Genomic DNA, 288,358 nt, shown 5'->3' on the forward strand with positions numbered 1-288,358 from the left:
AAAGAGCGAATGCAGGTCGCGGGAGGGGCCGCGCCTCCCGACGGAAGGCATAAGGGGTTGGTCGGTCGGTCGTGTGTTCTGCGCGCGGAGGATTTCGGGTTGTGGGAGAGAGAAAATGGGAAGGAAAGGGAGAGAACCCTGGGTTGCGCCCCTCCCGATGATGAGAGGATCGGGAGGTGGGGGGACATAGCATACACATTAGGCTGGTGGGGTGGGGTGCCATGCGCGCGGTAGGGGTGGGGGCGCTTTTACAACGCACTCGTACAAACGCCTCCCTCCCCTCTTCCCTCTCCACTTCCCCTACTCGACTTCTCCGGCTCTCTCGACCGCTCAGCCAGTAGTCTGCCGTCGCCCGTAACGGTGGCAGGTTCGTCATGCGAAGCGCGGCTTCTTTTTCGCTTGATAATCGTTCCCAACTGTGCCATCCAGCGCGGTGAACAAGTCTTCCAGTTCACGAGACTCGGGGACTCGTGCCAGTTTTTGGGCGTCGAAGGAGTCTCCAAACTTCTTCCAGTGTCGAAGACCGATTTTACCTCGTGAAATCATCTGTCGAATTTCATCGCAAGTAAACCCCGCGATCCTCAGAAAAATTCTTACAAATCCCAAGAAACGTACTTTTCTGTCCGGCCTGACGAATCAACTATTTCGCAATCCATTAACACAGTAGAAAACCTAAAATGAGCTATCTTTCGGACGTCATCGACATGGTCCACAGTTTATGTTACTCGTACCTCGCTTCTGATCGCCGTAACCTTAAATATTCCTAAATCGTTTAAATACCCCAGAACTAAAAGTGGGAAGTGTGTAAAAAAGAGTGTCGTGAAATGCCTTCTGTCTGTGTTAATCTGTTCTTCTTAGCAGATAATAGACTATCAACTTGAGAGTGTTAAAACATTTTGTTGCATTTTCTAGAGCTCTTCCGTCTCGCAAATCTTCCGGCGTGCAAATTCTTTTACGGCAGGACTTGCTGGAATTTTTGGTGCTACCTGCTCGAAGAATGTTTGTTTAATCCAGTGGCCAAACCTCCAGATTGCATACCTCATGTGCTCCAGTTCCGTCTCGCTTTGTCCTCATTAAGGTCCCGGCGTGAATATTAAATGTGTGAGAGGTGCATTATGTCCCTCCATTGTCCCTGCGGATGGCTGGTCAAGTGTCGTACCCGGAGGTGTTTAACCCTGTAATAACGTTCCGTTTGGACACGGAAGGCATTAACCCTTCCTCCTTGTGTACTTTGACGCCTTTGTCCAGTGGCCAGGGACGAGATTATAAATGAGCACCCAGCGTGTGTCAAACGCATGGACCCCGACCGTATGCCCTGCACTTGTGAAGTGGAGTCGGAAAGCTGCATCCATTCCTAAACATTTTGAGAAATCCCTCTTTCTTTCCTGCATACTGTGACTAATATAACTCATCGACAATTGCTTGAAAGAAACACTTCAAACTATACCTTTATTCGTTTGAATACTCAGGTCGTAGGCTTGTTTTTCGACTGGTTAGTCCGAACCAGCATCAGAACTATGTTTACTCGTTGACATTTTCGACGATTTTATTTGGTGCATCGTCGACAGTGTTGGCATTTCATGGTTGACGTGTGCACGTTGAATTACTGGTGCTTTATGGTTTCGCCAATGTTCCTCACGTGTCGTTCTGCTGAGCCGATGTGCTGGCGAGGCGTTTAGTGGGCCCTTGGGTGAGATATCTCGGCCTGCTTCTCGGTGCGAGGCGTTTCTTGACCGGTCGTCATGGAACCATCAGCCGGTAACAGCAGCCCCGATCCTGGGAGCACCGAAAGGTACGTCGCCCACGTTAAGCTTGTTTTTTTTGCTCCAATTTGGAAGAAATTTCTCTCTTCCGGCTGAACTTATCTTTTATGAGGGTCCCCGATGAGTTCGGAGTTAATATATTCATTTTTATGCTCATTCACTTTTATGCTTTTTATGCTTGCGATGATTTTGTCGTCCTACGAAGGTCTGAATTATAGAATTTTTCCGAATTATTTTCTGATTGTAGAAGTAAGAGGTATATAAATCCACTTGTTGACAGCTGAGTACAGTTCGATTCTATGGATAAATAAGCATTTAACTGTGAGATGAAATACTGTGTGTCTCGCTCAAAGTTTCCACAAACCACGATCACGAGGTTTATCAGGGATAGGTCATTGTTTTACTGCTTCGAAACATCTCCACAATTTTTTTTCCATTCACACAAACCCAACACTACACACACAACACATTCTAAGGCGCAAAATATTTAATCTATTGTGAACTGGCTGGTTAAGGTGAATATGGTTCATCGGTACAGCTGAATCGCGCCTGCGGCGCGTCAAATAATATTGAACTCGATGCCAATTCTACATTCAGCTCTTGACGGAATTGAAAAACTGACCATACTTATCCCCTGGTGGAAAATCTTGTAAGGGTATTGTGTTCGGAGTTAATGTACTCATTTTTCTCACAAATATGGTTGCCGATGGTCATTTTGTCGTCCTGTGAAGGTTGTGTTGTTGTATCTGCATTACAGTATTTTTCTGAAATATTTACTGATGGAAACAGGACGTAGGTAAATCTACTTGTTGACTGCCGATTACCATTTGATTTTATTAGTAGGTACGCATTTAAATTTGAAGAAAAATGCTTTGTGTCTCGATCAAAGTTTCGCAAAACCACGATCACGAGGTTTGTCACGGATTTATTGCTGGGGTGGGTTATTTATGTAATAATAATTGCAGATTTTATGCCAATTCTGAATCTGTTGCATGACGGCATTGAAGAAGCTGTCCATACGTATCCCTGCTGGAAAACCTATATATCGTTACACAAAATTACCGCGTACTGGTTCCGGAATCACCTGAGTGTGTGTGGATAATAATGGTATCAGATGAAAAATTAATATATCAAGACGGAAAAGATCTTGGATGGAAAATGGATAAGGTCATATTAGGGAATGATACTACTCTACTTAATGAGTCCACTCATTGTAATTATTTTGAAGATGGTCGTGCAGGCACTTTTACGTTGACTCTTTTCTCACTTTAGGCGGAACTCTCCGTAAAGGCTTTCTAGTTTATACCGTGGTATGAAATAGTAATTTAATACCCAAATACGAAGATTAATTTTCATTGAATTGCTAGTTTTGTGTTTCGCTTAGTATTTAGTGTTCAGTGTACAGAAAAGTGTCAGAAGTCATATTTTTCCATAGTTAGGTGTTAAAAAATTAGGAAAAGATAACTTTAACAGCTCAATTGAAATTATAGCTATTTTGAATGTGTCAATGGAATAACCATGGTAATATTGAGATGGCATTTAGCTATTTATGTGTCCAATTATCTTATCTTTGAAATGTTTTAATTTGGTCTTCTCTTTTGATCATCGTCACTTTTTTATTGTGTCTGTTTAGAAGAACGAAATTTCTTTTGCATCCATCATTACGTGAGTAGAGGCTATAATACCGTATAATTTGCATACAGTATTGTATTTCCTTATAGTGGCATTTTAAATGAGATCCGTGTTTTTTGCTTATAGTTTGCTTGTGTTTTTCTGGGAAGCATATAATTATAGTCACGTACAGGGAATCAGATGTCACCACGAGCATAAAATTAAAGGGGACGTTACTCGTATTAATTTAATCTTGCCAATGAACTCCCAAAAATTGGGTTTGATTTCTGAGTTGGTGAAAACTACTGTCCCGTTAATTTTTGAAAGAACTATTACCTCCTCTAGATTTTTTGCACGTACAGCTAAAAATGTCAAAATAACCCTATCCAGTTTACACCCCAATAACTATGAAGTTTCAAGTAAATTCTTGCTTCAGCTACATGAAGTATATACGCTTTGAATTGGCTATATAAATATGTATTTTATTTATTTTTCAGCAGGCTGTGAATATTTCCCCGACTTGAATTCGAAACTTATAACTGCTGAATTACAGTTTTTCCTAAGTGATTTTATTGGCTTATGTTTCTTGTTATTGAAAATGTGTTAATTGAAAACCTTATTAATGAAGCTTCTGGCAATGAACGGAATACTTTGCTATTTTATTTTTCTAAAATATTAATTATAAATTTTTTACTCCATCTCAGGTGCTTATTGACACTAAGGCTTGCATTTAAAGCCGCGTGTTTACATTTAGTTGATTAAAAGTCAAAAATATTCATTAAATTTTAATACAGTTGTTAATGGTTTTAATGAGGCTGCTTCTCAATCCTTATTTCCACGCAACACCCTTTAGAATAGGCGTTGAACGACGGCACACTGCCCAGAAAGGGCGTTTCCTTAGTTTTGTATTTTCTATTCGGATATTATTTCAAGAAAGTTACACCGAAGTCGGGCCCAACTTAAAAAACTTCCCTACCTTTTTTTTCTCTCTCCTCCTTAGTTTTGTTTAACTTTGGTGGGTTTTGGTTTTTCTCTCGACGGAAACTCTCTCTTTCCTCCCCTTCATGCCTTCTTCAACCCTTAAACTTCCCTCTAAACACAGCCACCAGATGGTTTTGCGAAGTTTAATTACTCGTCGTGTTCCCGAAAAAAAATTTATTTCTTTTTTCCGCCTGGCGAAGAATAAGAAAAAATGACGAAACCATTTTCCCTTCCGTTCGCTCCAGTCTCGGTGATGGGTCAGCTGGATGCCCGGCGCTTTTCTTCCCAACCAGTGGCGTCGCGGCGTGTTTTGTTTTAAAGAACCTCTCACAGCGAAGGCAGCGTGAAAAAATATTTTGTGAAAATCCACATTTAATCGCCTGGGTACTTGTTCGGTATTTACGTAATTTAACCAGAAGTAAATATAAATTGAATAACAAGTCGCTGCTACAGTTACTTTGTACAGGACCTTGAAAGTGACTTCGGTGGTCACTGCGTGCATTTTGCATTATTTTATGATCATATTTTGTAATATTATACAAATTGTAAGTATATTTTTTATCCCCTACTCGATTCAAACCCGGTTAAATTTTGTTTCTCATTTTAATTATTGTATGTTAAAAGATTTTGCTTGCCTGCTATTTTATCGATTATGTGCTACTTATTTTATATTTTACTTATGGCCTATGTTACCTGCCCCAATTTTACGATCTTATGACTTGACTCTCACCCGTATTCCAAAGTTCTGTGGCTATGATACTGTAATCATTTGAGTTTAGTATTATCGTTGACTTATTTTCTTGTCTCTTGAAAGTAGTACTAAATAAACATGGATTGAACGAGATTTATAAAATATATTAGATATTATTTAGGAAAATCATTCTACCATGTTAGTCTTGAATTATTAGCGTGCTATAATAACCTGTTTTCCAATTCCTTTAAAACTGGTCACAGGATTTGCAACGCATTTTGTCTTCTTCCTCAAAATGTTTTCGAAAATCTACCCTTAAACATTTTGATGCACGTTATTAATGAATATTATTTACTAATGTAGGTAATTGTGTCGTGTAAAATCTATTCCGCTGCTGGTAATATGAGTGTAATTGAGAATTCCTGGACTCTTTTCTCAGAGATGCCTCATGCAATTTATTTTACATTATATTATCCAAAGCATTGGTTCTTAATGCTAGTTTTTATTATTTGTTTAGTTTTTAATTCATAGGGAAAGCATCAAAACAGATTTGGAAATTATTAAAATTTGCTAATTCATTCATTGGCGATAGTTGTGTCTATCGAAATTTGAAACCTAAATTTTAAATAACCTGACTATCAGATTATCAATATTATTATCAGTTGTAAAATATACTTCATTTCGGTAAAATCCAAGATTATATGTTGTGTTATGTATAAAGGCAAAAATAATTGAATTGCTTTTAACTAAATTCATGAGAAACATCTCAGAGTTGCGGTTTGAAAGTATAGTAAAATACTCATAATTATAAATAGGTATTAGTTACGTGAAATTAGTTCGGGAAAACGTATAATTACCATTGCAGCAGTAAATCTCTTTAGCTGAAAATTAATTCTATTATTTTAAAAAAGGCTGTGCATTTGAATCTCTAATCTATAAGCGTTAATAAATTTATGTAACGGTTTTCAAGAGCTGCTATTCATATCGCATTCCGTTGCTCATTCATGAAATTAGTCCTAATTACAAATGATAACACCATGACAACCGTTCTCGGAATCTCTCTATCTAATCTATCGTGAGAAAGAATAAACATTCCTTCAAGATATTAACTACTGCATTGCCTTTCCAATTCCCTCTGCAATTCCCGTATCAGGATAATTCTGAAGGGTTCTTTAGGTATCATTGAATGCTCACTTGTGCTATATTTGTAGTCTCTCAGTGGCTGTGCTCGTTGCCCACTCTCTTCGGTCATTGCGAGAGGAGGAGCAACTCATGGAGGGCTCTGTGCAATAAGGCACTCAGTCGTTAAAGGCCTCAACAGCAAAGTTCGTACAAAAGCCCTTTGTCTTAACAATGTAGCCATTCAGCGACGAGATGTGGAATTTAATTGGAGCTTTCCTCATTATTGGGAGGAAAACGCGACCCAGGGAATATTGGGATGGAAGGATTTAATTGTTGAGCTCTAGGGAGTAAAGATGCCAGCCTCCCATTCGTCAAAGGCAGTCTACAATCGGATTTCCATGCCTGCGAGGTTGATTCCTTTACTCGTGTCGGGTGAGGAATATTTTTATCCCGTCGGCATACGGTACCGGATTGAGGTGAAACTTTAGTATTAGTCCCTGTTGTTCTTGCTATTGTTCCGCTAATCAGCGATGACGTATGTGTGCTGTGAATGGGTGTGTTTTACCTCTTTGGAGAGGTATAAGTACGTTTTCCGCGATATGCCTGGAGAGTACAATTGTAGATGTTTGCTTTGTGTGATAATTTGAAGCACGAATCCCATACCTTCATGCTTTTAGAGCAAAACAAATTAACTCCCGGTGTTCCTTTTAGTGTATTTTTATTTATGTTTACAAAAGTTTTTACGTGTCTAATGCTGCACTCTTTGTACCTCTTCCTGAAAATGATTCCATTTTGTATGTGATATGTATGATATGACTGTACGTTTTCTTAAGCGTTTCGATTGCATGAAAAGTCCCATTATGCTTAAATATTGGCAATCGATTTCAACGGTCAGATTCAAATTCACGATTTCTAGAACTGTCTTCTGATAAAACAAGGATTCATTAGTCGTGGGATATTAGATCTTTATGTGTGTCATTATGACGGATCATCGTCTTCGAATTCCTCACATGTTTGCCTTTTGCGTTCTTGTGTAACAAAGTGTATATTTTTATCACATTGTAATGCTTTTGAAATTTACTTGGTGCATGTGAACGTAATATTTTCGAGATTCATTGCAGCGGGATATACAGGGATATCTTCAGCCGTTGCTATGGTTACATCGCACGGTGGAGTCCACTTTTAAAACCTTCCTGTACAGGGCGTGGGTTTATTTAAATCTCGGGTCATTGCAAGTTTTGAGAGTGTTGGCTACTGTAGGAATTAAGATATGTTCAGAGTGAATTACAATAAGGCCTATAACACTAGCGTGTTATCGGCATATGCGGTAAATATGGATATATCTAGTGACTCCATAATTATTTTTTTGTCAATCGTCTTAATATATAAATATATTTTCAGGAAAATATTTATGTCTACGAAGGAGTACTGAATAGTATCGGAGTACTGAATTCAATACTCCGATATCACCTGATAAGGAGGTACGCCATTGGTTTCGTCAAAAACCTTCGTGATATTGAATGTTCTTTATCGATATAGTAAGTGCTTTTTAACCTTGATTAGCTCATATCATCAATTGAAAGGAAAAGAAACTCAAGTTTAAATATATCAATAAACTAAATAAAACTTGAGAATATTATCGATTCATCTATTTATGTAAAATGGATTTTTATGACAATAGACTTGGGCACCACTAAACCGATCACCATTAAAGTTGGGTCATGCTTTCATTTTTTCAAGGAGAATATTTTAACGGTCTGTATTGCTGCAGCTGGCCCTCAGGTCCCAACCCCATGCCCTCCATTGTGGTTGATAGAAAACATTTGGTTCGGTGCAGCGTTTTCATTTTTTTAAAGTGCCCTCACTCAATACAGAGGTTTGGGATTTATTAGGGATGAGGGTTAGATGACTTAGTAAAGGAAGTGTGTGTGTAATTGTTGCAGTCAATAATCTTCAACATTTAGAATTTGTCTAAAAATCGTATTGTTTAGCTGAAAAATATTAAATTTTTCGCTTAAATCACTTCCAGCATATCAATAACATTTCCTTCAAAAACCAGTGATCGTAATAAATTATTATAGCCTTAATGTGTATATGTTTGATGAGTATCTATATTATTCCATTTCCATAACAATTCTTTAATTCTGGACGAGTGTATGGAGTATTAACGAACTTTAATTGTTTTTACGTGAGTATTGAGGTAATGTTCACAGGCAGGAGGACTTTTGCCTAGTTTTGCTAATAGAAATATAATATTGCCCCGCTCTAGAATGTTAACGTGATTTAATGCGAAGTGATGTAAATAATAGCATGTTCACGATGCTTGTCAGCGAGGATACGAACGGTATTCTTAGCTATTCTCCGAAATGAAAACCACCGATACCGATTGTATGACGGTGTTTCGTCAGCGTGAAGGTAAAAATATGCGTCTACCGAACAGGACTGCATGCGGTGAAAGCGAAATAAAATGAAATAAATCCGACGCACAGTCACGAGAATAAAGTGAAGTTATAACGCACGTAAAGAGATGGAAAGGAAACGAAAATTTCTCTCTCCCGACAATGGAGCGAAGCGGAACGTAACTCCCGATCCGCAGCAAGGAGGCACAAGAGAGTATGTCGGTCGGAGTATGAGGGATGGTAATGTGCGGGAAATTTTGAAGGAGGAAGAAACTCCTTTTGGAAGTAGAAGAAGAGGAGGAGGAGGAGAGAGTTGTGGGGTAAAACGTTGGCGTACCAAATGCCCACGATATCCCCTCGGGCTGTGCCGTGAGCATCGCGATGGATGCCTACCTCTCTGCGTACCCAATCCAACGCACGCCACGCGTTTTGTTCCACCGAAAACCCCTTCGAGAATAGTCTCAGTCCTCGGGATGTGGAGCTCCGCCACACGGCACGGCGTAATTCCCCGCGTTTGATCTTCTTGAGGCCCTCTCTCCGTCGTCTTTTGTGGCTCCAGCCGCGGCGGTGCCAAAGAGAGAGAGAGGAGAGAGTGTACCCGTCCTCCCCCTCCTCATCTCATTCATTGTCTCGCAAACTCCAAATCCCAATCGAGAGACGAGGAGCTCTCTCTGAGCGATTTCTCCCTCTCCTTGTCCCGTTTTTGTGCTGATTTCGCATATGGCGGCAGTTCGGGTTATTTATTTTTTTATGCATCGTTCCCCAGCCACCAAACCGCTTGTCGATTTGCCGTCCCTTCGCTGCTCTGTAGAGATAAGAAAATCCGTGGTCCGCGATCGGAGTCCTTCGGGAGACTTGTCCTCGTGATGCTTCGAGTCCTGAAACCATAGACGTTCCTGTCGTTCGCTTCCTCGGTTGGGTCCCAATCGGGCGCGTTTGCTCTAGATGGTGTATTCATTTCATTGAGGAGTAAGGTAGTGGCAGCGATCATTGGTGGCGGTCATGCGCACTGGGTCAGGGTGCTTCTCCTAACGGTCATCATATACCGGCACTGCAGGTCACATATTAAACAAAACGGATATTTTCCGGAAGGAAATGTTTAGGAATTCGTTTTTTTCCCAAATAATAACGGGCTAAAATAAATGCCAATTTGAGATCAGGCAGTCAAATCCCTAACCACGCGCATATGAATATTTTAGTATTCTCATAAAGGTTGAGGTTGGTGTCCTAACACTTCCGCCGCACGCCTTTTGGAGGTGTTGCGGGGTAGCATTTAGATGTAATAAGCACAATCTCCGCCAGCGTTTCGAGCGTGGTGACCATTTTACATATCTCTTCAAATTTATTTAGATGGTATAATATGCGACAGTAAAGTCAGTATTCGCAGCACGAATCCACAATCAAGAAATTACCAAGATTCAATCGTTAAAGCCACCCTTCTACTTTAACGACATGGAGTCTACTGATTCACATTCGGTATTATTTATACCGTATTCTTTCACAGTGATCCATCATGACAATAAACCCCTAATTGTCTTCATTTTTTAATATGTCGAGAAGTTTCTTTATTACTAGGCATATAATTGTGGTTGTTGACTTAAGTGCTGCCGATTGGTGTTCCATAAAATTCTAAAGGGAGAATCATTTTTCATGCCTCATCATCGCGTAAATGATACAAAATGTCATTAATGGCGTTATTTTCAGTCTATTCAAACATTTTAATAGCTTTACTATAAATTTATACATTTTTGTTTCCTTTTATAATTCTTTATTGAGGACGGTGCGGTTGGGTACATTTATTGATTGATTTTCATCTTAAGTCGTGAGATTTTAACTCGTAGTAATACCCAGAATTTACGAAATAGTTCTTATTCTATACCAGCTATTTTCTGTATTTTTTCTGATTCTTTTTGTCCATTTCGCATTTTTTCAACGTAATTCCTAGAAAATTCCGTACCTACAGTTTGGCAGTACGATGAAAAGATTAAACTATATATTGTAGCAATTCAATCAATTAAAGTTTTCATAAAAAGTTGTGTGGGAAAGTTATTTACGTCTTTAAACAAATTTTGTAATCGTTAAATATGTAACGCAAACAGATTCGTGTCACTGTGCAAAATAATTTTTTTGAGATTTTATTTGCAAATGTGAAACTACTAAAAAAAAAGAGAGTACCGTCAAATTTCCTGAGCCTGCTTTTATTTCGGCGAGGAAACGCTACCCTCGACGATTTTTCCGTTTCACGAACCGCAGTTCGCGAGCGCATAACTAACTCGTCGAAATGGTTATGAGGCTCCAAGAACCTTTTCCTCCCTCTGCTCCTTTCTAGACGTTATTGCTATTTACTACTGTTTCCGGTGAGATTTTTTTAAAAGTTAAGTGGGGCATATTCGCCGAGAAATCCACTCGTTTAACTCCGTTTTTCCTTTGCCCGGAGGAAAAATATTTAGGCGACCATTTCAGCTCCATCGTCAAACGCGAAGAGGAGCGTGCTAATTGTGCTCGAGTCTGCCGGAGCGCTCCCAGAACTCTTCTCTACACCTTCATACGTTTTTACATATATTTTTTCCCCCGACGTATTCACAAGGGAACGCCTCCATGAAGAAGTCCCGTTTCCTCATGAGACTTGAGAATTTATTTTTCATTTCCCCGAGTCCGTGAAGTTTTCTGCGAGAGGGAACAGTTTAAAGGAGTGGCAGGTCAATAGCAAATAGAGTCACCTTTTATCACTCTTTTTATATCAATATCTAACAGCAGCGTGATCAAAACCCATTTTCACAATAATGTAACTGATGACTACACACTTATTTATGTTAATCGCTTATCCTGTAACCTTAACTTATTTGAAAAAAATCACACTTTATAAAGTACACTTTCAGACTGTAAATAGGTATAATTTGACTTATAATTGATTTTATAATTTAGTTTTGACGCTGTAACTTAGTAATGAAATCTAGATGGTGACTATTAAATCTAAATTTGAAATCACCCAATTTATACTATATAAATTAAAATATCCAATTTTATATTAATGTAACTGATAACTTCACACTCATTTATGGTTATCGTAAATTCTTAAACCGTAACATATTGGAAAAAGTACACTTTTTTGGAGTACATTTTTCGAGTGTAAACAGGCATAATTTGTACTTCTAATTGGTTCCATAATTAGTTCTGACTATGTATCTAAGGTTTTAAATCTAGTTGTTGTCTAATAAACATGATACAGTGGCCCCTACAAAGCGATATTTTTATTTTCCAAACACATTTATTGAAGAATTCATTAAGTGGCTTGAAATATAAGTGACCATTAAAATATGTACTTAAGGACTATTTTCATCGCGTTATTGCAAATCGGGTAGTAAAAAAATATTGTTCTCTTCTAAAAATGAATGTATTAGTTTTTTCGATCATTATGGAGGTGGTGAATCGTCTGGCAATCAAAGATTGGACTTGGAATATGAAAATCAGATATCTTTCGTGCCATGATATGGTGTTTAAAAGTTAAACCTCTTAGTTAAGCGATGATTTTATAATGAAATAAATGTGATAAAGGTGATCCGATTGAAGTGATTTTATAAAAGTAGACAACTATTGTCCCATCCATATAATTCATATAGTCTATTATTGGGTTCCCTTCCCCTTTTCTCAGACGTGCTCAGACTTATGGTTTACATTTTTTATAATTGTAGTAAATACTAATTATGGATGAATCCACCTTTGAGTGTAAATTTTGCGTAAATATCCAAATAAAAACATAAAAAATTTCATATTTATAAGTGTATTTTCTACACTGTATCTTGTGCCTTTCATTAAAATGAATTACTCAAAATATAACGTTGATTTTTTTGCATGACGTGATACCGACAATGACGGAGTGAATATGGCATACGCACCTTTTCTAAGATAGGGATTTTGTGTTTCCATGTTCACCGGCAGTGTACTTGCTAAGCAACAGTTAAACATGCTATTTAAAGGGATCTTTTTGAGAAATTAAGTCAGTTATTATTTATGAGTATACTGATAAATGTAGTGATTAAGATTAAATGTGTGTATCTACTTCCCCTCATGCTTTGATATTTCCTGTTACTTATGTTTCCGTGCTTTTATGTACTTATGAATTTAGAGGCAAAGAAATTTGAAGCGAGCGTGCTGTTTTTATCGCTATTTGCTGCTTGCACGCATTTAAGAGTTAGCAGTTCTTTCTGATAATAGGGTAGCTCGTTCATGCTCATTTCGTGTCGTACTTGTAATAATAGACTTGGATGCATTACCGCATGGAAAGGAATGTAAAAATAAAATTAGTATCTTAGTATAAAGCCTTTTACTTTGCCTTTGTCTGCATGGCAATGAATTTCCAAGAGTAAAAATAAAGACTCGATTTTCGTATTTATCTTGATGTGTTACAACCCAAGTCAAAGTGTTGTGCTATTTAAGTGTAAATACGTATAAGTTTTTGTTCTTAGCCATTGATTCATCTCGATGTTGCCGCAATGTGTGAGTGACATCATTGAATGGTAAACGTTGGACGATGCACTTTCATATTGGTCGGTTGGTGACTAATCATTAATTTTTCAATGCTGTAAATTCCCAAGTGTTTTCAATGGACTCAATTACATTGGAATGATGATTCCCTAACCCCGAATGAAGAAAAGAAATCGCACACCTGGCCATCTTGCAAGAAACCTCGATAATGCACTCCATTGAAATTCATGGAAAATCATCCAACTTAGCCATTTTTTTCTGGACTTATAGATTTCGAATGTAATTATGATTTGGAAGATAAATTACTAAGATTCTATACGGATGTTTTTCCTCCTCAAATAACACCATACTTACTTTAGAATTTTGTATATGAAATATTGTAAGTTCTTAACCGTGCATGCAGAGCCTGTTTTACCTAGTTCAAGCTAAGCTATTCTAGCCCTAAACTATCGAAGGTAATATAGTACGCGGTATTCTACAAGAACGATCCCTTATTGCACGTGGAAAAACCGATATCACAAATTAATAGGTTCTGCAGTCTATTTCCTGTGAGCTGTGAAAAAGTTATGTGGCTTTGAGAAAAATTTCAAAGTTACTAAATTCCCCGTGTCCTTAAATTGAGGTGCCTTTGTTTACATTAAAGTGACCAATAGCCAATGACAATTCAAAATCAATGCCCTAGCAGAAAGCTATGCTCGTCGTAACCATTTATAGCCATCCTCTAATTTACAAAAGAAGTAAGCATTGATGGTGATGGTTTCGATCACTGGGGTTGTTAACGAAAGCTGGGGCGCAGTCAGGAATTAAGGCTAGAGGGGGTTTTAGGCGCAACTAATACTGGGGGTCTGGAGGGTATAGATTACTCACTACGGGAATCAGGAGATGCGGGGGCTCTCCCCTAGAAATTTTTGAGATAAATAGTTCAAAATGGTGAATTTTACGGCTTCCTGAGGGATATTTTATTAATCATTTCATTATTTTAAAAGAAATATTAATCCAATGAAGTAAAATGAATTAAATTTAAAAATTTCTGTGGGCTATGAGGGGGTTTTATCCCTCAAAACCTCCACTCCACTGCTCCACTGAGCGGAATTACGCGGTTAACTCGACAATCTCCCGTTTTGGCTTGCATCAATATTGGGGAAAAAGGGTGAAGAAGTAATCGTCGAAAGTGTATGAGAGAAAGTGCAGCCATTCCCCATCCACACGCGTTTGTGGAGAAGTGGACGTGAAAAGAGGTTGGGAAAACGCGGTGAAACTGCGGGAATCGAGAGCGTTTGGAATGAAGGAGGCGCCCCCGTGGGTCGCAGTGGAAGGCATAACAGATGGCCGAGGGACATCGTTAGGTTGAAATTGAGGCAGTTACGCGCGCCTTCCCGGCTTCCTCGAACCTACCATGGTCGTAAAAGTAAAAGCGAATATGAGTTAGGCTGCCGTCGGGGACATTGCGGATGGGGTAAACGTCCTGAGATAGGTCGAGTGTCTCGAAAAGCTCCTCCGTGCAGAGACAGCTGTCTTCACATTCATTGTCACGCGGAGTACTTATGCAGGTGGCTTATTTTTTATCTGTTTAATACGCTCGTCTCGCTAAATGAATATTTCCCCGGATGAATTACGTGCTTATGAGATTTCTAACTTCCTTCATGAATGATGAAGTATATCGCCTTTAATTCTGTAGTATCTTTCGTAGAAGGAGCGATGACATTGTTCATGTTTAAGTCTGTGTAGAAGTCTGTTTGAATGAGTCTGCGTAGGAATGTTTTGGAAAATGAGCTGACAAATATCCTCGGGTAATGTACTAGCGAGGAAGAGAAACTTTCGAAACCGTATATTTCCTACTATAATTTTAATGACCCCCAAGTGTACGTTATTGGTTTCATCGGGAATTATATCTCTCTTTCGGTCCTTGGAATTTGTTTTTTAACTATCAAGGTTTAGCCAACTGTGTTTGGAATTGCAACTTTGGGCTTTTATTTCATTTACTTCGTGTATTGTCTTTGGAATTGAGGTTAATAAGTAACTTCATGCATGAAAATTTGAATTCGTATTCAATTTAATCTTCTTTCGTGATTGCGCCATTTGTGTTATCATAGTAACATTTGAATGGTATAGGTTTATGATATTCACACGGTGCTACAGTGCAACTAGCAGCATAAATTGAGTTCTAGACTGAATCGTGTATTACCCATCGAATGACCTTATCCTGATTTTAATTTTATTTGTCAGTTTTAAAATGCTTCATTTTCTTTAAATGTTTCATCTTCAATGGCTTACCTGGGAAAGTTTTTTTTCCGTTAGACCCCTCTTAATTAAATAATGTAAACCTGAATGTTCAGAAATTATGGTAATTAAGGGAAATTAATCTACCTTAAACTTATAGCTATGATTAAAATAGATTTTATGGCTTGGGAACGACTACGAAATCGCATAATGATCCTAGGAGATAAAGTATAACATCCGGCGGATGATTGCGGATGAAAGTAATTATCTATAATTTGACCCCACTTGTCATGTGGATTTTATTCCATTCTTTCAGTCGGCTTCCAAATTTTAAAAGGTTAAATGCAATTACTAATTAGTAACTCCCTTTTTTGTCAACACTGAACTTTGTTTCCTGGTTGTCTCAACAGTTAGGGTAGAACTTTTCTGAGATATGGTGGATTGGTGGCGTCTTCGCAAATTTATGTTATTCAAAAGAAATATATTTACTCTTCAGAAAAAAATTAATAAATAAATTGAGTATTTTATGTTCGTTGTAGCATATACCATCGGCATGAAATATTTTTGCACTCAACATATTTTACATAATGCTATAGTCAAACATTTTGGAATGTGAGTTTTCTAAATTGTCGCACGAGTTTAATTAGCTAGTATCAATTTTTATGTGGAATGTTATTTCATATTACAAATTTCAATATTCATCAATTACATCCATTTGATCGACTTTGACGATTTTGTATCCTTCACCACCTTAGGCCATATTATTGTGTTTTCTGAGTGCGAGAGATAATTATCATGTTGACTATTATTGAATCTTAGTTTTTATAATCCTCTTTGTCCATCATTGTTGAAAGTACTTAGTAGTGTTAACTGCATTCTACATTCATTTCCATTGCAAAGCGAAGCCATTTGTAAGTGTTAGGGTGATAATCCAGTAATTGAGATACGGAGGTGCGATGTCAGTTGTTTTTTTACGTTTAGCTTTAAATGTGTTCCTCTATACTCATTTAGATGGGGTGCTGTTTACAAGGATTAATTTCAATTATTTATCATTATAGTCAACTCTCCTTCTTCCATAGACCCCCAAAAATAGCCTTTTTGATAATGATTGGGAACAATGATCTTCATGTGTTTCATGAAATTATTCTATTTATATGTATTAATGTCGTATTCATTTGTGTGTACCATTTTCTTTTAATTTTCTCTACCTTTTGGCGTACTTACAATGCCTTTTTGAGAATTAGGTATATTTTTGTTCTCTTAGAATGTAAATAGATGGGTGGAATACAGATTGGTTTTGGGTCATAATTTAAGTAGTCTGTGGGACTGTGATTTGTTAAGAAAGTACCAAAAATTAAATCTCTTTCAACTTAAAGTAACGAAGAAGAAGATTTACTTAGAGCGAGAAGCAGCATGGTTTCTCACTCTACCCGTTGCAGGAGAGAAAACATGAAATATTTCCTTCCTCCCGTCAGTGTAAAGGTATTACGAGGGAGAAAAATTTACAAGATAACTGCACACTACGGAGTGTATGGATCCCCAGAGGGTTGGCGCAGCATCCGTGGACCAATTGTCGCGAGTGGCCTCCGCCGCGGCAAATAGTGTCTCGCGCAATTGAGAATATTTTTTCTTCCTCCGCGGCGGGAAAGGTTCGCGTCGCTTTAAAAGGGCGCCTTACCTTCCTCCTCTAGAGTCCGGTCTTCTCCTCTTATTCCCTTCTTATTTGCACACTCGGCTGACTCCTGTCACACCCAACGTTCTTCTCCGTCCGTCGGATCCCGCTGCTCTCATTTCCCATTCCCTCCCAACAACATTCCTCGCCCTTTATTTAATTCATTCCCGTTTTTCTTTTGCGTTGAAGCATTAGGAAGGGAACATGGATCTCTTACGAAACCTTTTTAAAAACCTGCTGGTTTGCCACTCGAAAGAATGATCAATTTTACTAAGGTATTCTAAGTAGATATTTGTATCGGCAGTAGTTTTATGCACATAAAACTCGCCGTGAAATGTTATTGGGATTAGTGGTGTAACTAATAGTGATAATAATAATTTCTTCGTGGAATTTTTGACCTGCAATCGGGATGAATGTGTTCGAATCCCGGTTAAGTAAAATGACCTTTTCATGGCGAATTTCATCCTTTCGTGAAGAAGGATGTTAGGTAGGATTAAGGATTTAAAGAGGCGGTATCAGTATCTTTAGGAATCCATTTAAAGCGTTTCATTTACTAACTTTTCCATTTCTCGAAATTAAACTGATATAGCAATGACTGTCTTAGCTATTGGTAACCACGAAGGTCAACGAGTGTTTTTTTTTACCTAATTACTCACAGAGAATAGTGGAAAATATTGCAAGTAAGGATTTTTAATCGATGTTTTCTGAGCCATAAAATTACGCTCGTAGTGCAAACGCCTTGTCGCTGATGAACTCCTGTAAACCGTAATGATTATGGATGATCTCGGAAAATAGCACGAAACTTATTTAATGTTTCTTGCCTTTTCCTGTGCAAAATTATGATACATTTTTGGTTCCTATAAAATAAATTACGGATTAGTCACGAAACGTTTTTGCCCTCCATGATGTCACAAAAGTTTGGTTTTAGTACCGATTGAAATAGATTTTAAATATTGGAAACCTTGTACAGTAAACGGATGATGAAGTGGACCTCCAACTTGGTTGAGACTTAAGTAAAAGGACCGGATATTAGATATCTATGAGGCAAATTGCTGCTGAGATGGGTGGATTTGACATGCTTTGAAACGGTACGGGTTCATCCATAACGTACGTTATTTTGAAATATGAAGATTAAAAAACGACTTTGAAGAAGAATAAATTTAAAAGTTTTCTAATTTTCGTGGCTTTTCGTACATCATTATTTGAAAGAAAAGGACCGCTAAAAATTATTTTTAGAGAGTATGATATATAATTATCTACATTCACTTGCGTCCATACTCGAAAAGGCATCGTCATATAGCGTTTATTGTTATCATATTTAAGTCCTACAGATTTACTTTTTAGACATATTTCGCCTGACCTGGCGAAATGATCTTAATGTTACCATATTATGAAATAGTGAGACAGATTTTCTGATTGGTAGGTAGCTTTCCAAATCTCATATTTCCAGCTTTCCTGGTATAAATGCTCTGTTCCTTATGTGTTTTTTTCTCCCATTCTTATTATTTCCAGTTGCGTATGTCGTGCATAATTCAAAAACGTAAAAACCCACATTTCCGATTTTGATCGTATAAATGCTCTGGACTAAATAGTTTTTTCTTATGCAATTATAATTTCCAGTTTCGTATGCCGTACATTCACTCAGTAATTCACTCCAAATATGGTTTCATTAGGTGAGGGTAGAGCTCACCATGGAACAGGCTATAGGCATGTGAAGATTATATTTTCAGGATAAGGGATCCAATTCGTTTCCGTTGATCTCTTCGAGCTTTGAGGATTTTGAAATGCGTGCGTAAATAAAGGGTTTTTTAGTATCGTAAAATATATATTAACATAAGTAAAAGTCCATTTCGTGAATCCACTTTAGGCCGAGATTTTAGCAGCTTCTAACCCCTCCTCCAGGTGGTGGTGAACAGGGCATCATGGTTGAACAGGGTGAAATTTTGACAATATATTCAAGTTTTACTTGTCAACAATTTGTCTGCATCAATATTGATGGAGAAATATTTATCAAATATCAATTCAATCATTTCTATATTTTTCGAAGTTCAAATCACGGCGGTGGCAGAGGTTTTTCAGAGGCTGCCTGATCTCTACTCTAGTGCTTCTTGGAGGGTACTTCAAGATCACTCCATCCGTCGGATGGGACGTTAAGTAGTTGTCCACTTGGTGCCTTTCGCTAAGAGTAGGCTAATTCTGACGCCAGGTTTCTCTCCATCCTTCCCTCATGGCAAAAATGGTCTTAGCTGTCGGTTGCCTTCTCCAAATAACATTCCTATCAATAATGCAGCGCAAGTATTGTTAAAACGTCGACCAAAGACCAAATATACCTTACTCAGGTTGGAAAATCCTAAACATTATCAATAGGCACAAAACCGTTTCAAGCTTGACTTGGTGAAAGTTCGATACATCCATGATAAAAATACGAATTACAATTTCCACATTAATTCACCACTCAATGTTTCAGTTGACCATGTTTTAGCATATTATGTCGTTTTCAAGATGCCTTGAAAATGATGTAATATGCTGAAACCATGGCCGATAGTTCAGTTGTGAATCTAAGTGTGGACATTAAAATTAACAAATATTTTTTATCATGGATTATCAATAAGTATCAAACTCGGGTAAAAACATATGTCCTGAATCAATGGCTCGTGGTTTATCCATTACCTTCGTGAATTTCTCGCTTTATCCTCTCTATTCGCCAGCACAACTCGCCCAAGAACAGTCTCCCTCACACGTTCGGCAGGAATTTCAGGCAGCCATTGTTCTCGGGCTAATTCCATTTCTTATCGTATTCCCATTTTTCCCCTGTCCCACCTGCCCTACCCATATCCCCTTTAACCTCCGACCCACCTATCCATCTCCCGCCCTTTCCCCTACTCATATTTTTATCATTTTTTTTCTTCACCCCCCCCTAGGGGGTGGGAGACCTATTGGAGGGGGTACCTCCTCCCTTCCTCCATACACTCTTTCCCAGTATCCCTACCACAATCGGGAAGCAAGGGGGGGACTTTGCCCCCCTCTCCGCCACAGCGCCTTCTCTTCCGTGCCTTTCTCCTAGCCCTCATCTCTTCATCCCTTCTATATCTCTCCTCCTCCCCTCAACAATGCTGTTTCCACCGCGTTGCCATGGTTACGGCCCCGTGTCTTACGTTCCCAGGTAACCGCCGAAGACGTGCCCAGGGGGTGGGGGGGATGATGCGGGAGGGGGGAGGGGTTCGGAGGTTAACTCATCCATAAGGGCGCTTCCTTTTCTCCTTTCTCTCCTCCATTATGTCGCGTCTTCCTCCTTTCTTTCTCTTCGTCTTCTTCTTCGTCTTTTCTTTGTCAGCTCTCTTTCTCAATGTATCCCCTTCCTTTCCGTTCTTGCATCTCCACCTTCACGTATGTCTCTTCCTTTCGTCCTACATTCCTTTTTTTCTTCCTCGGTATCTCGTTCTTTCTTCCTTAGCATTCGCTTCATTTTATTCTTCAGTTCTACCTTTAGATAATATTTTTATAGTCATTGTACAAGGCATATTCTGTCCCTTGTTTTCAAGAGAAAGGAAAAGACACATCGAATGTTCAAAATTCATGCTCCTGTGGGTTAGTCTAGTCTGCATATCCTTTAGTCATACCAATCTAGTCTTAAGGTTTAGCACTATAAGGAAGGAAATTCCCCTTGAAGAGCCTATAACGATGGCAAGGGATCAGATTTAATCCCAAATATAATTTTATGTCCTAAGTATAGTATATTAAGTATTTTTTCTGGCATTAATCCCATAAAATATTTGTCATTAGGATTTATTAGACCTTCCTCTGGTCTGATACCGGTTTTTTCTCGTAAAACGTATGGCATTATCTTGGAATTTCCAGGGTAAGCAGAATAGACCCTGTGCAATATGTGCCTGTATTTGTAATACTAAGCAATGGCATGTGCGAAAATAACATAAAAGCATTAGATAACTTTGGTATCAAATTCGAGGTAAAGGATAACATTAACAACGGTGTGGTTGAAAGTTTATAAGAATTTCAAAATGTTAGCATGTGTCTCAAGCGAGTTATCCGTCATCAAAAAACGACCTATAATTCTTCTCTCAAAAATATCCAGGCCTACCTTCAAGTTTAAAGCCTAAAGTGGCTGTCATTAGTAGCTTAGGTTAGGGTGACAATGTGGGTATAGGAATAGGCTACAGACGAAAGGGCAATTGGACTCATTTTATAAAGAAATATATTCATTCTCCATTTGTGGTAGTTGTTAAAGTTGCTTACATTCAAAATAAATGCCATTTTGTGTAAGCCTTTCGCGTCAGTGGAAATTTCTCATATACATATTTGTTGCACGGACAACGAAGAGACACTTCACGTCTGCCTGAACGACCAGAGAAGTATGCTACCGTAGGGATGCTTTCTTTAATTCCCAATATTTTTTAACCCATCTCTAGGGGACTACGCTATTATCTGGGATTCTGAGGGATCTATAAATAAGCCCTTCATAGGTATACGCCTTTCCCAGCGGCGCGCAGTGGTCTGAGATGCCCTTTTCGGCGGACAAAAGTCGATTTTTCGATTGCGTTCAAACCATCCAAAAATGCTAAATATGTGAAGCTAAAACATCATTCCATTGTAAATAGATCTTTATATCTTCCTTTACTGCCCATTTTTCGAATTACAGGAGTGGTTTTTAGCGAAAGTTGTTTGAGTGTAATTTCTCAAATTTTTGACGGCTTTTTAACTTGATAAATACCATTACCAATTGCCATTTTTTTGTTTTCTTTTGAGTTTATTTCAGTAAACTCACCTTTTTTATGATCCATAAACCTAATTATTAATGTTATGAAAGCGTCCGGGGTGTCAGGATAGCGCGCTATAATATCATATGCAAATATTTTTTTTAATTATGCACAGTTAGAGATATAAAAAAAACCACGCTCTACCACTGTGTTCTCATGTAATAGGATGCAAAGAAAATACTATCCTTGAAGCAATTTAGAAAGAATTATCTGCCTTTAGTTGCCTTTTTTAAATTTATAAGCCGAAATGTGTTACAGAGACGCCTGGCTATCCTAACGCCATGGCGCGCTATCTCTCGGCAAGTCGCTTTCGCTGATAAAATCCTCCGTTTTGAGTCTCTCTATCAGACGCAATTCATTTATTAGCATTATCAGCACCAATATTATCCATGCCTAAACACTACATAATTCAGTGACCATATCAGCAACAATATAGCCCATTTGACACGGCTTAAACTAACAATTCGGCTGCCACTAGGCTTCTTCCAGTGTGCGACAACTCCAGCTATTGTTAAGATTCCTCTAATTGTTCAGTGAAAATTGAATACTTATTTTCTATGAACCAGTCTTCGGATACGGCACTCGTGAAGGAATATTTTTTTCAATTTACGAGAGAAGTGGGCCGAGAAGGACAGCGTTCGTTACAAGCATCTATATGAGTACATTTTAAGGTAGGTGAAAGTGATTTAATTCCGAGGTGCAACGTACTAAGGTGATTCATTAACCTATAGTTTGCGTATCATATCATTTTTGTGTCTTATTCTAAGGCCACAAGGAAGGTCGAACGTGAAAGATGACAGGAAGCTAAGAATTCAAAACTGGCTGTTTTCTTTCATTACTCGGGCGACACTGAGATGGTAAAAGAGCCGTAGAACAATAAACGTGTTTTTGCAGAACAAAAATATGTGGGTTAATTCAGATATTGATTTTTTTGGCGGGAAAAAATCGAGCCCCAGATAACGAGCTCGGAAACTTCTCAACCCTCTACCTCGGGTAAGTTCAATGTTATCGATGGCATATATTATAGCATTTACGTAAATGAGAGTATTACCTATCAAATGATTGATTTTATTTAGGTGTGTAGTCCATTCAGTCGTCCGTGTAAGAATTTTGAAACGTTGTGCGAGCGATCAAAGCGGAGGAGAACCACGGAATTGCTCGACACTTAGACCATATTAAATGGTCTAAGGTTCGACACAAAAACAACTGAAGAGCTGGTTTATGCGTCGAACAAACAAAGCAAAACAAACAAAGCGATGCAGCTCATATGGTAGATGAGGCAATTCATATAAGCCCCAGTAGAGCCAGAAATATAAGGCAAGCTTGTTATATCCATAGATCTGACACCATGGTAGTTCTTCCCTACAATGCAGACGAGGCATTAGGCTTAGTGATTGAGGCAAAGTTGACTAAACATCAGTATACTATGTCCATCAGGAAAGGGGCCAGATCTCTAATGGCAGCAAGTCTTTAACCTCCTTAAGAAGAAATTCTTTCTGTAAAAAAAACTGTGCTATCCTTTTGGTGCTACGACTGCTTTCATCCCCAAACGTAGACTCGGCACCCGCGTACAAAGACAGTGAAGAAACTAATGATGAGGAGTAATTGTTTTACTTCCTCATATCTATTTGCTTCCTTTAATTATTGATTCATTAATTAATTATTCCACGAAATACTTTCATTAAAGATATCTCCCCCCAAAGCATAATGGTCATGTAATTATCTCTAAGTGAGAAAGCATCCATTCATTCGTGTAAAACTGGATTTGGCGACTTATAAATGCGTAAGTGTTTTTCAGACCACCATTGCATCACACGTCGTTGTAGTATAATTATTCAGAAAAAAAGCGAATGCGTATTTATTTTTTGAGAAAGTCATTATGCATGCATTAGAAGATATATTAAAGTTGTGTAACACCATCATATACCTCTACAAATGGGACAGTCTACTTTTGTCCGGAAAAAAGCGCTCCCCAGACCACTGTGCGGCGTGGGCTCGAGCGGTCAATATATTTTTAATACACATTAGTTGGACCTAATTTGTATTTATTAGTTACTCAGGTATTATAGATTTAGTGATGAAATCTCTGTAACTGAGCGTTTTCAATGTTTTTAATGAAACACTACCACCAATATTAAGGAATTTAATTATATTAGTAATTGCAATGCAGGACTAAGTGCTGATGGAACGCGCTTTCATTCCACATACGCTCTCGAAAAACTAAGTTTCCTCAAAATACATTCGCCGAGTTAAATTTTTTTCTTGGGAAAGCTCATAATCCATCAAAACTATGAATTCCTTACCATATATTGGAAAATACGCCCCACCAAAAGAATACAATACTCGCTTGGGACTTCTCTGGAATTTCATCAACCTTTGTATTCCATTAACGTTTTTCTTGGAAAAATCTATATCCTCATTCTTGCTCAAATTCCAAAAATTCTACTCTAAAATTTAGTTGCTATTCAGTTCAGTCTCAGTAGCTCGTGCCTTCGGTTTTGTTGCCGTACTGGGCTTGAATGCCTCTTCCACAGAGCTGAGAATATTTGGGTAACACTGAATCCGGGAACACTCAACATGACCATTAGCGGGCAAAGAAATAACGTTTGTTGAGAAAAATTTCGAACTATCTCATAAGTAAAAAAATAGATAAAACATAAAAAAATATTTTTATCTTCACTAATTCTGTTCCAAAGCCTGTCTGTGACAGGGTGATGAGAAATATTACTTTATTATCACAAAAAAGGTTAAATAAAAATGAAATCAAACTAATAAAAAATATTAAATAGCATTGCATTAAAATACTAGTCAAACATTGAAATAATGCATGTAAGATGTACATCATAAAATCTGGGTGAAATTCAGTCCTTAAATTATTATTATTATTGTTATAATTATAGTAAAATTATTAAATTGTTATTAGTGTGGTTAGTATATCAGGTAATGTAGATGCCAGAACCTCGCTCAAAATTTGTAAGCGCTCATCAAAAGACAAGAAGTTCAATTCCTACATCATATCTTCTTGCAAAAGACATGAATAAATATTTAGCAAAATAACAGAATGAAAAATATCATAAACCCGGGCCTATGACTCCAAAATGATGCAATTAAAAAAAGATCTTAGATACCCGAGCACAAGCTTCCAAGTGAAAGACCCGAAAAACTGGAAGCGCTGCCATTGGGAAGGAAAAACAAAGCGACTCATGTAACTCTCGTCCGTTTACTTGTATAGGAAAATCTTAGACGGATATATGCGTCGTTCATCTTCTTATTCTGGAAACTAATTAACGGATACAACCGTTAGTAGGGAAAGAGTTAATTCCACGATTTATTACGTTCTGTACCAGTTTTCAACGAATACGCCCCGTCACCTGGGACACACTCCCGGAAGTTTCCTCAGCCTAGACGTTTCAATGTGTGGAATCAATCAAGAAATTTATCTAAGTGTTCTGCTGATGTACAAATGGCTGAGATAGAATAAGATGAGGAATAGCTTTTACATTTTATGAATAGCAAAAATCGAGGTGATGAAAAATATTCACTGACTGTATTCATTGATAAATTCCTTTGAGTTCATTCCAATATGTCATCATTATTTCCCGTTTGAAATTTAGCCTTTTTTCCGGTCCAGAGACAATTTCTTACTCCTAAGTCGATCCTTTCTCTTGCACTACCGCTCCCATTGTCGAGAGCCATCGGTGAATGTGCGTGGGCCTGACCTCGTGGGCGCCAGCGAGACCTGAGACGGTGGTGCGGCACTGTCTGCAGGTGCCGGGATCCAGGGTTGAGGCACGGAAACAGCGTCAAAGACCCCACGGCAATTGGGAAGGGGATTACCTTCCTTTACACTGTGGGTCCGGCTAATAGGGAAGTTAAGTGGGATGATTTTGTGGGGGCAGTTATTGCCTTCCATAGGCTCAAAAAGACCCAACACGCTAGTCTTTCCCCCATCAAATCTTTTTCCACATAGGGAAGAATCCCCGCTGTGAATGTCTAGCTGATGGGTTGAGCGTATGATTTTCAATGAATAGTGCGGTAATGCTGCTGTTGCCACTTTTTTTTATTCATTCGGTTAAGAGTGAACGAGGCTGTGTCTCCGCGAAATCGATTAAATAACGTCTCACTATAGTTTCTAACGCTACTGTTGCTACGTTAGGAAGTTGGTCAAGTGTCTCTTCAAGTGGGGATTTAGGTACAAGGACCCAAGGTATATACAGTGTCTACATTATTTTCGTCCCATTTCCTAAATCCTTTTACTGCGCGATGACATATTATAAATCGGAAGTTATTGTAACTCTTCATTGCGATATGTATCGGTACAACTGTTTATCACGGTGCATTTTCCCTCATACATTAATATATTGCGGTTAACTCTTTAAAGATTTTAAATATTTTGTACCAGAAATTCAGTGCTTTTTCTGAACTCCGATACGCAGCATAATAACCAAGTAAAAATTTTATCTGTCGAAATTCAGGAGCAACTGGGGAAGTAATTTTTCAAGTAAGTAGTGGTGATTTTCCTATAGCAATGAACAATTGGAGATAATATTTTACGGGATAATTTAATTATGATGGTGTTAAGTGAAAAGGGTTCACATTATTCTTCGCGAACGTGATTGGTACGCCGCATTATTTTTAGCGATATTCATGTCGGCTTACTGGTCATATTTGTAAAAATTTCGGATTGCAAGGTATTGAAACGCATTTATATGTCACATAATTTTAGCCTGATACTTGTGGGCCCTACTTGCATCCTCTATGTTCCATTCTCTAATGGAATTACGCTCCGTTGTTACCAGCGTCCCGTGCCGTGGGTACACGCTGAAAGTCGGATTAGTTTATCGGAAAATATCCTCATCATGGGTGGTAATTTTCTTTTTTTTATTTAGATCCTCCCCTGTCCTTTTCAGTTGCTCTGTTTGTGTTTAAGAGGAAAAAAATCACCGCAATAGCTGCAGATTTTTTTCCGGGGTTCATCCTTTTAGCTCCACGTTGTGAGCTTCTGATGAAATCTCTCACGCCACGCTTCATGTACTCTGCTTTTCCGAAGCGAAGTTCGCCTCACTTGCCTGTCAAAGCGTATTTCTTTTATTGCTGCTCTCCATGCCCTAGTCAAAGAAACACTCCATGTTGATAACGTAATGATCCATATTTAATACCCATTAAGATATTCGAATTTCACGTCGCTTGGTCGCGAAAGTTGTAGTGTCTTTAGACTGCTTAAAATTGGCTCGTAAAACAAATGTAATATTGCTATTTTAAATGGATTTGTACTTCATTTATTCGAATCTTACTTGCACTCCTTCAAAATGTACTGATTGTTAACTTAATTACCCTAATTACTTACGTTTTTACCGAATTTCTTGGGACTGAAATAGAATCAATAAATGCTAAACCTTTTTCATCATTCTTTCTAGTCCTCATTTTTATGGCTTTGGCAGGCTGATGTTGGATTTTCTCGTGATGTCCTAAATTAAATGTGCACTTAATTATTGGTTTTATGAGGAAAATACTTAAGAGAGATGTCATTTAAAGAGCAGGAAATCCTGGGAGAGATCTAAGTTTCCTGCTCGGGGGCTTCATGGCATAATTCTAGTTTCCAAGGATTATCTGTGTTGTGAATCAGAATTAATTGACCACAGTGCACTCTCTTTCGTGTTACGGCGGCTAAATATAGTCCGTTCTTATTCCTCAGTTTTTAAGAATAAAGTGCACGTTTTAGCCGTTGATATTTTCCGGTGGCATTCTCAGAAAAGGTTGCATGTAATGGCTTGTTTTAAAAGGAGTCCATCCATTGGTTTTTGCTTTTCTGCGGAAAAGTATTCCACACAGAATTTAGTACTGGAATAGAATACATTCTCGTATTTATTAATTCATCCGCATCGACTTATGGAAAATTAAGAACGAAATTAAAATTAAGATAATAGAACGTTTTGCAGATAGTAGGAATTAGCTGCAGCCAAAGAATGCTGTCTAAAGAAGTTAAATTTAATTTATTATCTTACATGCATAAAAAGATTGTTGTTCAGTTTATATCTAATTCATAAATGAAGTAATTTGTTCATGGATTTCATTTCGAGGTACCACAGAGTCTCCCTCACTCAATTCATCTTGGTTTTACCTTGGAGGTGGTATTGCAACCGACTTACATAATTTTATGACGATTCTATGTGTAAAAATTACAAGAAATTTTATGTGTGTCTTAATGAAACTGGTATAGGTTGCTCAAACCTCTATTTTCTCAGGGAATCGTACAATTAGTCAAAATATTTTTCTAAGGCTTTCTTTAATACAATAGTTTACACAAGAGTTCTTCTAAAATCACTGAGGATGTGGCACTCAATGAGTAAGTGGACAAGATAATCGGTCTCTGAGATATTTTTTTTTAGTTTTAGCTTCCAGATCGCCACTATAAAGACTCTACTTCCGGCTGCGGTATGTTGGATTTAACTTACTAAACATAAATTGGAAATTCTATTTAAAATATACCTATAACTGATAACTTTAGGCTTTACTTTGTGAAACCTCTCCGTATAGGAAATAAAGAAATAAAACTTTGTAAGTTTCATTATTATTTTAATGTGGGCACGACCCGGGTTACGCAACGTGGTTACATCTTCAGGTGTAAAAGTAAAAGTTTTTTCCTAAAATAAACCTATTTGGATTCATTATTGTAGAATGCAATTAATTCTATTAAGCCCATCTTGTTTAGAGCTAATACTGGAAATCTCACTAGCTTCATCTCAGAACAGTTTGACATTTGTGGAAATCAACACCAGCTTAACTTCCTGAAAGGCCGGTGCTGTAGACCGAATGCATCCTCTCGTAATCTGGTTCAGCCACTCCCGACTTTTTTCTCTCCCTGTACTTCGCCTTTAGTGCCAGCCGTGCGGTAGCTATTCCGGCCGTTCATTCCCGGATGCAAACCACCCTTATGTTATTTTTCTCCATCTGGCTCGCTTTGTGACGTGTTGAACCACCCGCTATTCACATGTCTCGTTTTATTTTTTTTAACGCCGCGGTTTTATTATTTTTTCCGCAGACTAGTGGGTGTTGGAAATTTTTTCGGACGACCACTCGAGGTTTTCGTGGCTATTTTCCGCAGCAATATTTATGCGTTATTTTTATGCATATTGCAATCCTCGAACCTTCGATCCACTTCAACCTTTTTCCTTATCTCCCTGACGGACAACGTGTATACTGCTGGTAGCATGTTTTCTTGTATCACGTAATGAAATTCTACCAGCATAAATTTGGCTTCTAATTTAATAACTAAAAGCAAATATAGATTTTAAGTTGAGAATTTTTCAATTTTAGTGTCACTTTTCACCGTCTCGTTTTTAGAGAATCGATTTTAAATAGATAGTAGCAACTACTATATTCTTTCATCATTAGATTTTAATTCGTAATTCCTAGGTAATGCATGATAATGAACTGGTATCATGGCAGATATTGTAATAGAAATGTATACACTAATTCAGTTTATTGTAGTTTGAGGGGTTGCATTATGTAACAGAAGATTGTTAATCAGTGGAATTTCAGACTTTTAATCTTTATATGAAGTATTTTTTCAGGCAGTATGTTCCAAATGATTGTGATATGCTCGCAGAAATGTTTTAGAGCTTGTATTTGGAATGGTGTTTATTGGAACATGAATTTGAATTAAATTAGCATGAATTCCCATTCGTCACTTAATCTCGCTTTATGTGATGAAAGGAATGCATGCGCTTACGTTGAAAATAGCATTTCTTGAATATAAGATGCACGAATAAATTATTTATAAAATATAGAATACAGCCATTGCCAAGGAAATAACCTTAATATAACTATCTCAAATGTATGAGTAAAATATAATAAGTTTAGCCTGAAAATTCTATAAATCGATGTATTACAAAATGCCGTTAACAGTTGTTTATATCTTTATTCTTGAAATTTAAATTGCTAGAAAGAATAATTATTTTCCTTTCCATGAATTCATGATTCCGATGGGAGCTCTAACGGAGCGCATTTTTTATAATGTATACCCAAAGGTGTAGTTCAAGAGTTACTCGAATTTGCTTTCTTTAAGAGCTATTTCTGCACAATGATCATGAGAATTGGTTCAAGACATGCTGTAAGTAGCTTAAAAAATTCTGAAAACTTCATAATTGGCTGTAAGTCTAGGAAGTGTATGAAGACGTGCATATACGAAGACCTAATAATTCCGTGAAACGTAGGAGTTAAAAATTTTCATGGAGCTAGTTATCGAGTACGATGGCCTGTGACTGATCATTTAGAGAAGCGAAGAAGTGGTGAATATGGTGAACTGGCCATTAGGGAATGTTCTGGGAATTTTCAAGCAGTTATTCTCCGAAAGACGTCTATTTAGTAAGTAAGTCGACGAAGTTAGCTGATTTTTTACTTGACAAATACTGCTTGATACTTAGTGATTTTTTTGTGATATTATAGATTTTTCTTGTCGCACTATATCTGTTCATGGTGTAAGATTTTATGCAACGGAAACCCGAGAGTTACCATTTGCCTATCCTTTTCCATCCGCTATCTATTCAACCCGAACCATTCATGGATTTATCCTCCATTCATGAGATACAACATAGAATTTCATGTAACGGATGCTTCCGCAATATCTATATTAAGTAATAAAAACTACAGACCTTAGTTTCCATTTGTTAAGATCTCCATCCTGTTAATTTTAGTTCAGAGTTAACTTATTATTTCGCTTTTTCTTTTATTTTCAAATTTATTCTAGCTTGCTTATTTTCTTTGAGGAGTGGATAACTTATATACGCATAGGGAGTGACATCTTTCACTAATTCTCGCAATAACCAGTTACAGCATTAAATATTTGAATACAGTGATACGCATTATGGTTTTTATTTCATCCATGACTTTATTCAAGTGTAAATTCAAATAATCAAAGACTTTATCCCTAGCAAGAAAAATTCGATGCCAAATTATGATTTGGCATTTTTTTAGGAATTATTGTTGAGACGCTATGCCTCCGAAAAATTAATCTCCCTTAGCTATAGAAACCTCAGAATCTACTGCTCAAGCCAGAAGTGATCAAAAATTAACTAAAGGCTATTACTGACGACTTTTCTTTAACGGTGATTGGGCAAAATCACAAAGCTTTTCGATGATGAAATGGCTAAAAGGGTGGCTTGGAGGAGTCCATTTAGGAGAAGGCAAATCCTGATAACGGGGAGGCTGATATTCAATTCATCGATTATTGACCCTCTTGATAGTAGTCCCTTCCACAACCAATATTTTTTCTACTTTTTTGGGAACTAATTAAAAGTTTTCCTCAATCTCCGGCAATTATCTTAAGTTTGTAAAACAATGAAACGGATGAGTAATTCACATTAGTTGAATTCACGATTATAACTCAAGAAAGCTTTGAATTACGGTTTAAAAGGGGTTACTTTTCCCTCCTATTAAACGGATAAATCAGAAGAACTGCCCCAAAGTTTCTTATAACGGCTGAAATTTTTAAAACTAAGACGTACCTATCATGAAACTAGTCTTGGTAACCCCATTAAACCTTAGAATGAAGGGAAAATACCGAACTCGCCTTCATTATTTTCCTTTGTCTATGGAAGGCATAGCCTGGGAGCCCATAATATTATTCTGAAAGATCTATGTCTTATTGATCACACTGTTTATGATTTCTCTGTCACGGTATTTTTCAAAACTCCTCTTCAAGGTGCTTTTGGGAATTATCTGCCTATTCGCCTTTTTACCTTAGCCTAGTCATACTATACTCTTTAGAAAACTAAATTTTGCCCTCCCAATGAATCAAATGTATTGGAATCACTTGATGCCGAGTGCTTATGGATGATCAACCCAGAGAAATCATTTCTTTACATTTATATTCAAATTTTAATTGTATAGCTGGCATTTCTTATGTAAGCATTTTAAAATTTTTAAGCTCGGCTATGATAATGCGTTTAATTTTTCTCTATTGACAAAGTGATTCATGCAAGTCTCATAGAGTACGTATTATCCTAAATATTCATTATAATTTCTAGGCTTCGCTGTGTCAAGGATTATTTTTTCCTCTAAATATCACCAGTTTACGTCTGGCCTTTACACCTAATAGATTATTTTTAAATTTCCAATACCCCAACTAATGAATACCCATATGTATGTATATTTAAGGTAGCCAAACACGCATCGGAATGCAATGAAACGTGTGAAATAGGTCGACACGAACAGAGAAGGATAACTCGCGGTGGTTTTCACAGGGAGACGGTAAAAGGTCGAAATGACGAAGAGGCGAGCATTTGGCTTTAGTGATGCCGCGGTTTTTCGCCGTATAACAGGACGGCGGCGCGGTGGGAGAGAGAGTTGGGGCTGTGCTATGGGGGAATGAGGAGGTGCGGGTAAGGGGTGCTGGGAGAGAGGGAGAGGGCTTTCGGGTGCGGCAACGTGGCGATGCGGTCCCAGAGGAAGACGTGACTGGAGACCACAAAAGAGCGAGCTCTCGAGGAAGGGGGCCGAGGGAAGAAGATGGTCGCCGCGGCGTGGAATGGCGCAGCAGCGGCAGCATCGTGGGCTTGTTGCGGGGGAGGTCAAATGGGGCTGGGAGGGCGCGGACGGAGAGCGGGAGGATGCGAGAGTGGTGGATTGCTGTGGTTACGTCGGGTGCGGTGTGGGGGGGGGGGGGGGAAGAGGGATGGCAGTTTGGTATACACGAGTTGGACGACATATTTCTCTTCGGAGGGAATATAATGCCTTTTCACACACGCGGCAAGAGATTATGTTTGGTGGGAGTTAAGACGAAGTTTCTGCTTATTTGTTAGCTTGGATATTTCTACGTTTCAGATCGACGAGTTCACTTTGTGAAAATTAATGGTAATAAGTTAGAGAAAACTGTAGTAATTTTCAACACTATTTTATTCGCTCAACCGGTTTCAACGTTAACACGTCCTGGGTAATCAAGAGCCCTTGATAACGACATGTAGACTATGAAACTGGTTGAGTGAATGAAATGGAGGAGAAAATTACTATAGCTGTTTTTATCATAATTTTTACGCTGTCTTTTTTTCGCAAAATAGTTTCACGGTTTTTTTTAACAGGGCGTAGTTATAATCACAATTTTAAAATGTTTAAGCGTATGGAAGAGACAGGTAGGTGATAACGAAATATAGGTCTTCCTCATTGGGGAAATGTTTATAACTTTAAAATAAATAAAAGATAGCCTCCGCCCATTTTTCATGAGTTGGTGACGTCATTGGACTTTGGACTCATTCAGTGAGACCCGATCCTAGACGCATCTGCCTTCCAGATCATATTTTATTCTAGTTTCAGAATGTAATCCCTATAATCTTTCCAGAACCACGTATGAAGTTTTTTTGTCGTTAAATTCGATAAAGATTGAAAAAAGTGCAGAAAAATTAAGTGTGCCTCTGATATATATGCCTTTTTCAAGGAAAGCCTACCTTCTGTCACGAAATTTTGTATTGTGTTATTTGATGGTGATAAAAACTTTGCTACAATCGCAACAGTAAATTGTAATAACACAGACATAATAGATGTTATACCCCTTTTTTGTGAAAATAATTGGTATATTCCAGCATTAAGCTGCATTCCTGTGCTTAGATAAGTCATTCCATAAAGAACTTACATAAAATTGCGATTTTGTAATGTAATTTTAAGAAATTAATTCGCAGAAACCGCGTGGCCACCAGTCGATGAGGCAATAATTAGAATAGGATATTTTGAAATTTTCACGGAAATAATGAATATATTTCGCTTCTCTAATCAAACTCCGCATTGGATCGCAAAGGGGTCCAGAGAAGTAGGAGAAGGAAAAGGAAGGAAAAAATAGAGGAAGAATGCAGAGGAAGGCTGGTGTGAGGTTGCGAGCGAGGTGAGTGATGGAGAATGGAATTGGGCTGGAAGGGTAGGAGGGAGTTCTGTGTGGGCGATCTAAGGAGAGAGAGAGTGAATGGAGGGGAAGGTTGTGAAGTATTGGTGTGTGTGTGAGGAACCTTTCTGGTTAAGGAGACGCGAGGGGTTGAGGCTAAGGAATTAAAAAAAAAGAATGACGAAAAAAAAAATTCGGGCATCGCGGTTAGATCGATTGATCGAAATTTGGCAAATTGCGATGTAAAGAAATGGGTGTGGATGGTTCGGAGTTTTATTTTTTTATCTCCAGGGGGTTGGCAGTTGGCAGGGGGTGAGTCCTAGGGGTTGGCGGACGGAGGTTTGGGGGGGGGGGGGGCATAATGACGAGATCAGCGTAGTGGTGAAGACCCGATGCGGTCGGACCGAAAAGATTTGTTGTTAGGGACGGGGCAAGATGGCGCGACGCGCAACGGATTGTTTCGCGTCAATTCCGGTAGAGCGAGTTGAAACCTCAGATGAAATATACACGAGTCTCTAAGGTGACCTAGTATTAGTATGCTAAATTGAAAAAGTTGTCGAATTTAGTTTTGTTTATGAATAAATGCTGTTTGTGAATAAGTTGTTTATGAATAAATTTTATTAATTCTATGATACTTCTCCTCATTCGTGAATTATTATAACTTTGCAATTTGAACAAAAGCCCATAGACATAGGGATATTTTATCGTATGAAATCATCTTGATTTTAACGATATTGTTTGCATTGCACCATTCATCTTAGAGTTTCTACTGTTTCCCTTCATAGCTAAATTAGACTGCTGGCATGCTGACTTGAATAAATGATAGTAACATACTAACTACACACCTACTACATTGATACTGTCCGTGGTATAGCATGTCGTTCATTGGCATTAAATTTTACGCCATAAACATAGCAGACGATGAAGTTTTGTGACTGACAGTACATATTGCTCCCCTAATTTCGTTACTGGAGAACTATCACTGCTCCAACCTTTGCTTAGCATTAGAATCTCAAATCATTTCATTTAAGAATTCCGATTCTCTTGTTTTCAGGCGCAAATTAACATTACTCACCCATTTGGCCGGTGCAAAAACTTAGTTTTGCTTAAGATGAAGCTTAATGCTTTGAAGGTGTATTTACTCTTGGAATTTTTTTCTTGATTAAAGAGTAACAATAAGAGATGATGTCACGCAATATTGTGTGTAAATTATGTTGTGCATGCATCATCACTATCAACCCAATATTATATAGGGCATTCTCGCGTTACTATTTTTTCCAAGCATAGGACACGAATATGGTAACTGATTTATTGAAAAAGAGTGATGGAATCGCACATCGTACTTGAAAAAGACGTGACTGTCGAAACGCGGCGTACATTATCAATTAAATTCGTGGATTGCCACCATCAAAATTGCTATCTCTCTTTTTTTTATTAATTAGGGTGTCAGTTCAATATATCTAGCCTGCCTCAGTCACTTGAATGCCGCATCCTTGAAAAAAGTGGGCAATTTTTGGGAGGGTGATCAAAATTTTCCAACTTTGTTCTACTGTGAGTGGGATTGGAACTCCGTTAATCTGGAGAAGCCTTTAAGAAAGACGGGGAAGAAAGAAGGTTCTAATTCCCTCGACCGAAGGACCGGCGTGGATGTAATCTTTGGAGGAAGGCGTCGCGTCGTGGGTTTCCCACGGGAGGGAGTCTGGAGAGGGTCTCCGGGCATTGATTAAACAGCGAGATCGGCGAGGCAGATCGGATACGGCCCGACTCCGGAAAAAGCATGTCCGAGGGCAAATACATGCTGCAGAAATCGGCGGCGGTTCAATTTATAGTTTTAATTAAAGCCTCGGGTATACAATTTTATGGCAACAATTTGGTTATGCCGATCGTTTATTTTTTTTATTTGCTTTCAATCCATTATATTTTTCCTCCGGATCGAAGAAGATTGGGGTTGCGTCTGCGATTCTTTTAATTAAAATTTCCTCGCGTTCGAAATCATTTCCCGCAGATTTTTGCCTTTGATCATTTTCCGGTCGTTCATTATTTGCGTTTGAATTCGACCATCGATCGACAATGATTGCATTATATGGACGTATCATTGAAGGGTAATAAAGGGTGGAAAACAGCGATAGAATTGATTGGTGAAAGTTACTCTACCGTATAAAAAACTCTTTATTTATCAACGCCAAAATATTTACAAATTGACGCCTTTTACTAATGGCCTTGGCTCATGTATTTGTTAATAGAATTATGAGTAATTTTTTGATGATAACTCGGATTCATTGGATTTATTTAACTGGTGTAGCTGATTATCGCCCAAATGTTTTTTCAATGCTTGGGTGGGCATCAAAGCTGCGTGGCATATTTGACCATATTTTACCGAGGTTCTGGATTTCGTTTTATGGGGAAAATACGACTCCCAATGGAACAGGAAAGTGAATTTTTAATGTTATTAAATAATAATACCCGTAATCAACTTCTAATAGCAAGTATCAGTGGCTAGTTTTTTAATGCGTCTCTCGAGATAATTCATTAATTGGGATTTAATGAAAGATTTTAGTTGTATTAAATTAAAGCTCAGCGGTATTTCACTGTGAAGCGGCATTTTTTAAGTACTTATTTTGAATTGTACGTCGTTGCATTGAAATAAGTAGTCATAGATAGTATCATAGATCAGAATTCAAGTATCCGAATCAGCGTTTACCTTGACTGGCACATAAACAAATTCCTGGGGATTGGGGAGTCGTAATATTGAGTTCTGCAAACTATTCACGAGGTACGAATCGTTGACATCCGCTGCGAAAAAAGAACTCTTTTTGAACTCGGAACGTGTCTCCAAAAGTGCCACACATCCGGCTGTCGAAAAAATGAGCCAAATCGTCCGCGAAACTTGGTTTGAATCTCATTCGCCCGGATATGATATTAGGCATGATCCTATAAGCTAGTAGTTAGGGTGTGTTTCGTAGATTGCTCGAGTTTTAAGAGGGGAAGGAGACTTAGTGATAAAAGGGTTTTCTGCCGCATAATTGGGAGCGAGGGATAGGAGCGACTGAATAGAAACCGAGTTGGGATGAGGAACCATCGACGGTGGCTCCGCCGGCGGTAAGGTGAGGAACGAGGGGGTGGTATACACGGAATTTAATGACTCCGTAGATAAATCGGCTCAGTTCATTAGGTTGAGCTGCCTCCTCTCCCATTGTGCAAAATGTGCGTAATTGCCAGGGTGGGTTTGGGGGGGAGTGCAATGAGCTGTGTGGACGTGCAGATGGGAGGGAGTTGGAACTGCTTGTAGGCCGGAATTTCGGGGTTGAAAGACTTGTGGCTGTCTACCGTTTGCTGGCCTACCTTCTTCCCGAGGAGTCTTAGAGTCTTATTTTTCATTCTACCGCAGTCTGGTGTTAAATAATTCGTCTGAATCCATCTATTTCTGAAAAATGCTGCTTTTGTTTTAGCTAAATTCCACTCATCATAAGTATTCTATATTCTATTCTCACTAATGACACCCTTAAATGGGAAAAGGTATAATGAGCGGAAATTGCACCCAAGATATTTTGTCAATACAATTTACCCTTTTACTTTTGCATTTATTTTACGATTCCACTGGGTAGGGCCGGCGAATGGTGGAGTGCCTACGTTTACTTTACAAAAAAAAGGAAGAACTCAGGTCTCATAATGCTCGATGAAGAGAGAACATACTCGGATGAGGTGAGGAGATGATAGAGAAGGTTGGCAGAAGGAAGTGCCGTAGATGAGGGAATGGTGAAATTTAGACGAATAGATGGACGAAGGTCAGGCTAGAGAAGGAGTGGAAATTGGGCTATTTTTTATGTGACGAAAGGAATTTTATGTGACCTGTTAAAAAAAGGTTCGTCTTTTATTCTCATAGACTGACTTCGTGGGACAACACTTTCAGCGAATGGGTGGACAGGACCAGAAATATAGAAGCATTTCTGGACTATGCCTCTTGAATATTCTCATAGACGGCTTTGCGTATGTGAAAGTAGAGAGCAGTCGTAGGGTTTTTACAAATCAAGGATACACGATTGGAATATTACTTTTATTGAATTTGAAATTAATAGTATCTTTGTGTGAAAATGAAAGACTTTCACGACTATTTTGAAGTTCAACACCTCGCTTTTCATCATCGGGGTTGCATTTTGAGCAAGTCGCTCCAAGATAGATCTCTGCTCAGAACATGTAGTCCAGGAAATGAAGCTCATAAAAGTGAAAAACCTTGCAATTTTTTCAAACTGAATCGATTTGCACCAAAATTTGGGATTAGACTAATTATACCCCCTACTTCAAAATCTATATTATGCGGAAGGGCGCTTTTTATTTTTTAGGGGTGAAAACTACCCTTAAAAGCTGGAACTTAAAAAATTATTTTTTAAAGCTAAATACGTGTAAAATTTAGTTTAAATTATATGTATAATTATTTTTTTATGTTTTGAAAATAATTTTAATGTGTTTTAACCCATCAAAATCAACCCTTAGTGGGGATTAATGTAAAAAAGAATTTTCAAACTGAATCGATTTGCATAAACATTTGTGTTCATACCTCCTTTAAAAATTTTTTTCAAGCCGAATCGATTTGCATTAATATTTGGGATTAGACTAATCATACCCCATTATTCAAAATCTATATCATGCCGAAGGGCGCCTTTTATTTTTTAGTGGTGAAAACTACCCCTAAAAGCTGAAACTTAAAAAATTATTTTTTAAAGCTAAATACGAGTAAAATTTAGTTTAAATTATATGTATAATTATTTTTTTGTGTTTTGAAAATAATTTTAATGTGTTTTAACCCATAATAATCAACCCTTATTGGGGATTAATGTAAAAAAATATTTACCCTAAAAATTAGAATTATTTATCACATTGTATCTTCTTATTCACTTTCTTATTCCTTTTATTATGTATTCACTTTTTTCTCTCATGATTTTAATCACAACACAGAAAAGATATAATAATAGGATAAACAGAACAAACTTCGTCATGGTAACATAAACAAATAAATGTGCATTTATGTAGACATTACATGAAACACAATCAAACGGAGACTATGGCTTCCAGTCTTCCCACCACATGCATGCTCATAGGTCACTGTAAGCGAGAGTACACATACTCACATATGTGTATGTATATATACATCTTATGGGTATGTGTGTTTATTTTGTAGCAAATTTGAGTGTATCGTTAGCTTCTAACGTAAAGTACACAAAGTATATGCTGATTATGAGGAATATTATGCTCTGAATTGTGGATTTCGAATTTTTCGAAAATAAATTTGATTGGTATTTCTAACATAGCTCCTTTATTTTTTATGATAGAAAGTTCATTTAAATTTAATTTTGTAGGGTTTTTACTGACCACAAGGTCATGTGAATTAAATTTTTTTCGAGTCATTAATTTTGAAAGGGGAGGGATTTAAGGGTTTAAATAAGGTGGAGCTCCCTTGGAAATAGAGGTTTTAATTATCAATATCTCACCAAATATTTATTGCATAGAAAATTAAAACACACCAAAATATTTGAAAATAAAGAAGCTAAAATTTATTACTCCTAAATTTTTTTCATATCTCCAGTTGTTTTAGAGTTATTTTGAAAAAAAGAGCATTTTTTACGAATTTGTAGAAAATGTCTTTTCAAGTTTTCCTCCAATTTTTTCAAAATTTAGAGTTGTAAATTAAAAAAAACTTCTAAGATCAATTAACAATACTTAAATAAAGAGAAATACTGAAGGGCATTGATCAATTTTGTCTAGTGTGGTAATAAGGAGTCGTTTTCATTGATTTTTTCGTACAAAAAAGTAGGGAGTGATCTTATTTTTAATCATAACTCGCTCAAATTTCATGATAAAAAATATTTTTTCTCATTATAATAAAGGTTTTTAAAAACACTTTTAAACAGATTACATAATTTTTCCTCGAAAATAATATTTTTCCCGCTATTTAGTATTGAATCTTTCAAATTTAGCGCATGACAAACAATAGATAACCATCAACAAGTTGTAGCTCGGTCCGAATTGGTCATAAAGGAAATATAGAATGAGATTTTTATTTAATTTTTTACAAGCTACAGTTTTGTTATTCACAATTTCCTAATAAAATTAATACTTTTCAAGTTATTTGCCTATAATCGATTAAAATCGTTGATTTTTTCGTCAAAAAACTGTTACTTTCAATCGCAAATAACTCGAAAAATATTAACTTTACGCAAAAAATGGAACGAACACTTTATTCTTAGAATTTATTTTTCTATCGATTCCTGTAGTCAAAAAATAATTAATATTTTCCACCCCCGAGATGGAGTGGAAACCACCCCCAGGGTAAAAGCGCCCGTCGGCATGATATAGATTTTGATTCTTGGTATATTCCCTGCTTATTGTGAAAATTTCAAGAAAATCGATTCAGTTTGAAAAAATTGCAAGCCAAAATGCTTCATTTCCTGGACTAATGTGCCTTTAACCTCATTATATTTATAGAAGACCAAGTTAATACTAGGATCTGGAAGTTACTTGGGCAATAAGGACCTCCCGAAAATAAATTAAAAATTCGATCCAGGTCAATGAATTGTACATTCAATTCATAGGGTTCTCATCATATGCATGAAAATGTCCTGCCACCTGAGTATACTGTGGGATTGACGTTTGAGAACAATGGCGGGTGGTTTGAGAGACGTGCATTACGGGTGGTTCCGGAGTCGTATTCCAGAATGCTGGAGGAACGGAGGGGTTTTCAGCAGTGGGTTGGGGTGGAGGAAATGGTGTGGAATGACAGATCACTACTGAAAGGGGGCTGGGGAGGAGCTGCTCTTAGGGTTCAGTTGGCAAGGATCTCTTTCGCAAATTAGTATGGATTAAGTCTTTCGCAGGGGTTGGCACGTCACGTATTTAGACTAGGGATGATAGGGTAGGCACTATTCTTCGAAGCCGTCTCAAATGGTTGGTTGAAGTTACCATAAACACCATCGCATTTTGATTAATTCGAGGCATATATTGGTCTTGTAATAATATTTAATATCAGTAGAAATATGGCATAGATAAATTGATTCGCCTTCCTATCTAATATATTATCAACGTCATATTAACGTACTTTTACGCCATGAATTTTGAATAAATCTTATGAATTACAGAAAAACACGATACTCAATAACCATGCCTAATGCATACCAGGTTGTTATCTCACATTTCACTTAGAGAAATGTTTGAAATGTAATTATATCTATGAACTAACGACTGGACTTAACTAAAGTGAATTTAACGTGAAAGAATTCGAATTATTATCGTTTATGACTCCATTTTTGAAGTAATTCCTAAAATTTGACGCCGCAGCCTTCATAAATATAGTAGAGTATTTTTATGTGAGAAGGGTCGTAAATAGAGTTTGATGATGGGCACTGCCGTGATGTTTGGTTATTCGTCCTTATAATCTTTTAGTTGTAACTGTAGAGGTTTAGTACGGATATACTCTCAAAATCCATGTTTGCGCCTAATTATAACCTATTAAGGTATTCCATATAAGCTATTCATTTTTAGATGAGATGGGATTAAGTTATCCAGGCGTGGTAATTTATAACTCATCCCCATCTTTTATAATTAAAAACATTGGTTTAGGACTAAAATATAGTATACTTTAGTTGATTCCAATTAATAATCTCATTATATTTCTGTTACTCCGACTGCTAGTCAATATTTTTGCCTTTCCTTTACATAGAAATCAAATCTGCGTAGGTATTTTATTAAAAGAACTTTTATTTGACCATATTATAATGAGAGGCTCACATTTAAATGCCAATTTACCATTTTGTATAAAATATCATATTAAATGGATATAAGAGAAATTAGAATCTAAAATGTTCGCGTAAATTTATTTGCTCGGAATTTTGTTTTATTCGTAACTGTTAACGCTCGTACAAAACGGTTGTTTACGAAGCTCATTGCGTATGCGAGGACAAAGAAATGTTTTCAAACTGAAAGCAACCAGCTCAGAATTTGCTGAAGGATTTCATCATAATTAAACTTAGGATTAAAGAAATTGTTCATGGCATGCACACTAAAGATGATGAAATAGCATCTACTTTGCCAATAAGGAAATATTTTCCCAGAAAAAAATTACGACCATTTCAGTGAGTTGCACAGTGACCTGATGCGTCTATATTTCCTCTGAAGTAACGGGAATTGTTTCAAATGCAATTTTCGGAAATAATATCGCGGAAACCCTATTGCATGTGGCCACCAATCGATGAGGCATAAGCGGAAGATTATATTTAGAAATATCCATGAAAATGATGAATACACTTATTTTTATATATGAATTTTCTCAGAAATAAAATCACACCATCACCCAAGCCACTTCAGTGAGTTGCACAGTGACCTGATGCGTCCATATTTCCTCCGAAGTAACGGGAACCGGTGAAAAGATAATTTTCTATGCATCTCGTATTATTTAGGTTGTATCATTCACGTTCACTCTAATTTGATGTGTATTTAGCAACATGTTTTTTAAGTCGTAGTCCTCTTGCAATGGCCAAAATTATTCCAGGCACTCAATTTGTGGTGCTAGTGAATGAAATCGCGGCGGACTATGCGGAAATATATCTCGGGGAAGTCATGTCACAATAATTGGGGCAACTTGGGCCTTTCGTCTGTCTGGCTGGAAATAGCGCGCGAGTACACCAAATCGGCTTAGCATCCGCCGTTGGAATGGAACCGTATCATTAGGGACGATACTCAAAAATGCGTGCACATTAATAAGCTCATTATTCGTATCCCCATTTCCTCGATATGTTTATGCAGGCTTGAATTGTACCTAATGAGGAACAATACCGCTATTTCAGGAACGATACGAATCCTTCTGATATGACATCCTAAAATATCCCGCGCCTTTTGCCTGTTAGGAAGAAATTTATCCTCGCTCTCTTTGCATTTGAATATGAATGGTGAGATTAAAAAATGTGGTAAAATCATTATATAAGTAGCATTAAATATGTGCAATTCTGTATTTAAACGACAGTTGATGCCTTCCTCCACTTTACTAATCACATGATACTTGTGCAATACCTGTTCTATTTAGTGAAACTCCGCCGTTGTTGAGATCGAGCAATTGAGAAGTTAGCTTATTCCAAGATAAGCTGTGGCTAATTACTTTCATTTACTATACAAAGTTTGTGTTTCATTCGGCAACGGCATCAAATATAAATGATGCTTTTCTCTTTTTTTGGGGAAATTACTGTCATTGAAAAGATCACTAATTAATGCCTTAATCATGTTATTAAATATCTTTACTTATAATTTTTTTGCTTGCTGAAAAATAAATAAGAATAAACGTTTCTAAAAAAATTAATTTTCCCCTTACTGTTGCAAGACTTATCATTGCACTTGGTTACTTTTACAAAATATGTACATTACTTTAGCTAACACCTGACGACACATAAGAGGAGATGAGCAATTACGTCTCAACTAATCATCATATTTAGCTAGTTTTAGTTTCCAAGACATGCTGATGTCAATATTAATGTTTGTATTATCATTAGTTATGATTGTTTCAAATTAGTTTTGTCTGATTCTTGTAAAGTTTAGATGCGCCATAGTATGAAAGGAAAATGAGATATGTCACATTAGTGTCTAATGTGTTGTCTCAGAAATTCAAATGTCTCTCTGCGCTCTAATATTGGTTGAATTTTGTGGCTTCTCAATCCATTCTCCTCGAAATACGCTAAACCGTTTGTCATCGGCAGATCAAAGCTGACGAAGATATCGTATCCCACCATCTTTCGGGCACCTCCAGAATCATCCTCCCATTTCGAGCCGATCTTATTACGTCAACCTCCCCTCCACCTCTGTCTCCCAATCGTTTAACCCCCCCAACACTCTAGCGCCGGCACCTCTACCCCACTAAATCCCTCATCTCCTCAACATTACGTCACCTGGAAGAAGGAGCAGAGATAAAGTTAAGCCCCATTCTGACAGGAGCGGGATTTACAGCATTAGCTTTGCCTTCCTTCTCCACTCCCTGTTCTCGCATGCGAACCTTGCTGGAGTTCGCGTCCATTCGATACTCAATTCACAAGAGGGATGATCTGGGCGCTTATACTGGTTATCATAAGCGGTTGATTAGTGGCGGTTGTGAAATTAGTTTGACTCTCGCTACTATAATTGTATCGTATTTTTATTTTTAAAATAACAGCCTTACATCCTTGAAATGAAAGGAGCGAAGTAAACACGCAGGCAATCTACGTTGGGGCGTAACAGTGGCATTAGAATGTTTCTAATTTTGAATTATGAGAAAATATTTACTTGCAAAACACTTCAATTGCACGGTTATTACTAAAAATCATACTATAATTAGCACTCCTTTGAAATGAAAGGAACGTAATAAAGACCATGGGAATTTATATTTTGGCATAACGGTGAGGTTGGAAGAGATCCAATTTTCCATTATGAATATATTTACCTACTTGCAAAAAATTTCAACTTCGCGTTTACTGTTGCTATTACCCAAACTCTGGTTAAACTTTTAAATGATTATCATTGCATCTATCATGCAATCTTTTTTCTCATGGGATATTTGTAAAAAGAAGTGCTGCTATATCTAATTTAATCATTAATTTTAAGCCAATGAGGTAGTATGCAAGAATGCTGAAGTCACTATATAATGTGTGCATGCTTATCATAGAATTTATTTCGATGATACATTTGCAACCGATCGTTGTAGACCGTTTGTTTTTTCTATATTCACATTGAATAGGAGCATAGATAGAGATTGTCTGTCGATTGCTGCAGAAAAGTTTTCTTTTTATTATGATTCATTCATGGATGTTTCACCTATTTTCGATTGTTAGCCAATTTTCGCTTGTGAACTAATCATCATGGAGAAAAAAGCCTTAGGGGTTTCCAGTGTTAAATGTTGTTGAATTTTATTTGAGTTCTCCACCATGCAAAAATGCTATTTTAACAGGTGAAGTTACAAAATTGAAATGTTCTGCATTATTAATAAGATATCGACAAATCTCGTCCTGATTTTGCGAATTATTTAAACTACGCAATCCTCAACGGAGCGGGGTCTTAAGTTATTAAAAGAGTCGGAATGTTTTTATACGAATCTAATGAAGTAATACAATTCTGTTTGGAGTATTGGCCTGCCAAAAATAAGTCGCTTTTTTATTTTGACTCTGTCACTTCACTTATTCATTACAAAATAAACTGCAATTTGAGGAAAAAATGCTCATGAAAAAATTTACTTGCCTCGTCAATTAATCTATCAAAAATCCTTCCTCGTTTGAAAATCGGTCATATATAGCATTAAATTCAAATACAACCATGTTCGAGACTATGATTCAGGTATTAATTTCCTTAATTTTGCTTATGGAAAAATTGCCCAACAAGCATTTGGACGATTACAATTTGACGAGGGGGCATGGAGGGAACGAGCATTTGAGGAAGAGGTTGCGAAAAGGCGTGATGGAGGTTAGGAGGTAAAGGCGATAAGGGATAAACTCAGTGAATGTGAGTGGGATCGGGAAGGCAGAGGGAGGGATAAAAGGAATTCGACGCGTGAAGATGAGAGGGGTCAGGATATGCGCGGAGATGCCGGGAGTCAAGAGTGATGGGCTAAAGGAAAAATATGCAGAGTTTTTTGGGGAGAAAAATCCAAGAATTTTGCTAAATGGGGGGAATGAAATACTCTTTTTGATGTAAACTTGGAGGGAAGCGTGGTGATGGGAAAAAGAATGGAAAACCTCGTGGTGACTCTGATCCTGTTTAGCCAAACCTTTTCCCTTTTCCTGCTTTAATCTTTAGTTATGGCGTACATCTTCGAAATTACTACGAAGTTCATTGCAAGGCTACAACATAGCATTTTTTAACGAAAATTCTTAAAAAACAGCATACAGCTTTACTGTGTTACTTTCGCTTGGCAGAGGAAACATATAATTCACACGTAATTAAAAAATGAAACCAATTCAGGACATGGAATAATGGATATTGGACTTTGATGTATTGAGAAGTTTAATATTTTAAAGAGGATATTAAACAATCCGGTATTGATGTATTAAAAGAGTCATAATGAACACTCAGAGGCAATATAGCAGTAAGGACCATTGAAAACAATCATACTGTTTTGTAGCATTTATTAAAGTGTATTTGCAACTGAAGTAATATTGAATACAATTAATTTAAGAAAAACTAACCCTATTTTTATGACACTAGAATTAGCAAGCATAATTCATCATTCCCGGCGTGAGATGTATACTAGTTCATAATCAAGAATGAAAATTATAAAAAATAATGGGAAATGTGATAAAATTAATAAATAATTTGTACATTAATATATAATAAATAAAATAAATAATTTGTGTCATGATGAGGAAATTGTTTTTTTTTGTGAAAAACCAATATCGGAAACATGTCGCACCAAATGATGCACGGTCATCCTGCTTCCTACTTTGGTAGAAAGAGACGCTTAGTACACAAAATGGGGGTCAAGTTTATTTATACGAGATGGACGAATAAGGAGAGAACTGAAGGATGGGATGGCTTAGGTTGAGTGATTATGGGGAGCAAAGACGAGACAGAGGAAGCGGGGCACGAGGCTTGAGCATCTCTGGATTTGGAAAAAAGGGGGAGAAGAGATGTAGAGGAAGCCCAATTCTGGTCCAGTGGCAGCCTCCTGCAGACCTCTGATTCTAGCACATTTCATTCGATAGCCCTTTTGACCTCACAGACCCTCATTCCCACCACCATTACCCAGCCAAAAAAAATAAACTTTTCCCATCTCTCGGTTGAGTCTTACCAGGGATCGATCCTCGATAAGTGGACGTGGGATGAGGAAGTGGCGTTTTCGACCACTATTTTCCAGATTTCTCCGTTTTTTCCCTCTCTCTCCCTGCTTCTTCATCCCCCTTCAGGCTTCTTCTGCCCGAGCGGTTTGGGTGGGGGATTGGGTTTTTAGGGGCTTAAAGAAGGGTTGGGAAACGTAGGGGAAGGGGTGTTGGGGGGATCGGGTGCGAGGTGGTTCCCTACCTAGCTCGAGGAGGCGTGAGAATTCGGGGAGGGAAGGAAGAGAGGGGCAGGGATGGGGGTGATTTTTCGGGGGTCGGGTCCATTCGCACTGTTCCCCCTCTTCACTCTGCAAAGCCACGCGGGAGGAGCATCGAAGCGCAGTTTGGTGAGAGGGTGGGGTGGGCGAAGAAATGGAAGAGTGGTAAGAGAGAGTTATAAGAGAAAGAGTTGGAGACCAATAAGGCCACACCCTGCGTCCATCTCCACGTATTTATTTCCCGCTATCGCGAATTGTATTCCATTCAAATGTTTTGCACTTTATATTATCGATACTTCCACTGCACAAACGCTCAACAATCGCCCACAAAATCAAATCCGCTCATCTAGAACTACTAGGGCTACTAGATGAGCGGATTTGAATCGGCGAGGCGAATTTGAATTGGTGGGCGATTGTTGAGCATTTGTGCAGTGTAGGAATCCAGGGCCGGATTTATCCAAAGTTACGCTATAGACACCTCTCCATTGAGCGCCCCTCCTCACTTGAGCCCTCCCTCCCCGATTTTTATGGTAAGGCGTAGCCACTCACATGGGGTACGGTTCGGAAAAAAAGCAATAGACAGATATGTGGCCGGCAGCATAAGTTTATGGTTGAATTTTTACGCCGGGGAAATACAGGCAATTCAATTAAAAAAAACAGCTTGGAGTAAAACTACATGCAACAGTTTAACTTACCACATTCAAAGCCCTAGCAAAGAGGTCACCTGCAGGCAGACGGAGCCCACATAATAAGCCCTCTGACGGCAGTGCCCTTCGAGGCGCCTCCAGTACAGATTATTGCCGGTTGCCTAGCAGAAGGCGCCCCTTGAACTGCGACGCCCCTGGGTTTGTGCCTATTTGGCCTTGCGGTAAATCCGGCCCTGGAGGTATCGTTATATGTATTTTTCATCGTCATCATCACCAAATCATCCTTAGATTGTGCAAAAGGTGTCCCGGGTTTTCCACTGGGCAATTTGCCCCATGTCTTCCGACGTTTGGAAGAGCGACTTGATCTTCATCCTCCTTTCACCCCCAGGATAATCTAAAATCTTACATCCTAAGATTGCCCTGATGCTTTTTTACATTCGTCTCTCCTATTCTTCAACGTATATTGAGTCGCTGAAACCTTATGCGCCTTAATTCCGCGGAGGAAAACGTTGGAAAAAAATAAAACCACCACGGCTTCACGTCCACCTCTTTTTTACTGTCCATGTTTCGAATTTTGATTCCATTAATTTTTTTAGAGATATTTATTACTAAAATTTGGTTTTCACCAAAACCCCGGAGGAAACTAAAAGAAACAAATAGAGACTCCATCATATAGAATATTATCCTCGGAACAATTGTCATAGGAAACCAAGAACTGAGACAGTGAAGTGGCCCAGAAAGCCCAAGGCTCGAGGTTCAATTCCTTGTCCAAGAAAATTTTCTCTCGTGGCTATTGATTTAAATTTAAAATTCACATTTAGCGCCGTGGCTTTGCTGCTTATTGCTTTCAAATGTCGTAATTGAACCCTAAATGACATGTGGACTTCATCATTGTCATATTATTATTTTTTTCGTTAGATATTCCTTCGTATGCATTTTGCCTCTTCACTGCCGTAAATTTCCTCCGCTGCTTCCTTCGCCTCGTCCCCCACGTTATTCATTGGCAATCGATAGTAAGCTGGGTATAAGTGGAGCGATTAACTCCATTCTCTCCGGCCTTATTCCAACCCTTATTGTCCGACCATCTCTTCCCTCATTCCATGGAAATATTGTCTATAGTGCTTAGTTTGGGGTTCGGTTGGAGAGTCCAATGAAGGGATGTTTGAAGGAGGAAAGGAGTATTCTAAAGAGGTCAAATTCAAGTATAGTTAATGTCATTCTTGTGAAGAAAAGATACATTTTTTGACTCAGGAATGTTATGTAATTATCAGCTGTGATCGTAAACTTTATAATAGCTCCTTATTTCTGTATTGATTCCATTCCTTCCTTTTATTGCAACTATTGGTACTACTTGAGCGTAACCAATCCCAATTTTAAATGTAGGTATGCATACAAAGGCATTTTCTAAATTGAGCTCGTTTGCTGGAAATTTAGTTTCATTCTTCATTTTGTCGATTTTTGTATAGTTACTGATCAATTTCCCATAATTCTTGAAATAGGAATTTTCAAATTGTTATTTCTTCATAAGATAATTATGGAGAGCATTTCTTGTTACTCTTTATTGAGGTGTTTTGTATTGAAGACTCAAAAGTAGGTATTTGATTATAAATATATATATATGGTAAGCTTTGCCCTACCGTTAGGAGATTTTATTAGTACCACATTGCAGGTTGTCATTTCGATGTTCAATGAATATTGGATAGGTTGATTTTTCGCTTGTACACAGAAGAAAAATTCCCCAGCTAATGTCTGCCGTTATTTGCTCCATTTTATGTTGGCGCACATGGCACATAATTTTTATCGTTCTTTTGTCCCGATTTGTTGTGGTCCAGGTGCTAGGGCGCTGGAATTTCCACCGCGGCATACACATCAAGTGCAAGACAGCCGTGGTTTTCTTTCGTGCCGTCCTTCCGGCCGTGGCGCCCTCGTCGCCATCATCCCGTCTCCCCATTCGTCGACCGCCACTTTTCCTTTGACGGTGTCAAATGGGGCGCAGGAAATTCGATGGGGCCCCAAGCCACAGGGAGCTTACGCTCTGGTGGCCAGCTTCAAGACCGGAAGGTCAGCAAGCTGTCAGGGTAAGCAGACCACTCACTCGACCCCTTGCCGTCTTCTTGCGGCTGGAAGGCAGAGGATTGGGGAGGAGGGGGTGGTGGGCGGAGACGTGTTCGCTGGTGTGGTCAGTTGACCGGAAGGCCAAATGGATGGATTATGATGCCCGGACAAGGCTGGGGAAAAGATGTTTTCCTCCTCCTCCTTTTGTGTTCGCGAGATCTCCGTTACTCAGTGAATTGAGACTGCTCCCGAGATTGGCGTATTTGCGGTATCATGAATTTCTATGATCGTGTCTTTCATGGACGGGATGATATTTCTTGCGAGGCCATTTGATGAAAGCTGTCATTGGCCTATTTGTAGTGAATTGAATACCATATCTAAGAGTTAGAATGAAATAGCTGTGTAACGAGGATTATCTATTGACTTGTAAACGTGTAATAGTGTCAGAACAAATATAGTTGGTGTAAATGAACTTCCTTTGATCACAATCTCAGTTCTCACAATATATCGTCTCAGGTAATACGTTTTGGAAGCTGTTAATATTCATAATGAAAAACATAACTGCAATCTCCGCACTTCTCTTGACCACGGCTGACATGCTTTCAGGTGCTCTTTGTCATTTTCTGATGCCCCGAGAAACACCTAGGCAATGGTATTCATCTTCCAAAACCCAGGTCGGTCAATATTAATTATGCAATTTACAATCGTGCGCTTCGTGATGAAAACGTCAATGATTATAAATCCCAAAAAAAACTGGTACTTATTAACCGAGCTGATAGGCTGATAGCTTTTTCTTTGTTATTAGTTAGGTTGAAACATACCGGTCCTAAACCTGTGTTGAAGTTACAAATCCCATTTATATAATACCATTATTTTTGAGCTAGTGAATCACCAGAACACATAAGGACGATTTTTTTCAATTTTTATTTTCAGTGATTCGTCTTTATTTCTTTTATGCAATGATGATGTTTATGTAGAAGCATGCTCCTCCACTATCATGTGTAGCATCGAATATTTCGACGGAAAATACCAGGCTTTGTTAAAAAAATCATTATGATTGGAGCCATTACATAAAAAATTAAATTTATCTTTGACTCATATTTTTATAACATCTCTGGGTCTCCAAACTGGCAATTACGCTGGCCTTTTTCTCAAACACTTCCCCATATCTCCCCGCGAGCACACTGCCTTTATCACCACTCTTACTTTTCTTGATATTTGATCGAGGGAATGGGGAACGGAGTTTCATTATTTCCACTCGGAGAATAATAACATTTCCATTCTTTCATCTCGCTGGCCTTTGTTTCATTTCTGCCTCCTATCCCCCCGTCTCACCCTTTCCTCCACCCTTGGTTGAGGAGGAAGAAACATCCTTTGAGGCATTTTTCGGTCGTCAATCCTCTTTGCCGAGACGTGGAGTGACGTCTTTGCGTAATTGGCCAAATGAAATAACAAAGCTCCTTGCGCACATCGGGGGTTACTGAGTAGTGGGCTTGGGGGGGGGGGGGTAAAGGGAGTGGAAGTTTGGGAAAGGATCTTATCTCGGGGTGCCTCGGAAAATACAGTGAAGGAACCTCCTTTTCCAAAGGAGACTTACCCTTTAAGAGGCCCTCAAACCGTCTTATCTTCTCATCTTTTTCTGGAGGAAATGGGAGTAAAAATTTTGGGTTATCTTGGACACACGTGAATACGAATGTGGATGTAGTAATTTTTTTTATTCTCTCTCACAGTAGTATTTTTCTCACGTGGTTCCCGCTTATTTATATTAAGGACCAAGGTTTTCCCTCTCGAATGCCAGTGGAACTTTTACTTTCAATTTTCACTTTCGTTAGGGCTTTCAATTTTCTTCTGACGAGCACCTGATAATTATTTATCAATTATTAGTTTCAATCGCTGTTATCTATGTTGCTAGAAGATAATTATCCTTCCTGCTCATTAAGTTTTGAGTAACATATTAAATCAGCCGCAAGATTTAAGCATTTTTATGATAATATGATCGGTTATGGATCGCGTATCCATAGGTGGTCATGGACTGTGTGTTATTACGCTGTTAACGAAGCTTTTTGTTTGACCAAAGGAGAAGGCATCAATGGAAAAGAAGCAATTAAATACCTGTAAAGTTATATTATCTCCTAAAATTTATTCTTCATACTTATAGTGTCACTAGTAGAGTTCTTGAGTTTATAAATAACATGAATATTTCCAGCTTCCATTTTCTGTAAGCTTCTGTAAGCTATCATAGCTTCCATTTTCTGTAAGCTCTTATGCATGGCAATTCCAAATATTTTGTGTCAACTTTTTTACCTCACTGCAATATTAATACAGAATTATATTTTTTTGTAATCGGTATATAAGTTTTTCAAGAGCGGTGTAATTTCTCCGAGTAAAATTGATTCGAATGAAGAGGATCAAGCTAATATGAATATGCACGGAGATTTGAAAAAAAAACTTACCAAGCTTCAATAACTTCAGATCTGTAAAAAATAATGAAACTAGAGAAAATAAAACCAATTGATAATTAATTAATATAAAAAATAATTAAATGTAGGTAATAATTTTTGGAATTATAGATAAATATATAATCACTGGTAAATTATCGACTTCCTTTGATGTGATTTCGTGATTATGGGCTAAAATCCCTATCGGTTGTTTTTTTATTGACTCTCTCTATGATAATCGTAATGTATGTTGACAAGAAGTGTGCAAAATAGCATAAAATACGTACAAAATATTTACTAATTAAAGTTAAAAGTTGTTTTTAATCAATGTAGTAGACAATCCCCGGAAGGATACATTACAATCAGTTTGTGAATTTATCTGTTGTAGAGCGTAGTAATTATTAGCGAGAATGGCTATCACTATTTTCAGTCTTGCGCACTAGCACTCCAGTGTTTTTTGTGTCCGTTCTCCATGGTGCTATTCAGTTCAGTGTCTCTCGCGAAAGTTGGTCTCCCGGTCGGGGGAAACGGAGTCACGGCGTTCATAAATGACAACCACACTGCCGAGTAATCGTTTCCCTTTGTGCGACCACACGAAAACCGCTCTACTTTTACGACCGAGTCTTAGATTAAAAGGCGCAAGAAGAATGGACTTCGGTGCAAGTGACGTCGCCTTTGTCTTTCGTTTCTTGCGGTTCTGCGAGGGGCGGTATCTTCAAGAATCCAGGACTACACGGACACGCTTTTTATGCCCAAGTGGGCACTCATTGCCGGGTTGGAAGTCTTGCTCTCTGGATTTTATGGTAGAAAGCCATTGAATCGCTGGTGGTTCGTAGATTAAAAACAAGAGTACTATGGAGTATTCACAACATGTGATATGTGAACATTTTGAAAACATTAAGGTTACGAAACCAAAGAAATAACGAATAATTGTCCTGTTTTAGAAAAACTCACAGTTGTTTAAGCTGAAAACTTACTAATTATGTCTTCCTTATGTTACTGTCAATAGATCTTATCCCATAATATTTACTCGTAACTGGTCACATTGGTGATACGGTTTTTTCGATGAATTACATAGTAAATAACAACGATGTTCATAGTCCATTAGGACTTAATTGTAATGGGCTATAAACATCGCTGTTAATTCAGTGAGAGTTTACAGCGATCGTTCCACTTAAAATAATATCGCTGTTAATTCTCACAGTTGATTATTCCACTTAAAACAATTTCCTGAAACCCTGATAAAAAAGTGTAATCTATTTATCCATACCTATATCACTGATTCCCTAGAAGTGCATGATTCACACAAAGGCTTCCCAAATTTCTTGTGTAATATATTTCTAAAATCGAGTAAAATAATTTCACGCACATTTTGGAACGGTAGCTTATTTGATGTTCTATTTTTTGTAACTTCGGTATGGGAATGATTTTGAAGAGCTTCAGGTGTTCCGTTCCTTTTGGGCAACCAAAAATAGCGGAATTCCCTTCTTTGAGGAAAGTTATAATAATTTTTGGAAAAACGGTCTTTAGCAAAAAATATCACTATCGGATATTCATGAGACAAGACGATTTGTTTTATATTTTTTGGTATTACATTCATACCTCATTACTTCCTCTTTGAGGGATTTATTTTTTATTTTTTTTTAAATCAAGGAACTTTTATCGGCTCTCGAAATCATTCAGAGCTTGTAAAAGATAAATGAGCATGAGAATTGGGTGAGGTGTGGCTTTCTGTTGGGAGGTTACGACCGTAAAGCAAAGGGCATTAGCGTTTATTTCATAGAAATGAGAGGTCAGAATGGGAGGAAAAAAGATCAAAAGTCGTTCTCCACGCGATATTAATTTCCATCTCTTCTTTGTTTTTCATTGGCGAAAGAAGGAAATGGGATTTTTTTCCTCTCTGATATTTTATAGGGCCTTCATTTTCTCGATGTAAAGAAATTTTAATATTTTTCGCGTCCGTAAATATCATCTCATTAATGAAATGTGAAGTGCTTTGGTAGTCATCATTTGTTTGTCTTCTCTGTTCTATCATTCGTAAGTGGATGATGGTATTCAAGATAAGCCTTGACATGTAACGAAGGAAAAAGTTGATGAGGTCTTAAAGGATTTTAGTAGGCTTTTGTTATTTTTCATTATGTCTGTAGCTTTTTTATACATTTCATTCCTTCCTTTGTTGTTTTATACTCATCGAAGTATAATAAATTATATTAAAAATATATTAACACATTAATAAGTTAAGTTCCTATTTTACTGCTCGTGTTTCCTAAGTAAGTTTAGGGATTTTATGCTGTGCGTCTATAAGGTGTTCGTGTTATTCATCGCTAGATGGTTGATATATTTTATTCTTAACATTAAGGTATTCACTGTTTCCATTTCCATTTAATAGTGTGCCACTATATTCCTCTTTTATGGTAAAAATCTGGACACATTTAATTTCAACTTTAATAAATATAACCAGCACCATTGATGAGCTAATATTTTGTGGAATCAATATTTTCATGTATCTTTGAAAATTACCCAATTATTTCGGCATATTAATGCCTAATTGAACCGTAGCATATTTTAAAACATTTAGTCTTTGAATCGTATGCATATGTATTTTGTCTAATATAGTCTTCTTTCTTTTACAGGTAAGGTCCTTTGCATTTGTTACGCATCATTTCTTTTCTCGTTCGAGTCGGTAAGTGTTATTATCTGTTATTGGGATCAAACATGTACAGTTGTATCTTGTGCTATGATGATTGTCGAGACATAAATGGGAAAAATGAAGGTTGGATTTTGCGTTCGGGCCTTTCAGTTTTTCTTTGATCATTATCAGTATTCATTGATCAGTATACATTTATACATATTTGTGATACAATGAAATAAATATTTTCTGCGCTCTACCATTTTTGGTTCATCATCACGCTGATATCTATTCATTATGCAGTAATTGTAGGGAAGGATAAAGATATGTATGGACTTATTGATGCTCTTTTGTAGAAATTACCGGGCGATTGTCGGCATGAAGTCTTTCCTAGCGTTGACACATCTATAGGTGAGAGCCTCCTTAATAGCGACCAAACTTGGTATACCTTGGCTAATTAGGACCCTGAGTATTGAGTGAAGTGTTCCACGATTTGTATCTGTTACGTGCGTCAATCATGCCTCATGTTTAAGAAGATTTTTGTTTAGGGCTATTGATAGACGCTAATCTTGCGTAGGCTTTCGAAAAATTTAAGCTTGCATTAGCTATTGGTTACCCCAGGCATAGTTGTGGCGCTATAGATTATGAAATAACACTATTGTATCAAATTATTAGGCAACACACCTCCCGTTAATGCAGATTTTATTCGAGGCTCATAGTTTACTTAAAGTTGAAGAATATTTTAATTTTTTTTCGAATATTTAAATATTTTTCTGCCTCTCTATTCTCTACATTTTACCATTATACTGTCTAAGTGGCTGGTGTTTCAGTTTTTTAATATAGATAAAAGTTGGCATGGGCCCATTGAATATCCCCCCCACATTTCAAGGCGATATCTCACGTCTTGAGCAATCAATAAATCAGGAATAAATAAGAAATACGACTTGTCCAGTGGCAGTGATGCATTCAGTCAAAGTTACGGCAGGTCACGTAAAGTTAAGTTGCCATGATTGAGGCTTTAGTTCCCTCGTTTAAGGGTGTGGGAAGGAGTTAAAAATTGCTAAACCACTCCAGGTCGTAGTTAGAAATTTCAAGATGATATCTCACATCTTAAGCAAGCAATACGTCACTAATAAATAGAAAATATCTACTCCTTGTCGGGAGGCAGTGATGCAGCCAGCCCAAGTTACGGCAGGTCACTAGAAGCTGATAGAGCAGTGAAGATTTCTAGGACTTTGCACCGAGTGAGGTCCTCCATATCTCCTTTCAACGTTTCGACATGCAACTCGACAATAGCCATCAGGGATTTAGGAATCTATTGCCATTTCGTCCATTGTAATCCTGAATCCCTGAAGACGTTTCTTTGCGAAACTTCGGAAGGAGACAAGGAGGTCCTTACCCGGTGAAAAACCCGAAAAATCTTCGCTGCTATTGTTCGCTGGGCAAGAACCAGGCATTATATAGCATAGCTATGACCGAGGCTTTATATCCATAGGTTGAGGGTGAGGGGTTAAGAGCTAAAAATCGTTAAACTACTTAAGGTCGGAATTGCATCTGAATCGCAGCGGGAGGGAGGAAATGCATGCCGGGAGAACGATGAACCCTTCGGAGTTTATTTCACTTTGCTCCGACCGCCGTGGACGTAAATTCTCGGCCCCTTGACCCCTGGCCAGCCACTCCTCCATTGATCTGACCCCTTCCGGTGCCCACCCCAGCGCCCGCTGCAGTGTCCGCACATACTCATCCTCCCCAAGTCCTCTACCCAGCATGCAATTTCCCCCTCTCATCCCTCCCCACCCTTACGCACGGCTACCCCTCCCCCCAATAGCGTTCCTCCAGTCACCCCCCCCTCCACATCCCTGTCATTGTTTCCGTTAATTGCCTTCCCCGCGTATTAACCGAGCCGTGTGCAGATGACCGAAGTGGAGTGGGCTGGGATGTTTCTGCTGCTGCCTGTTGGTGGACCCAGGCGTGCGGCCGCGTAAACAGCGTTGCATCGTCCCCACTGGTTCCACCGTCCTTTCTCTCTCATGGCATTTTCCTCGAGTAATGTGAACAGAAAATGCACTTTACTCCCTGCCCTTTGAGCCGTGCTCGAATTTTGTGTGTGGGCCCTCTTCGGGTGACTAAAGCACGAATTTTACAACGTAGGATTCATCTGTGGGTCGCTGTATGTGCTGTTGCCTGTCGCGTTTATAAATGTGTATTTAGAAATAGCCACTGGAGTCGCTGACGGTAAAAGTCATAAGTTTTTAATGCTACTATCTCGAGCAGGGACGGATACAGTATTTTTTCTGAGGGGGGGGCACAAGGGTCTGACAGGTATTCTTTTTTTTGAGATTGAAAACAAAATATACCAATTACTGTAGAAAGTATTCTCTTTATTTTGATTGAATTTTATTAATATTAAATTAAATTATTGCGGCTGTGCAATGTACAAATAGAACGAACTCAATGATAAACGTATTAATAATGTTGAGTATTTTTTAAGCGTTTGGAGGGGGGGCACATGCCCCTGTCCCACACCTCCGCCTATGCCCTCGAATGAAAATAGGTTACTATAGGTATTAACCCTTTCAAACCCAGAGCCGATTCTGGGAGAAGTTAAATTTTAAGACTTCTCATTTCAAAAATATGAAAATTTTCTCCCCTATCATAATTATTGTGGCAGCTACATGTTTTGCCTTTAACTTTAAAGCACAAAAGAAAAAGTAGTTTAAATCTTTCCTACATAGAACTGAAAATGTATACATTTTTGATGTTACTTAGAAGCAATATTGGGTTATAATGGGTCAAGAACTACCCGTTACCCGGCGTTGCTCGGTAAGGAAATTACCCAGAGACGTGCGAAACATGGAACTGACAATTCATGGTCAGATAGGAGGATTTTTATGTTTTTTCTTTGAGCTTGCCTAGCGGTGTCCCTACCCGAAGGAATTTCCCACCTTAGAAGTTGCATGACGTGACGCAGCAAACGGTAATGAGAAATGACGCAAAGTACAGGTTGGACGCAACCGAAAGCAGCAGTAAGGGGTTCGATACCATGACATGCACCTATGCACTAACTTTGTCGATCGAAATCCGTTCTGCCGTATGGAAACGCATAGCGGACAGACAAACTGATATCCTCTTTTTTTATATAGATTATTATAATATTATACAGAATTAAAGATGGAAAGACCCACAAAACTAAATAATTTTTCGGTGAAACCTTCCTCAGAGTTAGGAAAAGAATAGATAAATGGATCTCTCAGCGCAAATTGCTACGCTGTGGACATTTTCGAAGCCGATTAAAAAGGTACCCGAAGTATCCCATTTTTCTAGCAGGGGTGAAGTTCTTGAAAATAGCCCTCGCGGCATTTCTTCTCTTAAAACTCTTCTCGTTTCCGGAGATATGACGTAACATATGCTCTATCAACCTCGAAAAAGTACACGTATCAAATGGTTACTTTTATTTACGTCTAGTATATATATTTACTTTCTAGCTCAATTTTTTATCTCGCTCTCAGTTAGTCGCGATGGTTATCAATTAAATTCCCGTGCTTTTTCACGAGAGTAGCCCATGAAGAAACACAAAAATTCTTTCTTCGCCTACCTCGTCACCCACAAAGTTTGATTAAGGGTCAATGTTTACGGTTGCCGGTCTTTGTTTAGCTCTCGCACTCCGTTTATTTGTTCGGGAATCGTTTAAAGATGCGTGCTCGTAATTATCACGCGCATTTTAGGTTTTCGATCCCAATGAAACATTCATCGCGTGTCCATTAGCTTCCGAAATGCTTAACAACTTCGATAATGTGGTTTTAGCGCAACAGATTCTGTATTCTGATCACCTATTGTCTCTTGAACTTCGCGGGAACAAAGGATCAAATTAAAAATGGGTTTGGGGTTTACTAAACAAAGGACAGGAATATTTCCTTGAATTATATTGTAGTTCGTTTACAGATTTTCCATTTCATTTCTGCTTCGTTTGATGTGAATGATATATTTGTAGAGGTGGATGAAATTCTTTTGGATTTCACTCGTGTGAGTGTTATTTCTTCACTTGAACATGCACCGTACAGAAGGAAATGAGGACTTTGAAAATAAAATTAACATTGACAATCCAACAGGCTGGTATGCGAGCTTTTAGAATTATTTAGTGATTGGAATAGGCCGCACTTTCTTTGCTTTCTTCGCATCATTCGTTCAGCACTGCTTTACAAAGGTAAAAATCTGTGCATGACTTAATTGGCAGATCCATTGGTTATACATTTTTTTCCGCTATATATCTTAGGAGCGTGTCAGCCTAATTGATGGAGGGCTTGGCTGCTGATCGAGTAGATCTGGGTTCATATCCTAGGTGAAGCCTTCGGATATTGCCAAACAACATCCACGAACTTCGTGCCAAATCTTAGCAAAATAAAGCCATAATTTAGGAGATACCGTAAGCCATTTTTCATTATCATAGTCTGCCTTTGGTTGGGCATTCTTCGGCAGAATAAAGTGTATCATTGAGGCAATTTTTGAATTTTTTCCCTCGTATGTTAGGCACCGAAAGGATGAAATTTTTAAACGACAATTCTCGCTGAGTTTAAAATTAATACACCAACATCCAATGTTATCCGAAGAAACTACTTAGTATCCATCTGATTAGCATCGCTTGCGTGGTAAGGTGAAGGTATTGTCAATTATTTGGTTTTTGTGGCAATATATATTCCGATTTCTGATCATCTATTGTCTCTTGAACTTCACTAGAAAGAAGGGTAATTTTTTTGTAAATATGAGTTTTGACTCTACTGAACTTGCCTGGTAGGTAAAGTAAACGTCTTTTTTTATTTCTTATTAATTTGGCAGGCATGTCACAAGAGAGTTTATCTAATACATAATGTTTCCTACGCCACCTGAGATTTCCATTCCATATGATGAGCATTCCTGGACGATCTTCATATTTCATACCACGAAGCATATTACAGCACGGATCCCGAATAAATGAACGTCGGCGGCGGCGGGGAGCCAGGAAGCAAGGCCGTCAGTTGTCGACAAAAGTGTCAAAGAGGGTTGAGCCAAATGGCTTTAGGCAGAGTTTGCATACGCACGTTCCGCGCGCGAAGAGTAGATCCCCATTGGCACGAGGAGGAATGAGGATGTCAATTCCTTAAAACCCAACCCAAGTATTGATCCCGATTCCTCTCCCAACCTTTTTGCTTGAGCCATGTCAATCCTCATCCTTCTTCCTCCGCATCCTTTTCGAGCCCTCTTCGCAGAAGCCATTCCATCTTCCTCCATTCCTTCCAGCTCTTTACATTTCTTCCATTCGTACATTTCCGTCATGTTTTATATTCCGCCATTCTTTCCATCGCACCTTCGCCACGTCTCCTCCAAGTTCTCACCCAGCATTGTTACTTTCCATAAAAGGAATTCCACAGGTGTGCTCTTCCCATTCGAGCCAATTCCAAGCGTTTCTCAGACTCCCTTGTCTCTTTTCTCATTCCGACCTTATTATTTTCCCAATAACTCCTCGTCTTCTCTCCCTCTCTGTCTTTGACTTATAGGATAAACATCGCCCCATTTCCTCCCTTTGTCTTATCCCTTTAAGCGCGTTATCGTCTTTCTCTACGAAATTTGTTTGCAACAAAGGGAATCTAACGGGAAGAGGTGTGGGTTCGCTCTACCAAGGAATACGTACAATTACAGGCGGTTCTGCGTTATGCTTCTGGAAGCGTTCTGGAAAACTGTGGTGAGAAGTAGAGGAGCGCTTGGCTACCCTACTCACAGGATGGTGAGGATGCCTTCATAATAACTAATTATTCAGTACCTAATTTTTGTAATCACTTCTTTGTTCCTTGTTTAAAAACTAGAAGCCAATTTCTGACAGAAAAAATATAATTATTTTAGAAATTCGTCCTAACAAATATGATTGCCTAAATTAGTTTTATTTTGGATGAGATTGCTAGATTTTATTAAAAATATCTTCAAAAAGAGGACGTAACTGTCAGCGTCTGCACTTCGTGTGTGTCAATGTGAAAATTTCAGTAGACTCTGACTAAACATATTAAATTTAACGAAACGCTTTGCCATACAGCGAATGGGATAAAATTAGCATTCCGTTAATATTTTGTGTGACCATTTTCTGAAATCATAACCTCTCAAATAGAAAATTTTAATTCATTAATTAACAACCTTCTTCATTATTTGGGCTGTATTTTAAAACGTATTACCTCTTCTTCGTGCTCTATCTGTATTTTTATGTTTTACCCCGCCTTTGCTAACGTTTCTAAATAAAATGAAAATTTTGATAAAAATTACAGGCTCTTTGTGAATCATCCTCCAATTCTTTTATTTTTCGAGGTAGCATTCACGTCGTTTATTTTTCGTACTCCATAAAACGTTTTCATGGACTCCATTCGATTCAATTGATATTACTTAAAACCTAGCTAACATTCAAAACGTTTCCCAGAACCTACGTTGAATAGGAAACAGGTGAATGTAAAGCCGCATCACGAACGCAGCCTGTTTTGTTTGTGGTTGAGTTTGATAACAAGCTCGACGATCGGAATAGTGATTTCCAAAGTTCATCGACGGGGAAGTCATTATTGTTTTTTTTTTAACCAGCGGAACATGGTCGTTCCACCATTTCGCTTGTTCCCGCGTGCATAGAAATCGGTCGCCGACGGCTGTGACGAGTGTTTTTGAAAGGTTCGTTTGCGGGCCCCGTTGATGGGGTTCCGCGGAAAATGGAAGGAGCCGACATACCTGACCCTCGATAGCGCCACTTAAAATCGCTAGAGTCGGCGTTGTTTTGATAACCTGTCTCCACCAAATGAGATTGGTTTCCCGTCGGAATAAAGTGGCTTGTCATCCATGGTAATGGATCCTACACGAGATCTTTGAATTTGTGCGATGCATAACCATGCGGGTAATGATTCACAAAATTATTAAGAAAAGAAAACGATTATTGAGAGATGAACTTTACTTCAAATATTCAGTTTGTTCGAGATGATTGAATTTTGATCATAGTGATTTTTATCTTCGTCAAATGGAATGAAAAAAAGTTTACTTTAAATGTAAATGAGCGTTTTAAATGGTGTAACTGAGTACCAATTGAGCGCGAGTAAATTTACAGTATGGTCACCTGAGATGTTTTCATTGCCAACTGTGAAAACGTTTTGCTGTTAAAAAGTTGTCAGCGAGGCTTATGATTTAATGTATGGATCAGAATTATTTTTGGTTTACAGAAGTGTTTTTAGAAGTAAAATTACAGCATCGATTTGACATGCATAAATTTGAGAAAAATATTTGTGCTCTATTCCATTTTTATTTTTCCAGTATTCGTTTCATTTTAATTTCAAAATATCTCCATAATCCTTATAAGCTTTTTGGAGTTAAAGGAATACAAGAAAAACCTGCGAAAGGAACCAGTATGGCTGAAGAAATATTGTTACAAGTTAAACGGAAACAGGAATGAATTCCATCAACTGAAATATTCAAAATCACACCCGCCTGTGTCTCTAAGTGTATCTTAACATTCTTTTTATAATATTCATTTTGTACCATAAATTATACTTATAGTTTCCTCTGAGCCTTGGTATCACAGTGCCAAGATATGTAAAACATCATGTTAACAATTTGTTTCATGATTTTGTTCTCGGCCTGGGACATTATTTTTGGCTCGCCGTAAAGTATTTCGGGGAATATAAGAGAATCGCTCGCAGCTAGAAGGAAATATATCTTGCACGTCTGTTTCCCTACTTCTGAAGCCGTGTTTCAGTTTTATAAGCCTCGGAAACCATTTGGTTCTACTCTTAAACCCTTCCTCTTCTTCTTCTTCTCCGTAGAGCGTTTCGTTAGCGGTGACGAAACGTAAAAGGCTTTGCCTTGGCGCCCCTGTTTACACGCATGCCTTACGGTCCACATGGTGGTGCCTATTAAATAGCTATTTCACGCCGCGTCAATCACGCCTTTTACAACTAGTCCAACGCCGAGGCCGTTAAAAATACTCTTGGTTGCTAAGAGAGGAGGTTTGCGGTAGACTATTTTCAGCTTTGTGAATAGGGAAGAATCCTAACCAAAACGGCACAATTCTATTTTGCCTGATTCGGATTTTACAGGTTATTTTATATCTTTGGGGCTACTAAAGCTGTTCCATCAATATTTTTACTATGAATGGACATTTATTGGTGTAAAAAATCAATTCATTTGGTAAAGATTAAGTAGTCACCCTGAAGATGAGTTCAACCCATTCGCTGCGGCGCACTCTATGGAAACATACCCGTCACCAGCGGCGAAACCGCTAAGCACATGGCAGACAGGAGGAAGAGGTACGTTCACAGCAGCCTGTCGTGGAAACGTACCAGGTACGTTTACAGCAGTGAATTGCGATTTTTGAAGCCATTTTGGATGTTGTAAACGGTCTTCGCAAAGCACAGTATCAGAGTAAGGTAACAGCATGCACATAAGCCAAAATTGCATGATACTTCATGAAATGGTAACACTTTATTACACAGATCTTATGTTAGACTAATCAGAGCTTGTTTCACGTGGTGATCCTGATAGGGAGGCATATAACTGCAGCTTTCGAACAATTAGAATAAGGTGGGGATTATTAAACTACTTTTCCTATCTTTCTTTTTCGCGTTTCGCGACGCATAACAAACACCATCACCGTCACCACTATTTCCATGAATTATTCGTTTGTCTCCTCTGCGGCTAGTATTCTGGTCAAATCGTTGGAGACGGAGTTCGTGAAGGGCCCATAAAACGAGGTGATTTCGAATATTTACTTTGAATAAATATGCTCAATGAGTATCCAGAGTCAGTCGTTAGTACCAGCAGAGAACCCAAAGTCTGATCTAACTTATAACCGATCATTACAAGACCTACGGCAAATAAACTTTATCTTTATGTCAACATTTAAATTAGGCTATTCGATTAGAATCGCTTCAAGCGGAGGAAATTACATTTGTTATTTGCACTCCCTTCATGCGATTGTGATTGTAGAATTTCGATCGTAGGATATGCCAAAATTGTGTTGCTTCTTTTTTATTTTTATTTCCATAACTTTTTCTATCTAAACTTATAAAAAATGACAGTAAAGCACGAATGAAAATACGGTCACGTCTGAGAGCAATCGCTTGTTTGTCACTTGTGAGCGACCCACTTCCTCGAGAAGGCATCGCTGAGTTACGGCAGTTAAACGAGCAGGCTGTTACATGCGCGTGTCGGAGTGTGACCGGGGTATTCGAGGCAGGCCACGGATGCAGGGTGCCCTGAGCGTGGACAGCTGAATGGCTTGCACATGTCTCCAGTCCCCGCCCGCTCTCAACTGAAGCCTCTTGCTGCTCTGCCCGATGCCGGTCGGGACCTTTTTGTCCTCACCCCGCGCCCCCTGTCCCATAAGACACGCCTCCTAAAGAGTCGTAAATGCACTATGTTACCAAATTAAGAGTGGTCTTAAAACTCAAGGCGGGTATGAAGTAGAAGGGTAGCACTGTTAGTCCCTTGAGATTTTGATTTTCGTCGAATGTCTCTTGACTGCAGAGAATCGTTGGTTGAACCAATTAAGCTACTTTAACCCACTGTGATATATTTGCTCTCTTTATTCCCAAGCAAGCAACTCTACGGAAGTTACGTAGGTTCTCTTATGAGGATGTTTAAGTTTCTTGTTCGTCTAAATTTTTTCGAATTCAGCTGTCAACTCATCGTAAAACGTTAACAAATGAAAACGATGAAAATTTTTTTATTGTGTTCATTAAAACAGTACATGCTCCCTTCGTTTCACCCTTTAGTGTATGACTATGGAAGGTCAGTTGTAGTGAAAAGGTTTCTAAAGTTTTACCACAGGATGTGGGAAAATGACGAAGCTAACGAAAATTTATTTTGCGTTCTCATCTGTATGTGAACTTATCAATTTCGCTTCACCCAAATTGATTGTTACACGTTAACCATGTGCGGCTAAATTTGATGGGAATTCTTAATATGAAAATTTCACTTGTACCTAGATATCATTCTATTGGTAGGAATGGCAGAGGGAAATCCTGAGGGTGTAAACGGTCGTTTTATGTGGTTCAAAATATAGCATTACAAAGCAATACAGTATTGCATTAAGAACAGACGCTAAGATACCATAATGTGCTCAACTTTAGTCATATTCCATACTCTCTCGATCCACTCCATTATTTCCTAGAACGAAAATAAGGGTGACTATTCTTTCACTCGCATTTCCATTCTCGAGCAAGTTCCAGACCATGTGACTTATCCCCTCCCCTAACCCTTGTGTATTTCGGGAGCTGTCGGCCTGTACACGAAACCGGAGAGGGCATGTTTTATTTTCCCAGCTCTCCCCCTCCCCCTTCGTTCCAGGAACGGTATAATACGAGATTATAAATAAGAGGGGGAGTATTTTTTTCTGAAGCTGTGACATTAAAATGGCCGTATTTTGAGTTGGAAGAGAGAAGAGGAACCACTTTTGTGTGATCTGAGCCTTGTTCTTTTGAAAGGGATATGATTCAGGAAAAGCAGGAGTATTTTTACTTCCCTGTCTTCCTTAATTTTTTTTATTCCCCTCTTCGCGTGTGGCACAGCTTTGGCAATAGTTTGTTTCCGCATTAGAGGGTAACTTTTTGAAGTGGTCATTTCATCCATGCTCAAGTTAAGGTCGTATTACTTTTTTCTAAAGGGTTTAAGGCTCTTTCTCTCTCTGACTCTCCTTACATCTCTTGGCGTTTGTGTACAGGTACTTTTATGGTAGGAGCGCACTATAAGAACCTCTTTCGTTGGCCACTTACCCTAAAATGGAGTCGTAAATATTTGTAAATAGTTCGTTCTTCGTTTGTCTTAACTGCGGCCAATTTCGGGTCATGTGTTTGTTTCTGCTTTGATTTTTTATGTTAATTTTCTCAGTTTTCAAAGTTTAACCATATTATTTCCATATTTTCCGTTCAATATTGGAGGTTTCGTCATAATAGAATAGTTAAGGTCAAGAAACTCCTGCCTCAAAGCGTTAATCTCGTCTTAGATACAGATTTTGTGTTTCATAAGATGTTCCTCTATAGTTTGAGAGGGTCGTTATGATTTTAATAAAAAAACTAAATTCTCGAATTTGATTTTGTGGTCATGAGCGTCATTCACGTGGAAAACCTCCAGTCACAAGATGGCTTATAGATGTGTTTACATTTTTACTTGAGTATTTGCTGCTCAATATTATTTGAAACAACAAATTGTTGAACATGTTTTAAACTCACAATTGTTTAGAAAGGCTGAGTAAATGAACTCAACAGGAGTCAGGCAAAAAAAAATGTTTGCAACAATTGTCTTTGAAAGGAACAATATTTTTAATCATTGGTCAAGCGCTGAGAGAATTAGTATTTTTGAGTACCTAAATATGGATTCAATAGAGACTCTGTAGGGTATGATAAGTAATTGGAGAATGGTGAAAATCTAAAAAATAGTTTTTTTCCATAAAAAGCAGCGCAGTTATTCAGATTTATTTTCCTGGAAAGAACCTTACCTTGTGCGTTTCCAAGGGTTGAAAATAAAACGCTCCTATTTTGGGCTCTCACTCATTCTATTAACTCGTGGGTTCTTTAAATTGACACTGTCCGAGATAACCTTATAGAAGGCCGTAAAAGTGAGTGGATTTCATACATTCAAGGTAGTAAGACCGATGAAAATTTTCTTTGTGCTAGGTACCTGCAATAAATATAACTTCTAGATTTCGTTAAATCCCCATCAAAATCTTCGAGGACAGAAAAATTCGAAAATTAATCCACCGGGGTCTCAGCTAAGAGCACTATTGGCGTAGCCCTCGTTGGGTTAACAATCTTCTTGGGCTATCCTTCAAGTCGTATTCACGCACTGGTGATTGCCGAGTCAATTGAAAAAACAGTTTTGGGAAAATTTAATTTTTCAAACTTTTATTGGAACGCGGACATTCCTGTCGTTAGAAATTTCCGCGTACTTCGACCGGTAGCTTAGTAGGTAACTACCCCTAGCGAAAATAATCACCGATAATCAAATTCCTCTACCTGGATTACAATCCAGTACCTCTAAATTGGTAACCATACACTTCACCCACTTGACCACCATGCTCACATTTTTTTGGGGGGCACTCGCCTGCAAAACGCCAAGAACGCGTGAGAGTGGGCTTCTTTGCTCTCCATTGCATGCGGGGTTTCCTGCAAGTGTCCACGCGGAACGTCGGAAAAGATAAGAAGCTTAAGCGCTCCAGAAAGGGAAAGGATGGGAGGGACGTCCTACCAAGGTTGATGGTGTAGTAGCGGACCCTTTAGTCTGAAGAAAAAGGGGTCCACCAAGGGACCTAATCGGTCTTTCTCCCTCCGTTCCTTTTGCTGGACCATCCTTCTTCAGAGGAACGGTTAAAAGCAGGGACTGCTTGTGGGGGATAGAAGAAGAGAGGAGATTAAGGAAAAGGAAGCGATGTTTTGTTCATCCGCTGATGTCCTCTTATCTTATTATTATTTCCCCTCCTGCCGATCGCTTTACTTTTTCCTATACATGGGTCCTCCCTCAGACCTGTTTTTGCTCTCACTGTAGAGATTTTACCAGTTGATCTTTCCATCGAACATTTCTTTCTTTTTTTTTTGGAGACAATGCTTTCATTTCATTTTTGTGAGCGAATTTCCGCCTTTATACGGGCTAACTCAAGAAGGATTCACCTTTCAAATCTCAAGTGCTTTATCATGAGTATAATGTTTGCTTATTTGATGCAAGTTTAATCAATATGTATCTATGGTGAACCCTGATAGCGTCTCTAATATCATCACCCATTCTCAGTAGCGTTGAAAATGCGTGAAGAATTGGACTGTGAGACGTCGGCTGGTCTAAAATTTCCTGGCCAATAGTGGGACAGAAAAGTGTATAATCATGCACAATGTCATAACCTTGTTATTGGAATTTCTATATAATCATCAGAACTGGAATTACCCTTACGTGCTTCAAATAATATTCAGATTTAATTTGTCATTTTTCTTCGATCCCTCGAGGTTATTATCATGCATAAAGGTGTCCAAATCTCTGAGTCATAAAATAACTCATGCGGAGATGATCCGCAAATTACCATTATTAAACAGAATTTTTAGAATTTGGTTCAATTTTAGTGAAATCAACCAATGAAGCCTTAAAATTGAAAATAACAACTTCCCCAGTACCTAACTTAATGATAACATTTAACCTTTTAAATAGGGTAATCTAATTTTAATGACCTTCCTCAATGTGCAATTGGTTAATTTTTTATCTCAAATTCATAATTTTTGCGTGTAATAAAACATTTCTTCATGTATTTTGCGTGATTATAAATCCCATCTACCACTATAGAAATGAAAACGTGACTCATCAACCAAGGTGATATTGAGCGTGCCCATAAAATATTTTCCTCTATTTACCTCAGTGACTATTGAATCGCTTGGTGGCTTTTTGAACCTTTAAGGCCGATAGCCGGTGAGGTAATCTATTGTACCCATTGACACGACTTTACGGCCCGAAGACGTTTCCAGAATGTCAAATACATTCATGGACGTAAACGCATCCATGACTACTTGTGACTGAGTAGCTAACATTGAAATTGGTAAGCTTCCCTTAGCTCCACGTCGTTAGATATCTGCTGCTTTGATTAGTTAAATTAGGACGAAAATATTCATTAGATATAAGTATAATTCATTATCCAGCAAAAACACTGGTTATGGAAAACGAAGGAATAAATCTTGTTAGCCTCACTGATTTTTTGAAAAATTGTCAATTGTTACTAAACAAAGTATGTATACATTAGTGCAAACAAAAAACTTAGCAAAGTTTATTATTTCATTTTCCACAGTTAAACCTGAAGTCATCAGCATTAAATAAAATGGTTACTTAAGGGCGACCACAACGTTGTAATCTCCTTGGGGGCCTCTCTATTGCGTCACGGTCGTGCCTCAGAAGCGGATCCCAATTTCGTTAAAGTACGCCCTCCATCCGTTTCTTTCGACTTAACCGCCTCAAACCTCCTCTATTTTACACCCCTGCCTCTTAAGGAGTCACCGCTATAAACAGTCAAACTCACTGGAGCAACCCGGGGACCTTAACGGCTATGCCCGAGAAACCCACATCGCCCTCCCCTCAACCCTTCCCCGTTCGCCGAACACGACTCCTTTAAGTCCCGGCGCGCCGGCCCGGGTTGTGATTTATGCCCGGGCCGTTGTTCGCACCTCGGGCCTCCCTCCCTCGGGGTCCCCTCCATCACCCGCCGGGCTTTGGGCCGACGCCGCCTCAACCTCAACCGCTTGAGCACAACTCCCCTGTCACCGGCTCATATATCGCCTTATCCCGAGCCAATCGTCGGACGCATAGAGCAGGTCGCGTGGCTTGCACAACAGAGATTTGGCAAGGGTGAATGTTTTTTTTTTCGGATGGAAAAAAAGTAAGCGGTCTTCGAGGTCACTTTGTCAGACAGTGTTCGGAGGATTTTTTTAAATTGATAAAGTTATGAGCCCATCTGCAATAATTATTTTATAGACTATAGTACTAGCTTTAGCTAAGTTAACTACTTAGCTTAAGTTGGGAACTGCAAACCTATTTCATTAATGCGTAAGTGGTCTTAAAAATTGCATGGTAAATAAATTAATATTTGCTAAGTTTTCATCCACTCATAGAATGAGTACAGCATTTGATGGCCTCACTTTCCCGTCATAATTTTTTAGTTGCGTTAGGTTGGAGTGTTTTGATTTTGAATGGGATAATTTGCGAGAGAAATGATGGTATATCGCTATTGAGGAGTTTATTTCATCTGTTGTACGGCTGAGAGCGAGACAGAAGTGAGTACGCAGTGGTGGATTATTTTGGATGCAAGTAAATCAGTAAATCTTAATTTTGGTTAGCAATCATTATCAGCAGCCTTAAAGTGCATAAGCTTTTACGGTAAATGAGTAATTTAGAAACATTTAACAAACACACTTTACTTAAGGAAGTGAGTGCCATTGGTGTTTACTGGTGTTTTAATTTTAGCAATTGCTCACTTTCGAGCGGTAGAGTACTACATTTTGGAAGGAATACGAAAATTTTAAATGAAAAATTTCAACCAGCGGAAATTTTTTTCAAAATTCTCTTGCAATCTTTAAGGATAAAACTTATTTCCTCACCAAGTACTCTTCTGTAAATAATCCTTTACCTTAAGACCTAGTGCGTTGTAAGGCTGCTGTAATAATAGTATTCGAAACTCAAGGTTACCTCAATTACCTGCTTGACTTTGTTGTCATATCCATGCGGGATATCGTTTCCCTTATCGTTTTGTTTAATTGTGCTTCATCATAAAGGTCATGCTAATTTTATGGATACAAAATAACCTCCTCTTGTTTCTTCAGGCTACCTTTTAAGTGCACGGATTCCACTGGCCTTTGTACAAATTATTTATCCCTTGAGTCAAGATTTCCTTTCGGTTAATCTAATGAACCCCTCGTAATTGGATTCCAATTCATAAGTGAAAAGGTCACTTCGCATCCTTGATTACGCTGCTGTGGAATATCGTTCGCTTCCATAGCTCTCTCTCCGAGTCGCCATGTCCCGACCAGTGCGGTACAAACGGAATTTCCCTCGCAAGTCCAGAATGAACTCTCGCTTTCATCCGTGCCCTCCGAAGTTAATTAACTTCATTGAGACGTCTGGAAGCCTTTATGTGTTGTTTCTGGCATAGATTGGAAGCAGACAAAACACATCTCCGTTTGCCTCTAGCTTTCCGCATTCCATAAATTTACTCTGCATTCCTGTATCGGTTTAGTTTTGAATTGCCCTTTTAAGAATTTAACATCATGGCTCATCAGGGTATCCTGTTTTTCTGATTTAGGGTTATACTGTTTCTTTTAAGGGAAAAATAATTAAACTGGTTCTGTGCATTTTTTTTTAATTTCTTAATGCCTTTTTCTAAATTTCCTGCGGCATTTCGAGCAAAATCAGTAAATTTCTGCGTCCTGTTCAAGAACACCAATCGTATTTGACGTGAAATTCTTGTTATTGTTATCTTTTCGTGGCTAAAATTTTATTTTTTTGTTTTTTATATTTTGAAATATAAATGCAATAGAAGTAACTCACTTGTAGGTACTAATTAATAAATTTTATTATATGATACTCACAGGTTTTTATTCCACACCAACTATGTCTTCCATAAGGCAAGGGCAATGTTGAATGCCTATGGATTATTGACAGCAAAGAATAAAGAGCTTTAAATTCATTAGAATTTTGTTGTGATCCAATAATTTTTACGGCATTGATGTGACGCTTGGTTTTGTCTAGCGTTGGATTTGTCGGTTACACTACGTCAGTGTCATGAACCCTGCAAAATCACCGTCTAGAACAAACGTTTTCGTGGATGAATGTAATCTGACTTACCATATATTTAAAGAATAATCCCCGAATTTTCATCTAGTACTTTGGGAAAATATTGTTGCTGATAATATGCGTCCATGCATTTTTGACTCAGCGTTGGGAAAAGATGAGGCTTGAGTGTGAATTCCAAAACTGTTCATGAACTGAAAACTTGATCGGTGAGTACAAATTATTCATTTTACACTTTCGTAATATTTTTTCCCTTGCTAGAACGAAAGTAACTCTACTCATTTTATGTGGTCAATTTTTTATATTTGGTTTTGTGGTATATTTTATTTCTGGCCTATACTCCAGGAATTATTTAATCGTTAATTTTATTGTATGCAGTTGCTTTTTGGAATTTGCTTAATTGGTGTTTAAAAAATGTGCATAAAGTTTAAGGATATGCATCGAGGCAATTTTGTAAACACATGTTTCATACCATACACCAGAAAATAGTGATATTTTACGCTGCGGTGATAGTTTTTCGAACTTAATTTATCATCTATTCTATCTGGATCGCAACTAGGGCCAAATTTCGGAGTGATTCCTAATGATTTTCCTAGAATGAGCACTTTTGACGTCTTTTGCACTTGGTTAAAATGCACAACTCTCAGGAACAAAGCTGAAATTAAGATCATCTCGGTTACCTATTGCGTTTTAAGCATCAGTTTTAAAATCTCAGCCCATAAGGTTTTTTGAGTGATTAAGTCGCGCGAAATGAAGCGGGACTTAATTAATAATTCCTTTCTCCGAAAGACGAAACCGGAGCGATCCATTTTTATCCGTTGTGTTAACAATTAAGACGGGATTTAATTTCGTCCGCCGCTCCTTCTTGAGCTGCCTCGGATACCGAAGCCGTTTTCGTTTCCATCCCCTTGTCCCCAGGTGATAAGCGCTACCCTTAGTCCCTTCTTCAGTCTACCTCTTCCTGCAAACCCTTTATGAGCTCTCGATGCTCGCTTTCCCTTTTTCCCGTCCCACATCAGAACAATCTTCTCCGTTCCTCGATTCATTTTCATCATCATACGGGCCTAGTTGCCTTCTACTACCTCGCTCTCCTTCCAACTTTGCCTTCATCCCCTCTTCCTCCAGAACAGCCTTCCTACACTCTGGCTTTAATTCCGTCCCTGGCTATTTTCGGGCGGGATACGGTCACTTTCACTCCGGAATTGCGTCGCCTGACACTTGAGCATCGAGATTTCAAAGTCAATATTTTCTTTAGATCGCTGTGGAATATTTTTTTACATATTTGTCTGTCTTTAATTTAAACTTTTTAACCTCGAATCACTGTTGATTTAATTGATTATATTTCTCAATTATTCTTGGATTAGGTTTACCCATTCAAGGGATTTATTTTTATGCTGGTTTTGTTATTAATTAAACGTCAGTTACACCTCACGAAATAAAAATTAAAAATAATAAAGAATTATTAGCGAGCAGAACACCTCTATGGCTGACCGTTATGTAGTATTATTTTTATGCAATCACTCGCTCCTTCCGGGTGGGATACGGTCACTTTCACTCCGTAATTGCGTCAGTTGCCACTTGAGCACTGGCATTTGAAATTCAATATTTTATTTGAATCGCCGTGGAATCTTTTTCGAATATGTCTGCCGGTTTTTAACCTCGAAATTTTACTTGAAATTTCGATTTGCTTTTGATTTAATTGATAACACTTCTCAGCTATACCTGGAATAGGTTTACCCATTTAAAGGAATTTACATTTGTGCAGGTTGTGATTTTAAGTATATTTCAACTATACCTTACAAAATACAACTTCAAAATAACCAGGAAAGATCTAGTTGGTGACAGAACACTCCTATGGCTGGCTAACCGTTATGAGGCAGTATTATTATGGCCTTACTACTGCGAACTAAAGAAGTTATATGCGTACTTAACATTTATTATTATATCAATATATTCGCAACGCTTGCAGCTATTTAAGCAAATAAGCCATAATATGACACCTAAAAGTTTTTTTTTAATTATATACCTTGACCCATATACAAGCTCCAACTTAGTTGGATTAACATTTAGATAAGGACTTTATTTACTCGAGGCTAATAAACTAATGGAATACGGAGTATTAATATTTTAATTTTGATTCAATTTTCTATGGTACGGATCATAGTTTAGATCAATTATGATGTGAAATTGACCATAAATTATAATGAATTAAATATATGTTAATTATACTTTGACGCTAAATATGAAATTTTTATTTTATATATTTAAGTGCGCACGTATTAGAACGTGTGTAGTCTATCCGTGCAATTTTAGCCCATTTATCGACACAAATACTTGTTAAATATATTGGAGTAGTTGCTGCCATCTTAATTTTTTGGAAGTACAGTTTACCTTAACAAGCAATACACCCTTTGAATGCTCGAAAAATTTAGCGTCGTTCTATTCATAAACATGACGTTTCAAGCTTAAACCTCTTTGGTTTCCATCTCCTCATATAGCCTTATTCAGCCGCCATCATTCTTGGAACTGCCCACCTGCACTAATTCCCTTCACCTTCATCTAAAACCCACCCTTCTATCCCTTGCCCTTCATTAAGCCCTTTTCCTCTCGTCTTCCCCGTTGGATTTTAGGAACCATACTCCCCTCCTTCTGTCTCTGTTCCTTATTCCAACCCCAACTCCTTTGCTTGCCTCAATTCCGTAATGAACCCTAGTAAACGTCGGACTCCCTCAATGGAAGCGAAACTGAATCTCGATACGGATATAAAATGGCTTCAGGTGACAAATGCGCTGTATAGCGTATTCAGTTACATCATGAGGGAAAGAGGATTTGAGAGAAAAAATGGTTGGATGGCACTTTCATGAAGTTCTAGGCCGATTTGATGGAACTCATCAACTTTCATCTATGTATATGTGGTGTATATGGCCTTACGTCGTCAGTTTAAGTGAAGTGGTCGTCTTATAACGATCAATACTCTCATTTTAGCGAACATGCGTACATCCAACCTCCCACGGCCGATCTAATGAGCATAACCATTTAAAGTCAAATTAAGTGATTGAAAGCTGGTTAAGACTCACGAAGTTTCATTTTAGCCCTCCATTTCTTCCTTTCATATTTTTCATTTTGCTCCACGATATTATTGAATTGAAGGAAATATTTCATTTATTACTAGAAGTCTAATGCATTAAGTGTTTAAAGTTATATTAGTAGAAAAAATGTCTCTCTGGCTAGCCAAAATGTTCTTAAATATTTTAAACTCCATACACCAGAATTACGCTAGTGGTTAAAAGTTCAACCATTGCAATAGTTAAGATTCTGTAGTTGGTTTTGCATCGTATTTGGGGGATGCGATCGACAGCTTAGGTCATTTGCGCCATAAGGAAGAGGAAGGAAGAAAGGGTGAAGAGAAACACAGCGTTGTCATTAGCCTGCTCTTGACGAAAGACGCCAAGGTGATCACGGCTTAACGTTTCATCCAAAGAGCGGAGTGCTGTGCTAAAGTAGAGTCCACTAACTACTCAAATGGGGATCGGGCAGTCACGGGAAACTCTGCACCATTGCCGAGATTTTGAAACCGGGCCCTCTGGATGAGAAGCCCCAGCTAAAACTTGATAACCCACTGATGTAGTTATGGGTAATATCGTGTTGTTTTTACCATATCGTTTATGATGCTATATTTTAGATAATTTTATATTGAAAAATAGGCCATTTTTCAACTTTATAACGGATCTACAATGTTTACAGACCTAATTTCTCTCAGGAATTTGAATCTGTGAAATATAATAATAATTCAAATAATCTTTTATCTTTTATTACTGCGTGAAAATATTATTAATATCATTGTTCGCAATTACAGCTCGTTGATTACTAACTTTTTTAATTAAATTGTAAGGTTCATTGTTTGAAGTGGTTCATCCCTTGTGATGTACGTTCAGAATTTCGACATGAGCCTTATTTTCTATGCATGAAATTAATGGTTGCCCCGGTGATCATGTTTACGGATACCGTCGCTCATTTTGCGCCCGCCGCCACACTTCTCTCCTCGCCATTCTCTCAGAACTAAGCTCATTCACGTCAATGTGCCACAACCAGTTTCGACCCTTCCCGCATGATCTTGTTCCTTAATCAACCCTCACCACACGCCTTCCCCTGCATTCTGAGCCCCTCCCACTCCTACCCCACCATTCATTCGACGCTACATTGTTCTCTTCCTTCAGTAAAACCACTTCTCCCATTCCCGTTGATGCTACTGCAAACGCAACTTTTGGAGACGACCCTTATCGTGTCATCCCGGCCTGAGCTTTCTTCTCGAAGATTGTCACTACCCATTTTTTAATCTCCTTACAATTATTTCGGTGAATGACTTAAACACGCTCATTTGCCATGGACTACGTAAAATCTTGTGATAATCAAAACCTGTTATTTTTTCATAACACTCAAAAATCGTAGTTACAAATTTAATCATGATTAAGAGGACGTATAATCCGACTGGTCGTGGTTTGTACTTTTTTTGCGATGGATCTCGCAGTTCAAACTTATTATTTCATCATGAAGTTTCCAGGGAATATAGAGTTGTAGTCAAAATTTATCCGTGACTCAAACAAAAAATTTACATCTGAGGAAATGCCTAGGTCAAATTTGAGGTACGGGCTAGTGCTGGCAATTTGTACGCCCTGAATTTTTTTAAGATGAAATCCAATACGAATCAAATGTCACCGAAACGCTTCTGTCGAGCGGAAATGATGTGTCCTTCTAAGTAGATGTAGCCAGTGAATATCATTTGGAGCTAAGGAAATTTGATACTAAAATATACCTCTTTCTTTAATTAGTTTAAAGGATATCCTAGGACTTCTTTGGTTGATTCACTCTATTTGCTCGGTAAATTTTCTCTCTTAAAATAAGAAATTTCCTCGTTGGGCTTCTTTATTGAATTTGTTTAGTACCTTATTTGCACATCGCTTATGCTAAAAGTTAATCCTCGATAAGCTTTTTGCTTACATTTCTTCTTTCTTACTAGGAATTAATTAATGCAGGCATTTTACGATAGAACGGTCGGCATTTTTTTGCATGGTGCTAAGTATTCTTGCAAATACGTTTTCAAGTGAAAAGCATTGGATTTTTCTTTCGCTGAATAAGTAGAGAAGAAATGAATTTTACGTTGCGTTATGTGTGGCAGCTATTCCTTCAATCCCAATTAACTTTAGCAGCTAAATATTTTCATCTTGATTAACGTTTAGCTAAATGAATTTTATTATCACATTTATTTGACGTAAGTACAAGAGTCTGATTATTCTGACTTTATCATTAAAGATTGATTCCAGTTCTCAAATTGTGCTTAAGCATGCGGTTTTTATCAATCTTCACTACTTTCATCAATTACATTTGCTTTGCTTTATAATGTCTTGAGCTTGAGCTTAAAACCTTGAAAAATAAATGAGATTAATAAATATCTTGATTAATTAATTGATATCTTTTTATGTATTAATCAATTATTATTTAACAAAAATATTCAATTTTATATTACACTCATGCATCACTGTTTATGTGCGAGTATGCAATTAGTCTTTTATGATTTAATTAAATTATTTAAAATCGTAAGGGCTGATGGAATAAATTGAATAATGCATTGTTTAAGAGCCTTATCTACATGCGGTATTGGAACAGAGGATAAGGATGAATTTTTATTTTGGTGGTGTGCTTTTTCATCGGTACAGAAAGAGATGAGAACCCGTATAAAGGCATCACTCAAGTTCCATTTTCTTCCGTGCCTTTGCTTGCGGGGATTTTCTTCCATTTACTCTGACATTTCCCATATTCCCCTCTGTATTGTAGACCTAATGTGTTTTGCAAGAGATTCTCTTTTTCCCTGACAACTTCTTATTTCCTTTGCGCCACGTTCTTCCAAGTTCCTCATTTTTGTATACGGTGGATAATTTAACCGATTGTTTTGCCTCTGAACACAAAATTTCTATCCCCGGATTAATGTTCATTTTCGTCTCACCATCGCGTAAAGGTTCTTTGGCTTCGTATATGTTGATGTGAGCGTCAAAATATGGCTTCCCTCTCTGTAAATGAAAAGAAAGCAACCGTCCTTTCTATTCGTCATATTTTGTTGTACATCTTCCTTTATCATGCTAATCCCCCAAATATTTTTTGACGAGGTATTTGACGCATAAAATGTGTGTGGAATATAAGACAATAAAGTGAATGTCATCCCGTCGCGTCCGTTGTCTTGGATGGAATTTTATATTTATTAAATATTTTTACTAATTTAAGTTGATTTTCAGACGACTTTGATATGTCTGTAATTGATGAACCGGCCTTTGCGTAGGCGTTCTTAGGCTCAATACCATTTTTCACAGGAAAATCGTTCTTACACGCATAGTTATGAATGTATGATAAATTTACCTCACAAAGGAATGTAACGTCAGGCTTCTCGAGCAAATAGTGAATCGTAGTCGTCCTCTTATAAAGTTCTGTTCATACATTTTGGCCGCTGATGCTCTATCGGTGCTTTCTTTGTCAATGCAGGTATTTTTGATGGTGTCAAACATTTTTGTGTTTTTATTCTAGGCTTGGGAAATGGATTTTATTCTTAATCATTTCATAGTATCACGTCATCCATTCATTCCTGACTTTTCTTTTAAGCATAAAAAGTATCAATATAGGTGAGAGTTAACTAGCTTCACTACGCATATACCTTGATCAGATTTTATTCTGTAGGCTTGAGGGTTAGAAATGATAGGTGCATACTCGTAACCTTTCATACGCGGCATAGCGTTTCATACTCTTTTGAAACAAATCATATTCATAAAAAATATCGATGGTAAATTTGTATCAACACTTATTTCAAAATTTGGCCGGTTTGAGACAGGTATCTTAAACAAAGTCTTATGACATTTAAAAAATAAAACTCGAGCAAAAAACATCTCTTTGTTTGCAAATGTTTGCTTCTTTTTCAGTTTAATGAATTTTTTTTTATTTCAGTGAAAAATTAAAAATATAAATCGTTCCTTTTGCTCTCCTGAAATGTTGCTATTTTTGAGAGACGTGTTGTTAGAACTTAGCCATCGATATGCTGTTGAGTCATATCTTTCAGGTGATTGTAGCTTTAAGTTCGCAGCCACCATTTATTAGTCCTTGGACCTGCCATCGTTTGCTTCCAGGCGCCGCGTCTTCCGGCGTGCTTTGTTTCTGCGATAGCAATCATCTGCTTTGTTCAGCAGTATAGGCACACGATGCTATGTTGCCGTCTATAGCGTCACGATGGGTTTGTCCTCTCTTCCTCTGTCGCTATCGCCAGACGGGTGTGTATGCAGACCGGCGTTGCTCGAGGGACGTCAGGGTTGCATACATACTGAATATCTTGCTCCATATGCGAGTGGCGTGACTTTGGCTTTTATGGACCACGTCAAGTATCTCACTTACACGCAAATTTACCTGGAACTCCTTTCAGATTTATTAAACATATTCTTACATTGTGAGAGACTTGTTTTTATTAGCAGTACACCAGAACAGGTCTTCTTGCTTTGTCTTAGAATTTTAACCTCTAGCAGTTCGCAACTCATCGCATGTATTCACATATTTAAATTATTAATAAAATAAGTTGTTTGTTACGGATGAAGTGCTTCAGCTTTGATGTTCTTATTTATTTCAATTCGATTCTAATTTCAGAAGTGGGGAATGAAAAGGGAAAGCTTTTGTAATTCAATCAATCTATTCTCATGATTAGGTGCCACTGAATAAAATCTAGACAACATTTAAAAGAAAATATTTATTTTTCAACAGTACATGGTATTGTATAATTTATTTGTGTTAAGATTAGAACTAAGTGCTAATCGTTGAATAATAATAATGCCTATTTTATGCATCGCAAAATCAACATTAGTATCATTGTTTACAGCCGATGGAATTGCTGCTTTTACCTGGGAAACGGTGCACATAGTTACGAATTAATTTTTTAAATTTAATATTAGGATATTGTTACAGATTATTTTTAAGCTGGGGTTCGCGAAATTATAACATTACAATATCGCAGAACCACTGCTTTTCTTGCAATATTAATAAGAATAAGTCAGCCCAAAGAGTTCAGCCATTATGTGTTTAATTCATTGTCATGATATGTTTCATCCTCGCTAACATCCATTACACAACCGCTGCGTGATGTCATCGGTTTTGTTCTAGCACGCAATCCCGACTAGCTAAAATATTTGATCCTCAATCAAAGTAGTGGAGGCCGCAGGTGACTGCTAATGTGTGTGCTATCCGTTACAACGTGACGGAAATCGAAATTTAAGACGTGAGGTTGCAGCCTTGTTGCTGTTGGATTCCCTTGCTCGGAGGCACGGTGTGCGTAATGCAACACGGAAGCGAGCAGGCAAACTCCGCCGTACATGCTCACACGCACACAAACAAGCCTTGCTGTTCGGAGTGTAAGAAGAGGCCCAGCCCATCCCCTTTTGCATCGTTGTTCCTACCCCATGTCTTCCTCGCCCGCCCTCCCCCTTTTCAGAATTCATTAGCCATTCCCTTGTTTCTTGAGACAACGGGACGGCCATTCACAGTCTCAGCCTAATCTCGTAGCCGCTCATAATCCCTCCCCCTGCCTCGTCCTCCTCCACCGTCTTTCTCCCACCTACCCCCAGCATATCCGCACAGCTCTTTGTCTTTTCCCTCTTCGCCTCCTCAAAACCTCCCCCCTCCTCCTTTCGTATATCGCCCCCATCTCTTGCGTACCTCCACTACTCTAACCTCCCAAATCTCCAAGAGGAGACAACGCCTACCGCTTAAGGCGAAAGATGAGTGTCCATATGTTAAGCTGAGGATACAAGTCGCTTTCCTCTTCCTCGAGTGATGTATTTCAGCGTTGTATAAGGAAGGATCGGGTGAAATTAATTACAGTTTTCCACACCATAATAGTTAATTAGGGGCTAGTTACGAAAACTATATCACTTTTAAAAGATACATTGGGGTGATTTATAGTGCAACTCTCAGCTGATGGAAACCAAAGTTTTGTTTTGAGATAATCCCACTTATAGGGGTTATGTTCCTAATATTTCACATACGAAGCATATGTAGTTGTGGTCTTATGCCTGATTTTTTATTTGTCTTAATATGGAGGAAAGAATATGGTGTTGGGATGTACTTATTTTCCGCAGCAGTTAAGAAGTAAAAAAAATTGTCAATCTTTCAATGGCAGACTGACAAAATATTATTAGTAATCGTTATTGTGGATATAAAAAAGGGATTAAATCACCACTTACAATTTAAGAGCGCGTTAAACTAGAATGAAGTGGTATGCCTCACCTGAACTCCGTGGACGTTGACTTTAAAAATACTTAGTCGCATTTTGATTTACTTCCTGACGTTGTAGTAGTATACTTTCGACTCACTGGTTGATTTTACGATTACTATCTCTCAATAGAGAATCCCTGATTCTGAACTCTCTCAGACCTAGAAAACCCGTCAGAGTGAAAGCTAAATACTTTAAGGACAGGTACGCCTCCATCATTCCCTTTGCCATTTGCGATTCAGATTTAATTTATTTGTATTACTTGTTTTTAAAATGGGGAAATCCTAATACTACTCCAACAATTGATCCAGAGGCCCAGAATATTTTACCCCCTTAATTATCATCTAGCACATGTTTCACTGATTATCAATTGAACAGTAGTATGTGAAAAGTTACAGGTTGCCGAAAAATCATTGATTACCTTTCTTTTATATTAAAAAGATTTGTTTTGGATTTGTTGGAAAGGGCAACGGTCGGAATTTGGTGGAATGAGGTGATAATGAGAGGATAGAAGAGAAAGGTTGATTTTGCTAGATGTCTCATTGATGTTAAGTAGACGTGTATCTTTCTCTAAGCAATTTGAAATTCATATGTGATCCATCACGGGGGTTTTGAGTGTGGCTATCCGAAGACAACTCCTGCAGTTAAACATCGGGGCCTCATTTTGTTATCTGTCAATGCCTATCCATTTCATGACTAAAACCGTACCTGTGGTGGAAAATAGTCCGTTAATAATAATAATAATTTGTCTTTATCATACAAGCGAATTTAGGACAGCGTTGTCCTCTCTTACAATTAACTTGTTAGACGTTCACAAACATCCATGCCCTGGATGGTAGTCAAGCCACCCAGGCGGGATTCGAACCCGCGACCTCTAGGTTGGCAGTCGGGGACTTTACCCCGGCGCCACCGAGGCCGGCAATATTAATATTCCCTAACTGAAACACTATGTGCAAACAAGGTACTTAACAAATTTAATCAAGAAGTCTAACATGGAAGCAACTCATATTCAGTGGTGGATCTAGGGGGGGGGGGGGTCTAAGGGGGCTATTAAGGGCCCCCTTTGGACGTCCAATTTGCACTAGATAGAATGGTAACTTTTGTTCGGACCCGCAATACTTCCGGGAGTTTACCCCATACTTAGCCCCCCCTTCTCCCTATCCTGGATCCCCTACTGCTCCTATTAATAATGTTTCCCATGCCGAATCGTTACGGACCATTTTCACCTTCAAGTATGGTTTTAGACCATGCCTAGATAGACATTGATAGGCTACAAAAATTCATTGGAGTCTTTTAAGATGTAGTAGAACGTACACGGGTCTGAATTTGATGCAATGAGGATGAGGGTGGGAGATGGTGGGAGCCGAGGCAAGGGCTGAGCTATCTGGTGCGGAATGAGCAAAGTCGTGCTTTCTCCGGATTTCGTCGCTCAAAGATTCTGTTTCGGGGAGGATTTCTGATGTAGAGGCGGAGAGGAGAGGATTGAGTGCGAAAGGGGACACTGGTGTGAGTTTTTGAGATGGGGAAGGGAAGTAGGGTTAGGATTTTTAAGAGTGGAGGGAAGGGGGATTCTTAAACGTTGGAAGGGACTGCGCCGTTCGTTTCGCCCTAATCCCCGCGCCGGAGTAAGTGTTCGCCAAGAGTGGGAGAGAGAGAGAGAGGATTTTGGATGCATGCCCCAATGCTTTCGTTGTCCTCTCTAACCACCCCACTATGGCCTCACAGAAAACAGCCCGCTTCCTCTGCATATAAACGCCACACCCCTTGGAAACGTTGCGTCCTCTTTTTGCAGTGCTCTCTCCTAAGTGGCGGGACAAAAAAATTAGCGATAATGCAGCTCATTTGGAAGTGCCTCTCTTTCTCCTCGTGGTGGTTACCGGGTGATGTTCTCCCGTCGAGCCATTTTTTTTATCTCGGCGTCCTCTGTTTAAATGGGCTTGGTCTCCGTACTGCTCTTCAAGGATCGTGTTGTGCATTGTCTTTCCGGAGAAGTTCATAGTAATTTGGGAAAGAGGGCAAGTTTAAGTTGTGGTTTTGTAAACCTTTTTATTTCATTCGCTTACGTTCCGATTAGCAACTCCGTTTAGTTTCACAAACGTGAGCTTGAATGTGGATTATTAATTTAACCAGAGGTATAGGTACAGTTTTATCTATTTATCTATGTGGTTTGATTATCCAAATACATGCAGAGGTATTTTTTTAACCGTTTGGACTAGGTTATAGATGCGATGGTACATAGCAGTAAGGAGTTTAATCCCTGCACGTATCATTTTTATGGCTAACTCTTGATGCTTAGGTTATAAATTTGACGTAGCACGGTTTAGTTTTGTCATATTTTGTCATATTTGTTATATGTCAGCTGTGAATTAGTATGCAGGGTTTTTTTATGCACCAGGATAGCCCTTCCTTTCCTCAGTAGTGGGCGTTGTGTTAGGGGTATGTATCATAAATTCATATATTTACTATATCTTCTGAATTGGGGTATCAAAGTGACGCTCACTTAGCTGTTATCATGGTTTTTTCGGAAAGTAAGTCTTAGTTGAAAGTAGTTTCCCCTGTGAATTTCCATCATTGAATTTATACCGGTTTTCCGTGCGGGTCTGTTTCTTCTTTTCCGCTGACGTTACATTGCCTACGAATTCCATCGTAAGCAGACTGGAAGGACTAAGGGAAAATATTGGATGACTTTACTTTTGAAGTGTCAGCAAAAATGGAAAACTTGGAGTGGTGGACGCCTTGTGCCAATATCAACACCAGGTTGCTCCGGAACAGATACTGCTGAATTTATTGGTCACCAAAAATTATGTCTCACTTTCAATTTGAATTCACTCGCGAACTTTCAGCAGAATTTGTATTTTGGCTCCTTAAGGTGGCCAATTTTCGGGCACCGAAAAATCTTCAATCCATCAAGAATTTTCATTTATAGTTGAGCTTCAAGCAGTATCTGAGTTTCAAGTTTTGTTTTCCGATATTTACCTAAATATTTTCGGAAATAATGGCGCTAAGCTCGGTGGAAAACATCTTCCACTAATTCAAGAAGGCCTTTCGATATGCCTAATGCACCTTGGCTCCCAAGGGATGGTGGGAATTTCTTAAAATCTCTTGAAGAAGGGGGACCGCTAACCGTTCTTCATCTCCGTCAGAGTCGGAGCCCGCAATCTTTTCTCCGAATCGCGCCGGTCGTAAAAGTAAGCGGAAAAAATGTATGGGGAGGGATGCATAATGAGAGGAAGTAAGTGAGGAGGCAGATCTCTCGGAAGGATTTCAACTTCCCTCTCTTTTCCTTCCGCAAACCCTTCCGGCCATCGCACCAATTCACTAGCTCTTTCCCAGTGCAAAGGTTTTTCTTGATTGCGTAAGCAAGGTTTTGAAAAAATGGCCTTGGCGAAGATGATTTCATGGTATTAACACCTATGTTCGATTGTATACTAAATTCAAAACTTTCTGTTATCGATTATCGCTATTAGGTCTGGGTAGTTTTTGCTATAATTTGGCCACCAATAAGTTCGCGTGCATTCATTACGAATCTTCTTACAGCCACGGAAATACCGCGATTACTTCTGGATCATTTTTGCTACAATGTGGCCACCCTAAATTTCATGTGAATTTATCACGAATCATCTTGCAGGTGATGTCTGTCACGTGAGCATCTCCTTTCAGTTATAGAAATTCTGCGTTTTCTACGTGTACTTAGCAAAATGCCTGGACAAATTTGGACTACAACTCATTACTCTTGCTCCAGTCATTCATTCTTCAAGTAGCTTTTTTATCTCTCACCTTTTCTTTACTCATGGTATATTCCATCTGTGAGATTTTATTTAAGGTAAACCCTTTCCCATTAGCTTCACGTGCTATTCCAAACGTGCTAAATAGCGGCGAACATCTCATGGCAGGGTATTAAAGTTGTAGCAGAAAACTCTCGCTTGAGGAAGAAGTTTCCGATTCGATGAGGGTTTTTTTTCTTCTTCCGAGCAGCTTCCTTCTCCCTGAGTGACGTCTCGAGGCCAGGGGATCCGGTGAACCATTATTCCTCAGCCGGTCGTCCGTCCGAGAGGCGGTTAAATACCTCCGAAAGCAATCGGGCGCCGGGAAGGTGTCCGTGGGCGTGGGGGCGCGGGGAGGGTTTGAGCGGTGATTCCTCTCACGTAAAAGGCTGGACGTCAAGCGTCTCTCAATCACCAACTAAGGAGGAGGAACCTCGGGGAAAGTTAAAATCTTTCCTTCTTCGAAACGCTTTGGGCGGAAAATCTCCTGAGAGACATTAGAGACTCTTATGTTGTCTTATTTATCTCAATTGAAGTTTCGCAGTGTTGATATATATAACGCTCGAGGAGAATGAAAGCGTCCTTAACAAATTTAAGTGAGTTTTTCGCCTTAATTTTCAATTGAAAGTCTGAATACCTGTCCATTCGGGGAAGGTTTTTTTCTGGTATCGGCGAGTAAAAATTACCCTAAGTCACCTTCCGTTGTCTACTATAAATACATATACGTAGTAAATAAAAACACAGGTAATTTTCACTGATGATAATCTGGGAAATAAGTAATTCACTAATCTACAATCCGATATCACCACGATATGTTATGTTTAAGGCATAAAATTTGAATATTTGCAAAGGTGTGAACATCAGATACTTGATATACTTAGTTCTTATTTGGCTCAATTATATGTGCACAAAGATGTTTTTTTCTCATTTATTCATTTTTACAATTTATGCTTAATCCACGACCACAGTTTTCCTGGATATAATCTTCCTCTCGGATGCGATGGTGGTTGGCGTAACATGGTGAAACTCCTTCATGATGCACAAAGTTTAAGAAAAGACTTCGCTGTTTCACAAAATAACTTATTTTGTGAAACAGCGAAGTCTTTTCTTAACCTTTGTGCATCTTCCTCTCGGAGACTAAGTGTGGAACAAGTGATGAGAATGGATTCAAGACCTAGTATATCCCAATAATTTCATCTTGAGAATTGTGTAAACAACGTGGCCTATAACATCACATGTAATCAATGATAAAGGATTCGATCACATGATTTCTAGCTTTATTTCGTCCCTCAGCCATGGATGAGTGAAGGATACAAAATTTCACCCCCTATCCCCCTCCACACGGCCACCGCTTCCATTCTGATTGCGTGAGAGTGAAAAATCCCCCAAGATTTATTAAGGATCGAAGAATAACAGGCGAAAACATGAGAAATCTTCCGGGGGTCGGGGCTAAAACAGGCGCCGAGTGCTGCAGATTGCGGTGGTGGGGCTGAGGATTTTGAAGGGGCAGTGCCTCGGTGCAGGGATTGGTTTGTGTGCGTGTGTGTGCCAAAGATTTTTCTCTTTCTCGCGGAGGGGATTGAGCGAGGTTGAAAGAAACGGGATCGTGTGGGTTGAAGATCGGGCATGAAAATTCGGTTCCTCCTCCGCGGGGAATATGTGTGAAGAGTTGAAGTTTTTCGGGGGTGTGAGGATTTAAAATGTTTGGGAGGGGCGAGTAGAATGGTTTAAGGGTGGGGCAAGAGCGGGATGAATAATGTTTGGAGATATGACCCCCGGCCCTCTGCCTTGGTGGAGGGGGGGCGGGATTTGGGGTGGGGTTGAATAATGTCGGATAGGTGGGGTCGGTTGCATTTCGAGAGCGAGAGGGGATCGGATTGGCAGTAGGGAGAAAATCTACATGCAGGCTATAGGGAGAAAATTCACCTGCACCGGCGTTTGGCAGGTGATGTGAGGACAAAAGACGTAGTGGAATTGAAAAATAGGATGATGTAATCGGCTGAGGATTGAACCCAAAGGCTGATGTATCTTCTGCATTATTATATGGCTCAGGTATAGCAAATTTAGAGCTCAATTAAGCCTAGCAGACTTAGTTATAAAGCTTCAGAATTATTCAAGCATAAATGCGGTTTTTGGGAATCACTCTTTGACCCTGTGTTAGTTAAGCCAAAAGACTTAATTAATATTTTTGTACCTAATAGTCTACGAGCTGAATTATTATAGCTCGTATACGCGCAAAAGAAGTAGAATAAGCTTTGTAGGCTCCATTGATAAGTGAATTCGGAAAACTTTCAAACGCCTACACCATAACCATAAAACTGAAGAATTTTAAGTACCATATCTAATTTTTTTAGGTGAGACACATTTGAAATTCAATGTCATTTTCATACTTTTGAAATATGATATTGAATGAAAAAACATATTACTCTTTTTCTCAGTTGTCGTAGTGATTCAAATAATTGCTATTCAGTAAAAAGGCATTGTTATGCAAATTTTATTCTCCCTAGTATAAAAAAATATTTCGCTCTGAGCTATTTACAGCTTATTTAGCTTTTTAGGGAGATACATTCCAAATACATATTCTCGAAGAGTTTAATCAGATTTTTAGACATTATAATTGAATTGCTAAGCTAATTCATGTCCTTTATTAAGGAAAGATTTTTCTGTTAAATATTCACTGAAGAAAATAAAGTAGCCAACCTTTTTCTATCCACATTTAGTCTTTTCAATCATTTTCTGCCCTTTTCTTTGCCAAGTTATGGAATTATTATCGCCGATAAACTTTGAACATGTATTATACATAGTGTAATAATTTCCCAAATTTTATTAAATTCCGTTTGCTGAAAAATGTAAGCCACTATAACTCTCTTCGTATTTTATTTTTCTCCCGCGCAGATTTAGTTTTATGACAAAACACTCCTGCATAGTGAATTTTCCTCGTAAACTCAGGCTTGCATGTAAAGTTTCCTGAATGTCTTGCGGTTCAAGTCTCCGGCAGACGACAAGGGGTGGACGCAGTTCCTTCGAGCAAGGAATAGGGCTGGGTCGGCTAGGGAGAGGTGAAGATACGTATTTTGAGTGGCCGGGATAGCGGTGCGGCACGGATGGAAATGAGGGAAGCGATCGAGGAGGAGGGTGCGGCTCCGGGTGCCGTAAGGGAACGCTGCCGCATCCCTCTGCCTTGGGTGTTGTTCAGAGAGGGGACACCTTTAGTGGCGCGGCAGGAAGGAAGTGGGAACGGAGAGCAGGAAAGTCATTCCGACGAGGGAGGAAAAAGCAGCAAGGACGAGCGTGAATAACTTCATTTGGTTAATGTCAGGAATTTTTCTTCCTCCTCTACCATCTACCATAACAGGGTTTCCTCCAGCACCAACCCTGTTGTATATTTTTTCTTTTTTTATACTTACTGTTCTCTCGCCCTTCGTCACAAACGGGTTTTAGGGCGGAGGAAAATTTTTGGGCAACCTCCAGAAAAGAGTCACAAGAGTGTGAAGAAAAAAAACGAGAAGGGACAACAGTTTTCTTCCCTCGCATATGTAGTCGGACAAAATATTCCGGTTAAAGTTTCCAAAAATTTTTCCAGGAAAGGTTTTAACTGCCGGTCTATATGGTACACTGGCCGCAGCTGTGGAAAAAGGCTCATCTCATTCTCTTTTTTCCTCTTAATTCATTATGTGTCATCTTTATTGAATATATAATATGTATTTATACGTGTTATGTTAGTTAAATCGGTTTATAAAACATTATCTAAAAATGAAGTGCCGTATTTATCTCTGATATATTGGAGAACAGCTCCGATGAGTAAATACAAACAATGTCCATGCATGAGAAAAAGATCCTATTCATTTCATAAGACTCCCGTATTCATCAGGAAAAGTGGCCCAATAAAACTGAAAAATGTATCAAGTGGCAAAAAAAGTATCAAAAAAGCAAGGTCTAAACAGTGGTATATGCAGGATACCATAGAAGTGTCGATAAAGGAATTATGTTATGGGCATGTGTATACTATATTCGAAAAAGTTAAAATTACCATCGTTTTCATATGCGAATTTTTAAAAAGCACCGGAGTTATTAGCACACGCATGTTGCTGCTTAAAATTATTAAAGTAAATTATAGTTAAATTGCTCGTGAAATTTTTACAATGCATGAGAGAAGGTTATGAACCAAAGGATATAACCTCGATAGTCGGGCATGTGTTATACAGGGAAATTAAAATGTATTGAGCTAGTAGGAGTGCTTGGAAAAAAATAACATGTCCATGTATGCGGCGTATTCAAGTTCAGATTTACCTCCGCCATCTTGTTTATCCAGAGAGAAGTCGCCATAGAAACGAGAGCTCCTTCGTATTTGCCTGCAAGCCTCCTCCAAACTCCTTATATCCCCCTTCTCTCTCTCTCTCTCTCTCTCTCTCTCTCTCTCTCCAATTGCCCAACTTGAGCTTCCCCAAGGAAAGAAACCCTCTTCCTCCCCTCCCACCATATTGGCATCCATTCTGCGCGGATAATACCTCCCTATCTATCCCTTAATCTCTCCGGGGGTCCTCCTATTCAGCATCCATTCGCTCCTCATTCCTCCATCGCCTTCATCTTCCTCCGATGCGCCCTCTTTTCTTTACTCCATCCTCCTCGCCTCCCCCTTTCTGCCATACTCGCCTCCTGGAAGACGTGTACACTCCCCTCCGTGCTCTGACTCCCCTCCTCCTCATCCTTCGCCTGTCCTCCCCCTAATTTCCTTAAATCACCAGCCACGAACCCCTCTCCTCCAAAAAATCGCATCCTGATTTTGCATACATAGTATTTCAGAGGATTGTGCGCCTCCCTTCCCTCTTAGACCCTCATATTCTTGCGCTGAATTGTACTGCATTTTCTCTTGTGAATGGTATGGGTCCACAATGCAAACTACCTATTTTTGTCTGTTTTTGTAGTTTTTCAACTGATTTCCAAGTGTTGCACGAAAATGCTGTACTTTCATTGACGACAGACCGAATTCACGTAATTAACGTTCACTTTTTTTAGGTTATTTTATCATCAAAGAGGGCTATTTATAGCCAGGTAAACAGATCCTATTCCTATAGTCTTTAAAGCTTTATTATTTGTTAAATCTTATCTCCAATGGGCTGTGTAATAGATTATAGATTTCTTCTGAAAAGACTTCATCATTTGCAATGCCTCTTCATTTCAATCCTAGGGTATGGTTCAATGAGCAAAGTTGAGAATCAATTCAATTTTTATTATTTTTTTTTTGCTTTGCTGATTTTGTATTTGATAATTTGACGAATTAAGCTATATATATATTAAAAATTCCTTTCCTATTCATAAAGAAAAATCAAAAACGGGAATTCGTTGTGAATTTATGAACTGAAATTTTATTGGAAGCTACAAAACAATATTGGAACTGGGAGACAAATCTATTAAGCTGTACAATACAGAACCACAATTAGTAGCTACTAAATATTTCACGAATAATACAGGTATAATAGCCTTTATAGTAGTAATTGCATAAGTTACGAGCAACAGATTATTTTAGAAATTATATTTTCAAACCAATGGTACAAACTCGAGGAATGTCTACGTTTTAACCCTGCATGTTACCGAATGTTATCCCTTAACAGCGTAAAAACGCTTATAGTTGGTGGTATGATTATGTTCAGACCACAATGCAATGAAAATCGTATGCAATAAACGAGGGAATATATTATTTTTTTAACACCGAGAAGATACTCTTATTAAGGGAATTTCTTCACGTAAACCTGGAGTCACGCACATTCTCACAGGTGATTTTAGATTTTATTACCTCAAGTGAATGAAAGGGGATGGCGGAATGTCTACGTTTTTTAACTATATACTTGCGATGAAATTTCGTAATTTCAATCATTCCCTAATATCATCGTAAGTATATAGTAGAAAACGTAGACATTCCGACAGCTTCTACCATTCGTTTGAAGTTATAATTTCTAAATTGATCTAAGAGAATGACCTCAGAGCTTGTTGCCGAATATTTTACCTCAGCACCGTAAACAAAACGCTTATTAGTTGGTGTCGTGACGTATTTAAGGCGCGTAATGCGATGAAAATCCTATGAAACAGACGAGGGAATGAATTATTTTTTTTAACATCGAGTAGGCACTCACTTTGAGCAAATTTCATCACGAAGAGCTGAAGTTAAGCTCAGAGAAGTCGTCATTTAAGCCCGACATTAGGGCACGTGATTTCGTCCACTCGGGGAAATAGTAAAACGCTTTTCTTCCGGCTTTCCGCTTCGCCTCCGAGACTTAGGTCACCCTTTAAAAAAAATCCTCGGTTGACGCGAAGGAAGCGTAATGCGTTATTGACGCTGACTCACCTACCGTCCGTCCATTCTCTCCTTTGCTTTCCGGCGCAACCCCTCGAGGCGATCCCCATCTCGATTCGGCATATTCTCCCGAAACGTTAACCTTAAGGTTTTTCTTCCTTTTCTTCCATTTGGCAGGAGGATTTGGACCGCGCAACTCCTTTGCAGTGGGAAGGAGGGAGGGATAGGGAATGGCCGCCTTGGTTCGGAGAAAAGGGAGAAAAGCCTTTGGGAAGCTTTATCGCGGGTCCTTATCTCACGCCGATCCTTCTCATTCCGCCCACGAATGTCCGACTCACCCTATCCCGGCTATCCCTCCGCCTTTTCCAAGCAAAACCCTTGACCTCACCCTCCATTCCTTATTCTTCCTCCTTGCGCCCGCAAGCCTCTGAGATTTTTCTCACAGTTTGGATTGTGCAGCGTAGCCAAAATAAAAAGTAGGAGTTCAGTCTCTACACGAGAGTTTAATAAAAATACATACCTCTCATCTGTTGAATGGGACTTTTTTTTATTAATAACACGCCCTAAAGACGTCCCGCTCCCAGTTAATGAGGCTTTTAGTGCTTTTACGGGATTATATTCGGTCACTCTTAGAGCGAAAAGTGCAACTAAAATACCAGTTTATACAAGGTTTTTGAGGAAGTAAAATTCACCATTCTCTATTATTTCTTGCTCCTGCAAGTCTCTGAGACTTTCATAACTGAGTAGCTTGAAAGATATAGAAATTCAACAAGTCTCTACTAGGTGTTTAAACAATATAATTTATTTCCACATCTGTGGCATAGGGATTTCATTACATCAAGGGCCCTAAATATGCCATGCAACCAGCTAATCTTATACTGTTCAGCGATAACATCCGTCAACAGGATGAAAACGTAATTATCCCGCTAGCTTTTATTAATTATTAGTAATCACTAATTTCTAAAATAATCTGTTGCTTATAATTTATTTTGTTACTACAATAAAGGCAATAAATTCTGTCTCATTCTTGAAATATTGGATATTAATTTTGACTTTGTATCGTAAATCTTGTAATAATCAGCCACAGAATTATAAATATAACCATGTTCCTTTCGTTAAAAAATCTAGATGCTCAGAAATTTCTTTAACTCAGTCTCTCCATCACCAGTCGTTTATTGTTGCCGTGTGTTAGTTAGCAAAGTTATAGTGTGTCAATGTGAATCAATTACCTAATAGTAAGAATTAGTAATAGGTACCTTAGATACGTTTTAAAAAATACTTTTTCATTTATTTTCGTATTCTTATCCATTTCTATATACTTTCGAAGTTTCAATTGTGATGTTTCCAACTAGGCAGTACCTATATGGTTTTTATTTCATCAAAATTACCCTTGTAACCTTTTAAAAGCGTATGAAACCGCACAGAGACTTGCATTTGCAATTTACTTTCAGAAGATCACTTCATCAAAATATTCCAAAGTTAAAAATCAGCCACTCAGTTGCTAAGCACTCATAAATGCATTTATTTCATTTTTTTCTTTCAATTTTTCATCAATTGTGCTCAATTTATTTATGTGTCACCTGAAGCTTTGACTTGAGGCGTGCTGATTTGAATCGATGGCTTAAAAAAATCTGTGGCGCCCGTTCGATTTTAGCTTAAGACTCAGCGGGCTGTATACTCTCACGCATTCTAAATCCCCTGCCTGGCCTTTTTCGTAGAACCTTCTAATTCAATGCACGTTCTAGTGGTTAAAGACTTTCCTTTCTCTCTGCGCCTCTTGCCCGCGCGATCTTTACCGATTACGTCCCCTTCTTCTTCTTCAACCCTTTTCTCCCATTCAAACCCTTTTGCCACCGAGCAAGAAATCGAATCGTTCTTCGGAGAGAGATCGTGATTTCCATTCGCATCTCCTTTCCACCCCTAATGGCTTTACATCTGTTCCCATCGTCTCCAGCCGTGATTTAGCACTTACTTTCCCCCCATCCACCCAAACTCGGACCCTCGGCTCTTAAGCCTTTCGTTTCCATTCTGTTCTAACATTTCCTCTCATCCTGTTTTCATTTTATTCGTTATTCATGTTCCTTCTGAGGAGTTATCTAATATTTTCCCCCACCGTTTCTTATTCCACTCTCCTCTACAGTGAGTTTGTTATAATTTTGAAACAAAGCTATATTAAGTTTAAGTTCTAATTGCTTATTTAGACATGTTTTTATCCCGCAGTTTGAGTGGAAATAAATGCCTGTGGCGGTTGAAAGCCTTATTTTCGCCCTTGATTTTTTGCTTGTTTCAATTTTTCTATTTCCACTCATGTTTTGTATATTAAATACGTGACTTTTCCACGGGGAGGCTTCATTTATGTTCTCCGTTTATGTTGTTTTGAGTTTTCTAGTGCAGTTCAAAGTGCATCCTTACATTATTTTATCTTAAATTTTCTATCCCGAATGTTGAACTCCTTGTCAAGTATAAATGCAAGACTAAGAGAAAATGAGAATCAGATTTAAGCGGGTTGGATTTCAGAGGGTGGAATACTTGTCTACTTTTCTCTTCAATCGGATTAAGATTTCCGGATTAACTTCGCCCGCATTTACGACTTCCACGTGAGACCTGTCTCATTATCCTCTCCTTCCACCGACTTTAACCCCCGCAAGGAAACCCAACCGTATCATGCATACGCCTCTACCCCTCCTTAAAAACCGCCCAACCCAAGTACCTTACGAACGGATCTGAAACCAAACCCCGCACCCAATGCTCCCAAACCACGCCCAGTCGTCTTTACTCTTCCCTGCAACCATTTCGTAAAACCTCGCCCCTGCAGCCAAACCCTTCGAGGTTCTAACTCGCTACTTTGCGGCCAAACTCCTTAATGCCATCGCAGCTGAACTCCATACGCAGTTGTTCTATTCCCTCGAGAGAAGCAACCTCAAATCTATTGAAACTATAGAATTTATTGTGACACACTGCTTTTTTTTGGAAACGTAAACCCATAAGTTTATCCTTAAGCATCTTTTTCTGAAGTTTGTCTTGGTTACTATGTGTCAAAAAACATTTCCCCGATCTGCATTCGTATTCAGTCGATTTTCAATCCCATTAGGATGATAGTTTTAGCAATTTGACTGTTTTGATCAGCATCGTTCTGGCAAAATTGGTAAATAATGATCAGTGATAGAAAAGATTTTAGTTTGTGAAACACTTTTCGCGCTTATTCTAGTTTAGTAGTGTTGTAACTGATTTTGAGTAGACGCCATTCATTCTCCGCGTTACCAACCATAAGTGCTCAGATGAATCCCCTACCCCGAAAACTAGTGACGTAGTTTATGCATATCTCCTCCTCTCCCACAAAACAGCTTGCTTTCCTTGGCAAAAATCCTCCAAACCACCAAACTCCGTGCTATTTTCTCAACACCCCCTCCCACCCTATCCACCACTTTAAGTACCACCCATGGCTCCCAGGTTCTTACCCTAGCAAGACACAACCCCACCCTGCCCTAATCTGAAAACCCCTCCTCTCTTCCTATAACCTCTCCATCCACGCTACTCTCCACCCCCCAACCCCTCATCCCCTCGTGATTTACGTACTCTAACTGTCTCCAGGCCATTATGCAAAGTTGCAGGATCTCTCAACCCTCTGGGTGGCCATATTGTGCGGAGGTACAGGGATTGGGAAGGGCGTGAAAGTAAGAGAGAAGTGTGTTTTGCGCGGGGGGGAGGAAAGCTTGAGAGGTTACGAATGGGATCGAGAGGGAATTGTGGGAAGAGATGGAGATAGGATTGGTGGGGTGGTGGGGGATGGGAACCGATCCGAGGAGGGAGGTGCCGTTAGGGAGGATGCAAGTTCCTCCACGAGATGCATCTCTTCTCGTGGGTGTGTAAGATGTGATTTATTCCATAGAATCCGCATATACCCATATGATATACGGTCTTAAGAATTGTTTTAAAAGTAGTTGCATCGGTCGAAATATTTGGTGCAACATGATTGGTGAAATTCACTCTTAAAGCTGGCTCGAAAATAATAGCACTTTTGCGGTAAAGGATATAATTTTTACATAATTTTATTATAACTTTTTTCCGAGATATGACGGCTAGTATGTCCACTTAAGCAACGTTCCTCAATATTATGAAATTGAAATATCACGACCTCAAAACACGTCGCATCGATGAGGACTAAGACAACAGTTCCTAATTGCATGTAGATGTCAAGGGCCATAAAAGGAACAGATGAATGCATTGTGAAAATAAAATTAATCAGTATAAATCGGGATTCTGAATAACAGTGATGATGGACCGTGGATACTAAGGCACCAAATCCGCTCTTCGTTTATTCCTTTCCATAACAAGTTTCCTTTTTTGGGGTATATATCATTAATTGAACCGCGAATGTACGCAATAAATAAATATCGTATTTAAAAAAACTGTATGCCCTCATACTGTTTTGAGAATCGAAGCAAAAAGTGCCTCCGCCGACCAAGAAAGCTAACGTATCATGAATTTTATTAACATTACATGTTGGGCACATGTTGGAACACTTCACTTTGATTTTTACTAATTTTATAACCAAATTTCAACTTGAAAAATGCTGATATGATTCGGCACTCCTGTAAATATTTCGTATTTTTGCTGCTGAAAATAATAATTCTGCGGGCATTAACGTAGTGAGACTGTGTGGATTTGGCACCAGCTTTTTATTCTTTCCTGATGAAGTTATGATTTCTGGATTCGTTATATGCGCAAAGCGTCATTATTTCGTGACTCATTTAAGGACTTTATATTAAAAACTGAGCTTTTAAGCTAATATTTTGGTGGAGTTTGATATATTTTTGTATTTTTCTTTAAAATTGGCGACATTGACAATAATTTTAAAAAAACTCTTCTTTGCTGATGTGTCGCCTCAATTCTGATGCACCTCACAACTTTTGGGTAGGGAGGGTAACCTATGCCACAGGAGCAGATAACACGAATGAGTCGCTTGTCTCTGGTCGTCTAATTAAAGTTTGTTGATCTGGGAATTTTTCCTTGTGGAAATTATTTACAATCTCATTATCCCTACAAATATTGGTTTGACAAAATAAATCTTTGTTTAAGGTGTAGATATTAGAATATACTTTGGATAAATCATTCATTCAAAAAGGCTCAAATTAATTTTTGCGTTAGTAATATTTTCCATGCATATTCAAAGCATTTTTTGTAGTATTTCGAAATTATTTCGAAAAACCTCTTGATTATGCCGACGAGGGATCATGTCTATCGTTTTGTTTTCATATTCTACATGAATATCACCTTTCATACGAGAGGATGTATTCCGTTATTGGTTTTAGCTCGTGTGATAAAAATTTACTTCCCGTCAATCGTGAAATATACTGTTACATTGGATACAAATAATTCCATACTGATACCTGAATATTAAGGGAAGTTAAAAATTAGTATTAAATAACAGGCCTACTAATGAAAGGCCAATCATTCCAGTTGTCTTTTTCGGCTAGAAAAGATTTGCAATGGATCTATGTTTTCGAACCAAACACCCTCTCTAACCCCAGGTGAATCAAGGCGATCAAAATGCCGAGGTGTTCGGAAAAATATGAATTTTTTGGTGGGGAGAAAAACACACACCATTCTTTTATATTACCATCCTCATCCACCGTGGATCAGAGCTTTACGACTGCGTTGTCGGGTGGGAGGGGACGGGGTAAGGTGTTCGGATAAACGAAAAAAAAAAGAGATTTAGGGAAGAGTTTGGGTCGGTATGGGCGGGTGGGAGGGTTAAGGTGTAAGGGCTCCATTGGAATGATTCGTCGTGATTTCTCAGGAGGAGTGAGGTGGCCATTGTCGCCTTGAATTGGCCTCCTCCTGCAAACCTCCTGAATCATTCATCCTGGCAAAGGACGATTTAGGACCCGGTGAAGACGTGGAGCGATTCGTCAGGGGTCCGAGGTCCGAATACTTCTCTTCAAGTGAAGCCATAAGGGTTCGACGTATTTGGTTTCTCAGTTTTCATGTGGATGCGAGGTCTCTGGATTGAGGTCATTGGCAAAGAAAGACTTTTTATACATTTTCTGCATGATAAGTGGGAAATGTTCCACGTTTTGGTGTTTAAGTCAACTTTTTTGTTATTTTTTGTCAAGTATGTGGATATTGTGTGGACCATATACTTCCACATATTTTATTAAACATTCATTTATATACCCTTTATCATTTTATCCATATTTGAATGACGGTGCTGCAATTTTTCGACAGCAGAAACTGATAATATTAAATAGAGTATTGCCATTATTTTGGTTTAATCAGGAATTTTCTCAATTTTGCCTCATATATTTGTATTTATATTACAAAAACTTGGAAAGTTTATACCTGTCTAATTTTATTCAAGAGGTTAAGAGATTGTTAGCAAAAAATAATAAAGTTACCAAAATATATACTAATATTGTACTCAGACGGAAAAACTTTATATTCTTCTATTTACAGTTCTTGCGAGGAAACAAAAATATTACTATTATGCGACCTGGTATTCTTATTCAATTCGATGTTTCTATGGCTAACTTCGTGGAAAAATGTAGATGATCCGAAAAGGAAACATAAACGACTTGTTGGTGCCATAGGGGAAGTATGCGGGGCCTTCGGGCACGTCGTTCTAACGGCGTTAAGAGGGCGCTTTCCTATTAGCCGCATACCTTGCCTGTACCTTCCTTGCGGTCCTCGTCTCAACCTGGCTCCTCAACCGTTTGACCGCTTCCCTAGCCTCTTTCCTTCATTGCCGCCGTCGCCAAAATTCTTTCACCAGCTAATCCTGTCCACCTTCCGGTTTTAAGTATTGTATTCCCCTCCCCTCTCCTTATCTCATTCCCTTTGCAATCACTACTATTCCAGTCTTACTTGCGACAACCTATCCGTCAGATGCCCCTTTGACTCGTTTCATTCATGCACAGCGTGTTGGCACGTTATGAGTTTGATTTTCTTTCCTTAATGGTTTTCCCTGTCTCTATTGGGTTGTTCTAAATTAACTGTTTCTTACGATCGGTGGAGAATAAGCTCTTTTTGTTGTAACACTGCTTATCGTTTTTTGCTCTCTATACTTAGAAAAATACCTAATTAAATTCTTAGGATTTTTATCTTTGTTTCGTTTTTATTATTTTCTCGGTTGGTGTCCTTTTCGGTTGACATTTTTTTAGATTATTTATTCAAATAGATCGATTAAGTATTGCATTACATGTATATATTTACCTTACAGAAGTCATCTTCCACTCGTTACCATAAAAATAATCGATTTCCGTGCCTATTTTACTCACAAACCCGTCCTCAGAGGTACATCATGGAATTTTAAGGTAGTGTCCTTTTTGGAATATTCTCAGTTAAGGATTATTGCAGCTGTTACGATAGAGAATAGTGTTGCAAAAATTTTCATCGCAATAATTCATTAATTGGTGTATTTTATGTTCTATTATGAATGAGAAAGAAAGTACTTCAAAACTACGAAAGAAATTCAGCAGTATGTTATAATGATTCTGGTTATTTATCTCGTAACGTATGACTCAATGTATTGACTATAAATCTTGATCTAAAGTCGGTATTGTACGACAATGGAGACAGGTTGATATATGATTTGAAACATTATGTGAAAAAATAAAAATGCGTGTCAGAACAAAAAAATCATCATTTACGATTCATGCATCAGGATTGAGGGGGTTGACGCTGTCCATCGACGGCATTGGAAGGACAATTGAGCATATATATACAGTGAGCGAAAAGGGATAAATATTCTCACCCCACCAATGAATGTACATCTTAAGGTGGAGCTCTCTCCTCCCGACTCGAGCCACTCTCAAGCGCTTGAGCCGAATATACGGTTCGTGGAGGACCCTTAAATAAAGGGAGATGGGCGCGAACGGGGGAGAATAGGGGTGCGCGGAGAGCTCCAAGAATAAAGAAGGGATTTTTTTCATTCTCTCCCTCCCTGCCATTTCTTCTCCCACTCATACTTCTCCTGTCCTTTCTTTCCGTGAGTATTGGCCTACTCGAGGCTAACCCAGTCCGTGGATTGGATGAGAATCGGTCCAAATCACCAAGGAGACCAAAAGAAAAGAGAATAGCTACAGGGGTGGAGATTGTGTATATATATTTTTTTCATTATTGTTATGGTACCTCCAGCGTATATATATTGTTGCATTTTCTCCACAGCCAGTCTGGTAGACTCAATACCCAGAGGAATGTCTGGTCGGTGAGTACCTTCCTACTGGCGGGACAGATTTTATTTTTTCCATTCTTTCCTTTTCATTCTGCGGGTTTGAGAATTCCTTGAAGAGAGATCCTACGTGGATCTGTTGGGGAATGAGAAATATAGTCTATTTGTGCCGCCATGTGTGTGTATGTCGCCGGTGCATTTGAGGGTCGAGGGACTCCCCTAGTCCGTATACCTACCACGTCTCCCGCCGTTTCGTGGGAGTTGTATACTCGGTAGCGTTGAGTGGGAGGCGAGAATAGGTCCTGGTAGTGCAGCGATTGGGTTCCTTTTTTCGGGGAATGGCGGGCGCAGTGTGGTGGGATGGGAGGATCATACGCGAACATAAAAGGCGGGGAAACCTGTAGGATAGTGATAGGATAAGGTGTTCTCGCGGTGACAATGGACCCGTTTGAAAAGGGTGTGGATTTTGGTCGGCTCCCTGGGGAGTCGCAACGGAAATGCTCCTTTGGAGCAGAAGGGTGGCAAAACTATTTATCTATGGGGAGTGAGAATTCCGTTCTGGGTTCCATTGCTCGAGGATCGTGCGCTGGAATGCAGGAACGATTCGTATTTGGAGGAATCTAGCTGCATGGCAAGAAACCATTTTGGAGGTAGCAAACTGAGCACATTTCTGGCTGAGAATATTTTTTGATGCTACGAATGCATCTCAAATAGATAGAGGAAAGACAGTCCACCGTTACTCTAAAATTATTTTAAAATTGAATGAAAGGATAAGGAAATTTTTACCATTTTCACCTTTACAAATTTTTTTCAAATGATAATTCCTCGACTATACATATTCTTACGTTTAGGGTTAATGTTATCACATCATCCGCAACACGTGTCTTAAGCTACATGAATGTTCCGCGAATATTCATTCATATGATTATGAGTAATAATTACAATTATCTTTCTACGTTAATATTAAATATATTCTTTTAAAAATCCATTGCTAGGCAATGCGTCATGTGTTATTTAAATATAGTGAAATAAATTATGACTGTATTGCCTCTACCGCTTTTCATAACCAAGATATCAATAGCCAATGGTGAGCACCTACCCATTGATATTTTTAAATCGAAATGATGAAGTTTAACTTTGTTGCCGTGCTACGAGTATAGGAATAAGATTTCTAAAATTACATTTGTACCTATGCATTATGTTTCTTTTGATTTCACTAATTCGTGTTCATTTACTTACAGGTAAGCACTGCTTCGGCATCCAAATTACTTCATATCCTCCCTTTACCGGTGAGTAAATTGAAATGGCAACCTTTTATTGGCAATGCTTCGATACCACCTTGTTAACAAGGAAAGAAGATCATCCTAGAGGTCCATCTTGTGCTAAAAACCTATCCGCGATTGTCTAACGCATATTAATCTAGAGACAGAGTGATCTTAAATATACTTAAGTTAGCTCTTTTACCTCCTTTTTAGTAGATTCGTTTGGCTTTCCTAATGTTTAAAAATTCCGTGGTGCATTAATAACAAAGGCTATCATGAGTTTTCTCAAGTAATATGAGTACAATTTTTGAAGGAATAATTCCCGGGTTTTCCACCGCATGTGATTTTGGGTAATTGGTCCCAGTATTTCTATGGCTAAGTCTGCCATTGTTTTCAGGGGTAGAATCTGGAGTCAAGTTCTTTTTGGTATTTTGTTTATTAATTTGTATTCTTGGTCGGCCTGACTGTTGTTTTCGTACATAGCGATAGCTAATGATATTCCACGTAAGTTGGAATCCTTTGTCTCTATTTGTGGAAAACTAAAATTCTGCCTGAGTACACTGCTGTCGTTTCTTTCCGTCTAAAGAAAAATTCCATAGTGAGAAGCCCTCAACGTTTTGTTTTTCGAATTCTATCACTGAAACGAAATTCATTCTGTAGAAGACGGTAGTAATTTCTTCATTAGTTATTCTGTTTCATACTATTTATTTTTTTTAGCATTTTTATTGATTATGATTGTTAGTACACTTTTTCGGGAGGTTTACGGGGCATAAAAATTTCTCCTATGCATAGAGAACGATTTAAATATGAAGAAAAAAGATGAGAATCGCGGTAGAAAGGAATGAAAAAAATAAGCATTTCGATAGGGAGGCAGGAACGAGGTAAGATATCGGGTGGCAAGTTTAAGTGCTCGCCAAGGTTTAGTGGCTGCGAGAGGGTGGCTAAGCATTATATGACACCGCGGGGGATGAGTTGCGAGGAGCATTGCCGGTAGCGCGGGGAAGATTTGGGGCTACGTGCGCAACACAAGCGGGCGAGCACTCGTTGGCTGGCAAAGCAGTAAGAAATTTATGGAAACAATAAAAGAAGGTGGGGATTTGATGGATGATCTCTTCCACCACCCTGCCTCCCCCCCACCTACCGTTCTCCTCCCGCGCAAGACAACCCTCACTTGTTTTGGGACCCCTTCACCGCTTCCCGTATGTCACAACCCCCTTATACCACCCCTGCTTGTCTCTTGTAAGGCCTTCTACGTTTTTTCCTACGTTCTCTTACCCTAAAGAACGCCGGCAACCCCTCTTTCTTTCAGAGATATTCCTTCCCACCCCTTATAATTTCCAGTTATATTTTTTTATTTTATTTCTGCATGCGCCAGGTTTTTCTTAGAGAGTACGTGTGGAGTACGAGAGAAGTATGGTGTTGCATCTCTCTTCCTCCCCTCGTAAGGTATTATTTTTTTTGGCTGGATCTTTTTTCTTTTCACGTCCAGCCATTTTATCCACCCCTCCGTCGCAGAAGAAGGCAGACGACGGTTTGCGACTTTTTATTTCTGTTTATTCCAAAATCTTCTCCTCCTGCATAGCTGTATGCCGTTCCCAACCCGAAGAGAGTCGCACCTGCGAGCCGAAGACGGCGTATCGGGTGGGAGGGAGCGTGTATTAACTGTTTGCGACGTGACGCGTTCGTCTCGACGCATGGCTCGATTCGGGGTAGCAGACGTGATCTCTTTCGTCTCGCAGTGGCGGGTCGTAGAATCCATTTCAAGATCCCGATATATCTAAAAAAATTTCATTTACTTTTCTTCCCTCAGAAAATGTATTTTCCTGTGCATCTCGAAAATCATACGTCTTCTCCATATTCCGCCGTTTTGCAAAAAGGTATTGAATGATATTGAATTCTTTGGACTGCAACAGCTATCGCGACTTTAATGCGGGCCCTAGAAGGTTTAATTAAATTAACAAAGGCTAAGAATATATAATTTTAAACGTTAAATAGAGAATCTTGTAGTTGAAGAATATCTTCATGAAACCATTTTCTATTCATATTTTATATAAATCATGATTATTAATATTTCATTTTTGGAGTTAAAATTTGATTAAAAATATCAATTCACATTATTTTAGTGGACTCTTTGTATCAACATCGAGGTACTATAGGTAACCATGGAATAAAGCCTACGAATGGCTGATCTAGTCGACCATGGCATTTTTAGAATTACAGCCAACTATGTTCCATTCTGGGTATTTATTACATTGTGTATGAAAGGATATTTAATGTCTGCACAAAATGGTAAAAACGACCGAAATATTCATGTTGGCTCCAAAAAGTAATTTATCTCCTCACCCTCTGATATATTTTCATATTTCTTATATTTAAATATCCTCACGTGAGCATATCTTTCAGAAGGCCCTCAATTTCATTTGAAGTGCATTCAAAACAGAAGTGTCATAGTGCCGGAACGCCGTTTCAGACATGACTAACGACAAAAGACATAATAATCAAATTACACTTACATAAATTTTGTTTCCACAAAATTTCTAATTTATACATTTGTAACTATAAAAAAATTACTATTAAAATGTTAATAATGACTTTTAATAAAGAAAAACACAGAGTAATATCTTACTGCTTTTTCTCATAACGTCACTGATTCAAAATTAATTAATTATTTATGAATAACTCAGTGTGTTATTATTTATTGACTATTATTTCCCCAACTTTGTAAAAATTTTATCTCCCGTAAATATGAGTAGGTACTCGGCTAAATATAATTATCAAGCACTCTGGAAGAATGTAAAAAATTGTCTGGAAGTCATAAAAAGTTAGAGAATTTTAGAGAAACTATGCTAGGATTTTTCTGCTATCGTTAGTACTCTTATGGGTTACGCATTAATCTAGTGGGTTGAGCGCTTGGTTGCTAATGGAAGAGTCTCTGAAATTCAAATCCCCGGTGGGACCTCCGGACACCCCCGAATAAAATCCTGAATAGGGGAAGGGCCTTCACACACTTAAATGTGTGAAATCCGCACGCCTGTGACTAAATCTGAGCTGTACCGTCACCAAAGAGAACTAGCCCTCTCTTTGAAGCGTGAGGAAAGCAAAAGTTCTTAGGTGTTTCTCTTTGTTCTCTCTTGTATCTCTTGGGGCCATCCTCACACCTTAATTGTGCTCTTGGCCTTTCCACGCCCCTTTTCAGCCTTCTTTTGCTTGGCAAGCGTCTCCAGATCTGGCGACGTTCACTCCTATCTCTCCCCTGCTATCTCACCCTCTTCTGTAAACCTCACCGACCTCCCACGCCCCCTGGACCTGGCAAATGTCCTTTGATTGTCGGAGTCGACTCGGCCATTGCCGTGGTAATGACAATCACCCCGGCTACTCTGCGTAATGGCCTACTTCCAACCTTACGGTGTCGTTGGGTTTTTCAGATACTGGTGAATCTGTGCATTAAAGCCTTCGAACGAGGAGGGAACGGTCTTTGCCAGGCGAAGGTGTTTGAATGCAATATTAAAGGCTGTCCGTGGTGATAAAAAGTATTCATAAGCTTACGGTGTAAAATTAACCGGAAGATGACCCTTTTATTACAATATGCTATATTGGCTTGCCATAAAACAACGTAATGTAAAGTTAGCATTTCATCATCACGATTACATTTACTTATCATTCGCCATTTTTCAGGATTAAAGACATTTAAGATTTTAGCTAACAATATTCATCTTTTATTGATGAGGATTGTGGCTTTTTTAAACAAATATTTGCTTATCTAAATCTTCAGACCTATTTGTTAGACCTAGATGCATTCTTTAGTGTTTCCGCCTTGCCTCTCTCGCAACAATCCCTTTTATTTTTAAATCATCCTTCTGACAACGACTTAAAAAACAAACATTCAATAGTTATGAAAATAAAACATTTCATTTTACCCTTCAAATTGTACAGCTAAGAAAAAAGGAAAATGAAAACGGAAAATCCTCTGGGATTGCGATGCAGGATGAATGTATTCGTATGCCATGGATCCCTTGGAACTTAAGATATGTCTGTACTTGATGTTTCAATGATAAGGATGGCTTTTTGTACACACCTGTATAATCCATTGAAGAAATTCCTCTAGCTCAAAACGTGACTGTTTTCTATCCAGCATTTCATATTGATTTAAAACAGATGTGCCCATTTTATCCATAAGTAATTGCTAAGCATAGATAAATATTATAAGGTTAAATCACGTTAGGTCATTTACTGTTTTTAGTCTTTTAGTCCTTGCATTGTATGAGTTGCAAGAGTCTTTCTATGAGTAGCAAGTCACTCTTTCTTAAACGCTTCATCATCCATCTCTGTTCACAAAGTATTTTTAGCACTCATGGGGTGTTTATCTTCTTTTTGAGGATCGCTTTATGCTTGTGTGTAAAAAAATGTTTCAATGGAAAATGAAAGAATAAACGTCCGATATTTACGGCGGTGTAACTAAGTTGTGAAACCCGGGTCGTTCGTTTTCAAATATATCGGTGATCCTAGCAAATTTCACTTTTTAATTTTCTATAATGGAAATCTTTCCCACAGCTATGCCTGAAATCATCAGTTATACAACGTTTCTAGTTGTGTTAATGCGTTTAGCTCTAAGTAACCCCAAAGTAAAACTACCTACGTTGAGAGAAGGGTGATTTAAGTGTGCCTTACAGGGTGCTGGAGAGAAGTCAGTGGTGGGAGAAGGGGATGAGTGTTTTTGGGCGTTTAGGGGTGGAGAAGTGGGGTTGAACGTTGGCAGTGTGCGTGTGTCGCCCCTTAAAGAGAGATGGCGACAGTAATTGAGGGCGAGGTATGAAGAACGATGGATGGTGGGTGAGGGGCATGGAGGGGGAACAGATGGATGCGAGAGTGTTTTGGATGGGGGTGGCTCGTTCCTTAAGAAGAAGAAAGTTGGATGTATGGCAGAGGCTGCCGATATTTGAACGAAACATGCGATGCCAAGATAATGCAGATGTAGTGAAATATTTTAATCTGAATGGGGTATTTCACAGTTAGCTGTTTCATTAGTAGATTCGGAATGTGAAGTGGAAATTAGATTTTCAGCCGCTTTAAGCGGAGTTAAATTGCAACTCTATTTGCTCGTAGCTGCAAAAATTGGTACAAAATGCCTTAATGTATTCATGTCATTATTATTAATTCTGCTAGGAGTCCTTGTACATAATAATAAATAAGGTAATATTTAACTTTTTATATTCTCATAGCTGCTATTGAGTCTACAGTATATTCACAGTTAATAGGTTTCCTATTCCAAAAAATATTTATTTCTCTGCGCTTGGAATTCGAGAAATTTTTATAAAATTTCACCCTATTTATTTTTCCACGCTACGAAATGTTAGCATGAACATATTCATGTGTATAATAAAAAATGTGATCAAAATCTGCATGTGTAACATCGTGTGTAAAATATATGACGGCACTATTTAAACTTAAGCACTTGTTTCCTATATGTTTTCTCCTTTCACCTATGCAAGTGAATGAGACAGAAGTAATTCGTCAACATTGTTTCCCTAAAACTCGTAAATTGAAGTATTTAGTTTTTATGAGTTCTTATTGAAACTTTATCTTGTATGTACTAGTTGAGAGCTTTTGGGTAAAAATATTTGCCAGTAGAATACATAAGGTTAGACGCTTAGTCAGCGAAAGAAGGGAGTGTACCATATTAGAGTGGCAAGGCCTTTCGACTGAGGAGGAAAGGGAACCTTAAGATGGATGTTTTTGTGAAGACTTGTGAGTTTTGTAAAGGGTGAGCTTGGCGAGGGTGTTCTTAAGATTCCACCTTTTTCCCTTCCTACTTTTGGGCCTTGGAGATGTGAAGAAGTGTATGGAGTTTAAGGGGTTTCGTCGAGTTTTTTCTGTATTTAGAGTGTTGGAGACGATTGATGGCTGTTTGTTTGCACACCAGTCGTCAATTTCTGACGAAATTAGCCCCACGTCGAGGGAGCGAGGGTTGGTCGCTAGAACCATGTGGGGAAAGCGTTTTAGAGGGGGCTTTCAGAATCTATTCCTTCAAGGGTCTTATTGAATCAACACATTGGTTAATCAAGCAGACGTCGTCTTAGGGTGGAAACTCTTGCCCCGCCGATGGATTAAGTGGTCTGTCCTGACATTAGCTTGTTGGCCGATCACGAGGGGTGCGAATTATTTTGGAGCTAATTACCTTGAGGATTGGGATTGAATAATTTGTCTTGGTTTAGCGTCGTGGTTACGATGTTCTTTTAGATCACGAGTGGTCTAAGAGAAAATAACTGATCATTCAATGGTGCAACGAGATGGAATAAAGCACCGTAATGAATAATTCGCTTGTTGTGTGCGCAAAACCTTCACAGTTGAGAATTTACGGTATAAATAATCTTACGATCCTAAATTTTAAATCAGCTATTCATTTTTTTAAATAATTTAGGTAGTTCAGCATGCGTTACCATGGACTAACTAAGATACTTTAACTAAACAGTAAACTATTAATGATTTTTTTCTCGAGGTGAAATATTTATCATGTTGCTGATAAATATTTGAGTATGTGTCCCTTTTTGAAGGCTTAATTCATTTACCTCCTCTCTATAATTTAATCCAGACTCAAGTTTAATCAATTCAAGTCATAATTGGTGATCAGAGATTGAATGATGAAAATGATTCGTTTATGAAAATTAAGTTAAGGGTGTTACAGTTCTGCTTCCGCAAGAGGTTTGATATGGAATGTAAACGCTTTAAAATATTCATCGCGCTGATAAGGCAGTCATGAAATCAAAAATTTACAATCTATTATACCATTAAAATAGGGATGTGTGTACAAAACCTCATTGTTGAGCCGTGCGTAAACATTATTACAAATTTGGTGGATTACGTTATGCGCGGTAGTCGGTATAAAAACCCCGTGTTGAGCTTTCGATGCGATGCATAACCTCATAAACGGCCGTGGCTCCTAATTTGGACGCCCCTTTGAAGTTTTAATTCTATTATAAATGCGCGTCCACAGGAGCGCGGGGATTTGGGGTGTAAAATCAACCCTTTTCTCCGTCGCCCGGATACCAGACCGCGGGAAATCCGTACGTGACCACCGTGATGGGAGACTTGCATAAGCCGTTGTCTGGAAAGAGTACGCGTGTGTCTACTTTGTGACTCATTCGGCGGGTTTTGCAAGGCCTTTCACTTGGCGTGAAACTGTTCTCTTCCACATCAAAGATGGGCGTGTGCACGGATGCTCAGAAGGGCTCATCTTCCTCGCCCCTCAACAGACGCTTTAAACAGTGACAGAATTGGCAGCGCTACCCGTTGGGTTGGAAAAAAATAAATCCTTATTCTTATCCTGTGGAGAACTCCTTTAATACCTTTCGTGTCCTCTTCGTTTTGGGTAACCCACCAATTAAAATGTTGAATATGATATACCTGTTCCAGAAATTTAAAATAGTAACTAAAAAATTGGTGAAAATTTGGCCGGTCAATAATGACGCATTGTAATGATGGTAATTTTCCTCGGGCTTTACACCGAGTCGTTGCATACATATTGGCCAAAGTTTCTTTGAAATTTGACATCTCATCTCAGTCCTTATCCTCAGGACTGAGATGAGATGTCGTGTGCAGCCGAAGCCGGTTTTTGTTCTTTACTTGGTCGTCTCTGGTGGAGAATGTTTCGAAATAATTCGTCGCGTAAGCCTGAAGTCTTCATCAATCTCGTGCTCACTAACTTTCTCATCTTTTTTACTATTCTAGACACATATTTTGTCATGAATATAGCAGACTAAACCAGAAAATATGCCCATGAAATATTAACGGAATAAATAAAAGAAATGGTGGATAAAGATTACCGTGAATATATATTATAAATGTGATCACTATTTCCTAATATGAAAATGAGTATTGATTAACATTTTCAATTTTATATTTTTCAATTGCGAAAAAGGGTATGAAAATTCACGTCTTTACGTTCCTCATTGGCTTAAGCAATTTGCAAAATCTTCTTAATATTAGTTAGTGGTAGGTAGTATTGACCTTGATTAAAACGTAGTATTTAATAAACAGATGGTCGGGAATGAAGCGTTAGAGTTAAATGTACGGGGAGAATTGCCATTTTCTGGTTTTTACCGACATTTCTAAACTGTGAGGTAATTTTTTTTATCATTAGATGTAGGAATGAAATCATATGCGTGATTTTTTAACGGCTTGGTCTAGTTTTTCGGGTATTACAGATCGCTCCGAGGGGGAAAAAAGCGACAAAACGGGACACCCTAGCAACCACGTATGCACAGAAAGGCTCGTCTTCCACACAATCGACAAACGCTTTAAACCGCACAGGAGTTGGCGACACGAACCAAGCTGTTCCAAAAGAGAAATCGCTCTCTTCCCACCTGCGTATACCGTAAAGGACACCACTACCTTCTCCTATCAAGTCCTCTTCCTACCGGGAAAGCCTCCACTAAAACGAGATTAAGCCTTCCGGTCCGTTTAAGCGGAGAAATAGCGGGGTTAAATGAGAGGTAAAGGAAGAGCAGACTCGTAGGTACCATCCTCTCTAGTAGCCTTAAGCTCAGCCGTTTAACGGAGCGGCGTAGGCGAAGTGTGGAATCCGCAAAGTTTTGTTTCGGATTAAACCGTGTGGGACCAAGAGCGCGGTTTTGTGTATGAAGGGGGTATGGTTGGCTCAAAACCTTTTCGGGTAATAAAAGCGCCTCTCCCGCTAAACCCTGGAACTCACTCTCTCTCTTCCCCGCCAAACTCGCCTTCAGTTCCGCCAGCGGAATGGGCAAGTGTCTAGCTCACCTCTGGGATTCGTCCCCTGTCGCATAATTGCGGTTTTCTTCCTGTACTCTCACGTCGTCTTCCCGCCGTTCTCTGCGGTTATTTTAGTTCCCTCTCTGTCTTGAAAGCCGGCTGATTACTGAGTTTCCGGAATCATTTTTTCCTCGTTAAGGTTTCATCCGTTACGCCTACGTATTTAATGAATTAGTTTTCCGTTATATCACCTTATCGACAAAAAATTGGCCTATCTGTGAAGTACTTGTATCGCTTTTAAATGGTGGAAAGGCCGTTTTACACGGGGCACGGAATTGGGCAGGTTAGAGCAGCATTAATTTCTAAAATGGCGTGGAATTGCGTGAATGCATGATCGAAATTAGAACAGGGGCTATGTTGCCGTCTCGCATCCACGCATTCTCGCATGTGTTCTAGCATTTCACCACTTTACACTTCGCAATTTTGATTGCACCTTCGCAAATACGTCAGATTGCGCAATTCCGTGTACCGTGTAAAACAGCCTGAAGAAACAGCCAAAAGAATAAATTCCCTGTTTCATGAAGGAGATTAATGGGATCTTGTTGGCAAAAAAATGACTGGTGAAAACAATTAAATTACCAATAGATTATTTTGAATGCTTATGAAGGCGTTTTTATCTAAATTCTCTTGTTAAACTATTAGTTGCAGATTTGAGAATCCCTCTAATGAAATTCAGTTAATAATTAACTGATTGGGGTATTACAATAGTTGGTATATGTTTTTAATCGGAGTGAAATAACTTCACGCATAATTGAACTAAGTAATTTTCTGAAAAGATTTATTTTGAGTCATTATATATCTTTCATGTTGATTTTGATAGTTTTTATTGACTTAAATATCTTGGTGTTTACATGTGATACATTTTTCTGTTGACATATGTCGATTCATACAGCGCCTTTTTTAGTGTACTGTAAGACTTTTTGCTTGCTGCTCATCACTGTATACTGATCGAAATTTAGGATTTCTTCTAAATGTAGTGTACAAAAAGCTTATTTCATGTGCTAGTGCATAATTAAAGGTCTTAAAAAAATTTAATTCTAATTAACTGTCACTGTTTTTCGGTCGACTAACTACCTCCCGAGCCCATCTCATTTTCGTGATTAAGTTCGGAGGCTTGATTCTTCTGAATTCTTCATGCATCTTAACTAATGCTACTTTTAATAATAGTCTACTGAATCACTGCAGCGATTAAAAAGTAATACATTAATGTTGGATACGTTAATAAAATGGTATCGCTATGATCTGGTTTAGAGCATTAAAAATGGGTCTCTTGAGTACTGTGATCTTATCAACGTGTGCATCTTTCTCTGTGGAAAAATTTCTGTTATAAAATCCGGAAATAAATGTGGGCTCCTCCAATATAGATTATTACATAACAAATTTTTAGTTGCGATGAGCGCTTAGAAAATTAGTTTATTGAAAATTATAAGTATAGTATGAAACACAATTCGACTGATCTATCAATTATGAGCTTAAAATCCGATTTCATGTCATTGCATTTATGGATGCCACATCTTCTGTCGTGCGCCATATTATGTATTGCTCTGTTCGACCATTTTTATGGACACTACCTGCATGCCTCGGTTCGGCACACGCATATCTACGCAGTGTAATTCGATTCGCTCCACATTCCGAATTCCTGGCGCGCGCACTAGTCATGAGGGAGGGCAGCATATGCGTGCCCAGGAGCGGAGGCAAGATGGGAAAGAGAGTTTACGGGGAAGTAGTGGAGGAGGGGTGGTGGCGGAAGCAATAAGAGGAGACGGCAAGGGGTGGGGAGACGGGGTGGTTTCTTTGAAATTCTTCGTATCTCCATCCCCCGCCTGTGACGTCACTCCATTCTTTGCTCTCCAGGTGCCTTTTTGCCATTAAATATGCACAAACAACAGTGATGTAATGGAAGGCGCGTGCGGTAATACTTAATGTCCAACTTCCTTCATTTATTCCTGGATCTCTCTATTTTTCGCCGCGTTGGTTGTCAGATGTTGCCAGATCGAGCCTATTTTATGACTACAAAATAACGCTCTTTCACTGTTTTTCTCGTATTTCAGCCGAATGCAATGGAGATAAAGGAAAATCCATCATTTTGTCTACTGTGTATTCCATGATTTCGTAATATTTTCTCCTCCTCATATTTTGACCTCCGGGTTTTCACCGCGTTGGTAATGAGAGGAAACCCGGAAGATAGTGAGAGATCTACGGATTCAGAACTCCATGGAAAAATACGAGCCAACCAATACGAGCCAGTAGATATATGTTTCAGTCAGAAAGTGGAACGATGATTGAGACCTCCCGGTGGAATGACTTGATTTTACTTACCTTAATGATATTCATAGCTAATCTAGCTTATTTAAGTTGGAAGACTGTAGAGTGAGGTATGTTAGTACGTAGACTCCATTAATGACATATATCTACGAAGCCGGATGCAAAATTTTCATCACCCATTGTTTCATCCTCCTTGTTGATGATTTAATTTTGTAAAGTTTCGGGCCCATTGTGTGACAATGTTGTGTTTCAGCCAAAGGCAGGGGAGGTGAAGGAAACTTCATTATTTTGTCTTTAATGTATACCAGTATTTCCTCTGGTCTAAGTTTCCACTGCCAACGCAACGATTTTCAGGCTTATCTACTTTTATTATTTGTCTGTTCGTTGTATTGAACAGTATGCTGTTATATTTCCTTTTGCAGAACTGAAAAATACCAGAGAAATGAACAATAAAGTGACTCACACCAATATTTGGATTTCTCGTCATATTAACATTAGTGCAAAATTTATATTTTTAGGTAATTATAGATTTTATAGTGTACATACTCGTATATAGTGCGACCCAATTAAAGTGACTTCCACGAATTTGGAAGCGAATTTTATCATTCTTTTATTTTAAATTACTATTCAACACAGTTTCATGATAGGTAGTACAATATTCGATGCGTACTTTTGGCTCTCTGAACTACCCTCAACCATACCTGAATCCCTTTTCAGCATCCCTACCCGCATCTGCCTACGTCGGAATTCTTGCGGTTCCCATCCCAACGGGAGTGGTGGGGGGTGGATTGAGTAATAAGGGAGATTGGGGAGAGTTGGTTGTCGCCAGGCATTCAAATTGTGGCAGCCAACTCCCCTCCCACCAGGTGGAAGGAGGAGTAAGCGCTTCTTCTTGTGATGGGCACACGCCGGAGAGAATTCCTCTTTGTGGAGTATGGAAAAGAATGTCTCGACGGGAAAGTATTAAGGTATTTCCAAGAGCGGGCGAAGGTGGTTGAGCCCACTGGTAATGCTCCGGCAGGATCTCACACAACTCCTCTCACGGTTTACCACTTTTGAAAGGTGTGCCTCTTTATGATGCAAGATGAGTTCTTTTCTCTTTTGATCAAGAACGTTTGAAGTGCGACAGCATAATGTAACATTCAGAAACTCGGTTGTTCATGCAGTGTAAATCTCCACGAGAATAGGGCGCTGAAACTTTGAGATCTTACAAATCTTCTTTCGTTTCTTCCACCTTCACTATTATTAAATTGGTGTTTATCGCTTTATATTAGTCTCTTCGTTGTGCTCTCTGCTTATTAACCGTGAACATGCCGATGAAATTATGAGTCACAGAAGAGGATGCATATTGATACGTCGTATTTTATTTTTTTTATGATGATATCTTGAACCTAAAGAGGGAGTTAATTTTTTACTAAAGTGCTTTCGTCTCTGGTGTCTTTAATTTGGCGGGTAACATAAAGTAGCGTATATAAAAATAATTATACTTCTATAGCTGCTTTGTTCAATTTAAAGTTTTGGAGGCAAAAATTTTAAAAATAATTTTCTTTTTAGCAAAGAATTTGTAGTGGCACTCTGTTATTGATTTCGACAGTGATTGCTTTATTTGGACTTCCTTATTAGTTGATGTTAGTAGTAAATACATAATGCAGTATTATCATCGGCATATCTTAGTTTTGGAATCACAAGAGGCATGGTTTCCATGAGGGGGGGGTATTATATTTAGAAAATGAGGAAAAAGGTTGGGTGGAATTAAATTTTATACTCGTTAACTCATCTTAGTCACGTGGGTGTCGCTAACACCAAGAGCTCAAGTTTTTCTTGCTCGCAAGAGACTTGAAATAATCTGAAGTATTGCTCACAAAGGCAGGGTCTTACCAAAGGAATTCAAGTTTTCACGCCTTTTTTATGCTTGTTCCCTCTGCAGAAGGCCACATTTCACACTCTAAAGTGGCCACTCATCTCAGATCTCTTCCACGGCTGAAACTTTTTCGATTTAACTCTCCATCAAGGCGTTACGATTTATTTTTTTCATTTCCTCCACTCTTATTTATGCTTTTGATCATCACTTCTTCTGATTCCAAGCTTCTTTTTTAAGTACGCTGGTCCAAAGAAATGTCATTTAAGTGAAAAGCCGTTAATAAAACGGGGGATAAAATAAACGGAAAGAATGACTTATTGTATCAATTTTTAATGCATTGCTAGTTGTTTCCTGTAGTTTTCCATCGTATTACCGGTGAAAATAATGTGAATATTGTTTTCTTTCTCTTCATCTCTAATTAAGCTTTCTTGTACCAAGACAAATGAGCTATTATATGATTATGTAGTTAAAAGTCCCAGTTATTTTCGAATTGTTGGTCATTTTCTTAACGACAGGCTTTATACATTGAAAGCTTAGTAGCTACGAAGGCCAACAAGGTATCGTTGGGTCTGAAGTATAGCTATATATGTGTTTGCTATGCTGTCCGTATGTGTCACAGACTAATGACTAATTTGAAAGATTACGAACAACTAATTTAGATGGTTGTAGAATGTGTTTTATATGATTCTATGACAATGCTAAATTAGTATTCAAAATAAATTTGTATCTCCTCTTAACTTTAAGGCTGTGTCCTACACAAGTAATTTTGCATATAATTTAAGTCTTTAAGCTATATGGAAATGTGTGCCTAGTCTAGAAAATTTGTATACAAATTCTTCATTTTGTCATTTTTTTGTTCCGCAATTCCTTCGAAATTAATTTTTGCCAATTTGTCTCTAAATAGTATAGCTGAGGCATTACTGATGCGTCCAACATCTTTCCTTTTCTAGCACCTAAAAATTTCGCTATATCTTTACATATTTATTCTTAAATTCATGATAGTATGCAACTATCGCGCCAGTTGAGCACGTATTGCTGATACCTTATGCTTTCCAGCCGCTTGTCTAGCGTTCCCACTCCCTGGTGTAATCCCCCCTCACTTCCGCGCCTTGCTCGCATATTCCACCACCCAGAACATTTTCATCCCAATCCTCCCTACGTTTTATCTTCCAGTCAGCTTAGGCCTCTCTTTCCTTCTGTGAAGGGGGGTAGAGAAGATTGCGTCATTAAAATAATAGATGGCTGTCGAGTGCGCGAATAAAACACGTCCGGATCGGGAGAAGTGCAATGGTTTGTATGCTTTCCAAGGTGAGGCAGCAGTTTCCTTTCGTGCCATCTGAGATTCGTATGGAAATCGTAAGAGTACCATCGCGGTTGGTACTGTTTGTTTTTCCTTACTTCCTTGCGTCTCGGGACCTATGCTTTCAAAGCCCATTATTTTGCAGGAAAAGATTTTAGCTACTTCTGGATAGGCCTTAGGAAATAGTCTACAAGTGCTTTCTTCGACAATTGGTGAAAAATTCGTCGATTAGGGTATAGGAGCAGTCAACCTTTTAAAATTGGAGGTAACTGAACATTGTTACATGGCTGTGGCAGAAGAACATTTTATCTGATAACTGTGCATACCAGAACCACTTATAAAGAAACATTATGCATAAACCCGTCGTTTTCTTGGAAATAATTAGTTGTTGATTTTTTTAACAGAATGGACTAATGCACCAAATGTTTCATACTTTCTATTGTGATAGAGATTAGCGTATGCAGTTTTACCCATATTTTTTTCATTTTACTGACTGTTGCCTACTTTTCTTTGCTATTAGCAGCGAAAAACCAATGAACTTAGCCTATCTGGATGCAAAGTTTAAGGCATCGTGAGTTCATACCACGCACGTCAACACTACTAAGTTACTCTTCCCTCCTTACCTCGTCCTCACATTTTTGTTGCTGTTAGTACTATTTTGAGCGATTTCTTCCCTCCAAGAGCGGTACATCCTGGACGCGTTAGTCAGCCGAAATTCTCGTGACGTCCTTAACTCATGGGAAGTGGGGAATAAATTCGAGTTTATTTTTAAGTTATGAGTTAATAGCTGAATGGGGAAACTTTTTCTGACGCACGTGACTATTTCCTTCCAATTACCGAATTCTTTTAAGAAATTGCGATTCCGGGCTGGAGTTAACGACTCGATTGTTACCTAGTTTGGTAGATATATGGGTAAAATTTGTTTTATTCTTTCTTTCGAGGCCAAGATTGCATTCAAAACTTCCGTGCGGGGGCACAAAGATGTAGGAAGACGTGCCATGATAAAATCAGGCAATATTGGCAAATATTACATTATCTCACTTCTAGAGTTGTACATTATTTAGTCATAAAAATATTTTTATTGTTTCTTCAGATAGAGAGATATTTTTTATTGCTCAAGGGCTTATGCCCTCTTAAACAAAAAACAATTTACTTGTACAATATCATTAGAGTACATTTATTAGAGTGCACTGTACTAGAATGCATCCAAACATAGAATTAATTAAAAATAAAATCCTGAAATCAACTCACCTACTCGTTGTGAGCGACAAACTAACAAGACAATGCAACAAAAGAGTTCCATCATGCAAATTTCAAAAAAAATAAAGAAAACAAAGAAAACATATCATACGCAATGTTCCAGCGACAAATCACAGAGAGCAGAACCGTTGAAGAAGAAGATTTAGGAATAGCATGAAGTAAAGGTATTGCCACCATTATCATAGTCGATACAAGTTATCCTTGCCAAAAAGTTTATTGCCTGTTTCACTATTATTTTTATGAAATCACAAATAACTAAAGGCTCCAACTTATGAAAATTTGGCAAATATACCGCATTTGTATCGTAGCCGACCTATAGGGTAGGGAAATGAGAAAATTCATTAGTGTTTTTTGTCGAAAGAACCTTGTGTCCTGTATAGGAATTTCTTGGTAAATTTCGGATGAAAATCGATATACGGGATTGCAAAAGGTATCAAATATTGAATACAATATTAAGTTTGTGTAATAAAATCATGAAAGATAATTTCAAAAGGACACAACAATATTTTTCTCTGTAATATTTGTGAAATACATCGTCTTTCTCGGGATAAAGAATATCTTAGGGATACGCGTCATAAAAAAATGAGAACCACCACAATTTTCCCATCCAATCGCAGAAGATTTAAAAACGGGAGCATCCGAGCCTTAAATCTTAAGAGAGAGAGAGATTGCATGACGGGAGAGCAGAAAGAAGCATAAAATCCGAGCTCTTAAAGGAAAAATTATGGCCCCGTAAGAAGAATACTTCAAGGAGATTTTTATCGCCGCGTCGGAACATTAAGAAAGTATTGATCCGCACATTGAATCGTTTCTCTCTCACAAGAGAGAGAGAAGAAGAGGAAGATTGTCGGGCGTGCATCCGTTTCACGTATCCGGGGAAAGAAATACGAGAAGCCGGAGAAAGGAAAGAAAGGCAGAATAGAAATGGGACAGGAGGATCATGGGGCGTGTGTGCAGTAGGTACAAGGGCTTGGAAGGAAATGTCAGGACGGGAGAAAGTGTACACGAACGCTTGAGGTTGGCAGTCGTAAAAGCAGCTTTTTGAGTGATGGTCCCGCGTCGGCGATGCGTGAGACATGGTCGTGGGGCTTAAGGAATAGTCGCAGATGCGGCAGAACTTTGGATTCAGAAGTCAACTTCTCGCCTCGACCACGATGGAGTAGTTTTTTTTCTTGTGGTTTTAGATCTAAAAGCGTAGAGAAATACGTATTTTTTTATGATATTAGGCAATTTGTGAACACAGAGTTGTCTTTGATCGTGAAGTATTGTAAGAGTAAAATTTCTCCAAAAATCTCTTTTTTGTTGCCACGCTGTTTTTTCGAAGTGCTCCAAAGTTGAAATTTACTTAAACATATAAAAATAGACTTAATTAAATCAAAATGTCATATTCAATGTCGTGTCAAAAGTTTACTTGTTTGAATTAAGTAAATCTTAAGAAATACAATAAATATAATGTGTTACTACGTATTACCTTGTAGGAAACAAAGCAAAATTTTGAAATGACTTTATTCATTGGATTTTGGGAACCATTAGCATAGCCTATTTGCATGCTTTTAATGCATAATTTTTGAGTAATTTCATGAAGCATTATGGACATTTAGAAATGATAAAATACTAAAGCTGAAAGGGTTACAAGACCTTGCGATTGATATTTTATGAAAGCCATTGTTAAAGGATACTAAATGCTAACAATGCAAAGGTGCTCCTATTGACTGTTATTAAGAGCGCAATGGATACATACACAGGTTTTTTCATGTCCATATCATTTCAGCATGAATTAAGGGCACGTGAAAGAAATTGAGCTATAATGTTTAATTAATCTCAAGTTTTTATATGAATATTGCTTATATTCAACTGGAGACAGAGTTCAGAAGGTTGCACAGACACGAAATTAATCCCAATAAAATAAGAATTCATTCCCTTAGAAGCTCGTATTTTTCTTGCCCAATTTTTTCATTACTACTGTGTTTTATTCTTCATACAGTGTTTTGCCTAACGAGTTAGATGTGGCTTATTTAAAAGAAGTTTTTTATTGGCTTCGTATTCCCCGTCATTATTTTTAGTCAGAAATTTTTTTTGAGTTTGTTGCTATATTCGTTACTCAAGTTTTTCAAAGTTATTCTTGGAAAAGTTTTCTCCCGTATCCCATAATGTTTATCTTGAAAACATAACGGAGTGGCACCGTTGCGTCGTTGTAATTATAACTCAGGCGCTCATGTTTTTCTTAAAAGAAAAAAAATGGAAACTAGAGCATAATTGCTCCCTTCTTTGCTAGTCCCTCTTCTTCGGATGTCTAATTTAAATATGATGCGTCCATGTTCACTGGATATGAATAACTCTTTGGTTGTGGAAACAAGTCTTTCATAGTGTGAGGAAATATTCGGATGGGGCCAGACCATGCGAGAGCTATAGGAAGTATTCATGTAATCCCCTTCCGACCTTTTCTTCGAGTTTTCGCGGGGATTACCCTGGCCCTCATGTGACCGATTAGTGGATCTTTAAAGAAATTAAGCGAGATGTTTGGTGAAACTTTCCATTCACTCAGTTACCTTTTCTTAACTTAGTTCGAAAAAAAGTAGACTTTATTGATTTTCTACTTCATTGGATACCAAACACCTTGGAAACTTGTGCACATTTTAATCCATTTAACTTTTGGATGCTGGAGTGCTTATGAGACAGTTGGAATAAAAGTATGTAGATCATGGCGATGGAATGCAGCCCAGAATGAGCAATCGTGGAACTTATTTTGGTGAGAGAAATAGCGATGATAACTATAGTAACACTCGTCTCTTTATATATCAAGCGAAATAAGGACTATCAAGTCCACACACAAGTCCACACGCTAAAATTGTTGAAGATGCGTATTCAGCCAAGCTTTTGATGGTGAAATACCTACGCACGCTACGAACCCCCAACTCAAGAGTTAACAGGCTATGATATTACCTCGCCTTCTTCAAGAAGAGATAGTTCCCGATTGTTCCCCTCAGGGAATTAAGATCTTGAGCAACAACAATGGGAAGGAGTTGGGATAGCTGGTTAGAGTGAAGGGTCGGAGATGGAAGTGTGTTTTTCACCACCTGTACCCACGTACACATACGTTGCCTCCAGATGAGGCCTAAATGTCTGAGCGATGTAGGGTATTTGCCCATATTTTCAATGCATAAAATAAAAACTCGAAATTAAGGTATGTGTCAAGTCTTTCTTTCGATGCATTCCTATCAGCAGCTAGAGGGAGAAAAAGTAAGTAAAAATAGGGAACAGCATTTTTGTATCGTCTCAATGTTGCCGTCAAAACATTTTCACTACTCCACTAGTAGCGTATCCTTTTCAGGCTAGCGGCATGTTCTTTGTACGAACCTATTCACTAATCATGACAGGAAGTGGATTTTATGTCGGATGCGGTTTCACAAACAGAATTGTAGCTTCCTATTTTTTTCATCTAAACATTTTTTTGCCGCTGTCTTGGCTTCACATTTTGTCTCATCTTTGAGCAGAGAGCCGGTCTCCATCTCTTGGTCTCCTTTTGCTTTATTTTGCCTCGCGCTCCCATCCTGTTACTCGAAGAAGCGTTGAAGATTGCGTGATGAAGCGTAACTGACGCTTAGTTTATATTTAATGTGCCGCTGTATAAATGCGTAAGTTGAAAATGTGGTCCGATTCCCATATAAATATAGCCTCTTACGCTTTTTTCCTAAGTGAAAATGAAGCTGTCGACCATCAGATCAATTGAAATTCGTATTTGAAGTGAAATTTTGGCGTTTAAAAATTGCTTTGTGAAATTTTTAATGTAGTATATATCCTAGAAATGTTTATTGCCTCTTACATTTGAAGATGGTTTACATTTGTAGGTATAAAGATGTACGCGAAAGCCGCAAAATAAAGCCATTCGCTTGGATGACGTTTGACTGGCCATATCGTATTTTTTCAATATTGATTAATATTGCGTCATGTAAACCAGATGTCCATTGTTATTCGTGGCAGAATATTTTTGAGCGTATATTCAGCAAATGGCTTAGATGGCTAGATCATGTCTTAGATAATTCTTGGTATGCTTCACCAGTTCATCAAACGTAGCATTTTCTTATCGCAACTATAAACTGTACTTACCCGTATTATTTTACATTCTTAATTTCTTCTTAAATGAGAGGATTTCAATAACTCCCAATGAAAAGCATAATTGTGTTTTGAAATCTGCCTCGCGCCACATATTTATTTTCTACGTGCTCGAATGAAGATTGTTTGGGGCTTCTAGTTTGAATTTTACGGCTAGACCTTCTTGCTTCCCACCATATGTATAATAGTGTAGCTGTGTGGCAGTGTTTTATAGTGTTGCTGTCGTGGCATAAGTGATAGTAAATTTTTTCTGACCTTCCACCCTATTTCTTTATGTGCTAACAGAGTGTTAGACATCGGGAAAATAGTGCAGGATTGGTAAAATTATGCGAATTAGTGTCAAGGCCTCATTTTAGCCCTATTTTAAGTTGTCAAAAGTTAAACATATTTTATGTGCTCTGCGTTAGAGCTGTTTGAATTGGAAGAATAATTCGAATTATCTTCTAACGTATGGCTGAATTAAACCAGCATTCCCTTAATTTAATAGCATGAATACGAGAGGATTTCCCAATGAAATTCGTTTGCTGGGTGGATTTTTTAATGCTTATATTTACCCTTTACAAATCCGTTATAATACAGGCATGTTTTATCAGAAGTTTTTGTTGGTGGAAACATTATGAAAACTCATCGTGGAAGAGTTGCTGGATTATAATCCCGACTTGTTACTAAGTAGTCACTTGGATCTCTAATATGGTACAGATGATGCTAAAATTTGGCCCTATTTAAAATTTATTTAAATTTAAGTTAGAAAGTTGTTTGTACTATGAATCCTGAAAACCTTCACAAAGTTAAGCTGAAGATCATTACTTACACCATATATAGAAAGTGAACTAAGTTTTGAAAGTGATTAACGGCTGTAGGCTTCATTCCATAGAAGTGTATTAAATTCAAGGCTTAATAATTATAGCAAACTTCTATTAAAAATTTAGTGGTAAAATTCAGAAATATTTATCATGCATATATTTCGTGTTTGGGACGTTCAATAAGAAAATTATTATCCCCAAGCCTTAGCCAGAAAATTCTGTGACGGATATACATTTCGGAGAATTAGTTTGGAGGGATTTCACCTTTGATTGCTTCCATCCAAAACTCCATGGGTCTTTAAACCCCTTATCGTGCACACTCGTTACGGCATTTTATTTTTTTCCGGCTTCAACATTATACCTCAATTCCTCAAGTAATATTAAGTTCTTCAAGCGAAAATAAATTTTAATTTTCGGCATTTTATTCTATAATTGTCCACGTATTTAAGTCTTTATACTTACAATTAGATGGAAACAAGGGTTCAGTTAATTCCTCTTAAGTTTGCATAGCAACGTAAATGAGGATGAAAATTTCCAGGGAAACCACTGAAGTTAAAGGAGACCGTATGGCTTTTCAATTTACCTAAATTAAATTATTGTGTATCTTACCATCAGTCTTGTGTTTTTTGGTGGGTAACTGCAGGTAAAACTGCTGATTTTTTATTGATTGCTGAAAAAATATTTGTTACTTTTTTCCTAAACTGTATGCTTCAAATTGATGATGCAGATGCCAGGGTAAACCTAGGTTTCTTGGAGGGTAACGTGTGACCAATGCAAAATAATGCATACATGTCGCGGCAGCTTACATACACCTACGGTGCCGTAAAATTGGCTCTTTCAAAAATTATATTTTACTGTCGATTTTGATAGCTTGAAAAACAAGAGATCAGTATTTTTCGGTTTTTCGAAACATCGCCAACGTCTCTAACTATTCGTTACAAAAAACTGACGGCCCTGGCCCTTGCAAAGGTAATCTGATGACGAAGTCATGCTGACCGTATCATCGTTTCTCTACAACTCCTTCGTGTGGTGCATGTAATGTGCATTTTTGTTCACTAAAGGTTCACCCTGAATGAGAGAATGAGCTAGGTCTCAAATGACTTCACCAATTCATGAAAGAAAGGCGGCAAGTGTTGGGTTTTCTTCCTTAAGCTGCAATGAAATTATGTAAAAAATACTGTTATATAACTATGTTGTGTAACTTTTAGCCATTGAATGCACTTCGTAGAAATTGGGATGTTATATAGCAATGTTATACATTGTTTAACATGCATATAATATACATGATTATAATATACAACGATTTTCTATGCCACTTTTTAAGAAATTCACATTGGATAACCAAAGAAGTTATATTACTTTGATTCATAGCATAGAAAATGCGTTATATAACAGCGTTACAATTTTCCTATCCTGTGTCGGTAAAGATCAAGAGAATTATATATCAATGTTATATAACTTTGTTGCCGTTTAGTTTGGACGTCTGAAAATACTATATATCTTAGTTATATAATTGCTTTTTATTAAATATTGTTTTATTTCATTGTTATACAGTAAAACATCTTTTTCAATGGCAGTTACAATCAAATGGCTGATGGTTGATATTTTTTAGACACAATATATCTTTCCCTTTCATCCTCCGAAATATTTAAGTGAACTTCTACTGCGGGTCTCGATCTTTCTATGTAACTAGAAGTCTTATACTTCAATTTTATCACTCTAATGCGATACCACGTAATTTTCACGCCGGCGTCAAGTCACTCTCAATGCTCCAAGTAGCTCAGGTTTGCAGTACCTGCAGCGACGTCGCAAGTTGTGAGGCGGCTTATATGCACTTTCCATTCCGTCTCATTCCTGCTCGATCGCGGTGACTACTTTGTTTGCAGCTCGCTCAATCTGGCGGGACGCGCAAAAGGAGAGATTTTTATGCGGGGAGGTGGCAGATCGATTCCCCTTTCTTCTTTCGCCGCGTCCTCCTCGCCATGCAAATTATTCGCTACCATCGGGGCGGTGACGCTACCACCCGCCTTACTTCACATGCAAATACGTCTGCTGCGCCAAAGAATACTTCTTTCTTTAGGCCTGCATGCACGTTGTCGATTCCCCCGCCTTTTGCAATCTCCGCAAGTCCTATCCTTATTTGTCGGTGCTTATCTAACACATCTAGTGTTGCTCAATAGGTGTGCCTTGACTAAATCATCCACCTTCCTTCAATTGCTTCCGGCATTCGCTCTACGTTTCAATACTTGTCTCGCTATTTATTCTACTCGAGCACCATTTTTTGTCCATTCGATTCCAATTTATTGCACATCTCTGAGTACTCTCTAGCAGGCCTCTGCTAGACCCATTCTTAACCCGTTAACGCCTAGTGGTACCAAATGGTACCAGCTGGTAGTGCAGTGCTAAATGTAACTTTTTTGTCATTTATCGTAATTTGTTAGGGTTTTTGAGAGTTTCAAATTAATGAAAATATTTACATTAAAATTTTTCCGAAAAGTTAGCCATTTTAAAGCTGTAATTAATGCATTTAAAGCCGTTTTGAAAATTGAGAATTATCAACTAGCTGAAAAAAAACGAATTTTTAGAGCAAGCATTTCAATTTTCTTTACTTACGCCTTATGTACCGTTAATGTAAAAGTTTTATTAGGTAATTATGATTGTTATAACATTTTTATACCATATAAAGTATGGTTATTTGATGTGAGCCTAATATTTATGATGCAAAATATTTTGGTGGTACCATATGGTATCGATAGGCGTAACTATTAGTAACTATTAGGCAAAAGATTAAATTTTGCACCTAATGACTCAGAATTTCATTGACATTTAGTTACATGATTGCCACAAAAATCGCAGAAACTTTTTAATTCAGACGTTACCGGGTTAAGGCGGTGGATGGCCATGGATAGAGGGCGCGCCAGCACTCATGCAGGGGGAGGACTACCGGAATGATCTAGAATGAATTATATTAATTTAAAATATTGTATTGTTTACTCAAGGAGATTTTAATTATGCTCTTAAATTAGTCATCATTGAAATCAAGTTATCCATATAATGTTGCTATTCTGACTGTAAAATTTGTCAGTTTCGGAACAGGAGGGCGCCAAAGATTTCCAGGCTGGAGGGCGAACCGGGATACGTCCCGGTGTCCCAGCGGCCCAGCATGGCCCTGCTCTCTAGGGATAAAATTATAAAGATTTTTCCCATGGTTCGCTGCCTCAAGACACTTGCCATAAACAAGTGTGCCTCATTTAACCATTCAGGTCTCCAGCCTATGCATTTGTAATTAGAAAATTCGTTTCCGAGAACGGATATATTTAAAGCTCTCTTTACATATGTTCAGCTTTTTAGGTGTTTTGGGAATGTTTTTGCAACTAAAATTGTCCCACCTTTATACGCCATTTTTTTTTGTAACTCAAATAGAATCCCTTTATGATTTATGTGAGAATTGGGTCCACACATTTTGGCAAAAGCTTTTAAAATCATTGCTTTAATTTAGATTTAGCTGCCGATTTCCTACTCTATCGCCATAGTGTGTAGTTTGCCGTTTTCTGAAGAGGCTATGCAGACAGCATGTTTTAAAATATATAGAAAAGGGATCACTGATCCTTTGTCTGGACTATGGGAATGAGATGTTATGAGAAAAATACCGCCCTTAAATTAGATACTTTTCTCTTCCTCTAGAGGGAATGTACTTATGTTTCAGTTGTATTTATTTACTAGTTATGTTTGAGTTGTATTTACTTTATTTTTTTGTGCGATTAAATACCTCTATCTTAAGTTTTTATTAAAATATTTAAGAATATGTTTAAATTAAGTGTTCACTTTTCAATATAGGTATATGGATTAGAAATAGTGATCGTTCCTCAATCAAATTAATTACATTCCTCATGTATTTAATGTACTGAAAGCTCCTACATAACCCTTTAGCTATTCTGGAAACGATAAAATCTAGGCACCTATCCTCTTTCATCATAACTGCTTGTACCCGGAGACTTAAACGGATACTTCCTCCTTACCCCTATTCATTTTCGGAACTTTCCGGTCCTCTCCTGTTTTCTTTCTCAGCTTGCCCTTTAAAACACTTACCCTTTCCACTCCTTGAAGCCATCCACTCACCTTCACTTCTTCTGAAAAGGGTGACTCCGGTCCGCCATAAGCGCTAATATCCGACAACATTTCATCCAGATTCTCCCCCCTCCGGTCCCAGCGCTGACATACCCTGCCTTCAGAAAGCCACCGCCATCTTAAAATGACAGGCTTTACCTCACTCAGAGAAGGACATATTTCCAACCGTGGAAGTCAGAGGTGTCAAACCTCATTCATACCTGCTGACTCACACGGGAAATGAAAAGGTGACGGAATTATTAGAAGGTATGTGTGTCCTTATCAATTTTCCATCCCCCGCTTTCGAATATTTCAGATTTTAAGATAATAGCATTAACACTAGGAGGACGGGAGTTTCGCGCTACCTAGAAGGACGGCTAGGGGTCATTTGACCCCTAAAATGTATTTTGGAATAAAACGCCTAATTTTCAACCAATATTCAGTTTAATCGTATTAATTGTTGAATCAGTTCATTAAAAACACTATTTAACATTATTAAATATTATTTCCATCGTCAAAAGTTAATAACAATTATTTTATGGAATAATGAATTAAACCGTGTGTAGTAGTCGATTGCAAATCAAATAATGAAAATACATACACTCAATACAAAAGTTGTGTTACATGTTTAAACAATAGAGGTACTGGGTTTACAAAATTTGCATTAAAATTTTTAAAACTTATTACTTTGTTGTAAATCTCAGACAGACAGTATTTTTTCAGCGCTGTTTCCACAAAATATTTTTTTGCGCTGAATGGGTTCATTGGACGATTTATTCATCTACATCTAAATCTACACAATAACCCGCAAGCCGCTTAAAAGCGTGTGGCAGAGGGTGTTAGCACACCAGCCATTTGCACATGAAAAGAAATTTGGAAAATGGAAAGGAAATTGGTGCAATGATTCAATTTGATGGTATTTGGCACCTATTTCTTTTTTGTGCCCGTGGAGATATGGCTGTTGGATTTGGAGACGTGTAAATAAATTGATACATGCTATCCATCATATCCACTCCCGCTTTGTTTTTATTATGAAATAGAATGGTCTCTGGTATTCTTTTATTCGTTTCGGAATTAGTGTCGTCTGAGATCATGCTGCTGAGTGAAAGTACATTATTGTTCTAGTTTGCCTGATTCTACGTAAGAGTATGGCCTAAGGTATTTTTGAACACTCGCGTTGAATGGTTTACATGGCTATATTAGGGGTCATGGATATTTGTGCGTCACGCCTGTTTTTTTCAGATCGTCCATGCAAGAGAAGTTTTCCATTTTTTTATGACTTCCTGCCAGCTGGATGGATGGAAAGTAATTGTTAAAAGTTACATTTATTCCTGAATTCTTGTATGCTACGGTCACTTTAGTAACTATTTATTTCCCCAACGCTTGATTTGATGGCCAATCATCATCTTTGCCACAATATGGAAATTCATTTAGGGTGTATTTTCATTTCACATCTGTCAAAACCCAGTACTCGATTCCAAATCTGTCTGGTTTATTCGGAATTTACCTCATAAAAGGACAGCTGCATTTTGTTGGATAGAGCTGTGCATTTGCTATCATGCCAAAGTCGCCATCAGATTCACTATCTTGGACTTCGTCGCTTCCATCACACGCAGATGTTGAAGGATTGGTCAGAATGTCCTTGAACTGATGTTTACAATTCACTTCCAGACTGATCTTCAATATTCCCTACAGCTATTTGAATCGCGACGATTCTCTTCTCTTGATATATTTCTCGACTTCTTACTTTCTTCCTCGACTCACTACTGATATGCATGCAAAAAAATCTACAAACGGAAGCGCATTATGGTAGAATCCTCTCCAGTTGCATTGGAGGTATAGAGAGCTGGAGAGCAATAGAAATTCATACAAAAGGACAAAATTTTCATAAGTAACGCTAATTGCCATTCGAAAGGCAGGGACTCAACCGCCAACCGTTTCCTGATTCGTATCTTCCAGGAAATTGCAGTAATGCTTCTTTTTCGACCTACGTGCGGATTGCAAGGGTAGAATTTACAGTAGAATTTTAGTCCACCCAATTCCTCCGCTCTCTCAGAAAGAGACAGGATTTTTCCCCAGGACGCAGCGTGCAGTCAACCCGCCCCAACCCCGACGGGGTCAGGCGGCACTAATGCTGGACACACGGCAAAGGGGCTAGGTCAAGTGACAGTGCCGTCAGGCCAGAAAAATGAAAGTTATTCGTAAACCTGATGAGTCGATATTGAAAATAATGTCTCTAAGAGCTCTGAATCTTGGACGACGGAAAACTATTCTTGGGATACGTGACGATATTCCGGTGTGGGTAATACAATAATCATTGAACAATAAATAAAACAAAATTAAAATATCATAATTACATGAATTTACGCAAATCAAGGATTGAAAAGGTTTTATTTCCCTTTGCTGCCCAAAAAATATCGAAAGATTGTGGACAACAAGTCGCTATGCCTAGGTATTCGAATACAGATAGGAGCCCTTGGGACGAAACTGGCATTGAACCGGGTACTTCCACATTCAAAATGAAGAAAATCATCTACCACACTAGACTCTTGCTGATTATATGATATACGTGGCACTAAAGTGCTCACGGGCAAGAAAATAGCGCGAAAACCAGTTGTGGGTCAAATGACCCCTAGCCGTCCTTCTAGGTATAACACGTCATAAAAATTTAAAACAAAACATTATTGTTGAACTTTCACTAATTTATCAAAATATAGACCAAAATGAACAAAGTCAAAAAGTTTCAAAATTAAAAAAAATATTTTAATAAGAGAAAAATAAATTTGAATTCTGAAAATGGGTCAAATGACCCCTGCCGTCCTTCTAGTGTTAAACCTCTTTATTAGAGCGATATTGAGACTTTAAAGTCCATTATTTCATCTTAATAATTAATAAATAGTACTAATTATGTGTAGCGATTTGTATTGTCAATCGAAACAATACATGAAAATAAAAAGTTTTATGTGAAAACGATTAATAGCATTATCGAACATATTGATAAGGATAATAATGAACATACGAATTATGACAACTACATATAATCAAAATATATGTATCTTGGTAAAAACCTATTTGTTTTTTATATCCTTTTCGGCAACAAAATCTACTAGGAATGTATCCACACCAGAAGGGACGAGTGAAAGACCTGCAAAGTGTACTTAGAAGAATTTATGAGTTATGAGTTGTTAGCTTGAGATGAAAATTTACCACGACGTTATCTACCTTAGACCTGGGCGACGAACATTTGTTTCACGATTGGTGATCATGGGTGTTTGAATTAGACACTCCTCGAATTATTACTGTCTTTGAATACTTATAGTAATCAATAAAAATAGTCTTCTAACCTAAGCCGTATTACTATTTTCATGGGAATCATCGGTTATCTCTTTCCATCAAAGAAAACTTAGAGCATTAGTCTCCCCGTTAGAACAAAGATTCCCCTTTAAAATGCACTAAAATTTAGGAATAGATCCAGCAAGCAGGTGATGTATAACTAGTACTAATGTAGTACCAATGGAAAAATGCATTTAGCAATATTTGGGTTACCGAATTATAGTAATGATTTATGATTTTCTTTCATAGAGGTGAAGTTGAAATTATACCAACTATCATTTTTCCCCTCAAATGATAGTAGCATTTTTTATCTTATTCTCCGTTATAAAATTTTATGCATAGATTGCTATCATGTATCCACTAAACAGCAGAGTTTTGATCTAGTCTTTCATCTATTTCTTCGTTAAAAGTCAATATTTTGTGGATCGGCCAGTCTTGACTGCTAAAAATCATTCAAATTGAAGAGAAAATGGAAAATTTTGATTTTCCCTTAGCAAAAAAACTAATACGTGTTTATTCAATCCGAAATATGCATTAAAAAACTTCTGTGCTTTTATTTGATTCAGTGAAATGGTTATTACATCGACTGAAATTTGTGACAAATTCAATTTGACCCAGGTAAATAAATATTATCGATACATTTATAAATAAAGAATGCGTTCAATCATAATTACCGACATTTACGTGATTTTTTAATGCGATCCACATATCGAATAACCCGTAATTTAAATTTGAGACTGATTTTAAACCACAAAATTCCTGTGTTCTCATGATGTCAGGAAAATCTGGAAAAATAAATATCTCTAGTTTGAATGCAGTGTTGTCACATTAATCCCAACTTTTTTCGGAGTGTTTGTATAGTGAAATTATCATTCACGCTACCGTATCTATTTTCATCCCTTCCACTTCAATTCATTTTCTGAATACCGTGTTCCAATCCTCTCTTTATTTTTTCTGTGGTTCTTTTTAAACGCAATGGTAGGAAATGAAATGTTTTTTTTATAGTTTGTAATCAACGTAGAACAGTGAAATTAATAGTAATTATTTAACCTCGTGAACACATCGATGACTAATCGTATACAATCATTTTATTCCTTCCAATGCGAGACATATTTCATGAAATATGCGTCATTTATTTTAATTATGTATTTAAGTATACCGGGACTAGCCACGGTGATAACTTTTTACGGAGTCACCCGCAATGCACAAATAGTGCGAAAAATCCACAGAGGAAAAATCATTCGCCTTGACCGGGATTCGAACCCGGATCCCTCGATTTCCGGCCGAGTGCTTTAGCCAGTTAAGCTACTGAGGTGTCATCCTACCCTGTGGAAATTTGTGGACTATACCGGGCAAGGTGGTAATCGAGGGACCCGGGTTCGAATCCCGGTCAAGGCGAATGATTTTTCCTCTGTGGATTTTTCGCACTATTTGTGCATTGCGGGTGACTCCGTAAAAAGTTATCACCGTGGCTAGTCCCGGTATACTTAAATAAGTCCAGAGCGAACACCTCTAGTGTTCAAAGTTCGGGCTTTGCTCTCCGGCTGTGGCGCCATGCGCACGACCTGGACTGCTAGTCGCATCATATGCTCAGCAGTCCCTACCACCTTGTCCGGTATAGTCCACAAATTTCCACAGGTAGCTTAACTGGCTAAAGCACTCGGCCGGAAATCGAGGGATCCGGGTTCGAATCCCGGTCAAGGTGAATCATTTTTCCTCTGTGGATTTTTCGCACTACATTATGTATCTTTGAAAATATTTAAACTTTCAAAATTTATACATTTGTCCCCTAAATAGTGCTAAAATCATGAAACCCTGATGATGAGGTACACTGGTCATTGCTCGATTTGGCATTGGAACTTCATGACGAGCTAGAATCGTCATATCAACGCAAGGGGTTAAAGGCCCTACTTCGGTGCCTTCCGTGGTTTGCACACCTCACTCATTAGATTTCGCGTCTCATGGCTTCGCTAGAGGCTGCCAATGTATGCCAGGCAAACTCCATTCGCCACGTTTGGGAGAGGACAATAGCAGAAGGCCCCGCGGTTTGGCGCACGGCGGAAGAGCAAGTGTGGAGTACGTGGTTTCTTTTTTCTCGAACGGGTCTGGCGAAAAATCATTTTATAGCGAGTTGGCCGGATCCTTGGCTGCAGGGTGTGAGACGGGAGATAATGGGAGAGGGAAGTGGCAGCGGTGGAATTCGAGTCGAGCAAAAGTGCCCTGGGCGTGGGGACCTCTATTCGACTGCATTCGGGAAAACTCCCTCGCACTCACCGGCGCTTCACAGTTCTCCCCCCGTCTAGAGGGCGGGACCGGCTGTGAGGGAATTGGTTGGTGTGTGTGCCAATCGATTGCAAATATCACATTGCGTTATTGGGAGAGTAAACCGTCAAGTATATGTATTGCATGAAGCAAGGGGTCGTATTACGTGAGTGCCTCTTCCTCAAAATGCATAAATATATTTTACTCGAGCTGCGTTGGTTTTCGGTTGTCGGAGAAGTTCCACCTCTAAGTCAGATAGTCGTTTATAGTTTTTGCACAAAGTTATTAGCTCATTGATATTACTATACTCTAGTTTGTATGTTGAAATTATCTTTCCATTTGGATTGTTATTATCGTATGTACACAAGTTGGTACATGTTACATTATTGTACCAATTACAAGCATTTTTAAGCCTAAATCTTTCGATGCAAATGGCAAACATGGATAAAAAGATTTTAGCGTCCAAACAAATATTTTTGAAGCAAATGATGGGAGGTACTACAGCGGTAATTTTTTTTCACTATTTAAAACTAATAATGGGATGCACTAAATTAAATGCTGTAATGAAATAAGATCAACGATATAGAAATGTAAATTCAACTTTTTTTCCTTTGATATGTAAAAATAATTTTAAGCAGAAACATTGTTTTACACTCTTAAAATGCGGTTCACCGAACTGTTTAATGTCCATTGATCCGTCTTCATTTATGATCCAAGTGACGTGTTATCATGTTGTGTAGTTGTGACAAAAACCGCGACAAAAAATCAAAGCAATCGCGGGGTAAATGCGTCGAAGAGTTGAAATTGCTATAGGGGAAGATTATGAGTGGTTAAGATGGCTACAAGATGCGATCAAGTATTAAATGTCACTAATTGTGCCGGGCTAAAGGGGGGAGAGGTGTGCGCAAAATTTTGGGATTTTTCCACCACGTAGGGGAGGGAGGTAGAGTTTGAGGGTGGGGGTTGGGGAGATTGTAGCGAAGGCGAGTCCTTTCCCTAATTCCATCACACACCGCCATTCTGGCTCTCGCTAATGGAAGTGATTATCCGAGTTAATGAGGGGGAGCGCAGGAAAATTTTTATTTCAATTTTTTTCGGGATTTTCTTTCGCGTGGCCGTTTCTTCCGCTTCCTCCTACTATGCTTTCACAAAAATGACTTGTTTTCTTGCGGGAGGGCAGAGAGAGAGAAGAAAAAGAAAGGAAATATACGTGACCCCGTAGCTATGGTTTCACGGGCTGAGTAGGTGATTAGTAGGGTTCCCGATTTATTCGCAAATGACGCCTGGCGATTATAGGCCGCCCCCGGTACTAATCAGTATAAGTGGAATGAAGACATTCCCTTATTAGTAGAGGAATTTTCGACAAGTTGAATGGCCTAGAATACTGTTTTTAATTTTTTTCTTGGATGTGATTTGTGCTGGAGGAACGACCATTAACGATTCATTTAAGTATACTTTTTATCAACAGGTTTTAATAGAGTTTGATGTACTATATATTATCGTTAAGAAGAAATTAAAAGTAGAATGCATAGGCTCAAAGCGAAGGGTGACATTCCTTTTCAAGATAAAGCTAACCCTTTAATTTCACCTCGGTATACACGGCCATGAAATCTAGTTTCTTTTTGGAAGGATTGCATTATTTAAAACACACAGAATTTCCTCTCTTTAGCGCTATAATTACTCGTAAAAGTACCAAACACCGAGCTAGATTATTTCATTTTCATTTCAGCAAATAATTACTTTTTCATTGTAATAAAATATTGATAATTTATTGAAACATGGAAGCAGTTGTTATTCACACAGTTATTCATATTCCTGATTGCGGGATAAAGTAACTTTATCACGGTTATAAAATATATTTGTTTCTATTATCCTTAAGTTTTCATTTGCATGAGTACATGTATTATTATGAGGCATACGGTATACTCTTTACATTTATGGGCAATAAGAACGAAGAATATTATGCATCAGATAATCATGACATTAGCGACGGAAAGTAACTGAATCTATGCATGCATAAAATCATCAAGAAAATAATAGGAAATGACTGCCAGTTGTAGATATAGTTCTCACTGAAATAACGAACATATTTATTATCCCTCAGTTCATTTTTGACTGCTTTTATGTTTCAACGAAGAAAGCTTTCACCGAAGGTACATTTTTTTGTTGTATAATGAGGTTTTATGTCATATACGATCATTTTGATTATGTGGTAATTAGACTCCAAAACTCGTTAGTTATTTTAAGCTAAAATATGAAGGACTTTTCATAATTTTCATCCTGAAAACTTTTTACCCTAAATTGTGTGAAACGGTTTGCCCGAAATCAAACTTTTTAACCTTTCTGTGCAAGCAGCCATATTCGTTAAAAATAAACATTGAGGGGCCAACAAACCCTTTCTGTCAATGCATTTCAAGGTCGCAAGTTACCTCGAGACTCATAAATCTCAAGAACTTCACGTTTATTTTTACTTTCATATTTTCATTAGGCTCATCCTTCAAGTTGGACTCTTTGAATTTAGCTTCGCAGCTGCGCAAGGTCATTTGCATAAGCACGGTGCGATGCTTATGATACGGAATTAAACATGTAACTTTCGTCTGGAAATTCAAATGAAGAGGCGGAAGATAAAAGACCCCGTGTTTCCGAATTAAAAGAAATCATATGGAAAGTACGCCTGGAGAATTCATGTTTGTTAGGGGAGAGAGGCCTTAGCGAAGGGAAATACGCTTCGTGTGTACACTGTCGTGGAAATGAGGAAATTATGACGGATATAGTAAGAAGTCCTCGCGAAGGTAAAATGCAAATCTTACGAATGAGAAACTTGGCATGAGAAAATCGTCAAGCAAGTTATTGGGTTTAAAAATACTAGGATAGAGATGGGTGTATTAGTGGTAAATTTGTTATAAGTAAGAAATGCCAAGGGCCCCTTCTATAATGCCTGGTTAATTTATTGTGCCGGCCCCGGTGGCGCCGGGGTACAGTCCTCGCCTCCCAAACTAGAGGTCGCAGGTTCGAGTTCCACCTGAGTAGGTTGCCCATATCCAGAGTATGGATGCTCGTGCTTCGTGTAGTTGTTATATATGTTGAACTTCCCGATGAATTGTTAATTGTTAATATGAGCTTTATTCTTTGTTATGGGAATGTATGAAAATAAATAGTTAAATCGTAATAAAACTTTGAAAATTAGTAGGATAGTATAAAAAATAGAAAATATAACTTTCAACGTGTATCAGGCTTATCATTAAAGAGCACAAATAAGATTAGGAATAACGGGTACAGATACGCTAGGTATCATGAGGAGGTAGGGATGTCTTTCCCAGGATAGGGCGGAGGTAAGCACTCAAGGGGGCCTGAGTATGAGAGAATCATTATGGAACTCTTGGGATTCTACCGCCTCCTCCTCCGGAGGGGGTGAGTGAGTACCCGCGGTTCGCGGGCAATGTGTGAATTATGCGATCGCGTCATGAGGGAGGAGTGGGTGCGTGTGATGTTCGCGGATGCGGGAGATGGATGTTTAATTCAGACAAATGACGTGAGCTCCCGCGCGCATTCCACCTCCATTCCAGATGGAACGAATTTGCATTCGGCGCGGAGGAGCGAATATGCGTCTGGTGCGGAGGAAGTAAGAATGATGGACTCGTCGTGTTATGGTGCGTTGAGAGGAGCTAAAGGGGTTAGCCGGCGTGGATGAAGACGGAGTGCGATGATGACGAAAATATGCAGTGAGAAAGGGGAGAAAGAAGCTTGGGGGTGGTGGAAGTCGGAAGACTGTCTCAAACTGCCATTCGTCGTGAATTCTTCGGCTATCCTGTTCATTTGAGCCATAAGTCACCAACGCATGGGGATTAGACTGTGCTCCTCACGAACGCATGAGACGGCAGTTCATTTTCGAGATAAGGTCTACGCACTAGTACTGTTGTGAAATAACCTGATATTTATTCGAGTACCACACAGGTTATACATACGAATTTATTATTAAAGTATTCTACCCATTAAGGTATGTTCTCGTGGAGTAGTTAAGAATCATCCTGGGAGCCTCCCCTTCCTTCAAGCACTGTCCTCTTAAATTCACAATAAGGCCTTCTTCCCTTCATTCCATCTAAAAATCCCATTTTCTTCCTTCCTCCCCCTCGTTAAATTAAATGCCAAAAATTAATTTCATGTTAGCTGGTACGAAAAACCTCATATACTGTATCGCAGGCCGGTTTATTAACCTACTTACTGAGATTTAATGCCAAGTAAGTACGGTATTTGAAAATATGTATCCTACCGATAGAATGAATTGAAAAATTTTAGAACTTCATGCAAAAATAAAATGATATTAAAAATGTTTCCACGTGGAATAAAGCTTTTGTGCACGACCAATTTCGTTACTGGGCAGCATATTCATCTGAAAACCTATGAAATTTTGGTAAAACTGGTGGTGCATAAACGTTTATTCTCCATAAAAAATAGACTGGTGCGTTTAAATTTTATCATGCAGTATTTCCACGTCGTGGTGCCGTAAAATCATTCGTATTATTCATCCGATTGCTTCCCTATGGCGTTATTACATAAGTAACTAGTGATTTTATAACTTTTACCACTTAGCAAATGAATTTAAGAACTCTTCGAAATATTTATCGCAAAAATATTTAAATCAGACCATACATTTTCTTAAAATGTGTTTTTATATAAAAAGAGACACCCTTTCATTCGCGAATATCATTTATCCCCTAGAGGTGAATCAACTGCTCGATATCGGTTTTTCCATTGGATATCATTTGCGAATATCATATGCACCTGCAGGTAGTTATGAATTTTAGCAATTTCATTTTTACACCCTGTTTATATTCAGGCATTTACACCTATACTCTTGCGTAGTCCTTTTGTCGTAATTGAACATCTTTTTCATGGATTTGTGAATAGCCCAGCTCAATCCCCATCCATTGATGTATCTAACTCAAATGCACGGGTAGGATGAAGACTTCTCAGAGATACTCGCTGAAATGATATTAGACTCGTGAAAATTAAGTACCTACCTATCCTGGCTCCTGGGTGGCTTCATGACCCGTCTTTTCGTGGGTGTGTTCCTGGCAACGATTCCATTTGAGGCATGGAAATTTGCACGTAGCCATACGTTACCTGTCTGATAAAGGTTGTTCTAAGCCCTCTGCTCTCCTACGCCCGTGGGTAAACACTATTTCGTTACTTACAAATTCCATTTTGACTCTCTGCGTTGAATCCATGCCAAACGTGATGAATTACATCTCTCAGTTAGTGTACCCTTTGAGTGATTGTTATGCGTGGTGAAAAAGTTCAAAACTGCCACTTATGATGCCAAAATTCGTAAATAAATGTTATATTCTCCTAAATAAGTTTTTATTTTGGGGAATATAAATGAGTTCGACCATTATGCTTTCCGCAGCCACTCTAATAATCCCCCGTATCCACCCCCGACACGTGGAATATAAACTTTAAAAACATTTTCGAGAGCTTTTTCGTTAATTTCCATATTTATTTAATGACTCATTAATTTGCAGCGTTCATAGTATGCTAATTTGATTACAAAATTACGCGAAAATGGGAATATAATGAGATTATTATCCCTTGTGCGAATAAAAGATAAAATAATAATAATTGAAAAAATCGGCTTTTCGCTCTCATTTTAATTGCTGTTTTATTGGCGGTTCTCATCACGTTTTTTGTGGTTCCTAAAGTTGTAAATAGAATATTCTCACTATTCTTTCATTCGTGAAACGAAATTCATTATTTTGTTTTCCGTGGATGATATCAATGACCGTCATAGGGGGTCTGTACAGTGTCCTGCATGTCAAAAAATTTAATTATACTCATCTTTTAATTAATATAGATTCACAAATGCCATTAAAATTCTCCCAGAAGAATTTTTAAATAGATAGACTTAACAAGCATGGGTGAATACTAGATTAGTTCGGCGAAGTAGAAAATTTCATTTTATTGCTAATTCAATTAAAAGGAATGATATTATCCCCGAACTTGTCGTAAAAATGTTGAAAGCCAAGTCTCATGTACGCTCTAATGTGTTTCAACGCAACTTGTCTTATTGCGAAGACCCAACTCCAAGATGAAGGGGGTAAACAGTTACTCCATTTGCATGGGTGGATTCAACCTCATATCCGTGGGGTATGTGATGAATTCGGATCCCCAAGGAGTGTAACCTGGTTTAGACCTGAAAGCTACGTAATTAGATGCGTTGAGAAAACTACAAGGCGTAGCCTGGAGGTATGATGACGTACACCTCCATCTACCTCCTCGTACTTTTGGCCTTAGTATCAAGCGAACGAGTTCATAAAATTAATTTTTCCTTTACAAGTAGAAGAGTTATATAGGAGATTGTGCTAACGTTGCTTACCATGACTTTCTAATTCAATTTTATAGTCCTGATGATTGAAATTGAACTTAATTTGAAAAATCAAAAAGAGTATTCACAAGTTAACATAGTATCATTAGTGCTGATGCTTCTGATGACATTATTTTTAATAACCACGCTGAGGAATTTAGGATTTATTTTTGCAATATCCATGATTAATTGGTTTCATATCTAATAATGCTTTAATACACAGTTCGGTGATTTTATGCGAAAAAATAGAGTACCAATAACAAGAGAAGGCAAATATAGCTTGAGTCGCCCTATTTCGGCCCTGAGAAATATTTACGGTGATGCACTCATAATGTGGTGAAATTTTTAGAGGCTTTGGATTTATTATACGAATATTATTTTTGCCGTGATTCGTCATTAAATTAGTTCCCCGAGTAATTACTCGTTTGCGATAAAAATAACCACATAACTATGAAAAAATTGAAAATTTAGTGAGGGAATTTTCAGCGTGAATGGTTTTTTAATGTTCTACATTCAATGATTCGTCATCATCTAGTATATTTCTTCATTTGTATTTCAAAAGATCTACAAAGGTCAAAATCCCATATCTCCTTTCCCAACTCCACTTTTCTCATCTTTTTACCAATTTCATTCTTTTCCTTGCATATATATTGCAACCTATCTTCTCCCCTATCAATTAATTTAAAATTGAACTTGTCCTCATTCATAAGACTAGTTTTAGTCATTTTTATATTTTAGTTAATCTTGGAAAATATCAAAAAAGTGGACGTCACTCGACTTTTCTCAACCTTTTAGTCACACCCTACATTTCCACCATATGAGTATTGGGTTTGATTTCTTCTGCTTGTCCCCCGAGCTGATCCATAGTCTATTCTATTATCGTAATTAGACTTCCTGCATATTTATTAAGGGCAACCTGTCGTGGGAACCCGCAGTTAATTCCATACTTTAGTATTTGTACCTCGATGGAACGGGCTCGAAGATACCTACTGTGCTGTCGGCTGCCCGGCAGCTCCAAAGTGGTAGGATTGGGGTCTAAAATGATGGCGTCTTCGGGATTCTCTCCTATTTTTCACAGACTTCGAGCTAAGACGGAGGTGCGGTCGCATGGCTAGGGAACATAAAACAGGGTGTGAGAGCGGGTTGTTTTCGGTGGGTGTGAGGATTCGTTCTGATACCCACTGGTGATGTGAAGTTTACGTTTGGAGTGCTGCCTGCGCGCGCGGTATGACAGCGTCGTGTCTGTGCTTGCGGGAGTGTGAAATTGGAAGAGAAGAGAGAAAAAACATCCGCGGAAGGAAAACACGGAAGCCGTCGGGAGGAGAGCGGTACGGAGGAAATAATTACGCCGCGAGAGTTTTTTTTTTTTATAGTTTCCCTTTTTTCATTCTCCCAGCTGCTAACGTAATGTTTTTGCCCCCAGAGGCGCGGGGCGCTGTTACCACAGGTGATATTTACTCTGCACCGCTAGGATAACAAGTAAGTTTCCAATTACGGACGCCGCAATTGAATTCTATTTCGGACATTGCAATTGTTTTATTTTCGCGAGCTCGCACATTGCCGAGTCGTCCGTCCAAAGGCTAAAAAAATGAATGTGCGTTTATTTCACTCCGAAATTTGTTGTACTTGTCGGGCTTACGATGGTCTCTCATCCAATATAAAATCGTGGATTCAAATTTACTCACTCTTAATTACAGTCTGCGACTTATTTTTCTGGTGGTTTTGATGGATGAATGGAGAGCGGAAATTTTGATATTTACCAAAATATTACTGACGTATTATTTCTCACGATATTATCTCAATTTTTATTTATAGAGTGTTACTATCACTATAAAGATTGCCATGGAGATTTTAACAACCCCATTTTTCTCTGAGCTGCTGATTTTTTTAGTTTAACTCGATTTAAATATGTAGCTTCTTATCAAGTATTCTTTTTGTGTGAATGATTCAGGTTTTCTAGTTATTAATCGAGAAGCTACCTTTTTTGGATATTCGGAATGAAAATATTATTAAATCAAGCAATTTGCAAAATAATGAAGAATATATTTCATAATTTCAAATGTAATAACATTAAAGTATATTTTTTGATAGTATTAATTTTCTCACAAAGTAAAAGCAAGATTTAAGGCTTAATCGCATTTCTTTTTAGGGTATTACTTGTGCAGTGGATATTAGAAATCTCATTCTCAACTTATTCTCGGTGGTGGATTGAAATTATTTTCTTTCTGATTAATCGTAATTAGTAGAAGTTCTCATATAACTTGGGTATTGAAAGTTTTGCGTTACCAGGAAACAATTCCAATTTAATGATTCCATTGTTTTCAATTGTCAATTGTGCCATTTGCAGCGAACGTGTTATAAAATTTTCAATCAGTAGGCACCACTTTGATTAATGGTATAGAGGGAAATTTTTATGCTTTCTCAAGGTGCATTTCTACCCAATCTATCCAGTGCCTACATTACCGTATATTATTTGGCCTTAATTCAGCGTGCTGGATTCGAGTAATTTAAGATTTGAGTGAGGAATACATTGCTCTTCTTTAACAATCCGGGTTCCCAAACCTTATGTAATCAAATTGAGATCTACTTTGATGAAGGAGGTGGGTCGATAACGCTCGATAATGATCTATCACTTCATTATTTAAACTCGCACCAATCGTGGGGATTCATCCGCGTTCTACATAGCACTCAATGGAATATTGCCTTTCCTCCAATCGTCATGGGAATTGTTTTTAGTCTCCGATGACCGATCTAACCCGGCCACGGCGGCGCTGGGAATCCTTAATTAAAGTCTGTCGCCTCTCCTGAATCCCCTTACATCGAGTATCCCCGTCTCTCCTGTTGCAACCGACGAGCCAGCAGTCCAATCGAGACTTCTCCAAGATCGTCGCCCGGAGCTGTGGACGCTTCGTCGGTCGGAATCGAAACACGTTCCGCTCGTACTCAATTGGACGTCTCTTGTTCACGAGGTCGATCAGTGGCCTCGGTCACCGGCATCAAGCGATGCGAAGAAAATGCTTGCAAGCCGCCGTCACCGCGAAGTTGGCATTTCTTTTCGTATGTTCCTTTTCGCCATCATTTTTCGTCTCGCCATCCTAGGTCGATCTCAGTAGATTTTTTGCTAGATATACTCGCCCTCTTCTTGTGTGGACGTTTTCCTTCAGTGGTTACCCGAAACGGATGTTAGCAAATATCCTTAGGTTTTTCGAACAAATACTTACATTCTCTCACACTTATTATAGATTGCTATTTTGTATATTTATGGATATCTATATTTTGTATGCAACCCATTTTCATCTTGATAAGCAAGCATTCTTAATTGATTTCACTTGAATGGTTTTTATTTCTCATTTATATTGAAATTGAAAATACATTCCGGTGCCTAAAAAAATGTTGTAATGAATTTTTAAATTATGTGAAGTAAATTTTTAGTGGAAAGTTAAAAGTCAAACTGGCGGCAGATATGATTGTGGACACGATGAAAATTTACGGGGACAGAATAGGTTTCATTATGTTGACTGCACTTTTTTATATAACTTTTTTTAATAAGTCACTACTGATGAGTAAGCAGGCAAAAGTGTGGTCAGTTTTTAAATTTGAACCTTGATAAGTAGCATAGCTTGCGTTGCAATTGCTTTAGTTTCGATAAGTAATACTATCTCACGGCAGCTTTGTAAGTGGACAGATAATCACGGATTCTTACTTATCAAACTAATTTTTAATGCTCCAAATTCGCTGGGAGAAGTAGCAGAAGGATAATTATTTTTTATAGCGCGGAGCGTGAAACCCACACCTCGCCAAGCAGTGCAGTGTGCATTCGCGAGAACTTAGCCGCCGCGCCGTCGGTCTTGGCGACACCTTAGAATGGTGGAGACGACACGTAGGATGCGGAAGGGCACTCGAAATATCCGACCCCAAACTCGTTCGTACGTCCCGGGAAGGGGACGGCGTAGGACCGGGGAGGGTTTTCCTACAACGCCGCGGCACTAACAATTCAATCCCAATTCGTCTCGGGTCACTGTCCCCGCTGACCACAAGAGGACGTCCGGGGAGTGTTTTACGAAAAACGTTCAGAGTTCTGGGCGCAAGAAGAAGGATAAAAATATCATTTCGTCAGTCGAGGGTGTGGTGAGGCCAGCGCGGGCCAACGTCCTCATTACCTCTCCTCGGAGCGTAATGGTGGGGGAAGGCAAATACCTCTCTGTTCCCCACATATACTGTAGCTATCACCGGCAGTGTAACTAGATATATGCTTTGGGAGATGGAGGAGCCTTGGGGGCGACCCCCTTCCCACTCGACGGGGGGTCCGGAAAAGTTTTTGAAAAATGACATGACTGGAAATATATTTCACATCATTTTGGCACTAAAGGTTCAACTTCAAGCAGATGCAGTTGTTGCATGTCAAAACAAGACAATAGTTTAAAAAAATATTTTTATTTCTCTAAGGCTTTGGGGGGTACCTATCCCCTCAACGCCACTACGCCACTGGCAATCACTATTTTCAGAAAAATCTGTAGAATATTTTTACTTATAGAATATTCTTCCATTTCTGTAGGAACAGCAAATCATGCTTTCGCTAATATAGGACCACGCCACCGTAATGACGTGGGGTGTCCTATTCCATTCCTTCCTTCCTTATCCCTGCTGGAGTAGTCAGGCTCTCATTGCGGCGGCGCGTCCTATCCTTTTTTCCTTCCTCTGACCTTCCCCTCCTGAGGTGTGCGGGTGCAAAGTCACTCGGACTTACAGACTAGGCCCTCGGGAGTGAAAACCTTCGTGCCTTCCTTGGGCACTCGTTTCCGCTGTATCTATCACTATTAAGCACCATTATTATTTTAAATGCTATCCGATAGTCCTTATACATGTTTTATAGTGAATGAATAAATATACAATATTCCAAAGTAATGACGTATTCAATTTTAATGGTTCAATCGACGCTTTTGTTCGCAGAAACATTTGCAATGGCTCTACTCTAAGGATTTCCGATAAAACATCGTAATTTGAAAACCTATTTTATTACGAATCAGAGCCTTATAAATTATTGATTGCTACCCTATATTTTTTCGACGACCTTTTCTGCAATAAAGATAGATTGTTGGGGGGATATATGCATTTTTTCAGCTTCTACTGAAACAAACGGTAAGATGTGCATTATTGCACCACCCAACTATACTATTTCCTTAAGCATTCGCCTTTTATGCCGAACCATATGTCTCCTCTGCTGCTTCCTCACAATCTCACGGTATTCCCCCTCACCGCCGATAAGCCCACATTCCCAGGTCACGTTCAGCAGACACGAGCGACTTCTGCTCTTTTCAAAGGTCGCTGATCTGACGGTATCACGTTGCACCGCAAATAAAGTCCCCAGGACAGGATGCGTTACAGCCTCAAGCATAACGCAGTGGGAAAAACTTGAGCAAAGGAAATTTAATCGTGAAATAATTTGAACTTTTATGGGATCAACTTTGACACTTGAGATTGAAATATTCAGTAGTGATCACAAATAGGTCCCATAATTATTTTTAATGCTGTCATAGTGTCCATATAAATGTTTATAATGGATCAATAAATATACAATTCTCCATGGTAATTATGCAATTATTTTTTCCTCATATTTAAAAATATTGTGTTTCTATACCTACCCTAAAATCAGGCACTTTTAACTCGTTGGATTTGATATGTTGTGACGGCCGTATAGTAGTTACTATCGAAAGTTTTTGCATCAATCAAGTACTTGTTGTGACTGTGCTAGTTCCAAATATCTCGTTTGTCTTTACTTTACTTTACTTTAATTTTACGTTTTACATTTCTTTAGAGTAGGATACTGTGCACTTTAGTTTATTAAAGCTGGAGTTGTGTGAAAGGACCAATTCGCGTCCAACTTTTACGGGTAGGCAAGTATCAACCAGTTTCATAACTGCACGGGTTCACCAGCAAATAAATTAAGTAAATACATTCTGTAAAAAGAAAAATGCATGGCCTGCCGTGAGCCGTAACAAAGATACCTCAAATTTGATTCAGATGTTGTTGTTAGTTTAGCTTCCGAGGCCTCTTTGTCCAATCAGATTTCTTAAAGCTTCTTTTTTTGAGCTGAATATCGATTGCCACGAATGATTGAATTTGCTTTTTCTAGAGCTGTAGAATTTGCAGCCCAGTACACACAGATATGCACGATAATTCAATTCCTAAAATTATGCCCGAAGTTGATATGAGTCGCTGCAAATTTGATGTGTAACGATGACACTCGCATCTCTTCTGTCAATAGCTTATTAATTTATTTAATCTGCATTTGTTTTTGACCTCATTGCACGATGTTAACGCAATCATGTGTAGGGATAATTGTGTTCAATTCGCATCAACATGCGTATAATTTGTATTTAGATTTTCTCGTTCGAAATTAATTACATTTTCGTTGCTCCTAAAAAAATCGTCGTTTACCTAAGCAATTAGATAATGGTAAACTATATAGTCTTTTTAACAATTTTTTTCCCCTGAGGTGACGCATGAACTCATGGGTAATACGCTTTGGTAGCTGTGATAATTAAGTTTACCCAGCGTCACGATGGATATTTTGTTGCTTTGAAGCTATTGAAAGCCTTCATTGGTTTATTTACTTGAATGATTGCTTGATATGCAAAAATTCACTCACTTTTCCTTTTTTTTCGAATCCCTGTTTATTTATTGTCCACTTTTGCGCGGGTACAAAACACAAGTATATCGAGCTCGCGACGGCACTAGTTTTTTTTCGGTCGCGCGCGGGTTTCCATTTACGGTATTCATTTCTTTTCCATACCCCGGGGAAAATAACACAAGGATGCACGGAATAAATGGCGCATTTTTACGTCGGCGGGAAATTGAGTGGAAATCACGTTAGAGTGAGGCATGTGGAAGGGGAGCGTTGACATTTTAAAAAATCGTAATGAAGTCTTTCGTTTCTTTTTATTACTCGGCAGTTTCATTTTTTTTTTGTCTTCATTCTCGTCACTTTTAGTTAATTCATGGAAGACGACCCTGATCATTTTTCTCCCACGCCCAATGCATTCCAAACTCTTTCAGCTACCCATCTACCGTTGAAACCTTTCAATACACCGAAGTCGAGAGTAATAATGCCTATCAATTAAATTGGTATTTCTTGTTTCGTCGAAATCTGCTCCGACTGTATTGGAATCATCGGAGCGGGAGTTCTTTTTTTTAGCAGCAGGAGTTGATGGAATGGGAGTTAGGGAGTGGAGGGAGTTGAATTCTTAATGCTCCATCTTCCTTTGTCTCGTCCAATCCCCAGCCAGAAAGTTTGCCATGGCCTTCCCTCCCCTCTCCACCGTAATAGGCATTCAACTCCTTTCTTCCATCGTCCCATCCCTCTTTCTCTCCGCCGAACTTTCACGACTGAATTTGCCTGCGGATCCTTCGAATAGACATCCGGCTCCGGCGATCTTCGGATCAGCCTGTTTTCTGGCCGTGATCAGTGCAGACGTTGCATTGAAGTAAACTTTATTCCTTATCCCACAGTAGATATCTTCTCGCCATATAGCAACTGCAGTTGATGGACGGAGTAACAATGTTTGAAAACAGCGATCCCCATGATATTCATCTCTAACAATACTCTATTTAAGTTTTGGGCTTTTCCGCAAACAAATTCTGTAGTATTCACAGCACTACAGTCAATTGTTATTGATATTTGAGTTTCTAAGAAGCAGTTATTTATGCTACGTGAATTCACAATACTATTTTTGGGTCGTGCCCTTTCGTATGTCACAGTATATAATGAGCATATTATCCCTCACACTTTTACTCCTGCGTAGTATTTGAATTCGAACTCAGTTCTAAAATCACCATTGAATCGATCCTATGCGTTGATACTTCCTGGAATCTTGTATTTATTGTGTGCAAATCAAGCAGAAATATATGCAGTAGCTCTTCTCAAAGAATGCTTGTTAAAACCTCACAATTTTGATATCTATTGCACTTCCGTATAAGTGCCTTAAATGTCATCTATTGTTCCACCGTATTTTTTTTTACTTCCTTCTGTATAATTTAGATGGATTGATGGAAGGTGGGTATAAGTTTTTACATCTCCTATTAAACGAAACGGTAGGATGTTTATCATTGCACCACCCGTCTGTTCCATTTCCTTAAGCAATTCAAATACTTTAAGGGTAACATTCGTTCATCTATTTAGAAATTTCTCAACAGCATGCTTACGTAAGAGAATGTACTGTAAACGGGCGCCTAAGGTGGATTTCAAAAACTCACCCATATCCACGATGATCCAGTATTTGCAGTTATTTCACCGAAAATGATTAGGTATTCATTGCTCCTAATTTGTTTCATTGAAAACTTTTGCTCTTCACTCCTAAGTTTTACTGCACGCATGGTCACAGCTTGGAGAATATAATCTCGTTTCTTGCGCTATATAAGTAATTGAGGCAGGTGAGATGCATCAGACCGACATCCTGATGCAATTAAAAAATATAGATGGCAATTTTCCACCAATTTATTCAATACTGTGCGATGTGTTACGACCGTCAGGACATTCTTAAGTACAATGTCAAGTAATTGGCTCACATTGTATTTGATAATCACCTGATGATCAAAACGCGTCGTACAGTATTAAATAAATTTGTGGAAAAATGCCATCTGTCTTTTTTCTGAAAATTTCTCACGCTGACTCACTGTCGTGGATTCGAGGGCATAAAGAGACGATACGGCAGAAACTCGGACGCCCACTTTACCTCGCTCTGTGATGCCCTCGGAATCATTCCCTCCCCTCCCCTTTCTCAACTTCCTCCTCCCCTACCCGTCATACCCCTCCCCACGCAATCCCTTCATTACTATTCACGTACCCTTTCTTCCCTTTCCCAACAAGGCTACGGAAACTATTCCGATCCTCCAAACTCATCTCTAACAAACTTCTTACTTTCTTATTTTTGATTTTCCTCTCATCCCCGCCGCCTTCCAGGCCTCTTCCGCGATTTTTTTTATCCCATACTCCCTCGCATATATAAATTTTTTGCATCCGCGCTCCCGATAAAAAGTGGACGAGAGATCGCATTCCACTCTCTCGCTATCTTCTCTATTGGTCAAAGGCCCATTCTTACCCCCACCCCTTTCCCCTTCTAGGGGTCCTCCATCTCGCGGATCCCATTGTTCTATTTTTTTTATTCATCATTTTATATCCACGCGAGAGAGACAATTTTTCTGCTGGAATGGCTCTCTTCTATTCTTCAAAAAGGGAACTTTTCAATTTTATCGCGGTTTATTTGTCTCGGGGATTGAAAATAATCGTGCTTTTCTCTCTTTTGAAGGGGGAGATTGGTCTCTTTTCGCTTTTCTCGGTAAATATCGTTCGAAAGAAACTTTAATACTGTGAAGGAGAAACCATGCAGCTTGTAAGTGAATCTAGAATATTCCCATACATTGTTTGAATAGCCCATTGTTTCAATGTCAGTTGTATTCAGTTGTGGTGATTATTCCCTCTAATTGAAAAATTCTTCTGAAAATACACCCATATGATGTATATGCCCATACGATGGTTGAGAAGTTTAATAGATCCAACTGCCGTTAATAGTAGAGGTAGATAGTTTAGGAAGTCCTTGAGAAGAGATGGTGAAGGTAAAGATGGAAGAAGACTACTGCAAACTTTCCAGTGCTTGCAATTTAATGGCACTTAATATTAATGATGATATGATAGTGTTACCCATAGCTTTTATTGTTTTTAGAACCTTTCATATTGTTATAACGGTATTGCCATAAATAAATTTACATGCATTTATATGCTCCCCGTAATCTTCTCCACAGTCCTGTTTATTAATATGCCCGCTTCTCTTTTCTTCTACCTCCCACTCTCCTGGTGATCAAAACATTTCCCGACCTCGTTTGCACCCCATAGTATTTTTCAACCTTCACCCCTACCTCTTCCTACCGGGTTTTCACCCCCGGGGTACCTCCTTACCCTTCTCCCCAACTTCGACCCCTTATAGGTTTTCTCATCCTACCTCATTTTGCACATCAAACCTCATCCCCAGCCAAACCCTTACTGGTCGTATATATACCTACCTACCTCTCTCTCCCTCCCCCCCTACTTATCGGATTACTTTATTCATAAGTTTCCGCACCCACTCGTAAGGTCTCTACTAAGTCTCTGGACCCATCCTTTCCTTCCCCTCAAGGGAAACAATGCATTTCTCTCTTCCCCATTCCCATTCTCCGTTCATCTCACACCAATACCCCACCTCCACGATTCCTTTACCCTTAATTCTGCTTCCCCTCTCCGTACCCCCACGCTCTAGGTTTTACGCCTTCCCTCCTTCTCGCCATCCAGTCCCCCCATCTCCTCCAATGTTACGATCTCTCATTATTTATTTATCAGCGCTTTTAAAAAGTTCCCTCTCCTCCTGACGGATTAAGGCTGGGAGATGGGCGACTACGTCACTGTTAGGGGTGGGAATGGTTTGGAGAAGAAGTGGAAAATAAGATATGAGGCAGGTTGAGTGCTAGATGGGGTAATAATGACCCTCCGATGGGTTTAACAGGTAAATAGGGGTATTCAGCGTCTTGAAGGGGGGCAGGCCTGATTTTTTTTCAGCTCGTGAAGTCCCTCTCCGCTTGTTTTGGGTAAACGCTGTATTCTCATGATCTCTATTCATGGTTGATTAGTTCTTTGGAGGTGTATTCGGTACTTATATTTACGGAAATGTGTATAAAGTAGTTACAGTTTTCGTAAGCCTATGGCAGATAATCTATTCCAGTCCAGAGAAACATTAAATTTAAGGGTTTTTGGCGTGACTGGTGGCCATTTCTCATGTTAAAGGCTGTCTATCACTATATTTGGAATGTTTATAGGGGCGCATTAATGCAAATTGTGCTTCTGATGACTATATTTATAATGCCTTTAAAACACCGAATTGTGGTAATTTCAGGGTACTCAACCGGTATTTCTATATTTTAGTTCTCTTGGGTAATCTTTTCGACTAAGAGGGTGTTAGGTTAATGTAAGAATTAAATTATACTAAAGCTTAGCGTTGAATGTCTTCCAAGTATCAATGGAGTCCATTATTAATAGTTCTCGTACACTCGTTTATCTATGGTTCTAAATTTTTGTTTTGAATATATCAATGGAAGAATTAAGGTTTTAACGAGCAAATGACTGAGACTTCTTCCAATTCATTTATTGTAAGATGCAGAAGAAGAGTTTAGATGGTAGAAGAGTTTCATAAAGCATTTGTTAAATTTCTCATGTGCCGAGTCTAAAAATTATGTCACGGAAATTTGTAGAAATGTGTACTTAGAAGAATTACATCACACCTGCTTTATTAAAAAAAATCTTTCTCGATATTGATCATTTCTATTTGGATCTTTTATAACATTGAAATACATTAATTAACATGCAATAACTGAAACCAATGCATTCCAATTTAAGATCCAATTATTCCGTAAGTTTTGAAATATTGGTTGCTATGCATAGTAAAATAGTCAGTAAACAAGCATGTGGATTTTATTTGCCTCCTCTATCATGATCAATTCCATCATTCTATAAGGGTTATACATTCAAAGCATTTTACTCATGATCACCGTTCGTAAATAACCAGTTAACTTTATATTTTCTTGGAAAATTTTGATTAAACCTTCGACCTATTTCACTTTCAAACTTCATTTTAAGGACACAGTTCCAAAACTCATTTTATATTTGAAAGGAGTAGAATCTCATGACATCACGCCATCGCTAATACGTGTCAACGACCAGGTGTGTCATCAGGTATGCCAAAAAGGATGGTTCCTCCTCGAAAACCCTTCATTCTCATCAGTTTCCTGTCAGCGGAGGCCGTTCTTGGGGACTGAAGCATTCTCAAATTTCGTCCGTTTGGACCGCATCCCCTCCATCTTTGCTGAACCAGCTTCCTACCTGAGACCAATATTCGGAAATGATTTGCGAGTCAAAAGAGCCACTTTCCCTCAACGTGCGCCTAAGGTTCATCGCCACATCAACGGCTTCTTTATGGAGGAGGCAAAAAGGTGGCGGTATTCGGGGATGAGGTGTTGGGGGAAGGTCTCTCGATCGATGGGGGGATGCAGTTTTACCTGCCGCACGAAATCTCGCTCGCCGGCGACAGTGGTTTCTTCCTTCACTCTAACAGGCTTGGGACAGATTTTTTTGCCGTAAAAGCATACATCATTCCCTAAGGAGCGGCCATGCTAGTCTTTTTTCGTCATTCATTACTCGGTAAAAACTTCAGTTGACATCATAACTTTTTCAAGGTAAAAAGAGACATAAATGTCAAATTATTAATGTATAGTTTTTCTGGTAAAATTGATTCATACCTAGCACTATTTTCATTCAGAAAGAGTATATTTACTCCGGAAAACGTTTCCCATTACCTAAGATATAACATTTTTGTCCATAAAATACTGAGGTTAAACTTTAAAATGTGTTGTACATTCTAGTTTTGGTTGGTATGAAAATTTTCCATCGCTGGTCCAAGGGAGTTTTTCACCATGAAAATAATTATGAAATGTTAAGAAGGATCGGGTGTAATCACTCAGAAAATTACAAGATGTGGCCGTGCATTTTAAGCGAGCAATTATATGTATACTTCACACTATTTTTTTTCGATATATTATTAGCAGTATCAGTCTAATCTAGTGACATTTTTATGTAGCAAGAGTATTATTACTCCAACTGTATCCAGTAAATCCGAAAGTTTTCTGTTGAGGTTTTTTGAGTTTTTTACAAGATCGCGCATGGTAACAGTTTTCTTCGTTAAAATCAACTTTTTATTCCATAATTAGCATGATGTATTTTTTATATGGATAGACAATCATCGCCCTTAGAAACTTTGATTTACATATATTTAGGTTCAATTTTTGAAACACATTCCGTTAGAAAGCAGATGCTGATCGGCTTCTTAAAAATTTAAATGCATTTTTAGATGTTTTCGTGGAAATAAAATTGGCTTAATTTTTCAGCTGAATAGTAGCATTAAATCAGATTTCGAATTAACGAATTTCATGAGAACAGCAACTTTCCATGCATCTATTCGTCCATTATACCCAAAAAGCACTACCTTCATTCTTCCTTTTGAGGTTTGAGTCGATATCTTAATTTTCTCCGCGTCCTCCCCATCCTTCTCGGCCTCCAAGATGCGCCTCACTCCTCCACCGGTCCTTCCTCTTCCGTCATCGCCGTCCACCGTCTAACGCCCTCGCGCCCCACTCCGTCGCTCTTAGTTGGCCATTCCGCTATGAAGAAATGCCGTCGCATGAATAATACATGAGCGAGGCTGGTGGCAGGGCTTGCAGGAGAGAGAGGAAGAGGGGCTGGCTGAGTTGAATGAGAGCTCGCGAAGGTTAGGGGTGCTGGAAGGAGGGATATCGGAGCTGTGGCAGTTCGCGGAGTGTTGTCTCCTCTTCCTTTATGCTCTCAGTCATCCAGGGGAAGTTATTGAGGAGTTTTCACCGAGGGAGACTATGTGAGTGGCATTTTATTGAAAACCTTCGAAATATGCTCATCAGACTGTACTTCATTGAACTTAGTTCATTAATCTTGAGCTTTCTTTTCTGTAAATTTTAAATTTAAATTAATATTGTAATGTTTTCACTTTTCTGGACCCTCAGTAATTCATTTCCTACTCTTTTGGATTGATATTGCCATGACGTGACGTACTTGTGGGTCTTCAAATTACTTAATCAAATTTTTTGGTGAAATCTTCCAACCACTCGATAACCTTTACTTAGACGTAGTTCGAAAAAACAAGTAGCACTATTTTTTTTATTTTCTGATTCGTCGGATACCAAACTTCATGAAAACATTTAAACTTCTTATCCATTTAAACTTTGGATACCCGAACTCTTATAAAAATATATCAATTGGATATGAAAGGTTAAAAATACAGGTTTTGTAAAGAATCTGACTCAGCTTTCAACTATTCCGTAGTTGTAATCGTGAATTTGATAATGAAAATCTTTAAAACTAGCCTAAGTTAATTTTTTTCATGTATGCATTGTTTAGACACGATACGTGTTATCTTATCAATAATTTTAACATATCGACTGATCGAACTATACCTTTCTTGTGTAAAAATTAACTTAAAACTGTAAATACGGTTTGAAGTAATTTATCATTCTAGGTGAGTTGATGCCCTCATTTCCCATAGGCGATAGGATTTCATATTCAACATGTGTTACACCCTTACGTCTACCATCGGTACTCAGTATTAGATAATATTTTATTAATAACTTATCGATTTGATATAAAGAAAGGTCTTTATGGTTGGGGTAAAAATCCTTGTGAGACATTTATTTCTAACGCGTACGAGCTTATTATTTTAACGCTGAGTAGACTTTGAAAAAGATATCGAGACAGATATCACACTTTGGCCTTTGGCTATGTTTTTATATTCCCTGATGAATTATGCGAGGGATTTCTGCCTGATTTTCGAAGAATTTCGCATTGGATGAATTTTCCATTATTGCGATGTGTTTCTCGGTCAATTTAAACTTTTTTGTGTTAAGTAGGTATAAAATTTGCCCACCTTAACTTCAGCTCCTGAATATCGTCAGGGGCAATTGTAAAATATTTCATTTTCTTATGACTTTGTGAGCATGGAGAGTAATTTCGTCCTTGAGTAATTGAGAACTATTATCCTCCAAAAAGTCCGCGAATCAAAAGTAAACTCTAATCTTGGTTTCGTATGTTTTTCTATTGTTCCACGGCCTTTATCAATCAAGGACGTTAATTGCTTTTACCGTCATCTTATAATACTTTGTGGAATCACTGCGTGTTTAAGAGAATGATTCTCCTTAGGTAGATATAAATTACTAGGATACGATCCGGTTCTCTGATTGAAAGTAAATACGCATACCTATGTGGACTTGAAAATTTTCCTACTTTACTCACTCGAATGTTATTTTTCGATCTCGCGTTCGTGACATAGAACGTAGAACGACGTATCTCTCCGTAAATGTTTTTCCGTATTTTGTTAAGTTGGGTCCAGAGTATGAAATGATAAACTTGTGCATAAAATATTGAGGTAGAATCTTTATTTTCGAAGCCAATATTTTGTGAAAGTTTTTCGCAGAAGCATGAGGAAGAATTTGTTTCAATGAACGCTCTGGAAAGTTAAAATCAATAGTTTGCTTTTTCATAGCAACATTCCTCTGGTGAAAATCGAAAAAAATATATTTTCGTCAAAATTTCTTCTAGAAGGTTTCTTTTGCATAAAAATGCCTATTTGAATCTAGAATTCTGAAGAATAATTCTCCATAGACGGATATTACTAGGATACGATCGACGCTTAGCGAATGCGTTCGTCGATTATTTTTTCATTAGCTATCTTGAGCAAAATGGGGAAAAATGCATCAAGTTATCCTTTATTCATGCTCGTTTTATAAAAATAATCATCATTCAAATTATCGAGGTTTTTTTCATGCAATTGCTTTCCTTTTATAATATTAAAAACTACTTTATGAATTAATGTTTGACGCTTAATTTATTTTTAAGATGCCGATAATCAGTGTTTTTCATGAGAGTTCTGTACTATTCTTCCTCTCAGTATAATATTTCCGTGAGTTGGTTAATCTGGTATCGTTATTATCTATGATTTTTTATGCTATTTAATAATACAGGAGGTACTGAAACGGGGAATTCTTCCACTCGTCTGTATTCAGATTAGCAAGAAACCGTCGGATGAAGCTTTAGAGCCAAATAATGCATCCACCTTTCTTTCCGTTTTGATTCTTCCAACTTCTCTTTCACCTGCCTTAGCTCCTGTTCCTCCCAGAGTGCCTTTCATGTTCCCAAAGACGCCCACGAAATCTACCGAAAATAATTAGTCCTTTAGGATTTGTGTCCTAAGTCTTAGAATATTGTCTCTTTTTAAGGGTATGCGTCTACCCCGTTTCCTTTCCTCTTGCGGTTTTTCAACTAGGGTTGGAAATAAAGAGAAGGCGTCCAATGGAATTAAGGGAACAAAGGATGGGGAGAAATTTCTGTGTTTCGCTGTGTTGTCGCAGTTTTTTTCCTTTAGCAGAGATTAAGATGTTCTTAAGCATTGTGCCTCGCAATAATGGAGACTTAGGTAGACTGCTTGGCGCTTTAGTGAGAGGACTTTAGATTAACATTTCAAGGATCTAGAGCGCTCTTATTTCCTTTTCGTTTGCTGTTTCATTTTTTGATTCGTTCCTTTTTCACTTCGTAGCCCAAGAGAGAATTAGCGCGTGTAAAATATTAACAATTTTTAAGCTTCCGCCTTATCATAATGGTACAAGGGCTTAGTGGAAAATGTTGGTGGAAATTTGTCAAGTTTCTTCAGTTAGGGGATGAAGGATAATAGCTTCTGTCTTTTTAAATTTTTACATTTTTTAAGCATACGCTTAATTTTTTTCGGCCTAGTAGTAGGAATAAATCTTCGTGAATATTCAGTGACATACTAATTATATAGTTAATTTCCATGTTCTATTAATCTCATTACTGCGTTACTATATCTTACATATTTCAATTTTACATGTGCATCAATGTCATTTAAATATTAAAAATGTTCGGGAGTCGTCGAGAAATAATAATCCTACGATATTTGAGGAATGATGGCGTTACTAGCACACATCAGATTTCATTCCTAATTATTGAGAGATAATGATACCAAATTGAGCATCAGATCCATTCATACCATTTTCACGTGAAAATAAGCGCTCATGATAGAATATATTGTTTATATTTCATGCATTTTAAATTTCTTACGGATGCATATGTTTAGATCATCATGTCGTAATCGTTTAACAGGGCACCTCAAAGACGAAGAATGAGTAAAGAGCCCTCATTTTTCGTACTCATGGTTCTAATTGGTCACACATCTACTTTTTATTCGAGCTGGGGTTGCAATTCCAGTTAACGGAAAGGAAGGATTCGCTATCAGTGAAGCACCCCAAGTCTTAAAAATGTCAGCCTCCTCGAACCGCTTAAATGAGTCAGTTCTGGAGGTCAAGGAGGGGTGAAAAGAGGGAAAAACAAAGGAGCAGTAGAGGGCGCATGGGCTCGTGAAGTCTAGAGGACGCTCATCGTGGTGAGAAGACAAGGAACACGTGGTAGCAAAGCGATTTCTCCTTCGGTCGACTTTCCTCATCGCTCGGTGTCATTCTATTTGCCATATAGTCGTCTGAATGTCAGAATTGAGTGAAAATAATTACGGGAAAATACACCTGTTCCTTTTTTCATCGGAATAAAGACTATATCGACCAGTATAGAATATTATGACTTGATTTTTTATAAAAAACAAACCTTTGGACAAATCTTTGGACTCTTCTTTAGAGAAATATCAAACCTTATTAGAAACTAACATTATTAGTACCAGCGACTTTCAAAAGAATGAATTAGTAAAAAATGGTCAAATTATAACATTTAATTTATATTACTCTACATAACAGCCCACACTATATCTTACCTGACTGATTTATAAAATGATTCTAATTTCTACTCGTATGTAAAATATGCCTGAATAGACTGATTTTTGCTGTTTTCATTTAGAAAACCTTGAATGATTTCTCTCGGTCTCATAATGTTACATATTTTAGCCATTCATCTCCTTATCTTCAGAATGTGGAATACTATGCCACGTGTGTAAAACTAAAGTAGTAAGTTGCAATAGTTGCCAAAGAAAATTACTCTTTCACATCCTATATCAGATGCAACCCTGAGGGTGTTTTACTCAGTAAAACGAAAGGCTTTTAACATACATTCCCGATGGTATGTAGCTCAGAATTTCCCGTAGGATATGTTTATTACTGTTTTAATCTTTTTTGAAGAAGATAGTTATTAAATGATGGAAAAGTCGTGCACCATCTATACCTGCATTCTACCCCGCAAGCCGCCTAAAAGGCGTGTGGCAATAGGTCTTAGAACACCAGCCGCATACAGATAAAAAGGAAATGGGAAATTACGATTAGAATTTATTAAAGTCCTTTGTGGTATTTTATTTAGTTCACGGATTAAGTCTTTCTGCACTGGATCCCACATGCTAGCTGCATATTCAAGGTGCGGTCGGGCGAGTGCGAAATAGCTCCTTACTTTTACTTTCTTGCCCAAAAATCTTCCCACAATACGCTTGTCAAATCTTAATTTCTTCTGGGGTGTGCCGAAAATATTCCTTATATGTGTTCCCCACGAGAGGTTCAAGGTTATCGTACTCCCAAGACTCCCAAGTACTTCACATCGCCTGTTGCCTTTATTTAAATACCGTCCATAATTCCCACACATTTGAGACCCGAGGAAGGTCAGCCATTCATCTTCAGTGTGTGTCATGAGAGGTGAACTGACGAGATTTGCGCATTCATCTCTGGCTTGGGTATGGATTATGTGTGGAATAAGTGGAGCCGTGTGAAGGCCTATGAAGTCATCGCCTCGAGTGTTTTTTTATAGTGAGTCAAGAATCGGTAAGATGGCTGGGTCAATGATGACAAAAAACGCTATCTGAGAGGAATGAATGAAGTCGCGGGATGAGAAATGAGGGTATTAAACGCCGGGGCCAAGGATTTATGCGGCGGCAAACGCGCAAACACAGCGGCCCGGGTCAAATGCTAACGAATTGTCTCCGGCGCTCGCGTCGCTACTAAGTAGACAGGCGAAGAGGAATGGGAGAGTAAATCTCGACCATATTTTTTAGCCATTGTGGGCCGTCATTGGCCGTTGGGGAAAGCTTTAGGTATTTCACCATTCATTTTTCCTCACCTCTTTGGATATTTTATTACTCCAGTCCGACAGTTGGAAACGGAAAGAAAGCTATATCCGCAAATAAGAATGGCCATGAAGATGAATGGCTGAACTTCCTCGAGTTTCAAATATGTGGAGACTTTTACCTTTTCCGTTGAAAGCAGCCGAACATATGCCTATTATGATTTCCCGCTACTCGTTTAATGTAGTGCTTTTTGTTCATCATATCGATATTGCGGTTGCCTTCCCATCGAAAATTCAATACAAATGGAAATTGATTGAATTATCCGAGTTGTTTTAAAAATACATCAAATAATGGGATATTTCATTCGTGTGATCTCGTCAAATTTGAGCAAACAATAAGTATTTGAGTTTCAACAATGTACCTTAACCATATTGTCAATTCTAATAATACCCAATTTATTTATCCATTTCACCTAGTCAATGAAAAAATGGGGCTCGCAAATAATGTTCTAGGATATGTTATGGTTCATTTTTGGTCGTGGATTTATTAAAATTTCTTGTTACCTGTAGCGCTCACGCCAAAATTTCTATCATAAAACTCTCGCTGTCATAAGTCAGCGTATCCGGAGATAGGGGATTATATAAAGTTATTTTTTCTCGTATATTTATCTCTATCGTACGTAAGTGTCCGCAGACTTATGATCAGTCTTCTTTAGATTAGGGTATTACTTTTACTTAAGATTTATATTAATTGGAAATAATGTCTTACCACAGGAAGTAGTTTTTGAATGGTCAGGGCAGCTAAAAATTTAGCTATTTTAAGACGAGCAAGTCCTTCTTATAATATTATTTTTTTTAGAAAAACTTTCCAGCGGAAACATTAGAAATGGATGAAATTGGTTTCGAAAATCATCACAGCATTATCATTTTAGTTCCTACATCTTGAAAGTAGTTGAATATTCAAGTTTGAGTAGATTTTAGGGTGAAAAATCTTGGTCTATATCCGAATTCCTGTGCCCTTAAAGCGGGAATTTTTTCATTGTTTCATTGTTTAATACAGATCCTTTCACTGTCTCTCGAATGATATTGTGTTTTGGTATCCTGACACTGCGTGTTTCCGGGAAAGTTCGGATTAACATCCCATATTGTCCTGCGTCATGTATAAATCGAGAAGAAATGACAGGTACCTGATGATTTATGTGCCTTCTTTCGCGAAGAGAGCACTAAATATACCTTGCTATGCCGAAAACGCGACATAAAGGGCTGTGTAGAAATATTCCCCGTAACACGGCGGCGGCGCGGGTGGTTGTACGTGGAGTCTGCTTTTGTGAAATCTGTCGACACGTATTGGCTCCTCCAATATAATATGAAGACGGGGTATCTGCTTGGTATTCCCCGCGTCAACTTTTTCACTACTATTCCACACCCGGCCACCTCAGCGTCTCACCATGCAAAAAATCTCTTTTTTTCTCAGGGTCTTGTTTGAAAATCCCTCCGCGTCTCTCGAAAAGAAGAAGAAAATCTCCTGGAAGTAAGGCAGGCAGCGAGGATTCCGTTATTGCGGCGTCGTAGTCCAGCAAAATTTCTACTTACTACATACCCACCTACCATACATACAGTTACTTGCCTAGGAATTATTTTTTACTGTTCATCTAAGTTTTACGAGATTATTCATGGTGTTTTTTCTGCGTACTTCTCTTTGGCTCCTGTTCGATAATGATCAACGGAATTGAAATTATGAACGGGATTTTCAATTTGTGGCTGAAATTTTCCTCTGCTTATAGTTTTGCGTAGTTTTGGGAGGAATTCCTATCGTAGGAAAGATTCTAAATTTCTCTTAATACGGCAGTGTATCCGTTAGCACATCGGACCGGCACTTTTTCGAACCAGTTTTGGATCTTTGTGGAGTTAGGTGAATTTTCTTCGAAACTAATCAGCCGATACGTAGGTATGAATTTTTTTCGCGTGTGTGTTTTACTTATTATAAAGAGTAAAAGAGTTTTGAATAGGCCATTCCTGTTTGAAAAACATTAATTTAATTTCAATTTCGAATTGTTCAAAATTCATTTTGATATGAGTGATGTTGGTTTATTAAAAAATAGTCAAATACTTTGACTAGATGCGGAAGCAATGGCATAGCCAATAGAAACAATAATTGAAATAGATACTCTTGTTGGACAAAACTTTTTGTTAACTTTTAATAATTTATCGAATTATGTTGAAATTTCATATACGTTATTATCATTTCATTAAATTCATTATTATACATTTTGGTCCCGGTAAGTCATCATTGTCTTATCAGCAGGTGCCATTTTTAGCATTTTTAGTAGTGCATTTTTAACAATTTCTGTTCATTAACGTAAGGACTACACTTACATTTCTGTTTTCACACAATTAATGCTATCTAGGCCTGTGCAACTGGCCAATTCTTGGAGCAATTGGCGAAATTAGCTCTACTTTAAGTACATATGTTTGATAATAACGATGAATAATAATGGTGTAAAGTTTTTGTTGTTTACTTTCCTACTACTTTTGCTGCCATATTTACGTCAAACTGTGTAGGCGTATAATTATTCAGTATAAAGTTTTTTACCTATTGAGAGAGCAGATAATTATCAGTAATAATCTTGAAAACCAAATTGCAACAATATTCTTCGCTGTTTTGTCATTGGGTTTGGATAATTTGAAAAGTACGCGTGTTGCATTTATACAGTTTTTTAGTTCATTACCGCCTTTCAGTTTTCAGCCTTGGGTTTTAGAAACGCCGCATGGATGATTTAATGATTATTCTGTAGAAAGTTCTAGCATACTTAGTTTCCGGCTTCTCAAGTCCTCTACCATTTTCATTGCACTCCGCTTTAACGAGACACAGTGTAAATGAATGTGCTCCGAGTAAGGATGCTAAATAATTAATCTCATTAATGAAGAATTCAAGGGAATTTGAGCGCGGGACATTTTAACAAGAGCATTTCATATTTAATGTTTTATGGATGTCGTCGTAATTGGCACGAGTGGAATTAAAAGTGACATTCCGCTGTTCCGTCAACTTTTCAGACACTAATATGTTTTCACTTAACTTTTTACGCTTCGCAGCTCGTTCAACCGGCTAGCATACATTATTCACGGAATCAAATTGGGGCACCATTCAAAAAAGTCATGTTATGCTTTCGATATCGCAATTATGCTTCATTTCGTTTTCATTAATGCAATAAAATTGATGCATTATGTAACTTTTGTCTAATGAGCGCAATCTCATTGCATCATTTTCCTTCATTATTGCCGTTTAAATGCATTACATTAACCAAAATATTAAATGCCGCAGTAATTTGAATCATGGATGATATGAATATTATTCCGAAATTACTCTTAAACATGTTGGATATTATAGTTCCTTCTCATAAAAGTAATTATTCTTCTATAGCCTTTTATTGATTTTAGACGTGGATAGAAAAGCCATGGTAAAATATAAACTACAAATGATAATTTCTACTCTTTAATATACAACTCCTCTACTGATCATGGTATCGACGCTCTAATCTAAAGGGCATTGAAAATGGCATAAAATGTCGAAACCACGGTCGATAGTGGAGAAATATATTAAAGTATGGAAATTACAATTTGTAGTTCATGTTTCATCATGGTTCCATGAGCATTTTCACCACGCCAAGTCTGAAACGATCACATATGTGAATAGAATGGGTTAGCGAGAAGCGAGTAACAATCTTGGGATTGTAGTATCAAGAATGAAACTAATCTAATCTGAAATAGAGCATTTTTCCGCAAAGACATGAGAAAGTCAGACCGTGATTTTTTTACACACAGAGTAGGGTAGTTTCCTTCATCAAAGAAAACGAAAGGCATTAATTGTGATTTGTTACCCACCATTAGTGCATTCATAATATAAAAAGGCCAGATTGGCGCCCATGCGATGCTACTCCACGTGACGTCACAGGGGCCTAGTTTCTATACGAGTAGATATTACCAATGCATGCACGAGGCACAGAGCTCGGGAAACATGTCTTAATAATCAACTATTAAAACTTCCTAAGGTCGGAAAGTTTCCTTCGTTTGATAAGGCATTAATAATCCTTATTTAAGCCAAGCGCTACCAGCTAGCAGGGTACTCAGCTACCTGCTAGCATTCTGCGTCGTATCAGCGCCCCAAGGTCACCTCACTTGCGGCAGCGGGAACCAGAACGACGTCACACGGAGTTTTTCCCATCATTCATACTTAGCCGTCGCGTTTTCGCGCGCTTGATAATTTTCACTTTTCATTTAATCGCGAAAAATAGATATCGTCATTTAAAAATCTAAAAGCGTGAAATACGTACTGCAGGAGTAATAATCTTTCGATATAGGCAATAAAAAAATAATAGGAAACCACCCTATTATCGTGAATCGTACTTGTGAAAAGGGTATGTGAGCTCCAGGAAAGAATATCACTATCATCAAGTTTGTTTCATTCCATACAATCGGGAAATCAGCTGTGAGCATTTGCACCTGAATTGGGGAAAATGCTGAGTAGTTTCTCTGTAGGCACTTCGTGGAATAAATATACGCGTCTACCTGTGTGTAGGATAGATGACTCTCGTGATCTGGGCTCATTGGCGTGAGTTCCTCGACGGAACGCGGCATTTGCAGGCCTGGAACGCTGCCGCTGTGTCAGCTCGCTCGCTCTCCTTGTCCACACCCCTATTCCCTTCCGTCCTTCCTTGAGGGGATCTGCTTCGCCAACGATGACACTCGGAATCCCTCGACGTGATTGCATAGGCAACGTTGGATTCCAATCGTCTCCCCCTTGAACTCTCGTGGAATACTCGAGGGATATCTCGTGCCTGTGCCATTTACCCCTCCTATTGGCTTCAAGTCTATCACTCCCATAGTTGATACATATTCTCTCTTTTGGTACTAACAATTTCTGAATTAAAATAGAGGCATTGGTACTTTCGGTGCTTTTTCATATCTCCCACTGTCCAAGATTTCATCACATTCTGACATTGTTAGAGTGCCGGATGATTGGGGAGTCAAGCAGTGAGGAAAAAATATTAATGTTATAGTAAAATATCAGTAAAACTTGCACACACAGAAATTATCTATCGTCAAGTAAAGCTGTGCTATACTCTGAAAACAAAATTTTAAAGTCAACGTCTTCCCTCACTTAATGTAGATTCTACGTCATTGATATCTTAATTTTACTTAAACAACTTTTATCATTTTTGGATACTCATTCTAATTTTATGCGACTTGATTTGCCTACTTTTCAAGAGTACGGGAAGAATTTTTCATCGCCTTCAAACCTTGGTGGAAATTGAAGAATAAGGTCGTAGGCGATTTGTTATGGGTGACCTCAAAATCACCTTAACCTTTTGAAAACATCTCGTTCGCCAATGGCCCGCCGACGTCCTCATTCCGCAGAGTTTCACCCCTAGTGTATCATTTGCTTTCATACTTTTCTCGCCCCACCGCTGTGGGGGTCCCACTGCCTTCTTTTCCCAGTCATATCTTTGTTCCGTCACTGCCATATTTTCCCTCTTTGATAAACTCACACCCACATCCTGCCTCGCCTTTTCCCAATATCTGCCATGTATTTCTTGCTTCCTATTTTTGAATTCCTTAATGATTTCCAATATATATCGTGTCAGTAGAGATTATTGCTTACTTTTGGACAGAGTGCAAGATCAATGTAAGTTAAGGATTAGCATTTTTAAATGAGGACGCCTCATGATATGTAATATTATTAATTTAAAATAAATTATTTCTCGCTCCAGCAGAATATAGTGTATCTCCGCATGTCCCGGTCATGATATCGCTTATCATTTTTCAAAATAATTCCAATTATCTGTTATATACCCTTACATTGTGGGTCTCCAAATTTGCAGAAGTTTTGACTCGTAAAGGACTGTTGTGAGTATCGAAGTGCGTTAGCCCATTACTATAGATATTGTATTAAATTAATTTTTTATTTTATTTTATTGAATTCAGAATTTAAATGCCTCATAATGCGGTCAAGTAACAATGATGATCTTATGTACATCGATGTGTGACATTGAATACCCTTTTGAAGGCATTAGTTCTGTGGGAACCTCTTTGTTTATTTGAGTCCGAAATAACTCGGAGCTTGTTGTAGGTGCACAATTTTTTGTGATATCTTTTGATTCACACGAACACTTTAAAATGGAATCACATCGCCAAAATATTCTTTAGCAAGTTCATTAAGTTTTCATATGAATAAAATATATTTTTGTGTTACTTAATGCTTTTTTATACCTTTTGCGATGCATACAATTATTTTATAGGCATAATACATCACCTCAGTAAAAAATATAATGTTTCGAATATGCTTTACAGTAATATAAATATGTGTCGAATCAAGTATTAATATCCCACTAAAATGTCATTTTCCTCGAGGTTTTAGCAATGCATTACTTCTACTTCTTTTTAATCTATGCAGTGGTGAAAATGTGATAGATTCCATGGTTAATGCAAGTAATTCGCAGTATTTAAAATTTTTCACCATATGTGAGTAGATTTGTTCCATTCAATTAAATATCCTTCGCTATGATTTGCCTTTTATTACCAATTTTCTGTTACATTGATTCCTGTACGACTCGTCGATCAATATGCATTGGGTAGTGAGTTGTATTGCGACGCACCGGTCAAAATACTAGGAACTCGTCACAGATGTGCCAATTTCTCTCTTTGATAAACCATTTCGACTCCTCTCTCTCTCCCGTTTGCTACCCTCTTTGTTTCCCAAACCCTCAGGCTAACCCCTTTCCTCCCTTCCTTGAAACCACAGTCGGGGTTTTCCACTGAACCCCCGGAGGCTGTGTTGCGGGGTGAAAGAGAGGCCGCCGGGAGCCGACTTCTGAGCTTGCCGTGAGTTTGGGAGGGGAGTGCGGTGGGGTCGGAAGGATGCGGACTTGGGAGGTTTCATGGGTTGGAATTTCCTCGAGAGGAGAGACACATCTAGATGTACTTACTATCCCGCAAGCCGCCGAAAAAGGCGTACGGCCGGGGGGGCTGGGACACAAGCCATCTACATATAAAAAGCAAATGCTCAAACAAAATTAAGACATGCATTTATTAAAGTACTTAATGGTTCGGGGGAAAAACGAAATCCCATATCTATCCATTCGGAAAAATATCTCTCTTAATTTATCGCTTCTGTCGGACCTGGAAATATAGTGGGTCTCTTACATGATTTCTTCCGCGTCACTTTTAAAGATACCTATTGCCAATTGTTAAATCAATCTAAGCCTAGTGCGCAGCCTCCGAGTCCTAGCGTCTCCCAGCCTAATTTGCGTAACATATGGGTAAAGCTGTCTGCACGCCCGTCGCGGTTTTTGACGAATCGCGCACCTTTCCTTGTATTTTATTCAGTTCACGGATTAAGTCTTTCTGCACTGGTTCCCATATGCTTGCTACATATTCAAGGTGTGGTCGGACAAGTGCGAAGTAGCACCTTTGTTTTACTTGCTCACCCGAAAATCTTCCCACAATACGCTTGACGAATCCTAACTTATTCGTGGGAGGGACTTCTGAGCTAGCCGTGAGTTTGGGAGGAGGCCTGCGGTGGAGTCGGGGTGCGGGAGAAGGGGTTATATGGGTTGGCAGTTCCTGGAGAGGAGACACGTGGGAAGGAGTTGAAGGGATATGGAGTATAGGTGTCGGTTGCCTCCTCTTGTGAGATGGAGTTAGCGGCGGGTCGGAGGTTAGATTCGGGTGAGAGGCATTAAAGTGAAGGATTCAATATATATACCTCGAGGCGTGTGTCGCCAGGATATATGGCTATGTTTGTGTGGGAATCTCAGGGTTGCGTGAGGGAAAAAAATGGTGCTACACGGAACTCACATCAGGGTTTTTATTTTTTTTGGGTGGTGTGTCCTCTTTCTCAGAAGTGTCACTCCGATTTTTTTTTCGCCTCCGTTTTATTCTCCTATCCAGTTTCTCTCTTTCTTTGCACGTGAGATTTGTTCTACATTTTATTCCTTTTCTTTTTATATTCGCTTCTCCTTGGGATTTCTTTTCGCTTCCTCTTCCGAAACCTCCTTATCGACTCCCTCGCATGACGGTGTATATATGTTTCCCTTTCCTCTCACTTTTATTTACCGGAATACGCTTCTACGCCTTAGTCGTATTACAGCAACCTGATGGATAAAATACTTGATAGGTAATATTTGTTACCCTAAAATTTTGGCACTTTCGTGAGCAATGATATGTCTATCGATCTTCGCGCCAGGTTAATTCCGTAATGACAAGTTTTTGAATGTCGCAGGAGCAAAATACGATAGTTAACTCGACTGCGGTCTTCGCTGCAATATCGTAGTTTATTTTCATTAATATCGTTTACTTGAATAGAAATATATGAGTGGACGATGCATCAATCCATATAAAGCGTTATATCTTATGTATATTCATACTATGTGATGCTGTAATTTCCATTAGGGAAAACTCACCCGCACGTGGATTGTAACAGGACCTATGGTGAGAGTCAGAAGTTATAGTTCGATATCCAATCAACACGATTTTTTTCCTTGTAACTTATTATGTAGCATGCATCCGCTGGGTCCTTCACTCGTCCAGATATGTGCATTTTAATTAAACGCATTGAAAATTAGCTGATTACACAATTACTATTACAATTCCGATTATTTTATTTAAGTGTAAACAATAATTTATAAATTTGCTACTGCATATTAAGACCTAGCAAACTTAATGATTTATGTGTAACCAATTTCATGCGATGGCGATTTTATTTTATTTCCCAAATAGTTGGGAAAAATGAAAAAAGTTCCTCATAGGAGCTGATAAAATGAAATATATTAAAAGGATATATGCTCTTTTAGGAGATAATTTAAGCACCTGCTAATAAATCATAAACTTCTCTAGATCATAATATGCGGTAACAATGCTTGAAATATTTTTTGAACCTTAATAAAGCGAACAGAATTTTAATAGTAATTGCATGAAAAGCTCATATTTAATGCGTGCCAATTGATTTCATAATGTATCTGTCCAAAATGAGCATACTTTTCTGTGTATATGATATACATGAGCCGTATTATTCCGCGGTTTTTTGCCGTAAAAATGTGCAATTTATTACCTGGGCCACGAGATTAAATGTACATGCAATAATGACATGAATCCACACCGCTCCTCCCGTGGGTACCATTCTGTCTACGCAATCACATTTTCATCCGGTTGAATCTTTTCGTCCATTGTCACGTAATCAGCGTCGCGCGAGCCAAGTGACCCTTTTTCGCATTTCATCCTCAAACCGTTCACCCGCCTTCCTCCCCATCCAGACTAACAGAGCTCGTCATCCTCCCGGAGTCGGCAGCGTGAACATTGACCTTATCACGTCCTCGGGCGACCTCCACTCATCAACACGTACATACCTCTCGGGCTCCGTGCCTTTCCCAACTCACCCACCCCTCTCAATCCTACGTCATATTTTTTATCTGTTGCTTTGCGCTTCGCGTGTTTTTTTTTTCTTTTTCAATTTTTTTGTTGTCTTTATTACTTATTTTACGTCTCCAAAACCCGTTGACTCGAGCTTCCTTTTGCCTTTCGCGGCGACCTTTCAACCCTTTCTATACAGTCCTGCCGTTTTGTTCGTTCCACTTCCTCGTGTATATTTCCATCTCTGTCTGTACGTGTTCCTTCATTCCTTTTTTCGTCTTGTCTGAGGTTTTTCCTGCGTCGTCTCGTCGGGCACTCTTTTGCTTTTTTCTGTCGCCCTTTTTCCTAATATTTTTATGTCTTCGTTTTATATTTGTCGGCCCAGTGGGTGGACCAGGGTGTGGAGCATTGGGTCGCTGAACAGAAAGTCCCGGGTTCAAATCCATGTTGAAGCTTTCAGGCACTCCATGAACACAAAAACCTATCTTCCCAGTGCAGGGATACCTACAAGAAGGAACTTCTACCCTCCGCTTCCCTTAATGTATAGTATCACCGGTCTATCGGTTTGTTTGGGTTCAGCTCTGCTCTCTCCCATTAAAACCAACCCACGGGTTGAATTAATCAGTGAGTTTATTTATACCAAAAAGCCTTTGGTGTACAAAGCTTGATATGAGGTATTTCTCTCATCGACATTGGTAATTGTAGTTCAAAAAGTCTTTTCCTAATCTTGGACAACCATCGCCATTAGATTAAATAGTGAAATTTTGATTTATAATGCAGTTTCAAATAGATATAGCTTGGATGGTCCACTGTATAAATTTTCTGTCTATGAAGCAATTTTAGAAGAGCACGTTCGAGAATTTTCGTGAAAATTATATTACCGACGTTTCTCGTTAGGAAATTCTTCATCTATACGGTTTTCCGTCATCTCTATCAAGCTCTCGCATTCCTCGTCTATGAGCATGTTCAGTTGCCTTGCGGGAATGTCGGCGGTTTTATTTCTCTCCTATTTCCTTTTGTTTCTAAAAGCTCCCGTCTCCATTCTCTGCTTATAAAGTCTCGAACATGTGAGAAATGTGGTGAGAGCGAGGAGATGTTCCTTTCCTTTCCCCCGGAGCGATAAATTCTGCCGTGTTCGCGGCTACTGCTCGTGTTTTTTTTGTGAGCAGCATAGTGAACGGGATGTGGAAATTCAGTGTGTTTCCTTTTGTTTGGTCCGCCTTTAAATAATAACTTCTCAGAGAAGACATTTTTTTGGCCTGAGAGCAACAGCTTTCTGCGCTGTAGAATGCTTTAAAAAGGGAATGACAGGGTGGCAGTCTAAATCTGGAGGTTGTTTGTATTGAGCCGTCTACTCCATTAAAAATTTTGCTGCATCTAATTTGATATTGGAATTGGTAATTCTTTAATTTAAGTAACACCCTCTAGTACTGGAGAATCCTTTGTAAAGGCATGGGTGGGTAGCAACCTAAATTTTCAATATATATAAATGGGGCCGTATTCTACAAAATAATTTTTGCTACGAATAACGTATGTAAGACCCCGTTTTCATGAAGTGTTTTATATAGGTGTTGCCTTGAAATGTATAAAATTCAAGAGGTGTATTTTTGTGCGCTGATATGATTAAATATCACTCTAATTTTTCAAATAAAATTTATCATATACTATACGCATACATTTAGCGAAAGTATTTCGCAGAAAAGTCACAAAATCGATAGATTAGATCACCTGGACTATATTAGGATGGTGATGAACTTAATCCTCTCAGATTTTTACTAACTATCTCTTTTTCACTCAAAGATTATCATTATACAGTTCCTTATTGATTTATCGTCTTTGATTTACCTCCTTAGTCTCCTTGGTGATAGAATAAACTACGCCTTTCCTTTTTTAAACGCTGACGACGTAATTGCTGTTATAATGAAATCATTACCTATTTTAAAGCTAAATTACCCTTGCCATAGAACTGTTATTGGTTTTTCGTAACTTCCTCCAATAAGCCCTCTTTATCCAGAGAAAATTCATTCAGATACGATAAAAAATCGGTGATACTTATAAAGTTATAAAATTAGCTTTGCCTTGGTGATTAACAATGACTCCACTTGGTTTTTGACCAAACCCAGACTAAAAAGACATTTGCTTTAAAAATGTTTGCGTTCGGTACGGGTCGAGATACGCCGCCGCCCATAGTTACCCTTAGCACTCCTGTGAGGGTAATTTTTCCAGCCATTGATTTTTTTATTTTGGGCGAAGAAAATATTTCTCTGTACCTATTTTCCATCGAGTTATCTATCTCCATTCCAGCATCTTTTGCAGAGAGAGAGATACCTTTCTGGTTGCTGTAGATGAATTTTCACATTATCTCTTTGGGACCTCGGAGGTCATTTGCCTGCGTGAACCGTCCATAATTCAGGCGCGCCTGCTCATCGCTGCTTTCCCTCGCAAGTTGATCCGATGGATTGGAGATCTCGCGCGTCCTCTCTCTCGATTTGCTCTTATTCCCCGCTTGGGATTCCCTTTTTTTGGGATGCGGTTAGGACACGCTGAGCTGGGAGGAGGGCTCGTAATTTCTTAGGAAAGGTAAACTTGGAAACTTGGGATACCATATTCTTTTATGTCTATACTCTACCCAGCCAACAGTCTCAATAGGCGTCGGGCGAAAGGTGCTGGAACTGAAAAGGTTTGGTATGCCTAAAGATATGCGTTTGTCCTGGGATTTGATTACTCAATTTTCCAGGGAAATAATAATCCCTTTCCCTATCCGTTCGGCAACATATATCCCTTATTCACTTTTTTCTTGTTGGACATGGAAGTGTTTTGCTGATTTGTTTTTTTTTTGTACTTCAGGGACCCCATCGAGATATCATATTATTACAGAGCCACATTGTTACGTATTTTTTTCCAAATATTTCAACCACTAAATTCAAAGCACTAATTGCTATCTAAATAATGGGATTGTTCTTGTTTTTACACGTTAGATATTTCGGTTATAATAATTTGCCTCCTTTATGAAAGGCAATTGATGATCACATGCATTAATTCAATAAGTATTCTCTCGAAAGAGGAATGAAAATGGAGCACACACCAAGAATGACGAATGAGTTTAAAGGAGATTACTTATCCTTTTATTTCATTTGACCGGAATGATTTCATGTGTTCACTGCTTAAGTATTAAAGAAATGCATTTGAGATTTAGGGATCATGAATACTAGAATCCTGCGAACTGCAACTGTGGGTGATTTGAAGGGGTTTTGCTAAGTAGGAGAATTGATTTGTTGCGAATTTCTGGAGAGAAATGGAATGAATAGGTTATTTTTAGCCGGGATCCTCATGGAGGCGAGGTCGAGGGTAGAGCGAGGATGGTACGGCCGTCGAGTGCGAAGGCGGGGTCAAAATCTCGCGCACCCCACTGTAGAGGAAGATCCCTCACACCCTCCATCTCATTACTCGGTGACGCGGAAGTTGGCGAAGAGGAGTATGTGAATAAAAAATGTTGTATCGGTGGTGTCCCGGAAGGGCATTTCGGGCTCAAGCATTGAAAGAAATAAACTTATATTCGTGCAAACCGAAATGTTCTCCATTAGTACTAGCGCTCGCTCCGAGTATTCTTTCGTTCCGTATTATTCGTAATATGAGGAAATGCTGGCGCTCGGTAAGATTTGGTGAAGCAAGACTTGGTCAACTTCAAATTGAATTTCATAGCCAAAACTCTGGTTCAGACGCGTATCACATTCAGGGTTTCACCATAGATTAAGTTGATACACCACGTAGACGCTCGGGTGATCACGGCAACCTTCAAATTAGAATTTATCGATGACTCTCAAATGTCTGTCGTATTGCAACATCTATTAACATCACATCATTCCATGTCACGCCATTTTTTCTCTTATTTACTCTATTATTTTAGAACTTTTTATTGTTTCAAAATAGTATTTGTTCTCAACTACAATTGCTCAACAAAATATGTAGTTTTTTCGATAAAATAGATAAGTTTATCTTTACTATATTAAATGTTTTGCGAAATCCAGTGTTTAAAAGTTAACATTGATTTCTTGATTAATTTAAAACCAAGAACAGCACTAAGGCCTTAATATTTGGTTATATGATATAATAAAGTATGAGTATATGATAAAAATAAGTATGAAAATAATCTCATCTCATTAATAGCTATTAAGTTTCAGAAATGCAATATATACAAATCACGACACGTCCAAGAGTCAACACTTGACGACCTTATATAGAAGGGAAGGAACTCAGCGTTGTAAGTTATGTCAGCTGGTCATAAGTAATAGGGATTTTGCGTTCCTTTGAAAAACCTCCTTTAATGTGATCTTGCAAGTGCCCTAGAGGCGATAGGCCTCATGAAAGAGATGCTGACGTAAATTTGAAAGGCTAAGTTAGTTTATATGTCTCCGTTTTTCCAAGCCTTCTCTCACAACACCCTCGCATTTAAACCAAAATATTTTCTCTTCCGTTCTGTGATGCTTCCTTGCGAGGCGTTGCTGCTGGCGAATGGAAAAAAGAGTCCAAACGAACAACTGTAAATAAAATCGGTTGGTCCAAAAATGAAAGAGAATCTCTCTCAAAGAAAAAAAATTTAAAATAAAAGAAAACGGATCATCTGGGCCTTGCTTTGTCCTCCACATGGCAGTGAACGTTCACTCATTCGTATTATGCCTCCGACTTGCATTCGTCTTTTTCTTTTTTTTTATTCAGCGTCCTCGCGAATAAAATATCCTTTGTACCGTGAACCGTCGCCCGTTTGAGTCGGGACGCATTATTTCTGCGTCATCGAATGAGGTTTTCATTGAGATTGACCGGTTAAGATAGCCGTCGGCCATGGTCGTCTCTTATTTTAACTCGACATTCATACACATCGCTTCCACGGGCCACTGAGTGGATCGCTGACCAGTGGCTTCAATTGAGTCCACTTTTTTGACGTGCTTGGATTTGCATTTCTTTTGATTGGACTTTGCCCCCGATAAATGAAGTGTAAAGGGAGTTCATGGCATGTAAATTTAGGTGTTGTATAATCTTATACTTTTTTCATATCATATAGTGTATAGATCTATGATATTGTTTATTTTGGATACAAAATTTCTTTCAAAACACATGACTAGGTATAGACAAGGTTGTAGATTTGAAATAAATCATGGCAGTTAAGATATTTATTTGCTCACTAACTGCCGTGGGGAACATATTAGGAATTAGGATCAAACAATTATTTTCTGCTGTGAACTTGTTAAGAAACACCCGAATAAAACATTTGCTAGTCATTACTGAACTTCTTTGCTATATTTAGCTTCTATTAATGAAATTCACAGAATGCGATTTTTAGGATTGATTATGGCGTAGAGACGTAGGTATGCTACCTGTTTCAATCCTCTCAAGGATTTTGTGAGGGAGGACATTAATACCAACACTATTTCATCATTTTTATATGATAATGTACGATTCAACCCTTTAATTTATCTTATTATTTGTTCACACATTTTTCTCAAAAATATCATCGTTATTCCGATAATTATCTAATATACTAAATTTAAAGATTCAGGTAATTCTTTTCGTAAAATGCTAAATGCTTTTTGCGCAGATTATGAGTGAAGAAGGAAGGAAATTTGAATTGGAGAGAGATATGAAAGAATTTTTCTTTAATGAAAAACTTCAACGTCGCTATTCTTTCTGGACGTCAGAGTATTTTCTTTTTTCCAAAGTGTGAGTATAATTTTGATAATACACCTACAAAGGCAGCTTTCCCTAACACCCACAAAATTCCTGTATTTTGTGCTTTTTTCCTGGAGAAGTGCGAATGTGTCTCAACCTCGCGATCCCATTTGTTTATCGCTGTACCGACGAATTTGATTTGCCCATCCCCGAAGCCACTTGCCACATCCATCAAGTCTTCGCTCCACCTTCTTCGAATCACTCTTTCACAGCCCTCCCCATTCCCTTTTGAGTTCTTCGTCCACGTTTTCTCTTTTTCTCCCCATCACCACCGCAGTCTCCTTTTCCTGCTTCTTCTTCTTCTCCCATCTACCTCACACTCACCCCATACATACTTTTTTTCTCCCTTTTTTCTCCTTCCCCAAGTCCGCCCTCTTCCTTTCACTCAGGCCTTATTCGATTTGCTCCCGAAGGAGACTTGGATGTGGTGGGGAGGGGTTGACGCCGTGAGGATGTTCTGAAGAGGTTGGGAAGTGTTCCGATCGGTAGGGGCTGGAGAAGGCAGAGGGAGGCGTACCCTTACTGAGTGAGGGGTCCAGAAGAAGAAAAAAACCGAGGCTGGGTCGGCAGTTCCCGCCACCTGAGGTCTCTTACCGATCCCCAGTACCTCCTCACGTTAGTCCTGGGAAACTCTATCCACTCCACCTCTCCCCTCTTTTCCTTTACGTCAGCTCGTCGCCCAAGTCTAGTGATGGTATATTTACGCCTGGGTGGCGCATGGTATCATTAACCGGGTCACAGTTCAGGGAAAAAACTATTTGCGACGAAGATTCAATATATTTAACCGACTTTTTCTAATAAGACTATGTTTTATCCATAGATGGTGCATTTACTCATTCGTTTATTTGTCAGGTAAAGTTTTTCCTTCTAAGCCACCGCTGTTCTAGCTTCTTATGGATTATTTTTCGAAATTTTGTAATACCTTTTCTTTAGAAGGAGTTTATTCATGAATTATATCCTATGTAATATGGCTGGAGTACTTGTCGCAATTAGAAAAATTAAACTTGCATGCCAGTGTAAGAAAATCAACTTAAGGCTGGAAGGCGATACTTGGTGGAACTTGGTGACAGGAAACATTATGAAAATACACTTTAGTATGTTCCACAGGAGTTTTAATAACCGACCCAGGTTTCGACAGTACACTATGTCATTATCAAGGTTAATGACATAGTACATGACCTTGGTAATGACATAGCGTACTGTCGAAACCTGGGTCGGTTATTAAAACTCCTGTGGAACATACAAAAGTGTATCTTCATTATGTTTCCTAAGAAAATCAATTTTAATCTGATTCTGTTTAATTGTATTGCCTTCAGGTTTATTAAGGATATTTTTTAGTTTCTAGCTCTACTTCAAAAAAATGGCATGAGCGGCCTTCAGCTGATGCATGACTCGTACTGAGTGTGTAGTTATCCTCTTGAGATTCAGAACCACCGCACAGTGGACTGATATTTAAAAAAGGTGGACCGGATAATAAAATGACTTTTTCGAGGTAGAAAGCTGAAACTTCGAAAATATATTCACAATTTGTTGCCTATTGCCATGTAAATTCGCCGTTGTCGATCTTTTCCTTTCATAATCAGTGATTCAAATTATCATTTCTCTGATTTTGCGTTTAGAGCCGCGCATATGGGTAGTTATTTGAACTTTTGTCATCGTTACCCTTATGATTTATGCAGCAGAATAAAAGATACTAAGTCAAAATATCTACATAATATCATATTTTAACACTATATCGGAAAAGAATTTAACTTGTAAGTTAATCAACTTTATCGGCAATTAAAATGAACCTTAAGTGATGGAACCCCTTCAAATTTTTTTCTTGGGGATCATGGCAGTGTCTTTAATAAGTCATTTTTTTCGTTTATGAAAATGCGGCGCCACAGTTTTTTTTTGCTCAACGATTGGTTTTTTTCTCCTGAGAGTGTTATCAAGAGATGTCCTTGATAAGAGATAATCCCTTCTCCCCCACCCCCTTCCATTAGCTTATTAATATCTTTCCCGTTTCAAATTCAGTGATTCTGAGGATCATTTCTCTTATTATGCTTGCAGGGCCGCTCAGAAGCTCAACCTTTCGTCATCGCCGCACCGTCGGAAGAGGCACTCATCAGGCGAGGATGAGTCCACGGGTCCGGCTGTGGCCTTCCGCACCGACTACGGGGGAATCGTCCACCGCTCGCCGCCACCAGTTCCGCCCGCTCTACTGCGGAGGATCGGCGTGAGGGAGGTATCTGGAGTCGGAAAGGTAAGGGAAATTCCAATCCTAATCCTCGCTTTATCCTGCAACCAACGGTCTTTGAACTCCTTCACAAAAGTTGCTATGGGAAAAGATTCCTTTGGACCGGTAATCGAACCTCAGACCTTTGTCTTTCTGTTCCACTGCACAGACCGCAATACTGTCTTATTTCCTTCATTCCCATGGCAATTTATTTCTATTTTTCTTCATTATATTCATTTTCGGCATTATTGAAAGTGTCACCGCCGTTAACGCGTAGATAAGAATTATATCAAATTTACGCTCCCTGCTAAAGTAAGCTGAAGGGCTTTTTAGAAGGGCTTCCACAGTCAGAAACAGTTATCGGTGTGGTAATTTTCCTAACGTCAATTAGGTATGTTATTATACTTTATTTGACGAAATTAGACCAAAATTGAAATTGGCGAACAAGATTGTGTTAGATGCATAGTCAAATTCGCTGCTAATTTAGGGCCAGTTTTGTTTTATTTTAGAGAGGAACTCACAGGTTAACCTATGATTTGGTATCAAGTATTCTATTCAGGACAATACAGGAATTAAACCACAGGTTGCTCCCCAAAACTTTTCAATCGTTTGACATTCGGGCACGGTAGCCGCCATTTTTCGCCATAGTCTCCTGACACCAATACTGCTCCTCGTCATTTTCCACCTACTTCTCCGCTCTTTTCCTCCTTGAAGGCTTTGCTGACCACCCCTAAAACTCCGTCCTTCTTCATCGGTCCTTTATATTGAGATTGACGTCTCATATCCGAACCCCCGGGGTTGCCTCGGGGAACTCGCTCCTCCTCCCTTCTTTCTTTCTTCTGTCTGTCCGGGATAAAAGGGATGCTGAACTTCTGGCAATTTATGGAAACCTTTATCAAAGGACTTATATTCCCACTTTTCTCCGGCATTGAACATCGCCTTCACCCGCAAAAAAACCCTGGACGTGCTGCTGATTTTTATTGAAGGTTTTCCGAGCCGCGCCGCTTGCCATTTATCCGTCCTCGGACCACTCCATTCTTTGGGTCTTACGTACAGGTGAGAAAGATTTCTTCATATTGGCCGAAATATTTCCCTCTTCCTATGTTGAAGGAAATTCTATCCTACATACATGTTTGCTTACGCATTTTTTTCAGTAACTGTTATTTTAAAATGCGCTCGATGAACACTATGCTCTCTTGATTTCAGATATTTATCTATTATTTAAAAAAAACTTTATTTTTAGGTTTGATTAATTTATTTTCCTGTTGTTACTCTAGAAGTTTTCTTTGTGGATTATATATTTCTTGAAAATAAGAGATTGCTTGAATTATTCCGTTTTGTTTCTCCAAAATTATGCTACATGTTCTTCACTACTCATTGAGTGCTTCGTGAAAAATACAGCTTTGGTACAGAGTATATAGCTGCCGCAATATTTAGTAATTTCAAATACTCCTAGCCGTCGCTAAATGTTTTCATAATGTTCTTTGTGAAGACCAATAGCATATGTGAGACTAAATTTTGTTTTAAGACAAAGAGCCGTTTTGAGCTTAGTTTTTCAGAAAAAAATCCTAAGTACGATATTTGCAACACTTCTATAACGTGTCTGGAGAAATTGGTGGAACCGCACACTTGAAATCAGGCTTTTAGCAAAAGGGATTATCTTATGAAATTCAATAATACGTCATAAACATTAAAATTATGCCAGAGGAATTAATATTATTCCTTGATCACATTCCAGGGATCGTTTTATAATCTCATCCCACATTTCCTAAGAGTCAGTGACGATATTATCCTTCGAAGAAATCACGTGGCTTGATACATTTAACCCCATTACCTTCCATTAAAGACGTAGACGGATTAAGCATAAAGAGGTGGCGCTATGGGACCTCTGGAGAACGGAATCAACCATCGTGATCGTGTGAAAGGTGATGGAATGATGGAACGGAGTCGAGGAGCAGGGCATGAGAAAATAGAGGAATGGAGAGGCGAAGGAGAATGAAGGAACATGGTCATGTCTCCTCTTGACACTGGCGGGTTTGCGCTCGGAGCTCGGTAATAATGTCGGGCAGGGCGAGAAGAAATAGAGCACGTGGACCAAGCCGGGCGGGCATGACTAAATAAAGTACCGCGACGGAAACGTGCAATTACGTTCGTCTCCATTTAGTCATTCCATCCATTTGTCTCGCGTGAGCTTTTTCGAGTCTTTTTTATCATAGCCTTTTTTCGTCTCACCCTGTGGAGTAAGACCAGTGCTAATTGTTAACGTACCCTGGATCCGTACCCCTTGGCTCCCGTGTAGTTCAACCCTCTTCTGGATGAGTTTTCGTCTCTTCTCGGAAGGAAAGATTAGAGCATTCCTTTACGGCCTCTCTTCAAGTACAACTCATGCCACTTTTCCTTCCCCTCCTGAGTCAATCCGTTTATTTGAGGGCGGCGAGATTTAGAGTTGCACTTCCTTTGCTAATTAGGCTTGAACCCAACTTATTTCTTCCCCCTTCTCTCTTTCTCTCTCTCCCTCTCTACTTCTTTGCTCATTTTTTTCTTCCCAAGCCTTTTAAAGAGATTAAAATGCATAAACAACCCCTTTACTTTTCTTTCTTCTTTCTTTCTCAGCTTAAACCATGCCATCGAGTCGAACTCTTTATTTAGTTTTTTTTATTATCGCTTCGTAGTTGAAGGAAGAGGAACGTTCCGGTCTAGGGCGGAGTTTAGCTGCTAATTAAAGAAAAAGCGCTGGCCCTTCAACTTCAGAAGGTTTAAAGCCCCGTGAGGGTGTAGCTTGCTCGCGGCTTTACTGTGGCTTTAGCAGCGCAAGATAGTAGCGAGAAGTAAAGCAAGAAAGTTTCTTTGGGGATATCGAACCTACGCTAATTATCCTTGTTGTTTGCCTTCCAATGCTGTTGTTTTTTAATGAATATATTCCAATAATTTTCGTAATTAGGCCAAGATTAAAGGAAACTATACGGTGGTTTGAATAATCATACCGTATTAAGTCTGATGCGCCTATATTATACCTAAAAATTTATCATTATATTGTATCGTAATCATGTAATCAATATGGGTTGACAATTATGGAGATATACCTGAAGATTCCTGGAAATTCTTCCTAATGTAAAGATTCTATAATTTGTCGGTTCCTGGTATATTTTTGTCTGTAGGAGAGCGTCAATATTTATTTTTTGTTGGTCCATTTTGGTTATTCATGCATCACCGCAAACTTTTAATGCTGGCAAGTACGTGGCAGAAGTAACAGTACTGAAAATTCAAATCATCGTTCATATTTACATAGCGCCAATATTGTTCGTGTTTTTAATTGCTAGATAGATTTTAACTGGATTACTTTCATGAATACATTCTTGATTTTGTATTCTCATCGTGAAAACTGTATTTTCCGTTGGATTTGTTTTCATATTTTAATCGTGCGCATTTATTTTTCCTGTAAGAACGTTTTTGGATACTTAAATTCAGTTCTTTAGGTTTAATTATCACCCCTAAGCAAGTCAAAATATCCTGTGAAAATGGGTGAAAATACCACGTTTAAATACTAGAAAACGTGCATTAACGTTTCTCATTATAAGTATTTTATCTTTTAAAACACCTTTAATATATTTATTTAACTCTATCCACTGGATTCTCTCGTTTGATGAAGTCCAAAAAAGGGCCAATTTAACCTTGCACTTCATCATGTGAGGAAAATTTGATAATGTTTGCTTAGGTAAATATTTAATGGCTAATATCAAATAAATTGACATTTCTCTCAGTGAGAATCGACCGGATTAATGGAGGGTTTAATCTGCATTTGTGAAGTCTCTCAATACGTGAAAGTCGAAAATTCGCTTCCCTTTGACCGTTGATGCCAATTTGTGTTCTACACCCTTTTTCTTCCTGTGAATATTTTACCTCTTTATTTATCAATCATTAACTGAGTCAATAAATACATTCACGGATGTAAATGCGGATGAGGCCAAATTTAGCATTTGTTTCCTTTTTTTATTTTCTCATGAAAAACAGCGCCGAAGCCTCCCGCAGCTTTCACTTCCGTCACATTCCGAGTTTAAAATTAAGCTCTTTAAAAGAGTCGTCAATCAATGTTTATCGAATCCAGCCACTGTTTGTACCCCGAATATTTGATTTTTTTCTGTTTCATGTAACCTAATTCTATCATTCTACCTTTGGATTAATGGAGATATCTGGATTTTACGTTGACTTTGTATCTACTTTCAACCCCTTTGACGGTTTTACTCTCAGTTTTCCACGCTTTTTAAGGCTTTTGCCTAATACTGTGCCGCTTAAAGAAACTGCATCACTTCATATTATTGAAATTATATCCCAGGTCTTTTTTTGCTCATTATTTAAATGTACTTCAAATATATCTTTTAAAAAATAGTACCTATAGGGTTTAGAAAAGATTTTTTTATTTTGAAATATGTACCTAAATGATTTAAACTCTTCATCCCAAAGTGCATGTGACTGGACAACATTTCTAGCGTGTGTACAAAGGTATTTTTAATCGGTTGATCACCGATCATAAAAGAATACCGTTAATCCTTTGAAAAAATATGTATTCTCCGATGTTTTGAAGGATTGATATTGCACTTAATAGCTAGGGATCTCAGGACTACTCTAGATAACGTAGGCGAGTTTAAAAATATGTTGACACAATACATCAGAGTCCAGAGAAGCTTTTTCTTGCGTCATTTGCGTGCAAAATATTTTATATTTAGTGGAAGTAGCCTCTGAAAACCTGCCCAAAATGCACTTCAGCAATATTCAGCCTCCTATCATCGTATTCTTTCTTTCATTTCCAAATATTCCAATGTTTAATTGCGAAAAAATATACACAAATTTATATTTAAAAAATGCATAGTTTCATAATTTCATTAAATGGTGTTCCCTCCGTTAATCACCTCTGTAGGCTATACGTATTTGTGGATGTAAATAGTGATATAATATATATTTTGATTTGTTTCATGCTATATGAACTCTCTTTCGAATACTGATAACATCATTTTCGTTTTATTTTCAATTTGTGCTTTGTCTAGCGTTCCTAGTTTTTTTCAATGCTCAGCCAAGCATGGCTTCCAGAAGCGCACACAATTACTTCTCGACCGCTTTCCTAAGGTGTGCGCTGAATGGAAAGCGTTTGATCAATGGGAAGAAGGAAGGCAATGGTCATCATAACTCCTCGGACAATTCAGCTCATTTTCGCAGTATGCGAGTGGGAGTCACGCCTGTAGAAACAGCGGCCAATTTTTCGTCCGCGCTGGACTACTACCGGACGCAAATGACCGCGCTTTAATAATGAAGTTCTTTCGCATGCGCGCGGCCCAATGACCGCCTCTCCTCCCTCGGTCTCCAATTGCCTTAATGGATTTGCCCGGTTCCGTCGCACATGTTGGGGTTGGCAAGCAGAGGTGATGTGGTGAAATATTCGCGTTCCTTGGACACTCGTGTTATTCCTGCCCGAAAGCTTCTACCTTCCTTTGCGTATTTGCTGCTAGATATTAGCGAATGATAGTTTTTTGGGGAGCAAAGTGAATGTTGTCACAAGTAATTAAATAAATTGCGCCATTAAAATGTCGCCAATATGCTACATTACCATTATCATTTTAAATGTAGTAACGATGTTGCACCAATATGCTGCATTAATATTATACCTCAGTACCTTTTTCATCTCCCACAAGAATTCCTGGTGATACCAGACTGTAATTCTCTAGGGTAAATGTACCGGACGACGTATTGACGAAACATATCACACCAATATGACGATATTTCTTGGGTGAACATTTTAGTTTTTTTGCCTACGGCCTTTTCATCGAGTGATGCATTATTGCTATCAAGTTTTATACTAACTGTGATCTTCTAAATTTTTCAACATTTTTGACTTCTTAAATATATTAGAAAATTATCTTCAACAATTCGATATAAATAGGTATTTACTGGTGTGAATATGAGTTCTTGATGACCATTTTCTGTAATCTGCGGCAATTTCTTAACCATGGTTCGTTCGTCTTTCTTCTTTCGATATTTTCTTAAAAATAAAATACGGGTGCAGTATTCCTATTTACTTTTCTCCGAATAGAACGCATTGTAAGTTAATTTGCCAAGGCTGTAGAAAAGAACTATCTATCTTTTTGAAGTAGCTAGTGTATTTTTTTCGGATTCCTGTTGCTTTGCTAAACTGGAATCCACCATTGTCTCGGAATTGTCGTAATGTTTTTGCTGTCACCTTTCAACTAATTCAGTAAATCAAGGTTATTTACTTATTGATGCGGAAACTTCTATTCAACAACACGCCCTTAACTTTGAACTATATCAAAGAGTTGCTTTTTTGAGAAAAAATTAAATACCGCTGCCGTATTTATATTAATATTAATCATATTGTTTAAAATGTTGATGGTAGGCAGCATTTTTTCAATTCAACTTTACTATATCAGAGAAGAACTCAAAGTTTAATTTTGGAATACATGCATTTCGACTACTGATGTTTACTTTTCCCTACGTTTTCTTGGTAATATCGCTTGGTAATGTTTCCGGGAAGCCCTATTTTGATGTAATCTCTCGAATGATCCGGTTTTCGCGTGGAGCCTGTCTTATTTTCCCCTACTTAGTTTCCTTGGCAACTGATACTCACATTTTGTCTTCCGATTTCATATTCCTCATCCCTCATTTTCTTCTGCCTCATCTTTTTCTCCCTACTCGTTCTTTAAGCTTCGACCTTATTACTTGGCTTAGGGTCCCCACTCTATAAACAAAAGCTTGGCCTCCCTCCATTATCTTTAGATGGATGAAGATACGGTTATTTGCTGTCCTTTTCTTTCCCTTTTCATCAATCTTTTCTCTTCACAGAAATGCCTCCTCTTCACATTAATTTGGATATAATTGGCGAGGAACGAGCAAAATATTCCATTTCTCCTCCAAAAAATGGTAATTTCTGGGAAACATTTCAATTTCCTCACAATTTCATAACGACAGTTCCGTTGTATTTTAATATCCTGTTAATATCTGTATCTATGCCTGATAGATTAAATAAAAGGTACAATGGTATCATAATTTCATTCAAATTGTCTCCAGAGATCTATTTCTGAGTGTAATTCTAGGGTAGGTTCAGAGGAGAATCTCAATTCTGGGAAAATTGGGCTCCCAGAAATGTAAGGAATTCCTACGCAATCTAAAGTTCAGAATTATATATAAAATCCAACCATTGAACTGATATTTTAAACGTATCTGTTACTCATGTGTGGCTAGTCTAACGTATCTTTTTTCACTCCATGTTTTCATTATTTATCAAAGGGATTATTATTTCTACTATTTTTAAAACTTCTAGTTTGGCAGTGGAGGTGTGATTTAAGAGGAGCCCCTTGACTCGTAACATTATCGGTTCCCATAGTTTTCCTTTCCGCAATCTAGGAGCTCTCTGTGCTATATATAAGAAAAGAGACCTTTTAATAATCTCTTCTTAAACCGAAATGAGGATAGAACAAATGCCTTACAATTATGCATAATTTTAAACAGGAAGAATTATTTGGTATTTTACAGACATAATAATACTTTTCCGATAATTGTCTGTCTCATGAAACACCCATTTTTAATATCCATTGTACTAATTTATTCTGCGTTTCAGTGATGAAAATGTGTTCCAAGACCGTCCTTTTTCTGTTATGAATGACATTCGAGAAATGTTAATGAATGCTTATGTGATAAGCAGAGATTTTTGATTTTGCTGATTGTGCACCCTTGGTTCCTTCATTTCGCCCCCATAAGACAATAATGATGCGTATACCGTTGAAATTTCGCCATTATTCCCCCAGCAACCGCTCAATTTTTCCACGCGGTTCAGACTTCAATCGGGATATTCGCGCTTTGGGGTGCTCTTGAGACGTCGCGAATGAATTATGGATAATCTTCCCGGCATTAACTGCCAAACGTAATGACGAAGCGCTGAACGTTAACCCTTATTAGTCTCAAGGCGGCCTTCTTAAATACGTTCTTCTCGTTTTTGGCGTCATTCCCTTTCGCTCCTGTGCAGTTTTTACCCTCTTTCGATAGCGTCTCCTCGGAGATTCCTTTTCCCCGGGCCGGATTCAATCCCAACTAGCCGTTCTCTTCTTGGTAGAGACAGGCTAAGAAGGAGAACACTTTACGTCTACCAACCATTCTCATTACTCAACGCAAATATTCTTTAATGACACCATCAAACTGTGCATGGCATCCGTCATTCAGAACTCGGATATCTCTTCCCTCCCTTGTGCAATTACTCTCTGTCATAAAAGTCCCGGAGAAAAAAAGGTTACGACTTCTCTCAACGGAAAGGGAAGGTTTAAAGTGAGAGATATCTGCGTTTCGAGGCTAACTACTCATGGGCTCCAAGACGGGAAGGAATAAAATAGGTGTAGAGAGAGAGAAAGAAAAACTGCGAGATGAAGGTGAAAGTACTCGCTTGGAACGTCTAGATGGGAGAGGAAAATAAGGGCGAATTTACGGCGGTTCCAGACAAGTTTTACGCCAGTCTAATTTATCCCCGTTCGTCTCGACGGTTGAGCTTATTAAAGTATCCAACGTGCGGGCCATGCCCTGGAATTGCGACGCTCCAAGGGAACATACTGCGGGTACCCCAATCGCAGTGTTGTGTCAAGACATATTATGTACTTTTTTATTCACGTCATGTCTCTCACTTCGACCTCTCTTGTGAAAATGAATGCTATTCTTATATAAGCAGAATTATTTAGGATTGAATAGGTATTTTAGACCTAAATCAGGGCAGCTATCCGTATGTGCTCTTTAAATATCCCTGAAAGTATATTTTAAGCCGCATTGATGTGATTAAAATGTGACCTACTGTATAATATGACCTTGTTTGGTGAACTTTTAATAGTAGATAAGTGTTGTCTCTTGAATCATTATCTCGTCCTTTTTTGATTGCTTGGATTGTGATTGCTAACTTCTATATATATATGGATGAATTATATTGTAAAAATTCTTATCTTTTGTATCCATGTGTTTAAATAAGCTCCTTGTAAATTGTGATTTATCTTAATACAAATTTATACTATAACGAATAAATATTATGGGTGAATAGAAAAAATACGCAGCATGAAATGTTGCGGAGGGACATGTAAAAATAAGGAAAGCGAGCAATAACGAGGAAGTTATAATTTAAATTCCGTACGAAGAGAATAGAATTAGTAATGGAGAAATAGTCTGTAAAATATTTTACGCAAGACATCCGGAAATGTATTCCATGAAAAGTAGATAATTTGGGACTAGATGAAAATGTCCGTGAAAGATATGGGGGAAGGCAAGGAGAAATCTTAGTGACTCAGGTTTTGCTTCAGTTGAGGTGAGGTCGCGCGGGAAAGGGTTGGATCGTAAAGATTTCGGATGAATTTATGATGTGACCTTTAATGGCATCAAGAAAGAAAGGGAAAGGGCTCTTGAAAATCCTGGATGGCGAAAGCATACCATTTGGTTTTCGAAGTGCGGATCTCAGTTTCTCAAGGTATGTATTCTGAATGGCAATTCCTAATTGCTAATTCCCAAAGAATGTGCTAACGAATATCTTGGAGAGAATTGGAATGAGATGTCATCAGAACCCCAGAATACTGATTTAAAATGTCTGCTATTAAATATTTTCCTTTTTCTGGAGGTGAAAGGTTTTATTTAGATAAATTAATGCAGTTAAGATTTTTCCTCTCTTTTGGCTACAAAATTTTATGAAAAAATGTTTTCGTGCCTGTAAAATTATCTACTGCACGAGCAATATTCTGTACGTTTAAAATCCGTCATGACTGGAAGATTATGTATTTACTTCATAAGTGGATCAGTGTAGAATTCGGTGAAATAATTTAAAGAACATTCATGTAATTGCGAATGAGCTACATGTGAAACAAATTTATATTACTGTCATCAAAAAATATTACTAATTATTTAGCTTCAAATATCATTGCGCGTGAAAGCGATTAGAGAGGATAGTTAAAAGGACAAAGTTATAAGTTTGAATAGAAGGGAGGATTCTGAACCAGGGATAAATAAATTATTTTGTGTTGATTCATTGATATTTTTCCTGGCATTAAACTTAAGATAGCTCATTATTTTCTCTAGTATGTCATTTGAAGAAAAATAATTAATAGCTAATCTACTTCTTATTATATCGTATCAGAATTTGCCGCTTTTATGATAATTCCTCATATCAGTGCTTTTGTGTCAATATGCAATTGAGTGAATATTTGATTATCAATGTTACGAAATGTAAATGCTGACCATCAGAGTCAAATAATAATCACAATAAAATAATGCATGTAAAACTTCATTGATAATAGTATGTGATTGGAAAACTACTACATTGCGTAAAATAAATGCAACAGTAATCAAGACCTGATTATATTCATTGTCCATGCAGACTGACCAGATCACATGAGTACCTAAAATTTAAAAGTTTGAATCAGCGCAATAAATTCCTCAAGCCATCTCTCTTCTTTGCTATTAATGAGTTATCATTTCTCCCGTAAATATGTTTCGCCCATTTTTTCAGTCTGGATCTTTCTTGTGGCTATCTATTCCACAGTTTAGTCTCGCTCTTTTGTTTTTCACAGCATCACCACCGCCTTATTTCCCTTCGTTGCTGGCGAATGATGCTCCCAAATTCCACCCAATTTGCTCGGGATCGGCTTCCATGCCTCTAAAACACCGAGCCCATCTCTCAACTCTCAATCATCTTTCCTGATTCGAGGATAACATCCACTTCATGTTGCCATGACTACGAACCTCCTCCCGCCTGAAATCCCCTCATCTCTTTTTGTGAACAGCACCCGTCTGCTTCAACTCTATTCTTCACATAAATGTGCTGAAAATGTGAATGTATAGGTATGATATATTTTTAATATTTGGGTCATCGAAGATCTGGTTGTGTCTTTAAGTTATAAACAAGTAATCTAAAGTTGTATGTCGATGCGGTCTTCAGATAATATTGAATATTGTGCATAAGCTTGAGCATATCAACAAATTTAAACTTATCCCAAATTATTTTCAAAGTTAATACGTGATTATAAAGTTCCAATGGCCCCACTATTGTTAATCACATACCAGCATGGCTTAGCGAGGCTATAATGAGGTAGAAAATCTGATAAGAAATATATATATGAAGGATCTCCAGATAGGGTGCTGTCGTGAGGCATTAATGGGGCAATAAATATGACGACGGGGATCTAATTGTAAGCTTGGTTGCTTTAGTACACTCGTTTTTAAATGTCAGAATAGCATTGCATATCATCCTTATGCACCTTTGTTGGTCGTCTGCTGTTGAAATTCAGATCTATTGACAATGGAAGGTTATCGATGACTGCTGAAAATCGACAACCATCGATTGCATTTGACTGTCTTTGCCGTAATTTCCTAGGCAAACTGAATAACAATGTAATGATAATCCCCCCCCCCCCAGATTGAATCCAATAAGTTGCGCTTTTGGCTATCTTGGACAGGGCCTCGATCATTGCACTCCGTGTAAAAGCGTGGAAATTCGTAATTTTTTCAACTCATACTATTCGCATAATACTACGACTTGGAAGATAAGACTTTTTTAGAGCCTCTATTATTTTTCTAATTCCTATTGATTGCCTATTTTTTTATTATCTTAATGCCAAGTGTAGCTTGCAGTTGTTTTTGTGCTGTAAATATAATGGCATCCCACGAAAGTTTCACATTAGAGTATTGTCCGTCTACACGTTTAAAATTCACGGTATTCGGCCATTTTTGGAGATCCCAGACCGGATTCAGCTGATTCCCTGCGCGGTGTAAATACCAACCAGCATTCCATGGGTGCCATTACACTACATTTCCGCCGAGTTTGACGCTGTTTTTTTAATATTGACTGTGATTTTGTAGACATAGAATCCGTGTGAAATTTCATAAAATCCAGTATTAAGCTCCTTTGCTTATTGGTCATCAAATCGTGATGGGCAAGTTTGCCAGTGGAACAAACCTACTAAAAATCCCTTCCACGTATTTCCTCGCCCCTTACATTGTATCCCTAAGCAGTTTTTCTGTATGTACCCCATTCCACCCCTTTCCCTACCCTTGTCCCACGCCCGCCACCCTTCATTTATTTCCACTCCCCCACTCAATCAAAGCCATTCTTATCTTCGTTATGCGTTTCCTTCCCTAGTCCTTTTGCGGGGTTCTTTTTCTTTCGAAGAGGTCTTTTCATCCGAGCAGCAGTGCGTTCCTTTCCTCGACATTGTGAGGCCTCTTAAACCTCTTTTTCTCTTGCCTCTCCTTCCCCTTTCATACCTGTTTATATCCTCTACAAGTTTTCTCATGGCATGGTCGTATCCTGCTTCCTTATTATTTTTCTCCGTCCTGACTTTTATCCCCAGTGGTTGAGTAGCCATTGATCCCCAACACTTTGTCCCAGTGTGATTCACATATCTCCTGTTATCATGGGAAAAGATAAATACCGCAGTGATAGAATATTATACCCTTGTGTACTTTTTCCAAGCTACTGCAGGTTTCCTAAAGTTTTGATCACTTTTGAACGCAATTGAAGATTAAATTAGTGGTGAACTGTAATGTTTACAAGCATGTGTTTTTATTTTTTCCTTTAATTTTTGAAGCCAGAGACTACGCTATTTCGTGAATTTACTAAATTTATCGCAACATCATTAGCTTGAATCAATTATTTCAAGGAATTTTGTCATTTTTATCGAGGAATGAGGGAAAATAAAAGATTCTTTCAGAACCTTTATGCTATTCCAATTTTCTATTTACTACCTATTTTGTTATTGCTTTATTGCAGAATGATATATATAGTATTAGCTTGCAGTGATTTTTTTTGCTGGAGAAAATATTATCTTGAACCGGAAAATTTCCATTTAGTATCACATATTCTAATGTTAAGTATTAGAATTAAGAATTTATAGTGGACGATGTATTCAGAATAATTAAAAATATATTTTATTTTTAATGCCCATCCTCCCCCTCCGATCTCTGAACTATTTAGGACCGCATGGAGATGTTAATATAAGTACCGATTTAGGGAAAAATTTGGTCTAATGGCATAAAATTTTTCTTTCGTATAATGTTTTTCCAAAAATTCTTTGCAGTATATAACCATTGTGCGAATGAATAATATTTTTTCAGTCTTCTGGAATTCGGACCCTATTGAAGTTCAAATAAAGATCTCATTCGAGTGTGCTCGGTGCCGTCATTGGGATAATTACCTTCTCTTATATTCAAAGCGTTAAAACCATGGATCTTCTCCAGAATCATTCTTTTGAATGGCTCCTTTATTTGGCGTCATCTCCCGTTCATTTGCGTAGGTTTTTCTTTTCACCCGCCGCCGATTATAGGAATGATGAGCGTGTATTCATTTCTTAACGACTCCTTCCATAATGATCTCCCATGTCTCTCAATCGGGATGAATTAATTCTGTAAAGCGGTACTAATATATGTCACTGTATTTCCGCGCTGGGCGTCGGAATCATTTACCCCTTGTCTGCATCACGTTTTTTTCGGCTTGTGGAGTCAGTCACTAGGGTTCCTCATATTTCAACTTTTTTGACGAAGGAAATGGTAATGCCCCATCATAGGTATCAACTCTCATCAATATTTAAGATGTTATAATTTTCCAAATTGATGAATATCCTCTGAAGTTTTGCCGAAAAATTAGGGAACGTTGATATAAAAAGAAAATTTTCATATGTTCTTTTCGGCCAGATTAACTAAATTCACTAGGATTAGAGATATCAATTATCGTAAGTATTGACATTGAAACGTGAATTTTCCTGGTATTCGTCAACCTTTAGTGGAACTTATGACTTCATATGGTGACCTCATAACCGGTAATGTGTATACCACGATATATATTTGCCTTTTTTTATCTCTACTGTTCATTGCTTCAGCATAAATTATTAAAGAAGAAGTGATTTTGAAAGTTAATGCCGTCGAAATGGAGAGGATAAGTTGTGATATGAAAATATACATTGAAAGAAGGAAAATTGGTTAGATAGCATAAATGTCTCCACTAACTTCCCCATCTGGCCGGCCTGGAAGGCGGTTAATTGCTTATCTGTTAAACTAAATTTCGAAGGCTCAAGTCCTTCCAGGTTGAGGAATATACTCTTGTAGCACTATGTCTGAGATCTCATATATTATTCACTCAGTGGTTGTAATTTCCTGTTTGGTATAAATAACATATTACTATCATTCAATTCCTACTATTACTTGGAATCATCGATATAAAAACAAAATTTCCATTTATTCTTTCCGGTAAGAAAAACTAAATTCACTTGGTAAACAGATGTTAGGCAGCAACGCGTCAATTTTCTTTGCATCAGTCAACTTGCAGTGAAACTTGTAACTTAATATGGTGATCTCATAACCGGCAGTACATAAACCGTAATATTAATTTACCGTCTCTCCATCATGCATTAAATATATCGTGATTTTTATATATCCATGAAATTGAATTGAAAAACGAGGTACCCAAGGTAAGGTGGCACCCGAGCAGCCCTTAATGCATTCGACCCCGCGTTGCTTAATCAAAGAAATCCGTTCGTAATTGAGATAGCAGTTGCGAACCCGGAGGGCGATGGCAGGAGAACTGCTCCCAAGTTGGGCACCGCCATCCCACCTGTTAAGCGGGTTTTCGATATTCGCGGCAAAAGGTGGGGGTAGGGAAATTCAACTCGAACAGTCAGCTCCCTCTTTCCGTGTAACTCCCTTGAAGATCATTAGGCGGGGCTGTGGAGCGGGGATGCTCGTGGAATGAGCTGGATTGAGAGGCGCAGCAGTGTTAGTGTGAGGAGGAGGATTAGGAAAGTTTGGAAGGCTGGAAAGGAGTGAGAGGGAGGGAGTGTTTGGGATGAAGAAGACACGTGGAGAGAGTAAACAGACAAGGTAGGAAAATAAGAGGAGACGGAGAGGATAGGTAGTTTCTTTAACTCCGCTGTTGGCATATTTTGAATTCGTAACATTTTGATTATCAGTCTACACATGTTTTTTCACTCGAAGTGAGAGACAATGCATATGAGAAAGAAGTTTCAATGAGTTTCCTCCCTGTTAAAATGTTTTCTTCACTTATTCCGGTTCGCTCTAAAGGGAATAAATCTCATTTTATCGGATTTGAAATTCCTGTTCAGAGAAATGGAAGAAAACTTTAGGATATAAAACCGCTTTGCAAAGTTTTCCAGAAAATTTTAAAATTATTTGTTGCTATTAATATACCACTTACCCTGGTGAACAGTTTATTTAACTCCGCCGTTGGCATATTTTGAGTTCGTAAGATTTTAATTCTCAGTCTACACACGCCTTTGCTTATGCACGCGAAGTGAGAGACAATGCATATGAGAAAGAAGTTTCAATCAGTTTCCTCCCTGTTAAAATGTTTTTTTTCACTCATTCCCGTTCGGTATAAAGGGAATAAATCTCATTTTATCGGATTTGGAATTCCTGTTCAGAGAAATGGAAGAAAACTTTAGGATATGAAACCGCTTTGAAAGTTTTCCAGAAAATTTTAAAATAATTTGCTGCTATAAATATACCATATACCCTGGTCAATGATATTCGTTTATTATTCTCTGTTTTATTTTTGCCTTCATTGTAATATGTGATTGTAATATTGAATAGTTCTGAGTTATTTGTACTTCTTTTCATGTAAATGTAATTTCAAGGTGCAGTAAGCTAAGTTACATTTCAGCGAAGTCAAGTATATTTATACTAATAATGAAGTACTAGAGTAAAAAGTTCAAGGAGCCGTATGGAAATTAAAAATATAAGCTGTGGATAACTGTATGTCACACTTCGAAAATACGCAAGGTACTGTCGTAATGTCAATTTAATTTCCATATTATCGAAGTGTTGAGTAGTTAATCATTCACTTCTAATAAAAGTGGTATAAAATTTAAGTTTCTTTGTACAGCATGGAGTACACACTCAGGTCAGGGTTCTGTAATGACCTTTGTCTTCGAAAAATAAATCCCTTTCCTCTTAACCCTTGGGTGTGAGTGAATAATTAACGAGAGTGAAAGCAGGCCCCTGCAGTGCAGGGAAGCGCTTCGAGTGAAATGCTTCTGCACGGGAACAGGCCGAGGTGTCGCAGAAATGCGTGTGTGAAGGGAGAATGGCCCTCGAGGAGAGAGGAATCGGAATTTAAGGGCCGCCGCCGGGCAAGGGGCGTGGGGGAGGTAGGATAAAGAGGGATAAAATGGCGGGCAGAGACCTTGGCAATGTTTGGGTGAAGGACCCGCACTACCTTCTAAGGTAGAGCAATGCTGCCAAAGTAATTTCTTTCTTTTTCTGGTGTAAACTGCATGAAAGTATGTTTTAAAATGGAAAATTCATTAATTTTCAGGCTATTTTCCTGAAGGTGTATGGCAAAAGTTAAACAAAAAATAGGTACTTCATTGTTGAAAGTGATCGGATCTATCCTGTTTGTTAAAATATATATATACGATTTTAATTGCATCAACGGCAACTTTTAGGTACTAGATGGAAAATTTAGATAGTTTACAAGGATGCTATCCGCCGATGTATTCCACTTACAGTGAAACATCTGTCCCTCTCAAGCGGTGTGATTTCGTGACAAAGTATTTGTTTTTGATATACGCTATTTTCTTTATATTTGATGGCATATAGAGGATACCCTCGTTAAGGGTTTGTTTCTCAGAAAAGAAAATATTACATCTGAAAAAATGCTGTTGTCAAGTTAAGATATTTTGTGGTGTACGCGTGACTGCAATAATATCTCTTTAAAATATAAAATCTAGCTCTTAACTAAATTGATTTTTAAAATGTACTTTTTATTTATTTAGAAAGAAGAAAAGTTTTAAAGAAAGTCTATGTATGGTTTCCTAAAATTTCAATTCGATAGCGTAAGTTTTTCACCAGTAAAACCTCATGATAAAAAGCAAAATACTATTGGTGCCCAGTGCAAGTGATGCGGTATCTCTCAACTCAGCCACTGCGTTCCTTTAACCCTTTCCCGTGAGTGGCATGCCATGGCTTCCGAGGGTGAGGCTCAAGTTTCGGCCGCACCACCCGCCCTCATTCCGGGGCGCCTCAAGCCCTGCCCTCCCCACCCGCCAAACCCTCCCTTCAAATTTAATCTCCTCATTTGTCTTGCCGTCTTCGACCTGATGAGTCTTTTCTGCAGACTTTTAGCCGTGCCATCAGCGTCTGCCCCCATTTACTTCTCTCCCTCTTTCTCCTCTAAACTCTTCTCTCTTCCCTTCCTTCCTCTTTGTCCTTCATCGTCTTTTCCTTCTCCTCCATTTTCTCTCCATCTATCCTCATTCTATTTTGTGGTATTTGGAGGAGGCGACCGGCAGCTGAAGTTATTTGCGCCATAAGGGTAGGAATGGGTAGGGAAGGAAGGATGGATAGAAACTCGGCGTCGGCATTAGCCTGCACTTTACGAAAGGCGCCAAGGGGACCACGGCGTAACGTCCCATCCGAGCGACCGACGGAGTGTTGCGCTTGAATTATCCTCCACACAACATTCAAGCAGGGATTGGGCAGTAACTGAAAATTCTCTGCCACCACCGGGATTTGAACCCGAGCCCACTGGATGGGAAGCCCACATACTAGCCATCGAACCAACCCGATCTCCTCTTTTCTTTCTCTCGGATTCAGTCCACGTCCGTTTCCTCTATTTTTCCTCTGTTTTATCATTTGGCTAAGTTACTCCACGACTATCAAGAAGAGGTAAATGCGGACTAAACCCGAAATCTGCCTCATGGTTTACCCTATGTTTTTTCCACTTTTGCTAGTGAATAATGGGAAGGTGCGTAGGAATAGGACTGAGGGAATATTTGTTATCCCTCTTCTGTAATCTATAATCTCATTCTTCTGTAAACGTTGATTACAATATTATTGCTATTTTATCATTAACGTATTTTTCTTAAATTTAATAGTAATAATAATAATAATAAGAAAGAATAATATGAAGAAGAAAATCTAGAGAATAGAAAAGGAAATTATTCTTCAACGGTTTTTGAACAAATTTTTGTTTTCCCATTGCTAAACCTGCATGTAAGCTCATTTTTTTCTTTTCCAATAGCTCAATTTCTCAAAGTGTACTCTTCCCTTTAACTTTTCCTATTTATAATCTTGTGCTTTACTTAAAGTATTTCCTATTACTGAAAATAAGTGAGGGATATGTAAGTCATACGACTCCCAAGGTGGAATGATGGACCTTAACTGTCGCATTTTATTGTTTTATACCTATCACACCATTTCATCACAGCTTTTTTCGTAGTAACTTCTTCCTACCGATTGCTTAGGGGTATTGCATGACAGTTGAATTAAAATCGATAATATATATTTGTATTTGCTGCAAAAACCATTCAAAGTAAGAGTTTGTTGCAGAGGAACATCGTATTCCGTTAATTCGCGAGGTAGTTTTTGCTCAAAGAAAAGTCATCCGGCAAAGCATTGGTATTTTATTCATAGAAAAGAAAAAGATCGGCGTAAATTACTGAAAATTATTACTCTCTACGGTGGAAAGCACAACATTTTAATTACAGTTATTTATCATGCGTTTGTGCCTGTAGTCTATTATTTTCTGTTGTTACCTGAACCCAACGTTGATTTTTTTGTTATTCGTTGCGTACGAATTCCCGTTTTTAATAACTTTCCCTCATGTTAGTGTCTTTCGCTTTGGGTTCTTTTTCATTTAATCTTCATTCCAGCTGCCGTCGGGTACCCTGTAATTTCGTCTGTTATTTTGCCGCGGCTCCTATATCTCCCCTCATTTGTTCTTTCCGCTCGTCTTCTGTCTTCATCCCTACAGCAGGTCCCCGTGCGTGAACCTATTTGCCCTTAATTACGTGTCCTCTAACGCTCTTCTTTTTATTTGAATTTTTCCATTGCTCCACATCTTCCAAATGGGACAGTTAACCTTCTCCCTTGCTCGGGACGATCTCTTATTTTAGCTGGCACAATTCATTTCTCTTAGCTCTTAATGTCACTCATTCCATCTTGTCTGAAAGCTAATTCCTTATGCGGTATATTTTGTTCTGAATTCACCGCCCAATTTAAGTAGATAGCCTGGTAATTCACTCAGCTTTTCTCTCCTTTATTGTTTCCTGAGATTTAGCGGAGAGACTTTTCATCCCTTTCGTTCATGTAACCTTCAAGCATTCTGAGTTGAGATTACAAAAAGGCCACTTTTGTAACGTTTTTGCTATCTAATTCAGTTTTTCCTACTGAGTGATATTTATTCTGAGAATCTTTCTATTCTTGAACGGTGTAAATCATGCAACTATTTCAATTAGATTTGGTGACATATCCCATTATTTTCGATTGATGAATGTATTAAAGCTCTTTTATATCTAACTATAGTGAAATTAAGCTTAATTAATTACCCTCAAGTACTTATCACGTTTTAGCCTTATTTAAATTATTTAACCTCATTATATAAAGTGCTATTTTTCATTTAAAAACTTTTTCTCATATCAATTTTGACTTTTTTATCCCAAATACTTGGTGTATTAAATTTTGAAGAAGGTTGAAGTATTTTATAACTACTTACTTAATTAAAATACTCAGAAGATCGGAAAACCTACGATCAGAGAAAGTATTTTCAATATTTCAAATGTTTAAGACCAAGTTATTTACTTGTTCGTAGTTATGCCCGTGCATATTATACGTCATGTTTTTCTCTCGGATCATTCACCGATCAAGTTGAGACATGATGGTGGCATGCTAGTGACCAGCTTTTAACGAGCTAGTGATAACTATGAGCAATTACATATCATGCCTCAAATATTCCCAAAACATGAAGTCAAATAACCCTGTCACTCACCTTGTCGAAGACCCGAAATAGGTTCACCCCACAGCTGCGCGGTAGAAGTAGCAAATAATTTTTAATATTATTTATTCACTTATTCTAGCAGTTGCAACGTATTCGTTTTGCCTGTTTTGATTACATTGCTTACCCTTCCCCATCTATTATCTAGGCTCGTGAAATATTCGCTCAATATTCTCAATATATTCATCACCATCCTTCAATTTTCCTCTGATCTTAATGCAGGAGGGATGAGAGCCTACCCCGCCGCACTCCTCGACAGCATCCTTATATATAGGTATATATCCCTTTGCCTCACACCCTTGTCTTACCGATCGCCTTATTTTGCATTCTCGTCGTGCAAGGAGTTTCAGGGAGCAATTCATTCCTTTTTTTCCCCCGTCCTCTCACCCTTTTGCCACTCTTCGTTCTTCGTCCTTTATTCTCGCTCCGCGGAACGCTTCGATCTTACCTCCCCACCTCTTTCGTTCACCGTGGCTCATAATGAGGGGAGAGGCGGTGGTTTGGGTTCATAATTTCATGTACGGACGATTGGGGAGGCGGAAATTGTTGGGGATAGCGTTTCCAGGAATTCTGGGAGTGTGGTTACGAGGACGCTTCAATCCCGCTAAACTGGTCGCATCTTGTCAGCATTCTATAAGATGACTTGCATGTAACCTCAGCGTGATCTTGAAATATTCACGAAGGAGACAGAAGGTACGGATTGATCGAGTACATAGTGATGACGGCACGTTGAAAACAGCGTTAAGGCCGCTGTACACGGTGAATGATCATGCGAATGAAATCATTCGCCATGTACAACGGAAAAATTCGTGAATGAACCTTCATGCGTATGAGCATTCAGCGAAAATTAGAAAATGTTCTATTTTGCTCGCAAGAGCCTGTAAATGATCACGTGATCATTCAGCATGATCATTCGCATGATCATTCACCGTGTATAGCGGCCTTTAGAGGGTAGATTGTTGGGTAAACGAGGGAGAGAAAGGAAGAGAATATGATTTTTAGATAGATTGTAAGGTAGTAGGCCTTATTTTGAATTGAAAATGGAAGTACATGAATGAAGGAGAGGCTGCCAGAATGCTTCTTAAATAATCCAAGAAAATCTAAATCGGTGGAATACTTTAATAATGATAATTTTAATAATAGGGTCCAAGTTGAAGTGCTCCGTGGATTCTCAATTGCTGCCATATAATTAAGGAATGAATTAGTTAAATTATTGTCAAAACAAAACTTCAGGCCGTTTTTAATCCAGACGATTTTATCCTTAATATACTGAACGACAATGCCCTTTCATCTGTTTAATATTCTTCCCATGAAATCATTGTGCATGGTGGTTCATCGAGAATTTCAGCCTAGTTCTGTTGCGAAATTTTAAAGCTCATTACCCATGAGAAATGACGGGACATAAACGTTATAATAATATTTTTTGCCTGATAAATCGTCCCTCATGAAGGATTTCTCTTCTTACTCCCGTCTGCTGTGTGAAAATATCAGGAAATTCCTTGGGATTCCTTGGGTTCCTGTGACCCATTATTTCGAGGAAGGGAACCGTAGCATCAGAACCCAAGCTTGTTATGTAAAGGAACTATACTATACAAATTGAGAATATTTATGTCAGCATTTACCATATGTCCTTTTGTATACATCTTGAAAATTTTCAAGATGATAGATTAGTTTTAAGCGAATTACCTATGCACTACCAAAAATTGAAGTGAGGCATCTTCCTAACTACCCTTATCCCATGATAATTTCAATATCCTTGCGATGTGCCAATTAATTTTCTAGTGAAACTACTCGATTTGAATTAATTTTACTCCTTCTTTTGCGACCAGTGGCTTTATCTACGCCTTCACATAGAATTCACCAAGCAAGATGCATTGTTTTAACTATTTTTATTCCTCAAATTGTATCCAGTTACGTGCTCATGGGATGAAATCAATTTGTTGAAAATTTTGGAGAAAAATTGTGAGTTTATTTCTTTTGCATGACATTGAAAGAGCTCGGAGATATTAGGCGAAACGCGATTGCGGAAATAGCAATAATTTATATTGCACGAAGAATGAAATGCCGCGTATCAGGAATACATAGCGCCCTCTAATGAGGAACTCCCTCCCGAAGTCTTCTCCATTCATCTTTTCGCCATTAATCTCTCCCTTCGAGTTTCCTCTCCTCTCTCGATTTCGTCGCCCCCAATCCTTGTTTCTCCCTCTTTCCCTCCCCGTGTCTCTGCCTGTTCTCTTTTCTTCCCCGTTTCTTTTGGTCGCATTTCTATACACCTTTCTTCCAGGTGTTTTGAGGAAACAATTGTGAACATATCATCAATTTTGTAACTACACTCTTTTTCTTTACTTGCATCGTCTGTTATTCCTTTTCATCGATGAAATCTTGGAATCGATTTTTAGCAAATTTCCCACTGTCGCAAATATTTGCTTGAAATTTTGCACGCCAGCTTCCCTCTGATGACAATACAACGTCAATAATCAGGCATGTGAATTTGGTTCCATCGTCATCTACTTCATTTGCTAAATTACCATAGGATGGGTCCAGTTCTTATGACAAATAAAATATTTTAAAAATTTTATCCTTATGTGCATCAGTAAAAAACATCTCAAGTAAACAGTTAAAAAAATAGCGAAGTTAAACGACCACAATGATAACCGAGCTAATTTTGGTTGTATATCATTTGTTTTCCGTTTTCAAAATGTACATCGTAAAAAAAATCGAAAGTAAGCAGTTAAAAAATAGTGAGGTTAACCCTCATATGGATTTGCTGCGCCTTAGCGGCGCTTGTGGTTTTTAAAGTGGTGTAAAATTTTTCCATTCCATTGAATCATTTTGAATTTTTCAGTAGTCTATTTTTTCTGCTTTCTTCGTCTACATTTAAAATTTTGTTAGCATAATGTCGATAGGTTACATTTTATTGGCATCTAATGGAAAAAGTTAAGTTGTTGGATTTTCGGCGCCGCTGCGGCGCTCAGTATTTCCTCGTCGCTACGTCGTTGACTGTACTCTCAATGTTAATGTCAAAGCATTTATGGTTCGTATGAAATGCTATAATATATTTATAACCATATTATTTATATTTCTAAACATCATAAACAAAATGAAATTGTTAAACAAAAGGAAAATACTACCATACCAATTTTGCTTTCTATTTTAGCTAAGAATCAAAATATTTACCTCGTTATGATGTTCATTGACAAAACTTCATCTTTTTACAACAATTATTCATAAAAACTCATGGCTAGTCAAAGTTGTTTTTTCATGGGCCGCTGGCTTAGTTTTGCTTGGGCCGAGAATTTCCTCATCGCTACGTCAGGGTTTGCACTCTCAACGCTAATGTCACAGCAATTATGTTTCATATGAAATACTATAATCTATTTATAATACTATTATTCAATTTTTTTAACTTATAATCCAAGTAAAATTGTTTAACAAAAGGAAAATATTTCAATACCAATTGTGCTTTCACTTTTAGCTAAGAATCATTATGTTTGCTTCGTTATATTGTTCATTGAAAAAACATCATCTTTTCGCAAGAATTATTCATAGAAACTCATGGCTAGCCAATTTTTCCTTGTTTTTTCCGTGGCTTCCGACTAAGTTTTGCTTGGGCACCTTCTCCGATCCGCGTCCACGCACCTACCGTGGTGATAGCCACCTTTGGGTAAATCCTAGGGTGACTCCGTTTAGAATTACTCCAAGCAGCAATTCTAAGAAAAATTTAACACAATGAATTATCCGAATTCGTAGAATAATGCTTCCTCACCGTTGTGTGAATATTTCTCGCTGAATGAGTAACTGTAACTTGCCAGGAGATTCAGAAGTTTCACCGACTACCGTGAAGAACACATCGCACAGTTATTGTTATATGTCTTGTACCTTTCATTCGAAAAAAATCCCTTTGCGGCTACCATACTCTATACAAAATTGCTGGCGTTTATATAGCTACTGATGACGTGACAGTTTACCATTGGGGTGAAATTAAGATAACTACCCAACTAATTGTGTGATAGAAAATAATTTCTTTTTCCTGACGATGAGTTTAGACTTTACATGGTAAAAATCGTTTCATTATGAATAGGTGAAAAGACAATTTACCGTGAGGTGAAAAATTGTGAGCATATTTCTCGTTTCTTTGTGTTCTGAAATGCACAGATGTTTTATGCATTTGGGGTGTTACTAACGTAAAGGAGTGAGTGAGGAGGGGAAATAAGAAGGAATGCCAGGAGGTTGTTTTGAGGTGAACGGGTGGTAGTGTGTCGACTGCCAAGGATCGGGGAATACCCAGATCGTTAGGACAGGTAGGAATAGAAAATCCTTATCGCGAAAAAGGTTGGGAGTGCAAGGAGGCAAGTAGATACAAAAGCCTGCTTTTTCTTCATCCTTCCAACGCTGCATGAGGGACAGGGAACAAAAGCATTGTCAAAACGCTCCGCGGTGGCCCTCCCTTCATTCCAAGAAGGTCCAGCTCGGTGGGTCATTAGGGTGGAGAGAAGTTCAATCAAGTTTTGTGGGAGGGGGGAAGAAGGTGGTGAATGACGAATAAGGGAGCTTAGTGGGAAGGTATGGACAGTCTCAATGCTTGGGTCAGTGAAACGCTAAGAAAGGAAACGGAAAGAAAATGTAAGGGAAGTCTTTCCAAAGTGAGGGTATTTTTGTCACCCCAGAGCATTCTTTCATCAGTTTCTCACGCAAAGCTGGACCAAAGAAAAAAAGGCAGCGGCCTCTTCTCCCCTACCACCAATAACACATACTTCTAAGAATTTATTTTTTTTGGATTTCCCACCAATCCAGGAGTAAAACCTAATCTGATACACTCCGACGCAAAACATTTACCCGTCCATATCTAAGGAAACCTTTCCCTTGGGCTACACGTCCCAGTGGGGGAATAGGGCTCCGTGGTAGGAAAAGACTACCGACTACGAACTCCAAAGAAGCGTTAGGTTCTTTGACACGGCGCTTATCATCCCATATTATTTATATTTTAAAACCCGTAAGACTTGATTCTTTTAATTGCAGGAAATAAGCTCCCAGAATATTCGTAAGATTTGTCTTGATCGCCAGAATCTTGTAAAAATCACGAAAGTTACACTCGTCTCTTCTCACTTAACCTACAGCTGTTCCATTATTAACGTTTAATACCTTATCCTTCTACGTACACTGCAAAGATATAACATATGGGTGGACGCAGTGAAGAAAGATTATGTCATAAGGGCATAAACGAATTTTATTCGGTCATCATTTTTAGTATTAAGATACATAAAATTATAAACAATGTAAACATTAAAAAGCGGAGTTTGTAGAGCTATGCATGTCAGAAAAATATTTCAAACAACAATTACACACGAAATTAAAACTTTCACTCGAAAATAACAAACAAAGGGAACTGAAATAAAGAGCATTACGGCAAGAAATGGAAAAGAATGCAGCGTTCAAGATTTTTTGTTATAACTTCAACAATAAGGGTTTAAATCTAGCAAAACACGGTAAGAAATAAAGATAATAGATGTATTTACCATTATCAATCAGAAAATATGTAAATTCAGACTAGCTTTGAAATATAATAGCAAAAAATGACGCGGCGCCGCTGCGGCGCAGTAAATCCAACGACGTAACTAATTTTGTAAATCCATATGAGGGTTAAACATCTAATATGATAACCGAGCTACCATAGCATAGGTATTATACCATTTGTATTCCATTTGTAAAATATGCTAACTGGGAGTTGTGGCTCCGTAGCTTTAAGAAGTCAATATTTCCCCTTTTGAAGGTAATAGTCTTAATTTCGAGTGTCCTTATAATAAGTTTGCATAAAGAAAGAACTAATATGCACTTTAACGTGTTTGTTCTAAAATTTGAAACGAATGAATCGGAAAGCGGCTGAACAGATTAAATACCGTGACTAGCACACTTCTTATACTGCGTTAAAATACCTCCTCTGTTTGAAAGAATACTTCCCCTCGTACTCTAGAGCTTGCCATATCCTCCATTTCCTTGGGGAACTTTCCATGGCACTTGTTCTTTATCCTCCCACCTCCCTCCTACGCTTTCCTTTCGATCGCCGTATTCTCCTTTTCCATTGCCGTACCCAGATAGCTCCTACCATAGAACAGGGTCGATAAGCAAAGACTCAGAATTGAAGACGATTTATTATGAGGGCAAAATTTTTTGCATGTGATTATCTTAGCTATTCAGCGACGCTTGCAAGAATGGTTGCCGCGCTATCCCCTCTATAAATTCCAACATTTTTCTGTGCAGTCATCACATTATATATGCACCAAATATTCATTTAATCTATTTGTGGTATAAAAAATACTAAAATTTGCCAACAAAGTCCAGTATAATAACCTAGATAATTTTTATTATTGTTTTACTTGTTCCTCTTTTCACATTATTTTAGCTGTAACTTAATGGTATCGATGTCAATGTTGTCAATACTTTCGCTATTACCGGAAAGGTTTGATTTTCATGCGTGCACTTAAGTTATCGTCAGGACGGTTAACAATGAAATATTTAAAAAATTGTTTTATTCCAGGAAATTTATGCGTCAAAACTAGTCATACCTTTAAATGAATCGGTGGAATAAAACAAAGTTTTGTTTTCATTTCATTATTAAAATAAACTTCCACAAATTTGAGACTGAGACGATAGGGGTAAGTCAGGAAGGTTTTTCTGTAATTGTTTTACAATGTAACTTGTCTGGTCCTAAAACTTTCAAGGCTACTATCCTGAAGGCGGCTAACCAAATTAAATACTCTACACTCGAGAGCCCTCATGCAACCAAGTTTACCGCATCCCGTCCAGATTTCGAGCTGAGTGTGATGGCTCTTTCAGGCCTTCCGCTTTTCTGCGTGGCGCCCACGGACTCAACCGCTGATTGGATTTTGATTACCCCGTCGGGACCCGAAGTCTCCGTCCGATGTCTCCCTCAAAATTATGCCACCACCCTGCCGCACACGTCGCTTTCACGTGCGCTAGACCGAGGGCGGATACATTTTTTCACGATCCCTCGTCGTCTGAGAAATGGAAAAAAAGGAACGGCGCGCGGCGTATCCCCATTTTACTCCCTAAATACATCCCATTCCACGGCGCATTTTGAACTTCTCGTACTACATCTACTACTACTATCAGGAGTACTCATTTTTTACACCATGAAACCCCGTCCGCATCAACTTAACCTGGCGTAAATTGATGTGTTATGAACCAGATCAATTGATTATACCCTCCTTTAATGAAGCAATTTCTTTTAGATGGCTTAGTATTGTTCTTAGGGCTCTCTAAAAATGTCCTCTTTTTTACATAATATGAATGAGGGTCGTGTAATGAGATCAGAAGCATCTCAAATTTATCCCGAAGATTTTCTTTCATTGTTAATCCATTTTGTGGACTTCAGTATAAATGAATATATACTTTCTTGTCTCACGATATTGGATAGTTTGAGTAATAAAAGCACCATTTGCAACAACTTAACTTAAGCGTCTAGTACGAACCACTCCGATTAATCACATATTCCTTCAATATTAGGACCAACCAGGCATCAATCGTGATATAGAACATTAAGGGCTTTCATATTTTATTATACTTCTTGATATACAAAACTCTGCTCCTTGTAACTCGCATATTACTGGATAATATTTAACATTTCTCAACTAATAGCTATCCAATTACGCCTTTTAAAGTTGCTTTGAACGTGCAGACGCTATAACTCAGTTTTCATGTTTATTTTATCTTAGTTAGCTATTAGTAGGTAGTTCGTTAATTAGTTAAGTCAAGTTAAGCCAAGTTGTGCTGTTTTGAACAAAGCTTAGGCCCTTTGCGGGCGCCGACGGAGTCTGTATGTTACCCCCATCCCATCTCGACATTTTCCGTCGCCAGACTGCATTTAACCACCCCTCGCTCCGTTTCCTTTAACCTCGGATCCTCCCCTATTCTCCTCCCTCCCATCGCGCGGCCGGAAGTTAATTTCTACGGCGCCAATCTCCTTCCTGTTATCGCTATTTCCTTCTTTTTCTCTTTCCTCACAAACCCCCCACCATTTCTCCTGTACTTAATGCCGGCATCTTCTTTTCTACGACAAGCCACCCCTGTCGGTACAGCTTCATCTTCCATCTCCTCCCCCTTAATTTGAGCACTGCACAGGGACACCCCCTCCACTATTATATTGATTCATCCCTGATGCATTCTGCTTCCCATTCGGTGGGACCCTAACCGCGAATTTCCTGTCTCAATGCAGGCTGTATCTGGAATTTCTTTATATACATCCTGGTTTTCTTATCTCCGGGATAATGTAACAGGCCCATACCTGTTTCTTTTCGCCATCTATTTTCATTTGTTTTGCCGAATCCATGCCATATAGATGAGAAAAAACATCTTTCTCTGTATTAATTCTTTTAGCTATACTGTTGGAATCTTATTTTTGACTGATAACCTAAAATTTCTTTATATTTTCAACAGATGATTTATGAAATAAACTTAAATGCTGTCAAATTTATTCAAAGTGCATTAATGCTACCAATAACTTGACGTGTGGACAAATACTGAAATTACTCTTCGACCATTTGAAAAAATTGCTTATTTGCCTAATATTTATTGTCTATGGATATACTGGCCTCTTTTGCCTGTAAAATTAGATTTCTTTTAGTATTTATTGATTTTTTTTGGGAACGATTCTGAATATATGTTTGTTGGTCGTAAACAAGCTTTTCGATTCCTGAAATTTGTGCTTAAAAGAGAGATATGAGTCAAAATTACTGTCTTAATTATTACTTATTATTAAAAATTTAAATGCTAAAACTATTATGACGCCACTATCAGAATATAAATTACAAATAACATGTTTCTTTTGTAAAATCTATCGATTGATCTGACTTTATAGATATTCCTGGTGTGTGATCTTCCCATGATGCCATCTTATTCACTTCTTGTCCTGATAAAATGTATGAGGCGATAAAAAGGAACTTTTTTAGCTCTAAGTCGGGGAAGATAATTCACAAAAGGGTTTTGAGCCGTCATAGCGTTGTTTTGAGTCCATATTTTTGCTCTCGTAAAGCTATCAATTAATGGGTAGCGTAGCTTATTTTTGACCTCCACGCGTCGTCGCCCAACGACTCTTCTTTCTGTCTTTATTTTTCCCTGGAATCTCCAACACTGAACATAAGGTCGTCTATTCTGGAATTCTTAGCTGGCCGAACTCAAGTTATGTAGCGTGTGAGGGCGCCATGGAGTCGAGAAGCGCAAGCTGCAACCTGCCATCGGTGATTTAAGCCACTTCCTTCGGCGTTATTTGTGACGTCGTGCTATAATCTATGAGAGGTGATGCGGACAGGGGAGGGGGAAGACTTTTGTGATTCCTAGGAAGCAAAAGGTTTAACGGGCACTTTAATATTGGTCGCGTTCCCTCAGCATTACGCGTACTGTTAGAATGGGTTAACTCAAAATAGTTCAGAGAGATTGTGTGAGTTTATTTTATACTCTCCCTCGTTTCTAGGTAAGTGCGAGTACTCGAAATTTCGAGTCGAGTCGAGCAGTTGGTACTCGACTCGAGTGTTTCCGGTAGCATTACGTATGTCAAGTAAAGTCGAGTAGTTTTTCTGACAGAGCTGTCGAGGCCAGTAAGCCAGTAGTTAATTTACGCATATAATATTTATTACTATTGGGCAAATGCCTTTACTCAGGGCTCTTACAAGCCGTTTGGATACAAATATTGATTAAATTTGCGGCATATTACTTGCTGTTAATTCGTTTAAACTGTGCTTCAACTGTTTAAGACACATAATTTCCATTCATCACCTAATGCTGATACATTAATCATCAAAGTTTTCAGAATGTTTAGGATTAAGGTGGTTTTCCCGGATGCATCTCTATGATGTATGGAATATTATTTTTGAACTACTCATTATTCCTCATCAAACCCTGCTAAACAGTAAGGAAGCTTAAAGGATACTAGTTTGGCTAAAATAGATACTTGATGAAAATGATTCATTCGTTGAAATGTAGAAAACGTATATTTAATGGCATTATTTTTTAGTTGATTATTTTTCCATGCACTATCTCTAACTGCCATTGTGTGAGATCATTTTGAATTTTCTACCAATGCCAATAAAGCCCCAAAATGTTTTTATTATTAATTTGAAAAATCTTCAGAAAATCTCAAGTTTTTTTTTATCTTTTCGGTGTAGAATATAAGGTCCATCGATATCTTTTTTCGGATGAAATATATTCATTTGAAGTCATTGGGTCGATCAAAGGGAAAAGGTTTATTGTATGATGAGATAATGGGATTTGAATTAATATGGCCGAGTCACAAAAAAAGCTTTAAGCCGCCTTTGCTTTACCCTGGTCTCTAGATTTTTATCAAAAAATATGTATTTGTGGTCGAATCCAAAATTACCAATAGGTTGAAAAGCTTCACCTTCAAAAATAGGAACCATAAAATTGATGTGAACCATCCAAAAGATATCGTTAGCAACAGAAAACACGGACTGATACGCTAGTCAATCTCGCTATCGTTGGGACCCTCCTATTTCACCTATTCAATGCGCAACAGATTACCAATTATTGTTTCCTTTATTCATTGACGGTACTGAAATCAAATTTATTCTTTTAATCTTCCAACCATTTATTATTTTCTTCCCTTCGTGGGCCGCATTTACTTGTAAAACTGCCCAAACTGTTTGATTTCAGCTGTGCTGTAATGAATTATTGTAAGAGTTACACGTCTTTGTTTTCAGAACGAAGAAATTGGCATTAAAGCAAAGTAAAATCAAATGGGGCTTGAATAAAATTATGTGCTCGATATTTACCTTTCATTTGACATTATGTTACGGCAATTGCTTGAAATACGCATCGGATTTAGTAAAACTCGAAGTTTTCTGACGGGAAAGTCCTTAGCATGCATGGGAAAAGAGAAAAACATCACGGTACAATTTGGTGAAAAGAGATGTTTCTCGGCGCATGGGAGGATGCCAAAAGGTGACCCTTCTATCTTCAGGATTGAGATATTTCCTAGTGAGTGAAGCGTCGGAGAATTCAGAGCCTTCGTGAGAGCTCTGAGGGGGGTTGTAGGGTCGTGTGGGTCGGGAAAAGGTGGTGTAGGCTGGCACAGTGAAGAGAAGGGATGGAGAGTCTGGGCTGGATAGGAAAATGATAAGGGACGATCTCCTTCCGAATGATTTGTGTCTCCATGTAAAGGAATGGACCACCGGATCTGATTCTACTTTTTCCCCCTTTTTTTAACGTAACCTTCTGCTTTCCCCTCACTCCAGTTCTCTTTTTACTTTTTATTAGAGCGAGGATCTAGCGAATCACAAAATTACTGGCGAAAAAAATATGTATCCAACCCGGATTGAAAGCGAGCGGGCAAGAATTATTCGTCGAAAATATCTTCTTGATGGAGTCATCACCACCATGGATTTGTAAAAAAGGTTTTTCTTCCCTTTACTAACCTCAGCGCCATGTGTTTGTCATAAATGATTGTGTGTAGTATGTATTTGATGTTGCTTTGATTAGCTGCGCGAACCAATAATTAATGAATGTCCAACGGGTTGTATGCATACTTTTGAACTACATTAGTATTAGATGTAGTTGATAAGATGAAGCTGAGATGTCATTACCTACCTGCAAAATATTCTAAAGGCTACTACGATACAGGTAGATTATGATTGAGCGTATGCATTATTTATGCATTTAGCGTTAACTAAATCTAGCGTGGTAATTTCTTTTCTTTTTTATTATTTTTTTGTATTTCCTTTAAATTTAAAAAGTATTCGCAGTAAGTATTAATTTTTTTCTGATCATACTAATTTATAATGAAATTATTTGCTATTAAAACTCTTATTGGTTAGTAAAAGAATTGACCAAACCCTTTTCTGTAAGAGATTTCTCTTTCGTAAAATTAAAAGCAGATTCACTATAATGTACTTACATCAATTTCATCAGCATGGATTTTTATCATCCGCTACATATTTGATTGCATAGTTAAATTTTTTCCCTAGCTCCGTGTGGTCAAAGTTCCTTGGTCTGCGCAATGCGAAAAAGGGAAGAGAAGGGCGGAAAAGCGAAGGAATGGTAGGTATGGGGAAGAGATGGAAGGAACTGATAGGGAAGGAGGAGAGAGTTTAGAAGAGATCCTCTTCAGAAGATTTATTTCATCATCCAGCTGGTTGCCCTCACGGAAGGCTGATGCAGCAAACGCCAGACGGGAGGACCAAGGGGGCGGGTAGGAATGAATTTTTTCAGGCGCATTGGAGGGAGAAGGTGTGCATGTACCTTTAAAAGGGATTCGGAGCAAGAAAAGCGGAATAAGAGTTGGGTCACTGGCAAAGGGGGGAAGAAATTTACCGCCCGGGAAAATGAATGATGTGTCAGCAGAATATTAGAACGGTTGTGATTCCTCGGAATTTGTCGTGCGACGAATGGTCTTGACTATAGGTTTTAAGGCAATATGCGTGATTTACGCTTGCGCGTTGCCGAGTAGCTGCTGTTTTCTTTTCATCGATAAACGAGGAGATAAATCATGCCTCGCTCGTTGATATCAAACGTAGATACACTGAAACGTATTTATTATTTTCAGAGCATTACTTTATGAGTGAAATTTGTTGTAGAAATGAAAATTAAGAAAGGCTTTTCTTTACAGTTTAAGACTTTAGTGGCAATAATATTTATCAGTTTGATCGTAATAAGAAAGACGAAGACTTGTCATGGGAGGGTATTCTGTTATATTCAACAAATATTTAAAGCAGAGCTAAAGTGGCTAAACTGATTAATTATAATATTAACGTAAATTTACGCAGACAACTATTAGGAAGCAGATCAGGTTTAATTCTTTCTTAATATTTAGCTACCGTTGTCATCAAAATGTAATATACTAAAAACCTGATAAACATGTGGTGAGCCGAAATGGGTGGCAATGTCTCCGTAGAATCGCGCAAAATTCTCTTTAAATATTTTCACTAGCAAAATTATGATAATGAAAAAAAACTCACAAAAACTAGGCCATTTAGGCTTACTGTTTTTGCAATTGGTCGTAGGTATGTCAACATTAAAGTTAACCCATTACAAGTCAAAGTTGCTTCTAAGTTACATCCAAAATGTATACATTTTGAACTCTTTTCAGGAAAGATTGAAACTACATGGTCTTTTCTACAGTTAAGTTAAATAGTGAGGTACGTAGGTGCCGCAGTAATTATGATTGAGTAGAAAATTTCAACAATTTAAAAATGATTAGTCTTGGAAATTAATTTATCCCAGAGGATAGTCCGGGTTAGAAAGGGTTAAAAATACCATTGTATTGATAATGGCAATATTTGCTGAAACCTTGGTGCATTAAATGTTTAATTTTGATGCATAGAAGATATTGGTTTTGAATATGGCCGTGGATGGAGAAAACTCAGTTTCAAATAAAATATTGACTATAAATCACATATAATTGGACGAAATTTAAGAATAATTCAACTTCAGTTCTAAAACCCCTCAATCTCAACCATTTAAATCCGAGGTGTGGGAACGGCGCGGCGCGGTGCTGCCATTATTCTTGTGCACTTGGAGCGAATCGATCTTGACCGAACGGGAAATTAATCGCTCCTTTCTTCCGCCCTGAACCTTTTGAAGGGGTCGATGATGAGTTGGGTCACGTTGGGAAGACGGGTAACACCGCATGAATGAAGGATTATCCTCGAGAAGAGAACCGGAATGCAAAAAGGAATGGAGCGAGAAAGTGAGGAAGGGTAGAGTGCGAAAGACTAGCCGTTCTGGGTGGAAGAGGGTGAAACTCTTCGATGAAACGTGGTGATTCCACCAAGCAGCTATACATAACTGCACATAAGTGCACCTAAAAGCGTTTGAAAGAAGTCACCACCTCCGAAAAATGCCCCCAAAATTTCAACAGAGTGGACGGCGTTAAACTCAGCCAGACGTGGAAAACGATTTTCCGAAAGAGAAGACGACGAATTTGTTACCAACAAGGTTATTCGCTAGACAAGAAGAGTCCGCTCGTCGCTCAAGGACAGGGGTGAGAGTTCTGCTGACGTCAACTCCGCCCCCCTCCCCCACTACTCCGGTGGATGGGGGAGGTGGACGAGTATATTAATTGACCTCCGATTTCAGTAATTTCATTCATCGCCTGATGATGCGTCCTGCAACGGTCGCGAAAGCTTGCACGACAAAGCGCAACACGGAGCTGCACCCGGAAGCCTTTATCAACGATCACCACCGTCAAATTTAATTTTTAATGTAATTATACAGTCACCACCAACACACTGTCAAATTTTATGACGAAAGTTAAAATGATAGAGCTTATACTATGAATTCAAAGACTCAAATGCCAATATTTTCATCGCTTCCATGTTTATCAGTGAGGTGGTTTCTTGCCAATATTTCTCCATTACGGTGGTGATTAGTAAGGTGTTAACATTATACATTTGAGACCCATGAATTCTACTTAAATTATTCCTTGAAAACAGCAGAATTCCCTCCCGAAAAGAGTAATCTTCTTTCTTATCAGGATCAAAACGATAAATGTTATTGGCATTGAGTCTTAAACTGCGAACAATTTGCTTTCATAATTTTAATTTTTACTACAAATACACTTACAATGTTATGCTCGGAAAATAATAAATACGTTTTAGTGTATCTACCTTTCACATTAACCATGAGCCTGTAGAATCATTCGACAATTAACCTCGGTGTTACTGGTCTCTAAATCCATTTACATAAATATCTTGAATAGGATGCTCTATTTATAAATTTCGAACGCTCTCAAATTATTAATAGATAAGGAATAGGAATTGGAGATTATTAGAACCTTCTACTTGCTCCCACCATTACAAATAAATCTCCCAAAGATATCTCCTCATGCCTACTTATGATAAATTTTTGATTTTGGGTCAATATTTTGCGCTGATTCGTTTCAGCTACGCATCTACTGCTTGAATGATTGAAATTACGGTCGGAAATTTTGTTATTACCAATAGTCTCAATAGTGGCTGTAAAAATGTGGTTTATTTTATATTAGTTGGGTTTTCGCTCTTCATAATAGTAGGTTTGTATTCCGCTATCTTCTCAGATAGTGTGGTGTTTGCTAGCTGGCTAAACGTGAAGGCAACTTCTTAATTACCTGCTTTAATTGGTATGAGCGTTGTCGAAGTACTCTGGAACTGCTCTCTCTTCAAGAATTGGATTCAGTGCGGTGACTTTTAGGGGTAAAAGAACCAGGGTCATCAAGAACACAAACAGGAGGCAGAATATTAAGTAATTCTGAGCAAAAAGGATCCCAGCGTCAATGAATTCCTGCGTGGTGCGTCGGCCTCGGGGAGTGATAAATGAGGGAATAAGGCGGTAACGCCACGAAAACAGCAGAGAAAGACCATGAGACTACAGGAAAGGATTTTTTTGTGTTCACTGTTTGTTCAAGGGTTGGAGTCAGGAGGAGCGTTAACTACCGGATGTACGTGATTTATTGCTCATATTCCATGATGTTGATGGAAGTCAATGGTAATGAGGAGAAATAAGAAAATAAGAAAGTTAACACCTCTCCTCTGCAAAGTCACGGATTATTTATGGATTATCGGCTGTAAAGTTTGCAGTAAGTATATACATAGTGTTTTTAATTTTTAAAGTTTTTGGATTAAATTAGTGGAACCATTATTGAGGTTATTTTCTTGATAATGCCATAAGTGTGGAAGCCATGGAGGGTAATGAATTTTCAGTGCGGAATAAATAAATAAAAAGCACATTTCATTTGCCTTTTGTTTTGAATTTCCGCACGTATGGAACTTCTTAATTTTAATAATTCGAAATTATTAATTTCGAGGATTTAGTTCGTTCTTTAAATTTCGTTATGCTTTTATTTATAATTTTTGTTTATATTCTAAGGATTGGCAGGGTTTTCTTCTCAAGATTTTGTATCGATAAAGTAACTTATTTATCCTGCCTAAGTGATTAATTTGGAAAAGAACCACCCACCCTTACATAGGAATATAAAAAAGAAATGAAAATTTCAAGTGTAGAGCCACGGCAAGTTGCCTCGAAAGTATTTCAATCCCAATATTGCCCTCTCCTCACGATGTTTAAGGAGTGTAAACTGAAGAATTTATGTTTCAACTCAGTTACTGTCTCGACTTGAGCTGATCTTCCTCTGCCAGAGTCATTCTTCAAATATTTACCCCCGGGGCCCCTTCGCGGCTGAAATTCAATTTGCCTTGGATCGCGATACGTTTCTTTCCCCTCCCTTGTTTCCACGCGACAACCTCGGCCCGGAACGTCTCGAGCTGAACATTCCGGCCATCCTAGAAAGAATCACCTACTTCTTTCACTTCCTCTCTCCTTCAATTGTCAATTTCCCCTGCTCTTAACTCTACGAAAATCATACATTAGATCTTTGTGTTTGGATTCCCGTAAAGTGTCTCTTCCAAAGAGATCGCTTCCTTTTCTCTCTCTGCGGTAAAAGCATTTCGCCAATAAATACAATTATCAGAATACTTTTGCCCCATATGAAGCGAAGTTATTGGAGAATAGCACACTATACCTATTTCTGTTTAATTAAAATTCGTCTGTATGTTTTCATCGTTAATTCCATATTCATACGGAACTATCACGTCTTATTGCAGCGATTATCAGACGATATACGAAAACATTTTCACTTGAGAAATTCCTTAATTGGTAGTAATTTATCGCACTTAATTAATTTTGAGCATTTCTGTTTTATTTCAATTATTATGTAAACATAAATTATTAATGTCTATAAATTGCATTCTACAAGCCGTAGCTTTGATGATGATTATGTAGTATTTATAATGATCATTTTCTGAACGCATACTCATTTTTTTTAATATTTTAGGCATTCATCAAACAAGCCATACGGATACAATTATATACTTGCCTCCAAAGTGTGCCTCTGAAATAACCCCAAATCAATTCATTTCTGCCATAGTAATGTTATTATTTTAACTTTATTCATTACTGCGCTCTCTCTTCCATAATAATCGATTTTCAATGACTCGATGCGGCGCCCTCAATCAACCCTGCTTCCCGCTTAATTTCTCGACACATTTGCAATCACTCCTACCTTTAGCTATCTTCTCCCCACAGCGCTTCCAATCTACTCCTCATTTCCAAGCCGACCAAACGCCTCCTTCACAATGATTGGATTACTTTCTTCCCCCATCCTTCTCCGTTTCTCGCCGCTACCTCGTCCGGGGAAAAGACCGGAACAGCCGTTGGAAGTGATTCTCGTGGGCCAAACACATCGTTTCGAACTTGTTTCCGTTAACATCATCCTAACCCGACATCCACCATTACCCACTCCATCCCTCCCTTACCAAATCTTTGGTGGCTTCTCAACGTGGAAAATACCATTTCTGGTGTATTAAAATTTTTACGCCTAACATTTTTTTAAGATTCTTAAAACTTGTCTATCTAACGGAAGCAAAGGTTTATACGTTTTATATGTAATTTAAATCTCCCATTTTTTAAACTGTAATTTCTGATTCCCTTCAAAATGTTTACCTTAGCCATTCAAATTTTCAAATTGGATGTTTCTTCGCTCGTAAAATTTCAGTGATAGAGGAATAAAGTTGGCATACATACATATAAGTAGAATGTTTTTAAATTGCCTATAAAGTGTGGGGAATATTTTGGTGCAGTTGCAACACAAGGTTGCTGATGTCAGAGTTTTCTGTCACCGCGACGTCAGACAGCTGCTTTTCGGAGTACATGCGCAAACTCTCTTCTCAAAAGACTCGTAAAATATCCCCTATTCCACAAACTTCTTTCGCCTGACACGCCGGGATGGCCTCTTTCGGTTAGAAGTGATATCAAGTTGGCGTCTTCACGCATCTTCTTCCTACATCCAAGGAAACCCTTTCTCGTCAAATAACCTCCTACTTTAAGCGTCTTCTTGACGGCGGAAACGCATCACCGGGAACGGAGTGATTTGTAAACAATCGAACGTCGATACTGCAGCGGCCGAATTTTTCCCCGCAGATACCCTTCAAATTGGTCTTCCGAACCAGCCGTCGAATTCTCACTGATTCTTCCCTTTCCAATGACCCTCTTAAAAGTGAAGGCAACCCTTCCCTATTTATGTTGCGAGGACCGCGGAAAAACAAATAGGCGGAAGGAAAGGGGCTTTCCTTCGAATCACCCCCGCCTTACTACGCATAATTTTTTTCTGTTTCCGCTGCATGTTTCCATTCCCCTCTATCTCAGTAAATAGCCTATCAAGAGGAAAATTCTGGGCTTCTATCCACCTATTTTATTGGAATGCCTACTTAAATACCATTGCTCCCGTGAAATTAAAAAATATTAAAAATGTCTTATGTACATATTGAGTAACTTGAATTTCTTATGAGAGGACTCGTGCTGTGGGTCGAGGCGTATACATATTCCACTTTGTCATATTCTGGTCCATTTGATTAAATTCTTATTTATACCTCTATTTCGTAGTCTTTAGTATGCTCTGTCCCTCCTCGCTTGAAAAAGTCTTACTCTCAAGTAATTTTTGTATAAAACTCATTAAATTTCTTATGATTTGATTTATTTCTTCGATTGTGATCGTACCATTAAGGATGATTTTCAAAATCATATTCTGATTAAATATTTCTTTTATGAAGTACTTGAGCAAAGTAATTAACTAGATTTTGGCAAAATAAATAACTAGCTTGCTCAGCAAACGTTTCGATTTACTTCTGCGGTATCCCCAAAGAATTAAAAAAAAAATGTACTTGGCAGCTACCGTTAATAGAAAACATTGATAGCTGCCGTGTAAAAAGCTTTTTTAAACCAAATTTGACAGCCATTGGAGGCTTTCTTTTTCTATTTTATCAATTGTGCTAATCCTAAGCCCAGAGGATGCATAATAAATAAAGCAAAGTTTTGGCAAGGCAGTGTTGTAATCTTTTGACCGAACCCTCAAGAACGGGATATGATAAATGAGGCCGTAAACAGAACAAAATTATTTTTTAACAATTCGTTGGTACGCAGTACAATAATAAACTCTCGTTTACAAAATATTTTGCAAATATCAGACAATAATCGTTCGTGTACTACAGCAGTGCATCAGTTATGATAAATGAAGTATAACTCAAATGTTCCCTATGTAAAAAAATACCATATCTCCTGATAGCAGCAGCTTCAATCAGAAATTATGGATTTCCAGAATAAATCATAATATTTGCCAGAATGAAACATGAAAACAACTGTGGTTCAGAGGTGATGATCAAAGACTCTCAGCCTCGAGAAAGAAAATCGGCCAATGACAATTTCCCTTCCTTGTTTGTTCGTAACAGATTTCATTTTTTTAAATTATGTAAGTATAACATTTTTTCTGAGAATCAGAAAACAAAATTTGGAGATAAATAGCAAATGAAAATTTCTCCTCCACATCATTATGAGAATTTCGTGCGAGGAATTTTATTTTTGCTCATTTTATTAAGATATTATCAAAAACCGAGAACTCTTTCACATGAAGACACGGAGAGAAAGTTGAGTTATATTCGCACTGGTCATTTTTTACTTCATTCTCTTCTCCCCCGAGGCCATAATTTGAAAGTTCATGACCCCCGTTTAGAAAGGATACTGGGTACGACTATCCCATGAAAATGGCAGCCGGGTAGAATTCAAAGAAGGATCATTTTCGACGTTACACCCCGTTCTTTCATCCCCACCTACCAGACCTATCCTCTACAACCCACCCTGCCTGTTCACAAAAGAATTATATCAAACGCTTTCCGATAACCCCGCGGTGGATCAAGTTTCAATCCAGTTTCTTCCTCCCGGCTAAATCAGAAAAGCACTTTATGAGAATTCCGCATACACGTGCATTTAAAAAAGGCCCTCTCTTCTTCTCCAGAAAATATTCTTTTACGTCTCTTTTCCCCATCCTTTTTTTCCCGAGCGTTTCTTGCCTCCTCCTACTCCTCCATCCCTCGCCAGAATGCAATCTCAAAAATCTCATCTCATGGACCGACCCCATCGGAAAGACCCCTGCTAGCCCAACTTTCCCCACCCCTCACCTCCAGTGGAACCCATCCCTTCCCACCCCCATGTGTGTATGTATGTACTCGGCACCCCTTTTTCCTCCCATGCCGTTCCGTACTGCGCATCTCCAAACTCTGCTGACCCGTCAACCGTATGAATCCCTCCCGAGTACCCAACACACCATCTTTTCCGTTTCCCTCTATTTCCATGAGTACTCAATCCCAGTGACTGAGGCCGAGAACTCCTTTTTTCGAGTAACATACGTATCATAATTCAGTCTTGTTAGTTAGTCTACTGAGTTTATTTGCGGTGGGAACGCATGCAATTCTGAATGGTAATAAGATGAAACCTTGTGTCGGGCATGTACGATTTATTCCACTTTGATCACCTACTCTGACTTCAGACTGTTAGTCTAGTTACAGTGGTAATTCATGCAAGTCTGATTGCTAATGATATGGAGCCATGTGTCAGGTATGCATAGTATATTCCATTTCGATCACGTACTCTTTCCCCAATCAATCCTCGTAATCGGACCATGAATTCCTCCTGTTTTCGACTAACACTAGTCATATTTCAGACTTGGTTAGTCTATAATAATAAAAAATGGCCGTATAGCAGTTGAAAGAATAAAATTTACCAAGACGTAGTATTCTTGCTTGGAAAAAACAGGGAAGGTTTGGGAAGTTAGGGAACACGCACAAATGAAATAGGCAAATATAATGAAATTAGGAATTACTCGCTCACACTCACACTCCTCGCGTATTTGCTCTGGAGAGCAAAATTCCGTTTGGAACTCACGCACGCACATACACAGGCTTGTGAATCTTAGGCTATTTCAATTGGTTAGTCTATTTGCGGTGGGAACGCATTCAATTCTGAGTGCTAATAAGATCAAGCCATGTGTCAGGTATGCGTGGTATATTCCACTTCGATCACTTAAGGCTTCTCCAATTCTCCCTAGAGCACTAAATTTACGTGACCGGGCCGAGAACTCCTCCCATCTTCGAGTTACATTCGTCATTCATTGAACGTGTCACTCAATTAATTCAAAATTTTCGAATTTACATTATAAATATATGTTATTTTGACAGCTATAAATCCTAAGTTGTACTCTACAAAATCAATTGAAACCATTTCTTTCTGCATTTATTGCGTCACTATCAAGAATACAAATCCCTGCACTTTTATTCCTGGTAAAAATTCCCTTTACGGTTATTATTCAACAACTGGCGTCGTTACCCTCAATGATGGCGCATCCATATCTGGTTACCTTAATAAGTACAGTTATTTTTTTGTTTTGGGAGCGTATTAAGCTCTGAATTCTGTTGATATGGAATAATGCTTCGATTACATAAAATTTATGTAACACTGAGCCACTTTTTACACGAGTCAATTCTCTTTCCATTCCTGACACCTGGAAATTTCGTCAAAGCTGAAGCATGGCTATCGTTTCTTATCTAAGTCGAAATCGATTGCCTGCTTATTGCTTTGCAGTCTCCATTCAAGTTTCTTTTAGTAATTAGAAAAAGAATATTTTGAATTAGTAATACGATTTGTATGTAAACAAAACTGGATTTTTGAAATAGTGAATCTAGGAAATTCGTGAGGTGCATAATATCTACGTTTATCTGTGCTACGTTTTTCTGAGCCTGAACCTTAGACCTGAACTTTTTCCACTGAATAAATAGTAATATTGTTTCCAATTTTAACATTTCTGGAATTTTTTGTGGCTAGATACCCGGATATCCGCATTTGGGATGGGGTTTTATGTCTATGCTTGTATAGGTTTATATTTTGTTTTATTTATTTATTTATTTTTTTGTATATATTGAGCCTTGCTGTCGTGTTTGTTTTTGTCTTTGTACCTCTGTCGAATTATTTTACTGAATTGCTGTCCTTGTAGCTCTTGTATAGTATCTCATGGGTGAAAAAGGCCCACAGTAATAAATTAATTGAAATTGAAATATCATATCATCTGAAGTTTTCTCATGGCATTCAGTGACTGAGAGAAAACTTATTAAAAATCTACAGTCGCGCTGCATTCCGTCCTCCGCGAGAGATATTAGCCGGAATGGTAGGTATGCCTGTTCAGAATAGTGTATCGCGTGAACAGGGCACCAGCTGACCCGCCAACACCCTCCGTACCTCACTCCCTTTCTCTCCACCCTCCTTCCAAGAGAACTCAATCTCCCCGTGCCATGGCCCCTTTTTCTCCCGCCTGCTTTCCGGTGAAAAATAACGCTCACCCCTCTGTTAAACAGAGTCTTCTCCAGTCTTTCCCACACCAGAAGATCCCTTCCTCCCTCTCTCCTGTGCTACTGCTACCCTCCACTAGCACACCATACCCTACTCCATCATATTTTCCTCGTCTCCATCCATGTCAAGACTACTCCACCAACCCGTCCCACTCCCTCCCTTTTTCCTTCCTCATTCTCTCTTCCATTCCCACACGGTGGCTCAACGCACAGCTACCGAGAATATAAGCGTTCGGTCTCCTCCCCAAGTATACTCGCTATGTGTAGGAAAATAGGGATACGGCTAGGAAGCTAACGCGAAATCAGATCGATCGCTGGCAACCGGATTGACATTCCACCCGAAGGAATCAGATTCAAACCAAGGCTGTTGGAGGTTGAGATATTTCTAAGAGATTCTAATCTTACTTCGTGCGAGTACCAATGGTATAATCCTTCATCTGCAGATCTGTAAGTTGTTGCCTCCCTGGTAGATTTTTTCAAGGTGGACTATTTTCGAACCGTGGCATCTCTCCTCCAATCTCATGCTTAAATATCATAAATTTCCTATCGGTCGCCTCCTGAAAACAGCATACCATGTGGGGCAGATAATACATGCCCTGTTTTTTCCAGATAAGTTCATCGTACCTCGTGCAATTTGTTTAAATTTCTCAATACAAGGGCACAGTGAATCAAACCCAAAACATACCTTCACATTTTTTATAAATGAAAGCTTTACCAAAAATTCAGGTTAAAAAATGAACTCATTTTAAATTTTAATGAATGCTTTACCAAAAATTTAGGCCAGTATTAAGATTAAATCAGGGATTCATTTATCCTTCAGCGGAATGAATAACGAAGAAGGAAATTAAGTATTTTTAATAAAATATTTTTGTAAAACTTTTTGCACTAAAATTCCAAGTAATGTGTTCCGCCGTCCTTTAGTATCCTTCTATTCTTTCTCCTCATTCTCTCCCTCTTTCTCTTGGTTCTGCTCTCTGGCGCAACACTCGGTGACCGAAGAAAAAAGAGCCGTCGTCTTTCGGCCCACCTTCCAAAAGAAGCAACATGCTCAACGCCCCAACTACAGTCTCTGCCGGCCCCCTCTCAATGCTCCTCTCTCTTCTTTTCTCCATCTCCCCACCAATTCCAGCCCGCCCCACTCTCGCATCCTCCCGACCGAATTCAATCTCTTTTCGATATCATTCCGTCCTCTCATTCACCTCTTCCACCGCATTGCAACTCTCTATCTCTTCCCCATCTCTCCCTCCCCACCGCCCTATTCCCCCTCTTGAAGTGGTGCTGTACTCTCCTTGAGACCTGCTGGACTCGTACGTTACATCATTCTGTGTCGCTGCCGTGCATGTGTTCATCTCAGGTCATCTAAATCCGTCACGTTATCCAATTTGTCCCTCTTCCATCATTACTAGCCTCGGTGGCGGCGGGTTAACGTCCTCGCATGCCAAGCATGGGGTCGCGGGTTCGTATCCCGCCTGGATAGGTTTCCTGCCAGCTGTATTCGGTAGTTTGAGAATAAGATAAAATAAAAATTTGTATTTCCTGGTGCGTACCCTGCACATGTGTATTAAGACGTGATTTTTAATATAGGTGAGCGCCGCAGGACCGAATCCACGCAACCATCTCACAAGCTGAAAGAAGATATATTTCGCTCAAAATATAATCGGTGCTTCAATAAATACTAGCTTAATTTTTCACTCCCTACTCTTGAAAGTCGATTGTCAGTAATTTGTGACTAATGCGCGCCGTAGCGGCAATCGGTTTCGACGCCGACTCGCGCCATACGCCGCTAACGATGCGCCCGAATTCCGCCAACTTTTTTTTCTCCCGTCGCCCATGCCTAGAGTAGGCCACTGATTAATATAAGCGCAGTGAAAAATATAGCGGTAGAAGTTAGTGATCACAATACGAGTGGTCGTACAAGACATTTTTCCTGCTGTGGTTTCCACAGTGTCGTGATTAGGTGCAACAATTCCTTTATTATTTTATCCTCTGATGTTTACTCTGTCGACTGATGTCTCTACCCTCCAGTAGAATTTTGAAGTTCTTTTATTCTTCAAGATGAGCGTTCTTCCTAGTCCTTTGTTATATCGACAATTCGCTCTTCGTCATTGAGCTTTCATATGGGTGCCGTCTTAATATTATATAATCGTTAATGAGTCCCCCAATCACTTTATTTCAATAAAATTTTTCCCTGCACAGACTGACTTCTTAATATAAAATATCAATTATCCTCACTTCTCTATCCTTATTGATTATTATTTTCCTGTCATAGAGCGTTCAAAGTATTTCTGAGATGAAGAAACTCATAACCCAAAGCTTGAATTCAATTGTACCGCTCTTGAGTTTGAAGCGAAATGTACTGAAAATCAAAAAAACCTAAAGGATCACCGTCACTGTGGATCAGCCATGTTGTTAAGGTATTCTATAACAACCATGCACTTTCATATTGATATTTACTACCACATTTGGCTTATTCTGTTAAAACTTTGCTGCTTCTTCCTTCTTTGTTCCTTATCCTTTTAGCTCTTTTACACCCATCGTTTATCCTTCAGGCTCGAGCATGTGTTACCCTATGCGATGCGGGAGGCAGGAAAATTCACAGCGGAAAATTGGTCTCGTTTCGGTGCCAAAGCCTCTCACAGAGCACATGTTCTCATTTTTCAGTGTCGTGATTTAAATATGAGACGTGGTTACCCATAAGCTTGAGTTCTTATATCCAAGCCCGTAGTTTATTCATGCCTTATTTTGCGTCAACTTTGTTCTTGCGGTACTGCTTCTTTGTTTTTAAAAATGGGGGAAATATTTCATTTTCCTCCATTTTGCGACCTCAAACTGGCAGTTACAATTCCGAGAAAAGTATTTGGAAAGAGTTTTTAAATTATTTGATTGGTTGGGATGGTCATCGTTTAGAAAAATATAATACTTATGAAGTATAACAAAAACAAGTTTTCACTTAGCTCATTTGTAAAACCCATTATGATAAGTTAATATATCCCCTGGAAAATTCAACCTATTGAAATGGCTGGAACTTTAAAAGATTATTCCTCTTGATGGAATAAAATCTGCAGTAATAATTATGCAATATAAGTAACATTTCAGCTTAATGAATAAGTTCAGTAACATAGTCCTTTATGTCAGCAAGGATTATTGCAGAGACGCGATAGATGATTTTGTTTTTTTTCGGTGAAGGCTTTTTACATAGGTTTATAATATATATATACATGCGGCTATATAATATGTATAAACTATGTAAGCAGCTTTCTCCAGTTGAACGACTTATAAAGAGATTTTATGGAGCTTGTTCAACCTTGGGTTACAATTTGCCTTTCAGAATTTTTAGATACGTGCCATTGTAAGATTTCATTGAATTTGCATAATATAATGAATAAACTTAGTCTTATCCCTGCAATTCACGGAAAGGTACCTTACGCTCTTCAAGTGTAGTAGAAATATGGAATACTTAATGTTCCCTACATTTTGAGGTGATGCAACTCATGATTGATGATATTCATGACATTGATTTCTCGCATCACAGCGCCTGGTCAATTTATTTTTTTCAGCCATCATTTTTTTCCCTCGCTTGTCAATTTCTCCATTATTTTGGCACTTCATGGAACGATATTTCCTTTTCCCGACCTTCCCAAGACATCTTCAGGTTTCCTTCGTTTCCATTCTCTTCCTTATCCCTATTCTTGTGTGTATATCTCCTTCAGGCGCTCGCCCTTCCCAGTTCTTTTCGCGTCTGAACGATATCTCATTTTTTCGTCAACTCACCCCATCAAGTAAATTTATTTCGTTTTCGGGAGCTTATCGTCTTTTTGTCTTCGGGGAATGTTTCTCGCTTCTTCTTCATCCACTTCTTTTCCCCGCCTCTCCAAAGGAAGGTTTTTCATTTTATCCATTCGACATTTTCGCGTGCATATCGGACGGGATTTTCATCCAACCTTATCGGAAGCTGGCGCGAACAGGTAAAAAAAAAGGAATTGAGAGGAAGCCGTGTCGAGGCATTATATTTTTTTCGTTTCCCTATTTATCGGTTTTGCAATATCTACCTTTTTTCCTTCTTGATTTCCGAAGGTAGGTATCAGGCGTATGTATATTAATGTACATACCTTTTTCGTATGTAGATGGTAACCTAATGTTGACTTTCGTATCTCCTCCGACTTTTTTTTTGAGGACGGCACTGCGTAATCTGTTTCCATGGCAACTCAAAATCGCGAATACCCGACGAGGCTCATGCAAAACGCGGTGCGTACCGTTGCGTTTTTTTGTTTTTCATGCGGTGCGCGGCTTCCTTCTTTTGTTCCTTGCGACTCCAAAGCTCTCCACTTTAATGTACTCTCCTGAAAGGTATTTATTTGAATAAACAATTCACTTTTATTTCCAACGAGGATTGCGCGTCATTTAAGGGTAAAAAATTGTTTTATCACGTCGCCGCCATTCTGTTGGAGAAATCAATTTCATTTTACGAGACGATTTGTTTTGTGGGAGTCCTTTTCAGCGCGGGTGAAATATTGCTCCGTTATCCAAGGAAGCAAAATTGGTCTATGTATTAACATTTTCCAGCTCTGCTACTGAAAATAATTCTACATGGTCGCCATTCTTTAGAACCGTAATGACTAATATAGTAACAATTTTTTATTTTCATTTCTTTGATCGTATTTCGAGGTATCTACGGGTGATGTATCGTAATATTTGTATCTCTATATCGTCTGTGACTCTGCATTTCGATGGCATTACAGATATGGGAAAATTCGAGGCATGATTGAATCACATGAGACGGTGATTTAATTTTAATAGGATGTATTTTCTTCCTTATGCTGAGGATAACGAGGAAAATCAGCGTATGTAATCAGCAAAATAGTTTTTTAATTCAATTTTTTTAAATTTAGTCATGTTATGTGATGTTGAGGAGAATATCTTTGGTTATAACCTGCATAGGGTTTCTTTTCATTTGATAGGACCTTCACATGGGTCTCCATTAGCTCAAAGTACGGTGATAGTCCATTCGAGGCTCTGGCGGCAGTTTTGATCTTTGAGGGAGTCGTCAGGAAGCCGTAAAGTATGATTTTTACTGCGCGCCTGTTGCTTGCCGAAGCGAAACAGAACCTCTCCTTCTCCTCCCAGCAGTTTCTCCTCTCCGTGCATCGCTTCCTTCCGAACTTTCTTTCTCTTCCACCTTTCCCTTTCTTTCAATTCCTACCCTCTGCCAGCGTGCAGAAAGGCCATAAAAAGACTTACAGGGAACTCGTTGCCTTAATTCATAGAATCCCTCGCTTGAGGAGTAACGAGTAAATTTAGAGCGCTAGCTATCCTTTGTGTCTCAATACCAATTATTAATATAATTATTATTGTCATTATCGCTATTGTTATTAAAATATTATAAATAGTTTGTTTGTCATGTGGTTACAGAAAAAATGAAATGCAATTGAAACATTAAAAACACAACAGAGTATTGAAAGACAAATTATATTCGTCAAACTTGATAAACCCTCCTATAAAAAAATTATTTTTCTTCGTTTAGGGTTGAAATACTTTGCTGGTAGATCTTTTTAGTCATTTTGGATGTATTTTATTCCCAAAAACTTTTGAGAAACGACCTTTGTGACCTATGAACTTAATCTTTAACTGATGATTATATTTCCCCTTAGTTAGGTTTCTCAATGTCCTTCCCAATTACAAGCTACAAGAATTGTTTTATTACAGAAAATATGTTGACAACGTTCATTTCCGATGATATTTGTTTTGACTTTTCCAAATCTGACATCAAAGGTGCTCTAAAATATTAGGATATTTGGATTCTCGTGTAGCCAAAGCAAGAAAACGCAACCTGATTACTGTCCAGAGCTCAATTATAGTATGCTTCATGGCTAAAATTTAATTCTACTGTTTTCTACCCCTTTGTTGATTTAGGAGTTGCAGAACTGAGATATATATTCACTGGGGCACAGGAGATGAGTAGAAATTTTCTACGCGAAAAAATATTTATGTCCAGTTCATTGTTATCGGAAGCGTGAATTGAATATAATATTTGCAATTAAATGAAAACTTCTTACATGGTTATGCAAATGAAAACATTAATTTTCGAAAGTTGTTGTTGAGGGACGGAGATTTTAAGGTATAATGGTTACCTAAAAATCTCAATCTCGGAAGTTAGTTTAAAAACTGCTGTTTTGTACCACTTGCATTATTAGACCACTTAAACTGGAATTCGGGGATAAATGTGAAACAATAAAGTATAAACGGTTTTAAATAATTTTGAATGCCCAACTATTTGCAGTCATTACTAACAATATTCATTTTAACTGAATAAGCATTTCAAGACATATTTTTTCATCACATTTAAGGCAATTCTGCTGAGGTGTTTCGATTTTTTGTTTTAACCTAGTAATTGGGTAATTCCCTCTATTATATACTATTATAAATTAATGAGGCACTACAATTACATAGCAGTGCCTCATTACGATACATCAAATTGATTTCAAATGCTTAAATGAACTTTTGACCTTTATGAATGGATAATCCTCTAAATTATAGAACCCCAGGGATGGAATATTGGGTCTCAATGTATACTTGCGCTTAACTATACAGTCTTAACTAATGGGTGTATTAGTGAAACTTCTTCGTGGAAACCTATTGAATATCATTTTTTTATCTCTTTTAGTCTCAACTTTTCGTTTATGGTGGCCCTTGAAAAAATTAATTCGGCTGGTGCAAAGGCTTCTATTGATAAAACGAGTTGAAGGATATCCTTTGAACGACTCGTGACTCTGCTGCGCTGTCGAAGAGGAGTACTCTTAATGAGATTACTTGGTACTTTTGATGAGATTACTTTCTACTTCTTCGGGTTCCAAAGGAGTTTCGTCTCCACCGCGATTTCACTAACTTCTCCACAGTCGTCGAGGGGCTTGATTTCTTGGCCTTTTTGTGTGATCTTGGCTCGCAAGACAAGGATGGGCTGCAAAAGAAAAGATTCCACGGTCGTTCTCATAATTACTTTTACCCGTCACGGGACCTGCCTTCCAGCCTTTTTAACGCCTTCCTCCCATCATTTCCCAATTCCCAAAGTATCTGACATCGCTTTTCTTCCTCTTTGATTTCTACCTTCCTGATCGAATTTTCGACTTGTTTGAAGACATCGAATCTATTTTTCTTTTTACTCGCTACAATCAAAGTGAGCTTTTTGCGCCATACATTTCGACTTTTTTCTCTGTTAAAGTGAATTCCTCCCTTGAGATTTATATTCAATGTCGTCGCGTCGTATGTTTCAAATTTAAGCACTTACACCATCTCTTTCTGGTTTTACATCTTCCATTAAATGCTATTTTTCCTAATTCAATACTAGTTTAAAAGTAATGTTTTTGTGCGTGGCTTACACATTCACATCCAATTCTCCTGTATTGAGCTTTCTTTTTGTTTGGGTTGCGTTGAAGTTGAATTTCTGATGACGTTTCGTGGCCTATGCTAGCCAGATATTCAGATCAGGTCTGCGTGATCCTCAAGCATTTGGGTTTTTTACGCGGTATGAGCAATGATCATCTAATTACCATATAGCCTCTCATCCACCGCAACTTGACAGTTTACTTGATACACACTATGATTTGCATAATATGTTCGAGGAAAGGCATTGATATCAATACCCTGTGTAAGCATAAGATAATGTCTTTGCACATAATGTATTACCAGTTCACACCCGCCGAAAATAAATTTTGTAATCACCGCAATTTTTATCAAAAGTAATTTTTGAAAATTAATTAATGGAATTTTTGTTTATTTAACATCTATGCGTTTTGTTTATTTTGTTCCTCAATTACAGTCTTCATTAATTTTTACGCTGGAAAATAATTTTTTTTACTGTTGTAGAAAAGTTGAGCACTGGAATGTAATAAGTAAGTATTTTAACTTCATGCTCTTGCTTAAAACATTTTCATAGACTTAGAAATTGCCTCAATTTAGAAATATACATATTTAAGGATATGTTTTCATTATTTTTTAAAATAAAGATAGGATTAATAAAATCTATGCAATTATGAAAATAAAATAATTATTGTGACAATATACACAAAGTTTGAAGTTCGCCTTGAAAAAATATTTGGCGTAGCCTGGATTCGAACCCTGATCTCTCGATTGCCGGTCAGGCATGCTAGCCAATTACACCCCTAATTATCTTCTCAAAGTGAACTTCAGGATGATAGTTATTATCACGAATACTATAAAATAGGATCCTCAAATCGGTCTCTAAAATTATTTAATGCATTTTAATGGGTTTACAAAAGTCACCACTCGCGTCGCTGACAGACAAAGTGATCCGACTTTAACGGGGATATAAGATTTAATTAGGGGTGTTAACCGAAATATATATACGTAATGATGTAATCTATCAAATGCATAACTTTTCAATGAACTCATCACCTCGCCGCGGATATTTTTGAAAACAGGTTAAAATGCGACCTAAAATGCAACGTAAATCAGCCTTCAATTTGGCCTCCTTTATGCAGTCCCCTTGGCCGTGGGTGTATTTCCTTAAGACATGGGTCTTCAACCTTTTGTAATACAAGGACCAAAAATCGATTTCAAATCGTCCCGCGGGCCACAATGCTCTACGTCACTTTACTACTAAAAATATTACTAAAACTACTACAAGTAATAAAAAACACATCTAATTTCAAAGTGCTATAATCTGAATTGGTTAAAAAGTTCAATCAGTCTATGCGATTTTTGATATTGTTTATTTTTACTAGTGTGTCGATATTTGGTTCGCGATAAAATATTTTCTTTAGCCTCTTGGGCCGCAAGAATTAGCCCGCGGGCCGCAAGTTGCCTTGCAAGAAGACCTTTTCTCTAGACGTGCGTAAAATTTCACATTCTCTACTTCTGCCTTCCATGTGCTCTCCTCAACTGCCTTTGATTGCCGTTGATTCCTCGGGAGCGGAAGACCGCGAACTGCTAGCTCTTCTCTTCCTTCCGTCTCTTCCCTCACGGGACACCAAGCGCGGGCAGGTATCTTCCAACCCTCTCGCTCTCGGGGCAATGCATGCTTTGCTCTCTCACGGGACGCTGTTTAATTGGTCGGACCAGCCGCAATGGAAGCCGGTAAGGTTGAATTCCCCGTGCACGGAAGCGAAGCGGGGGAGGCTGGGAGGTTGAAGGGTTTGGTTTTGGTGACGTGGAGGATTGGATTGAGAATACACAGAGCGGCGGTGGGAGTTAATGGGTTGAGACTTGGGGTAGATGAAAGGACACTGCCGATCCCTCAGATAGATAGAAACAGTGACGTCGGTCTTGGCAGAATATGGAAGCAGTACCCATATCATTAGAGCTGAGGCAAATTTTATTCCACTCAAATTCATTCCGCGGCCTCATTTTTCTCGAGCTGGTGAATGCCATTTTTGTGTAGTGCTGATAAAATTGGTACTACGTTCGATTGAAAGTTTTTGGCCATATAGTGAAAACTAACTTCTAGCGTAGGGAGTTTGTTTGGTGAATTTTATTTCTAGCTATAGGTGTAAGTTGAAAATCTGAAAGTTGAAAAGTTGAAAGCTGAAAATCATTTTAATCTGCCAAGATTTCAGTACTCCTCTAATTGTTTAAAATTCACTATCCCTGCAAATCCAAGCCATCCGAGGACTAGTTTTCTTTAGCGATGCTTTTTTTGATTGCCACGAGAAAAAAGTACATAGTAGATATAAATCCACATGCGTATAGTAAATTGTTGATTCAAGCTTACTACATAAATTTTACAATAATGGAGAAAATCAAGTGTGGAAAATAGCACAGGAGTAACCATCATGTTTGCACGCTTCAAATAGATGTTAAGCGAATTATTCGTTTTAATATGTGCTGAGTTAATAAGATCAGAAACACTTAATATTACTGGATACCGACTAATGAATTGAGATTTAGGATTTTTCCAGTTATTTCCTTTGCAAGTTGAAAAAAGGCTATAAGATTAATAATTGGGTGAAATATTTCTGGAACCTACGGTCTTAATTTCCGTGAGAAAATATTACTTCCATGATACCCTCTAGACCCAGATGGAATGCGCAAAGATGTTATGCGCCAGACTGAAAGCGAGGAATCGCTCCTTGCAGATCTCACTGGGGAAGCCAATCAGATGAAAGGGATAGTGGTGAAAGTTTCTCAGAGGGTATGTTGAAGTTTCCGACGCGGCCCCGCGAGGGATTCTGGGATACTTGGCCGGGTAGCACACTCACTTTTGAGCCTCTGCGGGGAGATATGCATGGCTCACGTGGTTTCGCTCTTCCATGCGGGAGTACGCCGCGTAACCACTTTCTCTCGAGTTTTCACGTCCAATCGGATGGGAAATATCAAACGATGCGATTGCCACTGCTTGAGTTGGATTGAGCGGGTTCGTTCCCTGGGGGTTGAAGCGGATCATGGAGTCAAGGCTGAAACATACGAGCTCATGGGGTTTCTCGTGAGATCTGCATATTACACGTGCGAGCAGTAATGAGGAGAGTGGCTTTGCGTGGAGTTGCTTAGGTCTGCACGGATGTGAGTCAGAGAAACGCCAATTCAGCACTGAACTTTGTTTATTCCAATGTTTTGAGGAAAGCTTAATGTAATTCGAGCACCTGTTTCCATCCGTCTCTCATTCATAATTTTAGTTTATTAAACAATTTCCGAAGCAAAGCTTCCGGAGTGGGTTTCATTTCAGTAACTTTTGCTGTTTTGAAGGCGGTGGTTTGAAAGTTTCGTGATCCAAGCATCAGTTAATGTTACACCTCAAATTATGAGTTAACGACTTTGAGAAGTTTTGAGTACTCTTGCCTTGAAGTAAAATTCTCACGGGTGAATAACTGTTTTAATAATTTATTTCACCTCTACATTGTGAAATAATTATTACCTAAATGATTCAACGTAATTTCGGGTTAATTTCATCTTTATCTCCAAAAATCATGCAAGCTCTCGGTGTGTCCAAATTTTTGGATTCAAGTGCATGATTCAATTTTTGATGCTGATTAAAATATTAAATTATGGTTAAAAAAAGTCCATTAACAGTCGTTAGATCCTACCCGGAGACGTAACATTACTTCCTTATTCTTAATTCAGAAGCATTTGTAACATATTAAATTTGCGTTATGAGAGACTTTTATCACAAAAATTCTATCCTGAAGTAAGTACTTATCTTATTCGTCGTATTCAAACCAGATCAAGCTGTGTTTCATTGTGTATGGATTTGTAATTGTGCCTAAAGTTGCCGAAATTTGTTGCTTTCCGAAATTCTTCATATAAGTTCTCTTGTAACAATACTTGAAACGCGAAAAGAAATTAAGTATTTAATGTCGATTTTGGAGACAGTTGTCCCTTTAGCGTTCTTTCATTTATCTGAGTATGTCTTCAATGCCTCGAACCTTATTCATTGTAAAGATGGAGTTGCAATTTTCATTTGTATGGTGGAAACTAATTTCTTTGCTCTCCTACTGTAATTGAATTAAAATAAGTATAAGGATAGAATGGTAACATATTCATAGAAGCTAAGTTGACATTGCAAAATATTTTCTGTATTAATCCTCGTAGGATGGTCCACAATATCTCATCTGACACTGTTGAATTTATTCAAGCTATTTGATGTAGACGTGCCGTTACCGAATAGCTTTAATTTCATCTTTTGGAATCCGATGAAGGTATCAAAGTTAAAATGACGGCTTTATTGCAACGACTGCCACAGAAACAGCTTTTTAACAGCATATAAATTCCGGCATCATAAGAATGCGGGCCGTTTGAGGAGATTCCCTTAAGTTTGGAAAGATGACGAACTGTGGTTGAAAAGGGGGGCAGGTGCTCATTTAATAGTAACCCCCATGCCCGTCTCCCCAAACCTCCTTTCTCATATCATCCAACTCTTTTCCTCCCTTGGCCCCGCACAAAAAAATCCCTCCATAAAAAAACAAACACAGCCCTCCTCTCAGAGAGCAGCGCGGCTTCCTTCTTTTGTGACGTCACCGGCACGCCATTTAATTCATACGCATAGATAACGAACGACAAAACGGTGTGTGGCAGGGGGTTGTACACGCCCTAAAATCTCGCAGAGAGACAACGGAGGAAGCGGGTGAGGGTTTCAAGGGAAACTTTACTGCGAATCCCCTTCCCCTTTTCTCTATCCCTTCTTTCCTCGCCCTTCCCCCTATCCCCTTTTACCCTGCCCCGATCCGACCTTCTCCCTGCCTTCTCCTTTCATGCGGTCACAGGGCCCGTCTCCTGCAGGGCGTACCCCTACTGCTGAGGCCCTTGTGAGAGAGCTCTCCTCTTTTAATGCCAACAACCCTCTTATTCCTCCTCCTCCACCTACGACCCTTGGAGGATTTTTTTCTCTCTTTCCGAGCTCCTCTTCTTCTTCCTTTGGTTTTTACCCCTCGTCCCCTCTCTTCGCTCTCACTAATTTCCAGAAAGGACTGCTATCCCCCCTCCTCCTGTTCCCTGACGTGAAGGCTCTACGTGTGTGTCACCATCGCATCGACCTGGGACGTCCTCAGTCGACAAACTGGCCCTCCTCCTTGCGTGCACGCTACGTGACCAGTGAAGACGCGATCGTTGTTTTTTTTACGGGAGAAAAATAGAATTTAATTTATTTTCTTATACGCAGAGAGTTGATTCTTATTTGAAGAATGATGTATTTACTATGTTTCTAAAAGGGATGCATAAAATACCCTCACTGATAGATATCAATCCGTTCCGGAATGACGGTCGTGAAGCGAATGCCCTGCCTTCTATAAGACTGCATTATTTCCGAACGAGGAATTAGCTTGAAGGGTATCAGGGTATTTAAATGATTCTCTGCTAAAAAAAAATTTATTTCACCGATTAGGTTTATAATTGATGGCTTATTGAATGAGTGGAAACAAAATCGACGAAATTTGAAAATTTAAAAGACAATCGTAGAATTAGCTCAGATCATATTCTGAATCCATTGAAAGTCGAACCTGTCGTAAAACGGCGTCTACTCTATATTTATATCTATATGCTACACCGAAAGCCTCACAAAAGATGCGTAGCGGGAGGTATTAGGATACCACTCAATAGCCTGCACGCATATAAAATATGATGCGTTCGTTTGTGAGCAGTTTGGCGGTTTGGTATCGACCTAGCCTTTGTCTAAGGTCGTAACTGTTTCAGGGAAAACGCATTCCTGTGCCTATCCATTAGGAAACCATCTCTCGTATGTTATCTCTTCGGACGTCAGATACATTGTGACGTATATGCGACCTTTTTAACGTTATGCTTTAACCATTTGCATTCCATTTTTTTCAATTCAAATAGTCTGGTCCAAATGAATTTATAGAAAAAAAGAATAACTGACAGGATTCATTGGTGCCTTTTAAATGCTTTATTTTGTTGTTTAAAGTAAACTTCCCGTGACTGTAACATTATGCTATAGGTTCAACTAAAGAGTTAATAATTTAAAAATTATCTATGTGTGACATCTCTTGAAAAATTGCCCTTGTATAGTCCCCTTATGTAACCTTGCGATATTGAACCAAACTTAACGTTGGACCTGATCTTGCACCAGGCCTGTCGAGCCAGCCTCGAAGTTGGACCGCAAAGGGTTAAATTTGTATATTTTTTCACCCTTGGTTTTCAATACTCGATTGGAGCTCGAAATACCATTGCTTACAATAGAAATTATCTTCAGGGTCATGTTGACTACTAAAATTAAATAAACCCATTTATATTCTATACCTGTTGAAGCACTGCAAAAACAAGTGACTTTGTACGCAGTCACGCGCACTGGTGCAAAGTTAAATACACCAAAGGATGAAGTTCACCATGAAAAAATATTTGACTTGGCCGGGATTCGAACCCAAAGTTTGCTCTGAGAAAATGGCTTGGTGGTGTAACTGGCTAACACACCTAACCTGCATTAGGGAGATCCGGGTTCGAATCCCGGCTAAGTCTAACATGTTTTCATGGTGAACTTCAACCTTGGGTGTATTTAATAACTGTTGAACTGGTGGAGGAATCATTTGCTACGCAAGGGAGTAGAGTATTTTCGGAGAACCTGGGAACCTCCTCCTCGTTCAACCCCCTCTTTCTTCAATGACGGTAATTGTCTGCCTACCTCTATCCCCTTGCCCTTTTTCACACACTGCCCTCCACCTTAACCTTTGCAGTCCCTCCCAGCGTCTCCACCTCATTCGTGTCGAGGAGGAGGGGGAAAAATACCGCCATGCCTTCTCCTTCCGCCGTCATTGTCGGCGCATTTTCCGGTCGGATGGGGCTTCCCCCTCGGACGAAGAGGTCCCCGAAACGAAGGAATGGAGAGGTTTGAATGGAGGTATGGGGGGTGTGTTTAGAAAGAGGAAGAGTTGGCGGGAGGAAAGGAGAATAAATGAGAAAGGAGGAGCGAAATAGGGTAAGGAAGGAAATGGGGTTGGATCGGGAACAAGGTTTGGGGACGCCGGAATTCGGCGAAACGGGGAGCAATTAAGCGCAGGGCCAGGATCGAACGCTCCATCTCGAGTTTCTTCACGGGATGCACGCTGAATTAGTGAATGGGTGGCGCGCTGTTTTGTCACGTTGAAAATAGGACCACGCCGCGCTCTCGCGTCAATTTCACGCTATTACGTGATCTATGGATTCGTTTCTACCTCTTACACACAAAAAAGATCTAATTTTGGCTCCAAAATTACCCTGTTTTATTGCATGATATTCAACCACTTTCTTTTTGCCACCTCATGGTAATTAGAGCTTGTACATACTCGATTCTGATAGGGTGAACCTCTCTGGTTTAGAGAAAATATAACTAGGCAAGGTTATTTTATTAAATGCAATGATAGCAATACTCGCTGCATCTTCAGAATACGTTTCCAAAAAGTGTGACGAATCGTAGAGCGAGCGAAAATCATAATTCTATTTCCCTAGGTGTGGTTGCAGGTTTAGTTTTACGGCCATAAGCCATAAGTTTAATTTTACGTCATACACGACTGAAAAGTGGAAATCTCTACGACAAAAACAAGAAGTTATTTACCAATTTTTTATCTTTAATATACCCATAAACCCTTCTCGAAGCCCCGTAACCTAATTTTATATCCTTCAAACTTTTTGGAATGGATGTTATAATTTGCGTTACACGCTATTTTACAACAAGGCAATATTTTCCTATGTTTCATGGTCAATTTTACTGAAAATATTTTAAAGAATAACTAACGTTCGCATTGATATTAAGTGATTCTACTGAATGGCTGAGACAAAGCAATTTCTCTTCAACCTACAATACAACTAGTTTACCGAATGAAGTTTGAATGTTAGTGTTCCTTTCACAAGCACTTCTTTTTTCCTCTTTCCCGTAGAATTTCCAATTCTTAATGCCTAATTTGCAGGCTTTGTGGAGAAAACTTAGCGTAATCGTGATTCTCACTTTTTTCAGTAAGTCCGGTCGGAGAAAACATGTTGCCGCCGAATAGTTACTTTTGATCTGTAGAGTGCTATCGTGGTAGCTGATCTGGTCTCTGATTCATACGCAATAGCTAAAGATGTGATTACATTTAATTTGATGATGTTCATCTAGCGATTTACTACACCTGCCAGTGTCATGCGATGGATGGTCGCGTCATCTAGAGGGATATGCCGAGAGATACCCAGGCGGCAGTTTTACACATTAGTGGTTGTAAATCGAAAAGTGGCCACTGAGGGAAGATTATTCTTTCGAGATACCTTCGAGGATAGCTTTTTCTTTACACTTTATCACATTAATACGCGGTGGTAAGATTTGGTTGTTTTAAATATATCTTACAGATCGCATTAAAATGTAAAAAAATCGTATCATAATGTTGTAACTCGTTTTCTTTAGAGATGATGGCTTGCTACAATTATAAACGATGTAAATTGATAAATTAGAAGTGAAATTTCCCAAAATACCAAGGAAGCGTTTTAGAATTGGTAGAAATTCATTGTAATTTAAAAGTAAAATACCGCTCAAAAAAGAGTGAAATTTTACTCAACCAACTTCCGCAAAAAATGTGCGTGTATTTCTAATAATGGATGGTGAAGAAAGAAAAAATATTCCATATTCAATGGTATAATGATTTAATTTCACTAAAATATTGTTTTAGAACAAATCGAACACAGTCACACAACAGAACACAAATTGAAATTTTTCCTCGGAAAAGGGCATCTCTGACCAGTGGACGGCGGCATCGCATCGTGGTTACGTTTACTGTGCCGGCAGCGCGGCGCCCGCCTCTAGCTTAAAGTCCGAGAATAGATGAAATGGCCACGGGTATACACTCTTTGGGTCGAGTATGAGAGGGAAATAAGTAAGATGGGCGGAGGGTTGTTGCACGAAGGGAACGTGTGCCAAGCCCTTTCCCATCCCATGCAACTCCAGAGTCGACGAAATAAAAAGAAATATTCACACAGGCGGTCAAGGGACGACCATGGGGGAGGGACGGAGGAGCCTGAATATATATGAAAAAGGAAAGGACCCTTATTATTATTTTTTTCATTCATGTGAGGGGTCGTGTGGACCAGTGGAATGGAGTCCTGGCGCCTACCAACCCTAAACCTCTTTCGTCCTCCCCAATGCGATCTGTCTGTTTCCCTTACGCGAGCATATTTTTTGTGAACCATCATTCTCTTGGCCTGAAGTTAAGAGAGAGAGAGAAAAGAAAATATGCGTCTATCTCTTCTGCGAAATATGTCGCGGCTAACGAACTTCTTTTATTTTTTCGTTCGCATTTAAGCTTTTTCGGAGTTTATTACAGAGGAGGAAAGTTTTTTTTATTCATTCTGGTGTACTTTTTTTTGTCACCGCAAACATCTTTGACGTTTTTTAAAGCCCCATTCTTCTCGTTTTATTTTCTCCGAATGTTCAACAAACCCCAGCAAAAAAGAAGAAGCAAGCTTTAAAATGTGACAAAAAATCCTAACTCACTTTCGGGGACAGCTGTTAGTATAAAAGTGCTATTTGTTTACTAAATCTGGAGAAAGGAGTCTTTAGTGTCTACTTAATGCTATGAGGTATCTCTATTATATCTCCTTGAAACATTACTTTTTCTTTTCTACCGTCTTTCGCTGCTCTAAAATATAAATGTGACCTTTTCCCAGACCCTTTAATTTACACTTAAACCAGTAAATTTTATCTCATGGCTATTTTTATGCCATCATAAATAGAGAGAGCAGAAAACTCTCTAAGATTCATAGTTTTACTTGTTTCTTTGTAAAATTTAACCGTGGTACATTTGTTTTCAGGTTTTGTGACAGATTTTTTACTTTTAAAATTTCAAATTAGACTAGAACTAGAGTGGATTATCGATACAGATAAGTTATCATTTTTTATATATACAATGCTATGCTCAAGTTCATTCATAGTAATATTCATTCAATTAGTATTCATATCCTTACCCAAAAACATTATTTGATTGGCGCTGGTCGCGCTGTGGGTTTTTCTTCGTATGTGATAATGTGTCCTATTCTAAGATATTGCAGAACGAGTCAATTTTCCACGCATTCCTTACACAGAATTTGTACGTTGGATCATATCATCCACGCTCTACTTGCTAAAATAAAATTTGTGTGTGAAGCACTTTTACAATTAATTCGGTCTTTTAAACCATAACACGAGTACTCACGATACATGGCATGTCACCAGTGCGAGCAATGGCGTAGGTGGAAATACATCAAGGTATGTATTTTAAAATGTCAGCAGCTCTCATAAAATCTTTCACACTTCATGTGTATCGCATAATTTCTATCTCCATTATCACGATACAAAGTTCCATGATAATAATATCACATTATGCGTTATGTTCGTCTACCCCTAAAGCCTTTTGTGTGGGCCTCGACTGGTCATTATTTGTGTGCAATGCAAACAGAAACATTGTTCCATACGCATATACACTGTGTCTTAATATTTTTCTGAACAGTAGAAAATAAAAATTACCAAAACGTAAAGCAGGTATGAGTAGATATAACAAGTTTTCATTTTGAAGCTCATAAAGTCTTTTACACTTTACTTCTATAGCATTATATCTCTACTGTTGCCACAATAAACAGTTCCATGCTAATAATAACACATTTTACATTGTTTTTGTCCTTTTCTAAAGCCTTTTAAGTGAGCCTCACCCGGTAGTTTTTTGTGTGTACTGCAAACAGAAATATTGTTGCACACGTACATACACTGTGGCTTAATATTTTTCTCTTGAAGAATACAAAAAATGAAAATTACCTATGGCGAAAAAGTATTTGGCCATGCCTTTGAAGACAGAGATAGTTTAGGTTTCTGGATGGAGGGGGTGAGAGGCGCGCTGGGGATTGTGGGAATGGCTTTGACGTTGGGAAGCCGTTGGAGAAGAGGTAGGACTTCCGATAAAATGAGAGGTATCCGATTCCCAAAAGCCGCGTGTACGTCTCTTTGTCGGCACGGTTTTGTAAGCATTTGTGCGAGTGAGTCCTCAGGAGATTATTGATTATCGATTCGAGGGATTTGGGCTCTTGCGGCTTCCTTTATCTCTCGATTCCTCTCCTCACCTCATACTCTCTGTTTTACTCAACCTCCCTCTCCGTTCCAGATGGCTTCGCGTCATTTTGTATGCTATTGTTACACTACTCTGAATATAAGTAAGTAACCCTGCCTTTACTGCTCAGGTCTCCTGCCATAAACTTGTATTTAATCGTAACAATCGGCTTTGATGATAGATTGATATTTTGTTGAATTAAAAGTTTCGGAAGTTGTTTACACCCCTATTTGTTTGAATGGAAATTCATATTCTTTTTTTTTCTTCCCCAACATTTTTTTAATCAGTGCATGAAATTTTTTAATTGTAATAGTTATTTTTTAGAAATTTATTTATCCCATGTTTTTAATAAGTTCTTCAACTTATAATACGCAGTTAATGTGATGAAAAAAGTTTGTCACTAGTCTGTAATTACCATGGCAGCTAAATTGAAACACTATGACTTTAGGAGCATATTATTTGTTTTGCTAAAATTGTTATTTGCTGATACTAATCCGTAACGTGGAATTGGTAGTTGTGGCTATGATTGGTCTCTCTGATTTTTATCTGATAAGCATTAATCTAACCATTTTAGTTAACTTGCCAATGCTCATTCTATTTTGAGAGAGCTCATTATGCTTTTGATACTAAATACTTGATATAGCGATGCTGTACCTATCCAATTTTGAATATTTTTCGAGATAAGTTTTACTTTTAACGAAATGAATGCTTAAAATGGGATAATATTCCGGCCTTGTTATCGTAATTCATCCATGTCTTCAACCCTTCAACTAAGCTGATTTCCTCGGCGAATAATATTTTTCTCCCAGGTCTCCAAATGAGATCAATGATTCAAAGGTGTTCGTTAGCCAATTATTTCATTAGATCCTTCCTTTGTCTCTCAAAATAAGCCTAATAATCCCGCACCCCTGAGCTCGTGTAGCATCAGTCCATCTGCGCAGCTCCGCTAAAAGGCATCCGTATGTCCTGCGACCCTTCCTCCCTTAATTCCCTGATTCCAACGGACCCTTTCCCCTCCCCTTCTTCCTCCTCACTCTCCCTCTGTTCTCCAATTTGCTGACTCCGTTCTGCCTATCATATCCCTTAGCCCAATTCACAACAACTTAACACGGCGTAACTTAGATTAAGCTGCCCAGATTATTGAGAATTGTTGTTAGCCCAAACTGTCGTGCTAAGTATTCCACCTATCACAGCTAATACCATAATGAAATCGATTTTAGAGGACTTTTGATAATTTTATAACTATCGGTATAAAATGTTATATTCCTTTTAATTTGAAATAGAATTTCGGTTTTCTTTAGGCTTTAATATCAGGTGAGCCTCGTTGGCGGTAAGTTCTCGGCTACCGAAACGATGTTTTCGGGTTCGACTCTTGCCTTGGTAGGTTTCCCCTATCCCGGGAATGGGCTTTTGTGATCATTCATTGCTACTTATTTATTATTATTGCCTACACCACCGAAAGAGCACTGTTAGCCTTTAAATCGGTTTGTTTTCAACAAGTTAACAACCACACGAACAGGCATGCCCTGAATAGTGGTAACCTATCCAAGCGCGACTCAAACCAGCGATCCCCGGTTTGTCAGACTTTACCCCCACCGCCGAAGCTGGCAAATAATTGTTGGAAACCCACCCTCCTACCCCCCGATGTAAATACTTTGCATGTTAAGTTTCACCAAACCACGGAAAGCTAAGTTTTAGTGACCAAAGCTTTTAGGCATCTAGAGTGGAATGCCCGGAAAAAAATGTTGAAAACCCCCAAAGAAAAAACTATGCATATACAGTTTCTCCAAGTTACGACCCCTGCCATTTTTAGCGTTTCGATCCCCTCTCTTCTTTTCTTTATACGACTTAACTTGATAAACCACCGATTTAATCCCTTCAGTGCATCCCATGCCGACTTCTTTTTGCCCCAACAAGGCATCCACTCTTTCCCCTCTCTCAATTAACGGGCCTGGAAGTTACTTAAGCCGTGATCAAACGTTTTCCACTGAAATTCCTTTCTTTTTTTCTCCGTCATTTTCTCTGTCCTAGGGATACCTTGATTTCTTGCCTGCAACGCCGGCACACACACCAGCCCTCTTTCCTTTCAAAAGCGACCCTGACATGGTTTAATTGTGACTTGTTTTGTCACGCTCAAAAGGGTATATAACGACTGTGAGTTTAAATAACTGCCTGTTGCGTGTTTTATATTTCCGTGAAATTAGATATGTTAATAGATAGATCGACGCAGCTCGTACCACATTCACATGTTTAGAAATAGTTCTCCATGATTCCCTTCGCGCAACCAATGCGAACTATTGTTCAGCATTTGCATGGCTTTAGTTGAGATGAACACCATATGGCCGCATTTAACATTAATGAGTGTACTCACTATTTTTCCATTTTCGTAAAATGGTGACTTCAATGTGACCTATGTTGTTTTTCCGTATTGCAATGACGTAATCGAGGATTGAGTAACCTGCGTTTGGATTGCAGCCCCCGTAATGATGTTTGGGTGGGTGGCACTGTGCCTTTTTATCTTTGGGCACGCAAATGTCAGCATTTTTCTGTGAAAAAAAATGCTGATAACACTTTGTCTTTTTACTTAAGAAATACTAGCAGCCCCGTTGATGCCAGTTAGAGTTTAAACGCATATTTTTATCTCCGAGCTTGGGGCATCGATCTACATTTTCAGTCAATCTCTGAAAACAACAGCTAAAAAGCTGTGGTGCGATCAAGCGTTGTGCTCCTATTATATGCCATGTGTTTAAATTTTCTATTTTTTACGTTTGGATACCATGCCATTTTTAGTCTTATGTTTTAATTGAATGATGCTATTTAAATAATTAGAAAAAAATCCACGCATATGCCACAAAAATAACAAATTTTAAGCCATTTAAAATTTTTATATTTCAGTACAAAAACAAGTTCAATGTTTTTGTCTCTGATATTTAGGTATATTAGAGCAAAATGCAATAATGGATTTAAGCTACTGAATTATGTACATCAACTGCATATTGATTTGTTTATATCCCTATATAAATTAATATTTGTCTTTTCTTTATATTTCAGGTAAGGCAGCTAATTGTTTGGATTGATTGCCGGTGTGCTTGGCACGGTAAGCAATCCATTGCTTGTTTTATATTTCCGTGAAATTAGAGATTCCTTTGCTCATGAATAGATCGTCGTCGCTCGAATAACGTTCACCTGCATATGAACAGTTCTCTACGAGTACCCTCCGGCGCCCAATGCGAACTCTTGTTTAGCATTTGCATGTTTTTAATTCGAAATGAACACCACATGACCGTTTTTTAAAAAACATTGACCCGACCGTGTGTCAATTGAACCGTGCCGAAACATTTTTCCGCGTGCGTTCTTTCAATCATCATCAGCATGTCACGACCCCGATCACTGGTCGACGTGCTACCAGAAAAAAAGGTCACGCCGAACTTTTGCTTTTTAAATAAGCCCACCCGTGTGCGGAAAAATCTAAAAGAGGTCGCATAAAATATTATCATAATTTTTATTTTTTCGGGGGCGTGAAAAAGGTTGCGAGGGTATGGATAAAGCTTATGCATCATTTATCCGGGGTTCGAATTCCCAAAAAAATAAAAGGAGAAGAGGAGAATGGAATGGGTGGGTTGAGGGGTGGTAAATAAAAGATAAGAATGTCAAAGCTCTGGCAGTCGGTGGCGTCACATCAGTGGCCGAATAGAAAGCGTATGAGTTCGGGACGTGTTAGAAGTCAGCATGTCTGGCTGTTTGGGAATGGAAAGAGTGGGGTAAAGACGGTATTTTTGCCTCGGATGTCTCGGGAGGAGAAGGGTGAGTTTGGATGCTGTGATCCTCGGCCGGGAAACCCGCGGGGAAATAGACAGCGGGGCGTGCTTTAAAAATTTAGCTGGAGGAACATAAAAGGGGTTGTGTAGGGGTGGGGGTGCAAGTTTCGGTGGGTGCGTAGCGCTAGTGGGTTAGAGGATAAGGGAGCTTCTTCAGAGAGAGGGAAAGGAGTATTCGGGTGGAGTTTATAGGGTAATGTGCATCAGTACCGCCTTTATTTCCGCGAACTGCCCACCTGTACTCGTACCCATTCAAGTAAACCAATAAATCTAAACAACCTTGACTTTTGGTTGCACGGGGCTGGGCTTGCCTTGTTAATGTAAAAAGGGTCGTGTACGAAAACTTCTTATTGTTGCACTTTAGAGTGAATGCTAAAAAAATTAAAAAAATATTTTTGATACCATTCATATGTGCACGGTTAAAGCACTTGTTTGCGGCTGGAAACTTTGTGGAAACTGTGTCGAAGATTCACCACGGAAAGGTCATCTGTTATGATCTGGTACGGAATAAGGGCTATTTTTCATGCACTACCTAAGTATTTTGTAAGTTCCTCTACCTTAATGATTAGAAAAATAAGTCTTTTTTTTGCTTTCGACTGTTCCATCTTTCAAATTTTTCACTTGTGCTATGAAGTCAGGTGGTTAAATGTGCTGGATTAAAATACGGCTTACTTTTACATGGTTATATTGTGCTAATAATACTTAAACGAATGTGGAAGTATTTCGCAATACCTTTGATGCCGCACTTTTTTAGGCAATATATTCCTCGGGAATTTCACACGTCACTGCTGCGGATACGTATTCTAAAAGCTGCTTCAAATGGTCGCCAAATAGAGAAAAGCCTTGCTCACCCACGACAAAAAATGACTGTATAAAGTAGCTTAATTAGTTAAAATTTTTGGAATTTGAGTATTTTACTTCAATTGCAACCGAATTGATTAGTTTTCTCTCAGATAAGTTCACAATTTCAAATTTTAAATGTCCAGAGGAAATGATTAGGGTATTGTTTGAAAAGATATACAATAATTTCTTCACTCCTTTTTCTACGGCGTATAATTATTCATTTTCAGATATTAACTATTTTTCAGCATGATAAAGGATATTATGAACCTCCCTGTGGTCCTTAATCACGCGTCAATTAAGCGTTGTTATGAAGTACCCAAAACTTAACTAACTAAAAACAAATAGTAAATTGGCCTCCGTAGTATTTGAAATTGTTTACCTTAGTATAACAATCATGATCGTACTTTCATATTTTCTTGCGGCTTGGCTATCCCTCACTCCTCCGGTGTTATCTTCAATGAACAGATACGTACCCCAGAAGTATAGCAAAAAATCAAAGCAAACATCTAGTACCACGAGCCTCGGTACAGTTGCCATAGGAAATGGATAGCGTAGTGGTCAGCGCTGTAGCTCGTAAAGACAAAGGTCATACGTTCGATTCCCGATCCAGGGGAATTCTATCTCATGGCAATACATGTATAAATAAAACCAATTTAGCGGACGGAATCTGAAGGAGTCTCAAGACTTGATGTGTAGACCTTTGAGGTGGAAAGGTCGATGGTGGCGGTGCTGTATGGCGTGAGAGGGAAAGTCTTTTGGCGTTCCGGCATGCTGCGTGCCCGCGGAGCCTTGTGTGCAAAATTCAAGGCCAGGGAGTTGCCAAGAGGAAGGGAGGGTCTCTTAGATAATGAATCGTTTTCTATTATTTCCGCAGCGCGCTGTAGGGGTATAAGGCTTCCGGATTTCGCGTGAAGGTGTGGGGATATGGGTGGTGCTGAATATGATTATTTCAGAGGTATTCCTTTATCCTCGTCGGCCCCTTTCCAATGCATATACATATACATGATTCTAAGAAGCCTCTTTCACTTGCTATGGGTCAAAGGATATCTATGTCAGATGCTGAGAGAGAATACACTCCCGGATGCGTAACGTGTGTGGAATTGGAATTTTGGGCAACGCTCTTACTATATCAATAAATTATCGATGAATTGCGGCAGACTTACTGAATATCTCTTTACATTTAAGTGATTGAATTTTTTCTCATCCGTGTAGAATATAATTATTAATGGTTTTTTTCCTCATATTGAACTAGTTTTTGCGTATAGTAAGCATAGAGAAAAGTATTGAATTACATTTCATGTTTTAGTGCAATGAGCCTCATTATTGGACATTTAGGCAAATCATACGTTTATCTCGATTTGCTACAAAATATTGAGATAAAAATGCTATTAATATCGTTACAATTGGAAGGTTGGAACGTTAGTTCATTAGTATTATTACTTCGTGACTCTTACATTTTAGTGATGACGTTTCAACATCAATCAAAACATAGCCAGCAGCCAGTTTCTGCATTTAACAATCGCCATTATTTCCATCTCTCAAATTTCCGCTCAACTGTTTCTGTAATAAGATTCTCAGACTAATAACGTGATGTGCCCAATCTTCAGGAATATCTGAGGTTTTTAACGTATTTTGCCAATCACTAAGTTTCTTCTAAATCTCTCCTAATGACCCTCCAAACTTTTGGAGTCGAACCCTTAACTTTCTAAGAAAGTGTCGGGAAAATTTCGATAATGTGCGTAGTGAAACCGCATAGAGGCCCATTAGAGGACATACATTAGTTTTCTGGATACTCGCAGCATTTACCGATTACGGTCGTTTAGTCGTAAATTATGATGGTTATTTAATAAGAAAAATGAATTAGTAATTCTAATCATGTGTTGTTTATGAGATGTCTTTTTTCTATCTCTTAAAATGCTTTCGTACACAAGTTTCTTCTTATATTATCATAAATATATGATATTCACCATCAAAACTGCCATCCCTCTATTTGCAGCTAGTTATCTGGTGCATTATCAGGTTAGCCATTCACGTCAAATGCAATTTTACACAACATTATTCTCAATTGCCTCTTAATGCTTACGAGTACCTCTCCGTACCGTAAAATTCTCCGTATCATTTCAACATTTTTATTTATAAAATATGAAGGTCTCCAGGAATAAATAAGACTCGGGGCGTACCTATCTTGCAACCCAGTCGCGTGCTCCATGAGCTCTTCCGTCCTAGTGCCGTCCCTAGCATTTGCCGCCGAATCCTGTGGCTTTCGGTGGAAGCTCTGGGAAAATTCCGGCCATGGTGAGCGTGGGTGAACCACACAAAAATCCCGCTGGACTTGCGGAATTTTTCTGGCTCCTCGCGGCGCGTACCGATTACGGCCGATGAAAAAAAACCGGAAGCCGCGGTCATCCCTCGTGGCTGAGGGGGGGCACTCCCTCCTTGTGCGCGGGCGAACCTCACCCAGGGGAAGTGCCGCACCTTTAAACGCATGTACATATTCCATTTGCTCGGCACAATGTCCGCATTAATCCCTTTCCCCTTTTTACTCTCGGGACAGCGTGTGTCATGCATTTTCACCGGAGGTTTTTGGCATCGGGGTCGCCGCTGAGGGAAACGGAGGAAGAAGACGAGGAAGGGAGGGTGTGAGGAAGAGAAAAGAGATGGATAGCCGGGTGAGGTGTATAGGGGAAAGGGTTGGGCTCGAGCAGGAAGGAAGAGGGAAGGGTGTAGGATGAAAGGAGCAGAGGGATAGGGCGAGGAAAGGCAGTTCGTTAGCACATAAGCCCTTTTCGGGGCGGGCATGTTAAGCCGGGACCTATCCTCGCACGGCACGTCTCTCTCCCGTACGCTGCAGGGACGGGAACATCAGAGTATAGGGGACGGGAGAAGAATACGGGCCGTGAGGGTACGAGGAACGGTGGAGTATTCTGAGGCAAGGGGTGGTGAGGGTTTTTTGGCAGGGTATGGCTCCCAGCAAAGGGAAGAAAGGGGCGAAAGCGAAAGGGTAGGTACATGCAGATACACGGGGATCGGTGTGTGTGGCAGGGGTTGGTGGCGCGTGGGAGTTTGATTCCCTCGCGCCGTGCATCCAACCCCTTTCCTTTTTCGTCCTCTAGCTGCGCCTTTCGTCATCTGCGCTTCGTCTATTTTTTTTCTCTCGTTTCCAATGCACCCGCTCATCGGGACTATTTTGCGTCGGAGCTCATTTCCCAGTGGGGCGGGCGAATTGTTGTGGTTTCCTGCTCGGATTCTGGCGGTCCTATGGCACTGAGGAGAAATCTGACTAATTTTTGCAGCGTTACACGTAAATCAGAGAGTGAGAAATGGAAAGAGTATTTCGGCTTTGCGCATGCAACCAAGATTGAAAATAAAATCTCCGAACCAAGGTGAACACTCAAGCCCACGCTCCCCTCAGACTTTTTCGTGACGAAGAAAATTACCGATAATCTGACTCGGTCTCTAACGTTTTTTTATTAGATCATCATTAGGAATTGTAATGGTATTCCCTTCACTCCTGCCACTTTCTCTAGTAACAGTGCTGGCCTCCACTGTCGGCTAGTAGAGTGCCCTGTGGTAAATCAAATTTTCTCAACCTTATAATTATTCTTTACCATAAAAATTCTATTTAACGTGCGATACGTTTACACATTTTCAAACAACTTGCAATTTTGTCTCGCTCTCAAACGTAATTCACACCGAGTATGGAATGAGAACGTAGAAACTTGCCGTGTGCCAATCAAAAATTTTTAAGCGGAATCTGTGCAAGTTATCCAATTAGGGATGGAATGCTCGCATTAATTCTCTCCTGAAAAGTAAAGTTTTATAGGTTTTATGTTTACTCAAAAAAAGCTAAAACCAAAAATAATTATAAACTCACGTGGCAGCGCATTAACGGAAGCTGAGGTTAACATTGAAAGTACGTAATTCCGGGAAAACTACGGTGTTATTTTAGAAACAGAGTTGATAAATAAAAATCTTATAAAAGCAGTCACGCTTCAAAGCCATTCAAAGAATTTATATTGACGCGTCATAAATTTCCGTCATGTAATTAAAAATTTCTATCTATATTTTCATCTCTCTAATACGCTAGGTTTCCATCATGAACTCTTTCATGATTTCAAAGTTAATGAATTCATCTACAAACCACATGTTATCGTTTAAATATTTAATGTGGTGAATATACAATTATCATCCGCTCTAAATATTTCCGGAAGCCAAAAGGTCATCTTCATTTGTCGTGGGCCTCTTGTTTAGTTTAATAAAAATTATAATGTTGCAACTCTTGCATTCTTTTTTGCGTTACTTTTTTGATTCCTGCAGAATGCTTTTATTCAGGGTATATCCGTCATTACGCTTTATTATATATAAGTAATGCATTACAAGCAATCATTATATTTGCTCTCATGCATTGTTAACTTGAAGCTATATTGTTGAATCCCTTTTTTTGAAGATTTCCGTAATCTTTTTCCTTATTTCCTGTTTCCATTTTCGTTCGGTCTAAAGTACTCTGGGGAAAAGGAAAAAAATGATTATTTGGTCCGGTTGCACCGTTTGCGAAGTTCAGAAAAAAAACACTGTAATTCAGTGAAGTGGGAAGTTTAGATAAGAGGCCGTCAGTATTTCCCACTTTCTGGTGGGCTGGATCAAGAAGCAGTCCAAAAAGGTAGAAAAAGGAGCATTGGGGAACACGGGCGATTGCAAGTTCCGTTTCGGTGACCGAGGTCTCTTTATCCTGCTTTTTTTCCGCACTTTGCGGACTTCAGGCAGACGAAGCGACGTCCTGCCAACTGTTTGTGAAAGTTGGGGCGATATCTTGTAGATGCACCATGGGGATATTTTATCCAGTTCCTAGATACCTTTATTTCGTGTTTCTTCTTCATTGTAGTTTAGGAAGTCGTTTACCACAATAGTCTCAACCACATGCTGTGGGGTTTATTTTTTCTTTTTTAAATAGGCAAAGTAGGTGAATGCATACTTATTCTTTTTTCATATTTGAGGGAAGAATATCAGAAAAATAAGGAAGGAGAAGATTAGGAATATACATGAGTCAGAGGCCTTATTGAGAATTGGATAGGGAAACCCAATCAGGAGGGGGACACAGACCGTGGTAATTCGCAAAATGTCCCATGCAAACATACCTTAACCGATAGAATACTTGGATAACACTAATATTTCTCATTCAATCCCTGTGTCCTATGGTGTATCATCTAGTCAACCCTCTTGTCCTTCTCCGACGTATGGTGCTCCAGCTGACCATATATAAACCTCAACTGTAATGTATCAAAGCGATTATATGAAAGATAAACATCAATATCACTCGCCAATATTTTACCTTTCTTTATCCCTTACATATCAATATGGCTTCTGTCACAACAATCCCTTATCCCAACCACTAAAAAAATCAAAAAGCAAATTCAAAAAATAAAAAATGAACTTCAGATAATGAAATACATTAAAAGAATGTAAACGTATATTAAAACCAGTATTTCAGCGCTTGATTTTCTCAAAAGGATTATGATGGGCAAAGAGACGTAGTTGGGTAACGCGTGTTCATTAATTGTCCATGAGCTGTTTCATAGCGAAAACGTCAACCACAATTTCATCCAAACGGAAGGAATAGACGGAGAACACGCTTATTGGCCCGTAAAAATGATATACGTCGCCTTAATAACCACTTCAAAGACGATGATAAAAGCATGGACAGATCTTTTGGAATTGAATTATATGTATACGTAATGGTTGGCAATAAGTGATTGATGAGCATGAAGAACATAACTATATACTAAAGTTTTAGTTATTTTCCGAGGATTAGTCGCTCCTTCATTTCCTTATGGCACGTATAAAAGTGATGTCGATCATTCAAAGTACACGGATCAACTGGATCTTAGCCTGATCAGAAGAAGTGTATTTTGGTATGAACTCAAAATTCCCGAGTGCTCGGGATGGTTGAGTCAGAGAGAGGATTCCGAGAAATCTCGACTGTTTTCTCGGCGCGGCCGGCTGCCTATTCTCCCACCCCATACGTTACCACCCTCACCTCTTTCCCTCCTGTACAAAACCCTTCCCCTCTCCGTCGAACCGTTCTTCGCTCCCGTTCGCGGCCGCCCTGAATTATTTGGCGCCCTGGGTTCAGACGTTGGATCAACCTGCCACGCGCCATCGCTTACCCACGCATTCCCGCCTCTTCCTCCCGCCCGCTATCTCCCTTCTACCCCATCTCCTCTACTCGAGCAATCCTTCTCTCATCCCGTCGAGACTCGGCAACCATTCCTTCTTCTCCTCCTTCGCCCCTTTCGCGTGCGCCCTCCCTAAGATTGCACTCCGCGTTGGATCGCGGAGCATCGCACCGCCAACCGCTCGCCCCTTCATGTGGGCTCTTATCTCATCATCTCCCCTCGCAAGAACATTCCCATCCAAGTTCTCCGTCCGTCTAATCCTCCGTTTCGGTGCAAATCTCTATGCTCCCGTTTGTTATCCTCACCTGCATGAAACTATTCGGAAGAGGTTTTGTAATGCCGGTGTAACAATGAGTTTCCTTGTAGGTGATTGATCACATGTAAGTAAATTCATCGGAAGGTTGTTACCATGGTAATACATCGACGGATCTTCGGTGCTAGTGGAGATTATGGATGGATGATTTTGCACTTTCCAGCGAGCAGAATATTTAAACTTTTCTAGGGTTTTTTTCGGGTTGGGTTTATGGATGGACTTTGCGAAAAAATGATAATAACGATTGTTGGTATGGTATTTGGAGGAGACGACCGACAGTTGAGGTCATTTGCGCCATGAGGGAAGGGTGGAGAGAAACGCAGTGTCGGCGTTAGCCTGCTCTTAAGGAAAGGCGCCAAGGGGACCACGGCTTAACGTCCCATCCGACGGACGGAGTGTTGCGCTTGAAATATTCTCCGCACAACACTCAAGCAGGGATCGGGCAGTCTCTAAAAATTCTCTGCCACTGCCGGGATTTGAACCCGAGCCCACCGGATGGGAAGCCAACACTCTAGCCACCACACCAACCCGATCCCCGATAATAACGAAAATAACGAAATAAAATATTATGTTAGTCTCCCCCTTATTTGGGGATATTGTGTCATCTCCAAGTAGAAGAATGGTCGAAAAATGCCGATGTGTATTATCGAAATTCTGCATGTATTGTCAGAGATCACTAATGGTAATATTTATGGAGAAATTTATTTAAAATCTACGAATTGAATGCCGCAGCCTACTCAAAAAGTCTTGAAAGCATTTCTTGAATGACACTTTCTCTTTTATAGCAAACGGTTAGACTATAAAGGTAACGGATGCATCAATGATCACTGTTGTTTTTAATTTGATTGACTAAGAAGTATTTTTACATTTTTTTCGTATAATTAGGCTTAACCTTAGGATTTTTTCCGCGCTTGCCGTGATTTTCCTTTGATACCTTATATATGCTTTTGTAACAATTTCTGGAAGATAAAATTTAGAAGTCACTCACGCTTTTTCTAGAATTATTTTCTTCCTGCGTTGGTAAGTGCAAATTCAATTCGTTACATTGTTAAAAGATTTTAGGGATATTTTTTTGCAATATTTATATAGACATATTTTTTCTCATAACACCCTGGTCGTTACGAATATCTTCCACGAAGGTAATGTTAAGATGTTTTTATATTGATAGATATTTTTACACTCAATCCTATGTGAGGAAAAGTGCGAAAAACCTTCTTATCCTGCCTTAAAGTGCTCAAGACGCTGTATCCAAGCCTCCCTCGCCCTACTTGGGAAATGTCCCCCTTAAGATAATTGCCCGTCATTTTTCACAAACGATATTAAACTGTGCTCACCGCTGGCAACCCCCTCAACCCATCCTCCCTCTTTGTGGCACCAGCAAAAAAAAAATAAAGACAAAACTCACACGGGGAGAAGAGGAACGTCTTCTTAGAGTAATCCTCGTGATGGCGCCTCCTTAGAAGATAAACACCTCCCCCTCCATTACTTCCCCAACAAATCTTTAACCCCGCCATTCTTCGTTGCTGTGGAGACGGGTGAAGAGGAGGTGGGGGGGGGGGGTTGGTGCGCGGGTTGGGGTGTCGGGGGATGTTCCTTCGCTTCTTTTCTCACTTCCAGCCACATCTCGGGAGAAACCTACGCACTATCCTCCCCTCTCTTTGTGTTCCTCTCCACTCCTCTCTCCTCTTGCGAATCTTTTCTCAACACATTTTTTTCATCTTTCACCCACTATCTTCTGTACCTCCCATCTTAATCTAGTACGTAGCGACCCTTATTATTTATCTCCGTGTTCTTCCCTGCTTTTGAGGTTAATATACGAAAGTAAGCTTTGCTTAATACGGCTAGTGTTTTATCTTCTGATGGAAGCTAAAGTCGGAGTACGTATCTTATAATTTTAAAATTTTCTTTAAGCTCCCTTCTGTTTTGCTACTTTTTCTGCACTTCATTGATTAAACCCTCAGTAGCTATTTCTCCTTTAGAGGTTTTCTATTAATCTGAGAGTAATTTTAGAAAAAATTCCCTATTAGATAAGGAGGCTACTTAATATTTCTCTGATTTTTCGAAGCAAAAGTAGGCGAATGGATTCAAATTTTGTCTTCCCTTTGCTCGATTTTTTCCACTACATGTACGGCTTGTTGGTAACTGACCAATCGAACGGCGTGTTAGGCAACTAAATTTGAAACACAGCTGTAGTAAGTTTTGTTCGTTGGAGTGGAAAGAAGAATCTACAGAATATAACTGTTTGTTTTTTGTGGACTGGATAAATTGCGAGCAATACGTCAATTGCTTATTTCACTTGGGTAACACAATTTGTGTGACCTGCCAATTATCTATTTCCCTTTGATTCTTTTCCCAGGAAATTGTATTGTCTTAACCAAAGCACCCCTCTTCCTAACGCTCCTCTATGTAGGTATTTTTTCACTTATCTTAAGTTGCCGTATCATAGTGCATCTCATTCACCTATTGTAATTTTTATGAAGTTTTATGAGTAATGCACAAAAGTATTTGCTCCTTTCAGAATGCAAGGTTATGTGTTTCTTTTTTATTGTTTTTGTTTTACTGAAACTTAGTAGTTGAGTTCATACCAGATACTATTATTTGGAACGAATATTTCCTGTTTGCTTTTTAGAGAGCATTTTGGTCAATCGGAGAAATTCTGTTGCTCTTCCTGAAGTAACTTTGTTTTGCTTTGGTGGATGCATGCAATTTCCATGTTTTCATGCTTTTAATTTTGTGGAGTTACCCAATAATAGACATGCGTCATACTCTGAGTCATTCTCCCTCCTTTCTTCCTCTTGCCGTTTTTCACTCTTCCTCCGAATCTTTTCCCATCGAAGTATTTCATCCTTCCGGCACCATCCCTCACCTCGTATTGCCCATCTTTAACGTTACATCTCTGCGTTTCGATCATCTAGCCCATGGAAACTACCAATTCTTCTTTCTGTATCCTCTTCTGCAAACACCTCGGAATTATCTCGAGTAATTTTCAAAGCAGTCACTTAATAACCAATGTGTAATTTTCTAAATGTTTAATTTCGGAAGTGAAGGAAAAGAAGTATTTTCAGAATCAATAGTTTGCAGGCATCAATGGGTGAAAATGCTTCATTTTAAATTATAAAAACTATAAATTTTCATGCATTTAATTTTGGGAGACCGGTTTTGTCCCCGTGCGATATCATCTGGTATAATCATCCATTGCATCACAAACGAAACATTTTCTACTTATTTTTGAAGGACTATTTGATTTCACTGTTGAGGGAATAATACAATGTAATCGGTTACATTCTGCGGCCGAACCGAGAGGAGCGCAGTTGCTCATCATAGGATAGAATGACCCACGGTTTCAGGATTTACATTTGAGGAACTTGATAATTATATATGACCAAATCTCAAGTTTTCTTAAATTTCAGTGAAATCGTATACTTTTCTAATGGTTTTCTTCAGTGTAGTGATGCACCTTGCGTTGCCCTCCGCTCATCTCTTTCCACACATCTTTCCCCGGCACACTTTTTCGTCTTTCCCACCCTTCTTAACGTTCTCCCCGCTCTTCGGCTCCTCCTTCATCTAATCCTTAGCAGCTCTCTCGCTCCTTCCCGTTACTTCTCTTCCCCTTCAAAGTCTTCCTCCCAGGCGCCATCAGATTACCTTCTCCCACACACTCACCCCTCGAGCAAAATCACTCAAACTCCACCTCCGTTGCCTCCTCCTCCTCCTCTACAGCGTCAATCTCTCCTCCCGTTTCGGCCCCCAATAGCAAGGAGTTCTTCCTCGCAACCTTTCTCAGGACCGCTCTCGCCGAGGCATGGCCTCAAGTTTTCTCCGAAAGCGGAAAGCCGGGTTCTCCTTTTTTTTTACTCGCCAATCTCTTCCCTCAAAATGTTCCCATCTCACTTCTTCTACACCTCTGTCAACCAAAGCCCGACATGCCTCGAGGTAGTGGACGTCGCTTCAAATAATCTTCGTCTCAGTTTTCCTCTCGGATGAAAGGTATCGGGAATATAATCCTCTAACTTCTCAATTGAAGTTTCTATCTGCATTAGTACTGGCATTCTACTCGGTATTTGTCTCGGTTATCTGTTAGCATTACCCTACTTATGTGTGTGTTAGTTATCTAATTCAGTCCCCTTGTGGTTTTGGTCATTCTTCATGCTTACGTTATTGCGTGCTTTTGTCATTATTGAGTTACTAAGTCTCGAAGTATAGGGTAAATTAAACTCTTCAAAATGGTCATCAATGGTATCTAATCACGGCTAGTTTCACTTCACTTTCGCATTGTCAATTGGTAAAATACTGTGGACTAATTGTGGTTAAATATCATTGATAACCATACAGGAAGTCAAAATTTTTAAATCACACCGTAAAATTCCACAAGCATCAGCCACATTCGTCGAGTACAAGTCATTTCAACAAGCACAATATTCTGCTACTCTCTTCAAGGGGTGAGTTTTCAACTTCATGAAATATTTTATACCTTGCACTTGCGTGTTATTATGCACTTACCATTTATTTACAGTTACCTTAGGCGCAATAAATAAAGTCTTGACGTATGTATTCACGTCTGCAGTTTACTTCGCACTTAACGATTCGCTCGTCTTTCTTTCCTTGCAGCATTGAAAATTCTTTTTTACGCGCAAGTACTTATTAACACCTAAGTATCTTTCATGGAGATATCATTGCATGGCTGAGTAATATATTGTGCAACAAAATATTGAACTTTTTCCTTCACTCCAAACAACAAAACAAAAACTCTATTGGTCTTTTTCATTTTAGTGTTTGTATTGTTCCATGGTGTAAATTAGGCTGCTGGAGTTGGCTAGAAGATTAGCTAATCTACTTCGGAATCGTTAACCAAAAAACTAGGTTTTATTGGTATATAGTTTATAATTGAACTATTTATGATTTTTTGGACAAGGTAAATGCTCTTATCTCCCTTTGGTAGGAAAAATACTGTAAATTTCGTTTCAAAATGTTGAATGTTGAATGTTGAAATGAATTTCCTTCTTCCCTTAGTATCTATTCACTTTATTTTGCTCTAATAATTTTTTCTTGTTTATATTTCTCTAGTACAAATTTAGAAGCTTAATATTTTCTTTTCATCGGCATCCAAGAGTTTTTGTAAATGCAGCATTCTTTCTTCCGGAGTATACTCACTTTACATGCATTTTTCGGACAACAGTTTCGTAAGTTCTCGGCTTCTTCAGTTTAGGTTAGTGAGGATGCAAAACGTATATGGAACGCAAAAAAAACCGTTGTCTTGCAAAGTGAAACCCGCGGAGTAAATCTCGAAAGGAACAAACAGGCCTTCACTTTTTTATTGGTGTATGTTTTCATTGCGTTATTGAATGTTTCTCTTTCTTCCTTTGGTTTCATTCTTCTTGGCTTTCATCTCAGGTTCCCTTCCATTGCATTCTGAGAGCATAACTTCCTTTCCTCCGTCTCTCACTCTCTTTCCTTGTCCAGCCCGCTTCCGCCACTGCATTAGCCATCCATCCAACCCCGTGCACTCTTCCCTCGTCCACTTGCCTTTGATCTTCTTTCTTCCTCCTCCCCTCTCCTTTCACTTATTCTCTTTCCCCCTCACCCATTCTTCGGCACCCGCGCAAAGGATTTCCGTGTTTTCTTTGCCAGAAGGAAGGAAAAAAACGTCTCAAGTAGCTGTGGTGTATCTCTCAGTGGCGTCTTCCTTGCTTGCACAAAACTCACTCTGTTTGTGGGGGTGAAATAGTGTATCCAGTTTAAAAAAATGTGGATGGATGGCTTTTTGCTATTTATTTCTCTCCTTAACAATTTTGTGTTTGGCTTGATAGGAGGAAAATCAACCGTGTACCATTCAGGATAATCGCTTTGGATTGAGTGGCTCCTTGTGAAAGACGATCCCATCAACATATTCATGATATTTCGATTTATATTACCTAAGAATATAAATCCTGCGTAGTAGGAAATGTGCAGTAGGTACACAATATTTATTTCTCTAAGTATGTTGTATACCTCAGCTGATACAACCCCTTATACACGGTACCATTTTAACATTGATGCAGTTGGTACCTGCATCAAGTGATGTCACTGTGACTATATTCTTTCCCGAGGAGCCCTTTAACGTCATGTTGTTTCGTGTAGCGAATGCACTTCGTGATTCGTGAGGGGAGTGACTTCAGTTGTTCAGGGCAAGCGTCTTATTAAAATGGTTTGATTCTGGGAGCAATATTTTAGCACCCACTGTTTAAATGAAGTTCGAAAATGTTCTATTTTTCATCCCCCAGCTTCATTCCTTGAGCCTCCTAGTTAACCGCAAACGTAGCTCTTCAGCGCTTCCTTTCTCGAATGTAGTTGGGGTGCGTCCTTGTCTTTTCTCAGTTAAGATCCCCTCCTATTCCCTATTCCCTCTTTCTTCCTCCTCAGGCATCCCCTACCTTCCACCGCCACTTACCTGCCTCCTCCCTATCTTAATCTGGATTTCCTACCCTTCCCTCGCCAAGATACTCCAAGGATCAACATAGCAGCCCATCACCCTTCGCTCTCGCTCTATTCCTTATCATTTCATCATCCATAGTGTGATTATTATCACGAGTTAGATTTTTATGTGGCTTTGCAGCCGTACTTCAGATGGACGCACTACTGTAACAAATTTAAATTCAATCTATTGCTAAAGATACTGCATTCCCTCTTCTGTCAAAACCTGGTCACAAAGAATCAGTTCGTGTTATTCTTTCATTTGGAACTAATATTAAAGTTTGCATAAAATTTGCATTAGCCTCGGGTGGGTTTTTCTCCCACTCGCTTTATTCACGTGTTTACTGAATATATTCCGAGTTTGGAGATTCGATTGTTTTGTTGTAGTGCGAATTTTGGATGCAGAGATGTTGAGTTAGTTAATTATTTCAGATATTTTAATATTAATTAACCAAAAATATATTATTTTTTCATGGATAGTGTCCCACGGACTTGAATTTTCATAATTGATAGCGACTTGAATAATTTAAAAGCCTAGGTTGTTACCTCATCATGGCACAAAATGGACTGGGATCCTATGTAATGACGCCCATGAATAACATTGCCGTTCTAGTTTTATCTCTAACAATATTTTGGTTGATGGTTCAGTTTTTTTTACCGATTAGTTTATAAAGTCGGAGCAAAACTCATGGGCGACAGGAACGTACTTTTTTCATTTCCCCATGAAACATTAATGGACAAGGATTGAGCGTATTGAGTTTTGATCTTAATATTCATGGATTCATCTCATTTACCTTACTTCAACCTTTTACGTTCTCGCCCGTTTCATTAAATTTCGTACATAATTAACTGTTTCTACTCTATAAGCTGTAGGTGTGTTATCCTGTAATACTACTGTAATTAGTTTCAACTCGTTTTTTGTCTCCCTTCAGTGGCTAAGTTTTCTCCCTTCCAAATTTTTCTCATACGAGGGATTTTCACTGCGTACATAACGCGCATGACTTCGAGGCATGAGACGGGTGGCAATGGTCGAATATTTTATTCCATTAGGGAACGTTTTTGCCTCCACGCAAGACATTGCTCCTCCACACTTCCGAGAATTCCGTCAGCAGAGATCCACATCGGCCACCCCCGTCTCTACCCCGCCTTTTTCCTTCCCAGATTTATAATCAAAGCGTTTCATCAACTTCTTACGGCGCTCCGTTGTCCGCAGCCGAGATTTCCCATGTCCTCTCCCGGACGCTCCCTCACCCGCCGCCGCGGCCTGAATTTCCATCCGTCTCCCACATTTATCTCCCTTGTTTTTTTCTCTCCTCCCCGCCTTTCCGCTTCCTTCTTTCCGAAGCATTTTCCTTCCTCCTTATCCTCCCCTTCTTCTCTTAATCCCTCCCTACGTCTCTTACACTCTTCCTTTGACGAAGCTTCTTCCAAGAGTTTTTTTTGTTTGACCGATTTTTTTCTTTCCTTAACCAAGTTCCGACTTTCTTAGCACGTCCCTTTGTTTCCACCTTTTCCTTCCTCGTTTGGTGTTTTATTTTCCTTCACGCAGTTTTTTTTATTCTACTTGGGTGCTAATTTTTCTTTCTTCCTCGTGTTTTTACCCACTATTAAATTGTAGAGGAAATACGGTTCGCTTTATCCGGGGAGAGGTTTACCCTTGTTATTAAATAGTTGACTTTTTTATACATGTTGCAAGTATTTCCTGTGTATTTATATTATGTTTGGACAATTCTGTGTTCTATGCATGCCATTAGTAAATGTTTTCGCCTTCCAATTCCCTTTGTATTTCATTATTGTGACGCTTGCAGTTCCACTGCAGCTATTTATCTGCACATCAAAATTGAAATTTTAGCGGCAAGTAATTTTTGACCTGACTTCGTCAGTGAATCCATGCAGTATTCAATTTATGATGTTTGAGTTCAGGGAATACAAAACTAAAATATTGTATAGAGCAAAATTAGTTAAGATCACTTCAATTTTTTTGTTTTTAAGGCCATGTTCCGTAGTCAACTAGATATGTAACATAGGAGATTATTTATATAGGGTATTTATTGGCACTGACAGCCAGGATCTTCCAGGGTAACATTACCCTGGAAACTATAATAAATAAATTGTTAGCGGGAATTTTCCCATTATGATGATGGAAATTCAGCGGATGGGTTGGCACAAATGTGAACATTTTACTCTTATACCTCAGAAACTTACACCTATTGCGCTCTCAGAAAGGGTCCTTTTGTAATACCTTGGTGGGTAGAACGTTTATCTTTAGTCCACTTCATCCTGAATCTGTGGCATTCCCTCCTGAATCAATCTGATGTGAGCTCTAACATATCCTATCCATACCAACCTCAGTGTCTAAACACAAAGGAAGTGAAGGATCAAGCTGATGTGATGGCGAGAGTGTTGGCTTCTCACCCCTGGGTTCAAATCCCGGCGGTGGCAGAGAATTTTCAGAGACAGATCCCTGGTTGAATGTAATGTGGAGGACATTTCAAGCGCAAAACTCCGTCCGTCGGATAGGGCGTTTAGCCGCGGTCCCGTTGGCGCCTTTCTTTAAGAGCAGGCTATTGCCGACGCCGGGTTTCTCTCCATTCCCTCATAAAAGAAAACAAACATTGAAAAATCATGAATTTACAAAAGATTTCTTTGAAAAATGAAGTTTTTTCGATCATGAAAAGTGTTAAACTTAGTCTAAAAGCCTCTAATTCGTACCCTATTTTTCAAATATTTTTTCCCTTGGTTTTGGAACCCCCCCCCCCCCCCCCCCAAGCGAAATTCCTAGCCACCCCACTGCCTCCATAACCATCCCTTATGGTGCAATTAACCTCAGGTGTCGATAAAACGTTCTTTGTTTTGGCACCAGATAAGGCTGCTCAAGCCTGAAGCTTCGATGATAAATTCCCTCATCATCATCAGGGCTAAGACTGACTAGTGGGTGACAGATTGGTCAGTCTTAGCCCTCAGTCATTGACTGATCAGTCAGTCTTATTCCTGATAACGATTAGGGAGTTTCTCATTGAAACATTGACATTAAGCGGCCTTACCTGGCGCCAAATATGAGGAAATGTTATTAAAAGTATTCGCCGAGAAAGCCTACGATCTGTCGATCGTCTCCTTCAAATACCGTACCTCTAAGGAAGTGATAAAAAGCAATATATACCCAAAAGTTTGCTTCACTTGACGTCAGCTTTTCTCTTGACCAGTGAGCGCTTGGATTGAGTTAGAATGGGGCTCGCCAAACTGTAGCCACCGTATTCTCACTTACCTTCCATCGCTCTACCAACCTTACTACCCCCGCCTATTCTCTCATCTTTCTCCTCCGTCCTCTTCCATCTTTCCCGTCTTTCTCTCCGTCTAATCTCTACCTCCACCTTTGTACATCCAGCCCATGTATCTCCTCGGGCGTTAGCCTGCTCGGGAGGGAGTTTCCTCTGCCGAATCCGCTAATCCTTATATCTGGCGGAGCGGGATTATGTTTTGTGAAGGGTAAACGGGAGTCGGCGAGTTTGTGAGGGATAGGAGGGAAGAACAGGGGTGCGTGTGCCCGGGTGCGGGTGGGTGCGGAGGTGCGGCAGATAAGGAGGGAAGGGTTTTCAGGGGGGGAAAAAGAAGGCCCGAAAGTTGTAACGTCGGGTGCGGAGGCCGGCCCTCACTCGGTGGTTCCCCCACGTGTTGTGGAACCTGTGTGGCAAACTTTCCCTTTTCGCCCAACTGCCATGGAGCAAAGAAATCAGCGCTGTCCGCCGGAGCAATTAGGTGCGAAATCCAGAAGGAAACAGCGGAACACAAAGGTAACGCTCTAGATGTTTCAGTCATATTGGTATGCTTTACTTTTAGGGCAGTGATCACAAGTGGGTAATGCTTGCATGCTCAAAATGTTTGCGCTCGTGTATCTATCTACTAGCCAGTGAGACATATTGTTGAGATGATGTTAATAAAAATATATCTTGTGGTTTAAGAAGCAAATTTTCTATTCGCGTTAATGAATAACAAGTAAACTGTTATTTTATTGATTCCATTTTTGGTACAAATATTTTGTCATGATATCCTTTCATTTCAAACAAATTTCATTTTTATCCTGTTGCCCATATTGATTTTATGTGCTTGTATATTTTTCATCGTGTAGAAATATATTGAATTCAGGTCAAATATTATTTTTTTATTTTCAATTCCAATCCCCATTAATCTTGAGTACCTAGTACAGCTTGGTAATGGAATAAAAATGTTGAGAAATGCATAGGTAATATTTGGTAGTATTCAATTGTTAGTTACGAATTTTCACTGTGTTCAATTTGGGACACAGAATAAAATAAACTCTTTTAACGGATCTTTTTTAATTAAAACGTTGCGTAATGTCTGGAATGAAGTCGTCGGGTGACGCTCTAGTTTTATAATATGATTAAACTAGTAAAACATTGTCAACGCTAGTTCACAGTGCAATTGCATTATATTTACTTTCATGCTGTTATAATTTCTCAGTCTTAAATGGGTAGAACTCGAGCGCTAAGTGAATGTTCTTTCCTAGGCGGACTCGGCAAAGCGGCGATGGAGGAGCAGGTGAGGATAGCAAAGGAGGCGGAGCGGAAGACTAGAGGGTTGGAGAGTGAATTTCCGGCAAGCGAGAAGTGAGCATGGAGAGGGAGAAGGGTGGTAGTGGGGTGAGGAGAGGCTGCTCGAGAGCGTATTAATGTGCGGCTCCCGAAGGGGAAGTATCAATCACGGTTTTTTTTCGCCAATGGGCGAGAAAAGTTGTGTCGGAGAGCGAGCGAGCGACCAGGAGCATTAAAAGGAAGGGGCCGGATGCTTATAACAGTTTTCTCTGCTCTGCCACCGAGACCTCTTACTGGTGGAGAGAGAGAGAGAACCTTAGCTATTACTTCCCGTCTATTTTTTCCTCTCTTCCTCCAAGTTTCCTCGAGGAGTAAGTTTGTCGTCCTTTCTTCGCTTTTTTCTTCCTCGGATTAATCTCCACGTCACCGGTCTCCCGTGAAGTGCTCGGCAACCAAGGAGGGATACTAATAGTTGACAAGTGTTGGAAAACGAGACTGCGGGAGAGGAAGTGCGGAGGCAATTGCACTCAGTTCTCACGTGCCTGCTTCGGAAGCTATTCGTTATTTTTTTGCGCTAGGGGTTTTTCTCAGAACGATATTTCCTCCTAAGTGGACTGGTTGTGGCCTGATTACGAGTCCAACCAGCACCCAGTTGTCTAAATGAAGTAGTGGCCACTTTTCATGTGTCGGTATAAAGAGACTCGTTGGAAATATTGTATCCGTAATTGATATGACAAGGCTTGAAGTTTACTATACTCAGTTATTAGATCGTTTCCAGCAGTTTTTAACACCGATAAATATTTTCTTCCCCATATATACCCTTATTATCTTAACTTATAATATTTTCTTGGAGAAAATTGTAGGTGGTTATTAACTTCTCTCAAGTCTTAAAATGTAGGTTATGGCTCCTTCTCATACTAATAATAATCCATTCATGTACTTATCATAGAAATACTGAGTAGGTATTCATTTATATGTTGATTTTAAATTACCTCTCCACCATGAATGTGAAAATCTCACGACTGTGGCTTCATCCTGGTGGACTTAAGCCTCCACTATGAAAATCTACCTTCGGACTGAATCACTGAGTGATTGACTGGTGTATAACGATCAAGTAATGAAATTTCAGTTCGTTTATTTCAAATATATTTCTCCAAAAATCAAGATCCAAATTGCCATTATTGCTTCTACTTTCGGATAATTTTTTTTCGCGTTCCATGATTATTTTTCTCGAAGCTATTATTTACATCCTCTCTATTGGTATTTTTAAAAGCCAAGCGATTTATTTTCTGCTGCCTTTCACCGCTTACATTCACGAGAAATATTCGCTAGTAATATCCTGCCGAAACCTTTCTTTCGTCCTTGAAAAAATCCATGAGTGCTTTTTCATTTTGGAAATTCAAGTTCGGGAGGTGCCTGCTGAGGGTGTTGATACAATAAGTTCCACGATCAGGTTTTTTGTTGCGAAGGTAGGAGGGTGAAGAAAGGAGATTACGCGTCCTGTATTTGAGCGCTTCGAGAGACTTCGCTATATCGTGCTTCCGTCACAGGCTTCCTTCTTCGACCTTAGAGCCTCCCTTCGCGGGGCCTCGACTCCCCCAAGTCTCCCCCGAAAACTTTTCTTCGAGATATTTTGGCCCGCGGCTGTTCTATCCGGCCCGAAACTTTATTTTTCTCTGGTGTGGGAAGTGAAAGGGCGAAACCTTGGAAGAGCAGGGAAGAGATTAGCGTTGGAAAGTGGAGGTGGGGTTATAGGGAGGCATTGCTCGTGGCATTTCACTCTTTATCCTTCTCATGATACAGTCAAAGCCATTCGGTTATCTGGTCTGATTTTTTTTCAGGTATCATTCCTGATTAATTAACATTTGAAAGGTGAATTTCTCCATCTCTCTCTAGTTGTGAATTCAGAATAGTTTGAATCCGGTGTACTCATGCCATATTATCTTCGTTGGTACCCATGACATATTGGAAGCAAATAATCCTCCTGGAATTTGCCCAGTATTGCCGCAAAATATAATCATAGAGAGTTGACCCAAATTCCCTTTTAAATTAAAAATTAATTTCCTTTATGTCTTTGGTGAGTATAATTATCAGGCTTCATTTGACGACTATTAGATTTGCTATTAACTGTTCCGTCACAAGTGAAATTAATTAGAATCTCTGAGGCTGCTCTGATATATTTTAGGATAAATTCATTGCACAATATCCTTCTTTAATTATCCTTTGACTACGATTATCCTTTGCATAATGATTCAATCTATGTTATTTATATTACTCAATAGTCGTATTGGTGCCATATACTGTCCTAACACTTGTTTTACGAGGATTATTTTAGATGAGAGATCACACGAAAGAGGCTGTTATGGGGTTAATATTCCTTGAAGGCACACAAGGAAGAGTTTGAATGGTCTTCTGGGCTAATTGGCTTCTTTATTGGGCATTCATGCATGAATTTGCTTGGTGCAGAAAAGTAATTGCTCTTGGCTGAGTAAACAGTATTCAGGAGCCCTTCACTTATTCTCTTGAATCAATGAGTTTTATTTGCGGCAACGAACCGATGCACGAGTGCCTACGAGGCCAAAATTTGGACTGTGTATAAAAAAGACTATCGAGATACCTTATGCGAATTGAATAATTATATTTGGCAGAAACTTGTGTTAAGATGTGAACCGTAGATTTCAAATTCAATTCTTCATATTATGTATTACATTACATTAGGTTGTAATTCCTGGTTGATTAAATTTCGTTAAAAGCAAATTGCATTTATTTAACTCCATCAACCGGAAAATAGCCACTTTATGCCTTATACAACGGAACTTGTAACTTAAAGCAGGTGAAAAAAACAAAATCTTACCCAGGCGGAGGTCGAACCCGCGACCTTCCCTTTGGACTACGTGACTCCGCCACCGTAGATGCCAGCAAATTCTAAATTTGTATGTAATTTAGTGATTTCAGCGTGCATATATTGGGCGTTAATGGGGTCTCTCACTAACAATAAGACTTAAATTCACTTTTGATTACCTACTAGAGTACGGTCGATGGATGAGGAAGATAGCATATCACAATAAATTCTTCCCCATTCATCCACACCCTCATAAGGGTGAAAATAAAAACGCAACAGTTTCCGCCGAAATTTTCAAGAGTTGATGACGTCATGAGGATTTGCGTCCTTTTTACTCGTTCTGGGAAAACTCCTCATTGGGAGAAGGAATCGCTCACAAGAGCGTAAACAGTAGCAAAAAGCGCGTTAAGTCGATGCGCAGGGTCGAGTAACATGATAAAAAGTGGTGACTTATTGGGCAGGAGTTTATGACGTCATCAACTTCTCCGCGCGAGTGTGAAGGCTATCAATTTTTCACCGCAAATTGCTCGACAAGTATGCTACCGATCGACAAACGAGAAAATATTGGTCCCTTTAACATTCGCTTTAAAATTCACGTCTTTAATTATCACAATCGGCGGTAATATTAAATTTGCGAGCGAGTCAACTGTGAATATGTGCTCTCTATTGCCACGTTCATATCCTTTCTGATCTGTCCGTGATTCATCTTCCACATTCTTTTTTTGCTCTCGCTCTCTCCATCCATTCCGACCACTCCCTGCCATTTCCCCTTCTCGTCCCCACTGCACCCGCCGCCACTCCACGCCCTCCACCCCATTCTGACGACACTCCACAATCTCATTCCGCCTCCCCTTCATTACGCCCCCTCAACCCCTTTGCCTTTTCCGCCCTCTCCACTCGTCCCTGCCGTCCTCCACGCGCTCCGAAGAGCCGCACCCAACTTCCAAAAACTAGCGAGGATTCTCAACCAGTCCACCGACAACAACCGCCGCCATTCCAGTACTTCTGCCCCATCTTCCTTTCCGTCCATCTCAGCCTTCGCCCCTTCCGTTATACTTATGCTTTTCCTCCCTCTTATTTCAGCCATTTCTTATACAATTCAATTAATTGACCGTACAATTCTCAGTGTAGAATGAGGCTTGAAATCCATGCATACTGTTTTTGGGTTGTACTTGGTGTGTACGGGGACATTGTGTAGCTAAAATTTACGACGTAACTATGAATATGCTATGGGGTGATGGGATGGCCTGGGGTGGCGACCCCCCCCCCCCCAACCCCCCCCCGTCTAGGCAACTTTTTCGGGAAACATTTTGAAAAATGACATGCCGGGACATATATTTTTCATCGTTTTGGCTCTAAAAACTTAACTTTAAGCGGATACAGTTATTAAAGTTCAAAACTAGACAATAGTTTTAAATAACTTTTTTATTTCTCAGAGGCTTTGGGGGGATCTCTCCCCTCATTCCCCTCCATAGTTACGCCATTGACGTGACGACGGGACATAGTGTAACTAAATTAAGTGTTCAATCCTATTTCGACCATTTCCTGTCCATTGCCAGTGGCGCCTGCTCCATGGGGCCTGAGGGGGCCCGAGCCCCCCCAATAATTCGTTACAGATGTGAGGAAAAAATGTGTAAGGCTTGCCGATTTTTCCCGGAGTATCCAGATATCGAGATTCGAGTGATCAGGGTTCTAATGTTGATCATATGACTCTTCTAAAATGCTTAAAAACTTAAAATTCACTACTTATAAAATTTACCGGGGCAAGGTCCCCGGTTTGGGCCCCCCCAATATTTTTTGTAAGTCGGCACCCTTGTCCATTGCTTTTATTTGGACATTGAAGTTTGGCTGGAGAACGAGTCTTAAAATCGATCTGCTGTTCATATGGGATTTAATTGGTAATTGTAGTTGCATAGGAATATCCAAATATAGTCTTTAATTATAATTTTGGCCATAAGCTATCCAATGAACTTCAAGTTAGGCTGAAATACGACGCTTTAGCTCACTTGAAGTCTCTCTGAGGTAACCAAGTGGGTGAGGTATTCCTTTTTACTTATTAACGTATCCAATCCCATGCATTTATTTAAACATAACCGTTTTCCTTACTAAGAGGACTAATACCCACCTATCGTTTATCGAGCACGTCAGATCATGTTGTTGTATACTAGGCTTGACTGAGGGAGGTTCCACCGTGGCTAATTTATTCAAAATAAACATTCTATTGTAAATGTATACTTATCTAGTTTTACATGCATAGTGTTGATTAATATCAACCCTTTGCTTATCATATGCAATTATAAGTCCTTTACTTTTCTTCGTTCTCATATTAAACATCTAATTCATATCACGCATCCCTTATCTCTTGCCTCAATTACTAGTCCCTTGGTTTCTCCCTGGGGACTTTTTCATGAATTATTCTTTTCATCATGAACTCCCCGTAAAGCAATGCAGTATTGTTTATGTAGTCAACCCCATGTGTATTGTATTTCAGTTCAAAACTACTAAAACATAGGTAAGAACCTGTGATGATAAAATTCGAAGATATTGGATTATTGTATTGTATAAGTTTTACAATTACTATATTTCTGCTATACATATTTTTTTTATTGCAGCACCTTCTCTTTCCAATTTCAGGTTTAGCCTCCGTTAGTGTTGCTAGATGTCTGTAAATCTAGAATACCTTTGCTAACCTCACTCAAAGTCTTCTCTTACCTATGCCTACGAACATTTTTATTCATCGGTCGCAATTATCTCCGGCGCAAACCATCGGGTTCAGTTTCATCCCGCCGTGCCTGTCGGCAATCAGGGTTCCTTCGTCCGGGTCTTGTTTGTCAATCGTCTCACGTTTCCTTGGCAATGGACCCGTTGTCGTGGCGATCGCCTTTATTCAATCCTCTCGGGCGGCAACGAAGATGGGGATGTGTGATTAGTGAAAGGGGAAAGGGATATCGAACGCAACGACTCGTAGACACTGACTGAGAGCCATCGGATGAAGCGAGAATGCAACGCGCCGGAGTTTAATGGTCCACGGTGGCTCCCTGTGTTCCTGAATGCAGAACGCAACGCCAATGTAAATCCTCGAGCTGTTATTCACGCTTTCCTTGAATGTCTATTCTTCTCAGTGCTATATTGCAGTTTCCAGTTGGAATCACAATAAAGCTGTGTTTTTCCACAACATTTATTCGGAAGACTAGATACGAAAAGTGCATCATTTTTAGGCAACTAATACTTCATCAACTGCCCGCAGTAATAATGATGCAAGTTTCGATGCATAAAACCAGATATTACACTGAAGGGGGGTTGGAAAAGAACATATTTCTCGCGATTTACTTTACTACAAATTGCATAATTTAAAAATAAACAACCATGGTAACTTTTCACTGGAATTTTTTATTGTTACGATGCGTTTCAAAGCTGACGCGGCATTTTCAAGTAAAAACTTGATTTGAAAATGACGCCTCAGCGTTGAAACGCGTCGTACTAATAAAAATTTCCAGTGGAAAGTTATATTTATTTTTCATTTCAACATGAATTTTCACAAAGTTAAAGCCGCATCGATTGATTTGTCTATTGCCATATAAATCCGCTTGAGCTGAAAAACGGCCGAATACAGTAAATTGATGACCTTCCATGGCTTTATTTCACACATTTTGTCGCCTTTTTCATCTGTGTAACCATACAGTAACACTAAACACTTGTGGATATATTTTTTTCGGCCTTATGCCATGATGATGTAAATTCTATTGAAGTGTAGGCTTTGATAAGAGTAATTATTTTTGTATACTTAGCTAAGATTTTTAGATTAAGGAAGTATGCATCATTCCAAAAGGCCTCATGTACGTATAATTAATGACCTACAAGTGATGTTTTTGGAAAGTACTCATATGTATCCCTCAAATGTATTAATATGTTTATTTTTCTACCAAGTTCAGCATAATTCAACCTTTTTGCCAATTCTCAACACTCTTAATTCTTGAAAATGCATAAAAAGTTTAGGCCTTAGAACACTGTTTAAAGAAAACCGTAAATAGTAATGATATTCCCTGAAATAGTTTGAAACAGAAGAGAAGCCTTTTTTCACTATTTTAAGCATTATCATGACCTCGGTATCGGCAAAAATGTACGCTGATCTTGTAAATATGAAAAAACACATCAAAACAATTACTCAACATAAAGAATACGGTGTAGATACCATCACACAATAATATATACTAACATAATTAATTAGCACCCTGATCGTAATCCTGGCGAGCTCGCACATGATTCACAAGTGCAGATAATCTTGTGCGATGAAAACAACAATTTATAGCTTCGGCATCTGGATGCACAGTGTTTATTTCTGCGCTCCAAGATGCTCCTTTCTCGTTGTGTTTTCCCCAGAAAATTGGACCCTCCAACAAATTCAATTGCCGGTGAAATAGCAGCGAGGCTGGCGCCGCGATTCCAGTCGGCTTCAAGAGATTCCATCGGACCGTGTTCCTTTCTGCCGTGCGTTGATCGATATGCCCGAAAGGAGTCCTCCTGGGAGAAAGACCAAGGGAAGGAGGAATAGAGTGAAGGAAGTAGATGTGGGATGTAGAAGGGAGAAAGATGTGGACTTGAAGGGAGAAAAGTTTTTTTTTTGAGTGGGCGTAGTCAGGGCTCGGCTCGAGAGATGGGCTTTCAATTTTGCATTCGGGAGGAGGTGTAAGAGGGCGTGAATCTGAGTGTCCCTCGTGAAGGAGGCGGAAATATTGGATGCGAACCGGGCTTGTCATCTTCCTGTGTGACACGTTTGCGTTTGTGAATCATGCGCAAGTTCGCTGCGGTCATGATCAGGGTGCTACTTGAGTTACCATAGATTATCGTGTGATGGTATCTATGCCGTCTTATTTATGTTGAGTAACTGTTTTTTTTTTTGTATTTTTTTATTTTTGCTGACCTTCGTTTCTTTTACTTTATGTTAAAAAGGACGCATTCCTACCGCTCATTTGATATTTTTGGTGGCTTGTTTCTAGCTATCTTGCCTTGTCAAATTGAACTTTTCAAGGTGCATAAAGTAAACTGTTCAACATATTCCTGTTTCTCAGATTTAAAAGATTCTCCTCGATATTTTCTCAGATGCAATTTCTTTTAACTGATGAACAGAAAAAATTGAGAGAGTTTTTCTTTGTTTGCTCTGAAAATTGCTAGAAGAAAGCTTAAGTATCAATTGAGTTATACGTCGCCAAAAATAGAAAATATAGGCATGTGACCTCCAATGTAGCCATAAATAGTAAGACGTAATTCCTGATTTGTGATATTGAAAGGTACCCATCAAAAAACAGGTTAATTTTTCACTGATACTTTGAATAAAGTTTTAAAACTTTGCATAGATATCATGAGACAGAAATTCCTGGAAAAAGGATTAAGATACCCCCAAACAAATACCTTACAACAATATGTGATGAAAGAAAGATAGTTCTTCACTTCGGCCGTGGATGTTTTCAGTACTCTCGCCTTTGGATAAGTTCCAGTTTAGCTCGACCTCCGAAGCAAACTTCAGTTATGATCAATAAGTAAACATTGCATTTTTGACCAAATGGTGGAAATGCTAAAAGAGCTTCTTTCCAAAATAAATTCCATATTTTCTTTCGAAATAACCCTTTAAAAGGCCCTCACATACCTCGAAAGTTTTCGTCCACGGTATTTCAGTTCATCAAAACGTAATTTATGCAGTGACTTTCATATTAATTGGTATGTTATAATTATTGGTTTAATTGGAATGTAATTGCACACAATCACATCATTAAAAACCAAACTAATGTAACGAATATCCCAAATCCAGGCATGTGCCCGAGTTGAAAGAAATAAAAGGGAAGACTCCATTTTTCCTTGAACTCCACCATTCATTGGATGGAATGCATACGAGAGTTTGTGCATGTGGGAGAATTGCAGAGGGAAAACCAGGTGGTTGCATCGGGGTCGTGTTGGATGCGGGGGGTCGGCGCAGAAGCCGAATCCAGGGGGTTGAAGAGTTCCGTGATTTGATTGCCACCGGAGAGGGGGGAAAGTCGTCTCTCTCTCTCTTTTGGGATGTTCCGGCATGGGGGCAGTTCACGGGGCAGTGGGGGATGTACGAAGGCAAGGGATGGGAGAAAATTCGGTCGAGGGTGATTTATCGACGGATAAAAAGAAATGCTCTTCGACGGGTTTCGAATCAATGCGAGGAGTCTCCGGAATGCTCCCTCGTCGTTGTTGTTGTTGTGGCTAAATAAATGCGCGTTTTGGTGGCTGCGGATAAATCTTTCGGAAATGAATGCACCCAGCTTTAGTTTTGCATGCTGCTCGTAATCCATCGCGGGGTAGGCTTTTCTTATTTTTCTCTCCGAAGTTCCGCCCACATCAAGTGTACAATTCCCCTTGGGGATGCGAAGAAGCCCTGGAGAATCTTCTTCGTAGCTGCTGCAGTCATCAATTTAGTTTGAGGATAAGGGAACCCGGAAAGCAATCGAAAAAGATTCCGTTTGTCGATGCATATTTCTTTTCGTGATTAGAATTATTTTCTGCGTGGATACTTCCAGACACTTCTTTAGTGCGCATTGATTAACAGTGGTTTTTAATCTCAATAGCTTATATCAAAATATATTAGTGTCAAATATTTGTGTTGAGTTAATAGGAGTTATGATGCTACGCATGAAGATGTGTTAAATTTTAATTGTGAAATATCTCTCGCTTCTTTAAATCAACAAAATATCCACAAAGTAATCGTTTTTCATGAATCAAAATATTAAAATTTGGTAAATGAAATGTTTTCAGAGGAATTAAGTACCCGGAATGATGATATACGGTGCACACAGTGAAACATTGTGGGCATTTAGTATCTCATTCCACAAGAATTATCTACGTAAGTTGTTAGGTAATCCTTGTTCACTGACTATTTTGTACTTTCAAATAAAATTTTGTACCCCTTTGGGAATATGACTTTATGGGTTCCTGTTTGAATTTCGCGTTTGGGCTTGTATGATTTCATCATTACAATAGAAGTGATCGTTCAAATGGACAACGCGCCGCAACGTGTAGCGTTTATCCGTAAACGATGCACTTGAAGTCGCATTCTACTCTGAGAAGGGCCTCGTTGCTTGCGGAAATTGAAAAAATCCCTCACTTGTGGACGAATGCACCTCACCGTAGCCTGCCCTTGGATGGACAAACTTGGAAATAAGCCTCTAGCTCGCGCGAGGGGGGAAGCTGCTGTGGCCGTAGGAAATATTTCGGGGGCCCTTGGAATAACTTGTCTCCACCTGCCTCATTATATGGACAGCGCGGCGCGTGTTGAAGAGCATGGACACGACAACATCCCTCCGTAGAGTACGATTTTGTGGATTGGGAGGCAAGTGTTGAGGGTGCAAGTGGGTTTTGAGGATTTTGAGAGTAAATCGAATGCCCTTCGACAATCATATCGAAAGGGGAGGGATGAAGGAGGTTGACGAAAATTCTGTGCAGAATCGCGAGGGTCAGGTTTTTGGAGGGTTTTGGATGCTCGTTATGGGTCCTGTAAATTCTGAAGCGCCCCTTCTTTCCACATCTCTGGATGTAACTGAAATTTTTCCCCACCGATACAAAAAGGGTAATACCTACTATCTTTTTATAAAAGGGCAATAAAACCAGGTTAATAGTATCATGTTATTTAAAAAAATGATATTGAGTCTTGATTTATGATTTTGGTCGCATTTTAAGTCACTTTGTGAATTTTCATAAGGTCAGTTGCCAAATAAACCTTCGTTTCGAGCGATAAATTTACCAAACAGTGATTGGTATAGGTTATTTTTGATTACAGAGACAGTGATGGTTTTCTAATCTTAGGTATGCTAGAAAATCGAATGATAGGTTATATTCTCATATATCTAGAAGGGCAACACAACGGTATTGAATCTCGCAATTACAAAGGAATAAATCCACTGGAGTGGGTGAGAAGGCAAGAGGTACAATTGATTTCTATTTTCTATGCAGTGTTAGGTACAGAAATTTGGAATTGAAAAACAAACGAGATCGATTAGATATTTATTAGTGCATTTGATTTTCCCTTCGATTTCAGCACAGAACAGAGCTCGTATCCCATGGTAGCCAAGTTTTTGTGTATTTCTTCTAACAATTAAATTTACCTAACTCCATTGAGAAAAAGTTCACTTGTACCCCTTCGATTCTCACCCACTCATTTATAAGCGATATTATATTAAGGTTTTATATTGTGGCAGATTTTGTATCGGTCCACTCAAATTCTAGACCTTGTTGTCGAAAATATGCAAAGATTAGCTTGCTTTCGAAATCCTTCCAATATTCTTTACCCGTTTACTTTTGTTGACCAAACTTCCCGCACCGCCTGGCGCTATAGTTCTCATCTGCGGAAAAAGCGGCTTGCTTTTGTGTTGGAGTGTTGGGCGCACCTCAGACCACGCCGATCACTTCGACCGTGATCAGAATGTCCGTGGTCATGAGTTGTTTGGGTGAGTGGTCTGTGTTTGCGCTATTCTGTGTTGTTTCCATGCCCAGCGTTTCAAATGCCCCCGGACAATAATCATAGTGGCCTCATAGTTACAAAGGTTTTACAAGTGGGCGGACGGGGGGAGGGGTGGGTTGCGGAGCAGACCTTGAAACAGCGTTTCCGCTCCTGGAAGGGCTCAATCGAAAAGGGAAACCATTATCCTTTTCACCATCGTCCCATGCAAATTGAAGTGACTCCTGCGTTTATTCCCCTCATTCTCTCCACTCTGGTTCCTTCGATGACTCTCTCATTTATGATTGCGATTGATCATTCTTTTCCAAGGATTTGCTCATTTCGATCGATGCCATTGCTTCACGGGGGGTTAATAGCAGAAGAAAATATCCTTTTTTGTTCCCTGAAATTCTATTCACGCGTGAAGTGGGTACGTTTTCGATAAAAATGCCCATGCATGAGAAGAGAGAGTATGATTTTGGGAAGTATGATCATTTAGTGACCATTGAAAGTACAAAGATGCCGATTGGTGTTTCTAAGTACATAAAATGGTTAAACTACCGTTCACCTTTTCTTTGGTGCTAAGTGCGATTTCAATTTATTTGCATTGGTAATATATAAATTTACCATTTGTTTTTGTAGTGTTTTTAAGGATAGTTTTGCATTCCTTAATTTAAAATTTTATGTTTCAAGGACTGACTTGTCGAAATTCATTCGATTACAGAATTTACCCATTTTACCTGATTCGGAATGTATTTTGACATAATGCACGACAGGGGATTTTATTGACTGTTGTATTTATGTTGGGAATATTTCATCATGGATAAAATTCATAAAAGTATTCATGGAAAGCACCATTTCATTTCCAAAAGAGTGACTGTAGTATGTCAAAAACTATCATGACTGAGGCATCGAATTTATTCATGCAGAGGATGTTTATTTCATTATCTCTCAAATATGTTTTTTATCCGCAGTCGATTTCAGCTCCAAACAGCGATAAACTCCTCTCCTATTTCATTTCATACTTTTTATCGGAACAGAGGCTGCATTTGAAATTTTAGATTCCAACACGCACACAAAAATATCATTTCTGTGAATATAATTTTTCCGTTCGTCCACGAAGCTCAAAATGTTTTATCTTTTATGTTCCATCGCTAATTATCATAATTCTGAACTTTTTTTTGAAATTTATATTCATCACGATCGTAATTTTAATTTGTTTTTCAGCTATGTTTTAAAATTCAAAAAGCTAAAATGAAATTATTGCTTACGCATTTTTATTTTACGTAACCATTTCAACTTTCGCATCGCCATTATGTTAATCAAGGTTTCAAATGTTTTTTTGTGGAATTCAGTCACATCTGGCGTTTTCCTGAATAGCTGTACCTTTTCATCAGTCGCATTGTTTTAGAATAATTAAGTTTTTCATGTCAACGCTTCCTAATTTAGATTATATAATTAAAATTTAAATCGACCTTTAATATGGGATTATTCGGTGTTTATTTATGGAATCAAGAGGTATTCCTGAGAATATAATGTTCAGCACATGCAATTAGCTGGAATTTTCATGAATAGCTAAGTAATTAATTAATGACATAATTTACTTTGCGTTTGACCCTAACTGTTTTTTTTAATTTCACTTAATTTTCTTAAATTGACCTCGGGCTGTTAGAATGCTGAAGATTCGATTGTCAAATTAAGGTGAATTCTCCGATGTCAAAATTTTTATCAAAATAAAGCAATTCAATTAACTACCCGCAGTTGTACCTGTATATATATTTTTTATACTTTGCGAATGTTTAAGAGTGTCAACTGTATAAAAAAAGTTGTTCAATGGAATATTATTACGAAACAAGTAACTAAAGATGTGGTTGTTCCTAAGTGTTGAGCAACAGTATTTATTATCTAGTAACTTGCTACCGCTCTATTTTTCCAAAAAAATTACATATGAAACAGCGACTGGGTTGTCTTTCCCAAATTCATTTCCTTGGAACGGCATTTTAGGCACATCGATTTTATCATCAGAAATACGGTGGAACTGCACCAAGTTTATTTTTCATTTGTCCATTACAACTTCCAAATAGTTGCGCCTGCTCCTCTGTACACTAATAACTCCATCCCTGGGTTGCAGTAAAAATAAGGAGAGTTGGGTTGAACGATTGCTGGTAGGTATAGGGCGAGAGTTTGGAGCTAGGGAGAAGGGGACGGTCAATTTGGAGTGGAATTTCCCGAGTTCTCCGAAATCCTACGCTATTCCGAAGCCCTCGTCCAGAGCCCTTGGCCCCTTTTGCAAAGGGTTGGAAAAAAGTGGACGCTGGCGACGAGGGGCTGTTTTGTCTGAGTGAGGGGGTTGACGGCAGGACTTGTGCCCCCGCAAAAGGGGTGTGTCACAGTTCGTTAGAGGAGAGATATACAGGGAGAGGGGGCGGTAAAATAAGAGGGGCGGGGCCTTCTTGAAACACCCCTGGTTCCCTTCGGTCGGACACTGCCGAAAACCGCACGCTGTGGGGAAAAGAAATCATAAGTCAGAATGGTGGCATTGGCCATGCTACTTGGGAACCTCTCTGCAGGTTCTCTGTTTATAATTGGGAAGGGTTCTTGCAACTGTAACTGCATCGCAAGAGGCTATTTTTGGCTTCGTCTACTGTTGTTGGTGTGAATTAATTGCTCAATTTCCACATCATTGGTGAACCTCGACCGTGTCTGAGTAATGGTTGTAAATTGTCGGTGGTGAATCGAGGAGTAAGGCTGTTGATGATTTTCCACCGGTAGTCTATTGGAAATAATTTGTGCATCGACCAAATAGCTATTGAAAATCAGTGGCTATAAGATTGGAAATTTTTGACTACCGATAAATGGCTGACTCCAAAAATTGTTTACATATTGACCTTCGCATTACTCTTGACAACCTGTCAGAAAAAGGCAAAGATAGCCCAAACATTGTCTATGATTGTTGATGGTACTGGCAGTGGTCAGAAGAATCGTAGTTTTAGTTAGCATAAAAATTTAATTTTCTGATGGGGTAACTAAAATCAAATACACTTGAATTATTTGGAAAGGTGGGAGGAGCAACGAAGCACGATGATCATCAAGTCAAAACAATTCAAATATTTTTATCCAGAATCGTGGAAATAATACCTATCCACTACCTAATAGTGTAAGAAAAATAATTAAATGTGAAAATTTATTGTATTTTATGAAGAAATAATTTTTAATTTATGCAAATTTCGACACACATGGTGATATTTGCAACGCTAACCACGCTTGAGAACTTGTTTAGTTGGGCTGGTTTAAATCGTTTAGAGTGGGGGAGGGTTAGTTAAATACAGTGCAAAAGTTTTGGCTACATCCATTAGATTTTTTTTGTTTAAAAACACATGACCGTGACGATGTTAATATATTAAAGTTAAAAATTGCAGTAAATAAATTTAAATTCGTTAAAGTAGTGCATTTAATTTGTAATCAACACTGATTTAGATGAACTACTGATATTAATTCGCACCTTCATCGAACTTAAATTCCAATTCATCAAACTCTACATATGGTGCATTTTTCTCAATGGAAGCGAGCCATGGACTTTTAGGACAGCAGAGAAGTAAAGATTTGAAGCATTCGAAATGCGGTGATACCGGAGAATTGAGAAGATAAAATGGTTCGACCGAGTAAGCAATGAGGTTTTGCTTAGAAGTACGCGAGAAAAGAGAAGTCTTCCATAAACCTTAAGGAGAAGACAGGGCAACTTATTTAAACACATGATGAGACATAATGGCCTAATGAAAAGAATAGTGGAGGGACGAAGGGGAAGAAGGGTAAAGGATGGGCACGAATGAGTCGCATATGAAAAGTTACATAGGATGTAAAAGAGAAGAAATACGTAGTTATGAAAAGGCTAGTTGATAGGAGAGAGGAATGAAGAGTTGCGTCAAACCAATCTTTGAATTCTTGACCGATGATGATGATCGAAATTTAGTGTCATTTATCGTAAAGCACTTTCTCGATGATTACCGCGCGATATCGGATCCTCGTCCCCCTCCTAGTATCACGTGACCAACGAAAGTAATCTCAGCCACATGCGCAGACGAATGGCGCGCGCTCCTCCTCCAAGTCCTCGCTCTGAGGTTTCATATCTACCCATTCGACGACCCCTTCCGCGCCATTTGATTTCAAGAAAGGATCCCGGCGTTGTGTGCTCGTGTATATATATATATGTATGTGGGTGCTCCTATCCGTCTATGTGTGATATTCCCATCCGGAGAAGCATCCGCCCGATGCGGGAGGAGAGAGATTGAATGGCCTTTTGATTGGTTCGTTTCTGGTGCTGCCGTTGGCGGGAGCCACTCCATTGCAAATTGAGATAATTTGAGGCCGGTGGAGGGAAGGAAGACGGAGGACGCTAAAAATGCGGTCGATGAGTAAATCGTGCGGGAGATTTCGCTGCGCCGCCGAGCGCTTTCATTTGCACAATTACGGGGCCCCGAATTCATCCATCGGAATTTTATGCATGCGCATAGGTATTGTGAGTTAAGTGAGTGAGTGAGAGTTTTATTGAAACAAATTTATTCCAAAGAGTCCCGTTTCGCTACAAATCACTTGGTGTGAAACATTTACAAGTAAACCGACTTAAATGATGGCCCATTTTTACACGATTTTCATCTATTCAGGTGCTAAATATAAGGGTTATGTCGGCTTTTTAAGTATTGCATCGCATTCGGAAACTTCAAGGTGGCGCTATTTCAACCGGGTGTTGTTTGGATCTTCAAAATTGGTGTGAAAGTATGATTCTTTTAGAAAAATTTATACAGAACCTATGATTTACTCATTATTGCTAAGTATTTAATTTACTTTATTGCGATACGAAAAATTTTTGTGAATTGCTTGAATAAATATTTCAATATGAATTAATATTTATTTCATCAGTAGTTAATGAATCGTAATTTGTGGTTAATGTTTACATTGAACATTAAGATTCAACATAGGTATACAAATTATAGATCTACTAAATAGGGAAATTGTCGATAATAATATTTAACATAAGCTGACAAGAAACGAGATAAGAACTGAAGTAGTACGTACTAATTCAAATATGATTTACTACAGACTGCCTTATCAGACTGTTAGGCGTTAGATAAATTATTCTCATTCATTCATTTTTCAAAACAGAAGTTGGATATGATATCTTGCAGGCGGAAAGAGAGAGAAAGTGTTATTGTATGAAGAGGGGACTACGTCAGCTGCAATGTACCTCTCTTTAAAACGCATTATTGAAGAACGATTTTCCAATAAGTTTGAAGGAATTATGATCAAGAAAGGAAATACTGTGTACATGACCTACCGCAGTTTATTCTTAACACATTAACGTTAAGAATGATAAAGGCTGCTAAATCTAGTGTATCTCGCCAAAAACCAAATACGCATCTCACAATCGCAAAGAAAATTTTTTTTCGCATCACATTTTCACTGCCTCCTTTGGGCTATTTTTTCGCTGCCACCCATATATTGTTTTCGTTTGCAATTTGTTTTCTTTCCGTTTAGTATTAATCAGAGATGGTAATAAGAATAGCATTATTTTTTAGCTTTTCCTTGGCAAGAAAAGCAGTAAATCCATCCACAACATTTGTGTGCGAGTACTGATTTTCAATTGTCAAACCTAGTGAGGGCTGTTTTTCTTTCCTTGTCCCTCCCCTTGACTCCATCCCCCCCACTTCACCATCCCCCACCCTGTCTCAACCTCCTTTTTCCTGTCCGCCCCGGAGTCCGGCGTGACATAATCGTAAATCATAATCCATCTGTTCCCGCTATTCGTTACACATATCCCCCGTCCCATACCAACACTGCAGACTACGAGCCCTTTCCATTTTCTCCCGATGTCTTTTCATCGCCGCTGGGGTCCTCCTCCCCACTGCACTCCCCTGTCTTCCAATAACCGCTCTTCCGACTCGACTGTAGTGGTCTTTCTTTGCCCCTTTTCCATCATTTCGACCACTCTCTCCCCTCTGGTCTTACCATCAGACTGTTTCTCGGATCGTAATTTTTTTTGCTCTTCCGATGTGTGTTGTCCTCTATTATTTTCTCCCAGCATTCCCCTGCTTCTTATTCTTTAGCGCAGGCATGCGTCATAAATGGGGGCAACAAATTTCGTGAACAGCGAGAACGCGCATTTTGGTTCAACAATGTGTTTCCGCAGTTTTAATTCAGGCTGTATAGAATTTTTTTAAATGGAGTCTGTATAAATTGTTTTACCTGTTTTACAACTATGTAAATAAACGTTGCTTGCCCGAACTTAACGGTTTATGTAAATTCACGATTGCCTCCGTAAATTATTTTTTATTATCGTGCGTTTTTTATTGCTTTAAGGTTGACGCAGATAGGGCACCTTTCCAACTATTATTTACAAAATTAAAACTTATCTATAAATTTAATTATAAAAAATATGAAGGATTTTTATAATTTTATGATTTTGTAGCATATTTCTGACATTTTCATGCCAGGCATTTGTTATTTTCAGGATCATAAAAATAAAAACAGACTGTAAAAACATTGAATATAAAATATATTATGAATTTTAAAACTTTTTAATATTAAAATTGGAGTGGGATGTGCTACTTTATTATTTTTTTTCAAATTTTCAGCTATATGAGAAGTAGACGATCTGTAAAATATTACTTGCTCCGAAAACAAACCGCGGACCCTGCTCTAACGTGAGGTCTGTGACACTGAGTTCTCTCAGTGTCCTTCTCTCCTCCATCTCCATCCATGGCTTTTTTCTCCCGTTACTCGCAACAAAACCCAGCTTGTCCCGTTCCTCGCCGTGTGTTCATTAATTTTCTCTCGTTCCTCTCATTTCCAATTATCGTCCCCGCGAGCAAATTAATTGTACTGTCGCAGATGCTCCTGACAACCTCCCTCTGATTCGCTCGTCGGCTCCGTTTTTTTCATAAGTCTGCAGATTTCCGTTCTCACATTCATACGTAGGAATGTGCATTTGCTTCGCTTCTTAACGATTCGAGTTTACTCTTTCGGAAATAATCTTTTTGTACCTCTCTCGTCTGAATTTTTTCTTTCGATTTTTTCGAGTTTATTTTTACAACAAAATATAGATGGAGGAGAAACTAGAAGGGAGATCCCAAAGAGGATGATGAATTGACAATTGTTCATTAAAACGGAATGTGAAAATGACCACTCATATGTTAACAAGTGAGCATTTGGAAGTTGATAGAGCATAGGGATGGTTGTCCAGATTAATGGTTGTGTATGTAGAAGCCGCAAGATTCAATGCATTAACTGATTATTTTTTTATGAATGAGTTATAAATTAAAGCAGATCTTACTATAACTTAAATATTTGCCACGTCCTTCTGTGTGGTAATAATGCCGTCTCCAGTTCAATTGTTACCCGTTAAAATTTCAAGGGTTGAGACTAAGTCTTCCATTCCTTTGATTAGTTTTTTTTGGCTGTGAGCGGTTCTATTAACCACCAGAAATATTGTATTCATTATTATTCTTGAACAAAGCGTCAAATTTGACGCTATGAGCCTGAAGAATGGTTTTGTGTCTGCACAATATCGTCGTATTCAACAATTTCAATATTATATACGAGAAAATTGGTATCAACATGATTCTCGGTGCAAACAAAATTTATTTTCAAAATGATTTTCATTTTATTTCCTATTTTTTACACATTTCGTGACAAACTTTGGTTAATCTTACCTCTTTTATATAATCTTTTTTTAGCATCCCCTCTTTTTATAATCATATTTCATAATCTTTTCACGTCCTCCCCTTCGCTTCCCTCCCGTTCGTGTATCGCTTCCAACGGTCACTCCCAGCCAGTCGGTGTATCCACTGCTGCAATTCATCCTCACCACTCAGCTTTTTCCATGTCTCATGGCGCCAAATCCCGACTCCCTCCAATCTTCACTTCCTCTCCACCCCTACTTGTCGTTTTTCCACTTACCTTCCACTCCCGTCGCATTATTTATGCGATCGCCTTCCTCTTCAATTTTCACTTCTTTTTATCGCACCCGATGTACTGCTTCATAATAATCTCCCTATCTCTTTCTCACTTCCCCTTTTTGCTCCTCACATCACGTTCATGTTATTTTATTCGACCATTTGTTTCTCTTTCATCTATTTCATTTCATACTTTCTGTCCCCTATTCTTTATCTCCACTCGCGAGAAATGTCATTTTTTTCTTTCTTGAGGCTTCAGTATTATTGCCTGTTTTATTATTAATTCGTTTCGTAAAGGTCTTTTCATTTCAGCCTGTTATGTCTTTTATAGTCGATGATCTTACCTCCAACTTGTGAGACTCGCCATATGTTCATTGATTACTTTTCCATGCAAGGAATTTATTTATTATTTATTAGCAATCATTTGCTTTTCCGCTATGGTGGAAGTCAATATTTCAGATCCTAAGGAATCTGGTTCTGCCAAAGTTATTAATGGATATTAATTTTAGAATGATTTCATTATGCCCTTCTTTTTTTCCCCTGACACCTCGATTTATGCCCATGATTACGGTCAGGCGTTTATGCGGGAGCTCTTTTTACTGGCCTTGGCTAACCATTCCTCAGTGTAAGGTGAAGATAGCACTCATTTTTGATCACATTTTATGTCCGGAAGTCGAAGCAAAACCGGAGTCGAATGCCAACCCTATAAGTTTAATTATTCATAATAATGTCAGTAGTTACTCATATGTTTTCTTTTGTTCATTATGCATATAATTGATATCTTCCCCACATAAACTGTGAAATACGTTTATTTGCTGACGACGCTGTCATATATTGCAAAATTAGTGATCACTCTGATTTAAAATCTTATTATCGGATTTTAATAGCGTTCATACGTGGAGCCAAGTGTGGGGAGTAGACGAGCAAATGCACGGCGGTGAATTTATTATATTGACCGTCCAGTTATCCCCGTGAATGAGCTACGGATGGCGTAAACATTATGGTGGCATTGGAATTATAATATCTGGGAGTTACGATAACTTCGAACGTCGTTGTATAATTGCTGAATTGGTTTGACCAGTTGCTATCGGCAACGCCGCGCCGTTGTTTTCCTTTATTCGTTTTTAAGCTCTTCCTGATGTTCCCTTTGTCATATAGTGTGGTTCACTTTGGTATCATAAGACTTCTCCTTTTACTTTCCTCCGAAATCCAGGAAAAAATCGAAATTTTTATTTTTATCGTTCTTCAAATAGCAGTTTTACTACATAAAATCATCGTATACCAAGATGTCATTTGAAAAGATTTTAAACCAGCCAGGATAATGACCCTTAGTATTAATGGACCATCTGCTGAATATTAAATACAAATATAGGTACATAATTGCGAAAAATCAGTTGAACATTGATTATAGAAGTAGAATATTAGATGCCCACTATCGACTCCCATCAATCATTTTTAGTCCGAGGACCTACATATAAAAAAATAACCTCATTGCACATGCCCTTATGTTGGGAATTGCTCTTTTTATGTCGGGTCATAATAGAATGAGTGGTTCTGGGGTACCTCAGCGGGCGTGCCATTCTTGTTGCCTAAGATGAGTCTCAGGGGGAATGAGAAGGTTATGCTTCCCCCCAGACCATAGGTTAGGGCTTGGGAGAGGACGGGGTTTGGGAAATTCCTTGGGGTGTATTGCTCGGAAAATATGCGATGACTCTGGAGTGGAATAAGCGGTGAAAACCCCTTAGCAAGTATCCCTCGCAATTCATCTTTCAGCCATTCAAACTCCTCGGTGCTGCAGAAACGCGCTTGGTTGCTGATATTTGAGAAACTTGCCGACCTGTTAAGGATGTAAGAGAGAGGAAATAGGCCACTATGTAAAGTGTAGCATATTGGTGAATGAAATGGAGAGCTGCGTCAAACCAATCTCAGGATTTTTGACTTATGATAATGATGCCGAGCTGTTTCTCTGCTGTGATAGTAAAATGCTTTGGTAAAGACCGATTTCCCCAGAATGCGTACAATCGAACATTACGGATTGTATCTATCGTGTAACACATTATACATCGGTTATATCGTAATATTGTACATCGGTTATATCGCAATAAGGGTATTTTTCAATCTCTAGGGTTGTCATCGCAGGATTCTAAAGTAAAATCGATTCAAGGACCTTGGTAAAAAATGTGGGACCTTGAGTATTTTTCACTGAAGCTCTCACCTGTCTTCCAATACCAGTATGTTAATAATTTATGTTGGTTTTAGATCAGACTGTTGCATAATTCTTAATGAATTGTGTTCATGCATATCATTTGCAGCCATGAGAAATACAAAGGAAGTTTTTTACCTCTGAGATTTCACTTCCTGTCTACATACGTAGAACAGTACAGAACTTCACAATATTGCTCGAATGAAAGTAAAAAATTGTCAATTATTTCTCTCTAAATCATTTGCAGAAGTTATGTAATGGTGTATACGACATAGTACTTTTACAATGAAGACATTCCATAATATTACCATCGACTAATATCTAATTGGTCGACAACGGCGAATATTCCATTAATTACGTCCAGAAGAATGCATTAAAAGTTGTGTAAAGTTCTTTCTAAATTATCCTTAGACTAGGTACAAATTTTTTACAGCGTGATATGCCTTCATTGTGACAGTATTTTCCTATTTCAATCTCCGATGAAATACTGGTATGTTGATGATTGTCATTCAATTTATCATGAATAGAAGGTAGGCGATGTGAATGCATGGAGTTCCAAACAAATGAAGCGGAATAATGGTGACTCAGTATCAGATTACACAACAGATGAATCTCACGTACCGATCGCATGAACTCCGCCATTTGACAAAACCAAACGAACCCCCTTCCCTCTGATGCAGAATGCATTATAGCATAGGAGGGGGTCGTGATTGAATATTTTGCAGTCGCATCATGTCCCAACCCATACGCTCGAGTTTACGATGTCACAAAAAGCCGAAATCTCCCTCTCAGGTCCACTACGCTAAAGGGTCGTAAATATCTATGGATAGGTTACATATGGATGCGATTCTAAAGGGTGGGGAAAAGTTTATGACCCGTCTCCTCGACGAGGCATGCTCTCCCCATGTATTCTTTCTTAGCCATTCTGTCTGGAGAGAATTCCACTTCTTCGCTTACCCAGCTGCAAGAAATCTCTGGCCTTAACGAATTGAAGGAGTCCTTTCCTTTGTCCACTCTGAAAATAAAGTGATTTTAAGTAGGTTCCACCGGCAAGCGAAGGAAATGTTATGTTGATCATCATTTTAAAATATTCTCTTCAAGTTAAAAGTTCATCGACTTGCGATGAAAAAATTGCTTTTTTTCACTACCTTTTTTCTGGCTATTGGATTTTATTATAAAAAAATTTCATAACATTTTTAATTTTATTAGACAGTTGCAGTCATTTGAGTCTGCTTAAAAATACGAATTTTCAAATGCAATTTTCAGAAATCATAGCTCAGAAAACCTATTTTTAAAGCTGTCGGTTGATGAAATTCAGTAAGAGGAATTTTATTTATCTTTTTAAAAGACATTTAGTTAGCCATAGAGGCCTCCATAAAACATGTTTGTTTTGAGTTAAATCACGATGGAATCTTCGTAAGAGCGTACTTCAGTTGATCGGCTGCACTGAATTTCTCCCCATCGAAGGAGCAGAACACAGTTTCTACACTTCCTTCCTTCGATTGGCCTATGATTCCAAGACCGTGGACAGGGAAGAAGGAGGGAGGTTGGAGAACTCCAGAAAACCTGGAGCGAGAAGGCATGTTTTCAGCATCCAACGTCTTTTCCCATTTATTGCTATTACCTACATCTAGCACACACCCCCCGCTAGTTCCAAACGTTCTCTTCGGATCGAAACCAGTCCAGTCTCCGAGGCCACTTTTCCCCCAACTCCCCACTTCTCTCTCTCCTCCCCGCTGGTCCTGACAACAACCACCATACTCCCTCCAAAATGCAACACCACTTTTCATCCCCCTCCGGATATGTGTCCGTACCCCATTCGGACTGTGTCCAGAAAAATGGAGTCGTATTTACGAGGTGGTCGGTCGTGAATGTCGGGGGAGAGGGTGGTCAACACCAGTGGGCATGAGTCCGGGGGAAACGGTTTGACAGTGTACGGGAACAGGTGAGCAAGCAGGATTTACCCATATTGAAAACCGTATTTTGTTTTCGACATTTATCTTCAATCTTTACGACCAATATACAACTTGCCATATAAGGAGACCTTTTTATCATGTAAATTGATTTCAGTAATGTTCGCTTTAATCGGAGTTTAACTATTTTTTGCATAAAGTATAAATAAAAGGCCTTCTGGAACTTCATATATAGATTAATAGAATGCGATTGTTGTTTATAACGCAGCTTTGAAATATTTCAACAACTGATTATGTGGGGATAACATTTTTGAAAACTGTAATGTAGAGAAATTGATGGAAGAATTCACCGAGGAAGACCGTACTGGAGACAGAAGGACACAACAATAGAGGACATCAGAGAAATGAAGCAAGAATGTGTTAGAAAATGAATGGCTTTTGTATACCAATGTTAGAATAACGGTGCTATGAATGTGGTGAAAACGAGGGTAATTATGTTGAACGTGATAACTTCGCACTGAAATCCAGCTCATTCATGGTTGCATTGTTTTGTCATACTCTAGATGCCTTTATAAATTTATTTCTTACCGTCATTGGTTTGTTTCTTGCAAGTAAATGGTCGGGATAGAGGTATTCGGAGAAGAAATTTGCCCGAGACCTGTGACAGAATCCAGGGGCAAAGTCAGGAACCACAACTACGAAATTCGAATGCAATGACCGGAGCTTCCCGGAAAACAATGCCAAAGATTTTTTCAATGTTAAAATAAAGGATATGTTTTGTCAGAGGATAGATATCGGAAATCTTTTTCCAAGATAAATACAGAACTTAAATCAATTTTAGGCCGAATTCATGCAGTCAAATATGTCACCATGCGCGCCTAATTTTTTTGTATTCTCGTATAGGATGTTGCCCTTACACCTCCATTCACGCCCCTGTTCATGCTGCTTGCAAGGTATTTGTAACCGTAGTTGAAAACTAAAGACCTACCCCATAAAAGCTAGAGAGTTTCTGGTTCAGAAGGGTATTTTTACTTACTATTTGCGCTGGAATGTAATTTTTGAGATGTTACCTATGTTCGAAACTTATTCGTTGATGCCCGGGCCCTCACTGCGTTACTGGCGATGATAACGGTATTTTTCGAGATATGTTTACATGTTTACTGATTGGTAGATTAGTAAGAGACCCTGTAATTGCTTCGTCAACACATCTAACCGTGATAGGGGGAGAGAAGAAGGTGATCCTGTGATTAAGCCTGCGATTCGAGCCCAAGCATCCGTCCATTCACTGCCGTGACAGATCCCGACTTGGCAACGGGGCGGCGCTCCGCAAAATCGCTGCGTCTAGTCGAAAAGAGACTCCCTACGCTATCGCGGTCGCAAATCTCTGCCCATGGTGACGCGTGGGAACGAATGAAGATCGGAGAGGCGTGCGTGGGGAGGGTAAATGGACGGGGAAATCACAGCGCGACGCAGTGAATTATCCCCTCGCCCTCCTCGGGAATTCCGGGCAGCGGTTCCAAAGAGTGGGAGATTCCGTAAGTGTCCTATGGGTCCGTGGGTAAAGAGAGGAAGGGGATGTGGTTATGGAAGGTGGGAATAGTGGAGGGGGAAGCTTGGGGGGATAAAGTATTTCTCGTAGGGGAGCGGTGAATGGAGCTTAAGTTCGTTTTATACGACACTAGATCATGCACAAGATTTAGTGCACTTCACATTGTGATAGCTTTCGAATATCGTGTTAGATAGAACCAGCATGCTGGATAGCAAGTAAATTCCTGTTATATTATCAAAGGTGGGGTATAAATATGTTAAATTTTGCTATAATTACCCAATTTTGCAATATATACTGCAAAAATTCAAGTGAAAATTGTGTAAAAAAACAACACGGGTAGATACGATTGAATCTTTTCCACATATTTGAACGCGTTTTTTGCGCTGTACCATCCCAAGTTTCGTGTACTCCACATTGCACCAGAGTGTATTTCAGATAGTTGAGTGCCTATGTGTGTAAAAAAAAACTTCAAGTACAAAAAAAATCCTTCATACCCTCGCTATTTTTTTACATCACTTGCATTTGAAGTTTCGTAGCATTGAATCTAAAATCGCTTTTCCGAAATGAAGTTGAACACCCAAACGTACGTAAAATTTTTCTCATGAAACTTCCTATTTAACGCATATTTTCCCGCAATAAATGAAAAATAATACAATTGGAGCATTTTCTTCGTAAATAATTTATCATACATTGTCATCAGAATATGTTATTCACTTAGGGTTATCTGGCTGGAAAACATCTTTATCGACTCCATGTGCAGGAGGTATATGTAGTGGGACATAATTTTACAATAAAAATCTGCTGAGGACTTAGTTGCATCTTTTGGATAACCGTATGGTAGGATTATAGCTATGTCAAGAAATGAATAAAATTGGTATTTTCTATATAAAACAATTTGACTGTAAACTTGCATTTAGATTCTTGTAGCACTGATGGAACTGCCTCAAGATGTAGGGAGTCGAAGGGGGAAAACCATAAATTCAGAATGGGTGTAGAGTGTGAGGAAATACCGTCGGACGCTGTGTGTCCCGCCTCCCCCTTTATAAAGGTTTTGAGCTGGGAACGCGCGTGGGACAGTCCAGGCTGCCTGGATGGCAAAGGGGAGGTTTTTCGCTTCCAAGTGTATATACGTCTGTGCGTATGAGGGCTGGGATAGGAAGTTTCTCGGGGAAAGGGGACGTTCAGCTTGCGGCAGCGCGGAAAGGGAAAAGGGGGAGTAGGGGGTCGGTGGTGGCCCCCCAAAATCCGAACGGGCGGCTGAAATAAGGGCCTAGAGATTTAGTGCACCCCACCCACGCGGAAAACCTTCCGCTTAAGGGGCGTAAAGTGGCTCCTTGGTGCGGGAAACAGGAGGAAGCTCTGGCTTTCCTTCCTCTCAATCTCGCCTACCTTTCTTCCCCCTTTGAACAACTCTTAAAAAAATTCCACAAACCCCTCAATCCCCTTTTACCCCGAGTCTTGAAAAAATTCTTGTTTTCTTACTCTTCATCGTTTCCACTGTCCATTCAACGTATAGAGTTTAACTCTCGTGGGGTATGAGGTTGGTTGTGTTGAGACTAAAGTATTGGCTGCACATCTGGGCTACCACAGTCGGGCTCAAACCCCGGAAAAATCTCTTACTCATCATTATTTCCGTAACCTATTCAATTTATAGGGTTAAACTCCTCTTGGGGATCAGATTGGTGTGGTGAGTAGAGTAATGGCTGCACACGTCGTGGTCCCGGGTTTAATTCCTGGCTGTGGTAGGACTTTTCAGATGTTGCCCGATCCCTGCTTACTCTGTGGAGTATACTTCAGTAGTTGTGAGATCTCTGTTTACTCTGTGGAGTACGCTTCAAGTGGAGCGCTTCGTCTGTTGCATACGACGCTAAGCTTTCGTCCATTTACCGCTTTTCGTTAAGAGTAGGCCAATGCCGACGTCGGGTTTCTCTCCTTCCCGTCCTTCTCTATCCTTTCATACGGCGCAAATGATAACTGTCGGTGGCTACCTCTAAATATACCATTCAACTCCCTTCCTTCATCACTAGCGCTCTTTGGTAGCTCAAGGTGTGTCTCCTGAAAATCTCCCACTCATCTCCTTAAGGATGCTGAGGACGCCTCTCCCCAATGGAATTGGTCCTGAGATATTCTTTCGAACGCTAGACCCTTTCAACACCTTCTCTCAACGCCTTTTGTATCCGCCGCCTTACAATCAAGGAAGTTAGTTAGGAAAACGATTTACCTACCTTCAGTCCCTCAAGGATTCAACCAGAAGTTTGGTTGGGATTAGATAGAGCTCACCTCATTCTAAGTCACGGGTGACTGAATAAAGAACGCTTAGGGTTGGGGGAGTTCCTTTCTCTACGAATTTCTCATTTTTTTACCTTTTAGTAGTGTTTTGCGCTGGAGTCAATCTGTTGTGCGCACCCAACGTAGATTGATGAGTCCCTCCATGAAGTGGCACATTCAGGGGAACTTCCCAGGTTGTCAGCTGACTATAGATTAGGAGTACTTTACAAAAGTTTTATAATAAGTTTTATTGCACAAGGCACAGCTTGCACAGATCTGTATTCAGTAACAACCTCCAACTCACTATCTACAGTGACTGCGACTCTCCAAACAATCCCATTAACAACAACTCCGTTACTAGGCAATAGTAACCATCAACAATCCCTTTGCCTACTTTGGACTACCCTATCATTATAGTTTTTATAAACTTATATTGCTTATAGTTTTACATAACTATACATTATAGTTTTTATAACTATTATAGTTTGTCATCTTGTCTGAGTCAAAATTTTCAACTGAATTTTCACTCACTTTCCGATAAGTTATCAATCTAAAATTCACAATGTAATTCTGAACGAGATTACAGTGCAATATTCTAGCACTTTCATTATGATTTTAATTATAACTCAATTGTTATTGAGAATTTAAAATTAAATATGGAGATTAGTTCAAAAAATAGCCACTAAAATTCCGAAGGCGGCGCTGCCATCATTTAAAGGAGCGTGAATGACAAAGAGTCGTAACAACAATTTGTTTACATCAAAATTTATTGAAAAATTAAATGAGCATAAATGTACTGGTTTTCTTTTTAGTTCGCGAAAAAAATGTCGTTTTTGATAAACATTTATTTATATTTTGTGTGAATATTTTACATTCATGTCCTGTGCTCAAAAACAAATCCAGGACCGCGGTTGTAGCCAAGTCCCATATTGTGCTTCCAAGAAATGTTCACTCATGGAGTCTTCTTACCCCCTTCCGAATCCCTTTTGAACCTAACCGCCACAACGTCTTCGTCCCAAACCCCCTATACCATCCCCTCGGACTTTTAAGCGGCCCTAGCCCAACCTGCGGTGGGCAATTGTGGTCCATCCTCGACCTCTCGCCCAAAGCCTCGTCCCATAAGTCCAATCCGCCGTAAACGGAACGGTTAAACGGCTTCCCGCTCCTCTATCGAGAAGACCACCCTCTCCAGAAGGTCCACTCAAACACTCTGCGCTTCCTTCCCGCTTCTCCTCCTTAATGAACGGGATCTCTGGCGGGGAAGTGGATCTTTCGGGTTGAGTGGAAGAAACGATCAGGTGGGAATGGCCGAGTAACTTGGGTTGGGAACGGGAAGGGCAGTCCGGAGTTGTTTTGTGCCATTTCAATTAAGACGAAATGATTGCGCTCACTGCGTTATTGTTTCCTGAGGTAATTTGCCCCCAGAAGAATATGGAAAAATGGCTGAACTCTTTTCTTTTCGATAGGATTTAATGGTTTCAGACAAATTCAAAGCCATATTCATCATTTCTTACATGAAGTTAATGTTTTACGAAATAGGTTTTGTTCAGAATTGAATTCGCTGGTAAATACTATTAAAATCAGGAAATTATCAGGCTTTGGACGTTTTAAATTATGTAAACAATATTTATTTTTGTAGAAATCTTCGTTGAAAATCAAAACAAAAATTTTTTAAAAGCTTTGTGCCCTTTCAGTTGCTCATGGTGTTGCTAAAATATTGGCTTTGCTTACTAAAGCTGAAAATCGTTCCAACTGTAGGGTCATACTTACCATATTAAATTATTGAGCTATAAATTCTTGATATCCTGAAATGCGCAATTATGCAGAATTTCCAGTTTCAAGTCTTACAAGGAGACTCGGGGCTGATCTGACCGCATTCAATGTGAAGATGATAAGTACCTCCCACTTTTACTCAGAGATTCAACCCGATGTTCGATTTGGATAGGTGAGGGTAGATCTCAACGCAGACAGCTACAGGCATATAAATACTTTTATTTAATGTCATTACTCCGAAAACAGCGCATTTACGGCCTTTACAACGGGGAATCAACAATTAACAAGAAGGACATTCACATACGCCCATGCCCTGGATAAGGGAAGCTTACCCAGGCGGGACTCGAACTCGCGACCTTCGGCTTGGCAGATGAGGAAAGTACGGAAAAACTTCTCTGATTCATGGTAAGGGGGCCAGTTCCCTGCTACGCCTCGGCCCCAGAGGATTTTATTAGGGGGTGTCCGAAAGCATCATCCGGGAGTTGAACCTGGAACTCTTCGGTCAGCAGCCAGGAGCTGTACCCACTAGGCTACTACACTCTCGAGCATCTATCTTCCTTATATTTACCTGCCCGTACCCTAATTTATTCAGATCGCCTAAAGTCGATTCCGATTCTATCCAGGAAGATAAGTATTTGAAAATAGACCAAAAGCCTTTGGCATAAAGACCGCCATACACCTAAGGCATTGGGTACTGTACGTTTTTAATTTCACAATTTATGCCTGAAAATTTTAAGTGTTTATCATTTTATTAACGCTCAGGATGTATTACTACATTACAAAGCCGCTATTTTTAATTAATATACTTTTTGTGTCACTGATTGGCTTTGTTATTTTATTCCATTCGATCCTTATATTTGACAGTAATGCTTCAGACAAATCATTATCTCAGCTGTTAGTAAGTTAATAAAGATACATGTTTATGATTCGCGTCAAATGTGAAAATCAGTACTTCTCAGTTTTTTCCGACTGCTAATTTAATTATTAAAGGATTAACCGCGGCATAACCAGCGGCGTATTTTTGCAGATTCTATAGTACTTAAAGTGCTGAAATTCCACAGAGGATAAATCATTTTTCTTCTCCAGGATTCGATCCCGGATCTCCCGAATTAGCACAACGAGTTCTTTCCCTTAAAATAATAAATATACTGGGAAAACATACACCTATATTGGTAGTTCAAGTAATATAAAAAATAAATTCGAATACCATTTAAGGTAGGAAATTATCCTCTATGGAATTTTTGTTCTTATTTCATTATATTCCATGCGATTGCAGGGCCAATCAATCGATGAAATTGGTATCGAGAATCGGGAGTCGATTTGAAAGAATCGGAATCGAAAATAAGTGGAATCGAATCATCCCTAGTTTCATTCTTTGCTTTTCCTTGCCAAAGCCGTTTGTAATGTATTGGGACATATTCTACCCGGAGGAAGATCGTTCTTCGGCTCCACAGCCCCTTAGCAGTCACAACCATACCATACCTCATCCTCCTCCCCATCCTTACTACCATGCCACCGCACCAAAATCCCCTACCCACCCTCGTTAGAAGTCATTCCGAGCAGCTGTCGCACTATCAGCCACGTGGCGCCGCCCCTTTTCTCAAAACCCCGCCATCCCTTCTAGTAGTACACGCGTTTTCATCTTCGGCAAAGTGCGGGCGAGCAAAGGGAGGAGAAAAACCTTTTCCCTGTTTCATATTCGCTTTGTTTTTGAAGTCTTCCCCCCCATATTTAAGCAGCGATATCCTCTCATTATTTCTCCGTCCTGTGGAATCTTGACTATGCCACCGTACTCGTGGGGAGGGCTGAATTTAATTTCAGGAATCCTTTGGTAGGGGTGGTCCGACTATGATTCAATTCTCTTCATTACGTCCCGCTCCAGTCCAAATTACAATAAGAGTGCCAGTGGAGAACCGAGAGGCATTCATAAAGGATATAAAGCCCACCCAACACCTGTTGAGATCGTATGAATTTCTTTTTTTTTGCGCTTAGATATGCACATTCATGGTTGTAAGAGAGAGGTCTGAAAGTGACTTTAAACTAATTCAGCTTGCATGGTGGTCAGAGGCCCGATAGTGGAAACGGTGGCGCAGTTGTTGCCAATCACTTCATTTGCAGGGGGAACCTGTGTCGGATATCCCGAAACATCAAGTTTTATTCCCCGAAATGGCCACATTTCGGGTTAAAGATACGTCCACTTTAGCTTTGAGCTCGAAGAATCCCATCATAAAATGAGTATAATACTACGTATGAGATAATTTGAGTAGACTTTGGCTTATCTTCGGTCGTTCATTATGGATCATATCATTCCTATGGCCAAGAAATGGTCTACGGTAACTGAGAATATCTGAGAAGATAATGTCAGCGTAGAGATTACTTGGATGCAAATTTTACATCAGTAATTAAACGAATATTTTCTTGGAATTTACTTTAAATGACATCCGGGTTATTGTGCTTAACTTGAAATAGTCCAGTGGTAGTTGAGATAATGCTACTTTACACTGGTGATTCGTTTAATTAAACTTATATAAAATGGTATCAAGCTGGTGGTTTCCGTTGATACTTTGTCGAATTTGCTGAAAATTTCAAATGGAAGGCTTAAACTTCGTTTTTCAACAGAATCATTTATTAATATATAATCATTGTTTCATAGCTTCTATGGTTAACGCCATTTTCTTGCAATATCCTCTGACAGTATTTCATTCAATTGTTTATATTTATTGCAGATGATGACGTAAACAGTTGAAAGCATGGTCGTGATTTAATAAACGATTCTATGGAAAAACAAAGTTTAAGTTTTCCATTCAAAATGTTATCAAATTGAGCCAAAGGCAGTTCATAGTTTTGAAGGTAAATGTATAAGTAACACTTTCCATATAACTACGTATTTTCTTTGAATTCCTAAATTCAAGGTGGGCGCTCCATATATCTTATTTGTTGTACAAATAATGGAAATGGAAAGATCATATTTTATACAATTAACAAGATTTTTTTATGAATTTTAGAGCAAGTCAATGTATAAGTAACTCCTTCCATTTTCATTTCTTTGAAAGTCGAAATTCAAGGCGAGTGCTTTATGTATCCCCTTTTGTATTCAAATTATGGAAAAGGAAAGATAGTGTTTTAAACAATTAAGAAAATTTTTCATGAATTTTGGAGTTTCAATTCCCCCTTTCCAAGGAATCCCAATGCTGTAGTCGCACTATTCAAAGAAACCCTACCCTTTATATGTTTCCCTTTCGCCCATTCTGAAACTTACTCCCAAGTGATAATCCGATTCTTGCCTCGGCGGCCGGTTTGGAGGGTTTTAAGGGTATTCCATGGCTGGGAGGGTGATTTTCTAAGGGTTCGGAGATGGGAGGGAATTTGACGGGGGTTGAAATGGCAGAGGGATTTTGTGTAGGTCAAAATGAAAGGGAATTGCCACGATTGATTTATGGTGGTTAATCAAAATCTTCCCCCAACCTTGAAACCATTCATTTCCCGGGGAGATTGGACTTCTTAGTACCGCCCGTCATCGTTGCGAGTTCTCAGAGCTGTATCACCGAAAGTGTCTTTTGAACGACTGCTCAAATCTTTAGGGCGGGAGTCTTGAGGGGAAGTTAAATTGAAGCATTTACACGTGTTCTCGTAATTGAAATGATCTGCAGTTGCGTGGATGGTTCAAGTTTCGTAAATGAGTGCAACTGAACATCTGCTCAATCGTTGCGGAAGGCTTTAACGCATTGAATTAAACGGTAATGCACGAAAGCATCGTTACATTCCTTTTGTGGAGACTTTATTTGAGTGTTTTGCTTGGTTGTGGCATTTGAAAATTTGCTGCCTGTTGCCACTAATATGAAGTCTTTAGTTTTTTCTTCTCTTAATACAGATATGTTTGTGATTCGCGTTAAAGTAAGAAAAGCATTACGTCTTAGTATTTTCAAAGTAATGAATTAATTATTCATAGGTTTTTCATTACCGCAGAATATTCAGCAACGCATCTTTTCAGAGTCATCCGAAGTAAAATGTGCGAAAAATCCATAAAAGAAATATAATTTTACTCTTCGGGATAAGATCCCAGGTCTCCCAAATTAGCGCCAGTTGTTCTATCACTTGAAAAAAAAGCAAAAATCTGCTGGCCAAAGAGAAGTCTAGCTATTTTAGGTGATAGAAACCATTAAATGCATTCGGAAGATACTGCGTTGAATTCCCGTTAAGGTAAAAGATTATTCTCTGTGGATTTCATTATTTTCCATGCGATTTCTGGGCCCATCATTTACAACATGTCGCCTTGTGGGATCCGTATCCTGGTGGCAACGTTGATTTACGGAAGGAGAACGAACGATCTACATTTCCAACCTTACTTGACAGTTTTTCGGGAAAGTGAGTCCTATTTTCATCTTCACTGGTAGGGTTATTAGAACGGTAATATTAAACAATATAGATACTCGGCCAAATATGGGTGGCATTCACTGAGTAACTGCTGTCCATTACAATTCTCGTTATCATCTTATCTACCTCTTATTTTCATTTTCGACTTTTTCTTCCATAAATCACCCATTTGTGTATCATGCTTCTGTTTTCAGCTTTTATCATGAATTTGGGGCTGTCATGCACGTCAAACAATGCGATATCTTATACATATTATGATAAGAAGTGTATATATTTTATTCCATTTCTTCAAACGTTTCAAGAGACTAATTTTGGGTTAATCTAAGAATGATTTCGGGATATTGTCTTTCAACGCCATTCAGGAAATGTCACTCGCAGAAATCAGTTCTTAAATATTGGAGCACCTCTTTCGCCGTAGAATTCATCCCAATAGGGCCTGAATTTAACTTTGTG

The 288,358-nt window shown here is 38.7% G+C and overlaps 1 protein-coding gene across 1 annotated transcript; it reads left to right on the forward strand.

The window, feature by feature from the left end:
* The first annotated feature begins 357 nt into the window (after nucleotides 1–357).
* On the forward strand, nucleotides 358–172,694 carry LOC124158203 (kinesin-like protein KIF26B). The gene is made up of 3 exons (XM_046533390.1): nucleotides 358–1,792; nucleotides 171,761–171,953; nucleotides 172,641–172,694. Exons 1-3 carry the CDS (start codon nucleotides 1,743–1,745, stop codon nucleotides 172,692–172,694), a joined length of 297 nt encoding a protein of 98 aa, XP_046389346.1. The 5' UTR covers nucleotides 358–1,742.
* Nucleotides 172,695–288,358: the final 115,664 nt, after the last annotated feature.

The sequence above is a fragment of the Ischnura elegans genome, chromosome 4, assembly GCF_921293095.1.
Source record: "Ischnura elegans chromosome 4, ioIscEleg1.1, whole genome shotgun sequence".
Lineage (NCBI taxonomy): Eukaryota > Metazoa > Arthropoda > Insecta > Odonata > Coenagrionidae > Ischnura > Ischnura elegans.

Bases quoted from the DNA above. Each gene is read 5' to 3' on its own strand.
- LOC124158203 (XM_046533390.1), top strand. From the start codon at position 1,743: ATGGAACCATCAGCCGGTAACAGCAGCCCCGATCCTGGGAGCACCGAA. The intron at 1,793-171,760 runs GTACGTCGCCCA...TTATGCTTGCAG, and splicing joins GATCCTGGGAGCACCGAAAG to GGCCGCTCAGAAGCTCAACC. The intron at 171,954-172,640 runs GTAAGGGAAATT...TCCTCCTTGAAG, and splicing joins AGGTATCTGGAGTCGGAAAG to GCTTTGCTGACCACCCCTAA.